Raw genomic sequence first — 237,666 nt, 5'->3', positions numbered from 1 at the left:
CGCCAATGTGTGAATAGAGATGAGACGTCGTCCCCAGTTGCTAATCGGACTGTAAACAATGACCTGGTCACTGAAGACGAGTCTTGTTTTACACCGGGACCCTGTTCTGAAATCACGAAACAGCAGACAGACAGGTTGTTGCTAACTGTCTCCATGTAGCAGCTAAAGAGCCAGATATTTTCCTCAGGAGTTGGTGGAGACCAAAACAGAGCTAAAAGGAATATTGGTAACTGTTTGTTAACAACACCAGTAAGCTATATAAGAGGAAGTACAGCTGTATATTTGACTTGTGTATATATCTCAAGTCCTGTATTTCCATTTTTCAGAAGAAAGCCGCCTGCAGTGGGTGTGGGGGCGAGTCGGAGCCGACCAAGCTTTTCTTTTCTTGCATCTAACATTTGCATTTCACAGACAGACACACACACACACACACACACACACACACACACACACACACACACACACACACACACACACACACACACACACACACACACACACACACACACACACACACACACACACACACATGCCTGCCTGGGTACACAGTTACATTACTGCTAACAATACAAGGTGTCCTGGTGTCAGTTCAGGCTGCTATTTAGCATCTTCAATCATATTCTCATATTGCCGTGATGTGAGTTCAATACTTTCATCCATTTCCAGCAAAACTGTTCAGGGGAACCTGAAGCTCTACAAAATTTGGGACATCTTTCTGTTTTTCATAAGTGAGTTTCGACATTGTTATATTTGAAACATGATACCGAATCTCCACAAACCGGTTCGATTTCGTTCTCTCTCTGCCTTTCCTGAATAAATTTGTATTTTTTGTAAAATAATGTGTTCAAGCAGATTCTGCTCCGCTTTAATTGCATCTGGTCCAGAAAGTGCCCTTTCACTTCTATCCCAGTCATGAACCAAGCTTTCAGTAGCACTGAGAACAGGCTTCCTTTGTGTGTGTGTCAGCAGGTACACACTGCCCCCTATGGGCAACAAGGGAGGGCTGCAGCTAGTTCCACTCTGGTATGACATCCTCAAATCCTTTTTTCCTATTTGACTTCCACACAATACTAACAGCTGTCCCTTTTCCGTGACTGATTTGGTGTCACATGTTTTTGTAGAATGACTAGTCACTTTTGAACCATTTCAGTCATTTTAAGTGGTGAGATGAAATAAGTCAAAAATTGTCAGACTTGTATAGACCTACAGTCGGGTCCGGTCTGTACGAGCCGTGGCCTCTAATGCCTGGACAGCTCCCAACTACAGGGTGACGAAGAGACAACCCCTAGCTGAGATTTAGGAGCCCTGGATACCGTGAGGGCCTTTAAAGCCACATTTATATAAATTTTTTAATAATCTGCCTTTTATTTTTGTTTTGCCTCAACGCTCACATTGGCAGCAGCAGGCAGCCGTTTACAGCTCAAAGTCCCAATCAACCCATTGTACGTTACCGGCCCTGGCATCAAACAGCCGACACACAGTTAGCAGCTAGCTGGTGAACATAGTGGAGCTTTTTGCAGCGAGAGAGACAGATATTTCCCTCAGGAGCTGACCAGAAACATGATTCCGGACGAATGATAATGTGTCTGCTGCGTATGTAATAAAGCTACTTGCTAACATGTTCAAGGGGATAATGTCTGCAATGGCCACAAATAATCTAGTAATGTAGGTTTAAGTATTGTTATGTATAGCCTGTATCGTTTTACCATCAATAAATCATTGAGGCATTAATTGACAGACTATTTTCTGTCCTATGATTTGGGATTGATTATGCCACAGAACAGGGAGAGGAGGCTGTTCTTTCTTTTGTTCACGCACCTTGCATCAAAAAGCAACAAGGCTTCGGGGAAACGTGGTCTCTCCACTCTGCTTGTTAGCAGCATTGATGATATGGCACATGGCACCAAACAACAACAAAAGTGTGGGTCAGTGTCACGGATAGCAGTGACTCAGGGTTCTGCACAGGAAACGGGAGCTTTTGTGAAGGTAAAGGTATGGTGAGTGTAAACCGACCCACCTGTAGACAGCATTTAGAGGTCGGCAGTGTGACCAGCGAAACCCAACGCACTGCGAACAGCCACTCTTGTGCCAAAAACCGAAACCCAATCTGTCAGTGACACATAGAGGGCCCGGCAACCCGCTACAACCAGCACAGAGGTCAAAGGTACTGCCGTTTCAGTTCGTTTTATGTTCAGGTTCATGGGGTGCCTCGTTTGCTGAACTGTAAGCATGTTGCTGCTGTTTTTTTATTTTTGTCTCAGTATTTGGTGTTCAGTACTCATCGCTGTGTCAGCACTATGGTGCTGACACAGCGATGAGTACTCATGTTACCGTATCGTATTGTATCATGCATAAATTGCATTTTAAATTCAGAGGATATCTATGGTTGAGGGATTGTCACCATTAGGCTCTCAACATGACGGGGGGTGAACGTGCGTCTATATTAGTAGTATATTAGTATTTAGTTGAATGCATACCATTCGCAATTTTCACCATTAAATTGGCTGGGCCCAAAGAGGCTTCGAAATTAAAGCAAGGATTTTTACACATGTGAAACTCAACTTGAAAGATGAAGACAAGATGCTCAGATTTTTTATTTATTTGAACGTCTTGATTTGACAACAACTGAGCAAACTTTACTGTGGTTGAAAGCTCCAACACAGCGACTAAGGTAAACAATTAACTTTGTAACTCAAAAATAACACCAAGGTCTTTTTACTTCATGTTTATAATTAGAAAAATAAAACTACAGCAAAAATCTGTGAAACACTTTTTAACACATTATCATATTAAGAACGTATGACAGCATCAGTCTCAGTACTTTCTCCCTCTGATGTTGAACTATTTTAAACAACTTCTTCCTTTAGTAAAACTACCAATCCATAACATTTAATCTGTCAAATATGACACAAGCTGCTAGCGTATCTTCCTCTCCAGTGCGGTGGGTGGTCGGCTGGACGTTTTCTCAGGAAGCACCAGCCTCAGCTTCCTCCTCGGGGAGGATCCCCCCTCCTCTGACAGGTACTCCTGCTGCAGCAGTGCAGCAGCTGCAACTGCCTCCCCCGTGGAGGATACGCTCTGTGTGGACAAACTGGGTGCCTCTGCACCGGATACAGACACATCTGCTCCCTGCATGCTGCCTCCGGAAAACCCTGCAGCAGGTCCTTCAGTAAGGGCAGCACCCCCAGCTGACATGTGGACTGCGGACCCAGCATGAATGCCCTCGATCTCTGTCTGACAGTTGTTTGACAGATTCTCCACTGTGGTCACCGGTCCATGAGCTGGAGGGGTCACCCAAGACAAGCTATTCACACTAGGAGGTGCCCTAGTTGGGAGATTGGGATGCACTCCTTCCCCAGTCTGAAGGCCTGGTCCCTGGACTTCCGCTTTCAGTCTTGCTACGAGAGGAGAGCTGTCTGGAGGGGGCTTGCTCTGCGACAGGGACTGTACAGGTGCAGGATCAACAGCTGGGTGTGCTGCTAAACCCGAGGCTAGTCCTGCAGGCTGGGAGGTATGAAGAGAAGAGGTATGGATTTCACCTGCTTGCAAAGGTTTAGCATATACAGTGTTAGCTAGAAGAGAGGTGGCAGGAGACATGAGGCCTTCCCCAGGATGCCTGCTGAGGCCATCTGGGGCGACACTTGGAGCCAGTTTTGGCCCACTGATCGCTATGCTAGGAGTAACGAAATTAGCTGGACCACTGGAGAACAGTGATCCTGGGGCCATTGTGTTGAGCAATAAGTTCCCTCCTTGAAGAGAGAGGCTGCTGTCAGTCAGTTGTGAGCCCGCCAAACCAAGCAGGGAGAGGTTGGTAGTGTGATTCCTACCAATGCCAGAGAGGGATACGGGATGCTGCGGGGAATGCTGAGCACTCCCCAGAACCAATCCAGCTCCCTGATACTGAACCCTCCCACCCTGCAAGTTGTGTCCCTGTCCATTGGCAGGAGCAGAGGCTGATTGGTTGGCAGTGTTGGCAGTATCGCTTAGTTGGGCGTTCTCTGGGTGAGTACCCTCTCCCTGGTCCCTCTCTGTACTCCCATGCTCGCCTTTTTCCTGCTTAGAGGAGATTTTGCTTTCCTGTCTTCCTTCTCCTCTGTCTTCCTCTTTCGTCTCTTCCGCAGCATCCTCAGTCGATCCTTTGGTTTTAGTGGATTTCTTCGTTTTCTCGCTGCTAACCTTCGTTTTCTTACCAGACTTTGCTTTTCCTTCCCTCTCTCCCCTGTCTTCTCCATCCTGCCTTTTCTCTTTACTCTTCTTTGAGCTGTTATTCTCTGAGTGGCCCAGCTCCATTTTCCTCTTGGGATGGACTTTGCTTTTTTTTTGCGGGTTTAAGTTTAGCTTAACCTTCAGTAACCGGCTTGACTGGACTTTAGCTTTATGTCTCTTTCTTCTCTCCTTGTCTCGGGAGCTCCTCGCTTCCTCCTCTGTCTTGTCCTCACCTTGACTACTTCCTCGCTCTCGGCTTCTAGAACTCTCTAGGTCAAACGTTACGTTTCTTAGTTTTCTTCTCAACTCTGTGTTCTTTGTCGTGTCAAACTGGTTGTGGTTAGCATTCCTAACCCTGTCCATCTGTCTGTGCTGAGGATGGACGCCTTCCAACAGAGTCGAGTCTTTCATGTTGGTGTGATTCCTCTCTTGTCTCATGTTCTGCTCTGGAGGTCTGTTCGTCCTGTGGCAGCTCTCACAGTGTAACGGCCTATGTCCTCTGCTCTTACCTTCCATCTCATTCCTGTTGCTCTCCCCAATTTGTCTGTTTGCCTGAGCAAAGGTTTCTTTACGTGGATGTGAGGAAGAGTTGGTGTTGCTACGAGAAAGAAGCTTGTTATGCATGTCCCTGCTTAGTATTCCCTGGTCAAGCCTCCTCCTTTCTTCCTCTGTCATCATCCTCATTCTCCTCTTCTCTCTTTCCTCCTCTGTCTCCATCCCTCCATTTGTCCTGTTGTTCCATCTCATCGGGTTCGGCCCTATCCCTCTCTGTCCTTTGGTGCTACAGTCCGGACACCTAAACTGGCCGTTCTCATCAGTTCTGGGCCCAATCTGGCCAACATGGCCATCTGTCCATGCGTCCAAGGTCATGGCCTCCCTGTCCCAAGACTGGCTTTTATGTGCTTGCCAGAAGAGGTCCCTCCTCTTTTCACCAACATCAAGGTGATTGACAGGTTGATTCACCACTGTGCTGCTTCTCTCTTCTTCTTCTTTCTGTCTTTTACTTTCTTTCAGTTTCTTCCTCCGAGACACTTGATAGTAGATCAGGACTACCATCAGAGTCAAGAAAACTCCACCTAAAGAACAGCAGGACGGGTAAGATTTCTGCAGTCATCTTTACAAATCTACTTCAACTTCAGCGAGCTGGATAGCTTGCTAATTGGTGGCTAGCAGGTTAGCTATGTGAACGAGCAGTTTTTTTTGTAAACTAACTTGTATGTTACTAGTTAGCATCCTTGCTAGTCCGCCAACCAGCTAGCTGACAAGTTAATCCGAATAAAATGCAGTTAATGGAAACACTATGTTTATTTACCATGTAACGATGCTAGTGTTGCCACTAAATGAGCCAATGTTACAGTCGCACATAACAGCTAGTGACTGCAAACTACTGTTTTGTACTAAATGGAAAATTTGTGTTTGCATAGTTTTCTAATGTTCTGCTGGTGAAGTTGGATAATTTTACTGCTGTTTGGGTACACAATTAAATGCATTTTTTTGCTGATATTATTCATGAGCTTTTCAGAGTTTTTAATCTGATTATCTTTTTCCGATGAACTAATTAGTGACATCATGGCAAAGCTAAACTCATCGATCGCCGGCGATTGGCGCGCAATGCATGCCGGTTAGATTTGTGTCAAACTTGGTCCCGACTTGCTCTGACGTCATGCACACGTGGTCAACGATAATCCCACGAGATCAAGCCGTCCGTCAATTTCACAGCCAAGCACCGCAGTAGCTCTCCACCGCCTGTGTGGCCCAGTGCATGATGGGAAACGCCTGGCTGTCGCCACATCAGAGAGCTGATTGGCTCTTTGATCTGACAGCAAACACCACGTGTTGTGGAAAATCCTTATTTTATGTGTAGTTGTAATACTTAACGCTGGATTGTTGACTATTAGTCTCAGGTTTAATCTGAAAACATATCTTGTGTGGTTGATAATACAAAATCGTATTTATACAACACATATCAAAATTACTAGTAATGTATTTCACAGGCAGACAAAGAACAAAGAATGCAGCTACGTGCACATTTCTCCATAAATATATATTTATAAACACATGAATAAATCCAAACGTGATCTGTAAACTACAAGTAGCCGAAAGATCGGCACGAACAGGAAGTCTTTTTTTTTTTTACTTCCTGTGTATACTTTGAAGTCAGCCTAAAACTGTCCGACTTGATCGCAGTTTATTGACAACGCCTCCTGCTGCGACCGCCTGCTCTCGTCTGGATTCCAGGCGAGGCGCAGCTCTAACGAACGAGCCTATTCTCACCGATGAAGCAGATAACTGCAGTGATGGCCAGATCTCGGGCGTACCGGTGAGGGGCCACGCTGCCTCTTGCCTCGATCCGCACTGTGATGTTTTGATTGGACGGGACACAGTTGGCCTCGGTCAGCTCCAGCACTGTGGTTATTGCCGGGTTGTCAGCGCTCACGCAAACCATCCTACGGCCATTATAGAGGGTCTGAGAGCAGCAGGGGAGCAGAGATATCAGCTTTGAGTCAACTCATCCTGTGATTAGCATTTAAATAACAGAACCTTGGAATAGGCTGAAACAGTAAGCTGGTAAACTGTATCACTATTAGTTATATGTTTTAATTGTCATGTTCCTGAAACCAGGTGAAACTGCATTGTAAATGTGTCCAGGTTGAAGAAGAAGTCCTGCACCTTGTCGGGCTGTTGTATGAAGGTGGACAGGTAGGCAGCCAGTTCCAGCAGCTGACAGGAGCAGTTCCACGAGTTGAGGTCCAGGTTGAGGTTTGTCAGCCAGCTGAGGTAGGAAAAAGCCTCCGCAGGAGCAGAACTCAGACGGTTTCTGGACAGATCCAGGGTCTGCAGTCTCACCAACCCACTGAAGCTAGGATCACAAAACCGGATATTTACTTCATCATAAATATATATATATATTACTGTCAATGCAAATATGATAAATTATTGTAAACTGTGTGCACTGGCAATAAAATATCAAAAAAGCAGAGTTTAAGAAAGAAGAATGTATTGAACACAATAAAAAAAATCTACCAACCTATTTCTATGCAGATGATCTATCAGGTTTTCTGACAGATCCAGACTCTCCAGACCTTCGAGGTCCTTCAGAGGAAAGGAATCAGAGTCAAGACTGGTGAGCAAGTTCCCCTCTAGCTTTAGACTCCGCAGGGCCTTGCTACCTTTGAACCAGCCACCTTGGATCTGAACATCAACACAGAGAATCAAAGGAAACGGTACAGACTTTATTCAGCTGTTGTGTATATATATATATAGATGCATGTAGTTCTCTCTCAGTACAAGAAGCAAAATCATTTCGACTGTGTCAATATCTTTTCTCTCTCATCTACTGGATCAGCCAAATTATTTAAATGAAAAATACGTCATTCCCAGATATACAGTATGTGCCCCCTGAGGCGGTGCCCACCATGCTGATGAGGTTGTGGCCCAGGGCGAGCACCACTAGCCGGGTTAGATTGGTCAGAGCTCCTCCCTGCAGGGCCTGGCTGGTCAGGAGGTTGTGGTCCAGCAGCAAGGTGTAGAGGAACGGCAGGTTTCTGAAGGGCTGTTCTCCCAGCACTGAGATAAGGTTGTGGCTCAGACCTGGAAGAGTGACAGACATACCTATAGTTCATACTATTCTTACGAAAGAGAATAATGGCACAATGCAACACACTCATGCAAGGATACACAAAAATGCACAGACACACGCACATACTGACTGACCTATGACTGTAACATTGCTGAGGTCCGACAGGGAGGCCGGCTGGACTGTGGAGATGGAGCCTTCTGTCAGCAGTAGTGCCTGGGTCGTGTCTGGAGCATCTGGTCATACACACAGTGCAGTCCTGTAAGCACATGAGGTCTTGGTGTGTGTGTGTGTGTGTGTGTGTGTGTGTGTGTTACCAATAATGTGAGCCAGTTTGTGACAGATGAGAGCATCTTCAGAGCAAACCACACAGGAAGCAGGGCATGATGGGACAGGGGACACACGCTGGGCTCTGATGACTGACAGTAGAATCAGGAAAATGCCTGCAGATAAATTCACATTTTCCACAAATTAACTTTATTTAGCGTGACTCTCAATTTGCACAAAGCCCATAAGGCTGGAAACGGCATCAACACTCACTAAAAACTCTTCTTCTCACAACTACGGCAAGCAACGCAGGTCACTGTTACACAATATTTTTCCCATTTTGCTGACTACACGGTCTCATTTGTTTGTGGTGAAACTGGTAATGGAAACCCTCTCTGTAAAGCACTTACTGGTCATGTTGTGTCACAGTAGAGGTAGCATGGTGATGAGGTAGCATCGCTTCCATATGGCTTTAACCCGCTGCATCCATCATGATCTGATTGGCCAATGAAAACACATCATTACATCTTTGGAACTAAACAATAATCATATCTCTTCAGCTCCATACAGGTAAGTGTATGTTCATGTCCTATGTTCATAGATCAAAAGCAACAAAAAATGCCATCATCATCATCATCATCATCAACAACAACAAGCACATCAGTGCTTTTTGGCTTTCCCTAAGAAAACCAAACCTGCTTTTCTTTTTCTTCATGTCCTCTAGTTTTGTGTTATACTGTTTATGAAATGCTGGATCCCAGCAGTAGTATTTTTATTCCAAAGATCATACATTTAAATGTTCCATGTTTTGCTAAAAGTAAATGTCATGGGCCATTGTAATAACTGGTCTTGGCTAAAGACTGGCAGGAACAGATTGTGATGTCCATCACTTGACATGTGAATTTAGTTTGTTTAGTTTGTAAAGATTAAAGAGAAATGGACTTGAACTCAGATTGCTGGGGGCCTTCTGGAGCCCTATCAGAGACCTCAGTGCGTCCTCAGACCAAAGTCTGCAAACCTCAGTTGTCACGTTTGTTCACTGTTTGCTCTGAGTTGCTAGGCAAACAAACAGGGATACACGTGTTGGAAATTAACTGACGTGTGTGCAGTGGGGGGAGGAAGCTGACTGATGGATGACAGCCAGACTTTGTAGCAGAATGAGGCCTATCATGTTTCTGCTAAAGCTCTTTTCCTAATGGAGCTGTCCTCAAATGAGCAAATACGACTTACTCCACAACAGTAGCTAATGTTTGCATTAAATCCACAAAGCAGAGTGGATGGCCCGAATGTGAACATGACCCACCAGAGAGCAGACTGGTGGTGTTACGTGCCGACAGACCTTCAGCAATTTCATCTCAAATGACAAGAAGTGTCGCCGCAGAAAACTACACGAGGTCACATACAGCTAGCCCTTAAACCTACAGTACTAAGTGATTCAGAATTTGAAGTAATCACCTTGAAAATGTTATTTAATCAAATGTGGAAATGTGTCTTTGCAGTTGTTTTGCGTCTCTTCGGAGTGCACCTCTTTACCATCATTTTATGTTTCTCTCATTTTGCTTGTGTAGCCCGGGAGCCCTGTGACCCCTTGGCCAGTGCCTGTTGGTGCCTGTCAGCAATCAACCCATGACTGTATGGTTGAGTATAATGTTCTTATCAACCCTCAATAGAAAATCATAATTAGACACAAAACTCGACAGTACCAGCCTAACGTTAGCTCCAAAGGATCGAACGTTAGCATCCATCTTGAAAGCTGAAGAGCCAGACATTTCCCTTAGGAGTTGATGGAGACCAAACCTGCATGCAGCTTTAAGCTAAACACTGGTGACTGTGTGATTCGCTCCACCAAGGCTATCTGTAGCGAGAGATCAGGTAGCGTGGACAGTGGTTCATCGTGGTGTGTCTTTGGTGCGTTCCCACTGCTCTTCTTCTTGGCAAGACCCGCCTTGTGGAGCATTCAAGCGCTAGGACTGGCTAGGCGTCCATGCTCACCAAGATACTGGTGACCTGACCAAAGGGCTCCATCCTGACCCCAACTACTCAAGGTCAATGACTAACCTTAACCAATCGTCTCTGTCTCAACCAGCTACGCAAGAAGAGCGGCTGGCTTAACCGAGTCGAAGCCTCAGATTTGCTGGTCATAATTTAATTAAACACACATTTGTATCAACTGAAATATTCATGGTATAGAAAAAAAACAATCGAGTCATTACGCACTTGATGGTGATTACCAATGTTAAATGATGCTTTCCTGGTGCAGAATACCAAACAAAACTGTATCTTCAATGCATCTACTTCATTTCCACAACCTAGGCCTCCTGGGGGCCTGGAGCCCTAGAGCAGTGAGTAATCCTGCCCTGGTCTAGATGTCAGACCTTTGAAATCCTCGCCAGTTGTGTCAGTTAATGAACTACTGACTCGCAAAAAACATTCCATTAGTGTGTCTCATTGTTTCAGACATTTCTCTATTGGACATTAGATTTAAACTTTATATGTATGTCTTTTTTTCTTTTTCTTTTTTCCCAATCAAAAACTATAACCTCATCCCAGCAAGCGAGTGAGCAAGTTATCCCCACAGCTGATTAACAATCCACAGTACATCAAAGAGAGCACCAGAACATGAGGACCTGTTTTCAGCCTAGTTTTAGTTTCTGAACATCTGCTGCATACTCCTAAACCAGATAAATACTGATCAGAGTGCAGGGTCAGTTAAAAACCCATTACAAACTGCTCACCTGTTGAACAGAACCCAAAGGTCTACCCCTGCGGGCGACACGGTACACTCCACTGCCGTATTAATCCATAAGAATTATCAGAAGAACCCCGGGATGGTCGGCTGGAGGGAGACTTCAATTGGGAGCGCCGTCATTTACTAGTTGCTACAGCGCTGAAGCAGATCCAGTGTGTGTCTAGCTTAAGTTACCTGGCCTCTCTGGAGCATGCTCAGTAGAGCCGGCTGTCACTTGAGAGGTTCAGATGTCATGTTGGACTCCTCTCAGATATGAGCCTTTACCTTTAGTCCTTTCTATTACTTCCTTTTACCCAAATGTCAATATTCTTTATTAGGATCACAAAAAGATTCCAACATGTCTTTATTATTTTATTTATGTATTTGTATTAACCATTGTTTGCTTGCAAGAATCTTTCCTCTTTCTTTCCCCTAGCATTAACAGGCTATGATCACATCATCACACGATCAGGACTTTCTTCCCAGCAGCCCCAGGACACTCAATGATGTCATGGTGGGCCTGGTTGGCCTTGGCGAGCGGATACTGGGAGCCAACGACCGGACGCAGCCAACCAGCTTCCATCCCTGTGTAGAGCAGTGCCGCACACTCCTTGTTCTCCTCCTGAGAGAGGAGGGAGGAAATGTACAAAACATGTATTTTAACAACTGGAGCATTGCATCAGGACGACTTGTGTGATGCCACTGCTTCGTACCAGCGTAGCAAAGGAAAGGACCACTCCCATGATGCTGCTCTCCTTCGCCATGTTGTCTCTGGGGTTGATCTCCACAGAGCCTCTGCTACCAATTATCTAGAATAAAGGAGAAAGAGAGATGTATGAAGTGATCTACAGGAACGAGCTACACTGGCATGCTGCTTCCACTCTAGGCAGTAGGGCAGCGCTGTGATGCTGTACTGTACTACAGAGTTTTAGAAATCTAGGGGACGTATTCAAAAACCATCCTCTGGCTAAAAGTAGCTCCTAACAGGTGGAAACATAAAGGGTGTGGCAGTCCTAACTTTTTGGTCGAAGAGTAATTCACAAGGCATTTAAGCGCTAAAAGTAGCTCCTCAGTCTGAGAGAAGTTGAAAGAAGTGTACTCCAGAGTCTACGTTTGATTTTATCTCATTTGTTCCATGCTCCCCCTGTATATTGATGAATATTTATTTTCTCATTCACTGCCAACCAATCACAGTGGACATAGTATTCATAAAACATGATGTCATTCGTTGAAACCGAGTCAACCCCGCCCCTTCTTAGCTTAAGCGGTCTCTCAGTTCCTTAGTAAAAGGTATCCCTCTGCATTTCTGGGCTGATCTTAAAAGGGACAGTTCACCCAAAAAATCAAAAGTACCAATTGTACCTCTTAGCTTTAGTGCAATTTATTGATCTGGATTATATTAGTGTCTCTACAGCCAATATCGCCAAAACGAGACCACTCACAGGCAAGATATGGATTTTGGATTTTGGAGTGTCCCTTTAAGAGAAAACAGTTTGTTAGGAACTTTTAGTGCCATTGTTGAGAGGTTTGTGAATACGGCGTCTGTGCTACTGACCGTAACCCGTCCTCCCATGGCCAACATCTGGAGGTCTTTACTGAGGTTGACGTTTGCCAGCATCTCCACTATCACATCGATGCCTCTGCCCTCTGTGGCTTCCTAGAAACACACACACACACACACACACACACACACACACACACACACACACACACACACACACACACACACAAACCACTAAAACACCTAACAGAACCAAACAAAGCTTTTTCTTCAAGAAACGAAGAATAAAAGGGGATTAAATGGTATTTTTGTGTGTGTACCATGATTTTATCTGTGTAGCCCTCTTCTCTGTGATTAAAGGCCAGGTGAGCTCCGTTGCAAAGGGCCAGCTTCAGTCCCTCCGGCGTCCCTGCCGTCCCCAACACCCTGAGACCCATAGCGCGGCCCAACTGGCACGCTGCCACCCCAACCTAAACATGCGCACGAACACGTAAATGCAATAAGGATGTGGAAACATTTAAAAATATATATGTAATTAGAAAAGAAGAAACAAAGAATGGCACCCCTCCACTGGCTCCATGGATGAGGATGGTCTCTCCAGCTTTGGCGTGAGCTCTGCAACACACAACACCTCAGTTAAATCACTTTAGTCATGACACCTGCGATTAACTGGCTTGTTTAAAAGGCCCAGTCCTGCATTGTTCTGTACATTTTTCCTGTTGTAGACAATCCCATTCGGCTCAATAATTTGCTAAAGGAGGAGCTGGACATTAGTTTCTAACTAGACTGCAACCTCTGAAAAGTGAAGCCAACGCCAAAATACCTTAAACCGGCATTCTATCTAATGTCCACCAGGGTGCGACTCCTCTGGTTGTATAGAAGTCTATGCAAACATTGTATACATGAGTTTATGTTTCAATCTCTAGTTTCAAGTCTTCTTCAATACAGCATGAAGTTCATTTCGTAAATTATGGTCTATTTAGAGTCAAACAGAACATAAAGCAGAGTATGCTTTAGGGCGGGTCAGTTGTCAGTGTTTTCGTCTTACATTTTTAACCCTTTCACTTTGTTTTTAGATGAAAAGAAATTGTAACATTTTGGTCGCCAAAAATATCTTCTTTAGCATTCAGTTGCTCAACTTCTTGTGTCACAAAACCAAGATGGCGACGGCTAAATGCCATGCTCAAGGCTATAGGACTGCAGTCCACAAACCAACGAGTGACGTCCCCTTCTTATATACAGCCGATGCTTTTAACACGCATTACTCAAACAGGAGGAAATTGTGTGCTTGTTGGGGACTGTTTTCATTATTTTCTGGTTACAACTTAAAAAGCTGAATCACAGTGCACACTACTTATGCAACCACTTAATTCACTTTAAAGTGAATTCCTAACTAAGTAACTTTCAGTGCACTTCGCTGGAGTTGCTGTCAGCAAGTAGATTATAAAAATGTAAAAAAGCACATGCAATCTCATTTTGTGTGATTTCTAAAGCTGCATTAAGGGGAGTTGTTTTAATGTTATGGGCTAAGAAGTGACGTGACATAATGCAGGTTGAGAGCTGTGGTCTTACTTGTGAACCAGAGCCCTGTAGGCGGTGAAGTAAGGGATCCCTATGGCTGCACCCTGGGTGAACTGGAGCGCATCGGGCAGCTTGTGGACACACTGGTCGGCTGCCACGGTGTACTCGGCATACCCTCCGGTCTCTGTGGCCGTGGTGAACACTCGGTCTCCTGCCTGGAGGACACACGGTGGAACATATTTACTGCAGTTAAATTCTGTCAAAGTATTGAAACCGTGGATACACTTATTGTTCAGCTTTCCGACAATCAGAGAGACATATTGGTGTGTCTACTGTTGAAGGAGTATCTGTGTCTTTAGGTGGTCCAATACAGGCCAATATGATTGCAGCAAGGCCGAAATCCTCCTTGAGCCACTGGCACCGCAGTGGCAGGCGGCAGTCAGGTGGCGCACGAGCGGCACCCGTGGCATTTTTGTTTAAACGTATTACAATCTGCTAAAATAATGAGAATAAATCCTTCTTTTTATTATACTTTACAAGTATAAATAAACGTTTTTAAATACAAGTCGGATAATATCTCCACTTGTCCCCTTCTTACATGTAGGTGTTGGTAGGGGCCATTAGCTGCCAATGCCAATAGTGCCACTAGGTGTAAGAGCTGACTGAATGAAACCCAAGAAATTAAGATATTTAGAAAAATGACAACGCAGTCATATCAATAAAAATAAAAGTTGTTTGATCAAATGTCAGTGGAAGTTGTGTTTTCAATTACTGGAAGAAAGGTAAATAAAAGAGGGGGAGATTCCTCTGAGGACTATTGGCACTGGCAGCTCGTGGCATGACTGACACCTCCATATAAGGAGAGGACGAGGGGAGATATTATAAGACTTATATTAAGAAAAACTAAATCTAAAATGTAGGCATAACATCTTGTCAGTGTTAGTTGGCACTATGTATACAAAAAAGTAAAAAAAACAAACATAAAAAAGTGAAAAATGTTGTCATTCATTATTGCAGTTGATTATCTATGACTATTAAAGTGGGCCTAATAATTAGTAAAAACTGCATCTTTGTTCCTTTTAGTTTCAAAACGGCCTAAATCATAACGTTGTTAGCGGAAGTATTGCAATAAAGTAAATTTCTAAACAAAGCTGAACCTGGTTGCTCAAAACACAGCATAGTTTTATGCTACATAGATTGACTTATTCACACCATTGCTGAGTTACATTTCTAATCAGAGTTCAATGGGTCCAGTTTATGTTCAAGGGTTTAAGATCTACGTGGAGAAAAAAAAGTTTATCCCACAGTTAATTAGAATCTATACAACTGTGCGGTTATAATCGCCGTTACACTCAAGAGAGGTGAGTGTTCAGGTTTACCTGGTGGAAAAAGTATTCCAGTGTTTAGCTTCGACCACCTCAAAGTAAAGTATCATTATGGTGGTATAACATGATAAGATAAATGTAAAAGGCTGGTACATTATAAATATTATGGTATATAAGTGTAATATATTATGAAGTGAAATGTAGTAGTAGCAAAATACTATTCATTATAGTTTAGCAGTGCTGCATATTGTAATTATTAAGTCTACAATAAGGCCCACATTATCCATCTATTTGTACACTTGCGTAATGACAACAGAAAAAAATGCAGCTCCTCTCTGACTGAACTCAAATCCATACTATGATCATAAAACAGATTTTCAGCAGCTGACCTGTCGTAAAAATGGGTGTTCCTAGGAAATGTGTCTCCGCCCGCTGAGCAGCTTCTTTTTTATAATTCTTTATTCAACAATTACACATGTACAACTTGACAAGTGTCAATAAGAAACGGCAAAATAAATTTCAATACATTTTAACTAACATGCCAGGGGTGCCGAACGGGTGCCGTTCTCTTGCCGCTGTCCTGACGCCTGCCACTGTAATCACACTCACTATCTCTCTCTGATTGTTCGGACATTTTTATTAGTTTTATTTTTTTCCTCAGACCTTTACTGCAGTCACCCCTTCTCCAACCGTTTCCACCACTCCGGCTACGTCTGAGCCCGGTGTGTATGGCAGGGGGGGCTTGCGGATGTACGTCCCGGCCCGGATGTACGTTTCCACGGGGTTCACTCCACAGGCATGGACACGGATCAGCACCTGCAGCAGAGAGAGACATTGAAGCTAGAGCTGTATAAGGATGATGATGACACTAAATCAGGGGTCAGCAATCTTTTCTATCCAAAGAGCCATTTTGCCCTTTTTTCCATCCAAAACAAAGTGTCTGGAGCTACAACAAGCTATTTGATATCAAAGCTTATGAAGTTGTACATATAGTTATATTATATGTACAAAAAACTATAGTTTGTTGTATTTATGAAATTATAGAACAAGAATAAAGACAATTGTTGACATTGTAATGCTATTTTACCTGTTTATAACTATCAAACTATTATGAAGAGAAGAAAAAAAATAGTCTTGTGTCAGCTACATTGAGGTCCATTAAGAACACAACTAAGCAGAAATTGAGTCCTATCTATATATGTGGCGCATGTGGTAGAGTGGCTGTCCTGTAACTGCAAGGTAGCAGGTTCAATACCTGTCATCCTCACGTTAGGTTTACATTTTAAACGCATGTCTTTTGCTACGTTTACACTGAGCGTCCTCACTACAGACTTTTAGAGCACCGCAAACGAAGGAGGACGGATCCGTCTTTACTAGCGGACGCCTCAGTGTCTCATGAGCTGCCACAGAACCAGCAGCAGTAGTGGAGTTTGGAGACTTGATCCACTTCCTGAAAGTATATTTACTTTGCTCAGTTTGCTGCAGCAGTTGAGAAATCTCTCTTCTGCAGCTTGATACTGTTCAGCAGAGTGTTTGTTCTGGAAGAGTCGTTCAACATTAAATGTTTTATTGTTTGCTAACTCCTCGCCACATATCAAGCATACAGGTCAGCAGCATCGTTGGCAGTGAAAGTTAATTAATACGTCCACGCAGAATTAAACTACCTTTCTCTGTTGATAGTTTAGCGAGGGCGGGGCTTTTTTTGTCGAAGCCTCAGGGAGCCTATCGTATCACACATATCGTGTGTCAATTATTGGATGCCTGGTGTAGCCTCCGGAAGAACTCAGTTCAACAACTTCTCTCGTTCTCTAAATGTATTTACTAAATGATCACAAGCAAAGTAATAGGCGCTGCAGTTGCAAAAGCAGTGAGTGGTACAGCCAACACCCAGGTTGGGCAAAGAACAACTGCCCCACAAACGGAAGTGGGGCCTTTCATACACAGGTTATCGTCACAGGTTCGTCTCGCCTCGTCCTAACATCTGATTCGCTCTATCCTGTCAAGAGGAGGAGAATCCCGTGTTCTCATCTTTTCTCACAAGACTGGAACGTGCAACGACCAGTCTGCTTCCATAATGTCAATATACTGATAAGCAGTTGCGGGTGTTGAAGTGCGCAGGCGTGTGACTAACTTCCCTTGTGAAATGGACATTTCAACCAACTTCAGCTGTATAGCTGTGTTATACTGCCCTCGCTAACCTGAACTTTAATAGACATGAAGAGTAATGGAGAATATCTGCAGAATATAAGGATTTATATTATCAAGCCGCAACAGACGGGCTAAAGAGCCGCATGTATGACGGTAAACCCCTGCCACAACTAGAGAGCGCAAATGAGCTCCACAAGAGCGCGCAAATCAAACAGCTGCGTGCGTAATTTACTTTGACGAGCGCTTTTACATCACTACGCGAGCAAAATCCACGCTCGCGAGAGCAACTTTGGCTGGAATGCATTTCGCACCAGGAACAATGGCGGATGAGAAAACACAACTGAAAGTTGACGTTCTCTGAAAACTACTGTTATTGAGTCACAAAATGTAATTTTAGGATGTTTTCAGGCGAGAAGTTAGTTGTTTAAGCATCAAATCTGTGGTCGGTTTGTCAAGAATCAGCCTACTTAAAAAGATATTCCGATGGGTTGAGGTCCTACAGGCGGGACCGTGAGCTACGCAGCACCGGGCCGTCAGCGCTCTGCTGCCAGCCGACAGGAGCCTGATCCCGGCTGGACTTTTTGAAATGATCCGCTGGCTTCGATGTCTCCGTATCGATTAAACATGAAATATAATTCAGTTTTGAGGATCTAACGAGCAATCTTTATTACTTATTCACAGTAACGTTACATCAGTTTGACGGAGAGAAAGGTTAAGATTTTAATTTAACTTTTACTTTGAACTACAGCGGTGTTTTATTACTTTTGACCAAATTGATTGCAATTATATGTGCTTCTATATATATATATATATATAGTCACGACGGAGCACTAATGAAAGAACCCAAATGCACGACCCGAGGCAGAGAGTAAGGTTCACAAGGATTCCTTTATTGATAAAGGTAATAGTGCAACAGGATAGAGTCTCTGGAGAAGGACCGCCGAAGGTTCTCCCGATGTAACTGGGGAGGGACTGAGGCCGGTCGGCAAGGCTCTGACCCGCTGTGGTGAGAGCAGCTGTCTCACTCAGGGGAGAGTAGAATCGTCAACGTAAACAGTCCAGGGTCATTCACAGGAAGGCAGTCAAACTCGGCAGAGGTACAGGCAGGAATCGGGCTTACTCGGAAACGAAGGGACGTCGGAATCAGAACAGGATATCAGGCAGGAAAAACGCTGGTAAGTTGACTCACAGGTGAAGAAAAACGAACTGGCAACGAGACAAGTGAAGCACAGAGTATATATACACACTGGGAGGGGAGTTAACGAGACACAGGTGAAACACATCAGGGCAGGGAGAGGTAATCACACATGAGGAAGTAAAGACAGCAGACATGACACAGGAGGATGATTTCAAAGTAAAACAGGAAGTGACAAGACAACAAAAAAGCACTACCGTCTAGTGACGGTTGTGATAGTACTACTACACCTAGCAGATTCATATAGCTATATGGGACAGGTGTGACATAAATAAACTCAAATATATATATATATATATATATATATATATATATATATATATATATATATATATATATACACATACACTCACCTAAAAGATTTATTAGGAACACCGTACTAATACTGTGTTTGACCCCCTTTTGCCTTCAGAACTGCCTTCATTCCACATGGCATTGATTCAACAAGGTGCTGAAAGCATTCTTTAGAAATGTTGGCCCATATTGATAGGATAGCATCTTGCAGTTGATGGAGATTTGTGGGATGCACATCCAGGGCACGAAGCTCCTGTTCCACCACATGCCAAAGATGCTCTATTGGGTTGAGATCTGGTGACTGTGGGGGCCATTTTAGTACAGTGAACTCATTGTCATGTTCAAGAAACCAATTAGAAATGATTCGAGCTTTGTGACATGGTGCATTATCCTGCTGGAAGTAGCCATCAGAGGATGGGTACATGGTGGCCATAAAGGGATGGACATGGTCAGAAACAATGCTCAGGTAGGCCGTGGCATTTAAACGATGCCCAATTGGCGCTAAGGGGCCTAAAGTGTGCCAAGAAAACATCCCCCACACCATTACACCACCACCACCACCACCAGTGTTGGGGGTAACGAGTTACAAAGTAACGGATTACAGTAAAGATATTCCTATTATTGGTAACGAAGTAAAGTAATGCATTACACTCAAAATATTGGTAACTACACTACTTTACTAGACCTCAGGAACGCGCTTTCCTGCGTTACACAAGCCATTTTTACCAGTCCGAAAAGTTCTCTTTTAGTGGCGCACGAGTCATACGACACTTCCTGCATGAACAATAGCAACAAGCTGCTAGTTAGCGCTGCTGCTGCTACTGCCCGCGACCCCTCTGCCCAAGTCGGGTGTCGAGCCTGGTCCCGCTACCTTCGGCGGTTTTCGGGGAGCTAGCGGAAGTTAACGGAGAGCTAGCGGAAGTTAGCGGGGAAGTGACGGAGCGCTAGCAGGAGCCCCAGCCGGCTACAGCGGGGAGCTAACGGGGACTCTGACTGAAGGTAGTAGCGGCTCGTAACCGACGTTTACGGTAGATTTTTCATGCAGGAAGTGTCGTATGACTCGCGCGATTATTATTATTGGAAATTATATTAATTAATAATAATAAATTATTGAAAATTTAAAATAAAGTAATGAAAGGGCCATGATGTTTGTCCATGTATCTTTGCAGTTAATTTGGACATTTGCTTAAAAAATGGAAAGTAAAGTAACTAGTAGTGAAGTTACTTTTCAAATGCAGTAACTAGTAAAGTAATCTAGTTACAATTTTTTAGAAGTAACTAGTAACGTGTAACTGATTACTTTTTCTGAGTAACTACCCCAACACTGACCACCAGCCTGCACAGTGGTAACAAGGCATGATGGATCCATGTTCTCATTCTGTTTACGCCAAATTCTGACTCTACCATCTGAATGTCTCAACAGAAATCAAGACTCATCAGACCAGGCAACATTTTTCCAGTCTTCAACTGTCCAATTTTGGTGAGCTCTTGCAAATTGTAGCCTCTTGTTCCTATTTGTAGTGGAGATGAGTGGTACCCGGTGGGGTCTTCTGCTGTTGTAGCCCATCCACCTCAAGGTTGTGCGTGTTGTGGCTTCACAAATGCTTTGCTGCATACCTGGGTTGTAGGGAGTGGTTATTTCAGTCAAAGTTGCTCTTCTATGAGCTTGAAATCAGTCGGCCCATTCTCCTCTGACCTCTAGCATCAACAAGGCATTTTCGCCCACAGGACTGCCGCATACTGGATGTTTTTCCCTTTTCACACCATAAACCCTAGAAATGGTTGTGCGTGAAAATCCCAGTAACTGAGCAGATTGTGAAATACTCAGACCGGCCCGTCTGGCACCAACAACCATGCCACGCTCAAAATTGCTTAAATCACCTTTCTTTCCCATTCTGACATTCAGTTTGGAGTTCAGGAGATTGTCTTGACCAGGACCACACCCCTAAATGCATTGAAGCAACTGCCATGTGTTTGGTTGATTAGATAATTGCATTAATGAGAAATTGAACAGGTGTTCCTAATAATCCTTTAGGTGAGTATATATATATATATATATATATATATATATATATATATTTTGAGTTTATTTATGTCACACCTGTCCCATATTTATTTATGTCACACCTGTCCCATATAGCTATATGAATCTGCTAGGTGTAGTAGTAGTATGGGTGGGGTCCTGGGTACAGTTTTAAAAGTGATGGCAATATGATATAATATAATGGTTCCTACAACCGTTGCTCTTTTATTAAAAAAAATTAATTAACTCGCGTTTTAGTCCTTTTATCTTGTGTTGTAATTGTATTTTACCCTTTCTTAAACAGTTCTTTAACTTTGACACACCCAAGATACATTAACTGCCTTGAAACACAGTTTGGTATGTATTAGGCGTATGCAACAAACTAAATGGCATGCAGATCGCTTATTAAAGACAATATCAATAGAAATACTACGCAATAAACCCCAAAATATTTATGAATCCCTCTTTGAAACTTCAAGTCTTTTGCACATTGTCATTGGTTACCTCTACTTGAGCTCTAATACAACTGAATAGCATCTTTAACATGTGAACATCATTGCTCTCTGCAACTGGGTGCTGAACTTTCTCTCAGGCAGACCCCAATCAGTCAGAGTTGGCAACCACACATCTGACACAAGAACTGTGAGGACAGGGCTGTGTGCCGAGTGCCCTGCTGTACACCCTCTTCACATACGACTGTTTGGCCTCTCAGGAAAACACCAGCATCACCCGGTTTGCGGATGATACAACGGTCATTGCAATGATCACTGGTGGGGTTGAGACGGCGTACAGAAGAGAGGTGGAGGAACTTGTGGCCTGGTGTCGGGATAATAATCTCTCCTTGAACGCAGACAAGACCAAGGAGATGATTATCGACCCAAGGAGGGTGCAGGAAGCACCACTTCACATAGGTGGGACAGAGGTGGAAAGGGTGAAAACCTGTAAATTCCGAGGAATTTAAACCTCACCTCGTCTCATAACACACTTCAGAACATTAAAAAGGCCCAGCAGCGACTGTATTTCTTAAGAAGGCTGAGGAAATTTGGCATGCCACCCAAGATTCTCAGCAACTTCTACAGATGTATGGTCGAGAGCAGCGGCGGTTCTACATGTAAATACGCCCCGGGCGAGACCCCCTCCGAGCAGAAAAAAATATTTAGAAAAAAATGAACAAGAGCAGAGATACAATAACATAAAATATTAAGAGTAATATACAAATACAATATAGAATAAATAAACACATGTAAAAACACACTAAAGATTAATTATCTAATTATTACACTATTGCACTAAGAACAGAAAACACAAACCAAAACTAAAACTTAACCTTTCTGGCCGGTCTAGCGGTTCCCAACCCGGTCCGTGGGTTCCTTGGTACTGGGCCGCAGAGAAAGAATATTTTTTTTTTTAAAAGTCGGAAAAATGTTTTTTTTTTAAAAAAGACCGGATACATCCGTCTGTGCGTAGCCTCAAACGTAACCTCTTGACACTTTACCCCAAAAGTGAAACTTCAAAGTCCGTTACAACTCAGTGTTCTGGATTAAAATCAAGAAACAAGCTCAGGGCTCCACTAATGCAGCGTCATGGTGAGTTGTATCTTTATGCACTTTATAATTGTCTTTATGCCGGTCGTATTACGTCATATTTATTACATCATATTTTTCGCACACCGTGAAGGCCGCCCCCCCCTGAAGCTGCACTGCAGGACAGGAAGGCACTCCAGCGTGTGATACAAACTGCACAGTACATCTCAGGAGCAGCCTTATTTTTTGCCTTAAGTTTATTGTAATTTTGTGTGTTAGGACGACCCAGCAAAATAAGCTTTTCATTGGACAGAATAACTGCCTGTTTTCTGTGCATATGAGAATACAAATATCTTGAATCAATACACAGTAAACCCACACATACACACTCAAAATAACAGATACAGAAATACAGAAACGCATACAATTGGATATATATATTGTGTTGGATGTGTGTGTATTGTATTGGGTTCATGCTATACGTTCAATAGCAACACCTAGTGGTGATCGTGTATAGCTGCACTGAAGAGAAAGTGAGCTAATAAGTAACAGGAAGTTCAGTTTGCCCATGAGGTCACAGAGAGGGAATCTCTGCTAACAATCCTTGCAATCCTTGGTTTAAAGTCCACAAATTCGGCCACATCAGTAAGTCATCTATTATTTACAGTTATATTAACATATTTAGCTGAATATTTATTTTGTTGAATACAGTATTGTTTGATGTTTATTTACTGTGAACTACATATGGATGTGCTGTTGTGTAGTACTTACAAAGGCATGTGTTTGTGCTTTTTTTCAGTTTTACAATATTATTACATATTTTCTACATTAAATTCTGCCAACTACAACAACTTGTCTGTTCTTTGGAGAATACGGTGCTGGAGGATATAAATGTCAAGCTGGCTGGAAAGCTGAAGAATACGTTTCTGACAACAATCTTTAGCGAAGACAGTACATATATTGTGTTTATAAATATGTATTTTATTTATATATATAATGGCAAACAATTCTTTTCAGCTCTTATTTTCCCAGTTAAAAACATCATAAAAGTAAGTTATATTATTTTAATAAAGTTGTTGAAATATCTACATTGTTATTAGATTTAAAGCAGCTATAAATCTGGAAGCCATTTCTAAAGTAAGCTTCCCGACAGTGCTCTTACACAATAAGGACTGTTATTGCAAAAAAAAAAAATTGCATTAATTTTTTACATCAATTTTTACTATGGCTGAACTTCCACCTGTAAACTAGGTGGTGTTGAGCTACTCTACTTCCTCTGTCTGTCTCACCTGTCTGTGTCCGGGCTGTGGTGTGGCCACATCCGCGCAGAGGCGCAACACCGACGGAGCTCCAAACTCGCTCACTCTCACAGCTCTCATCAGCTTGCTGCACGACATGTCTGCTACGGGAGAAAATAACTTCTAACGCGGAAATCCCACTCTAACCCGAGACGTGTGGGTGCAGCTTCTGCGGGTTCACAGATCCGGTAATACGCGCAGCAGCGCCTCCTTCTGGCCCGGACAAAACGCCACAGAAAACATTTACAGCAGTGTTTCTCATGCTGAGGGATACTTACTCTTCTTGAGGAGTAAAGTAGCTTTTTTTAATACATGAAAACAAAACGTATTTCTTCATTTAAACACACTTGAGCCAAAACGTGATAATGGACCTCAGCAGAGAACTGTCAATCAATGAATAGTTTGCAGTGTAAAGTGTAACAACAAATATATCGTCGCATCCGGAAATAAAGTATTTAGACCAGTCAATCAAATTAAACAGTTCTTCTTATCTTTACTGCTTTCTCTAAATAAAAATATATGTTTTTTAGGGGTTGTAAGACTGGAAACGATGTAATTTATATGATCCCATAAAACTTCTGTGAAATGTATGTGTAGCTGCATCCTTTGCTCTTTTTATGTCTGCCTGTGAAATACATTACTACTCATTTAGATGTGTGTTATATAAATACGATTTTGTATTATCAACCACACAAGATATGTTTTAAGATTAAACATGAGACGAACAGTCAACAATCCAGCGTTAAGTATTACAACTACACATAAAATAAGGATTTTCTCCAACACCTGGTGTTTGCTGTCAGATCTAAGAGCCAATCAGCGCTCTGATGTGGCGAGAGCCAGGCGTTTCCCATCATGCACTGGGCCAAGCAGTAGTTGGAGAGCAACTGCGGCACCTGACTCTGAAATCTGAAGGCTTGGTCTCGTGAGAGTATCGTTGACCACGTGTGCATGACGTCAGAGAAGTCGGGACCAAGTCGGACACAAATCTAACTGGCATGCATTGCGCGCAGATCGATTCTGCGCAGAACTGGCTCCTCTCGAACGAGCCTAATATAAAACATGTCTAGACGAGGTCGCCCAGTTGATAGCCGATTCAAAATCGATTATGTTGCAGATAGACTGATTTGGTCTAGGCCTCTATCACGACGTCACATCCGTTGGCATATCATCGACTCCCAATCCGTGTGGATCGACTTGAGCCAACTTGTAACGCAACAGAAAAGCCCATCCACATGCGCAGAGAGCCGCGAAGGATGTGGAACCAGAAAGTCGGTCAGTGAAGTCCGGTTCTGCGTGTGAGCGCCCTCGTGTTGAATAACAGTGTCAGTACATGAGACACGCGCCCGTTTGCAGCTCGCAGGACACGCGCTGCCCGGACGGCCCGACGCCTCTGACTGCTTCAAACGCCTCGCGCTGTGCCCATAGAGCAACATGGCGACAAAAAGCAGGGTTGTGCTGCGGAGGGTGCTCGGTGGACTCCGAGCAAACACGGGTTGGTCCCAGGGCTCAGCCTCGACCTCACGTCAAGGACGCCCACCGTGCAGACCTCAACTCAGACACCTGAGCTGCTCATATCCGGTCTGCGAGTCAAGGACCCCCACCGCAGGTACGGCGAAGAGACGTATTAGGTCACCAGCTACCGGCTGTAGCTCACACCGTAGCTCACAATTCTGTAGCTCACACCGGCTGCTGCGGACAGTGGCTCCCATCAGGGTCCAGGATGTGCACGAGTACAATAATGACGAGTGTTGTTTAGTTGGTCCCAAAACTCATAGCAAAGCATGATTGATCACTTGTTCGAGCTTTACTCCAGCGGTGCATTCATACTAAATACACAAACGGTCTCAGTTTGTATTCAATTAGTAAATGCTTGCCAGGAAGGGGCAGGAAAAGCACAGGTGATGCTAATAACATCAACAATAGGTTGGTGCCTCTTTTTTTTTGCTTGTCATGGTTCCTTAACTAATTCAAAGGACGCTGATGTATCTAAAGGAAGGCTTTGTAAGAGATGGTGGAATTATCTAAATGCTAACCTCCTTTCCTGTCTCCTTAAGCATAGGGTACACCTGGACCGCCCATTATCACAATATGCATTCATAATAATATGTATATGCTCAGAGGTATAACAAATTAATTAAAATCACATTAACTAATCAAACTTATGTTGAAAGCAACAAATTGCGTCATTTTGTAGCTATGGCTTGCTTGGAGTCATTGATTTGTCGATGGAAATGTGTAGACGATGACATCATATGACAACAATTCCAGTTATGGTGCAGCCACAACCTTCACTGTGTTCCTCCTCCAGGTCCCAACAGTCTGTCGTTCAGGAGTCACACCTGTGGAGAGCTGAGATTGGGTCATGTGGGAGAGACGGTCACTCTGTGTGGCTGGGTCCAATACCTCAGGTATTATTCTGTCACTGCCGCTGCCGAGAGCTCACGGTTTACCTGCAGAGGATCCCAAAAGTCAGTAGGGTTCATCCTATGCGGGCCATGCATGTCTGTACGTCGTGCATGGCATATTTCAGTCTGGATTAGAGGCTGACACGCGCTGCTGTTTGGGACACACAGTGTATGTCACTGCTACATTTTTATCCTACACTTCCTGTGACCGTCTGAACAATTCTATCTTTGATGAAGAGGAAACGTGCAATTACATTTATGTTACAACTTAGTCAGTTGCAGGTTTGGGTGTTTGGCACCCTTGGTCTCGCACAAACAAGTATTTTAACCATGTGTCCGCCTCCAACAGGCAGGACCTGTTTGTCATCCTGAGAGATTTCAGCGGCTTGGCCCAAGTTCTGATCCCTCAGGAAGAAGTAAGGACAACAACAATACACAGACAACGAAGCTCTCCTTTGGTTTAGGTGGACGGTCAACTCGAGAAGTTGTTTCACTTGTGTTTAAATTTCTGTTTTTCCCCTGTGGTTTGAAGTCTGCGAGCCATTTGAAAGCAGCGCTGTGCGATCTCACAGCCGAGTCGGTCATCAAGGTTACGGGAACAGTCAGAAGACGCCCAGTGGGGCAGGAGAACAAGGTGTGTGTGTGTGTGTGTGTGTGTGTGTGTGTGTGTGTGTGTGTGTGTGTGTGTGTGTGTGTGTGTGTGTGTGTGTCATTAAAATCACAACTGGCTGTCAAAAGCAGGTCCCCTTATTCATGAGGACATTCAACAGCATCAATTTGAACTAATAATTTGCCAATTAAATGGTTTAAATGCCGAATTAACAAAAAAACAGTCAAAGAAAGGAAGTGAAATACACATTATGTCATTCCCTTTTAGATATGCATTTCTCTGCCATAATGAAATGAGAAGTTACATCAGAATTATTGAGCTTTTTGTCTTTGATAACTGAATGAATTGGTTCTTTAATGTTGTTCAGCAGAGAGCAACATGGAAATGTCAAAAACTTTATGAAGAGGGGTGAGACGGATTCTTTTCAGTATTTAGTTTTTGGCATTCCTCGCTCTGAGAGTCTGACACTTCTATAATGAGCAGTTTTGACCTTTTCTGGACCGCTGAGGAATAAAATAAATCAGCTCCAGTTAATTCAAAATTCTGTGGTAGTAGTGCTGACTGAGATCATATTTTAAAGCCTTTGCACGGCTCACCTTCCTCTTTGTATTAATTTCAAACTGTTTGCTTAGTGTATAAGGCGCTACATGATCATGCACCAGACTATGCAACGTAAACTAAAACCCATCTTTTTATTCTGGCTCTATTTTTGTAGTTTTATTATTTTTACTGTATATTATATTTCTAACACGTGTTTTAACTTAATTGTGAAATGATATACATGAGTGAGATACACATGATGATGTGTATCGTATTTCACGTTATTTCTTTGTGTTATTGTCTGAAGCCAAACCATTGGGCCACACAGAGGTGCACAGGAACAAGAAGCCTCTTAAACCACATCATAGATTACATAGAATCGCTGTAGTCAGCTGAGTTTTAGGGTATTTTTAAAGAGCAGTCCTGCACTTTGGTGGTTGGCAGAGCAAACACGTGAAGTAGTGGTTTCTGGTCCAGAGTGCTCCTTCCTCTCATTCTGCAGCTCTTCACCAACAGGGGATGCCAACGGGAGAAATAGAAATCCTGGCTGAGGTCGTGGAGGTTTTTAACGTGTGCCGGAAGTTGCCTTTTGAGATCAAAGACTTTGTCAAAGTAAGTCGACAATTGTGCAAATGTTTAAGCAAGTGTTGTGACTTATTATCGTTGTTAATCGTGAATGATTGTATTTCTGTTTTGTGATCGTACAGAAATCTGAGTCTTTGCGGATGCAGTATCGCTACCTGGACCTGAGGTCCTCTCAGATGCAGAAGAACCTCAGACTGAGGTCACAGCTGGTGATGAAGATGAGGGAATACCTCTGTAATGAGCACGGTGAGGAGAGAGGGAGCACCTATTTTTTTTCCAGGCCGAGAAACATTTTGGCAGGTGGCCCATCCAGATGTGGCTCACTCTGAGTTGTTTTGTTTGCACCACTACCTATGTTCTAAATAACACTAAAAGCCTCCATGTTTTCTCCCAGGTGAGTTTTAACGTCTCCATGCACTTTAAACACAAGCTACAGATAATGCTAGTGAGAAAGTTATGTAACGTTCCTGTCATGTCTTTCTTTTGGCTAGAAATGTATTTTAACAGCACCCATCTGCCTCGAGGGAAAACATGAACGCTGTAGTCCTTTTTAGAACAAAGTGTAGTGGTGCACTTTAGCCTCTTGTGGACACCATGAGCATTACAACAACAAACACTTGCAAATCCTGGCAAAACTTTGTTTTTTTCTACCCGTTTCACTGATGGAAGAAAAACCGACTAGGAATTTAGAAAGATTATCTTGACAAAACCTTTTTGTTTCACCTCGCTCTAAAGTCATAAACGCAGGAAAGAAAACAATTAAGATCAGATTTAGAAAATGGATTGGTAGAATAGTTTCTTTTCTGACTTGCAAACACTACACATACATGACATAATAGTAGATAGCAAATACTAGAGTATAGGTCCTCACTGCTGAAACATGTCTATTTTTTTTGTCGTTTGAAGGTTTTGTGGACGTGGAAACTCCTACCTTGTTTAAAAGAACTCCCGGGGTAAGAAGATCCTTTATCATGTAACGATTACAAAGACACAGATCAAAGTCACTTTAACCGTTCTTAAACAAATAAACATTCAAGAATTTAAGAATGTGTCTCCAAGCTGAGATATAATCAGTTTGAGAGAAAGTTAATTTCTCTAAAATGTAGGAAAGGCTTCAGCCTGTGCTCCCCTCAGACTCATTATTTTGTGTTTCAGGGAGCCAAAGAGTTTGTGGTTCCATCCAGAGAGCCGGGCCGGTTTTACTCTCTGCCCCAGAGTCCACAGCAGTTTAAACAGCTTCTAATGGTGGCTGGTATAGACAGGTGGGTGCAGGCCTGAGCACAGGAAAACTAAACGGCTGTCCAGTGCTGGTCCGACTCACATTTGCACCGTTGTAGGAGGACTGATGCCCAACTCTGTGTGTTGTGTCGTGTGTCTGGTGTATGGGGAGGAGAGTTTAACAAGTCTTTGCTCATCATTGTATCGTGGCAGGTACTTCCAGATGGCTCGGTGCTACCGGGATGAAGGCTCCAAACCGGACCGGCAGCCCGAGTTTACCCAGGTACTGTGGAGGCAGAACGTTTTATCTCACAGGTTTTATCTTGTGACTTATCTGCACTTTCTAATGTCGATAGTGACTGGTGCTGGAGCTAAAATATTCCAGTTTGAACCAGACCAGACTAGACAAAATTAGGTATTTGTTCCCATACTGGAAATCGTTCTGGGGTCACCTGGGTGAAAACTGCTATACGATAACTTGGTCTGTCTAAAAAAAAAAAATTCCTGACGTTTTACTCAATATTACAATCGCCTCATCACAGTTCTACACATTTGTTAGCTGGTGCTGGATTGAGTAGCACAAAATGTAGCTCAGAAAGAATATCAAAAGATCACATACATGAGCATACATGACGTCTCATAATATGACATCATTAATAAAATAAGCTTCCTTTTGGGAGATACTGTTTCTTGTTCCTTTTGTCGAGATGCTGACTTTGGTTTGACCAGTCCTGTTGTTTTTATCCAGGTGTGCTTTTCTCGCGGTCCTGGTGTTGACCTGGACTTAGTGGACTGGTTTCACAGTCCCTGACCCGATGTTTCTCCTTGTCTCTCCCAGGTAGACATAGAAATGTCTTTTGTGGATCAGGCAGGCATCCGGTCCCTGGTGGAGGGTCTTTTACAGTACTCCTGGCCTGCTGAGAAAGGTGCCATTACGGTCCCTTTCCAAACCGTGACGTATGAAGAGGCCATGAGGGACTACGGTGTGGACAAGCCCGACACCAGATTCAGTATGAAGGTGGGCTGTTGGAGGGGTTTGCTTTAGCTCATTTGTTTGTTTCTTAATGTCTGAGCGAGATGACGAACGGCTCCTTCTGCAAGAGAAAAGAATACAGCCCATTACATGACTGTAATTACTGTTCTAACATCAGTGGTGGAGAGTTGGAATTTTAAGATCAGACCTAAATATATAAATAATGGCTGTTAAAGGCAAGTCCTGCTCTTCTGAATATGAATATGTCGGTGGGACCAGCTGTTTGCATCCCTGTCATTCTGTCTGTCCGTCCAGCTGATCGACCTCGGCCAGGTTTTCTTATCCACGGAGATCGAGTTCCTCAGATCAGCTCTCAGCCAACCGGGAGGCTCCGTCCAGGCCGTCTGTGTCCCCAATGGAGCGGTGAGACCAAATCCTGGTTTTCCTGTCTAAAAAAAGAAGTCTATCGGAGCATGCTGGATGAGAACCATAAGATGTCTCATCCTATACAACATGTTTGTGATGTAACAGATTTGCTGATATCTGACTCAAATGATCCTCTCTGTCTTGTTTTTGACCACAGAAACTGTTTGCTGGGAAAGATTTGGAAGAACTGAAAGAAACGGCCAAGACTCAGTTCAGCCAGGTCGGTTTGTTTGTCCTCTTTTTCTCTCAACTTACTTTCTCACCCTGTATTGTCTTGTGACATCGCCATTTCATGTTACATACATTTCTTGTTTTGTACAAAAGAGCCCTGTGGCAAATAAAAGCTTTGAAGCATACGACGTTTAAGTGGATTCAAATCTGCATTTCTCGCTAATATTGATTATTTGTGACTTTAAAAACAAGCATCCGTCAAAGTTGCAAAACCTCTTAAAGGGATAGTTTGACAGTGGAGAAGAACCTCATACAACCACATTTGAAAAAGTCCAGAGTATTACTACAGTAGATGGAGTTTGGAGTACCAGCACGGGAGCAAATTATTGTACTGCTGAAAAAAATCTATCAGTTGAAGTGACGCTATATTTAGAATACTCTCATGCCTTTATCCTGCTGTCAGACAGTCGATACTGTCGAGGAGCCGTTCTCTCTGCTCTCTTCAGAGTTTCCCACACAGAACACAGGAGTTTACCGCCGCCTTGAACTGTTAGTTTGTGTTGTTGTGGGACTTTGGTCTTTTTAAAGGGTTAGTAATTGACATATTTTTTGCCTCATTTATTTATTTTTGTATTTATCTTCCAGACATATTTATTTAATTATTATAGACTCAAATGGCATCTCGTAGATCCAGGGTCACTTTTCTGCAATGCAATTTCATAGCAATCCATCAAATAGCTATTGAGGCATTTTATTTCAAACTACGCATGCTAACCTCATGGTGGTACGAGAGTCATTAAGATTTATCATCTGGGAATCATGTATGCATGTCCAAAATATTACAGTAATCCATCCATTAGTTTTTTAGATATTACAGTATGGACCACAGCGGTGAGCTGACATCATTATTCAAACATCCTAATGTACAAAGATATATCAATATCACAACCACTGTTCATCCTTCTGTCTGATACATCAAAACAAAAACAGAACTTCAGCGTCACAAAGGTTGACTGTAAAGGTGCAGTATTTTCTCATTGTGTCTTTCTCCGTTTCCTCCCTATGGGTATGTTTTGTCCCAAGGAGCTCAGCGTGGTGCTGGTCAAAGCGGATGGGACATTGAAGTCTTCCCTGAAGAAGCTGCTGTCGGTCTCGGCCACAGACGAGCTGCTGCAGAGGACCGGAGCCCAACCAGGAGACCTGCTGCTGATGGCAGCCGGGTCCATCCACTCTGTGGTAAGAGACTCACTGATGTTGGGGGGGTAATAAACATAACATGAATACATGCTGATTCCATCTTCTCCTGTCTCTCCGTCCGGCTCCGCTCCAGCGCCCCTTGCTGGGTAATCTCCGTCTGCGGTGTGCGGAACTCCTGGAGTCACGCAGCGCATCAGTCCGCGACCCCTCAGACCTCCACTTCCTGTGGGTTTTGGACTTCCCCCTCTTCTTGCCTAAAGAAGGGGACCCGGAGCAGCTGGAGTCGGCCCATCATCCATTCACTGCCCCACTGCCCGAAGACACGCAGCTACTCCACAAAGAGCCACAGAAGGTAGTCACGCACACTCACTACTGAGCTTAGTGTCTTTTTCTACTCATTTTTGGAACGGTGAAATATAATCGTACACGTCACGTGTGATGCATTCCAGGTACGTGGTCAGCACTATGACCTGGTGTTGAACGGCTGTGAGATTGGAGGAGGCTCCATCCGCATCCACAAGGCCTCAGAGCAGCTTCACGTCCTGAAGAGTGTCCTCAAGGTCAGTTGTATGACAGTTTTGGAATCAGGATGAATAAACAAATGAACTGCTTTTTATGATACCTGTGTCTGCTGCAGGAGGACCCTAGTCTTCTTTCTCACCTGCTGGAGGCTCTGGACTCCGGAGCTCCGCCACATGGAGGCATTGCTCTGGGTGAGCTTGACTCTGCACTTTACCACAGCCAGCTTTGGCAATCACTGAGCTAGTTTAGCGAAGTAAAGGAATATAAAAGTGTATTTTTTTACACATTTGATTATATTTTTTTTCTTATTAGGATGCTCCCATTAGCAAAAAGGGTTTAGCTCCAGAACATACCCTGGATCATATGCTCACCAGGGCTAGCAAACATAACAGTTTGCAGTCAGGAGCAGACACTTGAGGGTACAGTCCCGGATAATTTTGCTTCCCGTTCAGGTGAATATCAAGAATGGAGGCGTATTGGCTCCCAGTCGCGGATTGATCCTTGGCTTTCTTCCCACAGAGTAGGATTTGATTAAACTCACAGTTTAGTATTGCTTATCTGCTCGTCTGTTATATGCCTTATCCATACTAACTATGTTGGTAGTGAGGTATCGGTTGGGCTGTAGTTCTCAGTTCAACTGATGCTTCATAACCAGCAAGAAGAATATCAGTAAATCTGGGACCACATTACAAGTTGTACACTTTGGACCATTTTGGGTTTAAATATGGGAAACGTTCTGAATTATGAGAAAAAAGAATTATCAATGGGATTTCATTATTATTATTCATTATTATTATTATTTTTTGTAAAAAAAATTATTGGATATCATTTTAATTAAATTATAGAAACTTCAAAAGTCAATCGCACGCTCCCGGCCTCTCTTCAGCTAACAAGCTTAACAACTGCTACCACATTTAGCCAGTTGGCTCCTGTTTTTCCTGTCATTTAATTTCTCTGCCATGCTTTTCTAGGTTTGGACCGGCTGGTCTCCATCATGGTCGGCGCTCCCAGCATCCGGGACGTCATCGCCTTCCCCAAGTCGTTCCGGGGTCACGACCTCATGAGCTGCGCCCCCGACTTTGTGTCTGAGGAGGAGCTGAAGTCTTACCACATCTCTGTCAAGTGGCCGACAGAGTGAGGAGGTAAAGAAGGAAGCGTTAAGGAGTGATGCCTCATCAGGTAGCAGAGGTTAGGGAGGACAAGGAGACGAGCAGACAATCTGCTGTGAAGACCTCTGCCAGCCGGCCGACGCTGTGGCTGCATCTCGGTACTGTCACTTTCAAATGGAAGAGAAATAAGGGACCAGCAGACATTATGGAAATCTGAAACATAAACTGGTTGAACAAAGAAGAATATTTTTCAAGTCTCACTGAGATCTAACAAATCATAAGGGCAGACTGACATGTTGCTTTATAGATACTGAACCGCTGTTGTGGTGCTCAGACCAATGCCTCATACAATCTTTAATAATAGAAAGTTGTATTTGAACAATTTCCGCAATTTAAGCACTTCTAGCTCTACTGACTGTAAAGAGCTGCTTCTTTTGTATTGGTTTGTGTCCCAAAGATGTTGTTCCAGACCATGTTTCACCTTGATAAGAATAAACATCTGGAGAAACCTGTCACTGTAACAACCACAGCCCTCGTTTTTTAAGCATTTTAAGTTTCAGCTGATGCGAATATGAGGCTTCAGCTGTTGTGGGTGTCTTCCAAAGTTCGTCTTTTTATCACACAGTTCCCTCTTTTATGTTTTGCCAAATGGTGTTCCCTTGCTGAGTTGTGTGAACATAAAACATGAGGACTTCTGAAGATACTCATTTGGAACAAGCACCATCACTTCTACTGAAATCACTTTAAGAAGGAAACCTTTCGTGGCTGTTGAGGACCAGAGGAACAATTAACATCAACAGCAAAACTATTTCAATGTACTTATGATTATTGTTATGAGACAGACTTGGAAAAAGTGAGCCGATAATTTCATATCATACACGTTTGCAGTAGATAAAGAGAAATGAATGTGGGCTCAATTTAGAAGCCGCAGGTACAAAATGTTACATTAAATTAAGACTTCATTTAAAACATGGTTTGAGTCATCCTGATTGACGAGTTAATGAGCAAATATACATACAGACCAGAATGTTCATTTCACCGGACGGGCCAGTGGAATTAGTTTCCTGTACACCATGAGAGAAAACAGTGCCAGATTCAATAATGAAGGGGGGGACATGTATATTTATATACACGTGTGTGTGTGTGTGTGTGTGTGTGTATATATATATATATATATATATATATATATATATATATATATATATATATATATATATATATATATATATATATATTTTTAACATATGCATTTCATTAAGGATAATCACTCTAGTTTAAGCGTCTTAAAATAATGCAACAGTGATAAGTATGTCAGAGATTGAACGAGAACCCTTACTGTCGAGCCCTGCGATGTATAAATGTGTGTTACAAGTGTGCTAAAGGGAATTCAGGTGTTGGTGTTAACAAACAATCCCCTTTGTCATTTTGATGTCCTAATGAATAAATAAATAATAAACATGACTGAAAGTTTCAATCTCACGGACTCAGACTTTGAGGCTCCCTCAGTCCGTGAGGGTTTAGTTCTTTCCCACTGTCAAATCATTGAGGTGTTTCAGGGCTCTTTGGCAGAAGTTTTGAGCCCTTTATGAACTCTTTCCTTAAGTCAGCATTAGATGCAGACTTTTCCCAAGGGAATTACCCACAATTCATAGCAGTGTGACTAAACGCAAAGTTACCAATGGAAGTATGGGGACATAAAAAAGGACGGCACGTGTGTTCAGCCTGGCAAATTACATTTACGCAACAACATTAAGGATTAAAGATAAAAACATATGAAATCAGAGAAGTATGTATTTATTCATCAAATATTAAATTTTCCCCAAAATTAGTAAAAAGATTATTTGAAATGACATCTCATCTCGTGAGGAAAGAGCCTGGAAAACGTTCAAATCAGGGACCATTGAACAGTAGTTTAATAGTCAGTAAATCCCTGAGGGTTCAGGGTTTGAAGCCTGATGGGGGACATTGGGATTGGACCAAACTCTGCAACCAATCATCTCAACTTGAAGCAGCAACACATGACGTTATCTTCCCCACATAAATATGAGGTCACGAACCCTCATTGATCACAGTTTTACTGGGTGTGGTGTTGGAAAGAGGTGAGTTTATACAACAAAACTCCACTCAAGTTATGACTGGATTATAATCGGACACCTTGCTTATTGTACTAATATAGTCATACAGCAGAAGAATCATTCAACTGTCTGTGGGCTGTTTTGCTTACCTGTGACATGCCTGGGTTTATCAGGATGGAACTGTAGTCCAGGTGAGGAGTGGTTCATTCTAAAGGTCATATTTTGCAGATGCAAATATACTCTGTGTTCAGTTCAGTCTGGTTCATCCCTTTATTGTCCAACAGCAGCTAAAAAAAACACAAAATACAAAACAATAATTCAATTTAGGGCATCAATGTGAATAAAGTCAGGTCGAAATACGCACAGACAAAAAGGTGCATAAAAACTGCAACAACTAACAAGTGGATAATAAGTGGTTCATATCTCTGACGGCACAGAGAGGCTGAACCGGATCTGAGAGTAGAGCCACAATAAACACACAGTTAGTTTACCGATGCACGCCTCCTGTTCACACTGCAGGACGTTCATGAAGGGGAGGATTTGCTCCTGGAGGAGTGCTGTCATGCATCCCTCATTGTCAATATTTACTGTTTCTATTGTATATAACTCTGACCAAGGTGACAAAAGGTGTACGAGGGAAGAACAAAAACATTTTTATCTCCATATCTATCAAACTATCTATATATAAATACAGATAAACAAAATCTCTCTCTCTCTCTCTCTCTCTCTCTCTCTCTCTATATATATATATATATATATATATATATATATATATATATATATATATATATATATATATCAACAACAAAAAAGCAAAACCTGAAATCTGAAAAATGCACTTTTTTGAGCATAATGCTATTTGATAGGATACAAAATACATAATACAAACAAATGTAAATACACAACGTGCAGATAGGAGCTTCCCACACTTCCTGGATCATTTTGCAGATAGGAGGTTTTGCACTTTGACCATCGATATATAAATATAATACAAATAAGTAACATTAGAAAACGCAAGCTACATCTATTTTTATCCCCAAGTAAAAGTTTTTTCTGCTCTTAATTAAATATTCGTTATAAAAAATAGGTATAAAGATTAATGAATACAACACCGTTGTGAATTGATAAAAAAAAACAGCAAACCCACACTGATGACGACACCAGCGATAACCCGGATGAGAAGCCCGTGACCCCGCCTGCGCTGTGTGCGTACCGAGGGCAGCAATGACCGAACAGAGGTGTGATTGTTCCGCTTGGCCCTCCTCCCCAGCGAGCTCCCGGCCCGCGTCAGCGCGATAACGGGAAGAAGAAGGAGCGCAGTCAAGCGGCCCGACGAATGTCGGTACGGACGGCTCGGTTATTCGGGAGACTTCGCCAGACAGACGGTGCTGAACGGGCAGCCAGCTAGTCGAAATTAACCCCGTGCGTCGGGGTTCCGTGACGGCTTCGGCCGCTCGCTCCATGACGGTCGAAGCGCTCATCAGAAACGGGGACGCCAGGTGCGAAGGGCGCGCGAGCTGCCGGCGGTGAAGCCACGTCAGCTGACGGAAGCGTAGCGCCGTATCTCTCGTCGTTTTGGCGAGCACTTCCGAGCTCTCGGGTTTTGTTTTTGTGAGTCATATTATCCATAAAAAAGGAGTGTTTCACTGAGGCAATGGCTCCGATGGGTGTCCGGCTGTCTCCGCTCGGCGTGGCGGTGTTCTGCCTCCTTGGAGTCGGCGTCATCTACCACCTGTACGCGGGGGCCATCTCCACCCGCTGGGCCGCTTTCAGGTCAGACCCGCTCTCTCTCGTTTCCATACATGGTGATGATGTAACGTGGCATTCTCTCTCTTTGTATGACAGATATGCAGATCATATTAATATTCCATGTTCAATCAAGTGACCCTGCTGCTGACTGATTCTCAGGAAGTGCACACGCTAATGTGTCTGTCTATATTGACTGTAGAAGGCTTTAACTAGACTTGAGATGTGTAGTCGCTGTTACTTTCTGATCAGAGCAGCCATGACTGCTGACCTGAAAGCATCACCATCATTATCTTCTGTGGGGAAAGTGGGATTAGTCTCTGCAATTGTCTGATTGTGTCTGACTGAGCACAAACTATCAGCATCACCTGATGAACATGGCCAGGGGGCAATGTGCAAAACGTTTCTCGTCCCATTCACTTTCCAAGAGCTGTTGTGGCCGACACAGTTCCGGTGTGAGGAAAGGTCAAAGTTGTTGTCGAGGCTAACGTTCTCCTTCTGTCCCTCGGTCTCTGCAGACAGGGCAGCACAGTGGATCTGAGGGACCTGCTGGCGGTCTCTGTGGAGGCCGCAGTGCTCGGCGGCACAGAGGTAAAAGAACCAAAACATGTTCATGTACACGCCTCAATGGACAAACGTCCATTTAACAAAGATCAGTTATCACTTCGTCTCACTTATCTGACAGTAGCCACGAATACTTTTTCACCCAACGTCATAAGAGTACCAAGGGTGTGACCGCTTTAGTTTCACACCTTACAGAGTAGTAGCCTGTCTACTATGTATTTCAGCCTGTCCCTTTATCACCCGTAGGACCAGGCTCACATTTAGTGTACTTTATAGTATTTAAGACTTTACTGAAACTAAAAAGTGTGCAATGCGAGTCATGTCTTTTTTTCCCCCTCCCCCAGGTGAAGAAGGTGCGTGACGAAAACGGCCTGAAGGAGAAGTCGAAGGGCAAGACGAGGGAGGGAATGGAGGAGCTTCTAACCATGGGGGACCTGCAGTCTCATAGAAAGATGTTTAACCTCATCAGCAACACCTTCCCCGACGTCACGGTGAGCGACCATCACTGTAGAGTTTCTTTTTCTTTTTTCAGTCATCTAACTGCCTACTGCGGTAAAGAATATCTGTACTTGAGGATCTTTTAGAAAAACATAATTTAAAACTACGCCCAAGGCACACGACTCATACTTGTGCCTGCATGTGTTCAGGTGAACAGCGAGGAGCACGACAACACGGTGGACAAGGCTGCGTCCTGGAGCCGGGACATTCCCGCCGACATACTGGACAAGATAGAGGGGGGCAAGGACGTCCCCTCCCAGAGCGTCACCGTGTGGATCGACCCTCTGGACGCCACGCAGGAATACACAGGTGGGGTTGTTAATTTTTTATTCTACCATTATCTATGGAAAGGTGACTCTTACGCATTCACTGGGGCGTTTTGCAGCCGAGTGTGAAGCAGCAGGGATGAGAGTTGGCACCTCCAAATCTGAGGCCATGGTGCTCTGCCGGAAACCGGTGGATTGCTCTCTCCAGGTCAAACTGGACAATCTGCCTACCCAGAGCGAAGGAGTTCAAGTATCTCGGGGTCTTGTTCACGAGTGAGGGTAAGGTGGAGCGGGAGATCGACAGACGGATCGGTGCAGCTGCAGCAGTAAAACAGACGCTGTACCGGTCTGTCTTGGTGAAGAGGGAGCTGAGCCGGAAGGCGAAGCTCTCCATTTACTGGTCGGTCTACGTTCCAACCCTCACCTATGGTCACGAACTCTGGGTCGTGACCGAAAGAACGAGGTCTCGGATACAAGCGGCCGAAATGAGCTTCCTCCGTAGGGTGGCCGGACTCAGCCTTAGAGATAGGGTAAGGAGCTCGGACATCAGGAGGGAGCTTGGAGTCGAGCCGCTGCTCCTTCGTGTCGAAAGGAGTCAGCTGAGGTGGTTCGGGCATCAGGATGCCTCCTGGACGCCTCCCATTAGAGGTTTTCCAGGCACATCCAACTGGTAGGAGACCATGGGGAAGACCAAGGACACGCTGGAGGGATTATATCTCCCGGCTGGCCTTGGAACGCCTCGGGGTCACCCAGAATGAGCTGGAAAGTGTTGCGGGGGAGAGAGAAGCCTGGGTCGGCCTGCTGCCACCGGATAAGCGGTTGAAAATGGATGGATGGATGGAGGTGACTCTTACATTCATGGCCCCATTTTGTAACAGAGGCCTCTTTTTAAAGGGACAGTTCACCTACTCAAAGCGCCGTGAAAATACATTTGAAAGACCCAGCAGCTTGTGCTCATCTCTCTCATCTCTCTCCCTGAATAGAGAATCTGGTGAAGTATGTGACCACAATGGTGTGTGTGGCCGTAGATGGTAAACCAGTCATTGGGGTCATACACCAGCCTTTCACCGACTTCACCGGTAAGTAAGTGTGTGTGTGTGTGTGTGATGCATGGCGCCTCAATGTAATTTAGGGGAGGAACCTGTCAAATTTGAGCTTTAATAGTTCCGTTCCCTTTGTCGCCCCCCAGCCTGGGCGTTTGTAGGTCAGGGGTCAAATATGAGTCCGCGTGCATCCTACAGTGTCAGCCCTCCGAAGGCGATTGTATCACGGTCCCACTCCGGAAAAGTTAAAGGCTTTGTTCAGGATGCTTTTGGAAACGAAACAACGATCATAGAAGCAGGTGGAGCAGGTGAGAAGAGAATAGTTTTACACTTACAATGTACAACACCTTTTTTTATTTTTACTACCACATGTGCAGACGGAGCTCCAAGAACATATCTGCAACTATAACATCAAGTAGAAACGACCCAGAGGGAGATGTGGCCAATCAGCACTTTGATTGCTTCTTTTCACAGCTTAACTGTTTAAAACCATACTCAATTTTATTATTATTATTTTTTATTATTTGTCACCTGACTTGCCATTTCGATCTTCATTAGCTCGCTAAATGTTGAAACTTGCATAGATGTTGCCACAAACGGCACCAGGGAAAGCGTTTCCACTGCATGTTATATAATGTATCGGCACCACTGGGTGAGGAGGGAAACCTTTTTTGTCCTCTACTGAGGGAGTGCAGCCTCCCTCAGTAGATATCAGAATACTATGTAGGAGCAAATATCAAAATACTACTAGTATTACAGTACCCGTGATAAAGAATCACATTGACCATTGTTTCTCTCTTCTCGCTCTCTCAGGGTATAAAGTCCTGTCACTTGTGGCGATGCCTCAGAGTGAAACCGGTTCTATGGACCAGGCAGACGTTTACATCCATGTCACCTTTATTAAGAAATGGGACATCTGCGCTGGTGCAGCACTACTTAATGCACTGGGTAATTATTTTCAATTTTATTTAGAGTTCTCCTGTTGATGAATGTCAGTGAATCCTGATTGTTTTTCCCACTGAGCCTCGTCGACTTAAACCCAGTGAGAAGAACACGAACACTGAAATGTCTTCTGATATCTTCCAAACTGCTCTGACTTTTTTTTTATGCAGACACCCACCAGTCTTAGTAGAGCCTTTAATCTGTATTCACTCTGCTAAATGCTGGTGCAGCATTTAGGTTGCCTCTGGAAATAGACCTTGCACCACACATGTAGAGAGATGCTAAAATGCAGCAGGATATCAATTCCACTTCAAAGTAGATTACATGACGCCTGCTTCAATAAATATGTACGATATTTAGACATCACGTCGATCATTTTCACGATATTTGGACATTGTTTTTGCCAATCTCATGCCAGAATAAACAGCAGGTGTTCCTGACCATAGAAGACTTGGACATTGTGTTCATTTTATTTTTTTATTTATTAGTTATTTATGGATTTGGTTGTGCGTTTTTATAAAAAATATTTAGGATATTTGAATATTCCAGTCTCTGAATGTTCTGAATAGTTAAAAGTGAATTGCTCTTTTGATTTGGTGCACTTGCATTATTTTACTATTACTTATCATTATATCAGTGGCATAGAAATGGTGCTAAAAATACAATAATATATTTTATTTCTGGGAGGATATATATCGTCCAACAAAAGTAAAGCTAGTGACAGACCTACATACAAAGCCATATTGTATTTGTGTACTGAACCTGTGCACATGTCATCTCCACGACTGTAGGGGGCCACATGACGACACTAAAGGGAGAGGCCATCGACTACAGTGGCGGGCCGCTCAACAAAGGAGGCCTGGTGGCCAGCGTTGGTGTGGACCATACGGCCTTACTGGAGAAACTACCCAACCTAGATCCTGAGAAGCACTGAGACGCACAAAGACAGAGCCATTGGCAGTTCGGTCCGGTTGTGGAGAGGGCAACATGTGGCAGCGCTTTTCTCCAACTAAGAACGGGCTGAGACGATTTCATCGCCGCGTGACTCCAAACAGCCGCCTATCGGATGGATTGGAGTCACCGTCGCGGTCCACCGAGCAGGACTTTGCAGGAACCAACATGGCTGCGGTTGGATACTGCAATGGCTGAACCAATGGCTCTGAACTCGCACTCCTGGACATGCACACATACTTGCAGCCGGAAGAAACGGTACACCTTCCTCTCCACATGCCCACAAACACAGACTCACCTCACCGCGAGCACCGGAGGCCCTTCACCCTCAGAGGACAACGGCCATCACGACTCTGTCAGGCTGAGCAGCACAAAGTGGGACGTTACAGCAGAACCCATGGAGGGCCGGACATGGTATTAGGACCCATCGACATCACACGAGAGTCCAGGGAAAACGCAGGATGAAGGGACACCCTGTGTTCCAGACAGGCACGGTAGCATTAAGATCCCCATCGGCTCCGTTAAGTTCGTGAAACGAGACTGTTTGAGACGGGATAGAAATGTGTAATACAGTGCCACTGGACGGGACGTGATCAACAACCCCTCAGTTCACCAGCATCAGTACACCTTTTTACAGTGGGCCGCTGCTTCAACATTGTCATGTCAGACGGAGCATTTCAACTTTGGACCGGCGGTGAACACTGACTTTCATTTACCATGTCGCCACAATTTCTGTTAATTGGACTTGTGCACACGGCCTCAGCCTCTGGGTCAGAGGACCCAGATAGGATAGACTGGGTCCCAGCATATATTAAGAGTGACGTTATGAGAAGGATAATGTGTTTTTTTTGGGATATTAAAGCATGTAAACATGTTCTAGTGGAAACCTGAAAATGAACGTGATATGTCCCCTTTAATGAGCCGTATCCCTGAGTCACACTAATGTAGACCCTTATCTTCTTCAACAGCCTGTAAATACGTGTAATGACCATAAAGCACCGTGACGCTCATCATCATCATCTCTCCGGTACGAACTGTGTTGGCCGGTTTACGTAATTTAAGGACTGGCTGAGGACAAAAAAACAAGTCCTGTTCATTATGTACAGTCTCCTTCAGGCCTGCCGGTCTGACCCGTGGCCACTAACCAAACCTCCCTCTTCCCCGCACACCTCCGTACTGGTCATATGTTGACGGCGACTGAACCGTACATTGTGGGAGACGCCTGTATTTGCATGGTTTTGTATTTTTAATAACCTTTGCCCCTCTAACTCTCAAACCTTCCTAGAAATGTCTTTCTGTACCGTCTGCGTTGTGTTCCTCAACAAACCCCGACAGAAAGCTCATATCCGTGTCTCCAGGATGAGGCCCTTGCTAGTGACCTTTCTGAGCTTCCGCTTGTACGATTGATGACCCTGCACAGACACAACATGAGGACAGTGTTGATTGTTGTTTGTCTAATGTATGCACCACCCGAACAAGACAAATTCCTCGTATGTGTAACATAACTGGCAAATACATGGTTCTGATTCTGATACAAGTTAAAGGCTCAGGTGGCGACGAGGAGACTCTGTCAGCGCGTTAGAGGCTCAATCTGGACACTAAAAAGGGACAAGGAGACAACAGGACAGCTTTCAGTCTGGGACCTCTAAAGCAGGGGACAATGAGTGCCTTTGGAGCTGCACGAGACAACATTGTCCTGCAAGCCACCGCAGACAACACGATTTCTGTGGAACCATGGTAAAAGTGGTTAATATGCAATGGTGATGCCCCAATGGTGATGCTGCAATTTAGATCAGCTGGTGTGAGTCGGAGGTACTCATTAAAAGGAGTAGGGTCTATCTGCACTTTCCTACAAGACACACCGACTTCACTACTCGGTCTATAACCTAACCTTTTTCTGTTTTCAAGGGGCGTGTCATTTAGTGGGTGTGCTTTATGGGCGTGTCCTGTGTTAAAGGTGTTGTGGAGCACTACTGCATATGTGTGGGGATAAAACATTGAATAAAGCCTTTTGTGAGCTCCAGAGGGAGCTGTGTGGAATCTGATGAATGGCCTCAAGTGATGTCACTTAAGTCAGTGTCAGTTGTCTGAAGTTTGAAAATCTAGGGGTGTGGGGTCAGAAAGTAGGGAGCTTACAGACCTCCATAGAATACCCATCCTCTCGACTAGAGGCTACATTAGCCGCTACTCGCATAAAACTGTGTGTCCGTGCCCGCCCGCCCCAGTGTGAAGTGCCCTGAGGAGTGTAGCAGCTGCTTTAATGCTGGACATCATGTTCATTCCTCCAGTTCACTTTTGACTGTCAGTGGTGTAAAAAACAAAACCTCTTAATCAATATCCACAAAACTGATGTGCATTTTCCTCACAACTTTTTTTATTGTAATGTTTTTTGTTTTGTTTCTTGTACTAAAAAAAAACAACCTTTTAAAGACCACACTACGTCCCTGTCTGCAACAGCAGGGTTAACATATTTCAGGCCGTACGGCTGTGTCGTGTGGCCTGTTAAACGAGTTTGAGCACGGCGGTGTCGTGGTCTCAGGCGGTCCTGTGGGCAGAGCAGGACTTTAAAAAAGAGGATAAACAATCTCACTGAGGTTCAGGTGTGAATAACAGCATCCCCATGCTTTACAACTATAAAATAATTTCCATGTTGTACTAATTGTAAACAGAAACAAGGGCACATTTCTTTCTGACATGCACAACACTGACATCGCACAGCTCTGCCTCTGCTTTAGACCTTCCCAGCTGGTTGGATGAGCGCCTCAGCTGCTGCAGACTGAAATTAGAGGATCCATTAGTAACAAAAAAAACCATCAAAACATGCAATACACACTTCACAAACCATTTGGAGATGGCAAATGTGGCCCAAATGAAGATTACAACAACAAACAAAAACAATGATCCTGGAGAAACGTTTTCACTCCACTTTCACAAAACAAAACCAGTCGGCAGTATTGTGACCAACACTCACACTGATCAGCCAGCCTGTCCAGAACCGGCCGAAGACTGTCCTCCATGTCTCTCCTCTGGGCCCTGAAGTCTGAGGCCGTTGGGCTCCTGACACTCTGGATCCAGTCCGTCTTGGCGGAGCACGCATGCGTGCAGATGTTCTGTGCAGCGGTTCACACGAGGGAGAGACACCGCGATAAATACATGGCAGGAAAGACCTGCAGCATTGGTGCCATTTTCATTTTATATCATTATTATAATAACCAGGTTATGTTTTTGGTCAGGTTTGTTAGCTGGTCAACAGGATTACGGTAAAAACCAACAGCCGATGTTTATGAAACTTGGTGGACGGGTGTAGCCGTAGCCAAAGAAGAAGCCGTTCTCTTAAGGGCCCCAGGACCAATTACTCTTTAACGGAAAGTGTGACATACACACATACTATGCATTTACCCATTAGATCGCATCCATTTGGCAGGGGTTAGTTTTTTACATTTGGGGTGCAATGTAGGGATCAGTGTGTTTCAAACTCCTATAGTTAAGAATTTTGCCGACTATAAATATCGACTGTGTCTTCAATTGGTTTTTGTATAAAATACCTTGGGCATGGCAAATGGAAGCTTGGTGCGTGTAGTGAAGTGAGAATATAAAGGTTGCTGAGTGAAGCTAAGATCATGTAAAAGGTTAAAACAATTTATGAAATGTCAGCTGTAAAAGGCCCGGGTCCCCTCATCCCTGCTAATATTACACGCGCACACGCACGCACACACACACACACACACACACAATATTTATTCAGAATATACAGTTAATAATAATCAATGTCAAAGCGATGTACGTGAATATATTTGAATCCTGATGTAGAGAGAACATGTCACCTTTTCCTCCTTTGTGAGGCTCCTCTCTGGGTCAGAGACCAGGTCCGTAACAAAGTCGACATATGACATAAGGTCCTGTTTAGCCTCTGCATAGGAATAGAGACGCCCACAGGTTCGCAATTATAAACATTATTACTAATCAGTGGTCGCTTAAAGATGACACCGTGACATCAGCCACGCACGCAACCGCACACACGCACACACACCAGCCAGGATGAGACAGTCCGCACAGTCTGTCCTGCTGTACGTCCTGGCCAGGTCCACAGGCCGCTGCCCTCTGAAGGTCTGGGACTGCGGGTCCGCTCCCAGCTCGAGCAGGGCCCTCACGGTCTCCAGGTGGCCCCAGCAGGCGGCGAGGTGCAGCGAGGAGTAACCTGCGGGACAAGGAGCGCACACGCATGGGGAAGAAAACACGCCGCCTGCCTTGAGAGTGGTGTTTGTGGGGCCAGCTCAGAAACATTACAAATAAAAGGATACTGTCACACGCACAGGCTCATTTTACTTTAATTTTGTAGGCAAATGTAATATACTTTGAATACAACAAATGTGCCACGTTTGATCGGTGTGATCAAGGGCATAGGTTTGGTCTCAGCATCTTCCACCTAAAAAATGTGTCTGGAGCCGCAAAAGCTATTTGATATCACAGCTTTTAAAGTTGTATATATAGTCATATTATATATACAAAAACTATAGTTTGTTGTATTTATGAAATCATAGAACAAGAATAAAGACAATTATTGACATTGTATTGTTATTTTACCTGTTATAACTATCAAACTCTTATCAAGAGGAGAACAAAACATACTGTCATGTGTTGACTATGAAACTAATCAAAACTATGCACTAAATAACTACACAAGGTAGCAGGTTTGATCCCCACGCAGAGGTGTCAAGTAACAAAGTATACTTCATTACTTTACTTAAGTAGAAATTTTGGGTATCTACACTTTACTGGAGTATTTATTTTTCAGATGACTTTTTACTTCTACTCCTTACATTTTCACGCAAATATCTGTACTTTCTACTCCTTACATTTCAAAAATAGCCTCGTTACTATTTCATTTTGGTTTGTTTTATAGGCAACTAGTTATCATGTCTTCCGCTCCATGAAACGCATGTTAATGCTCAGTAGTACACATACTTAACGTTCTGCCGTCCCGCGGGCGTCCTTTACTGGACATTCTATTGTACACTGTACCCCTACAGTTCGATACGAGTTCGGTACGATTACCACATGTTTCTGGAAACCTACGATTCTTGTAATTCCAGTTATGCAACCCGTTTCAAGATCAGACCACCAAACGAGACTTTTGTCAGACAACAACAAACAAACAAAATCCAGGCAACTCACCGATGACGCCTCATATTTATCCATAAATCCATAACATTCCAACAAAAACGGCGTTGTTACGTCGTAAAGGTCCAATAAAAAAATATCCCATAAAAGATTTTGTCCAAAACATGTGATTACATCCAGAAATATCCACCAACTGGTGTTGCATCATTTCATATCAGCTGGAAGATATTGAGGGGAAACAGCTTCAGAGTGTTACCTTTCAAAAGAGACCAAGACCATGCATTTACTCCAAATAGTTAAAGTGCAGCTTGCAATTTACTTTGGGTATACCTGGATAGGCGTTTTTCATCAAATTTTACAGGAAAGCTAAGAGGTTAATGTATTTGCATTGTAATAAAATGTGATCATTTTCAATGGGCATATATGCAGCTGAAACGGGTAGCCTAGTGCATCCCGCATTTTTCAACATAACATTTTAAAACATTATAGTCATTATTGTTTTAGGGGGACGTGGGGTAGGATATGCGGCTTAAGAAAAATTCCCCTTACATTACTTTTATACTTTTAAGTAGTTTTGAAACCAGTACTTTTACACTTTTACTTAAGTACAAAGCTTGAGTTGATACTTCAACTTTTACAGAAGTATTTTTAAACCCTAGTATCTATACTTCTACTTGAGTAATGAATGTGAATACTTTTGACACCTCTGTCCCCACGTGAGGTTTATATTTTAAACGCATATCTTTTGCGACGTTTACACTGAGCGTCCTCACTACGCCAGACTTTTAGAGCACCGCAAACGGAGGAGGACGGATCCGTCTTCACTAGCGGACGCCTCAGTGTCTCATGAGCTGCCACAGAACCAGCAGCAGTAGTGGAGTTTTCGGCTCCGGAGCCGCGGGTTTCCGACCCCGCTTCTTCAACCTGCACTGCATCTCTTTCTACATGTCAAGAATCACGTAATGTTTCTGACTCGCCACTTCAGCCAATTAAATGACAGCATATTGTCTCGCAGGTTCGGAGGCGCATTGGAAAACGTGGAAATGTGTTTTCTATCTCTCTTCTGGGCGACGAACATAGTATAGATAATAATACAAATACGTTTTCAAATATATTGTGCAAGATATTTTTTTGGTATTTGTGGGGATAATTGTGTCTTTCCCAAACTTTGGTCGTGACTTGTCCCTATATCCCCTATGCAAACCTACGCCCTTGGGTGTGATTCATAATAACCTCTCACCTCTGACCGTCTGCGCATTCACCGGGGCCCCGTGTCCGACCAGCTCTCGGGCGATGGCGCTCCTCCCCAACATGCAGGCGGTTAGCAGCGCGTTTCTCCCCACCTCGTCCTCAATTCCGCACGGATCCGTTCCCTGCGACTCCTCGGCGTCAGCGTCGCGGTCAAACTGCTCCTTCAGACCCTCCAAGTCCCCAGACAGCACACGTGTAAAGACTTCTCTCTGTGTCGACGTCATGTTGGAACGCGCTTCTTCAACTAGCTGGCCGTCCCGCAACAGACGTTTCCATGGTTATAGTATCACCTGCGAGCCGGATGTGAACTTTTGTAGCCTATATTTATTTTATGTATCTGTGTCTCTTTTGGTAAACCACAAACACGGTTCTTCTGTGACAAACATAAGTCTACCAACACGCTCTTTCGAAATAAAAGTAGCATCCCTTGTTTTTTTACCCCTGTCATTTCATTGTAAAATAGTAATTTAATGCCCTACTTTATATCACTTTGATCAATGTCTAACTGTTTAAATTAATGCACATCATAAGTGATGTGTCACTACATTATGTATGTGTGTCTATGTGTGTCACAGGGGACTTCTTTATTTGCACAAGTTAGTCAAGTAACATTAAATACTTAATCATAGTGGGTTTACTGGTCAATGAGTAAATCTTGCATTTGGAGAACGCAAGATGCGGGATCACAACGGTTCCATGGTGTAATGGTTAGCACTCTGGACTCTGAATCCAGCGATCCGAGTTCAAATCTCGGTGGAACCTGACTTTTGTAATTTATATAGAAATGCTTACGCACCATTCTCGAATATTCTGTAAATGATAGGTTGTATAAGCGAGAACGTACGTAGGCCTACTTGAAGCGATGCTACTTTTATCTCTGCTATGCCTCAAGATAGAGAAACACTGGATGAAGCAGCTTACTTAACAGTTTATTTAAACGTATTCACTACGAAAACACAAGTAATTGCTGTCCCTACACTTCACATGGAGATAATTGGAATGCATTTGTTCTGTTCAGCCAGTTTCAGAACTTTGTTGTCCTAATTGAAGCGCCTTTCTTCGTAGTCTTCTTTCTGTAAAACCTCAGATTATTTCCCCGGCTGCATCTTCCTCTACTGTACTGTAGGCTGCTTTGCAGGGACATGGCGTAACATAAAAGACTTTTAACAGGCCAATTCATCATCAATTACATGTTTCGGACTGCCTGCATTTGGCGGCAATATGTAACGCTAAATGCTCTGCCCGCCGCGCGCCCGCAAGGCGCACACAGCGCAACTCGATTTACCACCGGAAGTGTGACAGCATTCGCTTGAGGCGGAAGCGGAAGCACGTCTCGGTTTGTTTAGCGTGAACGTGTGGAGAACTTTTAACGTTGTGAAATCCCGCTTTCCCCCACGCTCCCCAGCACACACCAACGAACATCTCTCCCATTTCATCTCCGTTCCAATTCAAGATGTTTAACCGACAGACGAGCCTGTGGATGGGTGACGTATGTCTAAAGTCTACGTGTATTTCAGTGTGGGGAATGCTAACGTTAGCTTAGCTGCGCGTGCTGGTTGCTAGCACTGTTGTGTTACGTTAGCCCGGATATGTGACCCCTGTCGTAAAAAGGTGAGGCTAAACGCCGCTCTGTGCTACGTCGCTGGTGGAACTTTGCGCAACACATTGGGTTAACTTTCATTAGCGAACAATGGCGGTCAAATGATTCACTAAACATCGCCCATGTCCCCCCAAACGTTGTCCGTTACGCTTTTCACCTTGACACAAGCTAAGCGACTTGTTCCGAGCTAACGTCAGAAGTTCACACTAAACTAAAAGCAGATGAGCAGTATTGTCATTAAGTAGCGTCAGAAATGAGCGCGCACGAGCGATTCAAAGAAGTCTCTATATATGTTTAATTTCGTTAATAACGGCGCCGTTCCATGTAGTTAACGTTATGTGTTGGTGTGTCGAGACACTACACATAACGCTACATGCATACCCACTCATGTATGGATTTCTTTGGTTGGGGGTACCAAAGGGGAACAGAGCCACCATTAACCAGCGTAACTATTTAACATGTGTACGGTGAATAAGGCTTATTATTATACTCGCCATATAAAAGTAACGAGCCGTAATCTTCCCCAAGTGGTTGAGTAGTTTTACTACTGTGGTTGAGTATTGTACACGTATTGTGTAGTAGTAGTAATAATAATAAGAATAGTAATAGTAATAATAATCATGATAGGGTTACAACGGTTTGACATTCTAGTGTATATGTACTTCTGCACTATTATTTGTTGTTGAGTAAAAAGCGTGTGTGTGGTGATGCATGTGCTTATTCTTTTCGCACGTGTCCAGTTGGACCCATACATGGATGAGAACTTCATCAAGCAGGCCTTCAGCGCCATGGGAGAGTCGCCGTTTGGAGTCAAGATCATCACTCACAGGATAACAGGGTAGGGTATACAGAGACACACACACACACACACACACACACACACACACACCCCTGTGTGCAAGTGTTGACCGACCGTAACAGCAGGGTTGATATGACGTGTGATGGTTCCCCTCTCTGTCCTGGTGCCAGGGGTTCAGCAGGGTACTGCTTTGTGGAGCTGGCTGATGAAGCGAGCGTCGACCGCTGCGTCCAAAGGCTGAACGGGAAACTGGTTCCTGGATCAAACCCGGTCAGTTCTATGCTGTAATTTCAAAATACTTCCTCATATATATCTTTTAATTTTTTTTTATGCAATCCTTACTGCAATATATACCATTATTGTTTCCCCACAAATATACATATACTATTGACAATATAATACTGCCTTCCTTTTTTTCCCAGTATTGGACTTATGTTATCAAGCAGTATTTAATTGTTGATTTGACTGTGGATAGTGGAGCTCCACTAGTCTTGGTCCTCTTTTTGTTACAGTAACTCAATAGTATATAGTATATATAATATGAGGTTTGCTCTGTAAACGCACCAAATTCTTGTTAATGCAACAGATCTGTTGGATTTGCTGTTTTGCTACACCTACTGTGCTTCCACAGTGACTTTAAACAAACCGTTTACAAAGAAGCAACGCTAAATACCTGATTCAGATATTATACTACATGGAACTATATTCCATACCTTCTTAGGGTCTGGTAATGTAAAATAAATAATACACAATACCAAAAGCACGGCAACTTGAAAATTTGCTAAGTCTCAGGTGTTGAGTTGTGAGCTTTTAGCAGCTTGCTTCTGAATTTGAAGCACTGTGGACGCCTGTGAGCCGGCCAAGCTACTGGGCTCCCCTGTCCACCGGCCTGTACCTGCTGCTGAGAGGCTGCTTGTACACAAATGTACTTTGTTTGAAGCTGGTGAATAGAGTCTCTGGTAGCAACTAACTGAGGAATGGGCTAAAGGCTGGTCTGGGTGGTGGAGGTATGTAAACCCAAATAACAACAACCATAATAACGCCACTCTCCATTTTCAGCAATATCAGTGCTATACTACATGTTGTTGGTATTCAAGTTTTGGCTCAGGGTGTGTGTGTGTTTTCTCTCTCTTCCCCGTGCAGCCCCGGAAGTTTAAGCTAAACTATGCCACCTACGGAAAACGGCCAGAGGCGGGGTAAGATGTGATTCACACTTCACTTTCATCTTGCTGTTTGATTTAAGTATATAAATGCTTATGTTCAGCTGTTTTTTAGCTGGTCTGCAATGACCAGAGGCCAATTGGTCTCATATAAAAGTCTCATCGAGAGTCACAGGCACACAGCCACTAGGGGTTGGGGGAAAAATCGATTCAGCATAGTATCACGATATTTTGCGTGCCGATATTGTATCGATACACAGAAGCCAAGTATCGATCTTTTAGTTAATCAATTATAGACTTTTTGGTCCTTGAAAAATAAAATCAATTGCTTTTTCAGCCCACTAGATGGTGCTGTGTTGTTTTCTGGTGAGGTCAGCAGATGGCCCAGGTCAGCGTGATGGTAGGAAGTTGGTAAAAACAAACATGGAGACACCGGAGAAAGAAATTAGAAACGCGCCCGTGTTTAGTGCAGCTGTTGCACAGCTGTTACACGGGACATCTTGCGCTAGTCGAAGACGTTAGAAAATGCATAAATCAAACTAACTACGGGTCCTCTAGCAGCGCTGAAAGCAGCCGCCATTCAGACGCACTTCCTCGCGTGAAATCCACCGAGCTGTGTGCGGCTACGGATAATATTATGAACCTAGATACGAGGGCGTTTGTTGTTCTGACGTTTTGGGGATTTTCACAACAAGAATGAAGCAGAAAGAGTGATTATTTCCATGGTGAATGGCGGAAATTAAAACTGCACAGAGATAAGCCCCGCCCCCTCTCCGGTGCGTCCAGCTCTAATGAAGTGACTAGACTGTAATAATGACACGACTATGTAGACTGTAATATAAATAGTTCAGTTTGTCAGGTGCAACATCTATGACATGTTGGTAAGTTTGTCTGCTTGACAATCACATTTTGCTGCAATAAAACTGATTGAAGTGAGATGAACAGACTGAAAAAGGCATCTTCTTAGATCCAATATGTTGACAACGTTTTCCTTTTTTGCGGTGGAAAAAGGGGAATAAATCGCAGTATCGTGATAGTATCGAATCAGGACCCAATTATCGTGATATAATCGAATCGTGGGACCTCTGGTGATTCCCATCCCTAACAGCCACTCAACATCTGCCTGAGTGAAGGAGACATAATGCTCACATATTGTTTCTCCCACGATAGGCATAACCATTTGGAACCTAACCTAATCAGACTCTTATTATATTGTAATTCACTAATCGCAGTCATCTGCCGCCGTCATCTGCCGTCATCTGCCGCCTTCTCAGAAAGCTCAGTTTATTAATGTATTAATTTATGTGCGTCAGTGGCAGGCCTTCTCAGAATTGGGGAGACCTGCTACTGTTAATTTGACGGTATAAAACCGCATGCTGATAATGTTAGTTATGCTTTTAAAAAAAATTAGAAGATTTTAGGCTTCAGACATCAGAAAACTACAGATTAATTTGTCTGGTTTTAGGTAAAAGGAGGGAAATAGCAACATTTCCCACAAACCCAGCTGCCCCTTTTTTAATGTTGGACAATCGGCGTATACAGAGTAAGAATATTTGCTTAAAGTTTCTCCTTCTCTCAGGCCGGAGTTCTCAGTGTTTGTGGGCGACTTGGCCTCCGAGGTGGACGACTTCCAACTACACCAAGTTTTCAAGAAGTACCTTTCCTGCAAGGGAGCCAAAGTAGTCACGGACCAGTATGGATACTCCAGGTACGTCAGCTCATAGAGTTGGACTGGACAGCGACGCGGCTTCAAAAATGTTAAAAGTAATCATTGTTTGAATAGTCTTGTCATAAATACACAATAACATCATGTTTTCTGTTTTTTGTGGTGTAATGATTAAATGGACGTTGACCACCATCTTTCATCTATTTTCCAAACAAAATGGCTGAAGAAATGTTCACTTTCCGTCTTTTATGCTAAAACTATTGTTTTCCCCATATAGGCTAAGCAAGAGCAACTCACAATTCAAGTGATGCTACCTCATGTTAAAAGTAAAACAACAAGTTTCAGTTCTACCATAATAATACCCATTATATACTGTTTCTCATAAGTGGCTTATTGAATGCCAAGTATGGAGTGTGTGTCGGTGCAGAGAGGATCGCCTCACTTTCGTTTCACCTGCAGAGGCTACGGCTTCGTCAAGTTCGGGGAGGAGGGCGAGCAGAAGAAGGCCATCGAGGAGTGTCAGGGCACCATGCTGGGGGGGAAGCCGCTCAGACTCAGCATCGCTGTGGCCAAGAGGTAAGGCGCCGGCGAGGAAACGCTAGACAGCACTTCTCCCAAGATTTAATGCACCACGTCTCTAAAATACGAAAACACCTAGTGACCTATAGATTATAGTAGCAGCCGTTGTCGTGCTAACCTTATCATTAAGTAGCTCGATGATCACGAAGTGTCCTTATTTCCCCAAAATGCCTTTGTGTGGTATGTAATGCACTTTTCATTATGCGTCACAACATTTCAATAAACTGAGCAAAAGATCAGATGGAATTATTGACATCTTTAAAATGCTGTCTATACATTTTATATTATATATTATTTAAAGATGTGGATTCAACAACGCACTGACAAGATTTTGGGTTTGTGTGATTCCCTTATTTAATGTAGCTGGCTTGATTTGATTAGTCGGGTTAATCAGGTGAGAATGTTGTTTACTTAATCATTTTTGGATATTGAGGTTTGGTGTCAAGGTGGATGCGAGTGGATTTTCAGCAGCGTTTAGCTTCTCAGCAGTGATATTCAGGTCCTTAAGTTAAATAATTTAAGCCCTACAACAAACATATTACCAAGTAGTGTTTTAAATAAAATGTATAGTATTAGAAATAGTGTACTAGAAGCACTACACACACACACACACACACACACACACACACACACACACACACACACACACACACACACACACACACACACACACACACACACACACGTCAACAGGTACACTACTTCCACACATAACCCTTGACACACACATTGCCAATCTGCATCACTTTGGTCAGCTCTGACAGGGCTCTCCACGACCCTCATGAGGTCTGGCTGCCCTCCACGCTCACGTCCACTTAGCGTGACCTTTTCGGAGCAGTGCCAGGAACGTTCTCCTGCATACCTCGTCTGCCACTCACCCAAACATAGCCTCTCTATCTCTAATTCACTTTTTTCTGTGTAACATCATATCTGCATAGTAAAGGAGTAGTAAGTAGTTTTTTTCCTATGAAAAAGTGAAAGTACCTCAAAATTGTACTTGAGAACTGTCGTTCATCAGTAGTCGTCATCTCAGATACTGCACAGAGTGTACATGGCATTTCCTGTCAAACATGAAACGGAAGCCTAAAACCTGCACCCCCAAACCTATAAATAATTCTTAAATTTAGTTTTGTGTTCCTCTTGTCTATGCTTGTATTTTGGATTGAGATGCGGACGCTTGAAACTTGACGTGAACTATTATGGGCTGATCGATGTATGATCTTTTAGTTCGATCTGGAATCAAGGACCTGAGCTTAGTGAACTCACCAAGTTCCCTTCAAGTGTTAATGGAACTGTGTTTTATTTCTTGTGTTGCAGCCAGAAGATGAGCAACTACCACGGTGGCCAGGGCCAGAATTACCAGAGCAACTTCAACCAGCCCCAGTCCAGTTACTATGGCAACCAGGGCAACGGGGGTCAGGGGGGTTACTACTCCCAGTGGGGTGGCTATGACCAGTACAGCGGCTACAACAGCGGCTACGGCAGCGGTTACGGCAGTGGCTACAACTACGGGCCCTATGGGTACCCGCCACCAGGCCACGCGGCGCCACCACCTCCCATGGGGATGCCACCCGCTGACATGTCGGGTGCTGTGGAGGTGAGGGAAAACCTTTGACACCCATGCTCAAAGGAGTAGAGTGACCAGTCAGCGCTCAGTAGAGATTGGTCCAGGATGTTAGCTGAAGCCTAATATCCTGGACCAATCAGTGTGTTCCTGAAGCCTCACAGTGACAAAGACCTGAGGACATTACTGCTCCCGACTCAGGAACAGCCCGGCAACTACGGCAAAACGCTTCCATCTCATTGTAAACAAATGCTCTCTCTGATCAGAGCCTAATGGGGCTTAATTAGACTGTGACAGTCATTTCTACATTCTGGAAAGGAAAGTCCGTGGAAAACCAGAATTGTCCATATTTTCACACGCAAACGGTGTAATAACAGTAAAAAATTTGAGGTGTTTTCTCTTGTTTCCAGAATTGGATGTATACCTTTTTGGTCCTGTGGTATGATTCTATGTTTCAGAAATAATTCCCAGTGTTTTATCTCTTCCCCTGCAGAGTCACGAGGAGGGCGGAGATGTAGACGAGGATAATTCAGAAGGTAAGACCCTTTTTAGCATGAAAATACCATCCCGGATGTTAGCATCACACTGGTTCCCTCGACAAAAAGCCAATGGGATTCCTCAATTGGAATTTGGGTTATTGCTGAAAATAAACTCTGTGGCAAACAAACGGTTATAATACTTCCCTGCTTGTGATAGATAGATAGATAGATAGATAGATAGATAGATAGATAGATAGATAGATAGATAGATAGATAGATAGATAGATAGATAGACACAGTAGCAAGCAAGTTACATAGAAGACACAAACAAATATCAGGACCACAGACCTTACTTCAGACATCGAACCAAAGACCCATTGGCTTTGAGACAAGCGCAAAAATGCTGAGTCACAGCTGGGTTTTAGGAATCCTTTCTACAGCACTGTATTATCATACTGGATATGCTGGTAGCTTGAAACAGACATTTCCATATCTAACACAGCTGGCCATGTCTGTTACATACAGTGTGTAATGGTAGTTAGTCGCCATAAAGATCTCACAGATGAGCCTTAATAACTTCAGGGTGGTCCGGTGCCACAGAGAGGCCATGCCCATCACTATCTCCTCAACTACTAACTCAATCGTTAAACTGTGTTTGTTTTTTTCCCCTCTGACACCATGCATGTGTATAAAATCATTGCTCTGTGTTTTACAGAGCCCATCCCCGAATGTGATGTGGAGCAGTGGAACAAAGATTTCATGCAGAGGAGCGAGGAGCTATACGACGCCATGATGAGCTCTCACTGGGAACCCCTGGACTCTGTTAACTCCCCTATCCCTGCCCTCTCCTGATAGGCCTTCTTCTGATCCCTACCTAAAGCTTAAATATGTCTTCTCTTTTTTTAGGATTTTGTACTTCCCACTATGAAATACCACATGGACACCTTTAAAAGGCCACGCTTCAGCTCACTGTCTCAGTACACACGGATGTTCATATATTCAAAAGTACACACAAATATTCACTTGATTTTAATGTTTACCATGTTGGTAATATAAAAAAAAGAAGTAATAATCAGTGACGTGTAGTGCACACTGTTTATAAACCAGAGCTCCAAGTTTTGGGATGACACACTGAAGTACTCTTCTCCAATATTTCACCATTTAACTAAGGAACATACTTTACTATCATGTGATCCATGATAAAATGGTGACACCAGCAAAAGCTACAAAAGTACAAACATTGCCTTACTTATCATTTGCCATGCAGTTCCTTTTCAATCTATGATAGTCAATAAATTGACCTAGTTTATACAGGATGTCTTTCTTCTCGTATTTGAATTTTTTTTTCTTCAGTTTTTTTAATTTAAATGTTTCTGATACATGAAGTTAAGGCTTAAAAGTATGAAAAGCCTTCAACCAACAGTAATAATCAATCACAAATGTTGTTTATCGACATTTTCCAGACAATGAGCTCAATGTCGTCTTGTTTAATATCTGGATGGTGCGACCTCCCAGTGCTTTTGAGCGCTGTGAAACGGCTCACTTGCTGTGTCGGATGCCCAGGCAACATTTATTTTATGCTGTTTGATGGCTGATGCTTTGTATATATTTTCTTTGTGGAGACGTTTTATCAATAAAACAAAGTTAGGAGGAAAATGGTGTTCAGTCTTTTCAGCGAAGTGATTTCTCTTGCAGATGTGTCTTGGGTTATGCATGAAGTCATGTGACTGGTGTAGTTTGTTTTATAGCCTAGCGTTAGCTTTTTACTGCTGGCAATTGTAGTGGCGCTACAAAATTGTTCATATGTAAAGATTATCTTGCTGAACAAAACATGGTAATCTCCTAAATGTGTGTTGGGCACAGAGCTTAACGTTCATTCACCGTTCATTCCCCAGCTTCGTTTCCCTTGTGACTATCTAAGAAGACCAGGAGCTGCAGCCATGCTAGCAACTCTGAGGCTGTACTTAAAAACAAGCAGTGCTTCGAGCTGAATGCTAATGTCAGCATGCTGATGTTTCGCTGATATGTTGACCACTCTCACCATCTAGTGTGTTAGCGTGCATATGCTAATTAGCACTAAACTTAAAGGGGCAGTTCACCCCAAAAGACATTGGCCGTAGAGATGTCTGTCGTCTTTCCAATATTATGGAAGTAGACGTTGCTCGACTGGTGGTGCACTAATAAAAAATAGTGTGCTCGATATCATGACATTGTTTCTCAACCTTTGTTGTGAGCCATTTCATGTCTATTTTCTTTTCTATTTCCTTTTCTATTTGTATTTGATTTAATTTTACAGTAATAAAACATTTCTTTGGCGATAGGATATTGTAAGCATAGGACTCGTGTGATATCTACAATCGATGTCTGATCTTATGTAATTTCTTATTTTTTTAACATGAAATGGCTTGGTGAAAAGTGAAGAGACCTGTGTTAAAAGAACCAATATCCAGTGAAAGTGGAGTTTTTAATCACCGTCTCAGAAAAATAGTGTCACCAATGCTACGGAGAAAATATGTAACTGAACTCAAAGCATCTTTCCTTGCCTGTTCATATGCTGTCACATGGTGTATTATATCAATATGCGTCCTCATGCAAAATAAGGCACTGATAGTGAAACACATGGGTGTTTGATAGTCTCGAAGTCCATCTTTCAAAAGCTTCACAGAACTAAAGTGGTTCATTACACAAGCGCTCCAGTTATTGTATTTTTATTTGTTGACTTAATTTAGTTATTTAGCATGTCAAATATCCATAGAAACAACTCAGTATTTGTTTTCCTCTGCATTATACACAAGCTGTGGGTTTCTCAAACATTTTCAGCCTGTATCTAAATGGCAACAGTCTCTTGTCCAGAATTCCTGTCTTGTGGAGAATCCTATACTGTCATGGATGGATTACTCAATGGGCCTATTGGGCACAGGCCATGGAGCCTCTGTCCTTCACCTACGAAAGGTCACTCAAAGAGACACGTAAACGTAGAAATACAAATACAAAGAGACAAAACAGCTGGATAGATACCACAAAGAGACACAATGACTATAAACGGTAAAACGACTTTAAAGAGACTCATAACGACCTTGTAAAGGAGGCAAGACAACTTCAAAGGGATGCAAAATGGCAACAAAAGGACCAACATGTTTACAAATGACAGAAAACAACTACAAAGAGACACAAAAACGACAGCTTTAAAGTCTGAGTCTCCTATGTAGGAAAGGTGCCCAGGGGGCAATGGCTCATAATTCGCCCATGTCTACTGGGACTCCCTGTCATGATGTCCCAAGCCTTTTGATAACTCTAGCATGTATTTGCTTACATTAGAAAAATAAAAAGAAGTTTGATACATACAGCATAGAGAGACACAGATACATTTTGGGATGTCCATTTGTTTGTTCCAAGTTTCATCAGGATATCTGGTCTTACTGTTACAAAAGGACAACAAACACAAATGGACAGGTCTTCTTAGTCGCCTCCAAACACCCATGTAGAGCTCATTATTTTATGCATCTGTATCATTGTTAAGTTTCAGTTAATTGAAGTTATCGAGGCTCTGTTGTGCCTCCTCAACTTCAGTACTGCTGGTCTTCGTGTTGAGCAGTCCCAGTCCGGGCCTCCCAGGGCAATACCAGCTGGGCCCCTGGCGATACCAGCCCTGGTACAGTCCCCTCCAGCTCAGGCACCCAAGAGCGCCCCCTAGTAGCTGAGTGGGGAACTGAGGGAAATAAGCCAAGAGACAGAGCAGCAGAAAGAGCCAGAGCCAGAGCAGGAGAACACAGAACAGGAAGAGGATCCTCAGTGGGGCACCTGAGATCCCACCCAGCCTCAGATAAGGGCCAAACACGGCAGTTTCCTCAGCCAGCAGCAGGCAGCAGAGACAGAGGAGGAAGACATCTTCTGAAACTTCATACCCCCTCCACAGCATCCCAGCCTTGAGGCACACAGACTTACTCTCCCCTTCTCGCAGCACCAACAGAGGCTGCCCGTTGGCGACCTCTGGGCCGCCGAGTAAAGGTTCGTAGCAGCTTCCGGTGGCATTCTCCAGAAGGTCCAGGAGTTTACAGAAACCAAGCCAAAGCCCGCCAGCCACCCCGAGCCGGGAGAGGTGGCGGAAGGAGAGAGAGAGGGAGCGACGGACGGAGAAGGAGAGGAGGAAAACGAAGGAGCCGACAAAGATGCAAGTCCAGCCCCAACCGGAGCGCAGGAACATCCTGGAGGAAGGGGAGGAGAGATGTTTTAGATTGGAGGATGCCGGACCTGATGGGATGAATTGGATAAAATGAGATTATGACAGTAGTTAAACAACAGGACATAAGTGAGAAAGTGGTGTCATTGTATTGTCTCTCGTTCGGCACGGGCACCCCCAGAGCTGAAGAACAAGTTCTTCATGATGAGCACACAATCCCTGACCCGAGGAACTAGTCGCTCATGAGCACACCCACTGAGTCTGAGAAGACTGAGACCAGACTGGTGAGAAACTCTCCTCCTATTCATTGTGTATGGGACGCTACCGAGCCGCTGCACAAAGCATGCTGGGATACCTGGCGATGCGACACAGAGAGCCGTTGTCACATGTTTAATAATGTGCAATTCCTTTGAACAAATAACACCTTGAGTAAAGAATAATCATACACAGCCACCTGACAATAGAAGGACAGGATTCAACATATCAGAAATGATATTTTGTACTTTAGTTACTTTTCGATCTTCATTCAGTATTAAATCAAAAATCAAGACTTTACCATCGGTTTTGCCCAAGAGTTTTCACTTTACCAAAATTCCCTGGGATTCAGTAAGCCATTTTAGAAGTTATGCTGTGTACTCATTTATACAACACACATGTAATATGAAGTACGTTTTGAAGTACAGTATACAGTGCTTTTTACGGCCCAAAATCTTCGTTCACTAACACTCTCACCAACCTCGTTCTGCTGTTTTCAGTGAGAAAGCTCTAAAAGGCCACTGGAAGCAGACACCACACATTGACATTTTCTCCAAAGTTGCAGAATGTTTTCTTTGAACAGTAATAGGTAAGTGTTCACACCTGGCATCAACACGCCTATTGGATGATCACACAAGTGGACAGCTCTACGTACAAGTGTGAATGCACACAAGGAGGAACATTGAAGAAGCGCTTGAGATCCGATCACGTAGATCGCTCAGATCAAGGGTGTGTACGCGACCTCCTTCTCAACCGACATCCTCTGCGTAAGACGGATCTACGTACTCATTTGCTCGCCAACGCCGTCTCAACCCGCTCACACTGGCTTTATCCATGCCGTCTTAAAATTTAAAAACGTTCATTGACACATTACAGGGGTCAAACGTCTTGGCCGATTTGGTTTGCCTGGAACACGCCAAGGAATAGGTCAAGTCTGTATTGTTTAGATTTGGGCCTTACTCTTTTAATTTCCAGCAAACTATAGGCACAGGAAGTTCCTCCGATTTAAAAACAACAACGCATTTAGTGCAAACTGAATTTATGTTTATTTGCATGGAGAGCGAAAGTGAGAGCTGATCACAAGTGGCCACTCGAGACCCGGGTGGAGAGGCATTCTAAAGCCAGGTAGGAATGGGGCCACAGTGGCGCAACAACACTACTGGTTCAAGGAAGACAAGTGATCACAAAGTAAAGAGGAAGTCAGCCTCACCTGTAGAGGAAGTGGCTTCTCTTGGCAAAGATGCTGTGCTGGGAGACCCAGAAGCTCAATACCGGGCCGAACATCACCACCACTGACAGCAACAGGTGGAAGTGCTTCCGGAAGGCGGTGTTACCCAGGAGCCGAGCCGCCAGGTCCGTCAGGACCACCAGCACCGTGTTGAGGAACATCTGGACCCAGATCCAAACCTCTTACCAGATCTCAACTTAATGTCACCGTGTGAATGTGGACTGCTGCTGGCTCTGGATGTAGCAGCGTGTTTGTGTAGATTATCCACCTCAGACTGAATAGCATGCACTGCTTCATGTGCTAAGTCTGTAATCCTGTATAGAATGCACTTAATTGATGCCTTGGATCCCTTCTATTGCACAACAGAACAACTCTATGAAGTCCCAATGGCTGGTTGGAATCAATCAATCTAAACAAACTGAACAAATCTTTTCAAAGCTTGAAGAGTGGAACCATTGGTGCATTGATGGAGGTCAAATCCAGATCCAGGAATTCAAAAATGCTGACCGTGTAAAAAATAGTTGAAGTCCACTGGTGTTAGCTGCACGTTTTTGCCATCCGTAGAATGTGCTGTATAACATGAATGAAAAGACAGCTGGCCCCTAGCATTCCACAGACTGCAAATGCGTTCACGCTGTGAAACCCCACCAGGAAATTTTTCAATCCGGTAGGCACTCCTCCTGACTCGGCACTGCTTGTATCTGCTGGTAGCTTCAGTGCACAGGAGTTAAGCGACAGCTAAACAATGCAACCAAACACACATAGTGGTCGCTCTGCTGGTTTTTCTTGACGCTGCAGAAAAGCCAGTTGAGCTTTTGTCCTTTCTGACCTTGTAGAGCCGGTTTCCCCACGTGTCCCCTTCCCTGTTTTCCTCTCGTCCTGCAGTGATTGTCACCGGCCACCTTTTGGTTTCTTCTGCTGAAATGCAACGTCCTGGATTGGGTTTCAGTCAGCGTTGGCCACCACTGCGTTTCCCCCTGAGAGACGTCCAACGGTTGCAGGAGAAATATCTCCAGTGATCGAACTATCTCCGCTGTAACCGTGTCTTCTGGCTCCTTTCTGTCACTCACACATCACCCTCCCTCCAACACACAGAGCATGTTCTCGCCCTGTCGAATGCTTCCTGGGCCTTGAAGGTGTCACATTGCTCCTACTGAAGGGGTACAGAGAGGTTGAACCAATGACATGGCTTCCTTGTCGTTATTATGAATATCGCAAGGTTTCTGACTCATTTAGTCTCCATTGCCAGCAGAAGCTGACCAGCGCTAACAGATCCAGTGTTATGGAAAAGTCACAAAATAAGTGTCAACAATGATGTGAAATTAGGTGCAATGAGTCAAATTGTGTGTGTGTGTGTGTGTGTGTGTGTGTGTGTGTGTGTGTGTGTGTGTGTGTGTGTGTGTGTGTATACGTGTGTTTTCACGTGTATTATTAGCAATAACCTTTGTACTGTATCTGGGCTGAGACTCAGCTGTTGCAGCAGTCTGTCCCTGTCAATCAGTGTATGGTAACACACATACACATACTCCACATTTACTGTCCTTTCTCTCCTCTCGCTTAGATATCACCACACTGTTTCTCATATCATGGCAAAAATAACATAACGTATCTACAGTATATCACTTCATGCTAATAAGACATATACCAGATACCAAGCTGTCTCTGTGATGGACAAGTTCCAGTCGCTTCAGTCAGTGCAGACCTCAGGGTCTGAAAAGTGAAGCCAATGCGAGAGTACCATAATCTAGGGTTCTCTCTATTGACCACCAGAGGGCAACTTCTCTGGTTGTATAGAAGTATATGAGAAAATGACTACTTCTCTCTTGATTTAGTCCCTTAGTAAACATTGTAAACATGCGTTTATGTCTCAATCTCTAGCTTCAAGTCTTCTTCAATACAGCATGATGTTCATTTAGGAAATGATGGTCCATTTAGAGTAAAAAAATAAAGCCACTCCCTTAATTGTCAGGGTTGTCTGTGTTTTCGTTTGACCTTTTCACAGTGTGTTTTCAGTCCAGGTAAGTTAATTGTAACATTTTGGTCTTAGCTCCATCTGGTTGCAAAAAGCCAAGATGGCAACGGCCAAAAACCAAGTTGACGATGGCCAAAATGTCACTTCTTATACAGTTTATGGTCTTTTTTTTTCAAAAGGCGCCCGGCTTCTTGAGACTTGTGGACTTAGTTTGCCATAGAAAATTAGTCATATTAAAAGGCAAAGTTTTACTTTTTGGGAAATATAGTTATTGGCTTTCTTGCTGAGAGTTAGATGCAAAACACTATAAAGCTAAAGCCAGCTAACTTAAACTAACTAAGTTAACTAACTAACTATAAAAATTGGAAACAGAGGAAATAGCTAGCCTGGCTCTGTCCAAAGGTAACACAATCCACCGGCAAGCACCTCCTTAATCTGTTCAAAAACTCATTGCGCATCACCGGACTCTTCCACAAGGCGAAAGGTGGACAAAGTGTCCCGATCTTAATAAGCTAGCTTGACAGCTGGGGATACTAACATTGACCATGACCATGTTTATATTCATTATGATACTGTTAGGAGTTTTCTTGCATGTGAATGAGACGAAGGGAAGGGTGTGTTTTTCTTCAGTTGGATACTTTAGAAATCAAGTTTACTCTTGTCGGTTTCTACAAAGTTGCTAACCTGCGCTTTAATGCTTCAAAGTTGCTGCCCAGAGCCAAGAGCCGCTGTTTCCTCTTGTATTTGTATTTGTTGGATCTCAACTGTAATCAAAGTATACCTGCCAGTTCATTCAGTTTGTATGTTATGTTCATGTTTGTGTTGAAAATAAAAGAGGAGGATGAGTATGCTCACCAGGTCTTGTGACCACTTACACGGATCAAGAGGGATGTAATTCAACATCAGGCAGGTTATATATATATATATATATATATATATATATATATATATATATTTTTATATATATATATATATATATATATATATATATATATATATATATATATATATATATATATATATATATATATATATATATATATATAGATCTGCTTCTGTCCCATCCTTTGCTGTGCTTTGCATTTCTGAAATGTCTGAGTTGAACTCTCTCCCATACATCTGTCAGTTTCTGTTTTGAACCAGCCTGTATTCAGTCCAGAAATAAAGCTTGACCTAGTTTGGAAGTGTTAAATGTCTCCCTACTCCCTTTCCAACTGCTTGCAAAAAGGCTGATCAGTCTAGTTAAGTTACAGACGGCATTCGATCCACTAACCACTACATTTGTTACATCACCTCTGAATAAATTGAGGTAATGTTTCTACATATTTAGAGAACACAGACGTGTTTGTGATCATTTTGTTTGGCCAATCCATAATTAACAATCAATTAGTGCAACAAGTTGAACTATTCTTTTAAGGAGAGGTGAGATCACAGGAAACAACACGTCTTACTGGCTTTAGACTTCCATTGAAAGTTCATGTCCTGCTATAAGTGATCCTCAGATGTCTCCGCTGACTCATCCAGTCTGCAGCCGGACTTCACTTACAAAAGCTATAAATAACAATGTTCACACAGTGACCGTACAAATACAAACACTTCTGCAGGGCAATGTAATATAATACATATAGCTCTGCAATATATCCAAATCATGTGCACATTTTGAGACAATGGCCCATGTTGCCTGGGCCAAAACACACTTTATTTCAGCCCTAAACCTGCTGCCAGTCCCCACCAGAACTTTATGAGGAAGGTGACTCCCACACTTTAGTTTAGTTTGAGTCTGACTCTGACCTCCCTGTGGAGGGAAACCAACACAATATGGCTGTAGAAAATATAACCAAGTTAAATGCATGACATTGGATCAAGCCCCGCCTTTTGATGCTTTTAATGGTTTTATCCATCCATCCATCCATTATCAGCCACTTATCCGGGGTCGGGTCGCGGTGGCAGCAGGTTCAGCAGGCCGACCCAGGCTTCCCTCTCACCCGCAACACTTTCTAGCTCATCTGGGGGATCCCGAGGCGTTCCAAGGCCAGCCGGGAGATATAATCCCTCCAGCGTGTCCTCGGTCTTCCCCGGGGTCTCCTACCAGTTGGACGTGCCTGGAAAACCTCTAATGGGAGGCGTCCAGACTAGATGCCCGAACCACCTCAGCTGACTCCTTTCGACACGAAGGAGCAGCGACTCGACTCCAAGCTCCCCCCTGATGTCCGAGCTCCTTACCCTATCTCTAAGGCTGAGCCCGGCCACCCTGAGTGAGGAAGCTCATTTCGGTCGCTTGTATCCGAGATCTCAATCTTTCGGTCACGACCCAGAGTTCGTGACCATAGGTGAGGGTTGGAACGTAGACCGATCAGTAAATGGAGAGCTTCGCCTTCCGGCTCAGCTCCCTCTTCACCAAGACGGACCGGTACAGCGCCTGTTTTACTGCTGCAGCCGCACCGATCCGCCTGTCGATCTCCCGCTCCACCTTACCCTCACTCGTGAACAAGACCCCGAGATACTTGAACTCCTTCGCTTGGGGTAGGCAGTTTGTCCCCACCTGGAGGGAGCAATCCACCGGTTTCCGGCAGAGCACCATGGCCTCAGATTTGGAGGTGCTAACTATCATCCCTGCCGCTTCACACTCGGCTGCAAAACGCCCCAGTGAATGCTGGAGGTCACGGTCCGAGGAGGCAAACAGGACCACATCATCCGCGAACAGCAGAGAGGCGATCCCGAGACTCCCGAACCGGATCCTCTCCGCCCCCTGGCTGCGCCTAGATATCCTGTCCATGAAGGTCACGAACAGGACCGGTGATAAAGGGCAGCCCTGGCGGAGGCCAAGACCCACTGGGAACGTGTCTGACTTATTACCGAGGATACGAACACAGCTCCTACTGCAGGTGTACAGAGACCGGATGGCCCGTGCCAACGGGTCCGGCACCCCATACTCCCGCAGCACCCCCCACAAAAACCCCCGAGGGACCCGGTCGAAAGCCTTCTTCAAGTCTACAAAGCACATGTAGACTGGTTGGGCAAACTCCCAGGACCCCTCCAGTAGTCTTGCAAGGGTAAAGAGCTGGTCCACTGTTCCACGACCGTAGAACAGTTTTAGCATCCGCGACCATCGCAGCTGCAGCCCTTCTGGCCTGCCGGTACCCGTCAGCTGCTTCAGGAGACCCCTGTGCCAGCCAGGCCCGAAAGGCCTCCTTCTTCAGTTTGATGGCTTCCCTCACCCCCGGTGTTCACCACCGGGTTCTCGGGTTGCCGCCACGACAGGCACCGATAACCTTCCGACCACAGCTCCGAGCAGCCGCGTCCACAATAGAGGCTTTGAACATGGTCCACTTGGGTTCCATGTCCCCAGCCTCCCTCGGGATTTGTGAGAAGTTCTTCCGGAGGTGGGAGTTGAGGACCTCCCGGACAAGATCCTCCGCCAGACGTTCCCGGTTCACCCTGACTACACGTTTGGGCTTGCCAGGTCTTTCTAGCCGACTCCCCCGCCATCTGATCCAACTCACCACCAGGTGGTGATCAGTTGACAGCTCTGCTCCTCTCTTCACCCGAGTGTCCAAGACATACGGCCGCAGATCAGCTGATACGATTACAAAGTCCCGGCCTAAGGTGTTCTGGTACCAGGTACACTTATGAGCCACCTTATGTTCGAACATGGTGTTCGTTATGGACAAACTGTGGCTAGCACAGAAGTCCAACAACAAAACACCATTCGGGTTCAGGTCGGGCAAGCCGTTCCTCCCAATCACGCCCCGCCAGGTTTCTCTGTCATTGCCCACGTGAGCGTTGAGGTCTCCCAGGAAAACTATGGAGTCGGCAGGCGGCGCCCTTTCCAGGACCCCTCCCACCGACTCCAAGAAGGCCGGATACTCCGAAATGCTGTTCAGTGCATAAGCACAAACAACAGTCAGAGCCTTACTCCCCGCAACCTATATATATATATATATATATATATATATATATAAATTGTAAATAGTGATGCTTTTAATGGTTTTATGTGAGGCACTTTCATTTTTCATTTCATTTATTTATTTGAACAGGGGCCGTACACATCAATCAACCCAGGGGTAAATGTGTCAGCCTTAGCTAAGGCTAAATTTCAACCGTAGTCCCTGTGGCCAGATATAACAAGCCATCACTAAAGGAAAGAAATGGTTATAACAAAAACATCATAAAAAGCAATAAACATACAGGTTACAATCAAATATATAAATAGGCCTCATCATAAAATCATAAAAACATCATAAAGATCAATACATAAACATACACACATTTTGTACACACGATCATTGAGGAGGGAGTCACGATTCATGCTCACACACCTAATTGCGAATAAGTCAGTTCTTCAGGCCGTGTTTAAAGGAGGGATATGTTCTGCTAGTGCGTATATGCAGGGGCAGGGCATTCCAGAGGTGTCCTGCTTTTACTGAGAATGTAAACTGTCTAAGGGAACTTTTCCTAAAGGGGATGATACAGTCACCTCTCTCCACAGATCTAGTTTGTCTACCACTCTGCGTGTTTCGTTTGATAAATTCATAAGTGGGGGAGGAGCCATATCATTAAGAACTTTAAAAACAAGACACATATAGGAGAATTTAGTGATGTTATCCCAGCTCAGGAGACTGTGGCTGGGTTGCACCAACATGGATTAAATTAATCCTGTTTCAGAGTTAATCTAGGGTGAGTAAAACTAGGTTTAAACTGGTTTATAATTGCACATCTTAATTTTAACCCTGGATTAGTTAAACTAGTTTAAACAAGGGTTAAAACAGAATTAGTTTATGTTGCCGTGGAAACATTCCGTTAATGATACCGTTAGTTACCGTTCATAGCTACCGCTACAGCGGCTATAGCTAATAAACTCTGTCACTAGCTAGCTATTATGGCCCGTCAAAGAGGGTCAAACATTTGAAAAGATGTTGATGAGCGAGTTAATGGAGGAGTTTAACTCCAGCTACTAGGAGCTGGAGAAGTGGTGGCACAGCAAAATTCCTCTCACTTCCATGCTTGATTGCTGGTCCAACCTTCCCATTGAGGTATATGACACTCCTTTGTGAATCTATACCGCTGTGAAAACCCGCTGTTGTCATAAAATTTAATTGGGTTTAACCAATCTCTAATTTTCATGCGAGGAACTCTTTCTTCTAACCCCATCCAGCGAAGATATGCAGCCATGTTGTCAATAAAACGGAGATAAACCTCCTCCAGGGGTGGTTTAAATATAATTGCTAATCCAGGTTTAGTCTAGGTTTAAAATAACTGGTGCAACAAATTTGATTTTAATTTAGATTTAAATGGAAATTAAACAGAGATTGCCAAAGGGTTAGATTTACCCAGGATAATTGTAAACTAAGGTTAAACTAAGTTTAAAGTTTGGTGCAACTGGGTTAAAAGACAAACCTGATTTAAATATGGGATGATCATTGCATTAAAGTGCAGCTTTGCAGTGTCTATGGTTAGATTGTTTCTTATGTACTTGAAATTAAACAAATGAAATCTGACAACTTTTGCCACGTTTTTTACCTGCTTCTTAAAAGAAAGGTTTGAATCAAGGTAGACACCTAGGTATTTATATTCAGGCACTATCTGGAGCCTCTCACCAGAGACATAAGGCTCGTTCGTTAGAGCTGCGCCTTGCCTGGAATCCAGACGAGAGCAGGCTGCTGCAGCAGGAGGCGTTGACAAAAAACTGCAATCAAGTCGGACAGTTGTCAGCTGCCTTCAAAGTATACACAGGAAGTCACTGAATAAAGTACTTCCTGTTAGTTTTGAACTTTTGTTTACTTGTAGTTTACAGATCACGTTTGGATTTATTATATGTGTTTATAAATATATATTTATGTAGAAATGAGTGTGTAGCTGCATCCTTTGGTATTTTTATGTCTGCCTGTGAAATACATTACTACTGGTTTAGATATGTGTTATGAAAATAAGATTTTGTATTATCAACCACACAAGATGTGTTTTTAGATTTTAACATGAGACGAATAGTCAATAATCGAGGGTTAAGTATTGCAACTACACATAAAATAAGGATTTTCTACAACACGTGGTGTTTGCTGTCAGATCTAAGAGCCAATCAGCTCTCTGATGTGGCGACAGCCAGGCGTTTCCCATCATGCACTGGGCCACGCAGTCGTTGGGAAGCAACGGCGGCTGACTCTGAAATCGACGGCGACTTGATCTCGTGAGAGTATCGTTGACCACGTGTGCATGACGTCAGAGCAAGTCGGGAGCAAGTCAGACACAATTCTAACCGGCATGCATTGCGCGCCGATCGCCGACGATCGATTCTGCGCAGAACTGGCTCATCTCGAACGAGCCTATTGACATCCGGCTCAGGTGAGGTACATGCCGTCTTTGTGAAAAACATACAGACCGACTTTTTTACGTTTAGGTGTAAACAGGAATCTGAGAGCCATCTGGACAAATTGACCATTGTATCGGTGAGTTTAAGTGCAGCCTGTTCTTTGCTTTTTGCATGGATATAAATCACTGTGTCATCAGCGTACATTTGAATATCACATCCCTTACTAACACTGGGGAGGTCATTTATGTACAAGCTGAATAATAATGGTCCCAAAATCGAACACTGAGGGACACCCACTTCATATCCTAGCGTAGGCGATACAGCCTCACCCACTCTAACACACTGGGCTCTTCCCTCAAGGTAGGACTTCGTCAGTGCTAGCGATTCAGCTTAGAAGTTGAAATGTGACATTTTCTTAATCAAGATATTGTGGTTAACAGTGTCGAAAGCCTTCCTGAGGTCAATAAATACTGCTCCTACTACTCCCCCTTTATCCAATTTAAGCTTTATATTCTCAAGAAGAATGCAGTTGGCTGTGTCAGTGGAGTGCTTGGCTCGGAAACCAACTTTGAATCGCCTTGTTGTTAAAATAAAAATAAACTTGCCTTGTCCACTCAGTTTAAACAAGACTGCCCCTGTGTGGATCCACTTTGACACTGCAGTTTAACTCCAACACAGAGGGGAGAGGGTCGCAGTCATGAACAGTTACGTGATAAGGGTAACGATGGTGATGGCACTAAGCCAGAGGACAGTGTTTCAAATGTGTGGAAGGCGTCAAATGCAATGAACTGCTGCCCGGACAAGAAAAAGAGAAAGGCAGCAGAGGGTGACATTCACACCGAAGTAAGGATTGGTCCGAGCCAGCCAGTAACCAGGCGCCTACATATGTGCTGCCTCAGACACCTGGTCCACAATGGACTTCTGGACCAGGACTTCTGGAGTCACCATCACAACTTTAGGATTCCGGCCGGTTCAGTGAATGAAAAGCCACTGGGAGACATTTACACCATAATGGAAAGGTGCAAAATGAAATGACAGAAAGCCCCCTATCCAATATATTTGTTTCATGATATTAAAGCGAATCCTTTATTTGGATCCTCCTCAGCACATTTCCTTCAAAACAGCATTGAACAAGGAGCAGAGGAAAAAGGTTGCCTTATCAGAGGCGATCACTTGTATTACCTGGAGGAGTTCACTAGAGGGCACCACTGCCCAATGAGTGTATGTTTGCTACCGGACACACGGACAAGGCTTGGCCTTCACTACAAAGCCTGCTCTCTGTTTTTCTGCGTTCATGTTGTAATGCCATGGAGAAGCTGCAGTACATGCAAGTTTTGGAAATGCCAAGCAATTGTCATTCAAGCCTAGAGATCGATGGCGAACCGTTCCACATGATTTACTTGAAACATGCAACACAGAGCTCTTTGAAAACATCTGGTAGAATTTATAGAAAACATGTCAAAATCCTCTGTTTTCATTCATCATGGTTTGCTGTTCTTTTAAGATTCTAATTCAAATACATGTTAGCGTTTCAGGTGAACCTGAAGAAGAACACAATATGTTGCTAGACCTAGCATTGAAGTTCTGGGCAAAAATGGAGATATTGGGAATTATTTTACCTTTCAATAAAGTTAACCAGACCCATGATCTCTACTGAGATTACTGGGAAAATATCCTTTACCTCAGGATATCTAAAAAATTGGTTGATGCTTAAACTTTCCAATAGTGGATATAATACACTGAAGGAATCCTTTAACTTGAACAACTGAAAAATAAATATATATATATATATGAGAAAGTACAGTTAATTTATTTATATGAAATCTACCCCCAATTTTAGCATTTTCAATTCTCAGTCAAGAACTTACGGTGCTCTTCCAGCTCATGGCTCTACAGGGAAGTCGTCCCGTGTTGGAGCTAAACCTGGTGAAACACAACGTGCAACACATTCAGAAGTACAGACATCTTGTGTTCTGTAAACCTTTGACAGGAACAATATTTATTTTTTATTTTTTTACATGGAACAAAAACAAGATTCATACTATTAAATATCAACATAACAAAGAACCATATCATTGATTTATTCTAACATTAGAAGAGCAATAAGCGATAGCAATGCAAGTGTCCTCGGCCCGGCTTGCATCAGTCATTGTACCAGTGCCAAAATAGTAAAGCTTCACCTGTTTGATGAAGTTAAAACAATCTCTGTCGCTCAGCTTCCTTGCTTCATGTGATCAAGTCTAGTAGACCCTGAATGTTAAACACAACGCTTGTTTAATTACAATATTTTTTTAGGCCCACCGTGTGAATTGAAGCTCCATCGGTGTATTTCCAACGATTGTTAATGCGTTGGCATTGGTCGTAATTATATTGGTGATGTACTGTAGGGCCACATACTCGAGGCCCCTCCCGGTGCCGGTCCGTTGAAGGGCCTGGTGTCTGTGTGTGTGGCGTCCAAGAATCCAGAGGGCCTGTCAGCGGTGGGATCACACTTCTAATCCTCCACTGACTGAAAGCACCAGCAGCTGCTGGCTGAGCCGCTCCACCCGGCGCTGCTGAACATGGTCCAGAGCGGAGAGCCAAAATGGAAGGACACTGGTGGACAAACAGGAGGTCTTGTGTTCAATCCCAACAAGAGACACAAACATTTCCGACGGAATTCAGTTGTAGTGACAGAACACAGCCAGTGATTACTGACTGCACTTACTAAATCAGAGCTTTTTTATTAGCTCGGGTTGCGATAAGAATCCCTCACAATAAGTTGGTGGTGGTGAATTTTCCTTATCGGGGTAATCGAGAATATAGTCACATGAGTGACTTGATGCTGTTCAGCTCGCTATCGTAGCCGAGGAGAGAAAAATGGAGCCTAATTAAAAATACATACTTGAATCATGCAACAAAGAACAGATACAGTGTTTCAATTTAAAAATATATTTTCCCGGGGGACCTTATGAGTCATGATTATCTCATTTAAGATGGTTTGTTTTTCACTAAAAACGTTAAAGACATTTACCTGTGATGCAATAACCATATAATAAGGTGAAGGGATTCCAGTATGTTTATTGGCATTTCAAGAGTTCTAAGCATATATGTTGATATTTTGAATCCCATTTATTTTGCCCAGGATTGTGGTGAGATGGCATTTCCTTATTGAACTGTATGGGAAAACTCCAATAGAGGTATAACCTTCACAATACAAAAGTAATTTACTTGGAGGTAGGGCTGGATGATATGGCTATGATCCTCTATCACAATATAGGTCAATTCATATAACGAAATATATGTCAATCGCCTGTTTTCAGGTAACTCAATAAATAAATAAATAGTCTGCCTGGTAAAGTATACTCCTATTGTTTTCCCTTCTTGTTCAGAACATTAGCGTAAAATAATTCGATTTTCTGAGGAACTTGAGTTAGTATGCTTCTTATTGTCAATTTAGACAACGTAATTCTATAGCACAACTTCTCAAAGTAGGACCTCATCACACGATTAGTGTGCAATAAGTACAATAAATGATCATATGGAATTAAAGCCCTACTCATGGGAACACCTCTAGAGCGAAAAGTTGGAATCCTTAACAGTCTTCATCAATATATACATTTATTTATATCATAACAGCATTATAAAACCTACACTGTCAGGACAGGGCTGCTGTTTATCACTCAGTGAGAATAAACAGCCTCAGTGGTTATTTTCTCCCCATGAGAGAGAGAGCCCTTATCTTCTCTGCTGCTATCAGGCTGACATGCTCTGGAGGCTGTGGCCAGTAAACGGGCTCCTGCACGGTTTGTGTGGGGTCATAAACAACAGGTTTATTTATATCCATCACACCCAGACTATTAATAAACTGCTCCCATGCATAATACCATAATGATGAGAGAACAATGGGCAGGGTAGCTTTCTGTGGATAGAGAACCTACTTGCCCAGACTGGACTGGGACTTTTATTATATTTTAACTGGAGAAAGTTTAATGGTTCAATTCGTTATTTTCTGGGAGCAAGGGTCCATACCATGCAGGGTCTTTTTCCATTCACTTATTATACATAATAAGGACAAAAACAATGACTCCAAGGCATCAATTACAGACAACTATTGATAAAAGATGTTGCGACTTGAGGCTTTTGCCTAAAATAACTTGATATGATGCTCTCCCAAAGATGAAACATGCTGCTGTTAAGGAGCACGCTGGGAATCTGCTCTTAATTTTCCTGACAACAGATCTTATTTTAACCTGCTGTAGCTCCAGCAGACGAAGAAAGCGTGCAGAGAAAAGTTACATTTGTCTGTGCAGAGGTCAACCAAAAAAATGAACTGCGGACAACGAGGCAGAAAGCTGCACAGGGTTTTGGCCTTTGTGGGTGTAAAAAGAACAGCGGGTTGAGGGAGATGAATTGTGAGAAGCCAGACCAACGTTAAACCCTAAACCAGCTAAGCTTAATAGTTTTGCTACACAATCAGTGTGGTGAGAAGAATTAGCAACTGATGACAGTTGCATCCCAGGATTGCATCGACGGTCTCAATGCTAAGTGATGTATTCATGATGGTGCCTCGTTATGGTTCAAAGTGTGGATCAGTGACGGGGAGGTCTGGAGGTAACATTTTTATTTAATTAACAGCGGAAAAGGCCAAATATATTTATAATGTGTGTTCTTATGTTTAAATGCATCAATGTGGTGCACTTTGAGGGAAACATGAAGAGGCTAATCGATGAACAACTTTGTGTTAGAGGCTTCACTCCCTAGGCAGACGTTAAAGAAAATATCAGGTCAATTGAGAGTATAGCAGTACACATTGTTACCAGCATTCCATATGTGTTCTTTTACAACACTCACTACTCTACTGCTGTTAAATATGAACAAAGTGTGAATAATATGACAGAAAAATGTATTGTTTAGGAATCAAAGTTTACTTGGGATTTGAGCCCTAAGACTTGAGACTTGCTTTGGCACAAAGACTTTGGTGATTTACAACGGCATTATACAACATCATTTGGCACATTGTATCACATGTTTCTTTGCAGTTAATGGATTAGAGTACACACTTTGAAGGAATGTGTAGTAGAGACACCAGAGTTTAACAGTACAACCAATAACTGTCAGGTTATTTGAAGCGATGATCACATAAGAGGTACTTTAACTATCATAAATGTAGCTGAGTGTTAATAAAACAACTGCTATTGAAACTGATGATGTGTATGTGAGAGAATCTGGCTTCAGACAAATTGTAATTTTTCATCACTCATTTTTTTATTTTTAAGTCTCTCCATCTGTGTCAGCTGTATTTTACCGGTCCATAGCATGCAGGAAGTTATTGGTTTTGTTTAGAGCCGTTAGAAATGTTCTCAATCTGGAGCCTCTCTGAAGGCCTGTAGGAAGGAACTGAAAGATCCTCCAAGAGGCTAAAACCAGGGGGGTATTCTTCGTACGTGGTTCAACAAAGTCGATCAAATGTCCTATTATCCATCTTAAAGTAGCGAGATGATTGACATCAGGCTTTCCCGGTTCTTCAAAGGTTGACCCGCCCTCAAACAGTCTCGTTCATTTGAACCAGACGTCATTGATCTGGATAAATGCTTGTGCACGCTCCTCTTCAGAAGGGGGAGGAGTCGAACACAGATTCGATGATCTTCAAACGCTACAATTTTAAATAAACTCAGAGAAAGAGCGTCTCTTCTCTCCATGGAGGAGCAAGATATGATGAATTTAAGTCCATAATCATGGCAAAGTCTAATGCTGCGTTCACATTCAAAGCGTAGCGAATATTCGCAACACTTCCTGTTTGTGAATGCAGCATAACGGCGCCTCCACTGGTCGGGCTAGAGTCACATAAGCATCGGAAAATATCAAGTTAAATGCGTAAGTGTTGGGAAAATGTATCGGCTAATTTTAAGTGCCTCATCACCCAAATCAATCAGATTATATTTATTTAAATATGCGTGCTGGCATTAGTATACAAATTAATATATACTATATTATATGTACTGTATGCAAGTATGTATCATATATGTGTATATACATGTATGTGTAGATTACCATATAACTAGGAGTTTGAATGTGTATGGGCGGTACCTTAATAATTGTCTACAATAATGATATGTATGGTGTACTAATAACACTGTCATATAATTATGAGTGCTTCAACACATCCATAAGTTTATTAAGCGCTAAATAAACGTTACGAACAACACGGCATGCAGCGGCTTTCCCGATGTTCTCCGCATCGCAGACACTGTACAGACTTGTATCACTTGCAAAAAAGCTCAAGGCTATGATCTAGTCTGTAAGACACTGTGATCCAGTCTGCATACACTATGTGGGACGGGCGATGCTCTGATGCGCCTGTGGTGTTTAATGTACGACTCAAGGAGGTCTCGGCAGAATCTATAGCGCGCGTACAGGAAGTCATGATGATGTGAGAACGGATCTTGCCGATCTCAAAGAACTCTCTCTCTATAAAACTAATATCGCTCCTTCATCAATGAGGAAGTGAGCTGCCTTTTTTGTCCGGTGGGAGTGGCCAACTTATCCAGTGAATTTCACTAAACCTGCTCTGGAGCAGGTTAAGGGATTTCGATGTGTTGCTATGGTGATTTTTCTAAACTTGCTTCAAAGAACCGAAAAGCCTGACCTGCGTCATCTTATCCTTAAAATTATCCGGCTAACTCAGTAAACCATGTACGAAGAATAGGGCCCAGGTGAAGGATGGTGTGTGGAGCAAATACCACCATGAAGGCCTTCTGAACAGACCAACACATCAGTGCACTGAGATGCGATGGATCTATCCACGGTGTACCCGCCCTCTCGCCCAACGACTCACTCAGTCATAAGCCTTTAATTAAGTCCACATAATACATGTGCAACTGTTCCATGACCGGGATCTGCATTGTTCCCCATGACGCAGATGCTCGGCAATCAGCTGGAGCCTGGCGTGTCCCAGCGGAGCCCGAGCAGTCGCATGAGCACATCTTTCGACCCATGTTTCTTATAACAAAAGGGAGCCGTCACCCCGTCTGCCAAGCCCCGACAACCACACACAACGGAAGATCTTCAAAGGGTTTCTATTTGTCATTGTATGACAGCGGACAACGCACTTTAGATTGTTTTCCCAATTTGCTCCATAGGAAAGAAAACAAACAATAACAAAACAAAACTAGATTTTATATATATATATATATATATATAATCTAGTTTTGTTTTGTTTTGAGGGGGAATTAAGGAGTCTCACAGCCAGAGGAAAGAAGCTGTTTATAAAAGTCTGGTGATTTATCAGCTCTTTCCAGAGGGCAGCGGTGAACAGGTTGTTGTGTTTTTAATATCCTTTAGCTACGCAGGCACCTCATGTCAACAACATCACTGATGCTCAGTAAGTGGGTGCCACTGATGTTCTTTTTTCTAAAACCAACAACCAGCTCCTTGGTTTTACTGTTGTTCAGAACTTTAGGGTAAAATGATCAGATCTTCTGAGGAACTTGAGTTAGTATGCTTCTTATTATCAATTTAGACAACGTAATTGTATAGAAAGAAAAAGAAAAAGAAAAAAAGAAACATGCACTTTATTAATCCCCTTGGGGAAATTCTTCTCTGCATTTGACCCATCCCTGGTTGGGGAGCAGTGGGCAGCCCTTTGGGGCGCCCGGGGAGCAGCTGGGGGTTGGGTGTCTTGCTCAGGGACACTTCGACATGTGAGCTATGGGAGGACTGGGGATCGTGCCGGGTACCTTGCGGTTCTCGGGATGACCACTCATCCCCCTGAGCTACAGTATAACATAGTTTTGTCTGACAACTTCATCCATTTAAGTCTGTTTTCAGTTCTTCAAAGGTGAGTGAATATGGCTCAGTGGTTACAGCGGGTCGTCCCTCAATCAGAAGATCAGCAGTTTGATCGCCACATAATCAATGCCATCGGGCCTCGGGCAAGACATTTAGATAGATGCATATGAGCAGGTGGCACCTTGTTTTGTAGCCCCTGACATCAGTGTGTGAATGGGTGACTAACATGCATTGTTAAAGTGTTTTGAGTGGGCTGAGTACTAGAAAGTATTAGTCCATTTACCATATAACTGTAACATTTTGGTTGTCAACATTTTTTGTATGCAGCATTCAGTTATACTAAAAGGCCTATCTCCAGGTTTCGAAAGGTCAGTCAGTAAACGAATAGGCGGAGTCACAGTGTTTATGGCCACTTTTCATATACAGTCTATGGTCGTATGGCAGAAGGTTCTCCCACAGGGCTGTCATAGTGCTGGCCTGCTGCTTGCCCAGTGTTCGGGTATTTTTTGTACGTGGTTCAACTAAGTCGATCAAATGTCCTATTAGCCTAAATTAGCGAGATGATTGACATCAGGCTTTCCCGGTTCTTCAAAGGTTGACCCGCCCTCAAACAGTCTCGTTCATTCGAACCAGACGTCATTCATCTGGATAAATGCGTGTGCACGCTCCTTTCAGAAGAGGGAGGAGTCAAACACAGATTCGATGATCTTCAAACACTATAATGGCAAATAAACTCTGAGAAAGAGCGTCTCTTCTCTCCGTGGAGGAGCAGGAGATGATCACGACTACATGTGATGAATTTAAGTCCATAATCATGGCAAAGTCTAATGCTGCATTCACATCCAAAGTGTAACGAATATTCGCAACACTTCCTGTTTGTGAATGCAGCATAACGGCTGGTCGGGCTAGAGTCACATAAGCATTGCAAAAATATCAAGTTAAATGTTAGGAAATAAGTGTTGGGAAAATGTATTGGTGTAGATGGCCATATAACTAGGAGTTTGAATATGTGTATGGGCGGATCAGTATAATCAGTAATTCAATCAATTGAAGCAGTGAAAAGAAATTGTGTGCGATTCTCTGTATTCTCATCACGATCACCTTAATCATGTTCTACAATAATGATATGTATGGTGTACTAATAACACTGTCATACAAATCTGAGTGCTTTCAACACATCCATAAGAAACTTAAGCGCTAAATAAACGTAAGAACAGCGCGGCATACAGCGGGTGATGTCTCTGTCTGTGAGACGGGCAATCGACTGCGCCTGTGGTGATCAATGTCCGCGGCTCGAGAAGCTCTCGTAAATAAATTAATCTATTGCGCCACGTACAGGAAGTAATCCTGATGTGAAAACGGATCTCAAAGAACTCTCTCCCTATAAAACTAATATTACTAATATCGCTCCTTCATCAATGAGGAAGTGAGCTGCCTTTTTTGTCTGGTGGGAGTGGCCAGCTTATCCAGTGAAGTTCACTAAACCTGCTGTGGAGAAGGTTAAGGGGTTTTGATGTGTTGCTATGGTGATTTAACTAAACTTGCTTCGAAGAACCGAAAAGCCTGACCTGCGTCATCTTATCCTGAAAATTATCCGAACCAGGTACGAAGAATACCCCCCTGGAGTCCTCTGCCCCTTCAAGCACTCTGCCAGGCTGCTCCATCCCTGGGACACAGTGCTTCCCACAGCCTGATGAACATAAGAATACAATAAAAATCTCGAAACCACAATACAAGCAGAAGAATAACTTATCTGACACCGTGTAGCAAAGGGCCCAGAGGGAGCAGCAGTAGCAGTAGAGAGAGCTGTGTGGTAAGGAAGCAAACAGGCTGAGCTGGTGGTGACAGCTGATGGGTCAGAGTGGCGGCATGCTCATTAAATGTGATAAAAGTGAGCATCAACATCACACCTGGGGGTTATGGCAGGGAGCCGTGAGGGAGCCGGAGCTGCAGCAGAAGAGGGCTGTGGTTGTGAGGGTGGTGGGGAGAGAAGGGACGGAGGCTGAGCTGGTGGTGACAGCTGGTGAGCTGGAGAAAATCCACACCACAAGTAAAACAGGTTATGACACATCACTTACAAAAACACTTACCAGCTGTTGTTTAGGTGGCTGATGGGTAGCAGAGGGACCAGCATTCTGAGGGAGGCGTGACAGCCTTGATCTGTGGAGCCCCTCCAGGAGGAACAGCAGGAAATTCAGGCAGCTGGGGTTTTTTTGGGGGCTGCCTAAATTTTAAAGAAAAAAATGACAATTTGGGCAATAACTTAATTTCATTGTTGTGTCTGGTTATTTAAAAGACACTCATTGTGTACCTGTTTCCAGGCTGTAGAACGAAATATTAAACCGTAAATATTTAGTCTGGCTCATGAATAGTGATTTATACTTCTGGACTCGCCAGATGTTTGCATCCCCGTCCAAGAGAAGGACACCAACAAGGTCTCTGCCCATCGACCCCCATCGGCTCTTCATCAGCAACAAATTGCTCTCTTCTTGCCCGGTTACCATGACGACCTGATGAGGATTTGGTATGGCTTTTTGGTGCTCTGTAATTACACAGAAAAGACATTGAGCACCGAAAGGCCAAATTAATGGTTGGTTTCATATGTGCAAAGCTAGTACAATAGTATCACATCTTTTTTATAAATAAGCTATACATTTAATATTTCACAATCAAGATTTTGTATTTTAAACCGCTTTAAATTGTATTGTAGGGTTTTACAGTGGAGGGATAACTCGGTTTGAGTTGCACCTGAGAGTCAATCCAACTTCAACTCCAAGGCTTTATTGGCATGAAAGTTTGAAAACCAATTTTACGAAAGCATCAAACAAAAACTGTATCAGATATTTATACAAAACACAAAAATAGCAAAGTTACTAGAAACACAACATAGTTACATTCAATAGAATTAACGGCTATTTGTCACATTTAGTGATGTTTTGTTTGTAACGGGACGGCCCTGACCTGGTCAGAACTTAGGGGGAGCGCCTACTCCTTACGCCAGCCGTGTAAGGCGGGCCCGTTTTAGAACCCTGAAGTTTCCCTCTCAGTTTGCTTTCGATTACAATTTATAGAGATAATGACGGATGTTAAAAACCTCATTCGTTCAGTTTTTCCCTGCGGCCTACCTATTTCATTGAGCCACAGTGATCCACCGAACTGTTTCCTCTAACAGGGAAGGAAGATGAATCGTTTTGCACACAGTGAAACCCAAACGATTACTTACTTACTTTTGTCTGGATCTGGAAACGAGGCGGGATCGTGCTGGATTGTGCTCCATGGTCAATGGCCTCGGCCCGGTGTTACCTTCTTTGTCTCGAAAAGCCTGGAAGTTATCTTATTCCATTAAACGGGAGTCCCCATTGAGTAGAGTTTTACACTCTTATTTGAGAGTATTCATTTTATTTTAACAAGAGTTATTATACACACAGTACCATAACTGATTCTTTTTTTGTCTTGGAGGAATTCCCTTCAGCGCTTAAGAGTCAGTTCACCAGTATCATATGTTTAAAAAGCTACTAGAGTAAAAGTCACATTGTAGTTCATAAACCGTTTCTTTTTTGTCTTGGAGGAAATCCCCTCATCTCTTAAAAACAGTTACAAGTGTAAGAAAGTCTTTTATTCGATTTCTCGAATAAAAGTGGTTCCATCTCAGGGACAGAGCCCAAGATGAACTGAAGAAGTGCGCAGTTATCACAATGTATATATAGGCAAGTGTGTGGGAAGATCTCTGTCAAAACATAGTGGGAGTAACAGGTGCATGTGATTGCAATCTGCTTTGACCTTGGTCACACGCTCAATAGTGTGTTTTTGTGGTTGCAGCCGCAAAAACTACTCAAGGTCAGCTGATAAACAACAGGACCATATTTAGACCGTCTTCCGTCTACAACAGGATACTATCTGCTATGACCATATATAAATGTCATTAAAATGTCATAAAAATAACAGGAATGTACTACAGCGTAATTTCACTCAATATAATTAGCATAATGCAGCATGATAAAAAGATTATTTCAATCAAAACAATTAGTTATAATCATCGTGATAAAAGATAATTTTACAATTTATAATGAATAAAGAGAAAATGAAAAGAACTTAGAATGAAAAGTACGAGAAAGACAAAGAAAAGAGAATAACTCATACTTTACATAACCCAATCCTCAACATGTTGATGTCGACCAGTCACATATTGTGCATTCACTGTCATATAACTATCATCTTTTGTTTTTTATTATTATATTCATCACATCTCTGTCTCACATGGTGCTTTCTCTTGAGGGCTCTGTTGCCTGTGACAACCTTCCAGTGACGCGGTAGGAGCTTGAACCCTTTTTGGCAAGTGCAGAACATGAATTGTATGGCTTCTATTTCCCCTTTTTATAACCCTCATGAATGAAATTAAGTCATTTGAAGACATAATTAACCTTTCAGTGACACTGTAGAGCTGTATTTTAAGGGTTGCAGGCCTGTTACCGCTTTTATATAAACTGTTAAAAAGTACTAGGTTGGCTATACTCTTGAGGACAAAATAATGCAGTCAAATCCTTATAATTACAGTTTAGTTTCCAAATACAAAACAAAGATATTAGACATGCCACCAACATATTATCGGAAAAGATGCTATTGTCTATATCCTGTAAATAATACCTAATAACAAGGTAAACAGTTGTGCTTATTTGCACTTCGTGACTGTTTGATCCACATCAAAGCAGCTGGAGATTTTAAACTGGGCGATACAGCTTTAACAGCGAAGAGCCATCACTTTGCAGCGACGGGAGGAGCTGCTCTTGCTGAGTTACAGACGCAATACATGATTTCCCAAAATGACAGAAAAAAATGTCATGAACGAGTTGAGTGAAGAGGCACAGTGGTGAACTGACTGCTCATTTGGATAAAAATGTAAAAACAAAAAAGAGCGAGTAAATAACGCCCTGGCTCTTTTTCCCTCACAGGCAATAAATAGAAATCTGCTTTCTGTTCACGGCCGGACCTCACATGGAAAAAGAGTTTAGCCTGAGTGTTGCCAGAAAAAAAAACCTGTGGTAGAATTAGAGATAGAGAGGCTATGTTTGGGTGAGTGGCAGACGAGGTATGCAGGAGAACGTTCCTGGCACTGCTCCGAAAAGGTCACGCTAAGTGGACGTGAGCGTGGAGGGCAGCCAGACCTCATGAGGGTCGTGGAGAGCCCTGTCAGAGCTGACCAAAGTGATGCAGATTGGCAATGTGTGTGTCAAGGGTTATGTGTGGAAGTAGTGTACCTGTTGACGTGTGTGTGTGTGTGTGTGTGTGTGTGTGTGTGTGTGTGTGTGTGTGTGTGTGTGTGTGTGTGTGTGTGTGTGTGTCAGTCAGTCAGTAGGTCAGGGTGGTGCTCTTGGCCTTGTAAGGCAGGGTTATCTGGGATTATATATTTGATCCCAGCCTGCCCTCCAGTCTAGCAGCTGCTTCCTCTTCACCTGGCCTCCCTCTGTAAGTCTGCACAGCTGGCTGTATTTCTTCTGTTGTCTGAAGCAAAGGTAAATCAATTTAAAACACAATCTCGTTTAACAAAATAGTAATGATGGAAGGAGCTTTTGAGGTATATCTAACAAGCTGATTGTAGATGCTCAACAAGGCGTATGCCACAAAATATCTTTGTCAGATACACTTTTAACCCTTTTCACTAACTAGGTTGAATTACTGATCCAACATACTAAATACTGTTGTTAGCAAGCTACTGATACTCATCGTCTTTTCAGCCCACTTCAGGTCACTGGCGTACTTTGAAGTCTCACCTGTCATCTGAGCTGAATCCACTGGTAAATTCTCCTTTCCTCATGCTTTCATAGCATTTCATATTGCAGAGTTAAACACTGGTAGAATATTACTTTGTGCTTCTTTCCAAGTACAAAAGAATCAGAAAAAAAAATATTTTCCTTGAAAAGTAACGTAAAAGATATGAGGTGAAGTATGGAATGCAGACGAGTGGACCCTTTCTTATCTCTACTCCCTGTGTGTGCATCAGTGCAGCCATGGGGGACGCATTGATGGCTGCGTTTGGGCCGGCTGCCTCGTACCTGAGGAAGTCGGACAAGGAGCGCATGGAGGCCTCCACGCGGGCCTTCGACATAAAGAAGGAATGCTTCATCCCGGATCCGGTGGAAGAGTTTGTGAAGGCGACCGTTTCCAGCCGAGACGGAGGCAAGGTCACCGTGGAGACGCAGCATGGGAAGGTCAGCGTTTACATTCTACCATTCAAACATGTTTAAATTATTTAATATGATGGATATTATTAAGAATATGATTACATATTATGATGATATTATAAATGATTAGTATGATATTATTACCAACACATTATAATATTTGCAATTTAAATGAAATTACTATGGCCCTAAATGCCTCACCGTAACATGTCAACGTGTATACAAATAAGTGTGGGCATGTAATATAAGTAAAGGGCAGGCTGTGGACAGAGTTTGTGAATTAGGAGACATTTTAAATGTTATAACCGACTCCCAAACAACAATGAAAAGGCAATTACATGATGTCAAATTAATGTTTTGTGTCTCCAGTAATGTGTGTGATGAAACGAGGCATTACTGCCATGCGGCATTAACAATGTGTGGTATGCTTTGTGTTGACAATAATAGGGTCGAAAATCCACAGAAACTGAATGTTTGGCATACTTGCTCTGAAAGATAACTTTCTTTTTTTGTGAAATATTTGTCATCACATATTAATCAGAAAACTGCTTTCATGTTCCTTAGACTGTGGTGGTCAAAGACACCGATATTATGCAACAGAATCCTCCAAAGTTTGACAAGATCGAGGACATGGCCATGTTGACCTTCCTCCATGAACCAGCTGTGCTATTTAACCTCAAAGAGCGTTACGCGGCATGGATGATCTATGTGAGTAACCCACAACCCAAGATACACATTTTATGTATGCTTACACTCATTACAGAGGTCTCCGTAGTTCATTTTTTAACCTATTCTTAAATACATGCTGTTGCATAGCCATTAGTTCTCTCTTTAAAATTGGGGACAAATGTAATAATGGATTAATATTCATAAGAGATGAGAGAATAGTGTGTTCACAATCTGAAGTCATCAAAATATCAAAACATAACGTTTTAATTGCAATATAAGATATTCAGAACATTAATATAGCAGCAGAAAACAATGTTCTGTGTAAAGATATAGTGGAGTAATGTGTACCTCAGCAGAGAAAGAAGAGTCTTTTTACTGAGTTTGTATGAGGCACTCTTGAAAGAGAGTAGGATTTTCAACAGAAATTCTCCCGATCTGGTATATTGCACCTTTAAAACCATAATCTTTTTCTCTGTGATTCACAGACCTACTCGGGGCTCTTCTGTGTGACCGTCAACCCCTACAAGGGGCTGCCGGTTTACAACCAAGAGGTGGTTGTTGCCTACAGAGGAAAGAAGAGGGCAGAAGCTCCTCCTCACATCTTCTCCATCTCTGACAATGGCTACCAGTACATGCTGACAGGTAAAAACTAACAAGACAAATCCTGTTAACTTCTGTGACACGTAATGATGTGAATCTTTATACTAACAATGTTGTACTCTGCGCTTGGTTTTATAGACCGCGAAAACCAGTCAATTTTGATCACGTATGTAACTTGAAAAGCATGAACGCTCGGAAATAAATACCATACTCTACCTTATGTCACTGTAGGTTTTGATCATTGACTTTGCAATTACAGTGGAGAATCTGGTGCAGGAAAGACTGTCAACACAAAGCGAGTCATCCAATATTTTGCAAGTATTGCAGCTGGAGGCATAAAGAAAGACCCCAATGCCAAGGACAAGGTAAATAATACGCTCTCTCAAAGGTGTGCGTTGTCGGAGGGGTTTCTGTTATGTCTGAAAACTGACTGAAAATACAGATGACGCGACTACACTTAATTAAAGTAACAATGACAAGTAAAGTAACAAGAGTGCGTTGGCAACAAATCAAACTTAAAAATGACACACTCGCAAACAACTTAAACTCTCCTCAGGATTTCCACATTTCAACAGCTTCTATGTTGCATATGTTGGAGGCTAAGAAGTTCTTCAAACTTTCATAAAGTGCCGCCAGAGGCTGCTGAAGTCTTCGTGTGTAGCATGAAACATGTGGCAGCTTGCATCCGCCAAGTGGGAAGCTGATTGGATGAACGTTCTCAAGCTATGAGAAGGACAGTCATCCGTACAAACACAGACAGACAGATTGACAGACAGATAGAGATTCCTTCCTTTATAGATATATGATGCTGCTACAGCACAACCATCTGGCCAAGTTGCACCTCATTCGAAACTGCATTCTCTTGGGTCTTGAGTAATTAAACCGCCTAGTGTTAAATCGATTGGATGAACAGTTCTGGATATGTGAAGGACAAAGACAGACAGACGGAAAGAGATTCCTTTCTTTATAGTTTGACTGAGCATACACAATGTTCCTCTTTGACAGGGTACCCTGGAGGATCAAATCATTCAGGCCAACCCTGCTCTGGAGGCCTTTGGTAATGCCAAGACCATCAGGAATGACAACTCTTCCAGATTTGTGAGTGTCTAACCTTTTTGTGACTAAATTGTGAATATTATGTATTCAGTTTCCATAAAAACACAATCAGTGGAAAGAGCAAATATTGAGGTTTTCTTTCCCAAAACTGTATTCTTTCAGGGTAAATTCATCCGGATTCATTTTGATGCCAGGGGAAAGTTAGCTTCTGCTGATATTGAAACATGTGAGAACAAACACCCTCATACTACAGTCACAATCCTGAAAATGTTATCTTATTCATTTTTTTTTTTCATACAGCAGTAATGTTGTTGATTTTATGGCAATCTTTCTCTCTTATATTTATCACAGACCTTCTGGAGAAGTCCCGTGTGACCTTCCAGCTCAAGGCTGAGAGAGATTACCACATTTTCTACCAGATTCTGTCCAACAAGAAGCCTGAACTCCTGGGTTAGTAGCTCAAAAGTGGGGAAAAAAGGAAAAGCCATGGCTGTAATTTTATTTTTATTCTCCCACTCTCTTTCTTTCTGTCCTCCAGAGATGCTGTTGATCACAAATAATCCCTATGACTACGCCTTCATCTCTCAGGGGGAAACCCAAGTGACCTCCATTGATGATGCAGATGAATTGATAGCAACAGATGTAAGGCACTCACTCCTTTTTTTTTTTTTTACAAATATACATACAACTATAATCATATTGACACAATTAGTTACATATATTAGTTGGTCATAATGACCAACATGACAATGACATACAATCCACAAAGTCCTGGAGTAACAGATTAATGTGTTTAAAGACTTATTGGGTGCCAAAAGACTGCAAACAGGTTTAGAATACTGAGAGAAAGGTTTTTCCATCTTTAGAAAGCTATCATGGCAACAAGTATTTCATCTTTTCTCACAAAAATCGTGAAGTAGAAGGTATGGCCGAAATTCAGTGCAGGTTGAAATATGGTATGGTAAAAATACGGCGTTCAGGTTATGTGATCTACGAGGAATGTGCACTTGCATGTATTTGATTGGACAACAAACTTGCATTCCAGCAAACGTTTAACCAGGTTCAAGTTTTAATTTTTGCATAATGAATGAGGGGGGCTGCATGTTTCAAAACTATATAATTGGCAAAAATGGTGAGAAGTTATCATGTTCTCTTCCACAGGATGCCTTTGACGTTTTGGGCTTTACTCAAGAGGAAAAGAACTCTGTGTACAAGCTGACTGGTGCCATCATGCATCACGGCAACATGAAGTTCAAGAACAAGCAGCGAGAGGAGCAGGCGGAGGCCGATGGCACTGAAGGTGAGACAAGCTCTGTTTGTCAGGTTGGCTCAGAACCAACCAAGCGAGCCACTGAGCATTTACTTTCCCTTTTCAGCTGTTGACAAAGTCTCATATCTGATGGGCCTGAACTCTGCCGACGTCATCAAAGGTCTCTGTCACCCAAGAGTCAAAGTAGGAAACGAGTGGGTCACCAAGGGACAAAGTGTTGCTCAAGTAAGTTACATCTTTGTTATACACAAGGTTCTAGATCCAATGCAGGAACACGTTTTGCTTTCTATATGGCTTTCAATAAAATAAAATAAATGTGTTTGTTCGGCATTAAATCTGTTGCCAAGCAAACAGGCATTAAATATGTTGCCTGTCCCCAGGTGACCTATTCCATTGGAGCTCTATCCAAGGCAATCTATGAGAAGATGTTCCTGTGGATGGTGATAAGAATCAACCATTCACTGGAGACCAAGCAGCCTCGTCAGTACTTCATTGGTGTACTGGACATTGCTGGATTTGAGATCTTTGATGTAAGTTAACTCATCAGCACACAATAAACCAGCCCACTCTTTCAACAGCACTCTTTTAGCAATATGTTGCTAAACACGTCCATGCCTGAGTTAATTTCTGCTTACTATCGATGTCATTGCAGTTCAACACCTTTGAGCAGATGTGCATCAACTTCACCAATGAAAAGCTGCAACAGTTTTTCAACCACCACATGTTTGTGCTGGAGCAGGAAGAGTACAAGAAAGAGGGCATTGAATGGACTTTCATAGATTTTGGTATGGACTTGCAGGCCTGTATTGACCTGATTGAAAAGGTGAGAGGCTGGGCTATTACATGTTCAGACATACATGAAGATTGATTGATTGATTGATTTATTGTCTTCAAACCACTCGTGTTTTTGTCTCTTCAGCCCATGGGTATCATGTCCATCCTTGAAGAGGAGTGCATGTTCCCCAAAGCCTCTGATGCCACCTTTAAAGCAAAGCTCTATGACAACCATCTGGGGAAATCTGCCAACTTCCAGAAGCCCAGAGTTGCCAAAGGAAAACCAGAGGCCCATTTTGCTCTGATGCACTATGCTGGAACTGTTGACTATAACATCAACAACTGGCTGGTGAAGAACAAGGATCCTCTGAATGAGACCGTTGTAGGACTCTACCAGAAGTCTAATCTCAAAGTGTTGTCTGCCCTCTTTGTAAATTATGCTGGATCTGATTCAGGTACCCTGGTCCTTCATTACCTTGTTTGGAATTTTTTTTTGTCTTGCTACACTTACTTACACTTTCAGGTAATCTTTCTGAACAGCAGACGGTACAGAAGGCAAAAAAGAGAAGAAAAAGAAGGGATCATCATTTCAGACTGTGTCCTGTCTTCATAGGGTATTGCGATTTACTTTTTCTTAATCCTTGGATAAAATATTTTGCATGATGCTGAATACTTTAACATCCAGTATTTAATATTGTATGCTTCGTCATATTAATGTCATTAGGAGAACCTGAACAAGCTGATGACCAACTTGAGGTCTACTCACCCTCACTTTGTCCGCTGCATCATCCCCAATGAGACCAAGACTCCTGGGGCCATGGAGAACCCTCTGGTGATGCACCAGCTGCGCTGTAACGGTGTGCTGGAAGGCATCAGGATCTGCAGGAAGGGCTTCCCCAATAGGATCCTCTATGGAGATTTCAAACAGAGGTATTGTTTAATTTTAGTCAGGTACTGTACAATTCCAAACAGATGGTAAATAATATTCTCTCTTTTTTCTTTTCCAGATATCGCATCCTGAATCCTGCTGCCATCCCTGATGGCCAGTTCATTGACAGCCGGAAGGGAGCTGAGAAACTTCTCGGGTCCCTGGATATCGATCACAATCAGTACAAGTTTGGACATACCAAGGTATCATCTGAAGTTGTTCTGATATGGGGGAAAAGTGAAACATTTCAGTGGGAGATGAAGAGGATGGCAAAAAAGTTAAATACCCATTGGTGTTGTTAGGTGTTCTTCAAGGCTGGTTTGCTGGGTCTTCTTGAGGAGCTGAGAGATGAGCGTCTCTCCAAAATCATCAGTGGTATTCAAGCCAGATCTCGTGGTCTGTTGTCTCGTATTGAGTATCAGAAGATGGTGGAACGCAGGTATCTTTTGTGTCCAGCTGATGTCTAACGATTCAAAAGATTAATGGTTTGTGATTTGTACAGTTAACTAAAGCATTCTATTTCATTTAACTTATATATTTTAGAGAAGCATTACTAGTGATCCAATGGAACGTCCGTTCATTCATGGGGGTCAAGAATTGGCCTTGGATGAAGCTCTTCTTCAAGATCAAACCTCTGTTGAGATCTGCTGAATCAGAAAAGGAGATGGCCAACATGAAGGAAGAATTCCTGAAGCTGAAAGAGGCTTACGCAAAATCTGAAGCTCGTAGAAAGGAACTAGAGGAGAAAATGGTCTCTCTTCTTCAAGAGAAGAACGACCTGCATCTCCAAGTCCAATCGGTGAGAATCCTACTCTACTACCATTTTCCTTCAACTCTATCATGAAGGTATGTGCTAATGAGGTCAAATGTTTGGCAGGAGCAAGATAATCTGTGTGATGCTGAAGAAAGATGTGAGGGGCTGATCAAGAACAAGATTCAGCTGGAGGCAAAAGCCAAAGAGCTGTCTGAGAGACTGGAGGATGAGGAGGAGATGAATGCTGAACTGACTGCTAAGAAGAGGAAGCTGGAGGATGAGTGCTCTGAGCTGAAGAAAGACATTGATGACTTGGAGTTAACTCTGGCTAAAGTGGAGAAAGAGAAGCACGCCACCGAGAACAAGGTATGACATCTAATTTAACCATTGGTTTCATATCAGCAACTTAATGCGGCATCCAGTAACTTGTCTTTTCTTGGTTCATAGGTGAAGAACCTGGCCGAAGAGATGGCTGCTCAGGATGACATCATTGCCAAGTTGACGAAGGAAAAGAAAGCTTTACAGGAAGCTCAACAGCAAACGCTGGATGATCTGCAGAGTGAGGAAGACAAAGTCAACAGTCTGACCAAGGCCAAGACTAAGCTGGAGCAGCAAGTGGATGATGTAATAATCCATATACAAATTGAACTACTGAGATGATGTTGTTAGCATTAATGATTAAACAATTCACAAATGTTGTAATTGCATGTATTTTCATGAAGCTTGAAGGATCTCTTGAGCAAGAGAAGAAGGTTCGAATGGACCTTGAGAGAGCCAAGAGAAAGCTGGAGGGCGACTTAAAGTTGACCCAGGAGATTGTGATGGATTTAGAGAATGACAAGCAACAACTGGAGGAGCGCCTGAAAAAGTACCAATTCATCATGCCATTGTTCACTAACTTCGGTAATTTAATACTGTGTACATGGTTTCAATTAGCTAACACTGATTAATATGTTGCTGCAGGAAAGACTTTGAGATCAGCCAGCTGAACAGCAAAATTGAAGATGACCAAGCCATGATCATTCAACTCCAGAAGAAACTGAAAGAGCTGCAGGTACACATGTGCCTTGATGGGTCTTAAGTGAATGTTAACGTTTTCCCAAAGTATTGCTAAATTTGGACACTTTCGGACTCTAGGCTCGTGTAGAGGAGCTGGAGGAAGAGCTGGAGGCAGAGCGAGCTGCCCGAGCCAAGGTGGAGAAGCAGAGATCAGACCTGTCCAGAGAGCTGGAGGAGATCAGTGAGAGGCTGGAGGAGGCCGGTGGAGCAACATCCGTCCAGATTGAGATGAACAAGAAAAGGGAGGCCGAGTTCCAGAAACTCCGCAGAGACCTCGAAGAGGCCACTCTGCAGCATGAAGCCACCGCCGCCACACTCAGGAAAAAACAAGCCGACAGTGTGGCCGATCTGGGGGAGCAGATTGACAACCTGCAGAGAGTCAAGCAGAAACTGGAGAAGGAGAAGAGTGAGTTCAGGCTGGAACTGGATGACGTGGTCTCCACTATGGAACAAATAGTAAAGTCTAAGGTATGTGCTCATGAGGATGCTCAAGAAAAATTTCCACACTGGTGGAACTAACTGACAATCTGATGGCGATTGTATTGATTGTGACTGTTTAATATATGTAATGCAGCATCAGTAAACTGGGAACATGAACTATTCCAACTTAAATGTGTTGTTCTTATCAGGCCAGGGCCCTATTTCTCGTACCTGGTTTACTGAATTAGCGGGCTAATTGTCAGGATAAGATGACGTAGGTCAGGCTTTCTCGGTTTCTCGAAGCAAGCTTAGATAAATCACCATAGCAACACATCCAAAAATTTAAACCTGCTCCCGGGCAGGCTTACTGAACTTCACTGGATAAGCTGGACACTCCCACCGGACAAAAAGGCAGCTCCCTTCCTCATTGATGAAGGAGCGATATTAGTTATATTAGTTTTATAGGGAGAGAGTTCTTTCAGATCGCCAGGATCCATCCTTTACATCCTCATGACTTCCTGTACGCGGCGATATAGATTATAGATATATATATAGATATAGATAGCAAGAAATAATTTATTTACGAGAGCTTCTCGAGCCGCGGACATTGATCACCACAGGCGCAGCTGATCGCCCGTCTCAGACACAGACTATCACCCGCTGCATGCCGCTGTTCTTAAGTTTATTTAGCTCTTAAGAAACTGATGGATGTGTTGAAAGCACTCATAATTATATGACAGTGTTATTAGTACACCATACATATCATTATTGTAGAACATGATTAAGGTGATCGTGATGAGAATACAGAGAATCACACAATTTATTTTCACTGCTTCAATTGATTGAATTTCTGATTATGAATAATACATACATACTGATCCGCCCATACACATATTCAAACTCATATACACATATATAGTACATGATTCATACGTGCATACAGTACAGACTCATAAGTATATATGTATTCGTAAATATAATCTGATTGATTTGGGTGATGAAGCACTTCAAATTAGCCGATACATTTTCTCAACACTGACGCATTTAACTTGTCTGATATATTTGTGACGCTTATGTCTCGCAGCCGGGGCGATGTTAAAGTTGCGTTCACGGCAACAAAGTTGCAAAAACGTTGGAATATTCGCAACGCGTTTTCTGTGAATGACTACGGTATTGACTTCCTCATATGCCTTCATGATCATCTCCTGCTTCTTATTAGAGAAATAAAAAGAGGTTCCTCTGAGTTTATTTGCCATTGTACTGTTAGAACATCGTGGTGTCAGTGCTCGATTATTATCCCTTCTGAAGAGGAGCGGGCGCGCGCATTTATCCAGATGACTGACGTCTGGCTAGAATTAACGAGACCGTTTCAGCGCGGATCAGCCGTGAAGAAACCCAGATAGCCTGATGTCAATCATCTCGCTAATTTAAGATGGAGATTAGGACATTTGCTTGACTTTGACCTACCGGACTCTGCCTCTGATTGGCTAGTTGATTGGCATATTTTTCCCAAATGTTGCTATGCATTAATGTTAACCTTAATGTTCAAAAGCATACTGATAAACAGGATGGCACTTCATATAAAAATGGTGCAGACCTCTGGGCTAGTTGGAACAGACAAATTGAACATTTAACTCTTCTGTCCCTCTAAGCTGGACATGGGAGAGCAGAGTATATACATGTTGATGGTTAAAAAGTATAAAACAATGCCAGTGAACTATGTTCAATTCTTTTGTAGACTAACTTGGAGAAGGCCTGCAGAACTTTGGAGGATCAAATGAATGAATACAGGAACAGGTATGAAGAAAGTCAGAGATCCCTTAATGACTTCACCACCAATAAAGCCAAGCTTCAATCTGAGAATGGTCAGTGTTACTCTTTTCACTTGAAATAATAAACTTGTTTATTGTAGAAAGCAACACAACCTAAAACCTAAATTTGGCTTTTCTAGATGAGCTTTTAAGGCAGCTGGAAGAGAAAGAATCTCTTGTTTCTCAGCTTACCAGAGGAAAGAATTCCTACAATCAACAACTTGAAGATTTAAAAAGACAACTAGAGGAGGAAATAAAGGTATGAAAATGACAAAAATCAATGCATTTATCTTTACGTTTAAAAACACAAGCGAATGTCTAAGAGAAATACTTCAATATTCATCCAGGCCAAGAATGCTTTAGCCCATGCAGTGCAGTCATCCCGTCATGACTGTGACCTGCTCAGGGAGCAATATGAGGAGGAGCAGGAGGCCAAGGCTGAACTGCAACGCGGCATGTCCAAGGCCAACTCTGAGGTGGCTCAGTGGAGAACTAAGTACGAAACTGATGCCATCCAGAGAACCGAGGAATTGGAGGAGGCCAAGTGAGTGAAATGTATTTTGACCAGAACAATTCAGCAAAATTTAAAAGCAATTAACCCTGAATCAATTCTATCATAATGCAGGAAGAAACTGGCTCAGCGTCTGCAGGATGCTGAGGAGGCTGTTGAAGCAGTGAACGCTAAATGTTCGTCTCTGGAGAAGACCAAACACAGGCTGCAGAATGAGATTGAAGATCTCATGGTGGACGTGGAGAGGTCTAATGCTGCTGCTGCTGCTCTGGACAAGAAGCAAAGAAACTTTGACAAGGTATGTCTTGTTTTCTAATCATCATAAACCTGGTTTTCAAAGTATTGCTCCAATGCAAATAGAGTCTCCTGAAATATTACATTTGCCAAACTGTAGAGAATGTGATGTGGTGATTAAATCTTGAAATTGTAAAACTTCTATTTCAATGTCTAGGTCCTGTCTGAGTGGAAACAGAAGTATGAAGAGTGTCAATGTGAGTTGGAGAGCTCTCAGAAGGAAGCCAGGTCTCTGAGCACTGAGCTCTTCAAGCTCAAGAACTCATATGAAGAATCTCTTGAACATCTGGAGACCATGAAGAGGGAGAACAAGAATCTGCAGGGTAATATATATCGCTGAATGTGTCTCAGGTAATACACGTTATTTGCAGGTGCCTAATTAAATACAACTACTCTCATACACAGAGGAGATTTCTGACCTCACTGAGCAACTCGGTGAGGGAGGCAAAACCGTTCACGAGTTGGAGAAACTCCGTAAGCAGCTGGAGCAGGAAAAGAGCGAGATTCAGTCTGCCCTTGAGGAAGCTGAGGTGAGACTGAAATCTCAAAATGAAGCTACAAGTTGGAGAATAGTTGGAAATATATGCAGTTTGACAAACTCCTCATGTCTGTCTCAGGGATCTCTGGAGCATGAGGAGGGCAAGATTCTCAGAGCCCAGCTTGAGTTCAACCAGATCAAGGCAGAGATGGATCGTAAGCTCGCTGAGAAAGACGAGGAGATGGAGCAGACCAAGAGGAACCTGCAGAGGATGATCGACACCCTGCAGAGCTCTCTCGAGGCCGAGGCTCGCAGCAGGAATGAGGCTCTCCGTTTGAAGAAGAAGATGGAGGGAGACCTGAATGAGATGGAGATCCAGCTGAGCCAATCCAACAGGCAGGCAGCGGAGGCCCAGAAACAACTCAAGGCTGTTCATGCACATCTGAAGGTAAACATAAGGACACTCATTTTAGTTTTGCAAGCGTCATTACTCTGGTATCTTTGTAACCGGAGGCTCTAAACTTCTTCCAGGATGCTCAGCTCCAGCTTGATGACTCTCTTCGATGCAATGATGATTTGAAGGAAAACAATGCCATGGTTGAAAGACGTAACAACTTGCTTCAGGCAGAAGTAGAGGAGCTCAGGGCTGCTCTGGAGCAAACAGAGAGAGGTCGCAAACTTGCTGAGCAAGAGCTGCTGGATGTTACTGAAAGGGTGCAGCTACTGCACTCACAGGTAAGGCGGATGCTAGACTTTGAATTTGTTGTTTGAGTTTTTTTCCCAAATGTTGCGCTGTAGTACGTTCTATAACCACATTTCCTTCATTGTATAAATGAAAGAATACCAGTCTGATAAATCACAAGAAGAAGCTGGAAGCCGATACATGCCAGCTTCAGACAGAAGTGGAGGAAGCGGTGCAGGAGTGTAGAAATGCCGAAGAGAAGGCCAAGAAGGCCATTACTGACGCTGCCATGATGGCAGAGGAGCTGAAGAAAGAGCAGGACACCAGCGCTCACCTGGAGCGCATGAAGAAGAACATGGAGCAAACCATCAAAGACCTGCAGCACCGTCTGGATGAAGCTGAACAGATCGCCTTGAAGGGAGGCAAGAAGCAGGTGCAGAAGCTCGAGGCTAGGGTGAGTGTTCCATCATGATGGGTTATTTTTAGCGAGTATGTCAAAGGAGTTATTAGGTGCGTTATCGCAAACATATTTTCCCTGACCAGGTGAGGGAGCTGGAAAATGAGGTGGAAATGGAGCAGAAGAAAAGCACTGAAACCGTGAAGGGCATTCGTAAATACGAGCGCCGCATCAAGGAACTGACCTATCAGGTTTGTAGCATTAAGCTAGCTTCATTAATCTGCACGCTTGGTTAAACTTCTTAAAACAAAAAAATTATAATAACTCTATAACATTGTGTCTTATTCACAAAGACCGAGGAGGACCGCAAGAATATTGCCAGACTCCAAGATCTGGTGGACAAGCTGCAGCTGAAAGTGAAAGCCTACAAGAGAGCTGCGGAAGAGGCTGTAAGTGTGGAGATGACAGTCTTGATCCGGCTTCTGCCCCAATGTCAATGTTTCACTACATATTTATGTTTGTTCATCCAAAACAGGAGGAGCAGGCTAATGTTCATCTTGGCAAGTTCCGCAAGCAGCAGCACGAGCTGGACGAGGCCGAGGAGCGAGCGGACATCGCTGAGTCTCAGGTCAACAAGCTGCGGGTCAAGACCCGGGACGTGGGCTCCAAGGTGAGAAGCCTGCACTCTGCAGCAGGTGCACAGCATCTCAGCCTGACACATGCTGCCCTCTTCTGGCTGCATTTAACTTGCACTGCTCTTCAAGCATTAGCACAAATACATGTTTGGTACATTGCAGGGCTTTTAGGTTTATATTAGTCTGTTAATGGACACGTTGTTTTATGGTATTCTGCCCTAACGGCTGTTTCTCTTTTTCTTTCTTTCCAATTTTCCCCGGCTGTAACAGAAAGGGTTTGATGAGGAGTGAAGCTTTGGAAACTGAAGAAGTCCTTTTGCCTGCTGTGCGATGTAGATCTACAACCAAGTGCTAGGCCCACATTAAGAGGGAAAACAATTCTGAGATTTTGTGAATTAAATTGTAGTAATTTTGAGAAAAAAAAGATAAATTAAGTCATAATAATTTAAGAACAAAACGTTGCAATATTACAACAATGAAGATGTAATTTATAGTCAAGATGCTAGCGTGTAGCAAACAGATGAGAACAGTGCGATAAATGAGGGACGTTTCGCCACTCTTTTTATGAGAGTAAATTGAAAGCAGTTTAATGATGGATGAGCCAATAACCATATGTGTTTTGGGGCAGCAGCTGGATGCTCAGCTGGAATCTGGTAAGCTGAGAACATGATGTGAAAGAGGAAAGAAGCAGCCTGTCCCACAGTTTGCTGTGCTTTATGTTATTCCTGTGCACAGTATCTCATCTAACCCTGGGACTCTAGTTTAGGGAACTGCCTGTGCACTGCTCTTCACTGGCGGAGGAACACTGTAACCAACTGTGTAAATCTCATCACTGTGTGGTTAATTGTCCACAAGAAATGTTAACTTCACCACCTCCGATGAAGTGCTTCACACAGCCGGATTCCTCAGCTTTTAGAGGGAAGCCTCCTGGAGTAGAGAGACGGTCCCAAACAGAGCAAGGGGGATTAAAAGGTACAGGAGAGCACAGGAGACGTGGAAATACGGTCCAAACAGGAGTCCAAATAACTGTAGGCTACAGTAGTAACTATAAGCAAAGCTTCTATGCCGAAGCAACCCTTTCTGTTTTGACTTTATTCTCGAAATATTAAGATTTCTTTTCTCAAAAATGACGACCATATTCTCAAAATCTCAGATATGTGGTTTTAGGACTCCATCTCATAGATCCTCTCAACTACCACTATTCACAACCTGTAGTGCTTAATAAAATATCATCTGTTGCACAGCATTGTTTTTTCTATTCAATACAAAAAAACAACAACAACGATTGGGTTCATCGAACTTTGTAGAGGAATTACTGTGTTTAAGGAAACTTAAAGCTGCAGTTGGTAATTTTTCAAAAACTAACTTTTAGTGATGTTTGCTCAAACTGTCCCTATATCCTGACAGTAGTACGTGTGACAGTTAATCTGTGATAAAATGTGCATCCTTTTGGTGTAATCTTGTAAATGCAATAAGGAGCACTCCTTATTGCATATACAAGATTACACCACGCCCAAATGAAAACAGCCAATCAGAGCCGAGGAGTCTCTCAACGGCGATATCAATCACTGCTCGTGAATATTGATCACACTGTCACCAGGCAGGGCTGATTTAATCCAAATCAAGATTTTGATACTGTATTGCTTTTTCTTGCCCTAAATGTTTTCAGAAACATATTTTCGTGTACTGTTTCAAGCAAAATGAAAAGGTTTGTGACCCCGGTGGCCATGTTGAAAGCCAAAACCAAGCCCCGCCCACCGACCGCAGCAAACTTTCTAATTTTACAGCTAAACAGTACACTTAAAAAGGGTTCTGAATCTGGAGACATTCAAAGCAAGAAATAGGCAGTAACGGTAACATAATCTTCATTCATATTTGATCAGCGCTGCCTCATTTGACAGTTTGATTTGAACTCACAAGAAGTGATTGACAGCTTCCTGAGAGACTCCCTGGCCCTTATTGGTTGTTTTACTTTGGGCGCTGATGGAATCTTGTAAATGCCAGGCAGAGGAACCTCATTTTATCCCAGATTACCTGTCTCATATACTACTGTGAGGACATAGAGACAGTCTGAGCACATATGACTAAAAGCTAGTTTTATGAAAATTTCCAGCTGCAGCTTTAAATATATTACATTGACTGGTCTGTAGCAACGTAGAAGTTACAGTGGTTATATTTTGGATTGTAAAAAGAAAAATATGGGGTGAAATACATAATTCCACATATGAATTTGGCAATTCAGTTGGATAAGCAATACAATCCACCATTTATTTTTATGAACTAAATACAGGATTTGATGGTGGCCACATCTCCCTTTTCTATTAGGAAAAGTGGAGAGAGAAAGATCAAAATGTTTATAGGTAAATTGTCATGTAAGCCAGGAAGGAACCAGGAAGAGCAGGGTAGGCCTAAGTAACCGTGAACCGTGGGGGCAGAGGGCCTAAAAAGTGGCAAGTTGAGGTGAAGTGATTGCTAAAAGAGAGAGAGAGATAGAACAAATCCCCTTTATCTTTAAATAGAGTTAAAGAAAGCCAGAGAGCCCGGGCCTCAAGGTCAACGACAACCCAATGCTCATACTCAGCCCACCATAATACCATGCATAATCACTTGCAGCTGCTCAGTACATGCTTGTCCAAGCCTGCCTGTTCCTCCAAATGGCTAGGGAGGATTTCAAAGAATCAATAATCAAATATCTAGTTCAGATACTGAGACAACCAACAAAGTATAATTATGATGGTTCTTTTGACCCCTGAACCCTTGCTGCTATCCTTACCTGCTTGCCTAAAGCTTTGCCTTGGTGCTGGTGCCGGGTGAAGGTTAAATAATGACTAAATAATGATTCGGAGCAGGAGGAGGGAGGCCCCAGATTCCCATTGTGTGAAATTCAGGGAGTCCTGTCTCGTCTCTGATTACGTGTCACGTCCTTAACTCCCTGAGCGACCATGCAGGTATCTATTTGCTAATGAAAGCACATTCACAGTATGTGTTGAAGATTATCAGCACAATTAACAGGATATCTGAGCCGACGCACAAAGGACCCAGAGGACTGACCGAAGATGGAACAGTTCACCACCTCCATAATTAGACCGTCTTTAACATGGTGCATGATGCTTGTGGTCTTAACCCAGGAGTTTAACACTGTCATATAGATTTTACACAAAACCTTCCTACCACTAACAAGATGGTGATTTATTAATAGCCAGTTTATGAACGATTTTACACACGGCGTCATATCTACCAAGGGAGCTGGTGTTTCTATGGGAGCCCAGAACGGACAAACCAAACACTGACTATAGAAACAGCCTTTTTACGTTACCTGAAGGCCACCGTAGTTATCACAGAGTAGTCCTTATGGCAGGGATGGCCTCTCAGTCTTGGAAAAGGGAGTGGACGGGTATTGAGTTGGTTGCAATCTGCAACCACTCTGCTCGATGCTCACTGCCCCTTTAATTGCAGAAAAGGAACAAAACCATGAAAACCTACATTCAGTTCTACTGCTGAACTCAATGTACCAACCTGTATCAACAACTTAGTGACTAAAACAGTAATGATAAACTCTATTTATACAACCCTCACTATCAGTTCTTTAAAGTAAAACGCAGAGGAAAGAACAAAACATTAAAACAAAAGCTTATTTGAGTTTCAAATAAAAACCTTGTTCCATAGGTGTGTATTGCCTCCGGGACCAAAGGCCAGAGACACAGGGTTTAATGCCCCATCTATTTCTCCTTCCCCAGTCGGGGTCTAATTAACTATGTGGCAACAATATTCTCTTGTTGTGACATAAACAAATCCTCTGAATCATGTTTCCTTTAACGAACACAAGCTTGACCCGTGAGGTCAGCGCTGTCTTCACTTGGTCTTTAGCAGGGGCATGGCATCTCTCACTTCCATTTGGCACCCTGACGCTGACTGTCAGTAACGGGGCCGGGAGCCGAGCTATCAGAATGGAAATAATCTCAGCACTTGTCACCGGCTGTTGACCCTCCTTTAATCTCTTGACCTCTGAAGAGGCCCTGATTACTGGTGTGCATTGTAGCCCCTAACAGGAGAGTCGAGACCATCGGGAAGTTAGAGAAGACTCCCGAACGGCCGATCTATTCCAGGCCGAACCAGCCGGTGGTCATTGATTTTTATCTAATGTCAGTAGCTACTGTCTGGTGTGGAGGCCCACGCCTGTCAGACTTGGCCAATCCAATACTTTCTAAACTGATTTCATCTTAAAGTCCCAGGCTGAATTTCAGTCGCAGTGTGTCCCTGGTTTCTCTATATAATAACTAATGTATGTTGAATAAGTGTTATGGGTTGTACATTATTAAAGCGGCATTATACAGGACTGGGAGCATTTTTATTTGACTCTCGATGGCTCTGAACACGCCGACGATGCCAACAGCACTGCCAGTGCAAACTTTGGCAAAAGTGCTGACTCAGTTAACTGTGTTTAGTTAAGGGGGAACCGGTGCGTAGGCAGGGAGTGACTTCATTCAGGTAGATATTACTCCTCTATACATGTTAACTGCTTTATTAATACTCTGAAAAGCATTCTATTGTACCTTCAAGTGTTATTAAATAGTGGGTTCGGTCAATAAAATGTGAATTAAAATGTGTTTTGCAGTAAAACTATGACCAGCACCTAAGGGTGAGCAGTTGGTCCTTTAGGGTAAACCCGCTGTAGAATTGAAGCAGCTCAGCTTAGATCCAGACTCCATCGAGGAGTGGGGTTTGGCACGGAACATTGAAAGTGGATGTGCAGGGGAATAAACCTGCCACTCACGGGAGATTTATGTGAGACAGAACCCAGCTTGAGGCCATCATCTGCTGCAAGTGATCCCAGACGCAGGCAAAAGGCAGGCTCCCGAAAGTCTCTGAAGGCTGTTCTCCTCAATCAGTGCCGTGTGCTGAGCAGGAATTTCACACAGTTATCTTTGGCTCTCCAAAGACACGGTGCCATGTCAGCGGCACTGTAACTGCCGGGGCCGGCTCGCGCCCGCCGCTGACTGATAATGGGCGAGGGCTTCCACGGTGACCTTGGTGCCGCATCGGAGCATCGCCCTCCATTGTGTGTCATCATTACCGCCTTTCAGTGAATCTGGAGCATGTCACCTGTGGCAGACCTCTGTCTGTGTTGCCTCGCACTTGCCGCCTTGTTAATCTCCCAGGCTGCTGTTCTTTATTTAGACCGACCCTTTCGGTATCTGGTGGGTGTTTATATTACCCCAAAGACCATTCTATGATAACTAAACGCAATATGTTTCCAATGCATCACTGTGACTCCACCTAAGCCTTCTGGGTAATTGAGACCAATACATGACATGCTTCTCTAGAATATCCCGCCAAATATTTTCTGCGTCTTCCTTTGTGTTTAGAAAACAATACCAGCACTTTGCATTTATGGAATACTCTGGATTATGTTTCATCGTGCAAAGAATGTTAGCTATATCCTTTTTTGTTTTGTTGCTGCTTAATTCTTTGTCAACCTCCAGCTCATTTATTATTTAAAAGTGTATCTTTTGTAAATGCAGAAATATATTGAATTAGATTGTAATGTGATGATTTCAAAAATATTTTTGCAATTAAAAACAGATATATAATACGTCTCTTGAGCTATTTTTAACTCTAGATCTTAGCGATATTCTAAAATGTACTATTTATGTTAAATGTACAATTAATTTGTTGTTGACCTCTACTTAATTTTTTTTAATAATGTTTTTTTTTCTTTGTGTGAAAGTGCACATCATGAGGGAAACATTTTGCAATAATATATAAACAGATTTGAAAGAAGTCTTTTTTATCTTAATTTATATTGGTAATATTGCCATGCGCCCTCTGATAGCAATACTTAGTACAACTAAAATGAGAGAGATTTGATCAGTATCAGTCTTGCCTGTCTGAAGTGAGGATGCTTCTGCTCAGTGCTGCATGTATCGTTTCTGGAACAGAAGCTCACTTAAGGGATGATGACAAAGGAATTCCTCCCTGTGTCTATTTCCAGAGTGAGTTGTGGTCCCCTGGCTGCTTGAGGATACCTATGATTAATCGCTGCTTCGCATGAACCTCCTAATATGGTCTCGTCAGGAGACCCCATCGCTGATAACACTCTGACCCGCTGATTTCTTTATTGCTCTGTGTCACTCATTAACCCCCTCCCCTCCCCAGCACCACACAGACACAATAACATTCCTGGACCCTGAACGCTCCTCCATATTTGGCGGAGAGGTTTTGTTTATAAGGGGAACTCGTGGTGAAACCCCCAACAGGTCACCATTCTATCTCAAGGTAAGGTGCGGGGACAATGGCTCACAAATCACTCTGAGCGTTACCTGTGTTGGTGTGGACTTCAGGCTGGTCTCATCAGTTTCCCTTTTCTACTTCCTCAGGACCAGTACACCTCAGTCTCCTCGGTAGGGACAAGGTTAAGGTAAGAGCATCTGACAAATGAAAATGTGTTTGATTTAAAAACTGAATTTCATGACATGGAGAGAAGAAATACAATATAACACCAATATGTGATACATTAGCAAATGAAAACCCTTTTGGCATATGGTTTCTTTTTATTCTGCAGTTGCCTTTAGATAAAATATTTGTTTTCTTCTGAAGACAAGGTGAAAAATGGGTGACACTGCCATGAGAGACTTCGGGGCAGCAGCCCCGTACCTGAGGAAGTCAGACAAGGAGCGTCTGGAGGCCCAAACCCGTCCCTTCGACATGAAGAAGGAGTGCTTCGTTCCTGATGTGGACGAGGAGTACGTGAAGGCTTCCATCACCAGCCGGGAGGGGGACAAAGTCACTGCTAACACTGAGAAGGGGAAGGTCAGTGAGCTGGATGCAACTCCTTTCATAATGTAGACACAGTGGTACAATGCAAGGGATGATTCAGTTCCTTTTGTCCTTTAGTTAAATCATAGCAGGGAAACAAGAGGAGGATGCTTTCACAACCTTTGAACTCCGCAGGATTCAAAACAGCACATTAATGTTCACTGTTTCCATTTACAGACTGTCACAGTGAAGGAGTGCGATGTACACCCTCAGAACCCACCCAAGTTTGATAAAATTGAAGACATGGCGATGTTCACCTTCCTCCATGAGCCCGCTGTGCTGTTTAACCTCAAAGAGCGTTACGCAGCGTGGATGATCTATGTGAGTTGAGGCAAAGACTGTATCCCTCACCCACAGTAGAACTACAGTGAAATAGCATCGTGAAAAAATGCTTGCTTCCACTGTTTCATTCTCACAGACCTACTCGGGGCTCTTCTGTGTGACCATCAACCCCTACAAGGGGCTGCCGGTCTACAACCAAGAGGTGGTTGTTGCCTACAGAGGAAAGAAGAGGACCGAAGCTCCCCCTCACATCTTCTCCATCTCGGACAATGCCTACCAGTACATGCTAACTGGTAATTCCCCTTCAGCTATCGTAACGTTCACAGGGGGGTGAATTCTAGAATCCTCCAGTGATCCTTTCTTCTCTTTTCCAGACAGAGAAAATCAGTCAATTCTCATCACGTAAGTCGTGTTGTCGTGTTGAGAATGAAATTTTGCTGTGAGAAATATTGTTTGTTTTGTGAGTTTTTGCTGCTATGCTCCAGTTACTCCCGGTAATGCATGTTGTTATTTTAAGTGGTACGTTATCAGTGAACACGTTGATGCTACAGGGGACTAGAGCACCTGGATATGAACGTCAACATGAAATTGTAGATTTAATGGTGAGAAACGAAATAGCTAAAGAATAATCAGGGACGCTTTGACACATCCTTCTGTATCTGATATCGACACACAAGGCCCCTTTTACCATCTGTATGTCAGTAACTACAACGTAAACCCACCCACGTCATTATTAGACCTGGAGTGTTAGGCTGTAGGACATTGACAGAAAAAAACGGTGTTAGAAAGTTCTTGTCCTAAAGCGTTGTTTTGAAGTTATTTTAGCGACGAGTTCTCTGTACTTATGTCACGTTGTTTATGTTTGACTTAGTTTACGTACTTATTGTAAGTGGTTGTGTTGCCTCAACTAAGTTTTAGTACTTATTTTAAGCCCAACCATGATGTTTTTCCTGAATGTAATTCAGTGTTTTTGTTGCCTAAACCTAAGCAGCTGTTTTTGTTAGCATTTTGTTTGCACTTTGGCTACCCAGTGTGTTAGAAAATTATGCTAATGCATCAGTATTTGACGAGTTGGACTGAGAACGCGTTGCCATTCTTTCATTAAAAAACCTGACAATTTGGAGATGACACACTGTGTCTTGTCAATTCATCAAAACCATTTGCGCCTTCAGTGGAGAATCTGGTGCTGGGAAAACTGTCAACACCAAGAGAGTCATCCAGTACTTTGCCAGCATTGCTGCTGGAGGTGGAAAGAAGGACGCTGGCTCTGACAAAAAGGTTATAATGCTGAAACATTTACCGACACAGCGCATGATTTTCTTTAGATTTTTACCAATTTAAATGAATGTTGCACTCCTCAATTATTTTAGGGTACCCTGGAGGATCAAATCATTCAGGCTAACCCTGCTCTGGAGGCCTTTGGGAATGCCAAGACCATCAGGAATGACAACTCTTCTAGATTTGTAAGTGTCCGTCTGTACTGAAATACCCTTTTGTGCCAATGGTATTTTAACATATTTTCATTGTCAAAATTCTTAGGGCAAATTCATCCGAATCCACTTTGCAGCCAGTGGAAAGCTGGCCTCAGCTGACATTGAGACCTGTAAGCAGTCTTTTCTCGATGCTTTTCATTTTGTCCGTTCACATGTTCACAATGATCATCCACTTACATAATGCAAATGTCTTTACAGATCTGCTGGAAAAGTCCCGTGTCACCTTTCAGCTTAAGAATGAGAGAGATTACCACATCTTCTACCAGATTCTGTCTCAGAAGAAACCTGAGCTGCTCGGTAAATGAAAAACAACTGATCTGTGGCCAGTAACAACTACCGGTGGTGATGTTGCTACAGAACCTAATATTTCTGTGTTGTCTCTCAGAAATGTTGCTCATCACCAACAACCCCTATGACTACGCCTTCATCTCCCAAGGAGAGACGACAGTAGCCTCCATCAATGACTCCGATGAGTTGATGGCCACTGATGTGAGTAGGGATGAACCGGGATGCCTAGTCTTGGAGCTGGCCACTCACACCAAAAAGTCATAATAAATGGTCAATTGATTAATTCAACTTAAGTTCATTGATATATAACTGTCAACAAACAATGGCATGTTTATGAACCATGTTTATTTATTTTTAATGCTAAAATGTTATTTTTATCATTAGTTTGTGTAATATGAAAAATGTGATTACATTAGTAAACAATTTATTACAGTTTATTTTTGCACATATGATAACATTTGATATACTATATTAAGTATTTGTTAATGATTATAGCATTATTTTTTAGATCTTTAAGTAATTATTTGTAAAACATCTATAAATATATTTATTTGCCATTTAAAACAGTATTAAAATTATCAGTTGCAACTGTATGATAATCATCCAAATAATGTGAGTAGATTGTTTATTAACCTAATTAATAACCAGTAACAAAATGTTACAGGTATCTGTTCTATAATGTTTATTCAGTAGATGTTTTACAAATGATTTCTAAAAAGTTAAATAAAAAAAAAAGTTAAATCATTTGGTAATCATTAACACATGCTGTGTTAAAGGCGCTATATATATATATATATATATATATATATATATATATATATATATATATATATATATATATATATATATATATATATATAACCGTGCTAACAGCACACACTACAGCCACATTGCAGACCAAGCCAACAGTGTTAACCCGCTCTGGCTTCCTGCATGTTATTTTGCATCTCACTGTTGATATAGGATTGTGAAACTTGATGTCACTTATAACCCGGTAATACTGTGTCACTAGCCAAATGATTTGAATAGACTGGATTAGATTCCAGCTATGGTTATAACGTGGGATCATGGTGGCTCAGAGGGCACATGCTATCTTATCCCTCGGATCTCTCCTGTGTACCCTGACACAATGCAAAAAAAGTAAATGACATTAAATATAATGTCCCTCTTCCCAATTTAGGATGCCAAAACTAGCACAAATGTTGATAGGTTATCCTGTGCTCTTCCACAGGATGCCTTTGACGTGCTGGGCTTCACTCAAGAAGAGAAGAACGGCATTTACAAGCTGACTGGTGCCATCATGCATCACGGCAACATGAAGTTCAAGAACAAGCAGCGAGAAGAGCAGGCGGAGTCCGATAGCACTGAAGGTGAGAGACGTTCTCCGATCAGGGAAATTAAACATTTAATCTGAATGTAATGAGTTTATTAAGAAATTATGCATTTCCCCAGCTATTGACAAAGTCGCATATCTGATGGGCCTGAACTCTGCCGACCTCATCAAAGGTCTCTGTCACCCAAGAGTCAAAGTAGGAAACGAGTGGGTCACCAAGGGACAAAATGTCCAGCAGGTAATAATGAAACGTATTGTAGGCATGTAGGGTGTTCCTTAAGTACAACAGATATAGAAAGAAACACTGACTGCAAAACAAGGGCTATTTACTGTAACTTTTAAAAGTTGGATTTTTCTTTAGGTGTACTATGCTGTTGGCGCATTGTCTAAGTCAGTGTATGAGAAGATGTTCCTGTGGATGGTGGTGAGGATCAACCAATCCCTGGACACCAGGCAGCCCCGCCAGTACTTCATTGGTGTACTGGACATTGCCGGATTTGAGATCTTTGAAGTGAGCTTCTTCTATTAATGTCGATAAAATATATATTATTCAGGCAAATGTATTTAAATAAACTCAATCGTTTTTAATTGAATGCAGGTAACAAAGATATTAGTATGAAAATGACTACTAAACATGTCCATGCCTGAGTTAATTTCTGCTTACTATCGATTGTCATTGCAGTTCAACACCTTTGAGCAGATGTGCATCAACTTCACCAATGAAAAGCTGCAACAGTTTTTCAACCACCACATGTTTGTGCTGGAGCAGGAAGAGTACAAGAAAGAGGGCATTGAATGGACTTTCATAGATTTTGGTATGGACTTGCAGGCCTGTATTGACCTGATTGAAAAGGTGAGAGGCTGGGCTATTACATGTTCAGACATACATGAAGATTGATTGATTGATTTATTGTCTTCAAACCACTTGTGTTTTTAATCTCTTCAGCCCATGGGTATCATGTCCATCCTTGAAGAGGAGTGCATGTTCCCCAAAGCCTCTGATGCCACCTTTAAAGCAAAGCTCTATGACAACCATCTGGGGAAATCTGCCAACTTCCAGAAGCCCAGAGTTGTCAAAGGAAAACCAGAGGCCCATTTTGCTCTGATGCACTATGCTGGAACTGTTGACTATAACATCAACAACTGGCTGGTGAAGAACAAGGATCCTCTGAATGAGACCGTTGTAGGACTCTACCAGAAGTCTAATCTCAAGCTGTTATCTTTCCTCTTCATAAATTATTCTGCATCTGATGGTAGGACTACACTGAATGTACTGCATTTGTCACAATAAGAACTGCAAGATTGAATAACTTCTGCCAGTATCTGTTAATGCAATCTAATGAGGTGTATACTGGTTCATTAGGGGATGGCGCAAAAGGGAAAGGAAGCAAGAAAAAGGGTTCATCCTTCCAAACCGTGTCTGCCTTGCACAGGGTAAGTAAAAACATATACATTGTAGCGTAGGTTTCTCGTCAACTGTTACAGGTAGGCGTTGGGCGCCAGACAGGTGAGACAGGTGAGTAAGGTAATATGGCACCTTCTACCCTGTCATTTAAAATGGAAGCTACCTGAAATAGTTAGAGGGTTTACCTGCTAGCTTGCTAACCCCGCTACAAAAGGATCAATATTTACAGAATACCCAAACCAAACACATTTTCATTCACCTTTTACTGCTCTCCATGTCTTGAATACAACAGGTCAAAATCCAAACAAATTAGGTTTTAGACACCAGGTACATCAACAATAAACAAAAAGAGAGACTCAAATAGAGTCCGAAGATAGCACGTAAATGTCTCTGCACAAGTTAGTTAAATAAAAGATACATGCACAAGTTATTTAAATAAAAGATACACTCCAGCGAACAGCTAAATAAGAGGGGGTCAAAGGGGTGTGTGCATGGGCAGGAAGGTGTGAATGTCTTAGTTCATTTAAGTCCCGTTCTGGGTATGGTGTGTGTGTGTGTGTGTGTGTGTGTGTGTGTGTGTGTGTGTGTGTGTGTGTGTGTGTGGGTGTGTTTGGGGAACAGAGAGGACAAGCCCGGAGAGGGGGAGGTGAAGGGACTTATCTTGGTGGTCCAAAAGCAGGAAAGGAAATCCAGTAACCTCCCACAGGGTCAGGTCCTTGCTTCCAATGGTTCTCCTGTCCCCGTCTGGTTTTGGGATCCAAACACCTCACTCTTTTGTTGGACGCACCATTAATCCACTCAGTCGGTTCTCTTACTTCTAGTTGCTCCAGTGGATATCTGCTACCACTGTCTTTGAGCCTAAAAGTGACCAAAAACTGAATAGCGTACTTAGCTTCTCCTTGTATCCACTCTCACTCCTCTCTCTCTGATCTCCAGGCGCTGTTTGGTTAATTGATTGTTTCTCCCCCCCCCCCCCCCACAGGTGTGATCCTTTATTGTCTTTTTGGCTCCACCCCTTTTCCTGTCAAGGGGGCGAAAAGGGCTGTTCTGTGCTCTTAATTTTCCCTCTCTGCTACAACATGTGTGTCAATGGCTACTTTATATATAAATCAATGACTGAGACTTAATTCTACATTGATGACTTAGAGATGTGTATCCTAATAATCATATAGACTGGGTGTTAAGCATACGATTGAATGACTTCCACAGGAGAACCTGCACAAGCTGATGACCAACTTGAGGTCTACTCACCCTCACTTTGTCCGCTGCATCATCCCCAATGAGACCAAGACTCCTGGGGCCATGGAGAACCCTCTGGTGATGCACCAGCTGCGCTGTAATGGTGTGCTGGAAGGCATCAGGATCTGCAGGAAGGGCTTCCCCAACAGGATCCTCTATGGAGACTTCAAACAGAGGTATTATTTTGTCTTCATATTTCTGTTTAGATGTTTCCATTTTAAATTGATGTTTCTCAACTTTTTGCAATATTTTCCTGTCATTTCCTCTTAATATGTCTATTGTATTTGAAAACGGCCTTGGCAATACACCTGATTCTTATTCTTCTGAAATGCTTTGTCCAATTCTTTATAATTCCAAAATAAAGTGTAAATGTAATTTTGTAAATCTATTTTTACTTTTTCATTTTCCAGATATCGCATCCTGAATCCTGCTGCCATCCCTGATGGCCAGTTCATTGACAGCAGGAAGGGAGCTGAGAAACTTCTTGGGTCTCTGGACATTGATCACAGTCAGTACAAGTTTGGACACACAAAGGTAATTAATAAAAGAGAAAAGTCCAAGGGACATCTGTTAAAACATTTTAAGATATAATAAACCACAGAATGATGGTAAATGCAATATGTGGCTACCACTGGCAACCAGCCCACTGTCCAGCTCATTGACTGTAACCAGTGACCATCCTGCTACATTGATTTGAATGGGGATGCCCATTTCTATGACACCACCTGAATAATGCCAGTTATTAAATGTTTTCTTATATTATATAATATTTGCCACCATAATCTACTGGTTACACCCAAATAGGAATGTAGCAGCACAATCCACAAGTGTGTTGCATTGACCAAGGGACCATTTCAGTTGAATTTTGAATTTCTAAGAGGAAAATATGTTTACATGCTCGTAAAGGTATTCTTCAAGGCTGGTCTTCTTGGGCTACTGGAGGAGATGAGGGACGACCGCTTGTCACTCATCATCACTGGAATCCAGGCTAGAGCAAGAGGCCTCTTGGCAAGAGTGGAATTCAACAAGATCTTTGAGAGGAGGTAAGAGAAAACAGGAACTTAAAAATTAATTAAAACCAAGACAATGTAAACGATCATCCCTAGAGATTTAGTTTTGTGCAGGTGGTAGTAGTAACTTGTGTTTATCTTTTGACAGAGATGCACTATATGTGATCCAGTGGAACATCCGTGCCTTCATGGGGGTCAAGAATTGGCCTTGGATGAAGCTCTTCTTCAAGATCAAACCTCTGTTGAGATCTGCTGAATCAGAAAAGGAGATGGCCAACATGAAGGAAGAATTCCTGAAGCTGAAAGAGGCTTACGCTAAATCTGAAACTCGTAGAAAGGAACTAGAGGAGAAAATGGTCTCTCTTCTTCAAGAGAAGAACGATCTGCAGCTCCATGTCCAGGCTGTGAGTCTAATGATATTATTCTTAACATCAAAATGGTAATATACAGCATATGCAAGACAATCTCAGTCCCAATTTGTCAATTATGGTCATTTTTCAACGTGTATTCTTTAACTAGTAGTCCCATTGACTTCAACATGTTAACAATAAGTTAAATATGTTACTTCTTGTTAAACGTCAATTTTATTTTTTTATTTGTGGAGTTGGGAGTGGGAACTGTTGGATGTATACCAGTGTTTCCCAAACATTTAGGTTTCTTGGGACCAACTTTTTAAAATGACAAACCACCGCAGCCCAATTCATAACAGACCATATGTATAATTTGTGAGTGAATTTGTACATAAATAAAGGTTCCTGCCATTTCCACATCACCTTACATTACCTGGTAAACCAGCTAAAAAACATTTGGCCTTTTCTATCTGGTGGAGACTTCTGTGGCTCTGGTGTACGACATATATAAATGTATATATAAATTTATATCTGTTGATTGGCGATCCACTTGTGGGTTTTTGACCCAGTCTTTGAGAATGATTGGTATATACAATTTGAATATATAATATACCGTGTATATATATATATATATATATATATATATATATATATATATATATATATATATATATTTGTATTTTCTTAATTCATCATGTATATTGCAACTTACCGTATGTTAACAAAGTAATGCCCATTTCAATATAGGAGCAAGATAATCTTGCAGATGCTGAGGAAAGATGTGAGGGGCTGATCAAGAACAAGATTCAGCAGGAGGCAAAAGCCAAAGAGCTGTCTGAGAGACTGGAGGATGAGGAGGAGATGAATGCTGAGCTGACTGCTAAGAAGAGGAAGCTGGAGGATGAGTGCTCTGAGCTGAAGAAAGACATTGATGACTTGGAGTTAACTCTGGCTAAAGTGGAGAAAGAGAAGCACGCCACCGAGAACAAGGTATGACATACACTACTTACTGTAAAGTGCTCCAACTAACATCAGCATTGAAGTCCTTGATGAAATTGTCCTTTGGCCATAGGTGAAGAACCTGGTCGAAGAGATGGCTGCTTTAGATGACATCATTGCCAAGTTGACCAAGGAAAAGAAAGCCTTACAGGAAGCTCATCAGCAAACGCTGGATGATCTGCAGAGTGAAGAAGACAAAGTCAACAGTCTGACCAAGGCCAAGGCCAAGCTGGAGCAGCAAGTGGATGATGTAAGTATTCAACTCTGTATTGTCCGTACAGCCCTTAAAATGTTCAGTAATACCATATGCTCCTTGCATATTGGGATGCACAGTTTGACTTATTTCAATAGTATTGTCCAGCTTGAAGGTTCCCTTGAACAAGAGAAGAAGATTCGGATGGATCTGGAAAGAGCGAAGAGGAAACTAGAGGGAGATTTGAAATTGACCCAGGAGAGCTTAATGGACCTGGAGAATGACAAGCAGCAACTTGAAGAGCGTCTGAAAAAGTAAGCACATTATTCTTCTGTATATACAGTATGCCTGGATCTCATACACGACACAAAAGCTGTACAGATAGCATAACTAGTGACCAGTTGTTCTAATCCCAGCTACTTTATTTCTTCACAGGAAAGATTTTGAAGTCAGTCAGCTCAACAACAAAATAGAAGATGAGCAGGCCATAACACTTCAGCTTGAAAAGAAATTGAAGGAGCTCCAGGTAATGGCTGATTGCCGTGATGTGTAGTGGTCCCCAATTGGTAAAACCCTTGATGGTAATAGTGACCAAATAGTTCTGCATTTACAGGCCCGCATTGAGGAGCTGGAGGAAGAGCTGGAGGCAGAGCGAGCTGCCCGAGCCAAGGTGGAGAAGCAGAGATCAGACCTGGCCAGAGAGCTGGAGGAGATCAGTGAGAGGCTGGAGGAGGCCGGTGGAGCAACATCCGTCCAGATTGAGATGAACAAGAAGAGGGAGTCCGAGTTCCAGAAACTCCGCAGAGACCTCGAAGAGGCCACTCTGCACCATGAAGCCACCGCCGCCACACTCAGGAAGAAACAAGCAGACAGTGTGGCCGACCTGGGGGAGCAGATTGACAACCTGCAGAGAGTCAAGCAGAAACTGGAGAAGGAGAAGAGTGAGCTCAGACTGGAGCTGGATGATGTGGTCTCCAATATGGAACATATTGTGAAGACAAAGGTCGGCCTAACAGATTTCTTGCTAATGTGGAAATTGTACAGGTATAATTTGGGTTATAATGGTAATATTAAAAATGTTTCTTTCTTAAATTTAGACAAATCTAGAGAAGACATGCAGGACTGTGGAAGATCAGATGAGTGAATACAAAACTAAGTTTGAAGAGGCTCAACGCTGCATCAACGACTTCAACATGCAAAAAGCAAAACTTCAAACAGAAAATGGTACATTTATACAGCTGACAATTGTCATGTAAAAATCTTTTATTTTCAAGGTTCCACGAATTCAGAGAAAACCAGACAAAATATCTTTGAAAAAAGGTTTGTTGGGAACACTCACAATACGATTCTGCATTTGCCGATACAAGGTGAGCTCACAAGGCAGCTGGAGGAGAAGGAATCCCTGGTGTCTCAACTGACTAGAGGGAAAATGTCCTACACTCAACAGGCTGAAGACCTAAAGCGACAACTAGAAGAGGAGACCAAGGTAATGAAATGAAGTTTCAGTGCACAGCATGTTAACTTCTAACTGAAGTGTGTTACAGTGTTACTCATTCATACCATTTGGTTTTGACAGGCAAAAAGTGCCCTGGCCCATGCAGTGCAGTCATCCCGTCATGACTGTGACTTGCTCAGGGAGCAGTATGAGGAGGAGCAGGAGGCCAAGGCTGAACTGCAGCGCGGCATGTCCAAGGCCAACTCTGAGGTGGCTCAGTGGAGAACTAAGTATGAAACTGATGCCATCCAGAGAACTGAGGAACTGGAGGATGCCAAGTAAGACAGTTTAACATACAAATTCACGATTTAAAATGTAATTCCTAAAGAGACCTTTTACTTCGTCTAGCAGATCAGCTTTTTGTTTGTGTTATGTTCCTACTAAAATGTAAGACGAACAAAAAGTTTGTCTGTTGGACGACTGAGCAGCCAGTCATGTTTGTTGCTTTTAGTCAAATGTATTAAGCAAGCACAACTGCAGGAAGATTGAGCGATTTGAATGGTTGATTTCTAAAGGAAGAAGCTGGCTCAGCGTCTGCAGGATGCCGAGGAGGCTGTTGAAGCAGTAAACGCTAAATGTTCGTCTCTGGAGAAGACCAAACATAGGCTGCAGAATGAGATTGAAGATCTCATGGTGGACGTGGAGAGGTCTAATGCTGCTGCTGCTGCTCTGGACAAGAAGCAAAGAAACTTTGACAAGGTGAAATAGTGCTGAGTGTTTGTGAGCACCAACATCATCAATGGCGTAGCCTCTGAGCCTTTGTAGAACTAATCAGGAAATCGTTTTTACTTTGACCTTTTAAACTGCTATTTTCAGTCGTGCCACATATTTACGGCCAATATCTCCAACACTCGACAATTTACACCAAAATAAGCTAGATTGATGAATAACACTACGGGCAAGACAAAAATATGTATTTTCTTTGATGGGGTTGAATTGTCCTTTGAAGTTCATTGGCCAATGCAACCCTAACACGGGTCATTAAAGCCAAAGTGTGTAAAATTAGACAAAGTCTAACTTTCGACGAGCGGGCTAAAACATTGCACAAATTTCAACTTGCACTCAACTTTTATGCTATCTGTAAAAGATGCAAATTACAAGGCAGGAGGGACTCCAATACCAGTCTTCCCATTCATTTGCATCTGGGTAATTTGTTGCCAATGCAGTCTTTGTGTCATCCAACTTGGAGTACTTTTTTCAATAATGGGACACATTTTTCTCATTTTTCTCAAAAATCGAAATCCCCAAGCCTGCCATCTGGCATATACACTTATTGCTGACCTTACTATCCGTTGTAGGTCCTGTCTGAGTGGAAGCAGAAATACGAAGAGTCCCAGTGTGAGCTGGAGAGCTCCCAGAAGGAGGCCCGGGCTCTGAGCACTGAGCTCTTCAAACTGAAGAACTCTTATGAGGAGGCTCTGGATCATCTGGAGACCATGAAGAGAGAGAACAAGAACTTACAGGGTAAGATCTACTGTCGGGGTTTGCGTCCGAGTTTCTGCAGACATATTTACTTAAATTGTAAAGCCATCTTAATCACTCTGCTCAACATTCAACAGAGGAGATTTCCGACCTCACGGAGCAACTTGGTGAGAGTGGGAAGAACATCCATGAACTGGAGAAATTACGGAAACACCTGGAGCAGGAGAAAAGTGAGATCCAGTCTGCTCTTGAGGAAGCTGAGGTACAGGCCCTCTGAATTAAACATTTTAGAGTTAAAACTGTCTGCGGCAATGTATAACTCTGTACCCCCTGTCCACCAGGCCTCCCTGGAGCATGAGGAGGGGAAGATTCTGAGAGCCCAGTTAGAATTCAATCAAATCAAAGCTGATATGGAACGCAAGATCGTTGAGAAAGACGAGGAGATGGAGCAGACCAAGAGGAACCTGCAGAGGACGATTGACACCCTGCAGAGCTCTCTTGAAGCTGAGTGTCGCAGCAGGAATGAGGCTCTCCGTTTGAAGAAGAAGATGGAGGGAGACCTGAATGAGATGGAGATCCAGCTGAGCCAATCCAACAGGCAGGCAGCGGAGGCCCAGAAACAACTCAAGGCTGTTCATGCACATTTGAAGGTAAACTAGGAAAGGAAAGCCGCACTTTCTTAAGTTTAAAATTAAAACTGATTCCAAACATTCACATGGTTGATATCATCCCGTAAAGGATTGCCAAATTCAGCTGGATGAGGCTGTTCGGGCCAATGATGATCTCAAAGAGAACAATGCCATGGTTGAGAGGCGTAACAACTTGCTTCAGGCTGAGCTGGAAGAGCTCAGGGCTGCTCTGGAGCAAACAGAGAGAGGTCGCAAACTTGCTGAGCAAGAGCTGCTGGATGTTAGTGAAAGGGTGCAGCTACTGCACTCACAGGTAAGGCCTAATAATAAATTGTACCAACCACATATGACTGAATGGTTTTCTTGGACATTATAAAGACATCAAAGGCATTACTCTTTCTAACTGTAGTAACAATCTCTCAAATCTCACATCTCAGAATACTGGCCTTATAAACCAGAAGAAGAAACTTGAGGTTGATGCTTCCCAACTTCAAATTGAAGTGGAGGAAGCGGTGCAGGAGTGTAGAAATGCCGAAGAGAAGGCCAAGAAGGCCATTACTGACGCTGCCATGATGGCAGAGGAGCTGAAGAAAGAGCAGGACACCAGCGCTCACCTGGAGCGCATGAAGAAGAACATGGAGCAAACCATCAAAGACCTGCAGCACCGTCTGGATGAAGCTGAACAGATCGCCTTGAAGGGAGGCAAGAAGCAGGTGCAGAAGCTCGAGGCCAGGGTAAGAGAAATTTGCCAATTTACAAATATTAGACACTTCTGCAAGTACAATTGTGAACCAATACAGAGGGTAACCTCCGGTTCTGAAAAGTGAAGCAATGCGTGAGAGCCTTCAACTTGCATTCTCTCTAATGTCCATCAGGGGGTGACTCCTCTGGTTGTATAGAAGTCTATAGAAAATTACTCTACTTCTCTCTTGATTTATTCCCTCAGTAAACATTGTAAACATGAGTTTATGGTCTCAATCTCTAGTTCTTCAATAAAGCATGATGTTAATTTAGTAAATTGAGTAAATAGTCAAATTTGGTAAAATAGTTCATAAAGCAGTATGCTTTAGAGTGGGATTAATTTGTGATTGACAGGTCGCTACCACGGCGTTGTCCAGTCTGGAAGTGTTCTGGGTTTTCAACTGAGAACTTTAACCCTTTCACAGTGTGTTTTCAACATGCCCCACTAGAGACTTCTAAACTGTAGTCCACAAACCAATGGGTGAAAGTACAGTGACTATGTGCACTACAGTCTATGGACCAATATTAATGTTATATTCATAAAGCTTTAGTATCAAGCAGACAACATCATCATCCCAGTCTTTCAAATGGAAAAAGGAAAATGTTTGTTTTTAGTTTGCTTCACTTTTTTTCCACTGTTTGATTATGGACAGGTAGTGGACTGTGGATATATCATATATATATAAATATATATATATACATATATATAAATATATATATATATATGGTTAAAAAGCTCAGCGTTAAATGTTGAAATATATTCTTGTGTACCAGTGAATTCTCAATAAGTCCTTTTCTGATGCTATTCAGGTGAGGGAGCTGGAGGGTGAGGTGGAGTCAGAGCAGAAGAAGAGCAGTGAAGCTGTGAAGGGAATGCGTAAATATGAGAGACGCATCAAAGAGCTCACATACCAGGTGATCTTTCTTTTTTATGAATGGATCAACAATTGTATTTCTGAATATTCGCTATATTCTCCTTATCAAACTTGAGAGTCTCTTCCCTATTCCCTCTGTTTATACAGACTACAGAGGACCGCAAGAATATGGTGCGTCTGCAGGATCTGGTGGACAAGCTGCAGCTGAAAGTCAAAGCCTATAAGAGAGCGACTGAGGAGGCTGTAAGTGTGGGCTGTGGAAAGTTGTCCTTTATTTATGTTGTGTGCTCACAATCTATACACCGTTCCTTAATTCTTTATTTACTTCCCTCTGCCAATTGTGTCTAAAAAATACTTATTTAATTTATTCCATTTGGTAGATGCTAAAATACTATTAATACACCCGCTGTTCTAAGTTGTCGGTAGGAAACATCTCAGCCTCCACGTTGACTTGTTTTAGACCTAATTGGTTGAAGCTGTGTTAACCCTTTCAGCTGAAGACTATGTGGCCCCTGGTTCATTGCTTCTTGCAGTTATTGGATATTGTGGCCTGTATTTTTGTTGAATCCTCCAGGAAGAGCAGGCCAATACTAACCTGGGCAAGTTCCGTAAACTGCAGCATGAGCTGGACGAGGCCGAGGAGCGAGCGGACATCGCTGAGTCTCAGGTTAACAAGCTGCGGGCCAAGAGCCGTGACGTGGGCACCAAGGTGAAAAGCCTCTCTTCACTACATACACTGCTGTTCGACTGCCTCCAATGTTCAATCAGCCATTCACCATTTCAATGTAATACATTTTCAGCTTTATATCAGTAATTATATAACTGTTCATCATTTTAATTAGGAGTAAATAAACCAAACCAGTTTTTGTATAGATCAATTTTATTCTTTTTATATATTTAGTTAGTTTTATTAGCGAAATTGAATAGGTTAGTGGTACTGTTTTTTTTTTGTCACACAGAAGGCAACATGACAACTTAAAAGCCAATTATAAGTATAACAAGATTACAATAGTTAATTCTTCTTAGCATTTTATGCTTTTTTTTAGTGAGAAGATAGATAGTAGAAAGAGATGGGGAACAACACGCAACAAAGGACCCCTCCCTAGGAGACGGCTTAGCGCCTTAACCATTAATGTTCTTTATAATAATAACTCTATAATAAAGTATTAATAAACTAAATAATATATATAGATGAATAGTAATAATTTGTTTCAAACTTTCACTCTCTGATGCATTTGTAGACCAGCCACTCTGAATAAACTGGGTCTCCCATCTAAAACCTGAAAACAGAGTTAGTTTTCTCTCAGACCACTTGGACTATATGCTAAAAGGATCCTTGGAATTTTTTAGTCCAATAACACCCCGAAAGATAATTGCCTAGTCCAGTTTGTCTCTTTTTTAAACATTTGAGCTCTCCTCCAAATTAATTCGGTGCTACATTCTTTAGATTCATCTAATCCCACAATTCACACATTAATACTTGAGCATTGCAAATTACTTGTGTCCAACCCAACGTGTGGTGAAGGAAAGCTGACAGTAAAATAAACCTCATTCATGGAGAATCACTAACTTGTAACATCCTGAAGTTAGCTTTGGTAACACTGGTTGGGTCTCGTTGCTCCGCTGTCACTAATCCGTGTCTCTTTGTCTACTCTCCTATCATTCTTCATCACAGAAAGGGCTAGATGAGGAGTGAAACTCTCAGACGGCCGCCTAAGACCTGTGGGATCTCCTGTGCGGCGGTCCCCTTTGTCTTCAAAGTAATTCTGTAGAATAAAGAAAAAGTGCATTCAAATGAACGTGTAGAGTCCTCATTCATTCCAATCAGGCATAATTCTCCACGCTAACCTGGAGAGGTGTGTGTTAAATTCACCAGCTTTTACTTCATCACCCATGACAACTACCACCTAGTTGGTAAATTACTTTCAGAAGACATCAGAAGGGTTTGCATTAGAAAGGGTCACAAATGGATTAGGGTTCCTAAAGGTCACCCCTGCCACCTTGTGTGGACAATCTGAATTGACTTTATTTTGGTGCAGAGAGTTTTTGGAGAATCCTTATAGTTTCATACATTTATGACTACATTATGACCAGGTTGACAATGTAGGGGAACAATATTGGCTGTATGTGAATATATTACACATCGGTTAGTAAAGGTCCTTTGCTGACCACAGCAATAAAACTGTAAATATATATATATATATATATATCTATATATCTATATATATCTATATCTATAGATATATATATATATATATATATATATATATATATATATATATATATATATATATCTATCTATAGATATATCTATATATAGATATATAGATATATATATCTATATATATATATAGATATCTATATATATATCTATATATATATATATATATATATATATAGATATATATATAGATATATATATATATATATAGATATATATATATATATATATATATATATATATATATATCTATATATATATATATATATATATATGTGTGAATAGAATTCAAAAAAAGGGAAAGAGCAGCGACCCCTCCGAAGAATATGCTTCAGTGGGATATTATTCATGGTGGTCTCTTCTCCCTTGTCCATTATAAACCTACATATAGGGGAAACATGGATTGTAAACATAATGATATAGCAGTTAAATATCTGTTTAAAGGAGACCAACTTTGTATTGGCATTTAAAAACCCAAAGTGGTTGAACCCAGTCTTAAAATTACTTAACCCAGACAACACTGGAGAACAAGAGAATCCCAATGAACAAAAATAAAATTGTCTGGCACGCTACCGTGTTAGCCTGTGCAACATGAGCAAGCCTGAAAGTGTAGTAATAGCACACACGGTGCACTTCAGATTATTTCTGATAAAGTTTTCATAGTTCAGATATTTTGTGAAGAAAAAATACGAGATAATAAGATTTACCACTGATGTAGTATTCCTGTGTTTCCTGTGTATTTGACCCACTTTGTTGTTCAGATTTTAAATATTAAATGTCTTGAAATTCTGAAAGATGTGTTTATTGCAGTGTGAAATGGCCTCTTAAAAACAACTTGTTTCTACAACTTTAGCGCGACTACAAACACCAAGAGCATTTGTGCGTTGATTGATATATGTCAATATAAAAAATAAAAAATCCATTGTGATATAGAATAATTTCAAACCATATCACCAAGCAGCATCATGCAACATGCAGTAAAACAATGTCACACTGTGTGTTACAATCATTATAAACTAGATGTTTTTATATAGTGAAACAGAATGAGTACATACAAACAAATACAATAATATAACAATTAAACAAAATCCAATATTAAATAAAAGCAGAAATAAAAGAAGTATCTAATTATAAAAAAATGTAATCAGCTCTGTATACATACAATCAACCTTTTTAGCTGAAACTAAGACAGGCTTACCATACTTCATTCTCCAGCAGCAGCACAAGGACTGACCGGTGCTCGGGTTCTGACACTATCAGATGGATCCAAGTGAATCAGCTTGTTGAGCACTGCAGGCTGACTTTGATCTCACGTGGCCCTGTCCTTCCATGGATTTAGGTTTTTTTCTAGAGAGATTACAAGATAAGACATAAAAAACATAATGTTATTCTTTGTCATCCACAGGACAACATTAACAAATGAGCCAATGCTTGATTTATTCTCCTGCTGACCCTTTAGGACTCAACCCGTTAGCGTCATTACCTCTGTGCTTCAGTATCGCCTCCTCTGTGCCAACTGCTTAACACGTGGAACTGCGCTTCTTAGAAATACTTTGAGGCTAATTAGGAGACAATAGCCTCAAGGTGACACCGTTGGCTCTTTCTATCAAGGAGTTTTGCCCCCAACATTATCGGCAGTACCTTAGAGGATTCTGGTTACAAATCCGAGCCCAAAGAAGGAGATGAAAGCCAGGAAGGGGACATGAAACGGAAGAAGATTTCAGCAGGGAATTGGACAGCTGGGAATGAGAGTGAGTTCCACAATGTGAAAAGCCCACTCTGATCAACTCTCACAATGTCTCACACGGGGTGAGAGTGGACAGATGGCTACATTCCATGAAACAAAGATTCACGGAAATCTATTTGTATGTACTGCATGGATTCAAGCAACCACCATTTAATAATGACCTCTCCTAATGGAATAACAATGAAACCAGTGGTGGAGAATAAAGGACGGCTTCTAGGTATATTCTTCAGTGCCATACACCTGTTACCCCTTGTCCATCATGACACCAGAGACAGCACTTCAACTCTATCGCTGCCCTCAATAACAGAGAGAAACCAATCCAGACAAGAATTTCACAGGGTTATCTTTGTCCTCAAGGCCTCAACGAAAAGGGAACAACGCCATGACGACAACACGGGACAAAGGGAGTCGACCTTGCGGGCCAGAACGGTGATGAGTGATAACTCAGTGTGCCTCACCTTATTGCTCAGTCTGCAACAGCTGTGGCGCTCAAAAGTAATCACGGGAGAGAGAGCAGATCGTGTTGTTTGTCTTCACATATTAATGTGAAGACAAATGGATTGTTTGAACAACAAGAAACAAAAGATATTGTGTATACCAGAGATGTGCTGATACGTTTCTTAAAAATAAGTAATTTAGCATAAAACAACAAAACAACTAATTGACAAAAGAAATCTTCATGGACTAAGACCAAAACAATTGATTACGACAAGAGGCATTATTATTGCGTAATTGCTTGCGACAGCCCGAGAGTCCACCTTCTGTTGCACTCACAAATTCAACCTGTGCACCTTTGGTAAATAAGCATTGTTACTTTTTAATAAGCAATAAATGCAATTAACACCAGCGCAAACCACATCGCTGTTGGTTGGCTTTTAAAGCATGATGTTGGGCTCAGTGGCTGATGATCGTCAGCCATCAGTGATGGACGACATCATCGTTCATCGGCATGACCGTAGTACTATCTACTTGTCCTTATTTCACTTGTGGTATGCTAATGGCTTATGTAGTGCATGGGAAGTTGTGAGCACTGTTGAACAGCCATTCAGAATGTATGATGCTGCTTTATGTACATAGTAATACGATCATAAATAATGTCTAAAGCTTTGTAAATCTGTAACAGGTTGAAAGATGGGCGACGCTACCATGAAGGAGTTTGGGGCCACTGCTTCTTTTCTGAGGAAGTCAGACAAAGAGCGCCTGGAGGCCCAGACCTGTATATTTGACATGAAGAAGAGTGCTTCGTTCCTCCCCCTGAGGTTGAGTAAAAGCTTCCATCATCAGTTTCGAAACTGAACGTGGAAAGGTAGATACATGTTAGCTGACGTACATATTACTGGAGAGGCATTTGGTTCGGCTTTGGTTGGTGTGACTGTAAAATAATTGTTCTTTTGTAGACTTTGTATACCCTCAGAACCCGCCAAAGTTTGATAAAATTGAAGGCATGGCGATGTTCACCTTCCTCCATGAGCCCGCTGTGCTGTTCAACCTCATACAGCGTTACGCAGCGTGGATGATCTACGTAAATTGAGGCAAATATTGTACCACTCATCTATAGTACAACTACATGGTCCATTCATATATCAATGGGTGATATAATATATTTTAAAATATCTTTCTCATCCTCACAGACCTACTCGGGGCTCTTCTGTGTGACCATCAACTCCTACAATCAATAGCAATAAAAGAAAGGCTCTGCCGAACTAATTCAAATAAAATTATTATTTAAGTTATTTAAAATTCTAACACTTTTTACGTCTTGTTAGTGATGACTTCACAAGAAAACCCTGATGCAATAATTCAACCACATCTTTTTTTCCTACAGATGTTCAGTAAGAGGGCATCATACTGATTACTACCATACTACCAATAGGACACTCGACTATATCCATATCTATCTGTATACATAGGCAAGGGAAACTGGTTTACCAATGACACGCCACACGTAAGGCAACTGGAATCTCACAGTATTGCGGCTTCAATCTTAACAACCCATCTAGGGCATCAGGTTACCGTGTTTTGGGCATGATTCAACATCTTACACCTCCATCAATTACATTTATGGTTTTTAATTGTTTTAATTGTCTCACTGCCAATCATTATTGGGTTGGTTGTAAGCCCATGTGTTAGCCAGCCCCAGTCCAGGTCACTGAGAATTGACTATCTTCAAAGGTCAGCTCAAGTCAGCTTAATGTAAGATGAACATTTCTTTTGCTGGTAAGGAAAAGAAAACAATAAAAAGGACTATTGTTAGACACCTTCCTGCCTTCCCTTGCCCCCCGTCATGACCAGTCCAGCTTATTAGTCTGTTGTTCACAAGGTGAGAGCAACACATAGCAGCACTCGGCTCTCCCCAATTTGGAGAATTATTTTTGTGATAGACAACCTGGATGCCATTTCTCTGATGATGCATCCCCATATTTGGTTGACTAACAATCTTTATTAAGGACCTCTGATCTGCAACACCAATAGGGGGTCAAACTTGTAACCACAGGCAGCAGTGAGGTCACAGAGTAGGGACACATTATGATTCTACATCACTGAATAGGTTATTATATAAATATAGATAGTATTTAAATCCACAGCATGATTCACACTGCCGTCATGACCCCTTGACATATCTGTCATGGTTACCTATTATTTCACAATAAAAGCCTACGATTTTTTTCAAAAAGAAGAGCATGAAATGTTATAGAAATTGTGACCAAAGGCACTTCGCTCTCTGTCAGGTAAGCGCAACTTCAAACATACGATATTATTACAGATTTCGACATATCAGCAAATTATTTAAATGCATTGCAGAAAACTATACTAAACTACACGTAAGTATATACAAATATACTCAAGTAAGGCCAAAACAGAAAAGGTTGCGTATTAAATGCAATATCTGATAATCATCACTTTTAGCAGACATACTGTAGAAGTAATTAATCCCTACAATGTCCCCACTTATAGCCAAGACAAGGGTCATAAGGAAAGGACATTTTTTTGTCCATATTTTCCAACAACATCACAAAATTTTTCACATATTGCAAGATTTCATGAAACAATCATATTTAATGAGCACAAACTGCAGATGAGCATATGTCACAGGGACATTTCCCACAATTTCCTACATATTACTGAATGAATGAATGAGCAAAATGCATGAAAGTGTGAAGCTCTTCAAACCCTACCTTTTCTGCCATCTCTGTTTCGTGCAGTGTTCAGTGTTCATCAGCAGAAGATAGTTAATCTCGAGGATTCTTGCAGATCTGATCACCAACGCACCCTCCACTGCTCCACTGACTTCAGCGTCTGAATGGAGAAGGTAAGACAAAAGAAGGACACATGGAGGCATGTCCGGCACTCAAGTGACCCTCAGTAATCAACAAGCAGGCTAACAATAGCGACCTCATCTGAAAGCACAGCTGGCTCACATTTCAAACTTAAGAGCGACAAGGTGCCTCACACCTTCCCTTGTGTGAGCGCATGTGATTGCAGAAGGTACAAGGACTGAGGACAGCTGGGAATGGGACCTTTGACGGAGGACTGAGTGAGCCACCATTAAGGCCTGGAATAGATGAGATCTATGTGAAGAAGTTCAGACCTGTGGCAGGAAGGAAACACACTGTCAACATGTTGCATGTCCACTATATGGAGGACGCTCTCACTAACTCACTGTTGATACCTTATCGTCAGGCCAGGTTCAATGACAGGGATTGGTACATCAGGTGTGGCCCCCCTCAGAGAGGCCATCATGGAGGACTTTGAGTCACTACTGCTAGTGATATGCCGCTTGAATGGTTACTGATTGAGAATGTGTCTCACACACACACAACATGTGTCGGTGAGTAAAGAAGACAGAATGCTTATTTGTCACAACAGCAAGTCTTAACCATCCTGTTATGTACTTTTCTAAGGTACAGCAATGATGTTCCCGGTTGAATGTGACCCGGTGCATGTTAAGTCATCCAAAAGTTGTCAGAAACAAAAAAATCCTAATAAATATTGTTTATATATATATATATATATATATATATATATATATATATATATATATATATATATATGTACTTTTGTTTCTGTTGCTTATGTTGTCCCACAGTAAGCTGCTGAGTAGTATGTATCTGCAGAGTATAATGTTGGTAGGATTCCTAAGCAACCCTTTTGTATGTTTCGCCCTCCCCTGCTAAGTGTGGGTGGCGTTTTCCCACAGGAAAAAAAAAGAGGTTATCATCAAAATAGTATCTGTATTTCTTGCACAGGTGGGATTGCTAGAAAGAGAGTGTGCTTGCGTCTGAGATTGGGATGAAATAGGGTGTGTGTCACTCTCAGTCAGTCTATTAGAAATCCTACAGTACCATATTTATTAGACATGAAAGATGTGAGAAGATAAGAAACATTGTTTAGTTTGGAAAGTGTGGTTCACGTGTGATGGGCACATAAGCGCAGGGTAGAGATGGGTTCCCATAACAAACACCTGATTTGTTGATTGAAGTTTGTAATGTGTACAACTTTATATATGGAGCTGTGAACAAGTGTGTGTGTGTGTGTGTGTGTGTGTGTGTGTGTGTGTGTGTGTGTGTGTGTGTGTGTGTGTGTGTGTATGCAATTCGGTGAAACATGGTGGGAGGGAGTAAGAAAGACTGTCTCACATTTTCAAATAAAGAAATGGTCTAAACTTGACACTTGACACTGACCCCTATAGCCTCCACTTTCACTGCTGTGTCAAATTGTCCCGGACATCATCTCTGCCATATACACTTGCAAAGGGGCTTGCAAATACATAATATATTTATTTTTACGTTGATTACACTAATTAAGGCAAGCAGAAGACGTGTCATACAGAAACAGTTCAACCGGACGGAGGCCAAGACCCACCGGGAACGTGTCTGACTTATTACCGAGGATACGAACACAGCTCCTACTGTAGGCGTACAGAGACCGGACCGGTCCACTGTTCCAAGGAAACAGTCCGCACTAAATAGGAAATCATCTTTATAATATTCATGAAAACAATTCTCAAGGCTTTAGTTTTGAGTCCTGGTTTCCCGTGTTGTTACCCGTGTCAGATGGCTGTACAGTAAATGATTGGCGGCCTCTTGCGGAATCACCTGTCGCTGCTCCTCTCCGTGTGGAAGCGTCCCACCCTGCCGTGCGTCACTATCCTCGGTGGCACGGAGGCAGCCAGCAGGAATGTCACAGGTTATCTTTGGGCTCAAGGATATGGCAAGGACAAGAAGCAAGGACAAGAAGCAAGGTCACTAGCCCCTTTTCAAACGTGGTGGCAATCCTGATTTATGAAATACAGTCATGAATACGTTTGCTAAATGCTGCTGCTGGCACATTGTGTCGAGTCCTCCTCGTCTCTACAGAAGCTGATTAGGAATTTAAAAAGTCAGCTCAACAAAAGGTCTTGTTACTACAAGTTACTGTACCAACCCCAAATTCTGAAGATTAATAGACAAATGTCCGAGTGTTGTGTCATTCTAGGAAGCTAAATATGTAATATATGTTTTCTTGTCATAAAAATCTAATTGTAAAGTATGTCATAGAAATATTATAATATAATGTCATACAAAATCTAATACAGTTGTCCTGAAATTAAATAATATATGTCATAAAAATGTATAATTAAAAATGTCATAATAATATCATAGTATAGTATGTCAGAGCAATAATGATATAGTGTGTCATAGAAAATGCCAATAGTATTGTTTGTCGTCACGAAATAAAGTAGTAAAAAAATGTCATAGTATAGTAAGTCATCTCCAATGTATTGTAGTTTGTCATAAAAATAACTAAATATAATATGCTATAGAAAATGTCACAAAAATAATAATATAGTATATCATAAAACATACACGAAGACAATGGGTTGAGTTTGGGTTGTGAACAGTTCTACACATCAGAAGGAGGTCCATATGGATACAATAACCACACAACACGAGGACACAGGAGATAAAGGAGAATAGAAATAACACAACCACTGATAGATCTTTTGCTTATCTTTTTTATTTTTTATTTCATGATTAATATTCACATCACTGGTTAACAATGAATCACAATGAACATCTCTTTCATACCAAATATTCAGAGTTGAAGGAGGGGTGGGGGTGGGGGGGTCAGCTCTATCTAACAGGACAGATGCCTCTAACAACCAGCAGATTGTTTGTTGTCTTCTGCATGCTCTTGCTATGGTGTCGTGCCCTACAGAATAATACAGCGCACACCACATTGGCTCCACCACGGCACTGAAAAGCACGTTCTGAACATGTTGCTAATAACGCCGACCAGAGTACAGCAGGTAGGACCGCAAAAAGAAAAATAAATCTCATTAACAAATCCGGTCTAATAAATAGAATAAATACAATACATATCGTCTACAGAGTGGTATTATAGCTCTAGTCTGTGTGGTAAAGGTCAGGAGGGGAAACCACTTTTCAGTGCTGTGATGCTGAGCAGCCTCTGTAGGTGGGAGACACGGTGAGGAGGCTCCAGGTGCATATCTACCAACACGCCCTTTTTCTTATGCAACCTTTTACTCCACAGTTACATTTCAGGCAAGTAGCCGTCTCTCTTAAAGGTACAGTACAGGCTTCAACTTGCTGTACTCATTGATTCAACCTATGCTTTTAAAAAAAGAAAGTTTAACTAATTGTCCAAATGTTTCCGAAATGTTCTTATATTATCGACGCTGAGAACATCCCATAATTCAGTTCCCGTGTTGGTAGGTATGTCGAGGTGCCTATATAGGAGCTGTCTAATACACAACATTACATTCTACCACATGCCAAAAGACTAAGTCTGGTTAGTCTAACGGGGAGGGAGGTCTGCGTAAGAAAGGGCTGACCAGTGTGTGTCAGGTGTTACATGTACAGCAGTGCATTCCAAAAGCCCCAAGCTTTCCGTTTTCAACAAACTCAGCTTCGCCCAACCGATTCTGAGGCGCGGTTTACTTCGTGGCTCCACGTTTGTTTTGTTTTTTTCTGTTATGCTCAGTTAGTCGCATGAAACCCGACACACATCTGCTGCCTCCCTTCCTGCCCGTCGAGTTTTGGATCCGGTCAAATAAGTGTTTTATTTTTCTTGTGTGTGACCTATCTTCCAAAAACAGAACAGAGACAAACCTCATACACGTACTCGTACATCTTTCACCTTTAATACATTTTTTAAAAACATTCTTGAGACTTCAACAGCCCTTTTTCTTAGCGGGGGGAAGAAGAAAAAAAGGCAAGACTCTGAAACAAAAGAAAAAGTACACTTATCCTCCTTTTGCTTTTCAATCTTATAATAATACCATTATTAAGCTTAATGGTAACAGGTTTATGAACGTCAAAGCTCATCTGTCAACATCCACAAGACCCTGTTAAGAAGTACAATTTTTTTTTCTTCATTTTTTCATTTTAATTAATTTGAGTTAATTCTGGAGTGATAAAAACATGGTGGAGACTATATACAGGGGACAGTGTGAGACACTAGTGGAAGGGTGGTGTTCAAGCTATACGTGGGGAATCCAACAGTTGTGAACGGACATCAGAGTGAATCTGGTTATTACCTTTTGTCCAAGCCTAATCATATGCTCTATGATTATATGAAATATTAACTTGAAGGGTTGAGGGTGCCCAGACAGGAACCAGACAGGAACCAGACAGCTGCATGTGCTGTTGCTTCAGCACCCAGCATGTAACGTACAGCTCGACCCATACTACAGTTTTCAGGGTAGATAACAATATTGATTTAAAAAAAATTGGATGATGACGTATGGACTTTGCTGGTATTCATTTTTCATCAGGATCAATAAAATTGCAGCCAATATTTGCAATGTGCCAATAACACTCCAACACACTTTTCTTGTGTGCAGCTATTAGTCATGTCTTAACAAATCCACGACAGCGATCTGCTTTGAGCTAACGCTGGCCGAAACTGACCCGATTCTCACGTCAAGTCACACACATTTTCTTACACAACAACTGAAGATTCATGGCATCTGTGCGTCGCCTTGGTGGCCCGGCGGTTGAAGATGGTGATCATGCCCAGGGCCCTTTGTTACATGTCATCACCAGTCTCGTTTCCAGAGAAAAGGAATACGATATTTTTCTGTTTAAATGTAATTTCACTACGCCTTCATTTTAATCCCACACAATTACAAATAAAATGTGACCCTTAAATTAATTAAAAAAATGGTATATTATATGTTTTCATATAATCTGTATCATTCTCTCCACTATCAATAGTAGCTGTCTGGTTAATGTCACTCACTTCCTGGGATCACGGTTATTTGAATAAAGATGCTACATTCCAAATTCAGAACATAGCTGATCTATGATTGAGGGATTGCCTCCACACGGCTTTCAACATGGCGCAGTTCAATGCAGCGGCCGTTAGCGAGCTAGTGGGGCGAAAGTGACTTCATTCTCTGCTCAGGTTGGTGTTACTCCACTATATCTTGACATATGCATACTTTTTTTTTGAAGTTTTAAGGCTCTAAATCTTGAATTTAGAATCATTTATGCAAAAAAAAAAAATGAGATTGAGTGAATGAGAAAAGGATCTGAAAGTGGTAGCTTTGATGCTAGTCCTCTCAAAACTTATCAAATGAGACTGATTCAAAGCTCAGCGTCGATCCTTTAGCTGACTATAAACTGAAAGCGCTTGTAGCTCGGTCAGAAAGCAATAACAAGGGGACGTTGACAGGAACAGCACGAGGGCGGACCGGAGAGTTGATGGTTAGACCGCCGTGGCCACGAGCACGACACCGATGACCAAAGACAAAGGGAGTGCCCATGTGCCATTCAGCACGCACAACATCAGGCCGGCCCGTCACATGGCAACACACTAACACTAAGCTTCCAACACACATTAAGACGACAACTTGCTCCTCTGTTAAAACGCACAAACCACTGTCGACACCTCTCAACGTGTTTCCATCCCGTTTGTTCTTCTATTCCTCGAAGACAGATTCACATCATTGCTTCCACACATGTTTATTTACTTTCAGGCAACTCATGGGCATGGTGATTTGGAGGGTACACACACAATTAAATATGCTTCAACGGGGCTTTTAGTTGTCTAGTCTTAGTTGTTCACTATTGGATCACTTGCTCTTTGATTATCATGACTTTATCTAACTACCAAGACTGCTTTGCTCCCCAAAGCGAACATGTACAGTACACCGCTGATGATGTTTTACCAAGACACAGCAAAGCCACTTTTATACCACATCAAGAAAGTGCACAAGACTTTTTTGAGTTTGAAGGGGAACTGTACATAATTCATAGGATTTTGGTGGTATTTTGTGATTTCCAGATACAATAATATCGAGTGGCTATCAATGAGAACAGCATGAAACTGGCCTGAAGCTTCTCTAATGGGGATGGAAGGTTTCTCAGTCGGTCTTTGTTAGGTCTCAGAGCCAGACTTTCAGTGTTCTAGAGGCTGAGCAGCGCTCTCTACAGGATGGATGCAGTAGTAACACTTCACACATCTGACAACTACGGCAGCACCCCACCAACACGTCACCACTCCATAGTGATAGCGGAGACCCGTCCCTGGCACCGTGCATAGAACTACAGCCAGTAGAGAGGGCGGCGCTTCGTGAGGAGTAGCCGCTCCGACTCACTCGCTTTCGGTCTGGAAATCGAAGTCACATCACAGTGTCGTTTTTTGATAAAATGCATTTTGCACTGAATTTAGGGGATTTCCAAGAACTATACAAACAGGCTTAAAGTTTAATTTAAAAAAAAGAAGAAAAAACAATCCCTTCTTATTGCTCATTGATTTAGATTTTCTCCATCAGTGAGTGCACTGCGACCATTTTAATGGCCCCTGCTGCTCCTTCTTGGTTCTGCCTTTGCTGAAATACTGCTGCATTCATGGCATTTTGGAGCTGGGCAGTCACTGATGGCTGACGCCTGTCCAGTGTAGTAGAACAATTTATATGTCATATTTAATTCTTTTTTTTTTACCTTTGAGAATTGTAGGATTTTTTTCCTTATATCTAGTGTTATCCTATACAAAACAAACAACAAAAAAATGCTCGAAAGAAGTTATAAAAAAGGAAAAGCGCATTTAAAGAGCTATTTACTTCAATCTATTTACACTACAAATGAGTAAAATATAAGCTTGAGATGTAAAAAATTGATCATCATGTTACTGTGCAGTCATCACCTCAGGAGGCTTGGTGCCAGAGTTGGTTCAATTTACTAGACGCTCTCTAGTGAATTCATCTGCCACCGAAAAGTTGCAAAGAAAATGTCAACTTCAGACTTGCCATGAATGTAACAATATTCCCTTTTAATTGTCACTCCGTCCTGCAAGTGAACTCCCATCACACCCCGGTAACCTCTGAGGTCGTCCTCTGTCTCTGTCGTGTGTGTGTGTGTGTGTGTGTGTGCGCGCTCGCGCCGTGCGTAGCAGGAGGTGCTCCCAACTAAGATCACTGTATTGCTGTCAGAGAGTCGGAATGGCCCCCGAGAAGAGGATGTGGACGAGAAGGAGGCGGGATGAGGTGAGCCCATGGTGGCAATGTCACATAATGACTACGAGAGAGATGGCACACCGACACGAATCATCATTGTTGTGAGGACATCAGTGTAGACCACCAGAAACACGAAAAGGAGCGGCTTCCATTAATAGAGTTTTTTCTTAATTTCAGGGTGCTTTTGTGTACGTGTATTACAACGTGTGTACATGTGCTGATTTCTGTTTTAGATGTGTGTGTGTGTGCGTGTGCGTGGGCATGCACACCAACAAGCATGTGTGTGCTTTCCTGTATACATCTGTGCTTATGTGTCGGTGTGTGTGTGTGTGTGGGTCTCACAGAGAGGATTCTTAGACGAGGGTGTGGCTCTGTAGCCCCACCCTCTCTCCACTAGGGGTGACCCAAATGACAAGGAAGTACCACATTTGTGAGAGAGAGAGAGAGAGATGGCACTCACTGTCTGTCTGTCTGTCTGTATGTTATGCCACGCAAATGGTTGTATGAGTTTATTTAGAAATAAAGTTTATGGGATCTTTTGCTCAAGGTGCTTTTTTCGACACTTTTTCTGTAACATCCACAGTAGTTTGTGGACTTGTGCTACGACCCCGTTACCAGGACTGATCTAAATCAAAGTGTTACAGGTTCAGCAGTAGGTTGTCACACTCAATATCCCCCGAGGTGATGGGTAATATACTCTGGAGTTGTATTAATAAATATTTAAGATTTTGTGTTCCAGGAAGACTAGAAATCACTTTGCGGAAGCTAATGGGTTATCCAAATATAGAATACAAAATATTGTGTTGTAGTATAATTAAGGCCCGGTCGCACCAGGAAGTGCCGTGGTGAAATTCATCCGTACGTCTTCCTGAAGTATGTGGCTTTAGCAGCTGGGTGACGTGGGGCTAGTTGGACAACAATGGCAGCTAGCCAGCTAACTGCTAAGACCCTCGCAAGCTGAAAACATGCAAGCCTTTCCTTCTCCTTTCTATTGACTCTGCATTGTGCGGTTTACTCCCCAACAGCAAATTAGCGTGTCAAAGTTTACGAACTTGAACTTGATGTGAGAATTTTTGCAATTACAAGTGAGCGAAATCACTGATCATGCCAATTATATTGTAACAAATTGATCAAATTGCAGCAGGCATGACCGGGCCTTTACCCAGCAGCTTGTGTGACATGATGGTTGACGCCGTCCGTAGCAACATTCGGTATAACTGCTGCAGCTAGCAATTGAACTAGTTAGGTAACACTTATCCTGAAGGGTTAAATACTCCTTTTCAAGATCAGACTCTTCAAGGTTAAATACTGTGATCTCAACTCCTTCGGCATCAAGATCAAATAACAGTGTTCAATTCTTCGTGAGCCAAGGTGAGAGAAGCCCCATCACTTTTCACCTCTTGCTAACTCTCATGCACTAATCACATCATTAAATGATGTTTCCAATGGTGGCAAAAGCTTTCTGCTTTGTTATGCTTCTACATTTCTGTACTATACTGTCATTCAATGCAACTTTTCTTAAAACCTAAAAAAGAAATCGTCTGACATCCCAAACGTGACTTTCTGCGATGACTTCCTGCACTGATTTGGAACTCCCCCTTGTATCCTTTCTACTCCACAAAAGCTCCTGTCCTCTGCGCTGATCACTGCTACTGGTGAAAATGAAGAAGCATTGGTGTAATACGTCTGTGTGAGACACACTGGTGCGATGATACCAAGAGACGTATTGGGCCATAATGTTTGATGCGTGGGCTGTAGAATTACCTATGGACTGGGAGGCTGGAATGTATAGATTTAAAGCAGACTTGCCAGGTCTTCTGCTGGTTAGTGTGGTCTAAGTGGGTCTAAGGGGACTGGAGGTGGGGCAAATGTCGCGCTAGCATAGGTCTGCTAACAAGGTTTGAAGATCGGTTTTAAATTGGCTGCAGGAGGGACCATAGATTAGCCTCAGTGATAAAACATTATAAGACTCATAGGTGGAAATATTGTAAGACTGACTATGTTCAATACACTCTATTAGCATCGACTACAGTAGTGGGTGTATTGCATTGGTGTAGATCAATTTGGGGTTTAAGTCATCTAAATCAGTGCTTACGGGGGAATTTGATCAGTCGAGAAGCTGGGGGAACCCCACACACAGAAACACAGACAAACAGGAAGTGCTCTTCTCTGTGGTAGGCGGGGCCAAAGGTCAACCGTTGAGAGGTCAAAGGTCAGGGGTTGGTAGCAGGAAGCCGGCAGGTGGAACCCCCAGAGAAACACAGAGAGGCGATCGGTCAGTTCGGTGCTGCGGTGGGCGAGATGAAGGGCGGGGCCAAAGGGAAGTGACTGCGCCGTGGTAGGTTGGTTGGTCGGTCGATTGGCAGGTCGGCGAGCGCCATGCGTGTCCCGCCAAAATCTACTGGTCACTGGGACTCAATCTGTTGGGGGGAAAGAAATGGAATTGAGAAATGAGGAATTTAAAAAGTTAAAGAGGATGAGAGAAGGAGAGAAAAGTGATACTGAGACGGGGTGGAAACATCTCAGTCTCAGTCTCAGTTTAACAGCCAGATGGTGTGTTACTTTAGCTCACAGGTTGCTACAGTCGGCAACCAGGTTCATATGAATTATGGGCCAAATTATAAACCATTCCTGTTTGAATTGTATTAGCACTACAGCCATCCATCAATTAGACCAAGTTTGGAAACCGCATCAGGTGGCAGAAGTCTGTCGTCCCTCTGAACTCAGGGAGTCTGGAGGCCGGCTGCAATGCCAGAGATGAATTCATCCCCTGAGACCGGCTAATCTTCAGTCTGTAGGTCTCTCCATAATTTCATTTAGCAGCAAAGTGTCTGCTATTTTTACCATCACTCTCCATCAGACACGTAGCACAGACCAGGTAAACATGCACGCACAATATTTATTTCTTGTCAAGTGTGTCTGTATTTGCTGAGCCCCTCAACAGCGATTGTCCTATCAGAGCTAAGCAACCGTAACTAGCCATGTCAGGTCTGTCATGTTGAAGCGGTGTAAGAAGGGTTGTGGCAAGAGCAATGCTCCGTGTCTGAAGGGTTACAGTGTACGTGTATAAAAAGGATTACAACTTTTTTTTTAATCGGCCCTGACATTTGCTAACTAGTTTAATACTTTAATACTTTACAGGTTCTTTTTCCAAATTAGCTAACTGTATCATTACAGTTAATATTGTAATTTTTTTACATTAGAAAAATATCTTTACAGGTTTGGTATAACTAGCTCTGCCGTACACTACAAGAACAGTGCTTTATCCTTCTAAGTGGATCGCCAGCTGGTGAGTATGCTAACCATTGCCTCGGACATGTAGCTCTAGCCTCCGTCTTTTAGCATGATATCATGCATGTAGCCATTATGTGTATTTTGAGAACATTTTACAGGACATTAAAGCTTGTGGTTAAAGAAGAGCAAACATTTAAACTGGAGACAGTTTTAGCATGAGCCTACTCTAGCTAGTGACTGACGCGTTCTCCCTCCCTACTCGCATATCCAAGGCTGCCTCTAGTGGCCATAGTAATTATGACGGGAGTAAAGGAGGGAGTCAGGTGACGCAGTATGAAGAGCCACAAAATATGCGTAGGGAGGAGAACGTTGTTCGTTTCCCGTGTGAAACCAAGCTACCGTTGACTTATTTTATCTTACTCATGTATATTAACCCGTTAAGCCCCACGGGACCTATCCTAAGTTGAATTTTAGACATGATAGTTAAACTGTGTAAGTCAAATTAAACAAGAGTACCTGGGCTACAATAATTAGTCAGCCATTTCAACATAACTCAAACACCAACTAAAATAATTATTCAAACATCATAATTATAAATTTGTCATGAGTCAGCCCACTCGGCATGTTTCCGGAACTAGCAACCCGTAGCTCGGTGCTATCAGAAAAAAACAAATGGCAAAAAGCTATTCACCAAATCTCTCTGCTCCAAAGCATCACCGAGATATGAACCAAAGAACACAGCAACATGAATCGCTGAGTCAGCAAATATGCGCAAATGTGCCCAAATGCAAATTTGGGAAACCTCGCCTGAATTCTCTCTGTACTTTACCTCTCTGACTTTGTTCCGAAAAACAGGTATCATGCGGGGACCCTAAAAAAAGGCTCAAAATCAGGTAAAACATTTTGGAACCGTCAATGAAATATGATTAAAAATATAAATAATGGAACTATAAACTTGTTCTTTGGTACACATGTTCATGGGACATGTGAGCCTTGTCCTGTGAAGGCACAGTCTCCCTTCAATGGTAATATCTACCCAAAATCCTTTTACTTCTATCACTAACGTCGAGTGAAAATCACCCAAACATGTGCCTGTTGAAAAAAACAGGGATTGGAGCAGAGAGACACGCCCACTTCAATAACGTCAGTGAGCAGCATGAAGCTACACAAGGACAAAAGCAACACAATGAAAATAACGTAACCACAATCGCTCGGGTAGAAATCACTCAACGTTAGTGTTCTAGGGTTAAGTCGATCGGACTGCCCTGCGTGTTGACAAATGATGCTAAAATCTTCAAGCAAAAGTAAGTTGGGGGGGGGGGCTTAGAATCAATCACAGACGTGCATGTCAATGCTTTTAGAACTGATAGTGTGTGAGTGTGTTTACACCCACTTGTCTCAGTGATGCGTTTGTCTATGCTATGCTCCCTCAGTCCGTCTCCCCCGAAAGGGGTGGGTGTGGGCTCCTTCACACCGTTCTCCTTGGCAACACCTCCTGGTGCTGTTGCCTTGACAACGCCCGCCGGTCCTGTTGTCGGAGCGCCACTCGGGGGTGAAGATGTCTTCTCCTCTGTTTTCTCCTCCTGTGGCCAAATATAGACACACAAGGGCAGGGACACACAAACCCAGACAGACAGACACAGACACAGACACACACAGTGAGGTTTTATTAATAGTGTCATGCTGCCACGCCATCGTGTGGCGTTGGCCAGTAAAAGCACAGTGAGCCAGAGAAGGTAACTGATAAAACGAGTGATGCATTAAAGCTTGACCTTGTGTCCGTTGGCCTGCTCGTTGCCTGGCCCCACGTTGTCCATGGATCCAATCTTAGACTTAGCTTTAATGTTTTGCTTATGGGACTCGATCTTCACATCACCTCCACCTGAGATTAAACAAAAAAAAAGAGAAAAAGAAAGAAGGTTAGGATGAGAGTTGAAATAGAATCATGAAATAGAGAACAGAAGTAAGACGTCCCACCTGGCTTATATTTGATGTTGTCCTTTGAGCCACATTTGGACGTCACCTTGCTCAAATCAACCTTCTTGTGCAGGATCTGCACCTGGAGGGAGGTGAGGGGAGGGTGGGGGGGGAGATCACGATGTAGCCGTTTCACACAAAGTTACAAAGAGGCCACATCCAGTGCCATGCAGCGTCCACTCTGTCCACTTTAGGAAATCCTGGTCGTTAACGTGCACCTGGTGCAGTAATAGAGAGGACGAGGTCTGTACAATACGGTGGTGTATGTGGGGGCATGGACACAACACAGCGGATGTTGGACTCCCTACCCTCAAACTGTGACCTGTGCTTTTATGTGTCGCAAACGAGGCTGCGTGCATGCTTATGAATCCACACAAGGTTCAACTGGAGGAGGCCAGAAGCCAGTTATGAGAATGACGCCCCGTCGTGACAGCTGACGCTGATAGATTTTGAGAGGCGTTGCACTTGCCTGACAGCATGTGATGAGAGCAATCCAATGTACATGTACAGGAGGAGAGCGGTCGGCCGACTGTGACCCTGAAATTGCGTGAGCAAACAAAACCGTGATCGGTTTCGAGAATGGCCGATTGACATTAGAGCTCCGCCTCATTAGAGGCTGCTTGGACAGATTCTAATGTGTGTCATCTGATTTTTATCATACAAACACGAATATTTGAATTCCTAACAGCTAATCTAAATATTCATGATCTAATTTTCGGACTGAGAAACAGACCCAGGTCCCATTTGAATGTTGTTGAACATGTATATGTGTTTAGCCTACTGCAGTACATACCCATGAGTTGATTTTGTACTGTGATATTACTACCTTACAGGATTGTGTATTTATTTATGTGGAACAAGCATTACGAAAGAAGTTTTTTTTTACCACATACATGTATGGAGAAAATATATAAAGTTTCTCTTAAAGGGGAACTACACCCATTGGCAAACTTAAAATCCTGTTATTCCTATGGTCTAACACAGTCCAAAAATATTAGCAACAAGTCTCCTCCAAATCCAAAAACTAGAGTGTTCATCTATAATATATTGGGAAATATGTTATGGATGACACCGTTTCACAAATGAGATTAATACAATAGAGTTACGCTCATTTGGGTAGAAAAAAGGAAAGACAATCAGTCTCCAATTAATTGTCTCTGGAGCAGCTCCACACTATACTTGATGATGTCACACGTTTGAGACTTCCCGCTCTGGTTTCTGGCTTGTAAAGAGAGCAGCTCATGTTCACAAATATTGATTGAACTTATTGGAATTCTTCTTTTAGATGGTGTTCCGCTTTAATATTTCATGTTTTGCGCCTGTGTTTTTATTTTTACATATCGTCCCCTTCCTAAAATAATGGCCCAAGTAATTTTTTCAGAAAAACACAACAAACTTGACCAGATGCAATAGGGGTGCACAAGCTGCCTCTAGACTCTGCACAACAGGCATACTGTAATACCGGTCAAATTATGCTACGATGACTAATATTGTGTTCGAGTGAGATTTTCATTGACAAAAATGCTAACTAAATTGAACTATAGGGATGTGTATATGACGACACTGGTGAATTAAATCTTAAATGCTAGCTTCAAAATGCCATCTTGAAAAGCTTTTAAAATTGCCTAAGTCACATTGTCTTTTGACTGGCCTAAGTCACACTCTTGATATAGGCCGTTATACTATAGGGGTAGAATCGCATGATCTGTTCAACTGAGGATGTAGGCAATTTTACCAGAGGTGGCCAGTATCACGAGGAGATGATTTAGGCAAAAAAAACATTTTTGTCAAAAAATGACTTAGGCCATTATTTTAGGAAAGGTGATGATATGTAAAACAACAATACATGAAAACATACAGAGTAAAAAAACGGGGTAAAAATTGACAACAAAAAAAGTAAAGATTAAAATAAACATCTGCATAAGAATAATGTACAAAGGGTTGAGAGGTATTGGTGGGACCGATATTGAGGAAAGGGACTCATTCAATGTTAGCGCAACAAAACAGCTGTTAGAGACTCCTCGGCTCTGATTGGTGTTTTCTTTCGGATGCGGTGGAATCTTTTAAATGCATTAAAAGGAGGCAGAGGAAGCTGCTTTTATTTACTACTGTCAGCATATAGTGACAGTGTGAGCAATTATGACAAAACGGTATTTACAATAGTTACCAACTGCAGCTTTAAAACTGAACAGTTGCTGATGCTGTGATATCGGTCCAGCCTATAGCTGTAGTTGATGTCCTGTCTACCCTTTTGCATTTGGTTTAAATGACGTGAGACAGCGAAGTGGTGGTTGTGAGGGCAGCCCAGAGATGGAATATGATAGTGCAGCAGGTGTTCGGAGCAGATGGGAGCAACATCTGGAAGGGTGGGCAGAGGGACCTGTGATCAGGTCACTTTGAGTGAAATCAATCCAAAATGCAAACAGAGAGGAGCCATAAATGCGCTGATTACAGTGCAATCTTTCTTAGTTGCTTTGAAAACGATGCTTCTGGGTAAATACAGCCCGATCGGGTGTAAGAGATGCAACATGCTTCCAGCCATGGTGAACCAACATAACATATGAGGAACACAAAATCCTCATATTTTAGTGACTGGGATAAAAAAAATAAGTAGATCCTCAATTGATCACAATTTCTGAGCAATGAGGGTCTATTAGCTCGTAATATGATACGCATCCACCCTCACCAGAGTGTCCCGCCAGCTCCAGCAGTACTTACTTTGCCACCTCCAGGGACATGTTTGATATTGTCCTTGGAGCCACAGCGAGACGTGATATGGCTGAAGTCCAGCTTTTTGTGCACTATCTGAACCTAAAGACAGGCAGGCAGACACACACACAAGCAGGAAAGTGAGGAGGTAGAAAGGAAAAGAAAGAAAGAAAGAAAGAAAGAAAGAAAGAAAGAAAGAAAGAAAGAAGGAAGGGCATGAAAGGCAGACAGACAAGAGTAGCAGAGAAGAGCAGATCAGCTGGCAGCTTCAGTTAACAGGAAACAAGTGACTTGCTCTGCAAGTATGGAAGAGGGTCTGTCATTCAAATCAAATGATTCCTCCTACGCTCAAGTTTTGTGATCATCTGCATTATCTGATAGAACTGTAGAAATGGCACTGGGACCTAATGCAAGGAAATGATTGTTGTTGAAAAACAGGGTGCAGCTGATCGGATGGATTCTTAAAAGGTTAAAGGTTTGTGAATTCCTACCAAGATAGAGGGTACTGACTGAATTACAACAGATGCTTCCATAGTCATTAACAAAAACTGAGCACAAAACAAACAGTGGAAGGGGAGACGGAGCACATGCAACAGAATATTACACGGGAACAGTTAGTGATTTTGTGTTAATGCATGCCGTTCTAAGCAGAGAAGTGTCTGTAAGCGACTAACACAGGAATGTAGAAGACAACATTTTTTTTTCTTTTTCTTTCGGTCAGGGGACCATTCTACGTAACACCTATCAGCCTGTAGGTCTGCCATGCAGCAAATCCCATTGTTCTATGGAGAATGACTAAGCACAAACTGAGCACATGTTGCATGGAAGGGTTGACCAGGATCGTCTAGATTTAAATACCTTTAAAAAAAAAAAAAAAGGCAGGGTGAAGGGTGGTATCCCAACAACACCAAAAAGAGCCAGAAAATCGAGGAAAAGGATAAACACAACCCAATATAATTATTAATCAGCAAATGGATAAAAAAAGTAATCTCAGGTTTCAGAGGGACACCATTAATATTGATAAATACAAATCAAGTGACCAGTAGGATGAAAATGATTTGCAGTTCAGCAGTGCTTTTGCACTTGAGATAAATGTGGATTGGTGTCTGTTTTCCCAGCAGGAGATCGGATGCATGAATCAGAAAGTCTTAGCAGCTTTCAAGTAACGATAACGTAACTACCTATTTACAGTACTAACCACAAGTTGCAACGTTGAGCGGCAATGGTTTACAACGCTAACCACGTGTTGCAACGTTACCGCCATCGGTTCACAACGCTAACCACCAGGGACATTGTTAACCACGACAGCTTCACAACGGTAACCACGTGTTACAATGTTAACTGCACTTACTTCACTATATTAATCACGTGTTACAACGTTAACCGCGAACGTTTCAAAACCTTAACCACGTGTTACAACATTAACCACCAACGCCTAATAACATAGACCTTACAATGTTAACTGTGATAATTTCCCAATGTTAACAATGTGTCACAACGTTAACAACGCGTTTCAACAACCTCCACAGTGTCAGAATGCAAACCATGTGTCACAACATTACCTGCCACAGCAACGGTTTCACAGTGTTAACTGTGAACATTTCACAATGTTAACCATATGTTACAATGTTAACGGAAACTATCCCACAATGCTCAAATCATCAGTGTCAAGATACAAAAAGGTCATTCAAGTGACACGCGGGTGCTTCGGCCCAAGCGGCGAAATATGACAACATTAGATATTATATTACATAAAAAGGATGAGATCACGTTGAGATCCAGGTCAGAAGACAGAGGCTGACACCTTGACTTTTCAATGCTATATTCAGCCAAAACTAAGAGGTTCTGAGTTTGGTGCATCCCACTTGAGAAGAATTCTGGAATCAGTCCCAACAAAAGGAGCAAATGAGAGCTACGACACCCTGCTATCATCCTTAATACGCATCATCCATGATCTCACTTTTGACATGACGCTAGTTGCTTACTGCCACTCAACATAATGCACAATCAGGAGTCAGCATGCAGGATTGAAACTATTAACCTGCCAGAGACATTTTAATCCCTATACGCTCCCTAATGGCTATTTGAACAGCTCACTTTCTCTGGAACTTGATGTATCACATTAATCAAGCAAGCTCACGTTTATGCAGTGGTCAGTTGTTTGTATTGTTCTCCCACTGAGGAATATGAGGGACCCCCCTACACTAACATAAGGTCTCCCCATTGTGTTGTGATACTGGTTTTATTGCCTCATTGGATTGTGTCATAAAAATCCTTGCTGCAGACTTTAGTCGCCTTCCTTCATTGTCTCCATCTCTGTCTCCAGGATGAAAATGGCACGATGACGCAGGTGGCACCAGCAAAGGATGACTCACTGAGCAGTTAAGCGCACGTGCGCTTAACGCATGATTGCGCGCACACACACACACACACACGCGCACACACACACACACACACACACACACGCACACACACACACACACACACACACACACACACACACACACACACACACACACACACACACACACACACACACACACACACACACACACACACACACCTGTAAATCTTGTGAACCAAACCAACCGGGAAAAGCCTTCGTTCAAAATATGCCAGCGTCCTTTGTCGTCAGTTGAGCGGCAAAGTGCTCGGTTTCATGGAAGCACAGACCAGACCAGACCAGCAATAGACCAGTAAACCACAATATTTAAAATTCCAAATCATATGACATCAGTCATGATCAAAGCAAGGTTTGATGATTTTCTTCAAAAACATTTTTTGTTGTAATTTCCTGGCAGCAAAGAGCAAGAAATTAGGTATCTGTTGCTTTCGCAGGACTGTAATAACACCAATCATTTCACTGAATGAAACGATTGGTCGGACGACTTTCCTGTCTGCCTTCCTACATTCTGCCAATGCACTCATTGCTCATCACCGGAGTCTTCCACAAGCTGCTATCTCCATAGTTGTGAGTACTAACAACAGTTTGCTTTTTACGTTCACAATGTCATTCTTGGGGAGTGGCTTTGGAGGTAGGAAAGGGCTGGCAACTTTCTCGTTATATTTAGAGAGCTAGCTAGTTGCTAGCTACTTTGAATAGAAAAGTGTTGGCAACACGGATCATTTCAAAGAATCTCGCATACTCACCCCAGCCTAAATGTTGGGGGTTTGCAGTGGATCATGCAAGAGCATGTAGACTGGTGCAAAAGGCATGTAGAAACCATTTGTGTGTTTTGCAGCGACATCACTGGGGTTAGCATCTAGTTGCAATACAAATTAGTGTGCATTGGTCAAGCATGGAACACATTTAAACACACTCTCGGTCCCCCGACATGTCCGACTGCGTGGTTGCCGGTCTGACACTGGCGAGCGGTTGTCCGACATGTCTGTTCATCCTCTACACACCAGATACAAATCCGAGCCCTGCAACCTGCAGAAGTGCTCCGATGACACTCTGAAATTATGGGCTGCATCGGCGAGGGGGAGCAGTGGACTCCTTTGTTGAGCGGTGTGAGCTGAACCACCTGCAGCTTCACACTGGTGGTTCACTTCAGCAGGAGCACCTGAACAGCCTCAACTGTTACCGCCACAGAAAATCCAGTCAAACTCTTCAACTCGCTGACCACACGCAGAGAGACGGACTGCGGAGACGCTGCCGGTCTGGTCCTTAAACTTACTCTCTTTCTCTCTGGATAACAGCCTCATGGATTACAATCAGGAACATTCTGAAGCCTACACACTTACCTGTTCATCAGATTTTATATTTTACTGCTCGCCATCCACATATCAACCATGTTTTTTTGGCATTGCATATATTCTGGATTTGCGTGGAATAGTTTTTTCATATCAGCACTCTTTATATTCACACGTTTTCCTTCTTCTGCGACTACTGCACAACGATTTCCCGGAGGATTAATACAAAGTTTGACCTTATTTTATCACAGATGCCGTTTCAGTCCATTTCATTTAGTGAAATGGGTCGCCAGTCCCCCGCTGGGGTGTCTTTTGGAAAGTGTTGAACTATAGGGATGTGTATATGACGACACTGGTGAATTTAGACAAATGTATTCGGGCGTTGAAATGAAACGGTCAATGAGAAGAAATGGTTGCGTTCAGATTGAGTCTATATGATACCGGAATCTGCTGCGGGAAAAAAGAGGCCCTTTGCAAGCACAAGAAGGGAGGTGGGGCTGAGCTGCAAAACCGCATCAGAGTTCAAAGGAGCAACACCTTGTTGTTGGCAAGGACACGATCCCTCACTGGCATCCCGTCCGCAAAGAACAAACTGCTTTCAGTGTACGACGGGATGGCGTCTCTGTCACAATGCAGTAAAAGCAGGATGGCATTAAAGAGCTGCCAGAACCACTTAGCTACGCCTCATGACGCTGCTGCTATCAAGTCTGCGCCGGGCTGTTTTCAAACTCATTTAATTTAATATGTTCTAAATGTTCTGGATAGACACTGGCTGATGCACCTTGTGCAGCAAATAGATTTTAGGAGGCATGTAAAAACCAGGAACATGCATGTTGATATTTAACTGTTACTTGAACGGTTTGGTTACTTTGAATCTTGATTTTCTCCTCACATGTGACAGATTTTTAAGAACATTTGAATGTTTTGTCTCAAGGTACGAGCCCAGTACCTTGCTAGGAGACACGCTTGTGTTTTCTTGCTTTTGTCCATGAATGTTTTGAAGGACCAGTGTGTAGGATTTTGGGGAATCTATTCGCAGGAATGGAATATAATGTTCAAAACAATGTTTTCATCAGTGTAATAATCACCTGAAACTAAGAACCGTTGTGTTTTCGTGAGCTCAGAACGAGCCCTGCGGGAGTGAGTCATGTTTTCTACAGTAGCCCAGAACAGACAAACCAAGCACTGGCTCTAGAGAGTCTTTCAGGTTTTCATCACGTTCCCTGAACACCACCGTAGTTCTCCGACACGCTTGGAAAGAGAGGAGTGAGCACAGGTGTATTCAGTCGCTTTCGGTCTGCAGCCTCACCACTAGATGCCACCAAATCCTACACACTGTCCCTTTAAATTTGAAAGGTTACACAGAATAATATCCAAACACATCTTTGTGGACAAAAATACTTTTGGTGATTTGATTTGGTCATGTGATATGAACAGCGATGCTGTAAATGTTGCTTTCAGTTTAATTGGTAATAATAGTCACAACAAAATGGTGTATGTGGCGAATGCAGAGGGAGTAGGGAGGGACTCACTCTGGCCTTGGCGGTGGGGGTGGAGGGGTCCGATGCCTTGTTGTTCGGGGAGGAGGAAACCTGGAGGAGACAACAACACCACCCACCTGATCAATACAAACAACCACCAACCAACCATAATACACAACGCGGTGGAGCGGTGGGGGACACGGGGATCATTACGGCCAATCAGAAGGGAAACACACGATTGTATGGAGAACAACAGCATGGGTCAAAAAGATTAAATTCATTTGGCTAAATGTGTGGGTGTATACATCTTTACTAGCACCAGTTACACGTAAGAATGCACTGCTTCAGATGGATCACGGCAAGTGGCAGTGATCCGACGAAGCACTCAAAATGTGACAATGAATGACAGAAGATGAGCAGCAACACGATGCAGTTGGTCAGTTGGCGACAAGAGTTGATACAGTACCAGCACAAACAAAAGAGAGTAAGAATAACTACACAAGCAGAAAACCAGACAAATGATTGAATTACTGAGGAAGGAAAGGTTGTCGGCCCAATAAGCTCCTGTTGAATGGTACATATTAAAATACATAACAGACGAACCAATATTAGTCCCACTAGATAGATTGAGAATGAGTCAGCGCCAGTTATTGTGATGCACAATGCTTTGATCCCATGCTGGTTCTCCTGTCTGTGTTCTCCACACTCCATCTACTGTAAGCAAAACTTCCCAAACTATCCCTTTACCTAAAACACAGTAAATGCATACAGGAAATACATACAACCATGTGTGTGGTCCTGTATTTCACTTTCTTTGTTTTCATTGGGGCATTTTAAATCTTCCACAGTTCGCCCGCTCAGATGTGTTGGTGTTCTCTGGGATCACTCACGTATACGTGATTGTAGCCGGTCTCGCGGCACAGCTGCTTATCATTAATCGGTATTTCATGAATATTTTGTCACATAATGTTCTGATTATTAAACAGTGATTTGATTAAAGGTGAACAGGCAGCAGCAATACCAGGCTAATAGTCCTTCTACGAGTTGAGGTTCAACATTAAATTTGTCGAGGGCCAACTGAGTGCTATCTTTTCTGACAGCCTGTTATTAAGATGTGAAGCGGAGAGCAGCCGTTTGACTTACAGAGCAACCAGTGCCCAATCATCTGCAGACATTCCCTCAGGAACCTTGACCGGTTCTTCACTGGTTATCACTCATGAACCTTTCTTGCGGTCATCTGCCCTTTCTTTGCCTACCTTTCCTCCGCCGGGCTGATACTTGATGTTGTCGATGGACCCGATCTTGGAGCGGACGTTCTTCAGGTCGGGTGTGGGAGTGTTGAGGGGCCGGGGGGTTCGCGGAGCACGGGGCACTGGCGGCTTCTTCTCCATCGGGGTCTGCTTGGGCACGGGGGGCTTTGTGATGACGCGGCGGCGGTGAGAGGCCTCGCCGTTAATGGAGGCGGCAGGAGTGGTGGTGGAGGGCGGGCGGGGGCGGGCTGCAGGGGAAAAGACAGGAGGAGACAAAGGGGAGAGGAAGAGGAGCCTGTGGTCTCAGCATTCATCACTGAGGTGCAGATATTGATCAACATGTGATGAACACGTCAGTGATCAGTGAAATGGATGTTTACATAACGGGGCGGTAAAAATCCCACATGGTTCCCATAAAGATGCTGGAAACTCATTCACGCTTTAGTTTGAAGTAGATTAGACCACCGGAGTGTTCTCTATATTGTGCTGCTCGATGTTCGAACAACACAAGGAGGATAGAGCTTACTACAGCAACTGCAGCTCCACAGAACAGAAAAGAGCTTTAAAGCTCTTTGATGGTTCGGGATCGGCCTACATTGCAGAACCTCTGTTGTTTTATAATCCTTCACTCAGACTGCTGGGTTTTTAAATGTGCACACACACACACACACACACACACACACACACACACACACACACACACACACACACACACACAGAATACCCTACAAAAAAGATAATGGCTTTTTTAACGACAACAAAGTCTATATATTTAAACCTTTGTATTTCCCTAATATAATTTACTTCTTTCTACGTCTTTTTATTGTCTAATTGTATTGTCTATTTGCTGTTGTGGAGATGTTTTGCAATATATATATATTTTTTTTGCAGAGCCACATCTTTGATTTATATTGTTATTCTAAAGCCGGACAGACACTGATTGAGCAGATTAAGCCTCATTTAAGAATCTGGCCAAGTGTTTGTCTGTCATTTGATGTGCTGTGTGAGGAGGGATGCTGTCGATCTGATATAAACTGTTGTGGGCCTGTTGTATTTGACATGTTGTGGCTAAAACGGTTGTCTAAAGCTGCGACGTATATATATATATAAATATACATGTATATATATCAATATATATATATATATATATATATATATATATATATATATAAATATACATGTATATATATCATTATATATATATATATAAATGGAAGCAGCTTTGACTCCACCATGTATAGATTTCAGTCCATCATCTTTACTTCTAGTCTCATGGCGTTCAGAAGACTGAACTTATTCCTCTTGGTTTTCTTACCTGTGGTCTTGGGTTTCTTGGCATCTCCCGTCTTGCTGTCAGTCTTGTCATTCTTGTTCGCTGTAAGCAGGAAACATGACACATGACCCTGGTTCTCTTGACCAAATACCTGCACACTCATGCTGCACTGTTGCTTGTTTCTTCATAATCTACCGGTCTGTATCAGGGCTATCACGGAGCTACACTACTGGCGTCTGGAAAAGCACCAGGATGGACCAGAAAAATGTACTTCCACCCTCACAATTTAAACACTTATCAGCAGACAGACAAAGCTCGCAATCAAAAGAAACCGTGTGGCTCTCAGAGGGTGTTATGCAGCCCGAGCAGTGCTGCTCGGTGCTCCTGTGCTATTTTCACGTATACAAATTCGGTCATATGCAGACATTTTGTGCAAAATTGGCCAACTCTCTGTTGCAAGTGAGCCTCATTGCAAAAACAGTCCAATTCACACAGAATAAAGCGCTCCTCCGTGTCATTTTTGAAAAAAGATGTGAGAAAAAAAAAAAAAAAAAATTAAAAATTAAATAATACGGTTCGGATATAAATGAATAAACACCTTATTTCTTCCCGACATGGGCGAATTATTCCTGGCTGTAATATAACGTATTATCATTTGTGAATTGGCCCCTCAGTTCTTTCATTATTATAATATCCACCATGCTGATGGAGGTGTGCCGAAGGTAACGCGGTACCATGGAACCTGGCTAAACCGCTGGGGCAACGGCCATGCAGGTAATGGGAGTTCACTCATGCAGCAAAAATGTCATAGCTTCCTCTCTCGGAGAGGTGAGAAACTGCTTGTGAAGTGCGGATAAAAATACCAGTCTGGTGTCTTCTAAAAGAATTAGATAAAGCGTAACATACGGTAGCATTTCAGTGAGCCCGGTTGCCCGCAGTGGTGCCAGTTTACACTGAGTCATTGTTACAGAGAGTTCAGGTCCCGCCGTGGAGGTCAAGTTGCACTTTCAACAGCAATGAACCGGCACAAAGCAGAGGGGGGATACTGTCTGTGACAACAAGCACTCAGAACACTGTGGTTGGAAGAGAGATGATGAATCTCTGCACCTACCAGCGGTTTTACTTGCAGCCGGCGCTGCAGAGGAGGAGCCGTTCTTGCTGGCAGCCGCGCGGGGTCCTGGCGCCGCCTTCGGCACAGGTGGGCGCTTCTCATTTTCCGGAGTCTAGAAATCACAACGGACGACACAAACAGTTTCGTGAGCGTGATAGAAGGCAACGTTACTGCTGTCTTCCAGGGTGGTCAATCTCGCCAACCGCGGCGGAAGCAGGGAACAGAAAGGAAGACGAGAGGAAAGAAGACATAATAATTAAAATATTTTTTTAGATTCTGTTTTCAGAATAAATGTTGTGTGGTCCACTTTTATCAGACAGAAAGGCTGAATACATCAGGCTTTCATTACTGATGGTTCTCATAGACTATAGATCTAGCCTACAATATTTATTTTTGAGGTATCTGAGATTCTTAAAATTATACCTGATGGTCAGAATATCTGACAGATCACTAATCAACAATAGTCTTCTGCCTTGTGTATTCTGACAGCAGCTGGTCAATGTACTGCGGTAAACTAATATGATGGCTGCCTTTCATGAGAATTCTAGCCCATCCAAATAGTCACATAGAATAATTGGGATCACAGCTAGCTTATGAAAGCATTCTGGTATTCTACCTTGACACAATTAAGACAACTATAACTATAACTATATAACTAAATACTATAACTGAGTACAAGCTGAATAGAGAACACGTTTGATGAGACTGCACCTTGTTTTAATAAAACATTTGGCGACAGCCCAGTTGACGAGACGAGGGTAAACACGCTAATAAGCTTAGCTCGTATCCTCTGGCATTGCCTCAGGTTGATATGAAACTAGAGATGCATTCTGGGATACACCAGTAGTCCACAAAGGTCTTCCCCTAAAAAGTATCCTTGATTAACACTTCAGGTGAGACTTTGAATTATGATGATGTTCCACAAGAACACAAGTACAGACAAGAATAGAGATTTCACTCAGATGGAACTTGTGACATTCATATCTACCCGTGTGTATACTCACCTTGACGGAGCCAGTTGCCATCGGTGGCCGCTTGGCGGTGGGTGTGGTCGCCTTGGGTACAGGGCTTTTTTTATTGGCTGTGGTGGGGGAGGGGCGTTTGGCCAAGTTGGCCTCGCCATTGGTGGAGAGGGTGGATGGGCGGGATTTGGTAGAGTTTGGTTTAGTTGAACCCACATCAGGCTGGTGATAATGGAATTAAAGGAAGCCACAACACAGTAAAAAGAATAAAGGGGAGAAAAAGATAAGAATAGAGGGGAGGGAAAGAAAGAAAAAAAAGGACAGATAGAGAAAGAAAAAGAAAAAAAGCAGAGATGAAATCACTGATTGCCATGACAGCGTGAATATGGCAGCGAAGCCTGCAACCATATGACAATCACAAAATAAAATCGTACATAAAGTTAGCAATTTATTGCCACTTTTTAGAGCTTATGAGTAGCAAATTATAAAATTATAAGCCTCAAACCCAATGAAATGAGCAGCTGCACACGCTATGTACACCCACAGGGACTAAATAATAGTTATAATATTTAGCACTTCCAAACACAAACTAATGGCACAGAAAGTGGCACAGCGACGTCACTGAACGGTGCTGAGGACTTGAAGGAAGAGGTGACAACTAGCTGTGGCTAGCTAGTGAAGCACTGTCGCAGGTGATCTAGCTGCTCACACGCTAGTCGCCTGGGAACCTGCTAGCGCCAGTCAGCTAGCAGGTTCCCAGGCGACTAGCGTGTGAGCAGTTAGCCCAGCTAGCTAGGTGTCAGCTAGCAAGCTTGTTAGCTTGGTCGCTCATGGGACAAGCGAACAAGCACCCTTCTTTCGTGGTGCAGTGTATACTTCGACAACGTAAAGCTGCAGCGATCTATCAATGAATCCCATCAAGGTGTCAATCCAGAGACAATAACATGAAATCGTTTTGATAATCGATTAATTCATCAATCAAAGCCTGACACAAATGGATGATGATTTAATCTGTCTTTGGGACCAAATCCTCTGAGTGCGGGCATTTTTCCCACTCAAAATTCAGGTGTGAACTTAAGACACAGGCACAGAGAAACACACACACACACACACACACACACACACACACACACACACACACACACACACACACAATTAGAAGCAGCAGAAGCAGTGCACTGACGCATCCATGTGCGTAAACAGGCAGTGGGGGGTGTCTGTGTCTTGCTCAAGGACACTTGACCGGGCTGTTGTTGGACACACCGGCTGTAGCAGAGGTCAACGCTGGGACTTGGGATCTGGGAGACGGGGCTGTTTGTGTGTAAACAGCAGGGCTCTGCATTCGTGTGTGTGTGTGTGTGTGTGTGTGTGTGTGTGTGTGTGTGTGTGTGAGTGACCCACCTTGCTCTTGCCGTCGGGGCTCGGCAGGGTCTTGCTGCCGTTGCCCGTCGGAGACTTGGCCGGTCCTTTGCCCCCCTTCTCCTCCTTCTTCTCCGCCAGCTTCTTCTCCTCCTCCTTCTTGTCGTCTTTGTTGGTCTTCTCCGGCTTGTCCACCTTCTCGGCCTTCTCGTTGGCCTTGTTGCTCTTCTCCGCGTTCATCTTCTCCGCCTCGTCTTTGAGGATCTTCTCGGACTTCTGGTTCTTGTCCGGGCCGGCGTCCTTCTTCTGCTGCTGCTCGTCCATCTCTTTCTTGTCAAAGTTGTCGAGCTTGTCCGTCTTGCCGGACATGATGTCCGCCTTCTCCTGCTTGTCCTTGTTGTCCGATTTCACTGTGGGAGAAAAACATTTAAATGTCAGCTTCAAAGCATATTTTATCAAAAATCTGCGGAAAAAAAATCATTCAAATTGATTCAAATAAATGTTTTCAAAGTTGTCACGAAGTAAATCAACAATTTTGACCGCATATAAATGAACACAATTCTACAGTTCGTACGTTCTACTGTTCACAAGCACACCTTGTGGATTCTTGGAGGGCACAGCGTCATATGAGCAACAGGGAGCCGAGGCAAATTAGTGCAAAAAAGTTCAGTTCAGAGAGATCGTCCATAAATACCAGAAAGTCCACTTACAAAATATTCAAAACATTGGTCAAGGGCAGTGGTTCTCTACCTGGGGGTTGGAACCCCCAAGAGGGTCACAAGATAGTTTGGGGTTACCAGATGGTTATGTTAAAAAACAAAACATGAAACAGTTATTCATTTGACTTTTTTTTTTACTTGGTTAGGGTAAGGAAGAAAAAATGGTTCGGCGATTAAGAGCTACATTTGTTACAAACTTCTTACGTGGTTTGAAACAATTCAATGTTGACTCTTGGTTTCATGCCACCACCACGTTATGCACTGCTACCCAGAAACTGTGTGTATGAACCGGACTACTTCTGCTGTTTCTTCTAAGAGACAAACATATGATTTGCTCTGCCACAAGAGGGAGACAAAAACGGTCTGTCGACTGTCCTTACATGCTAGTACATGTTAACGTTTGATTACTGGACAAACAACATTGAACGTCCACGTGATTATTTTGTAGGTCGCACCAGCAGATCATTCTGGGTCTGGGTGACGGACAGTACAAGCCCAGTTATTCCATTGCTGTGTGTTATGCAAGAGCTTAAAATCTTTAAGATCTTTAAAATCCACATCAGTGAGCGAGGTCATGCCCAACCCTGAGAGTGGAACAGGCGAACAGACTGTTATGTAAGTTTATAACCGTCCTCGCTGACGTCTCACCCTTGTTGATCAACTTTATGGCTCCTCCTTCTCCTTTCTCTCTCCAACACGTGGTGAGCTAATTTGAAGCGAAAGAGTACTCTGACGCGGCGTCGTCAGGCATACTACTTTTAATCCAGTAAAAGATCATGTCACTTCTCACCTGTGGAGCCGGCCTCCAGAGCTATTGTGGACCTCAACGACTAGTCTCTGCCCAGCCACTCATAATGCACGGCGACTAAAAGAGGCGAGGAAATGGAGCTGCGATACGGGAGGTAGGATGCAGCGGAGCGAGTGGAGAAAAAGAGAAGCATGTTCTTTTTTTCTAGGGGCGGCGAGGTTAGGAATAGGACAGTGGTGAGAAATGTCGCGAGGTGATAGAAGGGGGGATGTACATAGAAAATATAAAGGGGCAGCAGTGTGTTTTGGCCTTTAGATGGCTTGGCCTTTCGGTGATTTATTTTTTCATCCTGAGGAAGGCTGGGGTTTGGTCAATGACATGCCTTCTAACATTTAAAGCTGGGTAATTTATTTTAGAAACCGCTTTTGCTATATTTGTTCAAAGCATCATTACATTCCGAATGCAATCAATAATAAAAAATGCTCTGACCCAAAAAAAGTCAAACGAGTTTTCTTTTCTCTTAAATAGTGTTTCATTTACCTTCTTTTATGTTTATGTTTTTTATTTGTATTTTATTTTTATCTGAAATTGAAAAGGGTGTCCGTAGTTGAGTGCCAGGATTATGAAAACACCACATGGGGTCATCTATCCTCCTCATGGGAAGCACAAGGTCAAAGCGGGGTCGCAGCGCCGATGCAGCCAACAGCTGATTCATGATGTGATGAGAACAGAGCGAGAGAGAGAGAGAGAGAGAGAGAGAGAGAGAGAGAGAGAGAGAGAAAGAGAGAGAGAGAGAGCAAGAGAGACCAAGGAAACAAGGAAAAACAGAGAGACAGAGGGACGGATGGAGTTCGGGAAGTTGACGGGTTCAGGTCAGACGGCCGGCGGGGCCGAGGGATGGGACAGAAAGAGACAAGGAGCTCTTTGTAGCCACCAAGACACCCCTTACATAACAGTGACACTGGACAGGCTACGCTGTGCCCTAATGCCACCCCCCTTCCCCTTCCCTCCCCCTCCCTCTGCTGATGCTTGCAACTGCTCTATCTCCACCGCAACCATGGCAATTTTCCAAACTCTTTCTTCTCCAGAGATCAGGGCTCGACATGGAGCGTGTCCCTCCAGCACAACGGCTGGCGTCCGCACGAGAGGCGCTTCGTTGCGTTTGTTTTTAAACTGTGGTTTGGAATGTGCTAGAGCCCAAATCAGATCCCCGCGTGTGGTCATGCAGGCAACAGAAAAAGGTGAGTTGTGTTCAGAGTCGGCCTCCTTTGGAGCTCCGCATTGTGGTTCTCACCACTGGTCTGACGCCATTGTTTTGTTGTGCTTTATCAGGCTGGAATGAAGCCCGCCGACGGAGACTCATCCTTTGCTGCTTCACAAAGCCTCCAAGTGACGTCTACTCCTTCTCATGAATTGTAATATCCTCTACTGTTTTGGTCCTGGCGCCTGACAGAGAAAATATGCTCCAATATTATCCATTCCTTTTCCAGGAAGGAGCTAAAAAGAGCTCGACGGCGTTTAATGCTCATTGCAACTGCACTTCTTTGCCGTATTCCAAAGAAAAAGGAAGATGTTCTGTCCATGATCTCTGGGTGCTGTGACAATCCAGACGATGGAATCCAGGCTTTAAACCAGGGACGAAGCATTGCTTTTCCCTCGTTGGACTCTTGATTGACAGTTTAAAAAAGAAGAAGATCCAAATCAATGCAGCAGCAGCAGAGAGATCAGATGAGATATATTGAAATAAAACAATCCCAAGTTAGTTAAAGTTCCCTGATGAGTTTTTTCTTCTTAATAGGTGCGTTTAAATGGACCCTAATATTCCACTAATGATCAGGTGTTACATTTGATAATCCGTTCAATAGGAAACATATTATTGTCTAATAACAATGGTAATACTCAATCCAATCTCTATGGTTGGAATACATCTATTTTTCTGTACTTGTGTACATCATCCTAATCACCAAGGTCATGAACTTTCCTGTTTTCTATGGAAAAAATTGACAGTGTGTATTTCCCCCCCCCCACAGGTTAGATTAATTTATTTAGATGTGATGGACAGTAACATTATTACCCAGACTGTGAACATCCATCACAGTTTAAAGAACGACTTCCTGCTGAACTTTGATGTATTACTTCATTGCTTCACCCGACATGAACTGTTTGTTTTTTTACAACTTATCTATCGTCAGTTCTTTGATCCACCAGACTTTATTGTAGTGATGTTAACATATCCCTAGATCTCAGTAAAAAAAAAAAACCCGGTGAAAATATTTATAGGAGCAACCATGGGGAAAAAAGTTCCAATAAACAGAATAGTCCTTTAATTTGGCAGGCATTTGACTATGAGCATGGAAACATGGCATTTTGGTATATTTATCTGTCTCAGGAAGTCAATCTCAATTAAAAACCTTTGGAAAGTGGCAGAGCAACATCGATCACCAACAACATGGCTCTCACTAAGGAAAAGTAACACAGAGGCTGCAGCTGTTGTGTGCCACAAAATTTCCACAAAAAAATACTAAATGATTAGCTCAACTCAAGCAATCTGATTGGGTCATAGCAGTGATATATAATACCACGGCTGTGACGTCTAATTCCTCTGAACTTTCAGTCTCACTGTGAGAAAAATAAATGTTATATGTTGGTTAAATATTGGTTATATTTGCACAATAGTTACACAGTTGGTGAGTGTGTTGGTGAGACAGAGAAGGTTCCCGAACAAAGAAAATCCATTTTAGTGTCATTTAGTATCCATTTTTATTGGTCCAATGTTAGTTATGACTCAGGACCTGCCGCTGGACTCTTAAGTGGGGTGACACAGATCCAGGAAACCGACTCTCAGTGCAGCGTCTCCTCCCTGAACTGTCTCTGCCATCAAGGGACAGGTCCTAAATCCTGCAGCTAATACTTCTATGGAGGAGTGGAGTGGGCCCCATATTGACGACTTAAACTCAGGGATCGGAGAAAAAGTGGAGCACCATCTTCACGACACCAGGCAACACACTTCCACCCAACAAACCTAATGCAAGCGTTGATAACGGTGTGTATTAGTTTAAGGGGCACCTACCAGACCGAAAAGCAACGCAGATTTCGGTGCTTTCTTCCGGTGCCTGAGCCGATTTAAATACTTTTTTTTTTTACAGTACTCTGTAATGTTACACGGTATATAGATACTAAAAAGGTAGCGCGGTACCCGCACGTTAAAAACGATAGGATTTTGATGTATCGATACTATTAAAATAGCGCGGATCAGAGCGCACTCCTCCGCTCGGCTGTCAAATTGTTCAATTTGAAGGGAAAAAATTGCCTTGGCAATGAAAAAGTATCGGTTTAGGTACCGGTAACGTTTTAAAAGTATCGGTTTAGCACCAGTATCAAAAAAAAACAAAACAATACCCATCCCTACTGGTGCAGGGATATGTTACCGCAAGCGGCCTGCTCGACACACGCACGCGCACGCACGCGCACACACGCGCACACACGCGCACACACGAACATGATGAGTATTGACCGTTATAGCTCCCGCGTGCTAGCACGACAGCTATCAAGCTACTGCACTGAAAGCCGGGACAATCGATGGACTGACGGACGCGGTAATGAAGTTCAGGACACACAGCCAATGATCTGATTGTATGCTCCGTGACATTGGCAGGACCGGCCAAGAGACACAAGCTGTGTTTGTGTTGAAGCCCTCTTCAGTGACCGCTGTTGTGTCATTATCACGGCATTCACTCTGTGGTGTTCGTTGCAAACAGTGCAAACGCATCTCTCTCTCTCTCTCTCTCTCTCCACCGTGTCCTCCTGCTGCTCCACATTAAATGTGTTCACCTGGAAAATGGAACGCAGAGTCCCTCTTGTTGTAAGGTACAGGAAATGCTCACCGCTATCGTTCATTGAAACAGTTTCTGACAAAGTAGCTTTTTAAAGGAGTTTTAAACCACCGTTGGAGGTGAATAAATATTCAGATGTATAAAAATAAATACTAAAATACTTTGCATCAAAACCATTCATACCGGCAGCGATGCAAATTTGCGACAGTTGCAGAACTTTCTAAATAAAAGGCTGTAATAGAGCAGACCAACTACCGAGGTCCGAGTGTTCTAATCTAAAGGATAGTGTGGCAGTCTGTCTGAGGCATTTTAACCCAAACCACCATCTCTTCCTAAGCCTAATCAAGTTGTGTTGCGCAAGCAAACCTAAAAACTATGTGAACCTACATTGGAAGTATATTGGAATGGGGAGGAGTGACGTAGAGATGCCGTATACAGCTCTGGGAGCAGTAGCCGACCTGTCCATCACCTTGTTGCCCTGCCCTAAAGCATCCCCTGCTTTATGGCCTATTTGACTCTGAATGGAACATAATTTACTAAATGAGCATCATGCTATATTGAAGAAGACTTGAAACTAGAGATTGAGACATAAACTCATGTTTACAATGTTTACTGAGGGAATAAATCAAGAGAGTCGCCCCCTGGTGGTCAGGAGAGAGAATGCTGGTTTTAAGACACTTCAGCATTGACTTCACTTTTCATAACCGGAGGTTGCCGCCTGGTAATGAGCAGAAACTGTGCGTTTCCTGTGTACATATGCTTGTTAATAGCTGAACCCCTGCCCCACCAAACTCGACGTCCCTGACACGTCCAAAACCGACGCCAGAGGGGAACCTAGAGCGCCACAGTTTGAAGCGTAGGGCCACTGAATAAGCTGCCATATTTGGCAAGTTATGAGTGAGAACGTGTTGCCTGCACAACCCATCGAGACAACAACACAGGAAAAAAACATGAACATAAACTCATAAAACACAATAACATAAAAGTGTTTTAAATGAGGTACCTGAGCCCTTCTGTTTAATGAACAGGTTGTCTTATCACTGTTAGAGTTCCCTGTTAGCGCAAGCTAACACACACAACCGCCTCCCTTTACGGCTGTGTTCTTCTCTGTGTGTGTGTATTGTTGTGCAGCTGTGATCTATTTCTATCTTTTTGTGCTAACTGAACACACCGCCTGCTGTCAGTGTGTCTGTGGGGGCGCATGACTGTAACAATCTGTAAGATTCACGTCAGTTGAAGCTGTTCACCCACACACACACACACACACACACACACACACACACACACACACACACACACACACACACACACACACACACACACACACACGCGTGAGCTGCTAGAAATAACTGCTCTATATCTGAACGGGTACAGTCAGAGTCGATGTCTAATCAATGCCCCAGCTTATTCTCCGTCGGCTGCAGTCTGAAAAACAGAACGCGTGGCTGGATGGATGTGTCATTACATGGGCAGAGAAACGTACAGTGTGCCCAGAGTATAACTGGACAGAGGGCATCACAATGAGGGGAATAGGGATGGAATACATCCGGTTCCTCGCTCATTAACTCTGTAATAAAGGCGTCAATAATCCAAACCATTAAAAAACATATTAAGTTCTAAGCCCTGCAGCAGGTCCTCTGCCAGCTGCCTTCACACACACTTCCCCTCTGGATTTCAGTTATGTCACTATCAACCTCAATTTGTGAAAATACCCTTCACGTTTGTCCTAGAATTCGTCTGTGGGTCAATTCAAAGAAAGCAATGAGACACCAGACGTGGTAACATGTGTGCGACAGTCATCCTATTGATTTAGCTCATTAATACCCCAATCAGAGGAGCAGATGACGATTAACATTGGTTTAACCTTTGACTTAATATAAATAAAGAAGCTCAGTCTGTAGGCTTGAGAACCGGAGGTTCAAGTCCCTTTGCAGACAAGGTACGGAGTGTGGACATTGTCGGTGACAATCTGGCAACCACCTCACTAATGCATGTCTATGGGCCCTGTTTGTGCCTGCGGTTGTATTTATGACCTACGTGTGTCAACTATGTGTGTTACAACAACAAAGTGTAAAAACTGAATTTCCCCAAATGCTCCTCTTCTTTTTGTTTTCCTAAATGTGTCCTCATTCTGTACACTTTCTCAGAATTAACCCAGCACACAGTACGCATGAAATGTCTTGTGTCTCATCCAGGATGCAACAAAGCTCACTCAATGATCAGTGGCTAACACACCGATATGACGTTAATGTGAGTGTTGATGGAGCAGCAACAATGCGAGCAAAGCCGAGCACCAATCGATGCGAGTTGAGAAAACAAGCATTGTTAAAATTATTTGCTTGTCGTCTTGCCGAGAGAACTAACAAAACATGAATTCAGACTTTCTACAAATTGGTATCATTATGTAGTTATTTCGGCAATCCCTATTCATTTATTGCAATTAAATCACAGCAAAAATGCATACAGCTGTAGTAAACCAGCCGACGTGTGGCTTGCTAGATACAGGGAATACATATCGATGAAATACACCTATCGCGTCCGGATTATGTTATGAACCCAGAGGAGACAGCGTTTAATTTCTGGGACTTCCACGTGTGAATAAAGTGAATCACAAATAATCCCGCGACGGAAAAATCATTGCTATGTTTATGCTTTTTAGATAATTTGCTCATAATAATCAAAATGTCCTCTTACAGTGGACATTTGGGGTCTTTTCTTTAATTAGCAAGTAAAAGTGAGGAGAGAGTCAATGTGAAGATGAATACAGAGAATGTATATCCACAGGTGGATAGTGGGGGTGGGCCACAGTGGAAAGGACCTCTATTGAGACTGAAAGGATGCACGTGAAGAATAGTCAGTGCCACAAACAGCACAATGACACATTGTGCCTGTGCTTTCCACCCGAAGTGGCCACCAGCGGTGTGGCAGCCTCGTATTGATATTCTAAACTACACCACTTTTCAGACAAAGCTAAGATTGGAAAAGAAGGCACAGCCAACAACCTATACTGAGCCAAATGCAACTGCTGTAATGCCATGGATGTGCAGCGGCAGGAAGGACAAAGAAAGAACAGCGGGCAGTCATGAGCTTAGCTGTATAATCATGATATTCACGCGCCACGCAGCTCGTTACGAAGATGAAGGCAGAGCAATATCAAAGCTGGAACGGCTTACAATCAGGTTGTAAGCGACGGGCTTACGAACAGAGCCAACACGCTGTGGCTAATGTGCACCTCAAAAATACACATCGGGGATGCCTTGACTGGTGCCTGATGCCGGTGGAGATTGCTGAGAGTGAAGACGACATCAAGCAAGCTTGCATTAAAGTCAATAGCCTCCCTTTTTTCAGTAGCACACATGTAGCATCTAACAGCCATTTTGGCGGCAAACCCTCTGCTCATGATAAATGCTCTGTATCACAAGGTTACTGTCAGTCTTCGGGGTGTTTTATTTGGTTTTGCTTTAACCAATCAGGAGCGAGACATATCGACGTTAGAACCAGTGGTAGCGGCTGCTACGAGTAGTTAACTCAAAGTTCTTTTTCACTTTAATCAAAGAAAATGTCAATGTTAAGAGTTGTTACTTACAAACCAGCCCTATATGAATCCTGGAACTAGGTTAGGGAAACTTTTACCTGTAAACCTACTCTATGTTTTCTCAGATCTATCCCAACAGACATACGTGTGGGCACAAGGAGAAACTCTTACCAGCCGTGTTTAGTTTGCTATCTTGGCTGCTATTCATGGACGTTCCTGCAGGGAGTGGAACGGGGAGTAAAAAATTGGTTTCGCAGCTCCCATGATGCCTTCTTGGAGGTGGAGACGATGGCAATACAGCTGACGTCATTAGCGGGGATGACATCATTGTCGCCATTACAGCTGCCGCATCCGTGCCGCCCGTGACCGTGAGCGAGCGCCGGACAGCCACGTGTGGGTAGGGCGCCCTGGGCAGACATGCGGTTCCCAACAGGGCAAAATTTGGTACGTTGGGTATCATCACTGCCGATCCCCCCATACCGGTGGGGTACGTTCCGGCCATCATCATGGGAACAGACAGGTGTGAACAGTCAGACATTGCCCGTCTCACCGCGGTGCGCTGTGGCAATTCACTGCTGTGGCTAGTTTTTGTCTCTCCACTTAAGGCAGCACACGATTCCATTCTCCTGTCCTGTGACTGGCCTCTACTAGGTGAAGCACATGAGCCTGTCCTCCTCTTTTCAATATGGCTTAAGTTTTCTCTTTCCACCCTACTCTCCAAAACACCACCCACCCCAACATCAGTGTTGACTGAGGGTGGAGGTGGGCCTGTTCTAGCGGCACCATCTTTACTTCTTGTTGGGTCAGCAGCCGAAGGGGCAGTACCAGTAGGCCGTGTATCATCACTTTGTTTGCCTAAAGATGGCTTGAGTGTTTGTTTAGTTAGATCTGCAACAGCATTTTCTGTCAGACTTCCGAGTAGGCCTCGAGATGTTGCAGACTTCTCCTCAGTCTCTTTATTTCTAGGACTTGGTCGGGTACTACCAGTGCAGCAAGGGTCCAATGCGTTTCTCTCCCCTTGCCCTGAGGACTGCATTGAAGGTGGAAGCATGCCCTGGCTTTGGTCAGACACTTGAGATCCCAGGATGAAAAATCCACTTTTGCTGCCTGAATAGTTTTGTTGCAGATCCTTTTGTCCAGAGTTGGAGTTAGATGCAGGTTTACGGTCCAGCGTGGGACTCGGGAAGGATCTCCCGGGTGAGATGGAAGGGGAAGGTAATGTAGAGGATGGTGAAGAGTTTAAAGACAGGGGGCTGCTGGGGCTTTGTCCTGCACTCCCTAATGACCCCCCCGCCCCTCCCGTCCTCTGTCCCTCCTCCCTTGGCCTCCCCCCTCTCGACCCCTCATCCTCTATCTTCAGCGCTGGCATCTTAAAGCTGTGCGTTCCTGGCACTTCGGCCACCGTCCCTTGCCCTGACTTTGCCTCGTCTTCAGTCAAAGTTATTTCGGACCCCCCCTGTGTTGCGGCGACCTGCCCCCCCGTTGCCACCTGGCCTTGGCGGTGCCAGTCACTGCGTCGCTCGGAGGCCGGGCTTGAGGGTGGCAGCGGAGAGGAGGCGAGGACCGCAGGGATGTTGGCACCAGGGAGGGTAGCGGGAGGTTTGTGTTGCTGCTGATGCCCACTGGAAGGTTGTCCGTACCCGCTGCCACCGCTAATAATGCCCGGCTGCTGCCAGGGCGAGCCAGACAGGAAGGACATTCTCCCGCTCTGTTGTCAGGTCTTGTTCTCTCGCTCCTTTCCTTCTTGTCTCTCCTTTCCTCTCTTATTTCCTCCTTCTTTGACTTTCTTTGATAATCTGTGTTCTTCTTTCTCTGTCTTCAGTCTTTCCTGCTGTCTCCTGCTTGTTTCTGTCTCCAGTAAGTGTCGTTTTACTCTTGTCCTGGAGGCAGAAATGTCCTCAGTATCCAAAGTATTATGAGCTGGGAAAGTAGAGGAAGCAATAAATCCTTTTTTTTTTTAATCTCAAGGTGATGCCTCCGAATTGTGTGTAACTGTGCTAATGTGTGTGGAGTGCATTTGTGTATGTGTGTTTCCAGGCAAAGCAAAAAGAGTGCGAGTGAGAGTGAGAGTGTGTGTGTGTGTGTGTGTGTGTGTGTCTGGTCGTCTCGGCTTCTATCTGAGCACTGAACGGATCAGCTGTGGGGCTAAATTGCACCTTGCTCTCTCGCTCTTTCTCTCCCTCTCTCTCTGTTTTCTTTCTCTCTCTCTGACATCACACGGTCACATGACAGCACGGAATATTCCCTCATTCGCTGGAGCAAAAATGTCAGTGTCTCGCCCCCAGCAACAAATGTGACACACATGAAGAGCCATGATCGCACACACACATGTAAAGTGGCAAACTAGAACATAAACAGATCAATGGTTGTCACAGTTACTCAGTTGCCATTTGACAGACACTGTTCACATGTTGATTCAGAGTGACAGACTAGTGAGACATCTCTGAAAAATCTTCTTCAAAGTCGAAATTCAAGGCTGTGCCGGTGACTTTTTTGTTACTTTTCAAAGTTGCTTTAAATTTGGAATTTTGTTTCCATAGTTTGGTTAGATGATAGAAGTTACAGAGGGATGGTGTCTTTAAAGAAAAACTACGATACCAATAGGGTATTTATTTATTCTTTATTCGATACACATAATGTGAATGGAAGCATTCAATTGTACTGTATAAAATGCCACCACGGCCGTATTCATTTTAATCAGACGCAGTGCAGATTATCGCTGACTGTGTAAACTCTGGAACAGAGGTAGGCATCCTGCGTCAGGGATTTGTTCGTCTTTCAGTGAAACACTTGGGATGTGTTGAAGATTAGCCTGCTGAGGAGCTGCAGTGCGAGGCATTGACACAGATAATGCCAACTAATGGGTTCAATGCTCTCAAATTCACATTTGAGCTATATAAGTGAAAAGAAAAAAAGAAGAAAAAAAGTGTGTTTGTTAATGTGTACCAACCCACTTCCTGGCATGATATGAAAAAAGGGTTTAACTTCGCTGTAAAAAAAAAAAAAGCAGAACAAAACAACTATAACTCACAAATGTGAATCATGTTAGCCGGTAGGGCTAACATGATGCCAGTTTCAGTACAGTATGAATTTTTCATATACCGCCATACCAGTCAACACTGTTTGGCAGGCAACAACATTTAATGTTCACAGCTTGAAACTGAAAGAGCAGCGGACCGAGCTACTGAGGTCTCATGTTAACTCATTTGACTCATGGTGTGCAATAAATGACATCGCCAAAAGGCATGCTGGGTAAATGACACCGCCCATACAGAAATACTTTTCTTGTGCAGGAAGAAGTCTTTTCCTGTGCAGCAAAGTGGGCGGACTTTACCCATCATGCATTTTGGCGATGTCATTTCTTGCACACCATGAATCAACTTCTATCTGTGAGACCTAAGTAGCTCAGACCGCTGTACATATATCTGTGACTGTAAACATTAAATGTTGTTGCCTGCCGAAGAATGACAATAGTCGTTATGCCGCGTCCACCGCGGAAGTTTACTCGTGCGAGTAGAAAGAGGGTGTTCACACCAAACGCGAATTTGTGGCACGACCAAAGGGGCGTGGCTTAGCTCTGTTGCTTGCCTCTGTGAGAGACAAGCGACGAAGCTTTCATTTCCGCTATCGACCATGGAATAAATAACCACTAGTTCTGCTTTATATTTGTTGTGGAAGTCCCAAACATGTCGGAACATGAAACGCCCTCGTATTCGGGTTCATAACATCATCCGTAGCCGCACACAGCTCGGTGAATTTCACCGACTCCTCCAGGAACAGCGTCTCGCGTATCTCCGTAAAACGATACCGATTATGCCATCCACCATGGAAATAACCACCAGTTCTGCTTTATACTTTTTGTGTAAACTCCACATATGTCTGAACATCAAACTCCATGGTGTCTGGGTTCATACTATTATCCGTAGTCCCACAACAGCGTCTCAATGAAGCCGCTGTCAGCGCTGGTTCAGGCGGAGCAGCAGCAGTTTCATTCAGAAACGGGGAGACGGCGGTGGTGACGGGCGGAGCTTCTCAACGCTGATTCTCAACGCTGATTGGCTGCCGCAACTTTGCGTCACGCGATTTCTCCGCCAGAGTTGGGATAATTCAACTCACGCGAATTTGCGCCGCGTCCTTCGCTTTGTTCGCCCCAGGTCAAACGTTCTGTTCGCGCCACCTCCAACGCGTCTATCTTGCCGCACATTCGCAAATTCGCACCGCAGCGCGTCTGTGGATTGACTTTACATGTAAACTGGTCGTGCCGCAAATTCGCGTCGCGTCCGGTGTGAACACGGCATTACGGCCGCGCATGCGCCACTAGTATCAAGGGATTCCCCTGGGTCCTAAATCCCTCAAAGTTTAGCTCCCTATGTACCAATCAAAACAGCTGCTGGCCAGTTGCGAGCGAGTGGCGGTGGCGGTCCTTTTCGGCGTCAATAAATGAATGTGTTTATTTGGAAAAAAAATACCGTGATATACCGTGAAACTGCCAGAATCTTACAAAATACCGTGATATGAATTTTTGGCCATACCGCCCAGCCCTATTAGCCGGATTGCCAAGTAGCGATATGTGTCAGCTCCAAAAGCTGTCTTATAATTAGCAGTTTGATACGTGTGTTTTCAAAGCAGCTAACAGTTAAAAAAAAACTACAGACAGGCTCATTGTGCATCTTTGTATTAACACTGAACAGTTTTGAGCTAGGGTGATGGTGATAATCCACTTGAATGACCTTCAGCTGGCTATATAGCCAGCTGAATTGATACTGACTGTATTCACTTCTAGCTAATTGTTTTTGTTGACAGAATCTCCTCTGATTGAACAATAGAAGCAGCTGCGGACTATTAGTGCGAAACTGACTGTTCATGTGTAGCACAAAGTTAGCTCGCACAAGATCGCTAGGGGTATGGAAAGGGGCGTGCTACGAAGCAAGTTCCACAGAGCCAGGCGTGAGCTGGCTCTACAAAACTTTGAGCCCCAGTCAGACATAATGGGGATCACGGTGATGGAGCACTATCAACTGTTTTCAACATCAAGGTCTGTGCACGTTTCCATAAAAGGTGTCCGGCGACATTTAACTCTTCTACTGCACAAACATGGGCCGATCCCGGGCTCAGGCCCTACTCCACTGCCGTGATTTGACCTCTGGTTGGGTTAGCTATGCGGGTTCATGTAAAGTCTGGCCTCACTTTTTTGGGGTGAACATAGCTCAGCTCAGGCCTTCAACAAAGGGTGTCCATAGCCATCTGTGATGAAAGACTCATCTGTTGCGATTCATTAGGTCTGATGGCTCTGCATGGCTGTTTAATGGTCTAGGCATTAGGCAATTCCTATGGTGCCGCTCTAGTAATGATGCCCCTACAACACACCACTAATTTAATTAGGCCACCTCATTCAATGTATAGACGATGACTATAGGAAGTTACGGCGGGCCGAGCGCGATGTAGATTTCCTCCATCCTGAAAAGAACCGGAGCCTTTCAAGAGCGGTGCCATGTTCCACTCCTCTCAGGATTTATACTGGAGCTTTGCAAGGAGGATTAAAATTATTTTGCAGAGCACTGACTTTCTGGACTTGACTGAGAAACTGTGTGCAGGAGCTAACTACCAGTGTTCCATTACATATACTCATTCTCAACTACATTCGAGGCATTTAATTAACTGATGCTGCTTTGCAGAGTGACCTAATGACGATCCGTGCACCGCTCATTTCACCGACTCTATGCTCAACGCAGAGAGCATAAAATGGCTTCGAGGAGTGCCACCATCTCGGATTCAGTGTTCTCTCCCGACCGAATTTCTACTTGAACCGGCAATTCTTCTGGCTTAAAGCATTGGGTAATCTTTCCCAAACACCAAGGTCATGTTCAACAGGGGGAAATAAACTCTGGGTAAACCACACTATCTCATCTATCAGTCTCTATTTTAGAAAATATATTCAGAATGTAACGCATCTATATGCTATGCATTTTATAATCTACATTTGGAATAAAACTGAATTGAACTGAAAACGGAATTGTGTGGAATTCATTTGTTTAGGTGATGGATGAAAATCTGCTTTTTGTGTTCTTCAACTAACCTGAACTTTTCCTATCATTTGACTCTATGTCTACAAACATTACCAATACAATAATAGCTAGCAACTCGACATTAAGTATGGCAGTTTTCTTCGCTTCGAGTCCTACGCCATCCGAAGCATTGCCAGCTAATGAGTGCTACTCTTGACCGAGGCATGGGACAATATGAACATTTTACATCACGGTTATCCCCGCCAAAATAATTGAGATTTGCAATATTATCCCGATAATCATCAAAATGTCATTAAAGCTGGTACTGAAACATGTAGGTATCACTATTTATTTATTGCATCACAGAGAGGACACATCTTAGTTTTTACTGAAAAACAAACAATCCTAAATAAGATAATCATGAATCATAAAGGTACCCCTTCAAAAATAAAGGACAGTCAAAACAGGTAAATAATTATATAAATAGCAACACCGTGTAAGTCTTCTTTTTCTTGCATGATAAATCCTGTACTTTTTAAATCAGGCACCATTTTTCAGCTCTTTCAAGTCACTAGTGAGGACCTTCAAGATTATCCCAACAATAGAAATTTACCACAATCAACTCAGTCCGAGTGTTTTTCATGGCCATCCGCGATAAAAACAACAAGTATACTGTCCCATGTCTATCTGGAACCAAGATTGGGATCTTGGAGCCTTCGCAATGTTAAAGGTGACAAGAGAAGAGAAAGTGCCCTCAGAAGACAAACAGAGCCAAACAGAGTTAAAAAGAACAATAAGACAGGAGTGTGCAGCAGTACGAGTTATCAGGTGTCAGTGAGACATCCCGGGGTCTCGACCCTGCCTTTGAAACACGATCTTAAACAAACGCCTGATGAGAAACACTGAAGCTCTTTCGCTGTGCAGGACAGCTGACTGCCTCCCAACAACCCCACTTCACCCCCCAACCCACCCGGGGCCTGTGCCAGCATAACAAGAGCAGCCTGTCAAGCGTGACCGCAAATGAATGAGTATCATTACATAATACCTCCATAAACAATTTGTCTACTGTAACGGCAGAGGGAGAGGGAGACATTAGAGCGTTGTTCGGTCTCAATAGACTTGCAATGGGGTGGTCATTATGCAAGAACATCCTTCTGGTAAAGTTGGGGTCAGGCTTGTGCTACATTCAAACGGGCTCTCGGGTTAAAGCGGAGGGATTTCTAGATTTAACAGATGTCTCCAATTCTCTCCTCATCCCTTTCTTGTGATAGCGATCAAATCAGATCCCAGCTGGTGATGGTGCAGTGTGTTCATTGGGTCTCTGTTGGACTGTCATGTCTGGAAGCCTGTGTGGCAGTGACCTTTGACAGATACTCCTGCTGCTGCCCCTGTATCCCTGCATCCAGAGATGTCCTCTCTCGTTCCAGTGCACACTGGGAACGTTGGCTCCGCTAGCACAGGTTTCCCTTCGTCTCCCTCAGGGATTGGTTTCTTTTAGGTTTTTGCTTCCGGTTCGTTGGATCACACGCTACTGTTTGGGCCTCTCTGAGCGAGTAACAGTACCGTTCAGAATATATATATATATTATTCCTCTGTGCCATGGAGCTCCATTGTTGTCCCAAAAACTCATCAATATTCCTTCATTACCATCAACATATTCTCTGTTATCAGTTGAAAACCAATATAAAGATTCAGACGGGGTCGGCCATGGCTCAGTGGGCAAAACGGGTCGTAATCACCACCCTCGTCCTGTCCTTGAACGCTGAAACCCAAGTTGCTCCCCTAGGCGCTTTATCACAGCCTACTGCTCCTATATGCTTAGTGCAGGTCAAATGCACGTATGTATGTGACTATTTAAGTACAGTTTAAGTGTAGCAAGGCCCCTTCTAACCAATATCTTCATATCAGATCTAATGGCCATTCATTCAGCTGATAGAATTCAAAGCAGGCGCATGCGCTACCCCGCTGACCCAAACTCTCACCAGACCGCCAAATGTGGATTCATCTGCTGATGAAAATAGTCCCCAACAGATGCACTATGTCCTACTGTTTGAGTAACGCTCGAGAAAAACACAAGTGGCCGCCTGCACCTTCATGTGCCAAAAGAGAAGGGAGGGGAGTTGGAAATGACTGAGAGATGGGCCAACACATTGTTGTTGTTCATGGCGTGTCATGGGATTTGTTGACAATACAAATGACAGAATAGCACCAATCTTATTCTCTAAATGTATTAATATGTTTCCTTGCTGGTTCTGTCTGACAGATACTATAGGACGGTTTCATTCTCATTCATTCACCAGTTTCATCAAATAGATTACAGCCACACAATCGAGCGTGTGCACACATTGCAGAGAAACATTAAAAATGTATTTAGATAATTCAATAAAATCTGCGATGAACTGGCAACCTGTTCAGGGTGAACCCTGCCTTAGCCCAAAGTCAGCTGGGATCGGCTCCAGCGCCCCGCGACTCTAAATAGGATAAGCGGTTCGGATAATGGGGGGAATTCAATTAAATAGTGCTGTTGCTTGTTTATCTCTTGTGCTCCAATACAATTTGACCGTTATTGTTTCATACGGTTTGTATTTTATATATTACAGTTTATATTTTAGCTACTCTGGCATATTCATAACATATCATATCATAACAGTTCTGTGCAAAATTGTCTTTGAAAACACAAGTAGAATTCGTATACACCTATACACCTGATTCCCTTGCTCCTGCTGTTTCCTATCCTTCTTTTCATCAGTATGCTCATGTCAGATGGCTGTATTTTGCCTATGAAATGGCTGCTGGTGCAAAATCCTATCTGAAAAACTTGAATGATTATAAATGGGAGGTTTGTACCTATGGCTTCCCCTAAGTGAAACTGTAAAAACCTCTCAAAGTAAAACTCTGGCAGCTAACAAGCTGGACCAGGGAGGCACTCTGTGGGAAACCAACAGAGGAGGACAAATGAGGCTCAAAAGCAGGGGGAGCGAAATAACAATAAATATATTTAGAAAAAGCAGTCGACAAGTCGAATGCAATCGGACGCTCATCTCTCCGCACATGCAAGAATCACAGAGGTCACTGTAAGTCCTCCTTCTGAAGGTCACAGCTTGTTGAACATCAGCTGGAGATGAAGGGAACAGAGAGAGAGAGAGAGAGAGAGAGAGAGAGAGAGAGAGAGAGAGAATGCTACAGCTGGTTGCCTATTGCGCCGGGCAGAGAGACAAGGAGGGGGAGAGATGTGGGGGGCAGAGGAGGAGGAGGAGGAGGAGAGCGTTTCTATTTTTACTCCTCGACCTCACCGACTGTCACACCCAGTCCACCCCTTCTCTCTCCCTCCATCCCTTCGCTCGCTGAGTCTCTTTGTTTCCATGGTAACCGCCTCTCCATGTCTCCCTGACGACGCCCCCTCCCCAGCACCCCCCCCAGCCTCCAATGCAGCGATCCTCACGGTGCCGCAGAGACACAGGGAGTCTGGGCAGGGGAAGGGGAAGACGTGACGTGGAAGGAGGAGACAGAAAGGGCAGAGAGAACGACAGGATGGAGGGATAGGGAGAGGACGAAGATAGAGGAATCCGGGATAGATACAGATGAAGTATGATGCACAGGAGGAAGGGAGGAAAGGGGAAGGTGGAAGTAGAGAGGTGGGGGGATGGGAGATTAAAATAAATGAATCCAGACGAGCAGACAGAGGAGCGGAGATAAAAGATGGAGATCGGAGCGAAAGGATGGAGAAAGGGAGGACCCACTTCTTCCTTCTGTCACCTGCCTGGCCTGTCTGTCTCTCTGTGGTCTGCTTAAAAAAGCCCCCCAAAAAAATCAACCTAATCGACATAAAAATCAAGAAAACATCAATTATAAAACCTGCAGAGATTGGCACGTCTTTGGGCTTCTACGTCTCAGTACATGTCCATGAGTCCGAGTTGGCAGGAGAGCAGGCGGGAGGAAGAAGAACTTATAGGCATTCAGCAACAACAACACAATAAATCACTCTAAATTCACAGTTACGAAGACAAGGTGAGGGAAATAAAAGATAGACACAGACGTCAACCTCCCATCCAGCCATTAAGGCGTCCCACATGAGACCCCGCAGTGAAAGAGGATTTCATTAACCCACCATGCACCGGCATCATGAAGCTGGGCGGAGTGGGGGGATCTGTGTCTAGGTTTATAGATCCATCACACGCAGGGAAATGAAATGAGCCCTCGTGAAGAATGAGCGGTCTGATCTAGTAATGTGATGAGAGGCCGAGCCGCACCGCTGATGTCATACAGATCCCCAGATGTCACACACCTTTGAGAAGCAAATCAACTAAATTGAAAAGCCCGTCCTTATTAAAACTCATTTCCAATCGGCCCCAGATAAAAAAAACACAACCTTTCAATAGTTCCATCTCAACAGTTTGTGACGCTAATTTTTATTGTTCGATGATAACTTGTGATCGTTATCTTGATTAATAGCTTGGCTATGAAATGCCAGAGAATTCTGAAAAGTGCCCACAGACCCAGGCGACGTCTTATTATCTCACAAACAGTCCAAAACCCACCGATATTCAATTTAACAAAAAAATATGTTGCAAATCCTCACATTAGAGGAGCTGAAAGTAGAAAATGGCAAATGTTTTGGTGCTTGATGAATGAGCTAAACAGTCGATCAGAAGACTTGTAATCCAATGCATTAAATAATCCTGTTATCTTTATTCAACAGTAATGGCTGATCACCTTTGAATGAAAGCGATTCAAAAGGAAATTCACCACAGTTACCTTTTCATCACATGAGCAAACTCAAATATGGAAAAAAATGAAAACATATTTCGAAAATAAATATACAAATATTGGAGGGATTTCCCAAATACGGCCTTGAGATTTGGGAAATCCCTCCAATATTTGTATATCCCTAATCCAGGTGCCAGTCCGTCTAATACTCCTCAATAAATTAAGTCTTTTCCACCAGAAGCCATTTCATCGCTGGGGATCAATAAAGGTTCATTCTAATCAGGGGGGTATTTTTCGTACATGGTTCAACAAAGTCGATCCAAAAATATCCTATTATCCATCTTAAACTAGCGAGATGATTGACATCAGGCTTTCCCGGTTCTTTAAAGGTTGACCCACCCTCAAACAGTCTCGTTCATTCGAACCAGACGTCATTCATCTGGATAAATGCTCGTGCACGCTCCTCTTCAGAAGGGGGAGGAGTCGAACACAGATACGATGATCTTCAAACGATAAAATTATAAATAAACTCAGAAAAAGAGCGTCTCTTTTCTCCATGGAGGAGCAGGAGATTATCATGACTACATATGATGAATTTAAGTCTATATCATGGCAAAGTCTAATGGTAGGTTCACATCCAAAGCGTAGCGAATATTCGCAACACTTCCTGTTTGTGAATGCAGCATAACGGCGCCTCCGCTGGTCGGGCTAGAGTCACATAAGCGTCGCAAAATATCAAGTTAAATACGTAAGTGTTGGGAAAATGTATCGGCTAATTTTAAGTGCCTCATCACCCAAATCAATCAGATTATATTTATTTAAATGTGCCTGCTGGCGAATTAATATATACTTATGAGGATATATATGTACTTTATGCGTATATACATGTATGTGTAGATTACCATATAATAGGAGTTTGAATATGTGTATGGGCGGATGAGTACCTTAATCATTTTCTACAATAATGATATGTATGGTGTACTAATAACACCGTCATATAATTATGAGTGCTTTAACACATCCATAAGTTTCTTAAGCGCTAAATAAACGTTATGAACAGCACGTCATGCAGCGGCTTTCCCGATGTTCTCCCCATCGCAGACACTGTACAAACATGTACCAGTCGCAAAAAAAACCAAAAGACTGTGATGAAGTCTGTGAGTCACTGTGATCCAGTCTGCATACAGTATGTGAGACGAGCGATGCTCTGCTGCGCTGTGGTGTTTAATGTACGACTCAAGGAGGACTCGGCAGAATCTAATGCGCCGCGTACATGAAGTCATCATGATGTGAGAACGGATCTTGGCGATCTTGAAGAACTCGCTCCCTATAAAACTAATATTTGGCCAGCTTATCCAGTGAATTTCACTAAACCTGCTCTGGAGCAGGTTAAGGGATTTCGATGTGTTGCTATGGTGATTTTCCTAAACTTTTCTAAACTTCTAAACTTTTTCTAGAACCGAAAAGCCTGACCTGCGTCATCTTATCCTGAAAATTATCCGGCGAACTCAGTAAATCAGGTACGAAGAATAGGGCCCTGCTGGTGATGAGCTCCGGCTGCATCCCAGTCAAACCGCTCTGCATTTCTCCCAGCAGGCCACCTGATGGAGCCAAGGAGCAGCGCTGAGACTCAACGCCCACCACCCGCCTCCCCCTGCACCCCCAGGACGCTTCAATAAGCGACACACACACACACAGCAACACAATGATCTATCTGCAGTGTTTGGCAGCCCGAACCCACAACACCCGCCTGTCCCCGCCTGTCACACGTACACACACACACACACACACACACACACACACACACACACACACACACACACACACACACACACACACACACACACACACACACACACATACAGAAGCTTCTACATATAGCAGAGGAAGCAGTCAGAGGAAGCAGTCAGATATCAATAACTCTATTAACTCTATAACTCTCGCTGGACAACAAGAGCTCTGCACCTGCAGTGTGTGAGTCACCTCTCACGTGTCCATTTGAAACTGTTACTTGTTTACTCCAGACGCATGACATCAGTGACAACACTGAGGTCGTGGAATTTGGGTCTTTTAGCAACCTGGGAGTTGTTTACAACTTTCTCCACAGTTTACTCCTGGCATTGTGGATAAGGCAGCATGTACACAAGTAGTAGTAAACAGCTAACTGATTCAATACAAATTGGAAAAAGAAATCCAATACATTTGAAAAAAACATTTGAGATTTTGCAAAATGGTAAAAAAAAAGAAAGAAGAGGAACTTGGAATGACCTCAGAATGTATAAACTCAGCCTGCTCTCACTCCCAAGACGCCTCGGCGTATTGATACCTACGCATAAGGCCTCCTCAGCCTACATATGAGATGCACCAGGCTCTTCAACTACTTCAATTGTAAACCAATCCACGTCACGATTAAGATGCTCAGAGCAAGGGACGCGGTAGAAAGAGCAGCTGAAGACGGGAGGGAGGGTGGGTGGAGGCCTTCAACAGAACACGGGACATTTAATCAGATGCATTCATGTCACATGGGAAACCAAAGGTTTTTTACAGAAGACATTATGTCACGTTACGCTACGTCCCTGAGTCATTTTATTTTATTTCACTACCTTAAGTTACATTACAGCCCAGCCATGATCTTTTTTTACCCTAAGCGAGTATTTTGTTGCCTAAACCTATTAACCAGGTGTTTTAACGTTAACCCTGACTGTTTCACAACGCCACGTCTTATAGAGTAAACTGACCGTTTGACAACTTTTACCACGTTACGACATTCACCATGCGCAAACCTTCTGCGTCAAGATACTACAAAAAAGTATCTTGATTTATGGCTGCATACCCAAGACAAAGAATTTACAAATCTTTAAATATCTTATAAAAAAGTCATAAGTGAGGAAAGGGTGTTTCTAATGCCGTGTTCACACCGGACGCGACGCGAATTTGCGGCGCGACCAGTTTACATGTAATGTCAATCCACAGACGCGCTGCGGCGCGAATTTGCGAATTTGCGAATGTGCGGCGAGATAGACGCGTTGGAGGCGGCGCGAACAGAACGTTTGACCTGGGGCGAACAAAGCGAAGGACGCGGCGCGAATTCACGTGAGTTGAATTATCCCAACTCTGGCGGAGAAATTGCGTGACGCAAAGTTGCGGCAGCCAATCAGCGTTGAGAATCAGCGTTGAGAAGCTCCGCCCGTCACCACCGCCGTCTCCCCGTTTCTGAATGAAACTGCTGCTGCTCCGCCTGAACCAGCGCTGACAGCGGCTTCATTGAGACGCTGTTGTGGGACTACGGATAATAGTATGAACCCAGACACCATGGAGTTTGATGTTCCGACATATGTGGAGTTTACACAAAAAGTATAAAGCAGAACTGGTGGTTATTTCCATGGTGGATGGCATAATCGGTATCGTTTTACGGAGATACGCGAGACGCTGTTCCTGGAGGAGTCGGTGAAATTCACCGAGCTGTGTGCGGCTACGGATGATGTTATGAACCCAAATACGAGGGCGTTTCATGTTCCGACATGTTTGGGACTTCCACAACAAGTATAAAGCAGAACTAGTGGTTATTTATTCCATGGTCGATAGCGGAAATGAAAGCTTAGTCGCTTGTCTCTCACAGAGGCAAGCAACAGAGCTAAGCCACGGCCCTTTGGTTGCGCCGCAAATTCGCGTTTGGTGTGAACACCCTCTTTCTACTCGCGCGAGTAAACTTCGGCGGTGGACGCGGCGCCGCAAATTCGCGTCGCGTCCGGTGTGAACACGGCATAAAGGTGGTGCCACACACCTGCTACAGATCCAATTTCTCATAAAAAAATTGAATGCTTGCAGTATATTTGCGTCACACCGATCTACAGCATAGATATTAACATTGACAGCATAATTGCACAGTAATTTGACATTTAAATCAACACATGTCAATAAAGAATTGTTGAGATGTGCAGTGCGGAAACTCTCCAGCAAGGAGCAGCAATTTTTAAAGGTTATTATTACAAACTAAACCACACATTTAGTGATTACTACTTCATGGGCTAATAAATATTAAAGGCTCAATTTGTACTTGGCCAGAGCGTTCGTTTGAAAAATGAACACACAAGGCCGCGTTAATAACCTTCATTTTTCAGACCCTGTGAGGTTTGTGTGGCTGTGCTGCAGCAGAACCAGATCTCAGTCAGGTCCAGCACTGAGGGAGGACCAGCTACAGAAGGAACCACTTAGTGCTGACTGAATACACAGAGTGGACAGCCTGAGTGCTGCTGTCCTCTGCAGCAGACACAGCGTTTCAACCAACAAAAAGACACACCGACGAAGAGCTGCGTGGTTGGGTGAAGAGCCACAGAGCTTCTCTGAAGCTCTGTGGCTCTTCTGCTCATTGAGACTGACGAGACAGAAGCTGCTTTGGCTGCATTTCCCATTGGAGCGTAGAGTAGTGCTCATTTGTCTGAACCCACAGTAGTCTAACACCAATATATGTGGTGTGAAGTATAACAGAATTATTGTCCAAGTAATGTCATCTGGTGGAGGGCGTGTCCTGTCACACAAATCATTAATAACTTCATTCATTCGCAGCTTTCACTGTGTGAAAGCGATAGTGATGGGATGCAAATGCCTTGTAAAAGAAAAGTGGACCTCACCAATAGACCCAAGCAGACAAATAGTTTGCTCACGTTAGATCAAATACAGCCTATTTGGCACAGACCCTTGGCGGGTGCTTTGAGATTTGCACGATTTCTTTTTTTGTCTTATTTGTCTAGTTTTATTTTGCTGCGAAAAGTGAATTTGACCCAGTGTGTACAACATGACTCATCTTTCTGCGGCTACATGCTGACATCTAATGCCCGAGGGGAGAGGTTTTTACCTTGAAGCTAATACCTATAACACTATTAGTGGAGCCGGATCGTTTTCTGCAACTGAGCAGAAATACTGTGTTTAAGAATGGTGTGGAACTGTGATTTCAGCATATTGAATGAGTCTTTTTAGAATTAAATCAACTTTCTTTCAAGAATATAACTCTTATTACTAGTTATTGGAAATGTTTTGATCATACGGGTCGGAGAGGAAACCTACGCAGTCACCAGAGGAATCTAACTTTACAATTTGTATGAAACTTCAAATATTAGTGTAGGCTGATCTTTATTTGCAACTGTGCAGACAATCTGTGTCAAAAAAGAATGTGGCCTCTTAAGTAGACGATTATTTTGTAGAGTGAGGACAAAATATATATTTTAAATAGTTTAACATAATGACCTTGAGATAAATTATCCAGGAAGTGTATTATTACGATTTTGGTTTAAGTGCAAACTTACATTTTTACAACCCCAGAACAGTCAAATTCGGGCGCAACCCTGAGGGGGGTCCCAGACCCCAGGTTGGGAACTAATGCCGGAAAGTGTATTTTCCCAATGTTGCCGCAGCGTACCAAGAAGCCTCAGGCGCCTCAACCCCAAAAAGAATGCAGTTTGTACCAGAAGAACATAATATGCTGATATATGTCGTACTTTGCTGATGACAACTCGGATGCAGTTCAACATCACAGCAACAGTAGACAGTGCCAACAACTCTGTCATACTTCTTTTAGAAGCCTGTGCTTGTGTTTAGTCAATTTGACTTTATATTAATATGACTACTTTATATGCAAATCATCCACTGTCATATTTGTTCCATATGAGAATCCAACATGCAAACTGGAAAAAAGAAACGTGTCTTACCTGTTGATCAAGGCCGTGTGATTGGTGTCATGAAAAAAAGGAGGGGGGGAGGGGGGGGGGGGGGGGGGGGGTAGAGGAAAAGACAACGGTCAGCCAGTTCAAAAACAGTTTCAAAGCTTCAATGCAATAAAACACACTTTAACATCCAACATCAATGCCTAAGAACTTCTCACAGAAAATGTAAATCGTTAATGTGCTTCAAAAGTAAGTTAGAGACTACGGGACGTTTCAGAGACTACAGGACATTTTAAAGATTATGGAACGTTTTAGAGACCACGGGACGTTTTAGAGACTACGAGACGTTTTAGAGACTATGGGACGTTTCAGAGACTAAAGGACATTTTAGAGATTATGGGATGTTTTAGAGACTATGGGATGTTTTAGAGACTACGGGACATTTTAGACTGTGGTGATGTCGCCAGAGCAGGATAGAAACCCAGCATCATCAGAAGGAAGAAGCATTCAACTGAGGTCATCTAAGGATTTACCCCAGCGTACGAGAGGCCAGGCAGGCCAAAAGGGCATACGTTACTCTGCTGGTCACTACATGGTTGTTTGGTTCACCACATGTCACAAACAAAACTTTCTCAGACTTGTCAAGAGTCTGCAGTTAACAACTGCTCTGGATCTTTGCATTGCAGGAGTTAAAGGAGTAAAAATAAAGATACGTTAACCTTGAGCTTGAGGGTTTATTATTCACCTTGACTATACACAGTAACAGTGTGACAGAAATATTTTAAGTTTCCATATTGGATGTCTTCCATAGTTTTGAGCAACATATTGTGACCTTCATTGTGTTAACTCTGTTTCTATGGAGGTGGTTCAGTTGTCATCATCGGATTTAAGCATGGGAACTATGGTCACTGACAGGTGGTTGCATATTGGAAGATATCAAGCAAGGGGAGAGATATTTTTGTCAAACTCTTGTCTAATGGGTTAAAATAATGTATTGGGTCAAACAAGCACAGGACTTTCACCTGGGAGACCCCTGTACTTGTCCCGTTTGGAACCGAAAGACTAAACGTACTTAAAGCCAAGTTACGCAAGTTTTAACAAGCGTACCTAATTGAACACAAAACACAATTTTCCTCAATCTAACAAGTAGTTTTGTTGCCTAAACCTGGAGTTGTTTGGTTTCGATTCATAGTTGACTGGAAGTGTTTTAGGAAATATTAGCTTATTCTAATTGGGTTAAGTGGTTAAGTTTATATTAAGTGGGTAGCATGTGTCAATTTGCTGCTAATTCTCAATGTCCTAAAGTCTCTTACAAATATTAATAACAGAAAAATGATCATTGAGTCTCTGAATGACGCTACATACATTAGAAACAGTTGCAATAGAAACACAAAATATAGACACAATAAACCCAAGAGGCATCAAGACAATTGGACAACTGCAGATTGTGTATCCCCAACCTAAACCTAAACCATGTTTTACATTATTGGCAAACCAGTTCACTTGTCTCGGTCACAGTCATGTCTACTTTTAACTTCTGTACTATCGCCCTACTGCAACCTTTAACAACTATGTTGTATGGTCATGTTTGTGTTTCTATAGACAAAGAGGAGATAGTGGGAGGAACAAGGGCAGCTGACAATCATATGAAACAGTAGACAGTGGAGCAAGCAAAGATAGCAGAGCTATCAGAAGCAGCAGGTCAAGTGATAACATTGTTAGGAACATGGTAACAGGAACACAGAGGCAGGCAGAAGGAAGTCAAATCAGACAACTTTCATGTAGGGCCTGACCAGCACAGTACATTTGTGTCCCACCCTCTTGCCAACAGCTAGGAAGAGTGATTTATCTGGACACAAATGTTTCTCTGGTAAAAAATAAATAAAGGATTTGTGTTTGGATTAGATTAACAATTGAGCTGCTCTGCATTTATGTCTCTGGCCCTGGTTATTACACATACATAAAGAAAAAGATCAAGCACCAAGCAGGCCTGGTACTCAATCCACAGACAAAGAGCCATGCATAGAGGAAGACAAAAAGTAGCTACTTCCTGCTAGCCTAGCCTATAACGATTTCATTCAAATTTGCCCCATGTCATTCATAATCTTCCCTGTAGTTCACCAACCTTCCAGTGGGGGGAGCTGTGGCGGCGAGGACTCCTGGTGTTCTGAGTGTGCAGGGAGAGAAGGAGGGGCTGCGGGGGTGATGAGGGGTGGGGAAGTGGCTTTTGCTGAGCTAAAGGGCGTGGCTACACTTTTTGGGGGAGTGTCTGACGATACTGTGGGGGTGGCTTCATTCTTACAGTGAGAAGCTGAGGGGATAAGGGGCGTGGCTGAAGTGGTAACGGACACAGTAGCTGCAGTCAAACTTGGGGTGGCTGTGTAGGACAAGAGTGTGGCTAAGGGGACAAACGGCTTGGCATCCACGTTGAGGGCTGATCCCATCGCAGTCGCTGGTGGGCGTGTTCCGACAGAAACTAACGATGATGGGTTGGTGGAAAATGCGGAAGCAGGAGGGAGGTTTGGAGTGATCTTGAAAGAGTTCAAAACAGAAGTGGCTTGTGAAGCAGGGATGCCTATTTCTGTTGGGGTGGTCTTAGTCAGGGTAGCTGTAGCAAGGGAAGGGGTGTTGGTCATAGGGGTGGTGGTCTGTGAGTCAGGAGTGGAGCCTGGAGGGGTCTGGAGGACTGAATCCAGGAAGGAGAAGGTCTGGGAGACGGGGCTCAGATTGTCCCCGGTCATCAATGCTAGACTACCACTAACATCCCCAGCTGGAGTACTCTTGATGGCAACACTAGCCGTTGTACTGTTATGTTCAGGTTTGCCCCCCAAAACCTTCTCTTGATTTGCTTTTGGGACATCTTTATCACACATGGGGAAATCGTCCACACACATCGGCTCATAAGAGCGTGGAAAAGCATCTGTTACAAGGCTAGCATGGGAACGGTTGGAGAAACTGTTGGGTATGTGCGCAGGGCCAGAGGGCAAAACAGGGCTGGGATTGGAATCTGGAGTTTTGGAGTCAAAAGGACCAGAGTTGGCAGTTGTGGCCCAGGTGGGAGCGACTGTAGCCGGCGCAGAGGAGCTGGACTGCTGGGGCACTCCCCACTCCTCTGGGAGTCTTGCCCGACTCTTAGTCTTCCTACCTTTCACTCTACCCCCTCCTCCACTCTCTCTGATCTCCCACTCCCAGTTCTCCTCCTCGTCTTCCTCCTCGTCCTCCTCCGGTCCGCCCTTATCCTGCATCCCATGCGTGTCTGATTGGCCATTGTTGTTCTCCTGGCTTGCCAAGAAGTCGTAGACATGGTCATGGCCCTTCCTCTTCTTCTTCCGCCGCCTCTGCTGTTCCTTGCCAGCCTCGCTCCCCGGCCCCACTCTCTCTGGGCTGAGGGGTTCGGAGGCGGAGGAGGTGGGACTGCTGTCGTCCATTGAGCAGCTCGGAGAGAGGACGGGAGCTGCCGAGGGGTGGGGGGGGTGAGGATTTTATAAGAGGAGGAACCAATCACATACTGTGTCAGAGAATCAGCTGCCGGAAAAGCCATTAGATTGTGGTCAGCGTAGGTGGTTGTCACTACTTCATGTATACATTGTTTACTGTTTCATGGCACTATGGGAGTGTAAAGACTGGTCTAATCAAAAGTTAAGATCTATACTCCTTGTGAATGTGTCAGTATTTGTAAAGACTTGGGTGTGCTTACTTAGAGGCTGAATGCAGTCCCTTAGATTGTTTGCACATATTATTGTTGGAAATTTGAGCTGTCCGTATTTCCTAAAGGGGGACTCCATCAAAGTCAGTTTTAAACATTTAAACATTGTATAAGGTCATTTATGTCTTACCCAGGGACTTGGGATGAAAATGAGTTTTTAACGATATCTCTGAATACTTAATGTGATTTCACGTATTTAAATGTATGTTTATTGTACGTAAGTGAGTTATTGCCAAGCGTGTTGGGTCATAATAACATTTTGATTAATAACGGATAGGTTGAGTGTGGGTGAAATGAAATTCATTGATGGGGGAAATATTTATTACATTCTCTAATATGTGAACATAGCAAGCATAGAGCACACAGCTTCAGTTTTCATCAGGCAAGTGCTTCCCCATTAAGAGAGATTATTTTGATTATTTCCGAAACTAAACATTTGGTCCCGTTTTGTATTTATAGTTTATAACTACAGTTTTTAGTTTTGCTGCTTAAATGTTCCACAATACCCGCTGCAGTGACTTGGCTGCTGCACAGAAACTTGAATAATGACTGAAAACAGCCTCTCTGATCAATTGTTAAAGAAAACACTTGTACATCCATACAATACATCATTCAAAAAGCAACAGTCGCAGGGATTGTTAGAGGTGGAGTGAAATGTCCATGCAGGTCTGGCTCTCTAAATTGAAGAAAATAATGAATTTGTGTGGCTGGTGAATGGATGAGTTATGAATACGAGCAGATTCAGATGACGTTAGAACAGATTCGCCCATCTCTATTAATCGTGGTCCTAGTTAAATTAAATTGTACACAAATCAATAAATGTCCATAAAGTGTTGATAAATCAGTGGAACATACTTTTAAAGTGGACATATCATAAACCCCCAATCCCATCTGAGTATCTCCACCCACGGCTTGAAAACTCTCCAAAGGTGCGCCATTTATGTATTTTGAAGCCAATTTTATTTTGACCACTAAAACGGTGCATTTCAGACAGAGGGAGAATACAGGTATATTCAGACAGACAGAATGAGAAAAATATTGTGTTTTTTAATACTAAAGAATGTAAACATGGTCTAGTAGAAACCTAAAATACTATTATGAACCTGAAAATTAGCATTTCATGTCTCCTTTAAGGGAGCTAGTTCGATCCCATATACGACCATTAATTGAGCAAAACTAGGATTATTTCCCGGTCAAGATTAAAGGCTTCTAAGAGTTTGTCTGAATGTGGATATCTGGAAAGATTTTTATTCCACCGTGAGTCGTGAGTACAACAAGCTCTGTGCTTCACACAAACATAACATATGCCTATTAGCAGACTACTTGAACCCCTGATGGGGAAATGACCACCGCATATTGCTCATCTCTCCTAGTGTGAGATCTGCTAGTGTTTCCATAATCGGATCGCTTTTAGGCTCCTTTTGGCACAGACTTTGGAATGTTTCATAAAACACAATGTATGTGATGGGGCCTGCTTTTATAAATACATTCAACGTGTCATTTACTCACCTGTTACAGACTTTCTATATTTCAGTAAAGGCACCGGATTGGAATGTGCATAATCGAGACAGAGCAGTTCACCATAATGGTTCAGCACTGAGCACCAAGTGAGAAGAGTTTCTTGGATTTATCTGCTTGGTTGCGTCTCCTCTCTGCCAGCGTGGTTTGAATTAACTGTTAATTCACATTTCATATAAAACACTGTTTTCATTCCAATTTGCCAAATTTGTATGGTGACTGCGAGGGACCAAAGCTCACTGTGACTGGAGGTCTCATGCTTATCTACATTGGAATGGACATTACGGGATCATAGTGTATATTAAAAACAATCAATATCGTAAAATGAGAGGAAATCAAAGTTGAAAGATCCATTGGCTGGCCATATGATATTGTGTACATTTTCAATGCAAAAAAATCTGAAGTCTGGAATGGACTATTTTAAAATAGCACTTTTCAGCCCAAAACAAATTATATAATGTTTGATTCTCTCAAAGTGGAAAATGTTGGATTCACCTCTTTTTAAACATCATCATCATCATCATCATCATCATCATCATCATCATCATCACCATCGTGACGCATGACGTCATGTCTTGTGTAGAGAGCAGGACGCACAGCAGAGCAAAACAGACACACCTCCAGCAATAGAGCTCTGAAGCGACTCAACAAGCCAAATAAAGCATCTTCAGCATGCGGGATGAGAAATAAGATGCATGCACGTTTGAAGAATCCCGGCGATAAATATAATCCTTGTCCCACATGCAGGATAACATATGGACTCTGCAACTGAATCACAACGCCATGACAAACTGTGCACATGCAAGCTTTGACAAACAAAGAGAGGAGAAAAAAAAGCTTCAGCTTGCGCTGAACTGATCCCTTCGTTTGTCCGCTCCCACTATCTCCTCTTGTTTGGGGAATGAAGTCATCACAGTCTGGGCTGTGGTTCTCCCCTTTGAGGCAGTATTTCTCAATTATGTCTGACAGGCACGTCTTGGGCTCAGAGAGAATGAGAGAGAGAGAGATGAACTGGCGGCCAGACATAGGGATAGGCCGTATCAATAAAACTCACACCTATACGACCCCGCTCAGTCGCGTCATGTCCCGTTTTGCTCTAAATTTCTATGCCTCTATCTTAGTTTTTAATCCTCCCATCTCCTCAATCTCTCCTGCATCACCGGATGTTAAAGTGAATCCAGATAAAGCGGCACCTTTCCCTCTAAATCGGACACCTCTCCCCTGTTTTTCTAAACTGATTGAATTGCAGGAGCCATTTTCCTCCCTTCGGCCTCCAATGCTCGCCAGGCTATAAACAGCTCGAAGGAGGAGACAGGCCCGGGGCATTATCGTCTATATTTAATGTGATAAGGTATTTAATGGAGAGTACATCTTAATCTGGGCTCTGGCTAACTGCCACGGGGGCACATGTCGGAGCGCTGGCTGCCTCAAACATATTGCCGATGCAAAAAGGGCTGCGTGGGACAGTTTGGACTGAAATGTTGCTGGGGGCTTCGACTTTAATAAAAAGGCTTATTGACGAGATTATTAAGATTTATAAAGCAGGTACTTGTGTTTATCCTATTTTTCCCGAATTGTTCCTATTACCTGTATCATAAGTCATTCTGGGCTAAATCCCATCGGGCAGCAAACATCTTTTGGTTCTTGTGGAAACCTTTGGCCCAACGGAGCACCGCTCATCCATGAGCTCTTCTACGAGAGGTTTTATGACTCTCTTTGCTTCATTAGATACCCAGTGATGTGAGACGGGAAGAAGCGGAGCTACATGACCTGTCGTGACTCTTTCTGCCTGGCAACGGGACTGGACTACTATGTTTTAATGTGCAGCGTTAAATGTAAAATGTCCTCATCGGTGGTGTTGATATAAGAGGACTTCACCTCAGATGTCTCATATGATGTTCAAAAGCAACTCGGGCAAAGTAACAAAGTACTTCATAATCAGTGGAATTACATTAGAGTCGTGGGTGTAACGGGCCTTTCTTCATGGATATTGTTCTGATTTTTTCCACGCTGGATCTTGTCATGGCAAGAACAGAACCCTGGTTATTCATATTAGTAACATCTGTACTCCCTCATTCTGGATGGTATATTAATTATTACCTCCTCAGTAGGTTCCCCACAAGAACCATCCACCACCTCCCAGTACTTTGCACCATGTGCTATCTGACAGGTAGTTGGAGCTAATGGGTAATTCTGCATTCTGAGCTCAGGGGGCGGAGTCCTTCTTGAGATTATCAGCATTTCTACCTCATTACTTTTGCGCAGTGGTGGAAGAAGTACTCAGATGTTTTACTTAAAGGGGACATAACATGCTCATATTTAGGTTCATACGAGTATTTTAGGTTCCTACTAGAACATATTTACATTCTTTAATATTCAGAAACCACATTGTTTTTCTCATTCTGTCTGTCTGAATATACCTGTATTGCTCCTCGAAAATGCTCCGTTTAAGCGCCTGTCTCTTTAAGACCCCCTCCCAAAAAATCCCATTCTGGATTACTTGTTATGCAGAATGAATGCAGAATGTTTCCCTTTAAGTTAATTTAATTACTTTACATACTGCTGGTTAGCTTAACCTTTCGTGATACATTATTAGTGTATTAGTAATCATTTAAATCTGTAAAGATAATCAAGTTAAATAAATGCAGTGCAACATAAAGTAAAATACTTGCCTCTTAAATGTAATGGTGTAAAAGTACAAAGTATCATAAAATGGAAGCACTTGAGTAAAGTACAAGTACCTCTAAATTGTACTTCACAGATTGTTTGGTTACCCAACGCTTGCATTCTACTTTTCATTGCTGTCATCCAGATGATGTAACAGGATTGGCACATTTACAGAATGTCTGCAGGTACTTTGTGTGATGGAGCAGTTAGCTAAGCACAGGATTTTTAAATAGCAGCATGTGGTTACATCACCGCCTGAGAACTGAATGGGTGGTCCTAGCACTTCCTACGATGCCCATGTCTATAATGCCTTATAAACATACTCATAATGCCTTATAATCTGCTGTATAATTATAATTACAAGCGCTCATCAACATTAATCATAACACATGATACAGCATTTATTTATAAAGTACTTGCGTACCATGCTACGAACAGATCGGGTCCAATCTACATCCAGGACATGGTGAAACCGTACACCCCAGCTCGCTCGCTCCGTCACTGCGAGCTAAACACTCTACAAAGTCACGACTGTGTGCTGTCCTGGCTCCTCAATGGTGGAATTAGCTCCCCATTGACATCAGAACAGCAGAAAGTCTCTACATTTTCCGTCGCAAACTAAAAACACATCTTTTTCGACTACACCTTGAATAAGAAGGTAGCGCTGTAGTAGCACTTAGATGGCACTTACTGATAGCACTTTGTGGTTTAACTTTATTGAAGAAATTGTATTCTCTTGATTCTTGTTGTTCTGAGTTTGTACTTATGGTTGAATGCACTTATAGAAAGTCGCTTTGGATAAAAGCGTCAGCTAAATGAAATGTAATGTAATAAGGTCAAGTATTTTAATACTGCATCACAATCACTGTTATTATCAAACGATCATGGATAATGTATTATATGTATAGTTACTGTCATACTCACAACAAGCAACTGACATATGATTAGACATTTATTTAAACTGGGCTCTGTACAATGCATTTTAATGTGATTGTAAGTAACTCTAAGTTATTGTTGGCTTCAAGTAAAGCAACATTAATCTGACAACGTTTTGTGTTGTTCTTGCATAGATTTAATGATATCTTTACTTCAAGCAAACAATCTACATTTAGTGTAACTTATAATTACATTCTAATGAATTTCAGCAACGATTAGGATGTATTTTAAGGAAAATACACAATGTATTACAACTATGATTAAGATATTATGATATTATTCAGAGCAGACTATAACAATTTATCAGTATATTTATGATGCATTACAGATACAGACATGGGCATCATAGGAATATCTTTAAGCTCAAACCAATCGGATTGTAAATCTAAAGACCAGTGGTTGTGTAACAACCAATCCCTCCTCAAATCATCCCTGGTTTCTAGAAGTCTGTTGAAACTTCCTGTAATCAAGGAGTTACGGAGTTAGGAGTAAGTGTTACGTAACAACCAGCCGGTACTGGGCTATCTTTAGCACACCGACACAGCAGAAGGGAGAGGAGATACAAAATAAAAACCCTGAATAGAGCTTGCTAAATGTTTAATACGTTCTGCACTATCAAAACTTAGATGCTGAGTCATTTCAAAAGTTCCTTTGAGGGCCCTGCGGAAAAAATTATCTCGATTTCACGGCGAACTCTTCTGTTCGGCTGACGAAATAACTGTTCATGTCTCCATTTGCAGGATCTGATAACCGGCTTTAAGGTAAATAAAATTACCCCGGAAGACTGCAAACGCACGGCTGCTTTGCCGTTAAATCCTCCTGTGGGTTTGTGTTTTTGCTGCTCTGCAACCACAAAATTCACTCAACAGTCAGCTGTTATTCACTCAAGCTGCTAATGAGAATTATATACATTGACAATTCAGGATGAAAGGCAGCGAGACATGAAACTATAGTCTGTGTTTATGGTTGTCTTAGACCCCTCTGTCTGCTGATCCAGTTGGTCATCAGAGGAAGAGAAGAGCAACAGAGTGCACGGGGACTAAAGCAGTGAGGCGACCGGTGAGGTCCAAGCAGAGCTGGACCTGTTTCCACCTACGTGGGGAAGGCTGCCCTCTGCTGCTGAGAGCAGGTTATGTGTGATGATCCTTCCTTGTGCTGCCCTGCTACAGAAACCCATGGTGACTTTCTGGAATAATAAGCGTACAAATTGAGATTTTAATAAATCTAATCGAGGACATGACGAGGATTTAGGTGTTTTTTCCTCCAATCTGGCCCTAACTGTAGCCCCCAAAACCATATTGCGTATACCGCAAGTTCCTCCTCTCTCCTCATTGTCCTGACTCCGCCCTGCCCCTGCTGCCACTGGCACACAGTGCCAACATGCAACCCTCCACCCCCACCCACTCTGTATGATACCTGTAGAGTGATCCATGGAGGGGATTCCCGGCCCGCCAGACGAAAACAGATCGCTCGTCTTAAACGGACTGATTCCACCGGTGTTGATGGTGGTTTTGTTGTCCACGCCAAATAGCCCCGAACTCTTCTGGGGGTCCATGGCGGAGCCCATCCCGGTCTGGCCGAGAGTGGTGCTCATGCCGGTCTGGAACGGTGGGAGGCCAGACCCCATGGTCCCTCCCATCCCAGATTGAGAAAAGCCTGATGGGGAGATGGAACACAGACATCACCAACAGACCACTGACATTCTGCTGCTTTATACATACGACTTTTGTTTGATTAGGAAGCTGTAATAATAATGGTGAGGCCAGGTAATAGTATTACTTTAACAACTGCTTTAAAAGGGACAGTGTGTAGGTTTCTGTGGCATCTAGTGGTGAGGTCGCAGATTGCGTCCACTCTGCCTTCTCTTTCTGAGTGTGTTTTCATTAGCATATCATTAACTACTTACTTTTCGTCACATTGATTTGCAGTAAATATTCATTGAGTTATGTTTTTGTGTGAAATTCATGTTTTGTTGATTTTGCTCTTTGAACACAGTGATTTTGTGTGCAACTGGTTAATTTTGTGCACTAACAAAATATATGCCTATGTTTTGAAGAAATCATATTTTATTTTTCCAACTATGAAGGGTTCGGTGAATGCACTGATGAAGCTTGCAGGGTTCACTATCTCCAATAAGGGCTTCACTTGTTTGTCTCTAGATCATGTTTTTATAAGCACACGGACATATGACGAATATGACATCTTTCCCAGCTTTTAAATCAGAGGTAAAAAAAAAAGTAAAGTGGACCTAGAAATGAGTCAGGCACGCTGTTGTCCTTTGTCTTGTTCAGGCTCCATTGATCTGTCCTCCCACCCATCATGGGACCTGAAAGAGAGAGAGAGAGAATGACAGACAGACAGATGGAAAGAGAGAGAAATGAGAGAGTGACCAGGGGAAGTGAAATTGGAGAATCAGAGAAGAGAGTGGGGCCAGAGAGAGAAAGTCAAAATGAGAGGGAGGAGTGAGGAGTGGAGTGAATGATCAAGAGAGGTGAGGAGGAGAATGAAATGAGCCGACAGAACATAGAAACAAATGCTAATGTTAGACGTATTCAAATGTGTGCACGCAGTCTGTTAGGTTAAATGGAATCACTAAAAACACCTGAATATAAAACTAATTTATTGGACATTTTGGCATGTCTCAGTAGGGAACACACAGGTGTAAATAATTAAATGAATGATGGCTGAATTTCACTAAGCTGCTTCCCTTTCAGTGTCCTGGTACACTGGCATGGCTTACTGAGACACGGAACCGAGCCTTACGTATCTATATACGATTCTGAAAATCCCAGTCAAGTCTCAAGTCTTTCAGTCAAGTCAAGTATTAATAATTGATTCTTCTCCTTTTAAAACTTTTTTTTTTGAAGGCAAAATGTTTAGTGTTCAATATGTCTGCGTTGAGGATTATGTCTGAAAACATGACTCGGTTTGGCATTCACAGTGACCACATGAAGAGTGTAACAATGCCCTCACGTTGTTGGGTCTCTAGTTTTTGGTAACAGAGACCACTTTGCTGCTCCCACAAGAGTGTTAGGTCAGTGAATGAGGTTTGCTCAGTTGTGAACCTTTTTCCGCTTGTGAATGTACATATGGAAAGCTGTGCCCAGAAAAAGTCCCGACTGGTGAGTGTTTTCTTACAGACTGACCTAGACGTCCCATGGGCCGCTGCAACAAAACAGCTCACTCAAACCTCTTCTACACTACAGTGGACAAACACTCCCTCCACCCTTACCAGAAAGGTATTCAGAGCTGAAGGCAGACTGTCCTGGAGGGTCTTGGCGTCCACCCGACGTCATCATTGACGACATCATCCCCGCACCTAAAGGAGATAGAAAATAATCATGATGAGCATCATCGGCAATGAACTGGCTCATTATCCTGTCCAGCTTGCCATTGGCCAAATGACTCAGTAAACAAATTTTCAGGTATGACGTGTCTGAAATAAGACTGAATCCCAGACCTACGGAATAAACAACGTAAATATTTCTGACAAACACATACTGCCCCCTGCAGACTCCACAGAGTGAGACCGACTCAAAGCTTCACCTGAATCTGTCACTCTGTGGAGTCAGCTGTTTATCCATCACATAGGTCCCGCTTCCCGAAACAAGCCTCTCCAGCCTGTGAGTGCATGTGCGCGCGCGTGGTGTGTGTGTGTAACATCTTTTGACAGTGAGGCAAGCAGACACAATACGTCACTGAAAGGGACTATCACCATGGTTACACAAGAAGAGGACGACAGCATCTGCGGTTCCCTGGGCTACGCTGTTGGTGGGAGTGGATGTGTCTTAAAGGATCGATGCCTATGTGCCACCCGCTGAGGCCGCCATACCACACTCACACACTCTAAATACTGTCTAGTGGAAACCAACTTGCTCACACGGATCAAAAAGCCTGGGACCGAATCACCCCCATATCAATGCTGTTTATATGCTGACAGTAGTCCACTTGCAGTGTCCATTCTGGCTCGTTCCTACAAGACAACATATGGACAAAAATAAATAAAAGGAGCAAGACGCGGTATTGGGAGCATTTTTGATTTCGTCCCATGGCTCATCCCATGGCCACATGAGAGCAGGGCAGAGCAGTAACCAGAGGGGCTCGCTCGCACTCAAAGCACACGCCGCTGCCCTGGCTATGTACGAAGTAAGTAGGAGCTCAGATATACAACACACAGAGAGAGGGAGAGTGCTCCACTACATCTTCATTTAGATAATATTGTTTGATGTGTAATAATGCTCTGAGTGTCATATTTTGTTCCTTTTAAACTACGGTAATTATTTTTTAAACTTATTTACTTACTTTACTCCTATGATACAGTGTCTGAGTTGCCCTTAGGTGGTGTAGGGAGACTGTTCCAGAGGCGTGGCGCTGCCGAGCAAAAGGCCCGATCACCCATGGTGCGGAGCTTGGTGTTGGGGACCCGGAGGAGCGAGCGGTTTGTAGATCTGAGGGTGCGGGTGGAGGTTTGGGAGTAATGAGTTCTTGTAGGTAGGGAGGTGCATGTCCATTGCGGAACATAATTGACTTAAAAAACAGATGTTTCCACCTAGAATAGTCATTTACCACATTAACAATGTATAGTGTATTTCTAAATTAATTTAATGTTATCTTCATTGAAAGTGAAGAAGTGCTTTTCTTCGAAAAATAAGGACATTTCTAAGTGACCCCAAACGTTTGAGTGTACATGTATATATATATATATATATATATATATATATATATATATATATATATATATATATATATATATATATATATAATGTATGTAGACTTAATACTTACAATATGCAATACTGCTGTACTATCCTGAATATTGTTTTGCTTTTCACTTCATAATAATACACTTATATGCCATAATATGTATAATGTACCAGCCTTTTTATTTGACCATATTATGTCATACTGTTATACCACTTTACTTTGAGGAGACGGCACTGTTAGTCTAGATAGAACACTGAATAATGTTTCCACCAGGTAAACCTAAACATGCACACCTCTCTCTGCGTGACAGTGATTATAACCGCATAACTATATAGATTATAATTAACTGGAGGATACGTTTTCTTTCTACAAATAGATCTTAAACCCTTAAATATAAACAGTAGCCCGGCCACCGTACGGAGGAAACTCATTTCGTTTTATTAATTAAAATACAAGTTGGATAAAATCTCCATTGTCCTCTCCTTATATGTAGTGAGGTGTAGGTAGGTAGAACTGCAGTGCCGCAAAGTCGCCGCTCTCCTGGATGACGTCACACGCTGCCACGGACTCGTCGCTGCCAGTAAACTCACTCGCTGCCTCTCCAACAACGTTAGCTAACGTGATAGCAAGCTGACTAGTTTGCTATTAAAAAACAGGTGGGAGGGAAATGAAGACGCTGTAGACATTTTAACGCTGATTGGCCAAGACTCGAGACATCAAAGATCTTCTATTTGCGAAGATCACAACATCAGCTTTTTTTCCGTGTCTCACTCCAATCTCAGAAACGCTGGGCGGCCAGTTGACCCCTCCCAAAAACAAAAACTCTTCAGATCTACACAATTGACGTAGATGATATATTTTTATTTCAAAACGGCAAATTTTGCCGAAAGGTGACAAGTTTGCAGGTACGTATAAAGGACAGGCTCTTCCACAAATAAATACTTAGCAGGTGACTGGATGAACCATCTGTCAGTCAAACTCTTGCCATTCCAGACCAAATTGTTAGACGGTCAGTTGATCTTCAGTTCTTCATTACATTATAGTTCCTATACTCTGGCAGCGCTGCACAGCTCCTTCAGTCACCGGCTGATTCATCCCCGGTGTCTGAGGGAGAGGTACCGCAAGTCTTTTCTTCCCGCTGCTGTCAGGCTGCACAACCAGCTGAGCTCACAGTAGACCACTTTGAACACTTTGACACTTGAACACTTTGAACTGAACTTGGACACTTTATCATTCACCTGGTGCAATATCCATTACGTGCAATACGTTTAAGTACTTTTTTTTATATACTTTTTCTATTCAATCTGTATATTTAATATTCTTCTTTACTGTTTTTACTGTTTCTAATACTCTTTATTTATATTACTTGATTTTCGATTTTTATTATTCTTTTATTCATTTTGAGCAATGCTGCTGTAATCCTGTAATTTCCCCACTGCGGGACTAATAAAGGATTATCTTATTTTATCTCTTATCTTATTTATTGTTTAAAATCTAAGATATAAGCAAGCAGTTCTGACTTTATATACATTTCCCTGACGCTCCCATGTTGGAAGCTCATTGTTTAGTAACATCCCACCTTACCAATTCTTGGTATTTCACACTATTACGCTTACTTTATTTGGTATTTTGTAACGTTTGCCAACTCCCTCCTTCTTGGCATCATTCCAATTCACAGTTGTGTTACGTATAATGGTGTCCAGGTAACTTCTTGGACATGGGTGGATGCTGACGTGGCCTCTAAGGAGTGCACTTCTTCTCAGAGGTCAGGGTGCACGTCTGTGTGCCGTGCAGGGCTGCCGAAGTGGTTTGGGGCTCGCTGAAGAGCACTTTGTGATGATGGGCTGTACAGTGATGTTACCGAGGCTGAACCCAGTAGCACTTCAGCTCACAGCACGAGAACAACTTTCTCCATCTTATCCATTCGCCTGCGGGCCACCCTGCTGCCTCTACTATATTTAGAGGAACATCTCATGGGTCAGTTTACAGGCGGCAACAAGGTCAATGAGACATCGTTCCATTCACTTTACATGGTGTGCGCATGTCAGTGTTTTAGGTGCCTGTGAGGGGATCATGAGCTTGGTCCCCCGTGTGTGCGTCTGTCCGTAGCGAAATCTGCCTGATCCATTTTTTTTGCTCATTTATGACTGTATGCTCAAGGATTTCTCATGGTTGCGGTGATTCACACGTTTTTCAAAAACCCTTCGATCAACAACTGCTTCAGCGGCAAAACGCATTTCCGGCAATCGGCTCGGGCTAAATACCAACCTCGCAAAGGTCTGTTGCAGGACACACTTTGCCCCTTTGTCGAAGCTCAAAAGCTAACATCCAGAGAAAAGTTTGAATTCATTTTGAAGCCGAGACCTCTGCACATTAATTCCATCCCTGAAAAGTAATGATCCAGTTAAGATTGGTTGTAAGTGTGACTGTACTGCCCTTTTTCCACCAGGCAACAGTAAACCTGAACCCCTCCCTTCAATTATGCATTTTGACCTTTATATGTAATGCAGAGCAGTCGTTCAGCTAATCAGTGTTAACAGGCCTACTAAAAATGCAAGGTAGGTTCCAGTCTTCCCCCTAATCTAATAAGTGACGTCTGGTACAGACATATACCGTTAATACTCACAGGAGCTGTAACCGACACCATGGAAGCGATGCATAGTCCTGGATTTTAAGATTCATAGCTTTAAAGTTGAGGGAACGGGTTCAAGTGAAAACTGTTTTCCTTTTTAACATTCATCCCCATGTCTCTCCTTTGTTTACCCCCTAAAATATGTAAAATAAATAAATAAAAAAAACACAGTGATATCCCATAGTTGTCCATCCTCCTTAGTGGCAGGTCTGCAGCCACTCTCTGTTTCATGAAGCTGATATTGGCGTCTGTATGCTGCTCAAGTCGATCACTCCAAGTCAAGGACACGGGGAGGTTAATGTCAAAGTGCAGCATCCCTCTTCAGTCAGCTGTCACTAGCTCTGCAGAGAGACAAGCACTTAAGAGTGAGGGAGGGAGGGGAGGGAGGGATGAGGAAGGCAGTGGGATGTTTTTTCAATGAAAGGGCCGAAACTGTACGAGATGTATTCTAAACATCCTTCTATTTCTGTCACACACTGTTTGATGCTGGTCTGACTGCTGTCAATAAATGCAGTAGTTCAAACCTTTAAGGACAAGTCTCTCTTAAACGGTATTTTGGTTCCGATCTAAATCTCGAAAAAAAAAGGGTGAAAAACATACAGATTCATTTTTTAAAAGGGCACAAAAATGTTATTAAAGAGTAAATCGCTGTAGTTTTTAGAGAACGTCACTCAAAAAGGAGGCAACGGGGCGTTTGTTGGGGACTATTTTCTACGGCGGATTAACACAAATCAAATACAAAACTGTCAGCAGCTGTTTGCCCAACTGAAATATGAATGTCGTTTGATTTTTCGCTACCGAGACTCAAATCATGGTTGATTCTGGTCTTTTCATGGACATGGATGTACCGGATCATATCGGCATTTGAAATGGCTACATTTAATGTAGACTGATATGTTGACTGAATAGCCACAGCGTCCTCGCCTAGCTAGTGTGCTAGTCGTTAGCTCCCCAACTGTCCCTGTGAGTCATTAATAAATCAGGCTTTGAGAACCGCTGATGTTAGAGGGGGGGGGGGGGACTTTCTGGTGTGACCGTCAATAGGTTCCAGTGGTACCATGCAACGTGAACCACCTGTATAATGCTAATAAAAGGGTGGTGGGAGGAGACAGAGCAGCTGGTGCAGAGGAGGTTATGTTGGTGTATTATTGTTGAGAGGATGGACGGTGGGGAACACAGGAAGTGAGCTCCCTTTACTAGAAATACAGTCAACAAGGCGGAAAAACAGATGCGTGTGGCATGAGAGCACGAGTACAGGAAGGAGGAATAAACCCATGGAAGCAGAAACAGAGGAGGGAACAGCTAAACCCCTTCCTCCTCTGGGTGCAGATCTCCACTCCAGATGCTCTGTGCTATTGGACCAATCCCATTGGACTGCACAGTGCAGATCCTGGTCCTGTGAGGCGGACTGTGGAGCTGTTGGTACCTCTGTGGGGTACTGCTTTCCCTCTAGGCTATCAAACACAAGCCAGCTTTCTAGAAAAAAAGAAAAAGAAGCGCATGTGTCCAGGACCTTGTTTTCCAGAAAGACTGTCCTGATGCAACTTGGCCACTGGGTGTCAAACGTTCAAACCGACCTTCTTGTTTTTACTCCCAAATAAAATGATGAAAGTGTTGTCTCTGTTACAACCTGTCTCACTATGTTGTAGTGATGCTTTCATGTTTCCACATCTCAGACATTTGGTTTGGTGGGTACAAAGTTATTGTAACTAAAAAACAAAACACAAACTATATTGCTACTACATTACAACTCATACTACAAGTCATAGAATCAGTGAAGGTGAAACTGTCTGTTTGTCTGTCATTAAGTCAGTGGTGTGCTCCAGAAGTGCTGTAAAAGCTTCAGTTACATCACATTCACTTCAACATATCTGCTGAAGTCAACACACACGTCCAAACTATTGGCAGTGACAGCCAAGGTGTGTGTGTGTGTGTGTGTGTGTGTGTGTGTGTGTGTGTGTCAGTGTGTGTGTGTGTGTGTGATGACCTCAGCAGAGCTGCACGTGTGTGTGGAGCTTCTGGAAATGATGCTCCACTGTCACATGTGTCTGCAATGACTTGTACTGTACAACACACACACACACAAACACACACACACACACACACACACACACACACACACACACACACACACACACACACACACACACACACACACAAATGCAGACCACTCAGAAAAGCAAAAAAAAACAATGCATCAGATACACACATGAACCTATGCTACTGCAGAGTGGCCATTTCTTTTACACACACACACTCTCTCACACACTCTCTCTCACACACACACACACACACACACACACACACACACACACACACACACACAGTTCTGTATCAGCCATACAAACAGTGAAGGTACACACACTGCAGGGAAGTGTTCTCATGCCTCAGCAGCAGCTCCTCGTATGACACAGACTGCAGCACAACTTCACCTTGTTTTGCTTCCAACAGGAAGCCCAGTCAACCCTGGATGATCTTCAATTTAAGGACAATTAAAGTAAAAATATACTGTGTATATATATTAAATTATATAATAAAGTAAAGTGAAATAAAGAACCCCTGGGTGCTACCCAATGAGCACCTTTTCAAGTGTTGCATGAACACCGTGTGAATGGATGCAAAAAGTGTTCATGAAACCACATTTTGAAAGCAATTTGTAATTGTCGTAAAAAGATTTTCACATGCAAAATAAAAAATAAATGCCATGATCACATTAAACAAGAATATCATAATATATTACAATATCATAAAATCCTTAATGTCATTACAGCTTCTAGACTCTTTAAAACCTCTCGGCGAACTTTAAAAGTAATAAAAACACTCACTGAGTATACAACATAATCCAGGTTATGAAGTTATCTATGTCTATAATTGAGCATCAAACACCCTGATTTTCCTAAATGTGAAAAACAACCTGCCAATGCGGTTTCAACTGGTTTCATTACAAACTGGTTAAAATACATTTGTCAGGAAATTAAAAATAAAGCAGGTTTTAAAGGGGTCAAAATATTCTTACTTACTACTATTCTTACTTCCATTGTCAAACTATGGAGTCTTGATTCGTAAAGATGAAGACATCCTTGGTTTATATTTCCCTAATAACTTCTTTAAAAAGGCTCAATGGTGTGTCTCCATCTATTTAAATATACAAAACTAGAGACCATCTTGTGCGATTAAGGGCATAAAAGTGGGAGGGCCAATGGGCTCAATCCCAATGATGGCGGTTTTGTCATCTCAGGATTCGAAAGAGCCTGCTTCCTGTCAAATAACAAGCCTGCAGGGCAGAAACGGGCTCAAGGACAAGGTTTGCCCTTCTGGACGTTGAGGATGGATGAGCTTTGGGTTTCTCCTTCAGTGCACACAGCAGGAGTCAGGTGTGGTACAGCCCCTCCATCACTGCTGAGGCCTCCAGCGACTTCCACATGAAATGAAAGTTTAAAAAAAGCTCAAAGCAAAGATGAACCGGGTAGACAGGAGAGGGGTGTGAAGCAGGGACGAGACAGAGGATGAGAAAAAAAGCCAAAGCGTGTCAGGGAGGAAAGAAAAGGAGCTGGCAGAGATGTAGCTGTTGTCTCAGACAGCAGATCTCATTGATGCGTCGTGATACTGACACGTGCCCGGACCCTCCGACTAGATATGACGATATATGTCTATTGTTCAGCTAACACCTTATTGTTGTTCTCCAGACCCTTTCATGTCCATTCTCCAGCAGACTGGTCCGTTTGTCTTCTCAAGGTGGACTCATTTAGGGTGATGGAGCTCTCTGCCCCTCACAGTTTGAGTAGCGCCTCACCACACTCTGCTCACTGCATTCCTCAACAACATACACCTGGTAGTACTTGTGTTTTTATACTGGATGTAGCTACAACCAGCTACACTGCTTTAATCATCGCAGCAACAGCTGCAGACGCTCAAATTTTTTGTGTCTATTATATATATATATATAAATATATGTATATATATATATATGTCATAAACTGTATTAGGGCTGCAACTAACGATTATTTTAATAATCAATTAATCGGTTGATTGTTTTTTCGATTAATCGGATAAAAAAATGTTTTTATCAAAAAAGCGTTCATTTCCAACCCTTTATTCAAAAACAGAAGTGACAGTGCAAAACATCTTCAGAAAGTGCACAAACAGGTTGCTCCTTGAACATCACTGAGCTGTTAATTAAAACAACAAAATGGACTAACACTAAAAACATACACATCTATGCTTTACATCTGCCAAATGTGAGCCCTTTTTACTGTAATTGATCCCTCCAGAGGCTGCATTTACATACCCTGCTTTATCAATATGTATGAAATACAGAGGGAAGCTGTACTGCTACATATAGAGCGTTCTCTTCCTGAAACTCTTTCATTCTGGGTCTCTTATGACCACGACGTCACGTTGTTGGCCCAACTACGTGATTTGCTTCATTCTACTTTGAGTAAAAAAATAAAAAAAACCTGCAGCCAGATCCGCCGGTGTGCCGGTTTAACGTTAACGAGTGACAGCGTGAACTGAACCAGACCGGGGGGTGACGGCATGTTTCATCACGTTACGTTTTTTTACAAGCAAGACTGAACTGTAACGAAACATAAAGTAACTTTAACGACAATACACAACCCAAACACGTTAGCTAACGTGATAGTAAGCTGACTAGCTTCCATTAAAAACAAGTTTGAGGAACATGAAGACGCTGATTGGCCAAGACTCGACTTGTCAAAGATCTTCTATTTTTGAGAACATCACAACCTCAGCTTTTCTCGTGTCTCACTCTCAGAAACGCTGGCCGGCCAGTTGCTCTGCTCTTTTTTTTCTTCTCCGCGATTTATTGCCCGGCGTAATAATCGCGCGACACAACGAATCGATAATGAAATTCGTTGCCAACACTTTTGATAATCGATTTTTATCGATTTTATCGATTCGTTGTTGCAGCCCTAAACTGTATATACACACACTATACACAGTGATCATAAAATACAACGGTATAACTAAACAATGGACATCGGCTGCAGCTGTGACACTCGTCATGTTGTTGGTCCTGTTGCCTCGACTCCTCCTCTCTCCTTGTGCATTTTGACACAAGGAGAGGAGGCGAGGAAAGGAATCTGGGATGTACAAACTGGCCTCTAGTCACCCGACCTTCTCCACCCAAAAGTTTCCACTTTTCAGTACATAACCGGCCACCTCCAGTGTTGCTTTGTGCCTTTGCTTCCCAGCCATCGGAACCAGAACCAGAACCAATGTTCCCTCTAATTTTTTTCAGCACTGAGCAATTTATTTTATTTTCTGAGCGCACATTTCAGCACTGTGAGCAATTCGCAACCACGCGACCTGCCGAAAATGACCACAAGCCTGCGTTAGCCATAGGGGATTCAAAGAGATGACAGCAAATGCATCAATATGTATACAAGGTTGATATTTATTCAATATCCTTTATAATGGCTGGACTTTGGGAACATTTTCATGATGGTGTTTTACCAGTCAGTTTAGTTGAACTTAAAGGATCTTTGTTGAACTTCAATAAGGGGAGGTTATGACTGGTTCACTGGTTATGACTGATAATGATATATATATATATATATATATATATATATATATATATATATATAAAAAATAAAAGTATCAAAGGTGTTCTCAGCAGGTACAACATTTAAGTGGAACTTCATTGAAAGAAAAATGCTAATGCAGTGCTTAACAATAATTATAAGCCTATTAAATTGACATGGTGTCATTTTTCCTAAAGGTAGCCTATATAAACAATTTAATAACTTCATATTCTTCATATTTAAATATGTCTGGAAGTGTCATCCTACCTGTGTCAGTTTGGACTATTTCATCTAGCCACTCATGTTTGAACGTTAGGCAGACCTTTTTCTGGGGTGCCTGCTCTGCCTTTCTTTTCGCCATGGTAGCCTATAACTGCTGGAGCAGGGCCGCCAAGAGGAGCATAAACAGCGCCGGCCCGAGCTCATGTGGTGCTCTGGGCGAGCTTCACTCCTGGCGCCCGGAGGAGGACAGCGGGGGTGGGGGGTGCTAACGGAGGCAGAGCGCTAGCAGAGGTACAGAGAGCGCATGTCGAGAAACGGGACGCTGATTGGCCAAGAAGACTCGACACGTCACATCAAAGATCTTATTATTGCAAAGATGGCTCACTCCTATCTCAAACACTGGCGCAAAAAAGATTTAAAAAAAAAAATAAAATAATTGTTTGTGCGGTCTGAAAAATCTATTGCGCGGCCACGTTGACTGGCCTGCGCGGCCGCGCACGCACGCAGCTTAGAGGGAACACTGACCAGAACACTCAACTGGATGAACACCCCGAGATAGACCTTAGAAATTACCCGATCGGGCCAGTGAACGTGACAAGCGAGCAATCTTACTTACTTACAAGGAAAACACACTGACATGCTGAACTCGTGCTGGCCGTTTTGCCAGCACTGCAGCTCTTGGTTGCATCGTATGGCACTGACAGTTTTCCCCCTTCTGGTGGGCTTTGATGTTTTGAGAGGAGGATCACATTCTCTATGGGAAGGGCGTCAAAGGTCATCAACCGGGAGTCAGCAGTTTGAACATTAAGGCGCGACGCGCTTGAAAGTTCTTAAAAAGACGCTCCGTTAGGGGTGTGCGGTATACCGGTTCAAACCATACACCAGTTTCAGATTTCCATATGGTATGAATTTTTCATATACTGTCATGCCGGTGATTACACATAACAACTGTTGTTGCGCTACAGCAGTCAACTAGACAGCGGTGCCATCAGCAACCAGCGCTGTCAAAATGCCGTGCATAGCCACAAGAACAGCAGGCGGCAACATTTATTCTTTACAGTTCAATACTGGGAGCGCAGTTGAGCTACTTAGCTGTCAGGGTAACTTGGTTCACTTAAGGTTAAAAATTACATGGCCAAATTGAATGCTGGGAAGTTGGGCGGCGAACAGCTGTTTGTGTGGCGTATCTTCTGGTCTGTCTCTTCCTGTTTTTTTTGTGCGCAAACTCTACCCACCATGCAATTCGGCGCTGTAATTTTATAACAAGTGTGAACCATGACTGAGTCCAGTTACACTGACAGGTAAGTAGCTCCACTGCGCTCCCAGTATTAAACTGGAAAAAGTCAATGTTGCTGCCTGCTGTAATTGCAGTTATGGACCGCTCGCTGACAACACTGCTGTGTAGTTGACTGTTGGCTGTTAATGGAATCAAAGTGTTTACTTGTTTAAAAAAATATATACCGTGAAACTGCCAGAATCTTACAAAATACCGTGATATGAATATTTGCCCATACCGCACAGCCCTACGCTCCGTGACCTTTGTTTCTCCGCAGGGTTTCTAAAATGTTTTCATATCACAAAATCTCAGTCCAATGCGCATTACAATAAGATATCAACACAGGGACCACTGTGGTGGCCCCTCAAGATCAAATCTGGGCCCACTTTCTTTTGTTCTATGCATGCTACTTTATTTATTGCTACGTATATTTAAGTTCCAACACAACAAGTTTAAATTTCAACTCAACTTAATAACTCATTGAAAAAATATATAATAGCATAATATTTCTAAAAATAAATAAATAATACAAATAAAGCAGCCAGCACAGAGAAAAAAAGAAAGTGGGTTAATATCTTATCACATGTGAGTCTGTGGTGTAATGCGCATTCGACTGAGGATTTGTGGTCTGAAAACATTTAAAAACATCTGCTGTCGGACACGGCCTCCTCCTCGTCCTCAATATACGCAGCTCCCATATGTCACTGAGAGGAAGTAGCCTACAGGCCAACTGTATATAGTCACCAGTACTTTAGACACACATTTTACGGACACACACCCACCCACCACCCACCACACACACACACACACACACACACACACACACACACACACACACACACACACACACACACAGAGGACGTGTGACTGCTTTGGGTGATCGTTATCACGTCAGCTGTGCGCGGGCATGTCAAAGACAATGTGAGACGATACGACAGCCGGAAGGTTTATCATACAGGATAAAAAAAATAAAACATGTACGCAACTCTGTCCGACATGCCGTCTGTGTTTAGCATCACAACTATGGAATAACACGTCAAATTGTGGTTAGCTTCTGATTATCATGTGAGGCGATATCAAGACGTCGCATGAAATGAACTGATGCATGAACGTCATATTAATGTGGCATTATGGCTGTCTCCGGACACGTTGGTCGTCACGGTGGACACTGCATCTGTTCAATACTGTTCAAGACTTACTGCTTGATAACAGACAGAAAGAAAGGAAGAAGGCTAGCGTTGCTACCCCTGCTTGGCCTATTGAGATGGAAACAGATCTCTCAACGCTCCACGTAGATGAGAAGAGGAGAAGGGACGGTGTGGGTGCAGGTCCGTTCTCTCATGTTAAGTGAACGCATTTGTTTAGGCATTTACTCGTAATCCAGCATTCCTGTATCTTGACAATAGACCGTATCTAAGAAGTGGACGTAGCAGTCGTATCGTCACACGTTGGTTTGTGGAATGATGTTTTGAAGCCTTGAGTTTGGCATCCTGTTTTGTTGCTAGCAAGCAATGAACGGAAGTGACCATATTTGGTCGCCGTGTACAGCTTTGGTGTAAATGCTGTATTGAAGAAGACTTGAAAGTAGAGATTGAGACCATAAACTAATTTTTACAATGTTTACTGAGAGAATAAATCAAGAGAGACGTACACTCATTTTCTCATAGACTTCTATACAACCGGAGGAGTCGCCCCCTGGTGATGTCAGAATCAAAATCTCAATTTTTAAGGCACCTTTACGTTAGCCTCACTTTTCAGAGCGGAGGATGCCGCCTGATCTTGACCCATAATAGGGACCGAAAGTCAGGATATCTCTGCTTCGAGTTTGAACATTCTTTTTTATTATTATTATTCTATGTCTCTTGTGAGCCCCACAAGTCCCAACAAGCCCATGAGTGCCGTGGATTAGAGTTCCCTCCAGCTGTGGACTGTTGCGAGTCGAGCGCTGACAAGATGGACAGGTTTCCATTCAGCTCACTGGACCAGGCTGAGCCGCTGGCTGATGGTTGTGCGTGTGTGGGTTGATGCTAATGATGCTAATACAGCACCGTCTCCAGGCAGACACAGCGGAACAATGACAGGGAGAGAGACGGGATGAGAGGACGGGTGGAACAGAGACTGAAAGAGAACGACCGCAAAATATTTAGAATGAAAAAATCAATAGATTAAAGGAAATAGAGATATAATGAGTCAGGATGAGGCTAAAAAGACACGAAGAAGAAAAAAAGCAAGACAAATAAAGAGAAGACGACAGACAAAGACAGTCAGCTAATTTAAGTCTAGACAGGGTTGACAAAAGTGTCCAGGCAATTACTCTAAATCTCCAAAGCGCACACACACACACACACACACACACACACACACACACGCACACACACACACACACACACACACACACGCACACACACACACACACACACACACACACACACACACACACATTCCCTGTACTTCTAGCTTTGTGAGGACCATTTGAATTCAGCCGAAGGCCACGTGATTTTCAATATGCAGTAAGCTATATTTTAGAAAACAACATTAATTAGTCACACATCGTGTCTCTGTAACAAAAGGAAAGGCCTTCTTAAAGTGGCGCATTTTTAAATTAACATCAATAAATTATCACTGTATCATAATAATTGTTAAAATGACTATCATCAGTGAGGAACTGCCACCTTCTGAGGGTGTAACTGAGTATTTGATCGGAACATCATGATTTGAGTGCTATTTTCAAGTTTGATTTGAAGACAGATGTAAAATCAAACTGTAACATTTATGCATCAGGGATAATATGTCTATAAACTGTCAAACCTAGCCGACTGTAGAACATTTCAGTTTATTTGGTGAGTTGGTTGAAGTATAATCTCCATGACCATATTCTGGATATGAATGAAGAATCTGCAGCGGGACCAAGTTAGTAGTCCGTTTGTAGTCCCTTTGGGCTACAGACCAATAACGTTCGAGGCGGAACCCATTGGTCAAAATGCCATTGTGGAACCCATCAGGCTATTGATGCGCACGGAGGACCCAGAGGCTAAAACGTCATCAGACCGATAGCCAACAGGTTCTGGTTTGGACTGTTGTTGCGGTGACAGATCATAAAACTTGGATCAGCATAAGAGAAGACAGGGAGCAAATAGAACTTTAACAGATCCCTGATCATGTTTTTTTTGCTGCCGATACGAATGCTGATCATTAATGATCCATATTAGCAGATACAGATCTCTTTATTGTGTCTCAAATTATCGCACCTGATCTACAAGGATCGAGAATATTTATTTGTTCCACCGTTCCAAAAATCATTTCAACACCTCTGAAGTAAATAAACCATCAAATATTCTAAATGTTATGCTTTTACCTAGTTATAGTCATCTACAGTGTTTTTTTTTTTCATAAAAACACACAATTCAAATGATAAGGAAAAAGATTGTGTTTTTATGGATTAAAACAAATGTTATTGAATGATAATGATAAAGATGTATTATAAGTGGCTTAGACCTAATGCCATAATAACAATAATAATAATAATAATAATAATAATAATAACAATAATAATAATAAACAGCTCATAGTTAATCTCTAACATCTATTTATGTTGCTGTGAAAACATCTTCTTCAAACACCTGGATTTATTTAAGTCTCTCTACAAAACTACATTCTACAATATCACATGTGAACATATCATGATAACGTTATAATTTATCTTCGCCCAATACTAATTGTCACTGAACAGAGCCTGAACGCATCATAATGTAACTGAACTGAACGCAGGGTAAACGCAGATGTGTGTTTTGACGTTTGAAGGGCTGAATTTAAAATGTGTTATCCACACACACACACACAGGTCCAGTGAGTGGTCCTTTATGAGCGCAGTGAACACGCCCACATGGTCCGTTTCAGCCAGTTTACCATCTTGAAACTTCACAATCTCACCCAGACGATCTTCATTCAAGCCCAGTGATGTAAAATATCACATATCATATCAAAATATTGTCTCAATGCCTACCAGCCACTGTGGACTCTAACCTCCAGAGAGAGAGACAGACAGACAGACAGACAGACAGACACACACACAGACACAGACACAGACACACACACACACACACACACACACACACACACACACACACACACACACACACACACACACACACACACACACACAGGGATCCAGATCACACAGAGAGAAGCGCCACTCGCTCACGGCGACTCACCGCTCTTGGCGTCCTTCCCGTCCAGTAAGGGCCGGTAGTCGCTCTTGGAGACCGTCTCCCCCACCTTGTCGTCGTAGCTCTCCTTCTCCAGCGAGGCCACAAAGTCTCTCTTCAGCAGGGCCTCAGCGGGGGCTCCGCCTGGCACCCCACCGCCGCCCCCACCCAGAGCGTCTCGCAGGCTCAGGTCCATAGTCCTGTTGCTGGAGAGACAAAAGGGGAGGTGGATCTGCGTTTACTATTTGTTACCCGTTGCTGCTTTTTGTCATCCTCTCAACGTCACAGTCACATTGCCTGCGTGTCGTCAATACAACTGTAACTTCTTCATCATGTGTATTCTATGTATGTGACTGAGTCTGTCACACCTTTTACAAGCCCAGTTCACTGACGTTAGTATTAGAGCCGAAGCTTGAAGCGAAATTCGATTTGTGGAAGTCAAATAAACTGGGGTGTAACTCTTTAAATGTTTAAATAGCGGAGTTAGTTGTACACGTTCTGTGTGAGAAAGACCTGCACTGTCTGTAGACACACTCTACTTCAAAGGGATCTCTTTACTGAGGAATGAAAACACGAGGAGTGGTCCGTGCTGTCTTCTTGGTCCTCCATTTGATGCTACAGCAGCTGAGTCACACCAATCATTCTCAACACAAAAGGTGTCTGGATAAGTAATGCAACAAAACAACATGTATTCATCAAGTGTCACGAAAACAACGACACACATTCACTTTTCATGGAAATAAATTACTTGTGGTTCTAAAGTAATGCACCAAATCATCCACTTTAGTGTAACCGCTTGCAGTCATACCTTGAAATAATTCTATCTGCTGAACTCACCCAATACATTCATGTTATTCATTAATATTGTGGCATAACACATCCAGTGTTACTACATTGATATTGCTGCATACATTCAGTGTTACTTCTTTGGCTTGACCTTTAACCTGTAAACACGTTGTAATACATAATAGCCACCACTAGGAGCACTATTTAAACGTAGTTTTCTCACACCGGATGGTAATGTATCCTCACTGACTGGCCGCTGTCAGGCGCCAAGATGCCGCCAGCGTGGGGACTGACACGGAAAACAACGGGCGCCAGTGTTTGATGTGTGTCATACACTGCCAGTGTGTGTTGCCATTGAGTCTTTCCTGCTAAAAAAGATAGGGAAGAACATTTTTAAGATTGTCTCATTACCTGGAAAAAAAAGACTGCTTCCCCCAACTAGTGACATTGCAGTTTCCATCCATCTCTGTTCAAAATATTTTCCTATTAGACATGTGTTGGGAAATTACCATATGAATTATTGTGTTATGATCAAAAGCGTGTTTTGTGAGGTCATGGTGACCTTTGGCATGACTTGCGTCTGAGAAGAGGTTAGATGGATTCCAGGTGTGTTATGTATCTAAAGTAAAAAGTGTCAGGACTCTTGACGGGAAGGAAATGGGTTCAGTGCATACACAGTTCTCACCATCATTTCAGTCAGGACACTCGTGGAAGGGTTTCAACCCTTTATTGCAGTGAGTGCAATTTAGCTTTTTGCTCTTTGGGACAAATCTGAACTCACAAACACTGCTGGGAACTAGTAAACACAGTCGGGACACATAGATGTGCACAAACTGTTTGTCTGAGTTATCACAGAAAGCAGTGATTCTGTTGGTCTATTTGCCCGTCGGTACTTAACAAGTGCTTTTGTCAACGTCAGAGTGCTGTTGGGATGACCTCTCAAAAGTGAAGTCAATGCAGAAGTGACTTAAATTTATGAGAACATGACTCTACTTCTCTCTTGATTTATTCCCTCAGTAAACATTGTAAACATGAGTTTACGTCTCAATCTCTAGTTTCAGGTCTTCTTTAATAAAGCATGAAAAGTGAGTAAATTATGGTCCATTTAGAGTCAAACAGACCATAAAGAGGAGGATGCTTTCGGACGGGCTTCCTGAGATTGACAGGTCTCTACTAGAGTCATATACAGCATTTCTACGTCACTCCTCCTCATTCCAAATATGGTCAAAATTGTCCGTTCACTGGTTGCAAAAAAACAAGATGGGGATGGCCAAAATGCCTAACTCAAGGCTTCAAAACATCAGTCCAGAAACCAACGTTTGACGTCACGACAACAACGTCACTCTGTGTCTGGTACTCTGAACCGACCCTGCATAGGTTACCATCCCAGTTAAAAGTGAACCGGCTTCTTGAAGCCAGGAAAGCCGAAGTTAGTTCAGCTCAAAGATCGCTGGGTAACCTACAAATGTGGAACAGGACTGCGTTTAGGGTTTCCAACATGGGAAAAATAAATAACTCGGTAGCTGAACTGACAGACTTAACTTCATCTACAGAGAGCCAAAAACAAACACATTAATAAAAACTTGAATCAACTCAGATCAATTCGGCCTCCTCTTGAGATGTCTGGGATTCAGGTTCTGCTCCGCTGAGCGTCACAGAGAGGAACCATGTCCCAACACTCAGACAGCGTGACCCCTCAAACTCCTCTTTCTCTCTGTCCTGTGTTTCTGCTTGTCCCTCCATCCACCCAGCCAGCAAACAAGCTGCCATTGTCTTGCAACACACACACACACACACACACACACACACACACACACACACACACACACACGCTGGTATAGCAGCCAGTATGAGGACATACAGTAGAGAGCTAGCAGGCCTCAAGTGGAACTGTAGGCCATTGTTTCAGGGGAAGGACACACACACACACACACACACACACACACACACACATACACACACACATACACACACACCCTTCAAACTATTCTTTAACACACACATTTTGTCTTGTAATCGCACAGCACTCTCGCTCCCTCTCCCCCTCTCTGACACACAGACACACACTCTCACAATGCATTCAATAATTCCACCGCCCCAGTTCCAAAAATGAACCAATCCCAAATAGAGGCTTCCCAACCTCTATAACCCTCTTTAGACTATTATTCTGCAATATTCATCGCTCCATTGGAGAGGTTTCATAAGCCGGAATATTCAGAGGCCTGGAGCTGGTGTTCTTTGTTTTCTCTCCCCCATTCTGCCTCTCGTTAGTCCCACGGTCACTGGCACCCTGAACCACCGTGAATTAAGATGTAGGAGCCATTCTGGAGGATTCTTTAAGCTCTTGTATGTTTATTTGTAACACAGTTAACATACGTAACATACTTCATTTTAGAGACAATGGTGAGGCCAATGGAGTTGTTTGACTGTGGGGTGAAACGTCCAGACTGAAGGTCTTGAGAGGCGAAGTATCCTGGCTTCCTTGAACTGGACTAAACTGGCAATCATATTTTCATTTTTGGCAACCGTGCTCGCTTCTTTGCTATCCAAACAAACGCGGGACTTTCACCCAGGAGACCGCTGTTTGTGTCTCTTGTGATACATGGCTTACTTTATCTCACTTACGTAAGTTAATTTACTTAACGTAACCCGACTCGTAACGCACTTAACTAACATGCGTAGCCTGAGTCACGTGACAAGCGTTTATTTGAACCCAAACCGCGATAATTTCCAGAGAGAGAGATGATAAAATGATGATGACGATGAGGGTTGTTGGGTGCAGACAGCTGTTGCACTTTGAGGGATTAAAAACTATATATGCACCCACAATCCCTTGCTCCAGCATCCGCCACCTCTCCCTCTCTGAACACAGCCTTCTGCTACATAATCATCTCATCCTCCCAATCACTGACCGTTCTCACGCAAGCACACACACACACACACACACACACACACACACACACACACACACACACACACACACACACACACACACACAGATTGGCAGGACATCAAACACATAACTATTCCATGAAAATACAAGAGAGATTTGGTGGATGATATTTATGTGCTCATGCGTGTGTGTGAGAGAACATGAACCGTCATCTAAATTAAGCTCCACAACCACCCCCCCACACACACACACACACACACACACACACACACACACACACACACACCTCCTGTCACTCTGCTGTACAGATAGCAGGAACCCAAACTTTGCAGGGAAAATAATGTGACAGATATGAACTAGTAAGATCGATACGTATTAAATACATCCTCGTACTTTGATGTGACTTTTGTTCGTCGTAAAAGAAAATTGTCTCATGTCACAAATTCTCCTCCAGGTCTAGTGAACATCTCATCATTTCTAAATTCTACTGCCCAAGTAATAACTAAGACCATGAGGAGAGCACATGTATCATAAATCTGTACATTGGGGACCTGTTAGTTTTTGGAATGATTTTAAAATGCTCTTATTCATCCCAAAAATCCATTTGTTCAGTCTGGTTTTAATGTCATGTTTTGTATGTTATGGTTTGTATATATATTGCGTATTATCAAGTTGGATTTTATACGGTGTCTAATGTGTTTTTATTCTGTGATTTTAGTGTTTATACATAATATATTTCTTAATTCATTATGCTCTAATAGTACTTTTTTTTACTGTTTTACCAAGGTCAATTTATTTGGTATTCCTGGGCTACTGTAGAAACATGGCGGCCGGCTCCGTGAAGAGGACCCGCCACAAAACGTAAACATAAGCGACGCATTCTAAGCGAAAATGGCAGTGAATGTTAGTTTCAGGTGTTTATGCACTAAAGGAAACAAACGTGTTAATATGATATTCCATATCTGCCAGCAGATCCCCCTGAACGTTCCACACACTGTCCCTTTAAATCACTCGTACAGATTAAGAATGAATGTTTTCGCGTGAGTGGTTCTTATGTGAGGCCCAATATGATGATGATGATGATGATGATGATGATGATGATGATGATGATGATGATGATGGACTGTCCACACCACTTTCAATGACTGCTAATGGGCCGCTGAGCAAGACAGAAGACCTCCGTTGACACTGACTGATTCAACGTTTCTGAAATACTGACTATATTTTGACGAGGCGGAGAGGAGCGAGGAGAGGCGCCGGGACGGGAGAACGAGGAGAGAAAACAGGGTGCATTTGGGCTCTCGTCATCCAATTATAGATGGCATCAAAAGGAAGAACTGAAGTCAAAATTGTCAGCGGGGATAATTCAGTGTTTTGACAAGCAGTCGTTTGTTCCTCTCTGACTCAGGAGGGCCGTCTCTTCAGGTGCCTTACTGAGCATCAGATCTATTTTCATCTGAGCAGCATAGAGAGCGTCGGCCTGAAAAACTCTATTCGACCAATAAAAACTAGCTTAAAGTGATGGCTGTGTGTAGCCTGACGACACTGACTACCTTTACATGCACACTACGATTCTGCTATTATTCTGAATTCGACAATATTCATACCGGTCATGTAAACAGCATATTGGGATTGTGGGGTATGGCGGAATTAGTCTATTAGGAGCGTGCTATGAACACAGTCCAAACAGAATAACATTTCTCTATAGTGGATGAGGACGTACAGATGCACGCTCAAATGGAGAAAAAACCCACATTTTGGGTTGGAGGGAGAAACACACCTACTTTAAAACATTATAAAGGACTTGGATATCAAATATGGCAGCGACGACCTTTTCAGGTGGTAGAAGGAATGAAGGAGGGAGGCTGCGTTCACACGCTCAAAAGAGTCCTCCGACGGCGGAAGCATGTGAACACCAGCGTTTCACGCTAATGCACGGCTGCACGTACACGGGAATGTTGGTGGAACATTTTCATTTTCTTTATGTTACTTCAGGCAGGAGAGAACTACTGAGCACATACTACAGACTACAGAAAATGTAAGATGCATTGTAATATGAATAAACTGTAATTTCTGCAGTACAGGATAATAAAAAGCGTTTTGAGCGCCACCTCTTCGGGTAAAACAATATCTCAACACTGCAGCTGTAAGACTATATGCCACCTCTAAAACCAGCGGTACTGCAACATGAGAGTGAGTGCTGAGTGCTTCCATGTAAATCTGCTGACACGACACCAATCAGATGAAGCATAATGTGTGTGTGCTGTGCTAAGGTCATGGCTGATGACACAACTGGATAAAAAACACAAGGAAAACTACCAAGGGGTGTGATTATCACATGTATAAAAATACATACACATATACAAACATATTTATGTGTATATATATATATATATATATATATATATATATATATATATATATATATATATATATATATATATATATATATATATAATTAATAGTAACATACATATAACAATACATATAAGCGCTGGTGAGTGTGTTGTTTGTTTCAAATATTATATTACATTTGATTTAGCTGACGCTTTTATCCAAAGCGACTTACAGGTTTGCTCAATACACCGTAGACACAGCAACCGAGCAACGGGGAGCAATTTGGGGTTAAGTGTCTTGCTCAAGGACACAGCGACTTGGACTAGCAGAGCCGGGGTATAGAACTATTCATTCTACTTTTAAAATTCTTGAGGTATCAAAAAGATTAATTACAAAACTCTGGACATCTGCACAAGCTGCATTAATCAATATTTTAATTTCAACAATATATCCAATTTTCTATGCATGAGGTGGAAGGGTCTCGTGTAGCAATGAAGACCCTTACATATGTCAGGTGGTGGGGTCGGACAATATATGGATTATGGGTGATGAACTCAGCACATCGGACTGACTACACATCTAACTCAGTGAGGTAAGGGTGCCCGATTGGAACATTTTAACAAATTGCAGAATGACTTCAAATGAATGGTAATGCTGCCCTGTGACTGTGTAATGTGTAATGTAGCAGCTCGATCCACCTTTTGATCCCATTTAGTTAACTGGCGTTCCTAAACGAGTCCTTGTAATCCTGAGTCCTGATTGGAGGATGACAATAGCTTACATGGATGATTGACATAGTGGAAGGAACCTCCTCTTTGACTAAGCAATCAGGACAAAAGAGAAATAAAAGCAAACACGCCACCTGGAACTTGTGGCATCTGACGTGTTAACAAAAACCCTGTCATGGCTGCCCGGCCAGTCGCATTGGTGAGTCAGCAGATTCTCACCGTGTCCTTCTTGACGGGCACAAACTGCGACACACACACAAACACGCACGTCTCTGATGAGCGGCAGTTTCAATTACTGCTGACAACATACTGTGTCGACCTATCCCCACGCACACACACACACGGCGTCGGTACATGGGTGAAAGGTGCAGACAGTGGGCTAACTCAACAGAGCGATGACTAACAGGGCAGGTCTATCAGATCTCTGTGCAGCGCTTGTGTCCCGTGCTGTGTTTTCAAAGTGAGAGGCGATCAAGGGAAGGAGACGGGATGAGAGAAGACTGTGAGTGAAGGAGACCAAACAGAGGAGGTGAAATTAGAACGCTTCAGGATCTGACTGTGTTGAGGCTGAAGCTCCAAGGGTCTGAGTGTGATCTTGTGTTTTTACAGGAATGTGGTTAAAGGACAGCAGACGGTTGTTGTTGTTTTTTTTATATTTGGTAATATATTCATATGTGGTTTTACGTTAGATACACATTCAATAGATGGCTGCAGGAATGAGTCAGCATTTTTGCACTTCCAGTCGTGCGGGTCGATGTGGCACCTCGATACCGGTACATATCTCGGCGTGGCATGTGACAGTCCATATGAAGGAACCAAACCATTGTGCATCATGGGATCTCAATGTGTGATTTGACCATCACAGAGTAAAATAATGACGATCGTTCTCCTCCGATATTGAGTCAAATGTGATCAGGACATGATCATTTATGTTTTTCTAGTCTCTGATCCCTGATCATGTGACACTGTGAACAACCAATCAGTGTTTAAATCAACAGGAAATCTAGTAACGTTAGCAGCACCGCTAACAGCCAAAAAATGAAGGTTCAGTTCAGTCACATTATGATGCGTTCAGGCTCTGCCCAGTGAAAATTAGTATTGGGTGAAGGTTAATTATAACGTTATCATGATGCGTTCATGTGTAATCTAGTGAAATGTACTTTTGTTGAGAAATAAATCCAGCTCTTTGAAGGAGATGTTTTTACAACAACATAAAATAGTTATTAGAGATGAATTATGAGCTGATTATTATTATTATGATACTAGCTCTAAGCAGCTTATAATATGATCAATTAAATCAGTGAAAATGAGTATTGAGCGAAGGTTATTATGATGTGTTCACATGTAATCTCGTAAAATGTAGTGTTGGAGAGAAACTGAAATAAATCCAGCTGTTTGAAGGAGATGTTTTCGCAACAACATAAATAGTTAGTAGAGATGAATTATGAGCTGTTTACACTGAGAAGATTATAATACATAACTAAAACTACCAATGACAAATTCATTCATTTGAATCCAAGATCAAAGATGATAGAACAAATTGAAAGATAAACATTTTGAATATTTGGTGGTTTAATGACTTGGTCATGGTGTTGAAATGATTTTTGGGACAGTGGCGAAAACATAAACAGTCTGGATCCTTGTAGGCCAGTTGCTAAAATCAAACAACAGAGAGATCTGTATCCGCTAACAGGGATCCTCATTGCAATTAGTATCTGTGCCATATCTATAAAAGTTAGCAAACCATCCGTGTTCACACCGGACGCGACGCGAATTTGCGGCGCGACCAGTTTACATGTTAAGTCAATCTACATACGCGCTGCGGCGCGAATTTGCGGCGAGATAGACGCGTTGGAGGCGGCGCGAAAAGAACGTTTGACCTGGGGCGAACAAAGCGAAGGACGCGGCGCGAATTTGCGTGAGTTGAATTATCCCAACTCTGGCGGAGAAATCGCGTGACGCAAAGTTGCGGCAGCCAATCAGCGTTGAGAATCAGCGTTGAGAAGCTCCGCCCGTCACCACCCCCGTCTCCCCGTTTCTGAATAAAACTGCTGCTGCTCCGCCTGAACCAGCGCTGACAGCGGCTTCATTGAGACGCTGTTGTAGGATTACGAATAATATTATGAACCCAGACACCATGGAGTTTGATGTTCAGACATATGTGGAGTTTACACAAAAAGTATAAAGCAGAACTGGTGGTTATTTCCATGGTGGATGGCATAATCGGTATCGTTTCACAGAGATACGCGAGACGCAGTTCCTGGAGGAGTCGGTGAAATTCACCGAGCTGTGTGCGGCTACGGATGATGTTATGAACCCAAATACGAGGGCGTTTCATGTTCCGACATGTTTGGGACTTCCACAACAAATATAAAGCAGAACTAGTGGTTATTTATTCCATGGTCGATAGCGGAAATGAAAGTTTCGTCGCTTGTCTCTCACAGAGGCAAGCAACAGAGCTAAGCCACGCCCCTTTGGTTGCGCCGCGAATTTGCGTTTGGTGTGAACACCCTCATTCTACTCGCGCGAGTAAACTTCCGCGGTGGACGGGGCATAACAGCCCAGTGACCGCTTCCAGTTTCCCATTAAAGGCCTACTCGTAGATGTCTTGTGGAGCCCATGCAGGAAGGCCCTCCTGTAGTGACGGCGCCCCTTAAGAGACAGAATGACCGAGTCCTGTTTACTCATTGTTGTCAGATGACGGTCTCCATTCAGCTTGAACCCATGAGGTTGGACTTATTCAGCCGGTGGACAGACAGCTAGCTCATGAAGCTGGTGAAGCAGAAAAATGCTCTTCTTACAACAGAAACAGAGAGGCTGTTTCATGAAGCTACTCGTGCCTGTAGCTCTGCAGACGCTAGTCCGGAGAGATGGGTCGGCCGCTCCATTCAAATTTGGCTGTCGATTGACAAAAAAATGTAAAAGACATTTTGCAACTACTCCTCAAACATCCGCTTCATTAGTTTGAGGATTTGAGTTTGTATAATTATAAAGGGAATATATTTTTGAGTATTGTACTGTTGATTTGACAAAATAAGACTTTACTGGCGGTGATCATAAAACCATGTTATGCTTTTACTTAGTTATAATCATCTATTATTTTCACGCAATTCAAATGATAAGGAAATAAAAGATTGAGTTTTTATGGATTAAAGCAAAAATAGTTTTAATTGATCATATTATAAGCTGCTTAGAGCTAGTATAATAATAATAATAATCAGCTCATAATTCATCTCTAATAACTATTTTTATGTTGTTGTAAAAACATCTCCTTCAAAGAGCTGGATTTATTTCTCAACAAAAGTACATTTCACTAGATTACACATGAACACATCATGATAACGTTATAATTAACCTTCACCCAATACTAATGTTCACTGGGCAGAGCCTGAACGCATCATAATGTGACTGAACTGAACCTTCGTTCGTTGGCCGTTAGCGGTGCTGCTAACGTTACTAGCTCTCTTGTTGATTTAAACACTGATTGGTTGTTTACAATGTAAACGTTAAACTGTGTCATTAATAGATTGGTTCACACGCAAGCCGAACCTTTACTCAAATAGCCTACTGTACTTAAAGCACAATTTTAACTTGAGTATGTATATGTTCTGCTTTTGTTTATTTCTGCTTCGCTACCTTTCAAAGGTAAATAATTGAGTGATACTTTAATGCATCAATAACATAATACAATCCAAAAAACATACATTATTCTGAATGGGCCACTCAGCACAATGAGTACTGTTACTTTTAGTAATCTGAGTACATTTGGATGAAGTCAAACCTTGAATGCAGGACTTTTTACCCATCTCTGCCAGCTCTACACACTGCAACAGTCTCAAAGCAAAAGCACTTGGCGAGGTTTATTTATGCAAAGGAGCGAGTGGGAGGACAGACAAAGGACACAAGAAAGGACGCAAAAAGAAGCAGATGGAAGCAGCTTGAGGCTGTATGTGTCCTTTGGAAAGGAAGCGAACTAAGTCAACGTCCTTTGCTCAACGTTTCCTTGGGCAAGACCTACAGTTTAAAGCGTAACACAAGGCGGGCTTCGCTCCTGACTGCAGATCTGTATGGAGGCGTGTAGAATAGTGGTGGTAATCACCAGAGGTCCCACGATACGATATTATCACGATACTTAAGTACCGATACGATATTATCACGATACTGCGATATTATCACGATACTGCGATATTATCACGATACTGCGATACATTGAGTATTGTGATATATTGAGTATTGAGTATATACTGAACTGTTTGCATTACAGTCTGCATAGTCATCAGTCATCATCATTCCAGCTAGAAGGGCCAGAGAAGGGGCGGGGCTTATCTCTGTGGTTTATCTTCGTGCAAAGAGTTTTCATTTCTGCCATCCACCATGAAAATAACCACTATTTCTGCTTTATACTTGTTGTGGAAATCCCAAAGACGCCGTCGTGTCTGGGTTCATATTATTATCCGTAGGAATTTCAGCGCTACGAGAGTACCAGCAGCCAGTTTGATTTATGCTTTTTTTTTACGTCTTTGACCAATGCCGTGTCGCGGATGTTGTCCTGTGTGGCGTGCAACAGCTGTGCGAGCAGCGGCGCTACGAGTGACAGGAAGTCCAGATGTTTGATTTACACGTGGACGGCGAATTTCTCATTTCTTTCTCCGATGCCTCCCATAATTGATTACATAAAAGATCGATACTTGGCTTCCGTGTATCAAAACAATATCGCCACACAAACTATCACGATAGTATGCTGAATCGATATTTCCCCCCACCCCTAGTGTAGAATTGGTGCTGACACCAACCTATGGCTGCACAATTAATCGAATTTTAATCACGATTAATTTAATCACGCGATCACGATTTTGGCTTCCACAATAAAATAAGCATGATCATCAGAGATGTTGACGTTCAAAATGCGTGCTCTGCTACATCAAAATCAAATCAAGCGCTTCCTCAGCTAACAGTCAGCCAACCACCACGGGGAGAACGAGATGGGAGGTGTACAACGTGTCCATGTCCAACGTCAACCCAGAAAAACACAACAGCGACCCTGCATCGCGCGACAGCGTATCCATCCACCTCCCAAAGACACACTGAAATAACGGATGCAATCGCATTTCATCTGGCCAAAGACATGTGTCCAATAAATACTGTGAGCAATGAAGGCTTCAGACACTAGACAAGAGATACGTGATACCCTCGCGCAATTATTTCTCCGAACAGGCATTACCTGCACTGTATGAAAAACGACGGGGTGGGGGGGGGGGGAATACAAAGGGATCTTGAGTATTTTGCAACTACGACTGACCTGATGGCATATTTATTTTTAGTTAGCCCTTTAATTTGGGTAAACATTTTATTTATACTTTGCTTCAGGTGAATAAGAACCGTATAAGTTGTATTGTGATGCAAAGACGTGTACACTAGTTAGAACGTAGCACAACATGGAAGTGAAAGCAGTGCTCTGTTGATTTAATTTTGGGTAAAAAGTGTTGATATTATTTTATTTATATTTTCCTTCTACGAGATGCACTGTGATAAGGACCAGTCTGATGTAAAGATTTGTATATTAGCCAGAATGTAGCACAACAATGGAAGTGGAAGCAGTGTTCTTGTTCATTTAAACGTGAAAGCGCAATAAAAAATATGTTGTCCCTAAAATTAATGAATAATCGTGATAAATAATCATGATCTCAATATTGATCAAAATAATCGTGATTTTGGCCATAATCGTGCAACCCTACTCCAACCTCAAGCACTGTATGTGGACTGCATACGTTGAACAGCGACTTGAAACTGAGTTGGTTCAAAACAATTTCATGTAAATATTTTTAAATAGGAAGCAGACACCACGCGTTTACAATGCCCTCAATCTAGTACTTGTACTGTATGGATCAGGGGTGTCAAACATACGGCTCGGGGGTCCAGTCCGGCCCGCGGGATAATTGTTAAAATTGCAGAAAAAAAGAAAGAAAAATAGCTGAGCCAGGGCTCGAACCACTGAACCTCTGATTGAAAGATGGGAATGCTAACCATTGAGCCACAGTCGCAATTGATTGGTGCACTGACATTACTAAAGATATTTCTCAACTGCGAGGGAATCGGCAGAGGAGAGCCCAGGCAGATAAACAGTGGGCTGATGTCTGAATTTGTGGTCTTTATGTTTCTAGTTTATTGTAGAAAGACCTTAAAATAGGGTTAAAAAAAAAGGTTTAAAAAAAAAAAAAAGAGATCAAAATGGGCAGCATGTGGCCGCTTAACTAAAATGAGTTTGACACCCCTGGTATAGATACTATATTATACTACTGTATACTGGTATACCTTCCCCAGTGCATGGACCCACATAACAATAAACTCAAATAACAGTTTTTAAATATAACCTTGTGTATTTTATGCCATTTCAACTTCTAAATCAACTTCACGTTTTTGCCATACACTGTCCAAACCGCTGACAGCTCTAAATCTGCCATGTTTTCCCTCCACTGAGTTGATTAGTTGTATAAATGTGCAAGTAATGTGGTCGTAAATGGTTTTGCCAAACTTCTCAGGAAAGCAACGACTTTAATTTAAGAGTGTAGACCAGGGGTCACTGATAATTAGTTAATTGAGAATTATTACATTTGGATTGGTTTAGCTCCACGGTCACTGTCAAAACAAGAGGTGTAAAATGCCCCCAAAAATAATCTCTCAAACACAAAAGAATAGTAACGGGATCAACTGCGACCTCCACTCTGGACCCAAAGCCTAATGCTGCGTTCACACCAAACGCGGTAGTTTACTCGCTCGACAATAAGAGGTTGTTCACACCAAATGCGGCGCGAATATTCACGTCAAAGGCGTGGTGTATCTCCGGTGCTTCTCTCCATGAAAAGAGCTTTCATTTCCGCTACCGACCATGGAATAAATAACCACTAGTTCTGCTTTATACTTGTTGTGGAAGTCTCAAACATATCGGAACATTAAACGCCCTCGTGTCTGGGTTCATAACACCATCCGTAGCCGCACACAACTCGGTGAATTTCACCGACTCCTCCAGGAACTGAGTCTGGCTTCTTTCCGTAAAACGGATACTGTTTCCGCCATCCACCATGAAAATAACCACTAGTTCTGCTTTATACTTGTTGTGTAAATTCCACATACGTCTGAACATCAAACTCCATCGTGTCTGGGTTCTTAATATATTAAAGATCCGTAGTCCCACAATAGCGTCTGAATGACGACCACTACCAGCGCTGCTTCAGCAGCAGTTTGATTCAGCAACGGCAAGACGGCGGGGGTGACAGGCGGAGCTTTCAACGCTGATTCTCAACGCTGATTCTCAACGCTGATTCTCAACGCTGATTGGCTGACGCAACTACGCACTGTTCGTCCCGCGTCAAACGCATCTATTGCGCCGCCTGGCGAAAAAAAACGCTTTTCCGCAACCTGTCGAGTCTGTGCAGCATAAGTCGTGAACCCTTGCTGCTGTCCCATATTTTAATGCATTAAAGGCAGCCGATGGACGGGGGGGACATTTTGTACTTATCCTCCCCTCACTCTACCGTCTGATGTCAGGTCTGATCTGGATCTCAGCGACTGCTATCAGCAGGAGGGAGGAGACCTTCGCCTGTTTCATATCACAAACACTCACTGACAGAGGCTGGATGACATCCCGTCCTCCCCGGCTCCACTGTACCATATGATGTCAGGTCTGATCGGAGTCTCGGCCTGTTCCCTCAGCAGGTGAGGACGACCTTTACTGTTTCCTCTGAACTCCCCTATTTGATCAGCTCGCTGCCTCTCCGGCGTACAGTCAGGGCGACCTTTGAAGTCACAATGGTACTGCGATGCATTTGTTTGATATCTGTTGGTTTAAACGCTTCCAAACAGAACACGCATATCACTAACGGGTGCTACTATTTACTTCGCTCCTTCCAGTTATACCGGGTTCACAGAAAGCCAAAGTGAAACCAGAACTGAAGAAAACCCCACTCAAAGTCACATTTACAAATGATCCAGACTGATTATTCAGCCGATATCACTGCAGATATTCTGTACATGATGGCCGATGAGTAACAAGACATTGCAGCGCTTTTTACGACGTCAATGGTCTAATTTTGATAAAATCAGGTGCCACACATTAACTGATGTTTACTTACAGAGAGTAAGTATACATCAAGGGCTCAAGTCCCAAGTGTACTGCAGTGTAATGTGTCGTTTGGGTTAAGTCGGTGCAGAGGTTCCTGCTAATGCCACGTTTTGCCTCGTCCAGAAAGATCATCGTGGCACTTTGTGAGCGGCCTTTTCATTCACAAATTTCACAAAGGTGATTCACCTTTACACAGGAAAGATCCCCATGGCAACCACGACCGAAGCAGGAGCAAGTTGGAGTTGCCATTCAACAGGAGCTCTTTCTACAAACACACTGAGAGAGGCAGTATAGACAGAATGTGTACTTTCTCTGTTAGCTGGTCCGCTTGCAGGACGATGCCCCGTCAGAGGGCTCGAATGCTGCCTCAGACTCCGTAAGCGTTGGTAAGGATTTCATCCTGTGAGTCCCATGTGGTAATAAAACAGGCTTCTAACAGATAGCTCATAGCTTATAATAATCCACCAAGGTCATCAATAATAGATACACACTACTACTGCACATTAAGTGTACCGAACGTCTTGCAACAGACTGCACCCGTGTTCTAGTCAGCACAGCGAGAGGCCAGCGTCACAATGTTCGTAGACAATATTACATCAATGAAAAGTTGTGTCTTCATCACCAAGCAGGAGTGAGACTGTGATCTTGGCACTGACAGCAGTGTTGTTTGTCATTTCTAAAGCATCTAGGTCTTGAGATAATATCTATTTACAGTGGTAGTAGGAAAGATAATGGCCCCAGTATTCAACCAATAAAGGGCTGTAAAAGTATCTGATAACCAACTCTTTTATGTTGTAAAATGAATTCTGCCGGTTGGATGAGTCTGTTTCATTTCAGTGACTCAATGGCCGACTGCCCTGGCGAGTGAACTGAATATGTCGAGCGTACCTGGTTTTATGGACCACTAGCCTGACTTCTGCCTGCTTGGCTGGTAATCTGGGAGGGATTGCATGTAATCCTACCGATCTCTGAAGCGGAAATCATGGCACCATCATCACAACAGCCATGCATTAGAACATCTCTGATAATCCGTCTGGCTTCCTGCTTGTAGCCTGGTTCCCCTGTACGATACTCGGAGCATTAATAAGGCAGCAAACAACGATTTGCTATGTAAAGATGTAGTGGAGTATTGAGAAATGATACTGTCAGGGTGGCCATTGGTGCTTTTCTAAATATTTACACAATGCCATTTTGATAAATAATCATCAGTAAATGTGGCTGTAATGACTAAGTGGGTCAATGCAAACAATAGTTCAGACATAACTTTACTGTGCCTTTAAATAAATAACAGGAAAGGACAACATCTGTCATATCATGATACCCAGAATCTGAGACAACATCGCTATAAGAACGCTATAAATTACGATAGCAAAGTAAAAGGATAACATTTAGAATTGTTGATGGTTTAATGACTTCAGGGCCCTATTCTTCGTACCTGGTTTAGTGAGTTAGCCGGATAATTTTCAAGATAAGATGACGTAGGTCAGGCTTTTCGGTTCTTCGAAGCAAATTTAGAGCAGGTTTAGTGAAATTCACTGGATAAATTGGCCACTCCCACCGGACAAAAAAGGCAGCTCACGTCCTCATTGATGAAGGAGCGATATTAGTTATATTAGTTGTATAGGGAGTGTTCTTTGAGATCGCCAAGATCCGTTCTCACATCAGGATGACTTCCTGTACGTGCGCTATAGATTCTGCCGAGACCTTGAGTCGTACATTAAACACCACAGGCGCAGCAGAGCATCGCCCGTCCCACACAGTGTCTCACAGACTATGCCTTGAGCGTTTTTGCAAGTGATACAAGTCTGTACAGTGTCTGCAATGCGGAGAACATCGGGAAAGCCGTTGCATGACGTGCTGTTCGTAACGTTTATTTAGCGCTTAAGAAACTTATGGATGTGTTAAAGCACTCATAATTATATGACAGTGTTATTAGTACACCATACATATCATTATTGTAGATGTGATTAAGGTACTCAGCCGCCCATACACATATTCAAACTCCTATTATATGGTAATCTACACATACATGTATATATGCATACAGTACATATATATCCTCATAAGTATATATTAATTCGCCAGCAGGCACATTTAAATAAATATAATCTGATTGATTTGGGTGATGAGCAATGTTCCCTCTAATTTTTTTCAGCACTGAGCAAATGTTTTTTTTTCTGAGCGCACATTTCAGCACTGTGAGCAATTCGCAACCACGCGACTAGCCGAAAATGACCACAAGCCTGCGTTAGCCATAGGGGATTCAAAGAGATGACAGCAAATGCATCAATATGTATACAAGGTTGATCTTTATTCAATATCCTTTATAATGGCTGGACTTTGGGAACATTTTAATGATGGTGTTTTACCAGTCAGTTTAGTTGAACTTAAAGGATCTGTGTTGAACTTCAATAAGGGGAGGTTATGACTGGTTCACTGGTTATGACTGATAATGATATATATAAAAAAATAAAAGTATCAAAGGTGTTTAGTCATTTCTCAGCAGGTACAACATTTAAGTGGAACTTCATTGAAAGAAAAATGCTAATGCAGTGCTTAACAATAATTATAGGCCTATTAAATTGACATGGTGTCATTTTTCCTAAAGGTAGCCTATATAAACAATTTAATAACTTCATATTCTTCATATTTAAATATGTCTGAAAGTTTCATCCTACCTGTGTGAGTTTGGACTATTTCATCTAGCCACTCATGTTTGAACGTTAGGCAGACCTTTTTCTGGGGCGCCTGCTCTGCCTTTCTTTTCGCCATGGTAGCCTATAACTGCTGGAGCAGGGCCCGCCAAGAGGAGCATAAACAGCACCGGCCCGAGCTCATGTGGCGCTCTGGGCGAGCTTCACTCCTGGCGCCCGGAGGAGGACAGAGGGATGGGGGGTGCTAACGGAGGCAGAGCGCTAGCAGAGGTACAGAGAGCGCATGTCGAGAAACGGGACGCTGATTGGCGAAGAAGACTCGACACGTCACATCAAAGATCTTATTATTGCGGAGATGGCTCACTCCTATCTCAGAAACACTGGCACAAAAAAGATTTTTAACTCCTGAGAAAAAATCGTTTGTGCGGTCTGAAAAATGTGCGCGGTCTGAAAAATCTATTGCGCGGCCACTTCGACTGGCCTGCGCGGCCACGCACGCACAGAGCTTAGAGGGAACACTGGTGATGAGGCACTTAAAATTAGCCGATAGATTTTCCCAACACTTACACATTAACTTGATATTTTGCGATGCTTATGTGACTCTAGCCCGACCAGCGGAGGCGGCGTTAAGCTGCGTTCACAAACAGGACGTGTTGCGAATAATCGCTACGCTTTGGATGTGAACGCACCATTAGACTTTGCCATGATTATGGATTAAAATTCATCACATGTAGTCATGATCATCTCCTGCTCCTCCACGGAGAGAAGAGACGCTCTTTCTCTGAGTTTATTTAAAATTGTAGCGTTTGAAGATCATCAAATCTGTGTTTGACTCCCCTTCTGTAGTGGAGCGTGCACGAGCATTTATCCAGATGAATGACGTCTAGTTCGAATGAACGATAATGTTTGAGGGTGGGTCAACCTTTGAAGAACCGGGAAAGCCTGATGTCAATCATCTTGCTAATTTAAGATGGATAATCAACTTTGTTGAACCACGTACGAAAAATACCCCCCTGGGCAGTTTAAAAATGTTTGGGGATGGTGAAAGAAAATAAATAAATGTCTGGAGCCTTGTATACCAGCTGCTTTTATCAATATCAAAGAGATCTGTATCTGCTGATATGGACTGTCAATGTTTGGCCATTTGTATTGTTAAACGTGATAAAAAGTTAAGATTTGCTCCCTTTTTTCTTTTGTACTGATACGATCCGTGAGTTCTCTGATCCGTTGCACCTCTGCTCCCGAGCACAGCCCGATACTGGGTGTCATCGCAAACACTTAATCATTTCCAGCACGGCTACCATTATGATAAACTCAATGCAGCCAGTATTTCTTCTTATTCCTTCTTGCTCATTCTAATGGTATTAAAATAATATAGTTCCTCTTGCATCTCGCTATGTTGGTGATGCTATGTGGTCCTTCCTCTGCTTGCGTTGTAAGTCCCTGCAGATGGATTTATGTCAATTCTTTGTTCCCAAGTTCATTTATTATTATTATTATTTATCATTTATTCTTGTCTGTCTGTCATTCAGTCTTTCTGACTAGCTTGTCTATCTTTCTGACTAACCTGTCTGTTTTTCTTCCTAGCCTGTCTATCTTACTGATTTGCCTGTCTGTCTTTCTGACTAGCCTGGCTGCCTGTCTTCCTGACTAGCCTGTCTGTCTTCCTGACTAGCCTGTCTGTCTTCCTGACTAGCCTGTCTGTCTTTCTGACTAGCCTGGCTGCCTGTCTTCCTGACTAGCCTGTCTGTCTTCCTGACTAGCCTGTCTGTCTTTCTGACTAGCCTGTCTATCTTTTTGACTAACCTGTCTGCCTGTCTTTCTTCCTAGCCTGTCTGTCTTTCTGACTAGCCTGTCTAACTTTCTGACTAGTCTGTCTGTCTTTTTGACTAGCCTATATAACATTCTGACTAGCCTGTCTCTCTTTCTGACTAGCCTGTCTCTCTTTGTCTCTCTTTCTGACTAGCCTGTCTCTCTTTCTGACTAGCCTGTCTATTGCTGATTTGTCACAAAGGCACCTGAAGCAGCTGAATGGAATCCGGCCGTCATTCATTTCCTCTGTGCTTTTGCTCCAGTGACGGGTCAAAATGTGAGTTCAGCCTCTTGCTCAAGGATACCTGGACAGGTGGTCGGAGCAGTTGGGGGTATGAACCGACAACCGGTTCCACTACCTGCTGCGTTTCCCCAAAAATAAGAATGTATACTAACATGAGTTACGAAAGAATGTAAAGAATATTTCCCCCAGGAGACTCCTGTTCCTGTCCCATGTGAACCGAATACTTTTGTTGTGTTCTTGTTTTGCTTAAATTCCGTAGTCATTTTAAGCCATGATGGTTTTTTTTTAACAAACCTAATCACGTAGGATGGTTGCCTAAACCTAACTTGGTAGTTTCGTAGTGTTTTTATGTTTTGTTCTGTTTGTAATTTAACAGCTGTTTGAGTTAGTATCCGCCCTGATAGTGGTATCGTCACGTCCCTAGTTGTAGAGTCTCGCAACAAGACACTGCGACTCTATGGCCACTTACTTTTAGGGAGGTTGGGGGGAATTAAGATGTCTCCACATCAACAGCGTGGCAGTCCATCTATCAACAACTCTACGGTGCATTCGTCATCCTCAAAATAGAGGCAAAACAGAAGCGGCCGGAGAGAGAAAGACATGGGCATTGATGGAATAATGTGTGCTAATCCACACGGAGACAGAGGATGCAGTGTCTGTGTGTGTGTGTGTGTCTGTGTGTGTGTGTGTGTGTGTGTGTGTGTGTTTGTCTGTAGCTGTGTAGAGTGTGTGTGTGTGTGGGGGTATTATTGTATAATGGCAGGCTTACTCCCTATAGAACATCACAATCATCCATAAACTGGTGCAAGGCTGTGTAACATCAGGAGGATGAGAGAAAAAGAAGGCCTTTATATAACAAGGCCCTGACTGCTCTGGAGCTGCACCTGCTGCCTTTGAGAAAACTACACTTGTGTAGTAGATGTGATAGAGCACAAACAGCACCGGAACGCATAGTCTATAGGGTATTGTAGTCCCATATAGTACTATTAAGGTTAAAGAGGCAAAGACTACAATAGCATTGGATGTAATGGGGCTACTATGCACTCATTAACGCTGATCGGGGAGTACTGTGAGCTCGCGTAGGAATATCACAGGAACATCTTTGGATCAGCCTGGTGGTCTTTCGGCAAGAGGGGTGCACCAGCCCCGACTGCAGCACCACCATAACAAAGAGACCCGAACCCACGGAACTCCGCATGACAGACAGAGCCCCCACACACCATCACCCTCACCTCCCCACACGCCCACCATCCTCCACCGTTGCGACGGGAAACACCGCACACCACAACGTTTATTTGTCCGGTCCGCCATTCAATACGCTAAATATAGGCCCGCATCCATGCCGCAGCAGCGCGAGACCTAAATAAAACGCGGTGACTATGTCTTTCATCGTTCGGCCAGTAACGCGCGAGAGGAGGATGGCGCAGCGCGAGGACAGAGCAGGCGAAAGCGACGAAAGAAGCCCAGCGATGACACGTCAAAAATACGACACAAATGATGAAATAAGGCACTTTACTCACCGTTTCGATGAGTCCCGTTTCTGTCACAGAGCGCGTTCGTATGCGTGCGTGCGTGCGTGCGTGTTTGCTGCTTGCAGAGCAGACTGGTGCCAGGACTCAGATGCAAGCCCCGCCCCCTTCCCAGGCTGCTCTGCCAATCAGTAGCCCGGAGAAAACGAGGAGAAAACAAAGATATCCTCTTGATGGGAATCTGCAGGCATCGGGGATGCTGCTGCCTTCACGAGCTGCTGTAAATAGGATGCTTTCACTCCATTTGTAAGAAACAAAAGCACACAGTTCATAGTAGTACATCCAAGGAATGACATGTCATTTCCAAATTGGACTCCCGATGTCAAAAGTGCAAAACAGACTACACAATTATGAAAATAAAACAATAAAAACTATATTTTTTAAAACTCAAATGTGGTACCCTAGTTCAAACAAACAATAATTAACTAGAAAAGTGCACTAAGTAGTGCAGTTCTCTGTCAGATGTGATTAAAAGAGTACAACCTACATTTGGCTACCCACACACACACCAAGGTTTTGTAAAACAGTCTTCACTGAAACAAAAGCAAGCGGCTATGTGATCGCCTCAAAGACGTGCAGCAGTTCATACAATATTTCATACATACTGTTTAAAAATACTAAAAGTGAGCAAACCGTTTCCCCGGCTGTCTCTCTGGCTGCAGAGTCACAGCTTAGGGTTGACATTGCACTCAGCTGTATTATCACTATCCGCCCATATTAGATATAGCAATATAGTTATTAATATGTTTGGTCTCTTGCACCATAGATAAGCTGTTACCTGACTAAATATCTTTAGTTTGGCAACTTGGTATTTGAAGCTTAAAGAAATAATAATTGAATCCCCATATAGGCCTACATTACATACATGAAATCTAACCTCTGAATTCAACACATCCAAAGCATTTTATTGAGCATTATTTAATGAAGCCTGTGTCGTAATAGGGCACCAGTAAAAAAATAAAATCTTTAGAGACACCAGTACAGTAGAATGCATGCTATGTACAATACAAACAACAAGCAGGTATGCAAACATGGTCCTTGTAAAAGAAGTCATTATCTACAGTTGAATTTGGGTTTAAATATAGATAAGTGAAGTGTATTTGGCAAGAATTGAGACTTAAAAGTCCAATGTGTAAGATCAGGCTAGATTGTTTTGTTTAAAACATTCAATACATGAACTAGCTTTATAAACAGAAGGTGAGGAGGTTGCAGTGTTGACGTTTGGTCAAAGACAACTGTGTATGGTGTTGCAGAGATATTTCCTGATATTAGCATGCTAACCAGCTAGCCCCGGCCCGTCCTGTCTTGTAGTACCACTTGTACCTGTAGAGGCGTCAGTGAGCCACTGAAGCGTCCAGTCAGTCCTCAGTCCAACATGAGAGGACGAGGACGTGGAGCTGCCCAAATGGCTTGTCAGTCACAAGCGACAGTTCTGATAGTTTGTTTATTGGATTAAACCAAAAAGTGTCAGAAACGATAAAATTACCCATTTTTTCAGAGCAGCTAGATCAATTAGCCGGGAGGCAGCTCCGGGAGACCGACCTTACGTTAGCGGCTAGCAACAAAAAATCCGCGAGCAAAGTAATCTTCTGGTGGAAGAGAGGACAAAACAAAAGCAGGGGTGTTTTTTTTTGTCTGTTTCTGCCTGAAAACCGAAGGTATTTGTTTGGAGCGTGTGGCCAGTCATTACACGTTGCAGCTTTAATAGCGATCGCAGAGCCAATATAATAGAAAATGATACCAACATGCACCAATACATCATTCACTTGGTGACTCCAGGGTTCCACCGACAAATTAGAATGTGACTACTTTCACAAATAGCAAGCTCAAATGCTTTTCATAAGATGTGCTACCTCACTCTGAGCTGCTGTTGTCACAATAACATCTGGAGCATTCTTATTTGGGCGGTTCCTTCTGCCGTGCAGTACGCTGCAGACCAGTCAACGGCACAATCAAAAATCATAAGTGGCCTCCGCATATTGGAAACTATCTTAATGTTGTTCTTTTTCCTAGGCAAGGAAAGGCAAGTTTATTTGTATAGCACATTTCAACAACAAGGCGATTCAAAGTGCTTCACATAAAACCATTAAAAGCATCAAAACATAATGCAGATTTAAAAACAGTTAAGAAAACATTGAAACAGTCAAAAAGCAAAATAAAAATAAAAGTTGAAAAAGCTAAATAAAAAATAATAAAAGTTGAATAAAAGTTGCAGTGCAGTTTAAGAAATAAAATGCAGTAGTGAGATGCAGTCATTGAAACTGGTTCAATTAAAGGCAGCAGCAAACAGAAAAGTCTTCAATGTGGATTTAAAGGAGCTGAGGGTCTCAGCAGACCTGCAGCTTTTAGGGACCTTGTTTCAGATATGTGGAGCAGAAAAGCTGAACGCTGCTTCTCCATGTTTAGTTCTGACTCTTGGAACAGAAAGTAGACCCGTCCCAGATGACCTGAGGGGTCGGGATGGTTCATAAGGTAGCAGCAGATCACAAACATACTTAGGCCCTAAACCATTCAGTGCTGTATAAACCAGCAGCAGGATTTTAAAGTCAATTCTTTGTTTGACAGGGAGCCAGTGCAAATACCTCAGAACTGGAGTGATGTGATCCACTTTCCTGGTCTTAGTGAGGACTCGAGCTGCAGCATTCTGAATCAGCTGCAGCTTTCTGATTGATAAATGCACTTTGCAGCCAGAAACATGACTGGAATAAATCAATTTTGCAACTGTGGATGAAGGTTTTGGACGTCACAGACTCGGGACAAACTGACTTTCATGGAACAAACTGAACACCGGTGCAGCTGGTTGACTGACTGACTGTATCAGAGTTGCAGGCTGATGGAGCTAGCTAGCTAGATGACTGGCTGTGGGGACGGCAGAGGTTTCTATAGGATTATCTGGGATTACGGCTCCCATTTGATTTGGTGGGTTTGCTTGTAATCCCTCCAACATCGCATACTACAGTACACAGCAGCAACAAATGCAGAACATTCATCTTCTCCATGCAGCAGCTGATTGTATTTTATTATTTTATCACGAAAATCATCAATCCCTAAAGTAATGACGAAGTCCAATCTCATTTGATTGGTGGTGATTTAATCATTCACCTGCACAGCTGTTCTGATCCTCTTAGTCGGGATCTCTCAGCACCTCTGGAGGCCTCTGTATGAATCTGTCCATCACAATGTCCCAACTTTATCTAAACAATTGTTGTTGTTTTTGTTAAAACAAAGTTTACCGTATTGCAGAGCAACATCTAAATTGGAGCTCATTTGGGGAATGAGGGGAAGGTGGCAGCAAGCTCCAAAAAAAGTTGTTTCTTCGCAGCGTAAAATTCATGTTTTGGAAGTGTGGAAAGTACTCATGACAATAACACAAAAACAAATTGACATGCCATTGATGTGCAAATGAGTGAATTGCATGAAGAAGAAAAAAATGCACCAGTGTGTAAAGTCACAAGCGTCCTAGCAACAGCCTTGGCATGGATACATTCATTGATCAACTCACATAAACACAAATCAGTGCTGATTTCAGACACGTGGTGCATTGTTTATGTTTTTATATCCGGGTTAGGTAACAGTGTGAGTGGAACCCAACATGATTAACAATGTCAGCGCTAAAAACAAGTGTAATGTTGCTATTGTTATTTTAATTGTGGTGAAAACAGGGACACTTTGGTCGGGAATATTGAAAACTGGAACCTTCGAGTGTCTTAAAGATATTTGTCGGGACTTAAGACACTCGTCTTGAACTGGGACAAACCAGGACGTTCTGGATGCTCACCGTGAGCTAGCTGTGGTTTCGGCAGCTAGCAGTAAGCTAGCCTTTGCTTCAGTCAGGCTGTGAAGGCGACATCCATCACACACCCCTCACTCAAGTGGCTTCCAGCGGTAAAAGCAACCGTCCGTCTTTATGTACAAACTACAGCTCATCGGAACTTCTTGTGCTGGAAACGAGGCTGAGGTGAGAGCCGTGAGAGTGAACCAGGACAGCCACGTCGTAAAACTTCGAGACCCTTTACCTCAGTCATCTCATCCACTGTTCATATGAAAACTGATTTGTGCAGCTTAAATATTGTAGTGCAGTAAGGGGGGGTGTGGAACAGCTAATTTTCAGGTCTGGTGTCCAGATATCGACGAATATTTCTTGTAATAAAGTATTGATTGCTATTTTTGACTTCACCGGGTCTCCTTTGATGAAGTTTTTCGTGACTCTCAGGTGACGTCCAGGTCAAATAAAGACTCTAAAATCAACCCTCTGGAAAGTCTAGACGGATGAACTGGAACTGAACCGGGGCATGTCGTAAACTGCATATTCATTCCCAGCTGTTCTTTAAACCGAGCCGTGTCTCGTGGACGTCTGCAGCGGCAGCGCTCGATGACTCAAACCAGAGGGCGTGGCCGTCATCTTCATCAGGCCCACGCAGAGGAGGAGCCGGGGCTGGCTCCTCTTCATTCACAGACTGCGTCAGCACCTGTCCTCTCCTCCATTCATCCTCCCGTCCACCCTCCTGTTCTCTCCCTCCTTCTCTCCCGGTGTGACAGTGTTATGTAATACCCTGCCAGCATCATCTCCCCTCTCTCTCTTTCTACCATCAGCATCTTTCTTCCTGTCTCACCCAAACCCAATCAGTCAGCATTCATCCTCTCTCGCTCCTCTTTCGCTGTATCATTCCTCCCTCTCCCTCTTTTACCGTTCCTCTTGTCCCTGACTTCCTTTCCCTCTGTCCTTTTCCTTTTTTAGTCTTCCTACTGTTACCAGACCTATAGCAGCTCCTCATTTCATCATCAACAGAAAACTAATATTAAAAACAATGAAATAGATAAAAGACAACTGAAAAATGAAAATAAAAAATAGACAAAATGCCCTCCCCCTAAAAACAAAAAAATTACAATGAAGTTACAATGGTTATAAAATGTTACATTACATTAAAACATTTTGTATGTTCTCGTCAAGGTGCACGTTGCTATCTTTCGCCTCTCAGATTTCTATGGCGATTCCCAGCTGAGTCACGTTCCTCACATGTTGCCACTGACACAGGAGAGTTGATCAATAGTCTCACGATGTTCAGCATCTGTCTTGTTCATAATGAATCTACAGCAGTCACATGTTGCCATTGCTTCTTTTCAAGAGTGCATTTATTCACTCATTCAACATTTATTGAACCTTTTATATGGAAATTATGTCTATTGTTGGGATCTTTGCTCCCCACTATAACAACTGAAATAACTGAATGCAGTCTAGTCAATACCACAATGTCCAAACACTCCATTACGAGTAAAAGTCATGCATATTTCAGTGCCAGTACATAAGTATTACCAGCTAATGTACTTAACTATTCAAGTAAATTATTCATTATGAAGAAATGGCCCCCGTTGCTGATAAATCATTTCTATATGTGACATTATTTGGCCGCTAACACTGGTCATGATGGGCTCCATCTCTGCATGCAAGTGCAGGATTTAGGCCACGTAGACGGACCGGTTGTTGGAGTTGAAACTAGTCTGTGGACCAATCCAAAGGAGTTTAACTCTTTTACCATCTGATGACCTAAATCAGGAGTGAACCCCTGCAGAGCCGGGGTTTAGCTGAGGGATTGACACACTGATACACTGGATGTGTCATGTTAACGCTAGTTCACACACACACACACACACACACACACACACACACACACACACACACACACACACACACACACACACTTATATTTGTAAGCATGCTGCGGCATGCACATTTACACGCCTCTATCAACCACCAACCAAAGTCATGCAGAAAATACTAACAATGCGTTTTTTTCTGAGATTATTCTGAAATCAGAATATGGAAAAGTTTACGGTGGACGTGGAGTTTTTGGGTGATTGGGGGCGGGGGAGGGAGAGACTGCTGAGGGAAGGAGATTTGGAGTAGAGAGTTTTAAGGCTGCATGGGGATTTGGGGCGAGGCCGCACGGGGGGTGTCTGGCTTAGAGGGTGTTGGGGAAGAGAAGAGAGAGAGGCATGGGTGAGGAGGGGTGAGGCAGGCAGTGGGTGGGGGGCGCTATGATGGAGGAATTTGCAAATCATTGACATATTCAGAAATTCAAAATTCTTCCTAGCATTTAGTAGTGAATAATTCAATATATGTTTGTTTGTTTTTCATAAAAAGACAGTAGCATTACATAAACCGGCATTTAAAAGGTTAAAGTTCTGACTAGTTGTGATCAGGACTGATGCTGGTTAGAAAATTTAACTCTGTGAAGATGGAAATTAATATTAATATAAACTTATTTGATCTGACAGTTCACAAAAAAATGCATCAAAATCAGTGCTGTTGATAATTATTGACATATTCCAGACTGAAAAAAATCGTCCATTTAATAAACGGTAAATAATTAAAATGTTGAGTTTTTTTATAACATTAGTGGCATTATGTAAACAACATGTAAGAAATTGAATGAATATGTTTTATATTTGTTTAGTAGCTATGCTGATTTTGACGAAGGCGAGAACTTCAGAGCCCCTCTTTTCAAGAGACGCACAACCATAACCCCCACACTGCCCCGAGATGCATGAAGCGCAACACAACCTCTACGCGGGTCTGGTGTTAGTTCATCTCGTGAATGAACAAAAGGTCATGTGGCTTCGGGTGCTCTTTACAATTCTTCCCTATAAAAGAAGAGAAAGATAATTTCATACACAGCCACAGTATCATATATGTGGCATGTGATCCACTTAGAGCTCCGTCTACTTTTCCGTGACTGTAAATGCTATTTTGAGTGTTTTGAATCCACAAAAGATGTCAGTCTGTATATTTGTTGATTATGAGAAGGGTGGAAAGTAATTCACAATTTGATCTCAGCATGGGAGTGTTTTACATGACATCAGACAAGATAAGAGTATGAAGAGGTGAGAGAAGAGAGAATAACAGAAGGAGTTAGAAGAAGTTATATAATGCGGTGATGTAAAATGCTGTAAACCGGCAGTAAATGTTGGAACATTTGTTTTTACGTTATATTACCTACCAATGACTTCTTTATAAAAATGAATCTTCAAAACTATCTGGAACAAGTCACTGCTTTGAACACCAATTTACACCGATTTACCGGTTCTTTTCGGGAGGGAATGCGAGTGATAGTTTCCCCATCTAATAGGGTGGGAGATGTGAGCATCCCACTAGTTCTGACGCACAGACCAAGCATTCAAATCTGGTTCATGCTGCTCCTGTAAAACACAAAAAACAAGACTGCGACCACACGGATCCTGACAGGGTGGACGTAGCATAGACACGCAGCACCACCTAGTGGATAAAAGGGGGGTTTGCATCATTCAATCAAAACTCTGTGGTGGAGCAGAGCAGACAACTAACAATTAACAAGGTGACTCACAACACTGAGACCTAGAACGAGCAAACACATGCACCTCTGTACACTGTAACAAGATTACTGTAGAATTTACAGTAACTGGCTGGCAGCAATTAGCAAGTAAGTATCTGTGGTATATTTCACAGCATGCTTACTGTAAAATGAATCACAGTACCTGTTTGTAGTCATTTTTACAGTAATAATCCCAGTACCGTCATTGTTATTACAGTAGTTTTCAAAATACTGTAGGTTTAAATCCTCATTTTAATGTAAATGAATAACAGTACAATAATTATATACTGTAAAATGAAGATGCAATTTATTAAGTCATTTATTTTAATATTTCAACATTTTAAATACAAATTTTACATTTAGTTTTTAGTTTGTAAAAAAAAAGTGTAAGCAACAACACTTTTTCATGCTATTCTTGAACATACAACATTTTAAATGTTCCTCTTTCTTCAAGTTACTACCGTATGTGAATTTAAACATGTTTTAAAGTAATTTGACAGTAAACAGTAAAATTCAAGCACTGGTAGCAATACAATATTCAGGTCAAGGGGGAAATGTATAAAAACAATTTGAACTGAAAAAAGTAATTGTAGTACAATAAAAAGTCCATGACTGACTTTACTTTATTGAACTGAATCCTCTCCCTGGGCGGTCGTCTTCTCCATGAACTGGAGTCTCTTCCTGAACTGGAGTCTCTTCCTGGGCAGGAGTCCTCTTCCCTGCAGTGGAAGGACAGAGAGACATTGGTTACCGATTCCCATTAGAAATACCACAATATGTTTCTACTACTGACGCCTATGTGGTGTTTTGTCTACTGGGATCTTACCAGCATGATGATCCTTGGAGCGCTCAGCAGGGACACCTGGGCCTCAACATCAGCCTGGTGGAGGTTTCCTGCAACACAAAATGAACAAACAATAGTACTGTATTTATTAGGAGAGACATGAAAGAAACCTTTACTTTGATGTTCCAGGTGTATTTAGGGGGAAAGTGAGAAGATAAGCATTGTTTAGTCTGGAAGGTGTGGTTCACGTGGGCGGATGGGCACATGAAGCAGGACAGAGATGGTTCCCATAACAAACACCTGCTTTTTTGGTTTGAAGTTTGAAATGTGTACTACTTTATATTTTGGGCTGCGAACAAGTGTGTGTGTAAAACACAATAGTTATGATTGATTAAAGTTGTAAATTGGTCAGATTAGACCCGAACACGACAGCAAGGTTAAGCTAGCAACAATGTTCAATGTTATATCACGTTATATAACGTTATGTAGCGTTAGCTCAGAAAACACACGCCATGTTGTGCTGTGTAAAAGTCTTACCTGTTTGTGCTGTCTGACCGGTTGTGGCGTTCTGGTTCACTCACAACGTTCTGGTTCACCTTCAGTGGTGCTCGGTAACGTTACTCGTGCCACGTGGTGCAGCACAGTAGCTAGCAAGAAAGAAAAGAGTCAAAACCTCTCCATGGAGCGAACCGTAGCTAACGAGCAGCAACACACACACAAGACGACGGCGTCACACATACACGATTCCAATTAATTTACAAGTTACACTAAATGCATGCCATTTATCAACTATATGAAGCCAAATGATTTATATCACAATTTAATGAGAACATACTATATTTTGGTAATATTAGTAACACTAACGTTAGCTTACTAGTGCAGGAAAGTGTCTCTACTTACCTCTTAAAGTCACATAGTGTTACACAGATACTTTACTTGAGAAGACTGTGCTGTCTGTAATTAATGTACTTTTGCAAAATGCCTGGCAAAAAGGAAATATGAAGGACTAATAATGAGCTTTGTTACCTTGCTGTTGCTGAAGTTGAAGTGGACTCTGGTCAGAAATGTTGTAGCTCTTGCTCCAAAATTGTGTCGAGAGAAGCCTCTCCTTCCTCTCCTCGTCGAGAAGCAAGTGTCCATCGGCACACAACGTTATAGTCTACTGTCATCTTTTGTGTAACACAATGGAGGATATACGGAGGGTATACAATGTCGCTTTTCCCGTCTGCCTGAGTGATAGCTAAACCTAACATCTGTGTTGAAAATAATGCTAAAACGGATTATGGTGTATTCCCTCTCAAAATTACTGTATTGTGATTCACAGCAACATTTATTTACAGTAAGATTCACCCGGGAATGAATTTTGACCACGATGCATTGCAGATCTACAGAAACATGATGTATAGGAGTTCTACAGTAAGAATGTGGCCAGTATACAGTAATATTACTGTGAAAACTACAGAAACGTGTTACAGTGTAGACACACTTGCACCCATAAAAACACCTTAACCAAAAACAGCAGATCGGTATAGTTGTAGTCTAAAAACTAAACTGACAGTGTGTACATACGGACAGTACAATCTAAGAACGACGCTACAGGAGCTATAAGTATAAAAATACTTCACTACAAGTAAAAGTCCTGCATTCAGAATCCCTTGAGTTAGATATAATTAGCATACGTGTCATTATTGGGTTGTTACCATGGAAGCATCAGTGTGTGAGCAGCATTCTACTGTTCTCGCTGCTCGAGGTGGACCTGCTTTTAACTACTTTATTTACAGTTCTGTGGTTTAATCCAGTGGTTCCCCGTCTTAAAGGGATAGTTTATTTGAAGTGTGTTTGCATGAGGTTCTTCCCCATCGCCAGTGTATTACTGCAGCAGGCGGAGTTTGGAGACTCTGACTGCTGACAAGAACAACGGATACAGAGAACTCATCAATCCACCTCAGCTGCATGTCTGTGCAATGTGGGAGGAAGAACCCCGGAGAACCCACGGCGACGGGTGAGAACATGCAAAAGTCATGCAAAGTCGCTCGCTCACTCGCTTGCACACACACTCACTCACTCTCTCTCTCTCTCTCTCTCTCTCTCTCTCTCTCTCTCTCTCTCTCTCTCTCTCTCTCTCTCTCTCTCTCTCTCTCTCTCTCTCTCTCTCTCTCTCTCTCTCTCTCTCTCTCTCTCTCTCTCACTCACACTCACTCACTCACTCACTCACTCAAACACTCACTCACAAACCTACTCACACACTCACTCACACACACACATGCACTATGGTGATCCAGCACAGGTCACCTTACAGCAGGCTTGCCTCCAAGCATGGTGTGTGTGTGTGTGTGTGAGTGAGTGAGTGTGTGAGTAGGTTTGTGAGTGTGTGTAAGATCTATTATTACAGTGTAGCCACAGCGACCAATGCTGTTTCCTGTGTTTTACATCGCACTGTATTTAGTTATTACAATGGAAACGGTTCAATGCTGAAGATTAAAGGAACACATCAGCAGAAACGGCGGAAACTCTCCACATAATGTATCCGACAGTTGTATTGAGAAACGGAGCCAAACACACTTTCTCCTTTCAATTATGTGAGGAGTGCTGAGGAAACAAAAGAGTTAATCACAATAGAAAGAAAAGGAAAATGTCATGGTTGTCACTATTTGGTGACACGCTGGACAAAGGGCCACTTCAAATATAAGTTCAAAAAACCTTTAATATGATGTGTGTTTGCTTGTAATAAGTACAAAAACTGCAGATCTTTTTTAAGTGTCAATAGCAATGAAAATGTGCTTGATCCATTTGTCTGACGCATTCGGTGTTGGCAAATAGCACACAGTCCATCACACTACCCATTGTCCACATCTTCACAGAGACCTGGATCCATCGTGGTCCAGGATCAAGCTGTACAGACATCATTCCATCCATTCCATTATCCAAACCGTTTATCCTATTCATGTTCGGGGGTGCTGGAACCGATCCCAGCTGACATTGGGTGAAGGCAGGGTTCACCTGGGCAGGTGTCCAGTTTATCTCAGGGCTCATGTAGAGACAGACAACCATTCACGCTCACATTCACACCTCCAGGCCATTTAGAGTCCATTTAACCTGAGCTGCATGTCTTTGGACTGTGGAAGGAACCCGCAGAACCCGGAGGGAACCCACACTGCCACGGGGAGAACATGCAAACTCCACACAGAAGGAGCGCCCAGACCGGGAACCGAACCCTCTAGCTGTGAGGTGACAGTGTCTGGGCCGCCAGTGCACCTTATGATCCAAATAAATAAATAAAAATGCTTGACAGGAATGTACCTCTCTTTTGGGTTTGTTTTGTTGGTCATGTGTTACAAACTGCATTTCGTTGTGCATCCATGTGTTGCATAGTGACAATAAAAGTCCTTAAAAAACATCTTTATCCTTTATGTGTTGCATGTCATTAGGATCTGCAGAGCAAAGACTGCAGCTTATTACCTTCTGTTGGCTTCAACAAAGGGTTCTGACCCCTGGCATGATCACTCAACTAACACACACACACACACACACACACACACACACACACACACACACACACACACACAGGTCTGTAATGATTTCATCATGTAGCAGGATATCCTATCACCGCTATATAAACACTCAAACAGGGTCCAGAGTCTCTCCTTACTTCCCATGGCCCTATTTCTCGTACCTGGCTAAACAAAGTCAAGCAAATGTCCTAATCTCCATCTTAAATTAGCGAGATGATTGACATCAGGCTATCTGGGTTTCTTCACGGCTGATCCGCGCTGAAACGGTCTCGTTAATTCTAGCCAGACGTCAGTCATCTGGATAAATGCGCGCGCCCGCTCCTCTTCAGAAGGGATAATAATGGAGCACTGACACCACGATGTTCTAACAGTACAATGGCAAATAAACTCAGAGGAACCTCTTTTTATTTCTCTAATGAGAAGCAGGAGATGATCATGAAGGCATATGAGGAAGTCAATACCGTAGTCATTCACAGCAAACGCGTTGCGAATATTCCAACGTTTTTGCAACTTTGTTGCCGTGAACGCAACTTTAACATCGCCCCGGCTGCGAGACATAAGCGTCGCAAATATATCAGACAAGTTAAATGCGTCAGTGTTGAGAAAATGTATCGGCTAATTTGAAGTGCTTCATCACCCAAATCAATCAGATTATATTTACGAATACATATATACTTATGAGGATATATGTACTGTATGCACGTATGAATCATGTACTATATATGTGTATATGAGTTTGAATATGTGTATGGGCGGATCAGTATGTATGTATTATTCATAATCAGAAATTCAATCAATTGAAGCAGTGAAAATAAATTATGTGTGATTCTCTGTATTCTCATCACGATCACCTTAATCATGTTCTACAATAATGATATGTATGGTGTACTAATAACACTGTCATATAATTACGAGTGCTTTCAACACATCCATAAGTTTCTTAAGAGCTAAATAAACTTAAGAACAGCGGCATGCAGCGGCTGATAGTCTGTGTCTGAGAGACGGGCGATCAGCTGCGCCTGTGGTGATCAATGTCCGCAGCTCGAGAAGCTCTCGTAAATAAATTATTTCTTGCTATCTATATATATATCTATAATCTATATCGCCGCGTACAGGAAGTCATGATGATGTAAAGGATGGATCCTGGCGATCTGAAAGAACTCTCTCCCTATAAAACTAATATAACTAATATCGCTCCTTCATCAATGAGGAAGGGAGCTGCCTTTTTGTCCGGTGGAAGTGTCCAGCTTATCCAGTGAAGTTCAGTAAGCCTGCCCGGGAGCAGGTTTAAATTTTTGGATGTGTTGCTATGGTGATTTATCTAAGCTTGCTTCGAGAAACCGAGAAAGCCTGACCTACGTCATCTTATCCTGACAATTAGCCCGCTAACTCAGTAAGCCAGGTACGAGAAATAGGGCCCTGCTCTCCCTCCCCTCTCTCTCTCTCTCTGAACCCAGGATATGTTTGCTTGTTTGAAACACGGCAGCAGCGGTAGCCATCTTTTTTTTTAATGGTCTGACAACCCTCCAGGTTACTTTACCTTCAACCTATCGATCACGGAACAAGAGATGAAAAACTTAAGTTAAACAAGTTTTTCAGTTAAACAACGTGATATCAATATTAAAGTAGCACATTTGGAACAGACCGAAAACATTGGCGTGTTGAAGAAAAGGAAGGTGCTGCGTTGGGCGTGTGTGTGTGTGTGTGTCTTTGCTCACCTCTAGTGGTTTAACCTTGCTGCTGGACGCCGTGACATCACTGCTAGGTGTGGTTACAGATGCACCAGAACCACGCCCAGGCCAGAGCGGGCTGCAAAACACTGTCCGCTAACTAAATTTACAGTCATCATTTGAAAAATAAAAAGCAGACCGCAAAACTAGCAAAATAACACTGCTCTTATGATCTTCACGTGTGGCGCTGGCCTATCCTTAACGTTAGCCATCTTTGTGTTTTCTGTGCCTCTTACTGTACTGGCTGTATTGTTGGGATAGTTTAGTAGATTAAATGGTAGTTTACTGGATTCAATCCAAGGTAGCAAAAACATTTACCTTGTTATGTTCCCCCCGATACCTAGAAGAGCACTTTGCTTGGAGGAGAAAGGGGCGCGATTGTACCTTCGGTTAGCGGAGCTGTGGTAACCCAAGTTCACAGCCAGCGCAAGTCAGGTTAGACCCATCACTGCCGCTGAAGCTCAACCAGCTGGCTTCTGGAGAGACGCCCCCACCTTCCTCAAAGCGAGGTAGTCTCCTGGGGGCAGCAAAGACGAAGCTAAAATACATGGCTTTTCTTTTGCTTGAGTCCTCTCTGAAATTAATGAGGATGCTGGCTTCTTTCATTGTCCTGTGTCGGTCTG

The 237,666-nt window shown here is 42.8% G+C and overlaps 9 protein-coding genes across 10 annotated transcripts; 5 read left to right on the top strand and 4 right to left on the bottom strand.

Moving 5' to 3' along the window:
* Positions 1-11,186: 11,186 nt before the first annotated feature.
* Positions 11,187-23,705, bottom strand: cryz (crystallin, zeta (quinone reductase); the record flags this gene model as incomplete). The annotated part of the gene is made up of 8 exons (XM_079226264.1): positions 11,187-11,400; positions 11,492-11,587; positions 12,334-12,435; positions 12,600-12,749; positions 12,843-12,894; positions 13,852-14,015; positions 15,789-15,941; positions 23,598-23,705. The coding sequence occupies 8 exons, from the start codon at positions 23,703-23,705 to the stop codon at positions 11,239-11,241; spliced, it is 987 nt and encodes a 328-aa protein (XP_079082390.1). The 3' UTR covers positions 11,187-11,238.
* Positions 23,706-25,040: 1,335 nt separating this feature from the next.
* dars2 (aspartyl-tRNA synthetase 2, mitochondrial) lies at positions 25,041-34,399 on the top strand (the record flags this gene model as incomplete). The annotated part of the gene is made up of 17 exons (XM_079228461.1): positions 25,041-25,215; positions 25,918-26,017; positions 26,364-26,430; positions 26,547-26,648; positions 27,681-27,776; positions 27,872-27,995; positions 28,656-28,702; positions 28,905-29,011; positions 29,181-29,250; positions 29,806-29,985; positions 30,256-30,363; positions 30,524-30,586; positions 31,621-31,773; positions 31,868-32,086; positions 32,184-32,294; positions 32,372-32,447; positions 33,228-34,399. 17 exons carry the CDS (start codon positions 25,041-25,043, stop codon positions 33,392-33,394), a joined length of 1,965 nt encoding a protein of 654 aa, XP_079084587.1. The 3' UTR covers positions 33,395-34,399.
* A 2,695-nt stretch (positions 34,400-37,094) lies between these two features.
* Positions 37,095-43,482, top strand: bpnt2 (3'(2'), 5'-bisphosphate nucleotidase 2; the record flags this gene model as incomplete). The annotated part of the gene is made up of 8 exons (XM_079214560.1): positions 37,095-37,213; positions 37,705-37,777; positions 38,095-38,241; positions 38,398-38,557; positions 39,498-39,593; positions 39,704-39,865; positions 40,371-40,505; positions 41,291-43,482. 8 exons carry the CDS (start codon positions 37,095-37,097, stop codon positions 41,431-41,433), a joined length of 1,035 nt encoding a protein of 344 aa, XP_079070686.1. The 3' UTR covers positions 41,434-43,482.
* A 397-nt stretch (positions 43,483-43,879) lies between these two features.
* Positions 43,880-48,046, bottom strand: ankrd45 (ankyrin repeat domain 45; the record flags this gene model as incomplete). The annotated part of the gene is made up of 6 exons (XM_079228344.1): positions 43,880-43,995; positions 44,160-44,226; positions 44,422-44,560; positions 45,275-45,360; positions 45,481-45,648; positions 47,812-48,046. The coding sequence occupies 5 exons, from the start codon at positions 48,044-48,046 to the stop codon at positions 44,213-44,215; spliced, it is 642 nt and encodes a 213-aa protein (XP_079084470.1). The 3' UTR covers positions 43,880-43,995; positions 44,160-44,212.
* Positions 48,047-49,216: 1,170 nt separating this feature from the next.
* Positions 49,217-57,376, top strand: trnau1apb (tRNA selenocysteine 1 associated protein 1b). Its single transcript, XM_079216814.1, has 9 exons — positions 49,217-49,311; positions 50,163-50,260; positions 50,392-50,491; positions 51,365-51,417; positions 52,961-53,089; positions 53,507-53,623; positions 54,944-55,223; positions 55,684-55,726; positions 56,385-57,376. The coding sequence occupies exons 1-9, from the start codon at positions 49,276-49,278 to the stop codon at positions 56,519-56,521; spliced, it is 993 nt and encodes a 330-aa protein (XP_079072940.1). The 5' UTR covers positions 49,217-49,275; the 3' UTR covers positions 56,522-57,376.
* Positions 57,377-58,166: 790 nt separating this feature from the next.
* On the bottom strand, positions 58,167-61,493 carry fitm1l (fat storage inducing transmembrane protein 1, like; the record flags this gene model as incomplete). Its single annotated transcript, XM_079215859.1, has 2 exons — positions 58,167-59,874; positions 61,315-61,493. 2 exons carry the CDS (start codon positions 61,491-61,493, stop codon positions 59,196-59,198), a joined length of 858 nt encoding a protein of 285 aa, XP_079071985.1. The 3' UTR covers positions 58,167-59,195.
* Positions 61,494-83,386: 21,893 nt separating this feature from the next.
* Positions 83,387-96,189, top strand: LOC306736822 (myosin-7-like; the record flags this gene model as incomplete). 2 transcript variants are annotated; one of them, XM_079218500.1, is made up of 37 exons in its annotated part: positions 83,387-83,587; positions 84,125-84,268; positions 84,715-84,871; positions 84,968-84,995; positions 85,089-85,194; positions 85,835-85,927; positions 86,048-86,111; positions 86,237-86,335; positions 86,424-86,527; positions 87,047-87,185; positions 87,262-87,380; positions 87,536-87,685; positions 87,808-87,978; positions 88,075-88,384; positions 88,473-88,543; positions 88,654-88,859; positions 88,937-89,060; positions 89,160-89,296; positions 89,401-89,656; positions 89,735-89,977; positions 90,059-90,235; positions 90,334-90,479; positions 90,575-90,665; positions 90,749-91,138; positions 92,829-92,955; positions 93,042-93,160; positions 93,249-93,445; positions 93,527-93,710; positions 93,864-94,029; positions 94,112-94,236; positions 94,324-94,632; positions 94,716-94,919; positions 95,024-95,320; positions 95,410-95,514; positions 95,617-95,712; positions 95,799-95,933; positions 96,169-96,189. In XM_079218500.1, the coding sequence occupies 37 exons, from the start codon at positions 83,387-83,389 to the stop codon at positions 96,187-96,189; spliced, it is 5,811 nt and encodes a 1,936-aa protein (XP_079074626.1). The 2 variants fall into 2 exon arrangements, with proteins under 2 accessions (XP_079074626.1, XP_079074625.1); XM_079218499.1 differs by having other exon boundaries at positions 88,470-88,543.
* A 6,306-nt stretch (positions 96,190-102,495) lies between these two features.
* LOC306736811 (myosin-7-like) lies at positions 102,496-118,263 on the top strand. The gene is made up of 37 exons (XM_079218488.1): positions 102,496-102,708; positions 102,892-103,035; positions 103,133-103,289; positions 103,371-103,398; positions 104,169-104,274; positions 104,367-104,459; positions 104,536-104,599; positions 104,688-104,786; positions 104,875-104,978; positions 106,009-106,147; positions 106,230-106,348; positions 106,472-106,621; positions 106,793-106,963; positions 107,057-107,363; positions 107,474-107,544; positions 108,725-108,930; positions 109,165-109,288; positions 109,661-109,797; positions 109,913-110,168; positions 110,862-111,104; positions 111,187-111,363; positions 111,475-111,620; positions 111,742-111,832; positions 111,920-112,309; positions 112,404-112,530; positions 112,674-112,792; positions 112,883-113,079; positions 113,317-113,500; positions 114,100-114,265; positions 114,361-114,485; positions 114,565-114,873; positions 114,962-115,165; positions 115,290-115,586; positions 116,404-116,508; positions 116,616-116,711; positions 117,043-117,177; positions 118,144-118,263. The coding sequence occupies exons 1-37, from the start codon at positions 102,508-102,510 to the stop codon at positions 118,162-118,164; spliced, it is 5,808 nt and encodes a 1,935-aa protein (XP_079074614.1). The 5' UTR covers positions 102,496-102,507; the 3' UTR covers positions 118,165-118,263.
* Positions 118,264-133,266: 15,003 nt separating this feature from the next.
* On the bottom strand, positions 133,267-202,762 carry LOC306735377 (uncharacterized protein; the record flags this gene model as incomplete). The annotated part of the gene is made up of 16 exons (XM_079216837.1): positions 133,267-133,318; positions 135,526-135,715; positions 135,905-136,014; positions 136,110-136,191; positions 138,828-138,920; positions 144,047-144,106; positions 145,252-145,493; positions 146,561-146,620; positions 147,630-147,741; positions 148,634-148,813; positions 149,993-150,360; positions 177,283-178,611; positions 185,401-185,640; positions 186,233-186,310; positions 187,217-187,303; positions 202,573-202,762. The coding sequence occupies 16 exons, from the start codon at positions 202,760-202,762 to the stop codon at positions 133,314-133,316; spliced, it is 3,426 nt and encodes a 1,141-aa protein (XP_079072963.1). The 3' UTR covers positions 133,267-133,313.
* Positions 202,763-237,666: the final 34,904 nt, after the last annotated feature.

The sequence above is a fragment of the Taurulus bubalis genome, assembly GCF_910589615.1.
Source record: "Taurulus bubalis genome assembly, chromosome: 1".
Taxonomy (NCBI): domain Eukaryota; kingdom Metazoa; phylum Chordata; class Actinopteri; order Perciformes; family Cottidae; genus Taurulus; species Taurulus bubalis.
The sequence above is the reverse complement of the archived record's forward strand: the minus strand, read 5'-3'. Positions and strand labels throughout refer to the sequence as shown.

Coding starts and splice junctions, on each gene's coding strand:
- LOC306736811 (XM_079218488.1), top strand. CDS start 102,508: ATGGGTGACACTGCCATGAGAGACTTCGGGGCAGCAGCCCCGTACCTG. Junction 109,289..109,660: donor ACAAGTTTGGACACACAAAG/GTAATTAATAAA, acceptor ATGCTCGTAAAG/GTATTCTTCAAGGCTGGTCT. Junction 114,874..114,961: donor CTGTTCATGCACATTTGAAG/GTAAACTAGGAA, acceptor CATCCCGTAAAG/GATTGCCAAATTCAGCTGGA.
- trnau1apb (XM_079216814.1), top strand. CDS start 49,276: ATGTTTAACCGACAGACGAGCCTGTGGATGGGTGAC. Junction 51,418..52,960: donor GGAAAACGGCCAGAGGCGGG/GTAAGATGTGAT, acceptor TCCTTCTCTCAG/GCCGGAGTTCTCAGTGTTTG. Junction 53,624..54,943: donor AGCATCGCTGTGGCCAAGAG/GTAAGGCGCCGG, acceptor CTTGTGTTGCAG/CCAGAAGATGAGCAACTACC.